Raw genomic sequence first — 207,836 nt, forward strand, 5'->3', positions numbered from 1 at the left:
CGTCCTCAGTCATGTCTGACTCTTCGAGACCCCTTGGCTCCTCTGTCCATGGGATTCTCCAGGCAAGAATACTTGAGTGGGCTGCCATTTCCCTCTCCAGGGGACCTTCCCAGCCCAGGGATTGAACCCACATCTCCTGTAGAGGCAGGCAGATTCTTTACCACTGCACCAGCTGAGAGGCCCTGAGGGAGAGAGGGAGGCCTGGTGACAATTCCTAAGCCTTTCTGCCAGGATGATGTCAACTTCCAAAATCCCCAGTCATAATTGGAGCAGCAGCTGGAATCCTCTCTGGGTTTAAAAAAATCAGGCCTGAATTCACTCAATAAACATTGACTTATTTTATGGCAGGCACAGCAGTGGCCGTGGGGCGCAGAGATACCTAAAGGCGAGGTCCCTGTCCTCCTGGAGCTTATGGTCTTAGAGGGGGACACAAGCAATAAGTAAACGAGCGACAGGGCCTCTAAGGGAATAAGAAGGGGTAATGGGATAGATTGGGGTGGAGGCTGCTTTAGTGAGTGGTAGTAGGAACAGGCCTTTTTAAAAAAAAAAAAAAAAAGGAACTGGCTTTTGAGTTGAAACTGATGAACAGATGCAAAACTCAGTGCTTCCTAAATGGCAGTTTGGGGCAAAATACAGATTCCCAGGCTCCATCCTAGTCTTAAGGGAATGACAATATTAGGCGCAGTGCCCAGGAATTTGCATTTTTCTTCCAAATGATGCCCAGGCTCACTAAAACTGGAGACCTGCTGCCTTGGGGCGTTTTCTTTGAGAGAAGATCACACCTGGTGAAGTTTAGGGTCCCTTCCAACTTCTGACTCCCAGAGCCTGTGGTTCAGGGAAGGGACTTCTCATTGGTGTGTGAGGGCCAGGCCATGGAGGGGGGCAGGGCGGCTTCCAGTCAGACTGCAGGATGGTAATGCCTGAGATGCACAAAACAACGCGTGCACAGCCCCACACACATGCACACGAAACTCGCCCAGGACCCCGAGTCTCTCTCTGTGGCCACTCCAGGGTCCAAACCTGATCTCAGAGCTGTCCTCATCTCCGTTCTCACCGCCTCCAATTTAATTTCACGTGTTGTGAGGGTGACAGATTTAGAAGCTTAGATTAGGTCCCCTCTCTTGCCTTGGGAACATTTCAAACAGTTGGCACCTGCCTTCTCTCCAGGCATATTTTAAGATCCCAGGCCTCGGTTGCCTGTCTCCCCGCCCCCACCACACCCCACCACACCCCACCACACCCCACCCCTCCTCCCTGTCCTGGCCGCCGACTCCCGGGGACTGCGGGGTTTAAACCGGCCGCAGCTGCTGCAGTAGGAACACGCACCTCGTTCCAGCCGAGGCGGGAGCCGAGGATCTGACAAGTCTAGTCTCCCCCAGCTTGCTCTTTATCCTGCCCACCCGCACTTCCTGTGCTGTAGGTACCCGCCCCCACCCCCGCCCCGGGGGCCTCAGTTTCCCCGTCTATTCAATAGGAGGAACCCCCCGGGTTTCTTTGGGAGGCGGAAAGAGCGGGGGTTGCTTTCAAAGAAGCCCCTCTCAGCGCGTCCCTCCCGCGCGGCGGTCGCCGGGAGGGCCGCCGCAGGGCAGGGCGGGCGGCGGTCCGGCGCTGTCACTGTACTGTCAGGGGAGGCGGCGGCAAGGTCGCGGTCCGAGGTCCCCGCCTGGCCTCCGGCGGCGCTGCCGCAGCCTCGCCAGCAGCCGGCCCCCGCGCGTTGAGCCGTGCACCCGGCGGCCGCGGGGCCCAAGCTGGGGGCCGGGTGGCGGCTGGCGGGGGCGGCTCCATGCGCCACACGTGCGGCCGCGCGATCGCCGGCCAGGTGAGCCGGAGCCATGGGGCAGGCGGGCTGCAAGGGGCTCTACCAGTCGCTCTTCGACTACAAGACGGAGAAGTACGTCATCGCCAAGAACAAGAAGGTGGGCCTGCTCTACCGGCTGCTGCAGGTCTCCATCCTGACCTACCTGGTGGTGTGAGTTCTCTGGGGGCTTTGGGGAGGGGGCAGGGTCAGCCGGGGGCGGCAGCGGTGGCCTCCGGAGCTTGGGAATTGGTGTGTGGACGCCTGGGGTGCCCTGTGACTGGGGTCTGGGACTCTGCTTCTGGAGGGGGCCCTTCTTGTACCCGTGGGTGTAAGGGTGGGGGCTAAGGAAGGAGGCCTCAACTCCCCCACCGGCTCAGGAGGTGATGAGATGTGCCAGGGGCTCCTGGGTCCTCTCATTTTTCAGACTTTCCGTGGTCAGCTCCTTCCTCAGGGCTGGGGCACCAGCGTTAGGGCTTTGGGCAGGGGGTGAGGATGCAGGGGGCTGGGCTTCAGCTGTCCCTGCCGCCTCCCTGGGCCTGGTCTGGAATGGCCCCAGCACTGGGTAGGTTATTTATAATCACTGAGCTCAGTGCCAGGCTTGGGGCTGGGCAACTCATGAGCCTGGTGTGTCCCTGAACTCCCTGCTGGTCAGCTCGCCCGGGGTCCTGCTGGGATCCCTCTATCCTCTCTGGCACCCACCTCTCCTGTCCCGCAGGAGCTGGCACCATCAGCTGAGAGGGCAGCTCCTTGGGGTCAGCCAGGGGTTCAGAGCCCTCACCCCCAAGCAGGGAGGGGACAGGTGGAGAGGAGATGTGCCTCTTTTACTTCCACAGTAACTGCTGTGGAGTCCCTCCTACTTCCTGCCCTTTTGGGAGGGCAGCCCTGACCTCACCTTGCTCCCACCAGAGGGCTTCATCCCTGAGGCATCTGGCTGTCTCCACCTGAAGGCTTTTTCTTGGTGCTGCTCCTCAGCCAGGGGTCCCTTTCACACCTGGCTTCTCACAGGTTCCTCCCCAGAAATCCCAGTGTAATTATATGGTCATTCAGGGGATCATTTGTTTAGGGTCTGTGCTGACTCCCTGCCCTTCTGGGAATGCCCTGAGGGCGGGGCCTGCCTGCCCTCCCTGAACTGCTTAGGGAACCAGATGTGACGTGAACGAGTGGATGTTGTTGCTGAATGTCTGTATCCAGGCTGGGCCCAGTGTGTCCCCACTAAGTCAGCTGTTTGGCTCAAGGGTCTCAACCCTCTCAGAGGTCCCTGGAGATGGGCCATGCCAGCTCTGCTCCCAGAGACGGGGGTGGAAGGGTCCTGGTTGGTGCCTGCTGTACAGAGAACTCTTCCTGGCACCCCGGAGGGGCAGGGCGTCCTGCAGGACCTCCGGAAGGCGGCTTCCCGCCCTCTCCTGGCCTCAGTGTTTCCAGCTTTACCGAAGGGGTTCACCTGAACAACCTCTAACAGTAACATCAGTAATAAGTTGATGTGTTCATTGAACTTCTCCTCTGTGCCTGGTACTCACTGTACTAAGCAATTTACATGTCCCATCTTATTAAAAATATATATATAATACAGAAAAGTTCTAAGAGTACTACAGACGTTTTTAATGCCTTTCACCTTGATTCCCCCAAATGTTAACATTGTACTTCATTTGTGTTGTCCTTACCTGTTTCTCTGTGTGTGTGTATATATATATATGTGCAATTGTTTCTGTTGAATAGGTTGCAGGCATGAAAATTTAGAAATTAACATCTAAATAATATTATCACCTAAGCAATAGACCTTTTGTAAATTGTCCCCTAAGTTACCTTTATAGGAAAAGAAAATCTGAAATCATGCCTTGTATTCAGTTGTCCTGTCTCCTTTACTCTGGAATCAGTCCCGAGTCTGTCTTTGTATCTATGACTCTGACATTTTTTCGAGTACAGGATCTTTTTAAAACCATTTTTAAATTGAGGTAAAATTCATATAGCATGTAATTCATCATTTTAGCCTTTTTAAGTTATACAATTCAGTGGTTTTTAGTACATTCACAGTGTTGTACAGCCAGCACCATTGTCTAATTCTAGGATGTTTCCATCACCCTCAAAATAGATTGTGTCTATTTACAATCAGTTGCAGTTCTCCCCTACCCCCATCCCTTGGCAACCGCTTAATCTATTTTTTGTCTCTATAGATTTGCCTATTCTGGACTTTTCATATAAATCAAATCATTACAACATGTGGCCTTTTTTGTCTGGCTTGTTTCACTTAGCATCATGTTTTCAAGGTTTGTCCATGTTGGAGCCTGTGTCAGTGAATCATTCCAAGGGCTGAATAGTATCTCATTGTATGCAGACACCACGTTTGTTTATGCATTCATCTGTTGGACATTTGGATTGTTTTTACTTTCTGCCTATTATGAATAATTCTTCCAAGAACATTCACGTGTCAGTTTTTGTGTGGACATACATTTTCCATTGTCTTACATACTTGGGAATGGAATTGCTGGGTCACAACTATCCATCTGCTTTCCACAGCACCTATACAGTTGTACATTTCCACTGGTAAGCCCCAGTTTCTCTGCATCCTCACCAACACTTGTTATTTTCTATTTTTTGGACTACAGCCATCTTATTGGGTGTGAAGTACTCTCTCATTGTGGTTTCTATTGCATTTCCCTAATGACTAAAGATGTTAAGCATCTTTTCAGGGGCATATTGGCCATTTGTGTGTCTTTCTTGAAGAAATGTCTGTTCACATCCTTGGGTGCTAGGTTGCTTCAGTCGAGTCTGACTCTTTGAGAGCTTACGCACTATAGCCTGCCAGGCTCCTCTGTCCATGGGATTCTCCAGGCAAGGATACTGGAGTGGGTTGCCATTTCCTTCTCCAGCTGATCTTTCCAATTCACATCCTTAGCCCATATTTAAATTGGTTTATTTGTCTTTTTTACCATTGAGTTGTAAGACTTTGTATATTCTGGGTACTAGACCCTCATCAGATAATGTGACTCACAAATATTTTCTCCCATTCTATGGGTTGTCTTTTCACTTTATTGACAGTGTCCTTTGATGCACAAAAAAAGTTCTTAATTTTGACCAAGTCCATTATTTTTCTCTATTTTTTTCCATTTGTTGCTTGTGTTTTGGGTGTCAGAGTATAGGATTTAAAAAAAAAATTGTTTACTTACTTTTGGCTGCCCTGGGTCTTCACTGCTGCACACAGGCTACTCCTTCCTTGTGGTGCTCGGGCCTCTTATTGCGGTGGCTTCTCTTGTTGTGGAGCTCAGGCTCTAGGCCATTGTGGTGCTTGGGCCTGGTTGCCCCATAGCACGTGGGATCCTCCCGGACCAGGGATTGAACCGGCGTCTCCTGTATTGCAAGGCAGATTCTTGGGAAGCCTCAGAGTGTAGGATTTTGCGCTCTGGTTTTGTAGAGTCCCCTCAGTTTGGATCTGTCTGAGGTCTCCTCATGATTAGTTCTAGGTTGTACCCCATGCCCCTTAATTGAAGGGAGGTGCCGTTAGCCCTGTGTTGACCCCCAGAGTTCATTGGCTTGCCCGAGGTCATGTGACAAGTGGGGGTGAGTGTGCTGCAGGGCCCTGGTCCCTGACAGCAGCAGCAGCCTCTCCCTTCTGGGGCTGCTTGTCTCCTCCACTGTTTGCAGGGCTGGCTTTCAGGCAGCGGTGGGAGTTGTGACTCCTGCCCAGGAGCGGGTGGGAAGGGTGGAGCCCCAAGCCTGCCCTCTCTGTGCCCTGGGGTGTGGGGAGACTTCCTGAGGGCAACGCGAGGCTGATGCCACCTGCTTGCCCCTCCCTGCAGTTGGGTGTTCCTGGTGAAGAAGTGTTACCAAGACACGGACACGTCCCTGCAGAGCAGCATCATCACCAAAGTCAAGGGCGTGACTTTCACCAACACCTCGGAGCTTGGGGAGCGGCTCTGGGATGTTGCTGACTACGTCATCCCACCCCAGGTCTGAGCCCCACCCAGCACAGGGGGACCCAGGCCGGCAGGGTCTGGCTCTGGACGGGTCATGTGGGAAGTTGCTTGGGGACTCGGGGGCCTCCACTCACTGTCTCCCTTGGCCTGTGATGGCTGCAAGGTTTGCAGACACTCTGCCCAGGTCCTTCCCCCCTCACCAAACCCCTGTACTCCTCGACTGTGCCTTCCGGGGCTGCTCTGTTTGCAACAAACCCTGAGCCTGTTGAGACCAAGTGGGACCCAGAGACCTTCCCTGCCCGTGTGAGCTGGCAGGTCTGACACCAGGAGCCCCACCTTTATGTTGGCCACTGCCCCCGGCAGCAGTTCCCTGGCCTGGTCACAGTTCCTGGGCCAGGGCTGGGCTGGCCTCACTGCCCCTTCTCTCTCCCCTCCTGGAGCTCAGCTTGGACCCTGGGGGCTGAGGTCAGCATGGCTTGGGGTTGTGGGCGTGAGAGACCCATCTAAGGACACCTGCTCAGGGACTCTGAGACCAGTGGGCACGTGGGTGGGGTCCACTGATTTTGTGGCCTCAGCATTTTCAGTACCCGTGCTGAGTCCCTACCACCTGCCAGGCAGCTCCGGGAAGGAGGGACCCCAGATGGCAGGAAGGGGCTCCTCAACCCCGCTCTGATTTCTCAGGGAGAGAACGTCTTCTTCGTAATCACCAACCTGGTCGTGACCCCCAACCAGCGGCAGGAAACCTGTGCTGAGGTGTGTTTTGGTGCTGAGAGCAGGGAGTGGGGATGGGAGAGGTGCAGGCAGTGCTTGGGGCCCCCCTCTCTCCTGAAGCAGGGGTTTCTACCCCCTCCCAGGGCCCGCGGCGGGAATGTGTGTACCGGTGTGCATGCCTGCACGGTTCAGGGGACAAGCAGGTTCCCAAGGCATGTGTGGCCCCAGGCAAGGGAGGAGCCCTTGTCCTCCCCCTGGAGTGGGACCTGGATCTGAGAAGGGGCACCCCCGCCCAGGCGCTCTCTCTCCTGGCAGAGTGCAAGTGTTCCCGATGCCCTGTGCTATGAGGACAGCGACTGCCCTCCCGGGGAACCTGTTGCGGCTGGAAATGGTGAGGCCTGGAGCAGCCAGGGCTGGGGGTCGGGGAGGGGCTGGAGCCGGGAGGTTCCTGGCCCTGTGCTTGTCCCCCTCCCGCTGCAGGAGTGAGGACGGGCCACTGCCTGCGGGAGGGGAGCGCACAGAAGGGCACCTGTGAGATCTTCGCCTGGTGCCCAGTGGAGACAAGATCCAGGCCAACGTGAGTGGCTATCAGCTTGGGACCCTGAGGAGTCACCCAGTCCTGGGCAGTGGGTCCCAGCCCGATGGTGGAGGCACGTCCACTCGGAGTCCTCATTCTGGGGAGGAGCTGGGACATTCCACAAAGGCCCAACGACCAATCCAGCATGACTGAATTAACTGTCCTTTGCAAAGGCTTCGGGGCACCCAGGGGCAGGCAGGCTTCAGCCTCAGCATGGGGCGGGCAGGGCCCCCTGAACAGGCTGTCCTGCCTTTGTTTTCAGGAAGCCACTCCTGGGCGAAGCTAAAGACTTCACTGTTTACATAAAGAACTTCATTCGTTTCCCCAAATTCAACTTCTCCAAGTACGTGGGCCCGTGTGCATGGTGTGCGCGTGATGCTATGTGTGAATGAACCACTGGGCATCGAAGGGGCACCCTTTCCTCTGCTGTGGCGGCAGAGCTCTTACTGGAGGATGTTGGGGTGGAGGAATTAATCAGGACCGGGGTAGGCCTAAGTCAAGGGCTCAGTCTGGGCTGGGCGAGGAGTCCGGTGACTCCTGGGTCAGGTCGTTTCTGGCTTGGGAACAGCAAGTCTCACCTTTATTCCCCTGGCTCTTCATGGCCTCCACCCAGGACCAATGTGCTGGACACCACAGACAGAACTTTCCTGAAGTCCTGTAAGTTTAGCCCTGAGAACCCCTACTGCCCCATCTTCCGACTGGGCTCTGTGGTCAGCTGGACGGGGAGCAACTTCCAGGAGATAGCGGTGCAGGTGGGTGGTGTGTGCTCAGGGAGCCCTCCCCGGGGCTGAGGGCTGTGGGCTTGGGCTCTGCAATGAGGAGGCGGGATGGAGCAGGACCCACAGGAGGAGCCGGCCCTGCAGTAACCTGCCCATGGACCTGCTCTCTCAGCACTGGCTGTGATGCAGTCAGCCATGCCACGCTTGCTGAGGGGCACACTCGTGCCTGCGTTTGGTTCTAAGTCCTCTGCTTTGGGCTGCCAGTGCCACGCAGGGGCTCGCTCTGGTCATTCCCTTCTCCCTGGGGCGTGGAGCTGGACATGTGGGCTGTGGGTGATGCTTTTTCTCAGCCACTCCAGAAATGTGAACCCTGGGCCTTCCACCATCCTCCCAGAAGGATGCTGCAGTGGAGCTGAGCCCTTACCCGAGCTCTCCATGAAGAGCTGGCCTGTGACTTCTGTCCACCTCCAGAAAGTTCTGGGCCTTGATTCATGTCTCTTTTGCATCAAGGGCGGCGTGATAGGAATTCAGATTGAATGGGACTGTGATCTTGATAAAGCGCCTTCTGAATGTTACCCTCGCTATTACTTTAACCGTCTGGACAACAGATTTTCAGGAAACTCTATCTCTTCTGGGTACAACTTCAGGTAACTGGCGCTAAGCCTGCCACCTTATGACCCTGTCCTTCCCTGGGTGCCAGCCCTATGACACCCCTTCCTGGGGGTGGGTGTCAGAGTGGGAGGTGCAGGGAGGCAGCCAGGGTGCCTCTGGGAAAGAAGGACCTGCCATGGCTCTGGACTTGCCCTGGAGCGGAGGGCTGGGTCAGGTCCATCAGTGCCTGGTGGCCCCAGGTTGGCCCAGCAGTGGTGGAAAAGCCTTCACCCTTTGGGGACTATCTGGCAAGAACTTCAAAGATATGAATGAACCTTTAATGTCACATAAGCAAGAGGGTGTCCAGCCTTTCCTGGGGTTGCTGAGAGCCAGGGTGCCGGGGTGGGTGGGTTTATAAATCTCCAAGGCAGCAGAACCTGCACTGAAAACAGGGAAGGCCCAGGCAGGCCGTGTCTCCCCCAGGTTTGCCAAGTACTACCGAGACGCAGCCGGGGTGGAGTTCCGCACGCTGTTTAAAGCCTACGGGATCCGCTTCGATGTGATGGTGAATGGCAAGGTGTGTGGGCGGGGCTCCCTTCCAGAAGGGTGGGCCATGCGGGGGTGTCCGGGCTGGCTCTGGTGGAGTCCCTGGCGACCCCGCTGTGCCTCACCCTGTCTCTCTGCTCCAGGCCGGCAAGTTCAACATCATTCCCACGATCATCAACGTGGGCTCAGGGGTGGCACTCATGGGAGTGGTGAGTACCTCTCCCCTCCCCCTTGACCCTCTGAGCACCGCAGGGGGAGCAGGCACTGCCCAGGGGAGAGAGCTGTCCCAGCGCTCCAGCAGGAATCAGAGCTGGGGAGGTCAGTGTGGGACGGGGTGAAGAGGGCTTCCTGGGACTTCACACCCCTCTGGCGGCCCCCGGTGTCAGTGCCTGCCTGGGATTCTCTTTCCAGAGCTAGAGGCTTCTGCCTGTGGCTCGGCAGCTGGGGGTTCTCTGGAATCCTCCACAGCCTTGTCTCCACTTCCACTAAAACGAGGCAGATCAGGCGATATACAGGGCTTCTCAGCCATGGCCCCGTTTATATTTTGGGCCAGATAACTTTTTTTGTGGGGTGATCGTGTGCGTTGTAGAGTGTTTAACAGCATCCCCAGCCTCTCCCCGTGAGGTGTCAAAAGCAACTTCCCCCACAGTTGTGCTGGCCAAAAATGTCTGCAGGCATTGCCAGACTGCCCTGAGTTGTGAATCACAGGGACTAAAAAGATGAGAGGTGGGGAAGTCAAGCTGTGGTCCTTCCTCGGGTCTGTTCTGAACTTCAGCTGGGCAGAGGGGCCACAGGAGCGGACGTAGCACTGGAGGGCGGGGAAAGGCTTATTCCTGACCTTTCATGCCCCTTTGTTTTTTTTCTGGAAGTTTTTTAAAGACAAGGGAGTTATCGGTGAGTGGCTTGCATCCACCCCACTGAGCCCCAATAATGAGATTTCTGGCAGCTTTGTCCCTGGTTCCTCTGCCTAAGAGGTCACAACAGCTCCCCTGGAGGCTTCCAGGAGGACCTGCTGCTGCTAAGTCACTTCAGTCGTGTCGGACTCTGTGTGACCCCATAGACGGCAGCCCACCAGGCTCCCCCGTCCCTGGGATTCTCCAGGCAAGAACACTGCAGTGGGTTTCCATTTCCTTCTCCTATGCATGAAAGTGAAAAGTGAAAGTGAAGTTGTGCAGTCATGTCCGACTCTTAGCGACCCCATGGACTGCAGCCTCCCAGGCTCCACTGTCCATGGGATTTTCCAGGAAAGAGCACTGGAGTGGGGTGCCATTGCCTTCTCTGCCAGGAGGACCTGGGACTGACTTTTTATTGAGATCAGAAACACCGTGTCCTATAACAGGACTCAATGAGGCCATGCTCCTGAGAGATGGGTCAGTGGATGAAAGTGGGCCCCAAATGACTCCTTTTTAACTGCAGACAGTACTGTTGGGGAGCCCTGTATGTGTGCATATGTAGAGAGGGGCCATGTTCAGGCCTCTTTCTTATGTGCATATATCAGAACACGGGCATCTGGGGACATACCTGTGGGATGAAGGTAACAGGAAAAGTGGTAGAGGCTGGGGTGGGTGGGAGGAGTGCTCTCTATGGAACAATGAATTGATAACCCTTTTGACATCTGGAGGCGGAAAAAAGAAAAGGTGAAAAAAGAAAAGGTGTGCAGTGCCCAGGCTCACCTGTGGGACTCTCCCTCAGGCCTCTCCCACCTGCTCCGTCTGTGCTCTGGGTAGAGTGCCCTCTGGTGGAGGAGACCGGTATTTGCACCATCCGGTCTGGTCTGAAGAGCTCATGTTCAGGTGTCAGTCGGTCTGCTGGGTTGCTCAGGCCTCCTCCTCTTTCCTTGGCCCCTGCTGTGGTGTCCTTGTTCAGATACCCTCCAACCCATGTGACTACTAGAAGGATCTTCCCACAGTGCTGCATTTCTGTGTCCTGCCCGGGTTCCCAGGCATGACAAGCTGGCTCTTTGCTGAACTTTTTTCCTTCCAATTCAGACTCAGGACTCGGCCCAGAGGACCCTCGAGGCTGAGTAAAGTTCCATCTTCTCTCTGCTTCTCTTCCCATCATGGGACAGGTCGCTCATCATTTACATGCTTGTCTCCTGCACCCAAGGCGGGGGCGGGAGGTCCCCCGAGGGTGCCATTGTCCTACCTCTCCCTGTACCCCAGGGCAGTGCCTGGCACTGGTGAGCGCTGAGCAAACACTGGCTGAGGATGTGATCGCGAGGGGTCAAGGTAGTGCGGAGGTGCTTGGCCTGACAGAGCAGATGGACCACAGGCTGACTGGCTGCACGGTGGGCCGGCTTTGTGGCCTTGGACAAAGGAGCCTCTGAGCTCAGCGCCCTCACCTATTGGTGTCAAGTGGCCTGGCGCACTGAGTCGGGGACCTCCACTCTTTTACAGGGGTCTTTCTTCTGTGACCTGGTACTCATCTACTTCATCAAAAAGAGCCACTTTTATCGAGACAAGAAATACGAGGAAGTGAGGTCAGTTATGCTTCCTCCCAGTGGCCCTAGGGGAGCCCACTAGGTCAGTGTTTCCCTCCATGGCTCAGAACCCTGACCCTGGTTTTCTTTTGACATTTGTGGGGTAGAGGCAGGGCTGAATGCTGGGAGCCATCTTGGAAGGGCTGGGGAAGATGGAATGTTCTGAGTACCGGCTCTACAGAACTGGATTCTGCTTCGGAGCAGCCAGCAGAAGAGAAGGCCACCAAAGGCCACGGGAAGGAGACCTGGTTTCCAGGCCTGGCTCTGCTGCTGTCTCCCCAGGCCTCCTTGGGCCTCAGTTTCTCTCTGTGTGAGACAGGAGTGTTGGTTTACATAGAGTGTCTTCCAGCACCTGTAATTTTAGGATTCTTGGACTTGGTGGTCCTGGTGGGCTGGGGTTGAGGAAAGCTGGAGTGGTAAAGGCAGGAAAAATAAATGGAGTCCCCCTAACCCCCACTACAGAGGCCTATTTCCAGGCTCTCTTGGGCAGTGGGCTTGGTGGGGTTTGTGTGTGTGTATTCAGAAGAGCAGACTCTAGTGTGAGTGGGAAATCCTGAGAGCTGGGCGGACAGGAAGGGGCAAGGGCCTCTGGCCCAGGCCTGGGGGAAGGCTTTCTGGAGGAGTGGGATGGCAACGAGGAATTGCAGCTGGTGGGCTCGGGACAGGCACTGGGTGCTCCCTCAGTCCTGCCACACCCTGGGATGGGACAGGGGGCCAGCTTGCCTCCTCTGCCTGGACTGACCCCCAGCCCTGGTTCTCAGGCTGAGCCCTGAGCCCTGACTGTACCTGCCACCCTGCAGAGCTGCTGGAGGAAGAGGGGCGCCCCCTGCAGGGCAAGTGGCACACCAGTCCCAGGGAGGGGGTCACGCCCAGGGCCCCCAGGCCAGGGTTAACAGGTCATGTCCTGCCCAGGGACCTAGAGGTCCTCGCCCAAATGGCAGAGTCCTCACAGCAGAGCGTGGCCCCGGATGCAGCGGGGCTGGCGGAACAGCCAGAGGTGCAGGATGAAGGCGGCGCCCAGAAGGAGAATGGCTGTGTGTGTGGGCAGCTCCTCCAGCCCGCCAGGTGAGGCGCTGCCCAGCCAAGGGCCAGGAAGGAGGCCTGTGGAGACGGCCCAGCTGCCACCGTGCTCCCGGCTCTGGGTGACCTGGCCACAAGGCAGGGTGCGGGGGACCTCACGGAGCCCATCCGAGCTGGACTCTGGGAGGAGGGGTGCTGGTGGTTGGCGCTTTAGCTCCTCCACGATCCCCATCATCCCCCAACCCCCGGTGGCCACAGACCTGCCTGCCACTGTGCTGCCCCAGCGCTACAACAGCACCGCACTAACACGCGCCCCGGCTTCCTCTGCTGGGCTGCGCTGAGCCCGGAGCTCATCTCAGCACCCTACTGAGACGGTCACCAACAGTCCCTATCTTACTAACGAGGAAAGTGAGACGCAGAAAGGTCAAGTAACTTGCTTCAGTCACACGGCTAATAAATGGCAGAGTTGGGACTTGAACCTGGGCAGTGTGCTCCTAGAACCCGGTCCTTCTCCATCAGGTTATTTGACCTTACCGAGCCCTTCCTTCCTCTACTCCTGTCAGAGCTGCCTCCCCTAAGCTCCTCTCTGATGTGGCCATTCTGGAGCTGCCCGAGCCTCAGGATGGCGGTGGCTGTGCTGACAGGTGGCCTGCAGGCCACCCTTCCCTGGAACGCTGCCCCGGGCAGCCTGGCAAGGGAGGCAGCCCGGAGGCTTGCTTTGCTTCTGCCTATGTGCCCCTGGGTAGGCGCCTGGCCCTTGCTGGGCTTGATTACCCTTTGATCCAGGGGTGTTGGACACAGGGGCCCCTCTGGCTCAGTGAGCAGGGTTCCCTGACTCTCCTGTCAACTGTGTCAGAGGGGTTCACTGACCCGGGCTGGGTGCCATCTGCCTTGAGCGTTCATTCTCTGCTGACTCAGCGATTGGCAGCCTCCAGTGGGGAGTTGAGCGTGGGCAGGGGGAGAGAGAGAAGTGAGCCAGGACGAGAGGGGAGGCAAGTAGGGAGAGTTGTGGGGAAAGACAGAGAGAGAAGCTGGGGGACCTGCCGGGTAGGCCTGTGCCAGCAGCCCTCCCACACGCTCCCTGAGCTGAGTGCCACTTCCTGGGTGCTTGCCTGTGCTCCTTCACGTGCGAGAGGGAAGAGTGGTTGCCTTGCTGGTCTTGGCAAGCCTCAACTGGTGCTGCGGGTGTGTGTGGGGGGGTCGCTCAGGAGGGCCCCCCACCCGAGGTGGTTGCTGCTCATTGCTGGTGCAGCTCCAGAGGCCTCAGCCCGAGCATCAGACTGCGCTCTCTGCCAGTGCTCACCGCCTGCAGCGCTGCCTGCCAGAGGCTTCTGTGGGCTGAGTCTGCCCTTAGGGAGACCATCCCTGCCCCAGCTGTCCTGTGTGCCCCCACCTGCCCACACAGGTCCGGCCACCAGGGGAACGGAAAGGTGAATGTGGAGCAGCTGCAGAGCCTGCAGACCGTGGAGGCGTAGCCAGAGATGCCGGCTGAGAGCAGATTTACGAGAATTGTCCACACCTCTGAAGTGGGAAGAGTCCCGTCGTCGTCCACATAGGACCAGGCTTCCAGGGACTGCACCTCTCCTGCACTTTGGGATCTTGCTACAAGCTTCTTGTTATGTGTGTGGGGAGGGGGGGCCTCCCAGTGGGCACAGTGGCCCATGCAGAAGAGGCCCTAAAGCACATTCAGTTACTCATTCATCCATGTGGTAAACAGTTTTTGATGCCGGCTGTGGGCTGGACCCTGTCCAAAAGATGCTTGAATGAGACACTGACCTGGCCCTCAGAGAGGGGAGCACTCATCTAATTCCCTTCGGAGCTGATGGACGTGACAGCTGGGCCCCACACTCTGGCCTGCCTCCAGCCGCTAGCTGAGACCTGTACCGTTAGCTCTGAAACCCTCAAGAGCAAATGATGGCTCCTCACAGAAAGACCTTGGTCAACACCCATGCGGACATTTGGCCTTGCCCCCAGGGGTGAAATTTAAAGGTGTCCAAGGAGGCGACCAGCAAAGGACTAAAGGACTGGACCTGTGAGGAGGCAGCCGGCCATGAGGGGAGGAGGAGGAGAGCCTCAGGGAGCCTGGGGGACAGCGTCTCACCCCGATGGGAGATGTGCTTGCCTGTGTGGTTGGGCTCTCGCTGTTCTGTTGGGCTTGTTTTTCCCTGTTCGGCTTCCCTTCCTCTAAGGCCCCATCTGAAGGGATTAATGAGATGATGGATGGTGCTCAATGTCAAGTGGAAACAGCTGTAAGTAAGCTGGTCCTTGACCCCCTCCCTCAGTTGCTGTAAAGCACTGCTGTTCAACGCGTGGTCCGTGGACTCGCAGCGCGGGCATCACCTAGGTGCTTGTTAGAAATGCAGTCTCAGGCCCCTCCCGTCCCCCCCCCCCAAATCAGAGCCTGCATTTCAACAGGATTCCCAGGTGATTCATGTGCATGTGAAAGTCTGAGAAGCAGTGCTTGAGGAGATATGCAAGGCCTGGCTCTGAAAAGGCCCGCTTTGGTGGGTGGTGTCAATTTCCGGGTCACACTGCCACTGAAGTTACCTCGAGACCGAGCAGATTCCCTCCTTCCCTGCCCTGGGAAAGTGACATTATGCTCAATTCATTCAAATTATTTTGAGTAGGTCATACTTAAATGATTCAAAACTTAAGAGGTACAGAGGAACAGAAGTGAAAAGCTTTTCTTCCACCCCTGTTCCTCGAGGCAACCTGTGCTACCAATTCCAAGAGGCTCACCAGTCTTGCTGAGAATCCACTGGGTTACTCATGTCTTCCCTCAGGAAATGAACATTGCCACCTGCACTCAGACCAAGTCCCTGCTGTCGGACGTGATGGAATGTGCTGGGCTGGGGAGCCCCTGCATGAGGGGAAGGGCCTAGAGCTCCATCACTGTTGGAACCACCGGGCAGCCAAGGCCTGCGGTGCTGCCTGTCTCCCCGAGAGCCTGGGTGCTGTCTGAGCACTTGCCCTGCCTCCAGGGAGCATTCTCTCTGTGAGGACCCTGGCTCTCCTCTGCCCAGAGGGGGCAGTAAGCCCTCTTCCGCTGGGGCCTTTGAGGAGAGGGTCAGAGGGGCGTGGTCCCCAGAAGAGGACCCCTTGGAGAGCAAGTAGCTCCTCCCCCTGGGCTGCCAGGCGACCTGTCAGTAAGCCCAAACTGCTGCTCTGACAAGAAAGTGAGAAACGCAGGTGATCTGCTGTGGTGTCTCCTTCCTCTCTAAGGCAAACCCTTGGATTTAATAACACAGCATGTTACTTGTATGTCTGGAAGGGAGTTCAAAGGGCCGGGGTCTCAGCCGCTTAGCAGTTGGTCTGGTTTCCTTTCACCTGTTTTTTGAGTCGCTTGGCAGCAGCCACACCATTTGCAGACAGCTGTGTACTTGTTTTACACTGGGATGGACATGTCTTCCTACAGTTATCCATCCAGTCAGTAAACAGTATTGAGTGCCTCGCGTGTCGAGTGTTGGACCAAATGCTGATGGCAGTGGCGAGCGGCACAGAAACGGCCTCTGCTCCCAGGTGCCCAGTGTCTAGGGGTCACACACCAGTCACAAGCAGGACGGGATGCTTCGAGAGTCCTCCGTGAGGTGCGGCCAGATTTCCACAAGGAAGTGACATGTGAGTTGAAATCTGAAAGGTTAGTAACAGTCTAACTAGGTGAGGGGAAGCATCCAGGTCAGGGAACCACACGTAGAAAAGACATGAGGAGGACTTAGCGAGGACTGGATGAACAGTGTGCCTGGAGCAGCTTCTGTGACATTTTCATCACGTGGGCATTCATTACTTTTAAGGGTTGCCCCTTTAAACCTCCTGCCATAGAGGACTTGTTTCTTTAAGTCCAGCAAAACCTTCCTGGTGGCTTCCCCACTAGATGTCAGGAGCCCCATGCACAGATGGCCCTGTGACCCCCATCACAGCTTCTGGATAGTCACACATAGCCAGTTCCCTGGCTTTTGCACAGTTCTCCCCACCACCCGCCTAATCTTGACTCTGAAGGGGGAAGAAGAGGAGCAGGAATCTGAGCACTTTTCACACTTGGGAAAGCCCCTTTCCCTCGGCACAGGAAGATGACCATGCCAGCCTCTCAGATCTGTCCATGCTGACATCTCAGTATCACAGGAATTGTCTATGGTTATGTTCAAGCCTTGGCCTAAAAGCCATCTGCCTAATGTCTTTCTGACAATCAGACTTATTCCATGCCTTTGGAGTACCATGATGCTGGCCAACAGGAAAGTTTTAAATTAAATGCTATTAGTGTGACATGATGGGGACCAGCCACTGAAAGAGCAGAGTGCCCTTTACTCATGATGCAGGGTCATCAGGACTGATCCATCATGGATGCTTTTCTGCTCCCCGCTCAACCCCATCAGTTCCTCTCTCAATGGCTAGCTGCCCCACTGGGGGACCAGTCATAAACGGGGAATGTGACTTCCTCCAGGTGTCTCCGAGTGCCCCGGAAAGTCCTTACATCACTCCACGTGGAGAGGCATCTTGGATGTCTGGTCTACTTGGTTCCAACCTGCCCCTCTCCTCCCCAAGTGGTACAACTTTCCTCAGAGCATATTCTCCAGGGGAGCCAAGAATGCTGTCTACAAAAGACACCTTTCTTCCAGCTCTTTCCCCTTAGGCCCATTCACAGAATTAAAGCAGGGAGGAGGATGGCAAGCATTTCCTGGGTCCTGCCCAATACATGCATTCTCTGACATTTTAATTTGGCTATAAGACAATAAAAGGTGTTAACTTTAAATGTGCTCTTTTTTTATCTTTCATATTTTCACGGACATCCCGTCAATGTAAAGACATGACCAAAAGAGGCAGACACAAGAAACAGTGAGCAACATATTACCTTCCTTACTGTCTTTGCAAAGAAATTCAAATTAGAGTAAGGAAACTTCTTAAATGCACTAACATTAAAGGACCAGGAAGGCACTGATAAAAGTGGCACTTAGCATTTAAAATCAGGTTTTTAGCTTCTGCTCTAGTAGATGAAACGTCCTCAAGATGATACAGACATGCACTGCTGTATTTTATTTTACTTTTATAAAAGTGAGCATCTCAAACAATCTTCTTGCCCAGCAACAGAGGAAAGGTTAAGTAATCAGAGCACTGATTTACTCACCAGTAGGACTCACTCTCAGAGAAGCCAATGGCACCCCACTCCAGTACTCTTGCCTGGAAAATCCCATGGACGGAGGAGCCTGGTGGGCTGCAGTCCGTGGGGTCACTAAGAGTCAGACACGACTGACTTCACTTTCACTCTTCACTTTCATGCATTGGAGAAGGAAACGGCAACTCACTCCAGTGTTCTTGCCTGGAGAATCCCAGGGACGGGGGAGCCTGGTGGGCTGCAGTCTATGGGGTCGCACAGAGTCGGACACGACTGAAGTGACTTAGCAGCAGCAGCAGGACTCACTCTGCTTCCCCCTTACTTGGTGTCAGGACTGACCCCTGCCCACTGAGTTCAGAGGTGGTCACTGGAAGACTCGGGCAAAGCTATCGCCTCAGCCACTTCTTAGCTTCATGTGAAAGCATCTGGTACAGAACCTAAATGGGATTCAGGAGGCCTGGGCCTCCGCTGTTGGTCACAGGCCACCTATTATCTGTAAAAGGGAACTTGGCTTCAAGCTTTCAGATCCCCTTCTGATCAAAAACTGATCCTTTTTCTAAAAGTTCCAATCTGATCACATCACTTCTAACTAAAACTTTCAAAGGCTCCCCCTCTATATGTTAGTATAAAGGTCAAACTGTAATTGAGCCAAGAGCCTATGTGGCATTCCCAGGACAGACTCTTCTCTACCTGCCTCCTGTCTGTCAAAACTTCTGCCTCTGAGCCTTCCCTGAGTTCCAAAGAATTAATCAGAGAAGTGAGAAAATGCAGAAAGAAATGAAAACAGTCAAGGAAGACAAAATAACAATAGTTAGGCCAATAATAACTAAGTCCAGGACCTTTAGACCCTTCCCAGGGGTTATAGATAATATTTTGAGCCATGTTTTTTGAGCTATTTAGCAGATACTGAAACCCTCACCAGGGGGAAGTTAACTGTATCTTGCCCACAAGCACATAGACCCCAGATGGGTTAGAACCATTTGGTTGATGGTGTTGACTCCCAGTCAGTTCAAGAGCAACCAATCAGAAGAATGTCCTCAAGTTAATAACACACCCTGAAACCCTCTCCTTCACCCTATCTCAAAAAAGCCTCTCCCTGAAAGCTGGTGGGCAGTTTTAGGCCTTTTGAGCACTGGCTGCCTGGTCTCCTTGCTTCTTGCCTGTGATAAACACTGCTACAGTGTCAGCAGATTAGCTGGATTGTGCACGGGTGGGTGGGCGGATCCAAGTCTGGTTTGAAAGCAGAACTCCCCACTGTGGCCTACCTCACAGCCTCTTAACTGCAGATCCAGGCCAAAGACTTTCCTTCCCAATTGCCCTCACACATGCACTTTCTTGCACGTAACCCCCTTCTCCACAATTTTGAGTCTCAATTGTAATGTTATTTCTTCAAGGAAGCTACCCAACGCCCCCCCCCCTTCCCCCCCCCCCAATAATCTGGACTAGGTTTGGGGCTCCTCTGTACTCTCTTCATAGTTCTTAGCATAATCTATTTGTGACATCAGGTAGCAGTCCTGGTTGAGTACAGTGGTAAGAGTATCCCCATCTACTGGGGACCAGTGACGATTCCCCCACAGGGAGGCAACATGCACAGTGATAAAGAATCTGACTGCCAATGCAGGAGTCTCAAGAGACCTGGGTTCGATACCTGCATCAGGAAGATCCCCTGGAGAAGGAAACGGCAACCTGCTTCACTATTCTTGCCTGGAAAATTCCATGAATAGAGCCTGGTGGACTACAGCCCATGGGGTTGCAAAGAGTGATACCTGACTGAGGAACTCAGCACCTAGTAACTGAGTTAAAAGTGTAAAATAACAAGTGTAAAAAAGTAACAAGTGTAAACGGTACAAGGTACGATGCCCGGCATATTTGTTGTTGCGAAGTCGATTCTTCTGCGACCCCATGGGCTGTAGCTCGACCGGCTCCCCTGTCCCCGTAGGGAACACTTTAACTGTTACTAGTTCTCAGGATGCTAACGGTAAGTTCTCTCCTTGTTTACGTCCTCGTGTCCTCTCTCTGGGTGGACAAGGAATCAAGACAGAAAGCTAAGGCCCCAGTCCCAGTTCTCCCACAGTCAGTACCAGGGATTCTACACCCCCTGACAGCCAGGGGTTATGCGATGAGGGAGGGAAAAAAACTCCACAAAGGGTCTCACGCTTCATTTAATCTGAAGAACTGTACAGGCTCTTCGTCTTCAGATATAAATTATTTATACCTTCACAGAACAAGCAGCGATTCCAACAATTTAAAAACTAGGTAAATCTACCCGGTGTTAATTTCTGGCAACAGTCCTCCCGATCTGTTTTTTTAAAAAAAGTCATCCCTGCCCCCGTTTCAGTAGACGTGCACCATGCCGTAGAGGAATGTCCAGAACAGGACGTAGGTGAAGAGGCCTCCGATGAGACCCCCTGTAAAGAGAGGTCTTCGCGACTTAAAATATTTGTTCCACCTCCTTCCCGCCTTGAGAATTAAAAGCAGGGAGAGCAAGATGGAGGCGAGCAGGTAGAAGATGAAGCCGTAGAGGCCAGTGAGGCCGAGGATGCCGGCCGTGGCCCCCGACAAAGCCGACACCGAGGTCCGGCAGTAATCCAGGACGGCGGCGTTGCCCCGCACGGCGGCCTCGCTGATGAATGGCGGCCCTTCCCGCTTGGCCACCACAGCGGCCATCGCACCCTCCCGGGCTCAGTCTGATTTCTCGTGGAGCAACGCGGGGCTGTGGAGAGAACCAAGTTACAAGTGGCGCCCGGAGCAGGGCGAGTTTGGGTTCACGCCGCCCCTCCCCCTGGGGCCGCCGAGGCCCCGCACCCCTCGGTCTCGGACCTTCGAAAGACGCTGAGAAGGCTGAGAGCTCGGGGTGCCGGCGGTACATCTGCATTTCCCGCCCAGACTCGCTCAGTTACCTGGAACCCAGCCGCGGACACTGTCACTCGACGTTCCCTCAGAAAGCCTCGAGTACGGATCCCCGCAACGCCATCTTCCGCTGGAGGATGCTGGGACGGCCCAGGCTGCGCAGGCGCCTGGCCCCGGTGCCAGCCTTGCGACGCATGCGCAGTGGTAGCCCCGAATACGCTCCACCCTCTCCCTGATTTTCTGCGCACACGCCGTGACTTCCGAAAGCCGAACAGCGCTCCGGTCGGTGATTGGCCGGAGACTTCTTAACTATTCATAAGGGGGCGGGCCTGGTTGGGCCGCCTTTGTTAACCAAGAGAGGGCGCGGCCGCGGGGATTTTCGCTGAGGGCTTCTCTAAACTACGCTTGGTTACCAGTTTGGGGTCGAGATGTCCTACGTCCCGGGCCAGCCGGTCACCGCCGTGGTGGTGAGTGCGCTCGCGCGGGCTCCTCCTCGTCTTGGCTTGCCCCCACTTTGCAGATAGGTAAACTGACACCCCACACAGGTTGACACAGCGTCGAGCGGGGCTCTTGCAAACTTGGAGCCAGAGCTCCGAATCCCGCTCTGCCTCAGCCGGGCCGCGGTCTTCCCCAGCCATGCAACGGAAGTGCCTGGGACCCAGAAACCTCCTGAAGAGCCAGGATCCAGGCCAGACCCCGCGTATTACCGCCGCCGCTTTGGACTTCTCTCAGCCAGCCGGGAGCAGCGAAGATTGAGGAGAAAGGCTCCGGCTGTGGGAGTCTGGGAAAGCGCCCCTTTCCTGGAACTGTGTCCCCAGCTGGGCAGCCGCGAGGGGCGGGCGCCGGCCCCGACGTCTATGAGTCGCAGCCTCTGGAATGAGGAAGTGCTTCCTCCGCTCTAGCCGGCGCCGCCGCCCAGAGGGAGGCTTGGGGGGTGGAGGTGGCCGGGGCCAGAGTAGCAGCCAGACCCTCACCCCTCCTGTGCAACCTTTCCTTCTCGGACCCACCGCCGCCCGGGCCAGGGTGAAGGTTCATGCAACGGGCTCGATCCTGATCGAACTTTCCCTGGATTCCCAGCCCTTGGGGCAAAGTCCAGGCCCCCTAGCTGGCACCTGGGGCCTGGGTCCGCTCAGGCCCTACTCTCCTCCCTTGGGTCGTCTCGGGTGCCAAGTACTATTAGAATAGGTAAAGGCAGGCGGGGACATTAGAGCCAGATGTTAATGCCACAGCTGGATGGGACCTGCAGGCCCCATTCTGTGGCTGAGGTGGGGAAACTGAGACCTAGAGATAAGTCTGCTGCTGCTGCTAAGTCGCTTCAGTCGTGTCCGATTCTGTGTGACCCCATAGACGGCAGCCCACCAGGCTACCCCGTCCCTGGGAGAGAAGTCTGGTCATGCCTAATTGTGCAAAGAAGCCCTCAGAAAGGAACCAGGTCGCTGAGAAGAAATGCCTTCTGGGCAGCAAACGGGTTGGGTGGAAGTCCCAACCCTGGGGCCTGGGACTGGCTACAGTAGTTCAGATGGCAGTGCTGGGGACTCCTGCATGCAGTCAGGTGGTGTGACCAGGGAGCCACTGATAAAAGCTGACATTTGAGGGTGAGCTTAGAGCACCAGCTCCAGGACCTGTTGACAGCAGTCCTCAGCTTCACCCTGGCTGCACCACCCTGCTTTTCCCAGCTCTCTAGTTACCCTAAAGAGAAGGGGTCAAGTTTGCTCCTTAGCTGGAAAAAAAAAAAAAAAGGGTGTAGGTGGGAAAGCAGAGAGGGGCAGTAACCTGCCTGACCTTGCCCAGCAAATCAGTGACAGGACCTTCTCTCCCAGTCTTAGAGCCTGTACTTTTTTCTGACCTTGGAGAGGGTCAAAGGTGTGCAGAGGTGTATGTCAGAGGAGGTGGAGGCGGGCCCAGAGGAGCGCACACGTTAGGGCACGAGGACGTAGGTCCAGTGGGCCACAGGCGTCACGCTTCCTACAACCCCTTTCTCACATGTCATGGCTGGTCCCTGGGCCTTCCTCAGAGCTTTAGGACCTTGGCCTTCCAATTCTTCTCATACTAGGAACATGTCTGAACACGGTGGGTGGGGTCTGGCCTCTCCCTCTTGTGTCTTGGATCCAGGATGGGGTGGAAGCAGCTCCTCCCTACCCCATGCCCTCTCCCATGTAGTGAACATTTTGGCTTCTCCTCTGAACTCTGGCTTCGTAGGCTGGTCTGCTTTCTGGACCCCTGCCTGGAGCGCTCCTGGCTCTCCAGCTCAGCAAGCGTCTTCCCCTCTGGGGTCCCCATCTGGGAGGTGGTTGTGTTCAGCCAGGCCAGGTGGCCAACCCGATGCTCCCTTGATGCTTTTCTGCTACAAGTAGTCTGGAGTCTGTTTTTTCATTTTATTTTAAATTTGGCTGTGCCTGGTCTTAGTTGCAACATGTGGGGTCTTAGTTGTGACCTGTAGGATCTAGTTTCCTGACCAGGTATCAAACCTGGACCCCCTGCATTGTGAGTGAGGAGTTTTAAGCACTGGGCTGCCAGTGAAGTCCCTGGAATCTGTGGATCTCAGTTTCTTAGTGGCTCATGTCCCCTGGCCTCCATATTCCACCTTGGTGAGACATCTGTTCCCCTTCTGCCTGAGTGGTCGTTCTAGCATCAAATTTGACCACGATCTACCATTACCCAGCCCTCCCTAACTCCTAAGAGCTCCAGGGCCCAGAATCAAGATCAAGTGGCCAAACTCCTAGTCAGTCCAAGGCCTGGTGCAAACGGTACCTCCTTCCTGAAGCCCCTCTGGTCGAGATCCAGTCACCTTTTGCTTTGGTTTTTTTCTTCTTCCTGTTAAGACTCTCAACTTTGGAGGTGGGGCTGTCTGGTCTGGCTCCCAGCATCTGGTGACCGGAGGTGCCTGCTGAGGACTTGGAAAGAAGCTTGGCGCAGATGGGAACCCCCAACCTCAGAGTATGGTGGGAGAGCTCTAGATCCCTTCTGCGCTTCCTACACTGCACAAGTCAGGGCCTGAGGCTTAGGGAGATGCCCCCTCCCTCCTGTCCTCCCAGCCTTCTTGATCTGGGTTCAGCCTCATTTCACCTCCCAGTTCCGGTCCTGCACTATACACTCCGGTCTCGTGGACATGTATCCACAGCACCTTCAGGCCTCTGCTCCTGTTCCTTTGGCCAGGACAGCCCTTCCTCCTTTCTGTGCAAGTCCAGTCTCTGCTTTTCCTGAAGCATCTCCTGGCTTGCCCTGGACAGGGCTGGCTCAGCAATCTGAACTGGCTCCGCCAGGTGCCTGCATTTTTTTTCAGGGCCTGACCACTCCTACCCTGTGTGGTCCCTCCCTTGGGACACAGGAGCCCATCCAGAGCAGCCACAGCAGCCTGGCTTTTGGGTCAGGAGGGGCTTAACATATGTGAGGAAGGCTGGTGCCTGAGGCAGAGGAAGCTAGGAGACGTTGGGACGGAGGGTTGTGGGGGTGGACTGGTATGGCTGAGTTCTGTCTCAACCCCCCAGCCTCCCAGCCTCGTGACCAGCTAGATTCCTGGTGACCAGCTAGATTCCTGCAGGAGGCCCTGGGCCCTTCCCCCAGGACATGGCTACCCAGCTGCCTGAGGCTGCTGCAGGGGTCACAGACCCCATTTGCTCTCCACACCTGCTCGTCCCCAACTCGTTTTTTTTCATCTTTGCCAGCAAAGAGTTGAAATTCACAAGCTGCGTCAAGGTGAGAACTTAATTCTGGGCTTCAGCATTGGAGGCGGAATTGACCAGGATCCCTCCCAGAACCCTTTCTCAGAAGATAAGACAGACAAGGTGAGCTGGACTAGGATCTGGGGACCTCTCTGTGGGGCACAGAGGCCTGAGATAGTGGCTCTTTGTTTCCTGGGCCTTTGTGGAAGGAGCAGACCTCCTCTCTCTCAAATAGTCCTCTCTTAAGAAGGTCCAAGAAAAAAAAGAAGGTCCAAGAGATGATCTGTTGGGAGTAACTAGGGGTGGGGTGGGGGAGAGTAGGCCTCCCAGCCCTCCCAGCATAGGAAGGCCCAGGTGGCCAGCAGGGGTTGGAGCATCTGTGGGGCTGCCCTACTTCCCCCTTGGCTGTCTTAGCATGGCCAGGGTGTGGAATAGATGGCTAGGAGTATGCTCTGCTGGGCTTTGCTCTATGGCTAGGCGGCCAGTCCAGTGACCCCCAGGGACTGACGTGGGCTGCCTCTTCCCAGGGCATTTACGTCACACGGGTATCTGAAGGAGGCCCTGCGGAAATTGCTGGGCTGCAGATCGGGGACAAGATCATGCAGGTAACCAGTGTCCCGAAAGAGGAAAACAAGGCTTGTGCTGGAGGGTGTAAAGCCCTTGGGGGTGGTAGGGCTGCCCCTGCCTACCTCCCTGGGCACCTGGGAGACACACTGAAGTAGTTTAGGAGCCTGTGCTGGATCCCTCTTGTGTGTGTGTGTGTGTGTGTGTGTGTGTGTGTGTGAGCACGTGCCCAGCCCGGGGACATCAGCTTGGGTGACCCAGGCCCCCCAAAGCCCGTCCTATTTTCACATCCCAGAAGGCAGCGAACCTGAAGTGGGCTGTGTTCTCTCCATGGGCCAGGTGAACGGCTGGGACATGACCATGGTCACACATGACCAGGCCCGGAAGCGGCTCACCAAGCGCTCGGAGGAGGTGGTGCGTCTGCTGGTGACGCGGCAGTCGCTGCAGAAGGCCGTGCAGCAGTCCATGCTGTCCTAGCAGCTGCCAGGGGCCCCGGCTGTGCCTGCCCGCCCTTTGTACAGTGACACCACTTCCACGCTCTGTCTGCCTCTCGTCCTGGCTTCTGCTCATTGCTGGGTCCCCACTCAGAAGGGCAAGAACGGATCCCTGGCCTGGCCTGATCCCCTCTCCCCGCACTGACCCAAGGCTCTGGGACCATCTCTCCCCCTTGGATGCTGAGGACTGGCAACAGGGCCTGGAGCCGAGTCACAGTCAGCCTGCAGTGACCAGTCTCAGCCCCCAGACCCTGCTGCTTGGCCACAGTAGTGCCCAGGTGATCAGGGGCCCCACTTCCTGATAGCACCACGCAGCTGAGAAGCACAGGGCTTGGCCCTACCCCCGTTTCTCAGCTCCACAGTGCCTGTGCCCCATGCTTTTCCCTGCATTCCCCAGAGGGGACTCAATTCACTGCCAGAGACACTACAAAGGTCTGCCTGGATGGAAGCCAGGCAGGCTCGTAAGTCACCCCATTTCACCCCCACCCCCCAAGGGGCGCTGGCCTCCCCCAGGGTTCACCTGCTTACAGGATTTAGACGAGGGTAACATCAGGGCAGTTTTCAGGACTGCCCATTTTTCTCTATGCCTGTGGGTTTAACTTTTATATTTTTTTAATCACAGCTTTGATACAAAGTGTTTTTTATCTCACTCTTTGGAGGTGCCAGTTCAACTTTGGAATTTAAGCTTACTAATTCACACGTGGGAGCTACTCTTAGTGAGGGCACTGGCCTGACTTTGGTTACTGTGGAAATGGGGCAGTGGGAAGCTGCCCTACATCCTGTGCCCAATAAACAGTGCTGGAATTCATTCATCAGGGGTCTTTGCTGAGACACGGGGGAGGGATACTTGGGGGTGAATTGTCAGAGGGCTTTGGCCATGGATGAAGCCCATCTATTCCCAAACCCACTGATGCTGTACTGGGCCAGGGCTGCTCTGTGGGAATGTCTGAGAGTCCCTTCACTGGAACTGGGCCAGGGAGACCCCCACTACCTTGGTGTAACCTAGCCTCAGCTCCCATCGGGAAGGAGCCTCATGGACACCAAGGGCAGACACGCACCCCCTAAGACATAAGAGAACTCGGTTTATCCATGCCAGGGACGCAGGCTGTGGTTTGATGGTATGGGAGTGAGCTGGGGGGCGCTGTGCCCTCTGCGTGGCCCAGGACTGGTTGCAATACTGACTCTGGGAATTGCCGCCACTCATGGACCCACTAGCCTAGGCAAGTCAGATTTTTGCAATCTCCCATCTTTAAAGTGTGTTACCCAACCACACACTGGGTGGCCCAAATCAGGCATGTGGGCTTGGTCAGGCTGCACTTTCTGCTTTAGAGAAACAAGTCCCTAAATTCTTTGATACTTAGTACAGCTGGCTAGAGGAAGAATCTGGAAGATTTACCACCCCCTCCCCTGCCCCTTCTCCCACATACCCTTAAAGAACGCATCCAGCCCTTGCTTATGGCCACACAGCCGGACTGCCACACCTTTGGTCATGCAGACGGTCCCTGTGGGACCAGCTTGGCCCTGAGCATCCAGCAGTGCCGCCCAGCAGGGCTCCCCTGGTGATACACTGGGTTGGCACACAGCCATTTCGGAATTGGTGAACTTCAAAATCCCACGCACTTCCTTACGGTGGAATGACTGAGGCTGTCTCCCTAAGCCCTAAGGACTTGGTTCGGAAGCCAACACACCTGCCTCCTGCATCTGGCAAATGCTGTTTGCAGAGAGGAAATGAATCAGGTTTAATTGAGGACAGAAGCCCCTCGTCCATCTCATGGATCGACAAGCTTGAGGTATGGACAAGGCACACCTACCTCCCCTCCTGCCAGAGGCAGGATGACTGCTTGGGGTGGGAAGGAAGGGGGTCTGGGATCAGGCTGGGCCCACAAGGAGTGTGTGAGGTGGTCTCAAGTCCTTTGAGGCTCTGGAACAGCCGCAAGTTGGTGAGTCTCAGGTTGGAGTCTGGGCAAGTGAGGGAAAGGGGCTGCTCTCACCACTTGACAGGTCTAACATGCCTCTGAGGCAGAGACTGGTGTGTGTGTATGTGTGTGTCCTGTCCTCCAAACTCGGGGCAAGGAGCGTGTGTGGGGCCTGAACATGGGAAAGTGGAGGTAGGCAGAGGAGAGTAAGCCACTCACTTCCGAAGCAGCCCTCTGAAAAATCCCAAATGGCTCGTTAGTGTGACGAAGATCCAGAGAGAGCTGGATGTGAGCTCGGTTCCGAACCAATCTGTTGGGCACCTCAAGGTTTGGAAATACTGGTCCTTTACGAGAGCCTGGCTGGGGCCACCTGGATGTAGGGTGAGTGTCTGCTCTTTGAGCGCTCAGAGGACGCAGCCTTCAGAGGCGGCACCCCAAGGCCTAACCCCAAAGTCCTAGCCCCTCTGCCACCAACACCAGCGCCTCCGGGTCTATCAGGCACAGCACCTGGCTGCTTGGTCTCTGAACACAGCAGTGGCAAGGCTCCCTTGACTCTCCCAGCTGCCCGGTCAGTCCTTCAAGCCGCTCCCAGAAACACTGGTTGCTTGGGCGGCAGGGCAAGGCCTTCAGCTCCGAGCTCAGTGCTCAGTCCTGCCTGGGACGGTTGCCAGAAGCCCTGTGTGCTGCCTGAAGCCTTAAAGAAAACAGAGATGCAGCATCAAGATGCAGGAGGGCCAGGCGCCTGACCGGAAAGGCCCGGGGCAACAGACCGCCAGCTATTAATCTCTGCACACAGTCAGGGTGCCTATCCCAGAGGGAGGGTCCTCCCTGGCCTGGCAGAGTCCAGGATGAAGGCAGGCTGGTTCAAGTTTAAGGCATCTGGCCCCAAGGAACAGAGTGCTTCTCCGCACCGAGGCAGCCCAGCTCTCCAGACCGCTTCTCCAGCCTTCCTGATGGAAACTTCCCCACCAGGGCCTGGGCCTGGGCTCTTTCCACTGGTTCCCGGGGAGCTAGTTCATCTGGTCATACCCTGGTTTCTTTCTGTACAAGCAAAAGTGCTGGATGAAGAAGACAACATCGAAGATGATGGAAAAGATGCCGAGGCCAAACTTGGTTGGGTCTCCGAAGATCAGTGTCCACTGGTCTGTAAACAGCCAGAGGGGATGGGATGGGTTGTGGTTTTAGGTTGGCTGCTTCTCAAACAGCTGGAGCATGTGGGGCTTCAGGGAGTCAGTGGAGGGGGGTTCCCTCCTCTGCCCAGGAAACCACAAATCCTCTAGCTGCCAAATCCCCTAGGCAAGGGACTTCCCTGGTGGTCAGTCCAGTGATTAAGAATCCATCTTCCAGTGCAGGGAATGCGGGTTCAGTCCCTGGTTAGGGAACTAAGATCACACACCATGCTATGCGCTCAGTTGTGTCTGTCTTGCGACACCATGGACTGTAGCCTGCCAGGCTTCTCTGTCCATGGGATTTCCCAGGCAAACATACTGGAGTGGGTTGCCATTTCCTCCTCCAGGGGATCATCCCCACCCAGGGATCAAACCCAGGTCTCCCACAGCGCGGGCTGATACTTTACCATTGCACCACCTGGGAAGGACGCAGCCAAGTGAATTTAGAAATGCCCCCTAGGTGAGACTTACCCAGGGCCTGGGACTGGCTAGGATTCCCGAGTGGGGGAGGGGTGGTTCCCAGGAAGCCCTGCCCCCACCGCCCTGCGCCTCCAGCCGTCCAGGTGGGCAGCAGCCTGCTGGCTGACTCACCATTGTTGTAGGACTGCAGGAACATCTGGAGGAGGCTGAAGCTGCCCCCAGTGAAGTCCAGAAGCACGTTGCCAATGCTCCAGCCCTCGGTGCTTTTGTAGTGAAAGTTCATGTAGGCCTGGGCCAGACAGACAGACGGAGGGCGGTGAGGGGGCTGACCGGCGGCCTCCTGCACCTTGTGACTATGTCCAAACAAGAGCGGCTATCATACCTCCCACTCCTCTGTTTGGACCTCAGCCCCCAAAACACAATGACCTTTGGACTCGGAGCTGCAGGCACACTCTGGGCGGGTCCTGGGGTCTGTGAGCCAAGCGAACAGAGCTCTCCTCCCTGTCCCTCCCCACCTCCACCACCGGCTCCAGACTCCCAACTCCAGCCAGGGCAATGGGAGGAGGGAGAGGGGGGTGTGTGGATGCTGTCTCTCCATCTTCTTCATCCTTCCATATATCCTGGCTTTCAGGCAACTCGGATTTGTTTCTTCTCACCTTCAAATGGAGATTCTCCCCAAACTCAGCCTGGACTTCATGCTGGGCTTATGAACCAGCCTGGGAGGTCCAATGACTTACTTTGGAATCCCAGCTTCACCACGGGAGCTGTGTTACCTTGGGAGAGTGACTTGAGTTCTAGCCTCAGTTTTCCCACCTATGGAGTGGACTTAACTCCTTCCCCAGCCCTGCTGAGGCTCTAGGGCCTCCACCTTGGGCTTCCCAGGTCCAGTCCACTTGGACATCACTCCTCCTCCAGGTATCAGGGCCCCACACCCTTCCTCCAACACCAGTCCCCTCTGGGCATCTCTGCGACCGCTCTTCTCACCACCCGAGGGACAGCTTGGCCTCCGTAGTGGTCTTCTCCCAGTCAGCCGCTTGTCAGGTCCCCTTCTTGGCCCTCTCCCGCTATCTTTCATGCTTGCTGCCACCTCTCCAGTCCTGGGTGGTCCTAGACATCTCCAGCTGAGGCTCCTGCCTCCCAGGTTTCCCAGGCCCAAGCCTTCCCACACTCAGGACTGAGGCCCTACTTCCCCCAGGCCCTTCCCCTACTCTGAAGCCTCCTTCCCAAGCCCCCTGGACCCCGATCCTGCCTTCCTAGCTTCACACTGCTCCACCAGCAAGGCCTCCTTCGACAGCGCCTTTGTGCAGAATGCACTGGCCCGGAGTGGCCCCTCCTTGCCGGTCCATGGGACTGAGTCCTGCTGATCCTTAAGGGCATGGCTCTGTTTCCATGCCCTCCAGGGGACTGGCCCTGACTCTGGCCAAAACGTTCTCCTTCCTGAGTCCCTGGAACAAAAGGTTCCCTGTGTTGGGGAAGGGAGTTAAATGAGGTCCCATCATGAGTAGAGCCTGTGGTTGTCAGTTCTTTCATACCTGGACTGGTCCTAGGCCATTCTGGCTGTGGCGGAAGCTATGTGAGTCTCAGTCCCTGACTCTGAGTAGGACTGTCTTGAGCACTCAAGGGAGGGTTTGAGGGCCCACAAGGAGGACCCTGGGTGCTGGTGGGCTGCCTCCTCCCAGCTCATCTCCCCAGTATCCTGCCGTGGCTTGTCAGGGACATCAGTTGGTCATGGGCAGCGGTGGTAGGGTGGCGGGCAAGACTGAAGTCATTAGAAAGGTGGCAAAGGAGAGAGACGAGAGTGACCTACATGACCCCGACTCTCAGAGCTGAGCGTGAGTCAGAGAAGTGCCACCAACTTCCCCATGGGATTCCTGGGCCCAGGGAAGAGCAGGCAGAGGTCACGGCTGGCTTGATGTGATGTCCCACTCCTGCTGGGCTCACTGGCCTCCTAGTAGCTTTCCAACCCACATCTTGCCCCAGTCAGAAGCTGCCCCCAAGGGATCCATGTCCCTCTCATGCTAACAGCCATGGGAAAAGGCGGGCAGACCTTGGAGGTACCTGTGGAAAATACTTGACCAGCGTCACTGCCAGCTTGATGTAGGAGAAACAGAAGAGAAACTGCAGCCACGTGGTTGCCCCAACCGCAGCCATGATCAGGGCGATGAGTGTGAAGAGCCAGGAGAGCACCAGGAAGCTGATGGCCAGCCAGGACACACGCTGGTTGCCTCGCTGGGGATGAGAAGGGGAGGGGGAAGGGAGGGACATGGGTGGGGGTGGGGTGGGGTGCGGAGAGCCCAGTACCACCTACACCTTGTCACTATCAGAGCCTCTGGTTCCATCCTTCTTGGACTTAGCAGAGCCCTTTTGCTTCTTGTTCCCACGTTGCAGGACTGGGTCCCTCTCAGAACCCACCAGCAGGGAAGGATGCAAGGACCTGGCCCCCATCACGTAGGAGGCCTGGCACCTCACTGCAGCCCAGGCTCCTTTGGCCACCCGAGGGAGCCTGCTCAACTCTGGAATCTCTCCCCAACCTGTGTACCATTCCCCAAAGCAGGCCTCCCTCATATAACCTTCTCAGCAAAGGGTAAGAAAATCCAGAAGGTTCGTGAAGGCCGAGCAATCCTGGCTGACCTTGCAGGTGGGAAGAGAATTCCTGGGGGGAAGTGGTGCACCCACAGGGAAGTGAAAGAGAATAGCGGCATCAACGACGCCCTGAAACACGTGCTAACTAACATCGTCCTTCCCTGCTGAAACAGTGGATGGTGGTCCTCCAGCGACAGCTGTGCCCAGGCTCCCAGCTCGCTCTCCAGGCCCTTGTTCCTGCTCCCTCCACTGCCATCCTGGCCACACCCACTTGCTCACGGTTCCTGTAGCTGCTCCCTGGGCTTCACAGGTCTGTCTCCCTGCAGGGGTGGTCCACCCTGGCCCTCTTCCCCATCACCACAGAACATTATTCATCCCATGGACCACAATTCAGCGCCCTCCGTCCCCCTCCTCCCTGCTGAGTTGTGGGGCCCACAAACTGCCCGTGTTCTCCCTGTCCGCTCAGCTCTCAGCCTGCTGGGTCATCACTGCCTCCCTCTGTGTCCCTCACCGCAGACCTGGGGGCGCCCGAAGGTTTAGGCTCACAGGGCCCAGCATGGGGTCTGATCTATGATCCAGAAGCAGATGTGAGTGGACGGACACACTTCCCTTCTTGGGGGCTTCCGGGTCCTGTGTAAAGGGCAGGTGGGGGCCCGGGGTCGCGGCTCACCTCATACAGGAGGCACTGCCCTATGACAACCAGGGTGAGGGCGACCGCGTGCAGGCTGAAGAAGACGTCGTTGCTGTCCACGGGGTTCACGCCGTTGGGGTATTTGAGGAGAAACTGCTCCTGTGTGGGGGTGGGGAGAAGCTGGGGGGTGAGGGGCAGCCTGGCCGCCGGTCAGCTTGGGGGGGCTGCAGGGGCGGGCAGGGCTGTACCTTGATGGAAGGCACCCAGAAGAGGCCGATGTTGAATACGCTGTAGGCCACGAACCCCATCAGGTTGAGGACCACAAAGTCAAAGCTCAGACCCACGACACTGGGGGAGAGGGATGGGGAGACAAAGCAGGGTGTGGGGGAGCCTGGGGGCCTGGAGGACACAGAGTCCCCAAAGAGAGCACAGTCCTCAGTCCCTCTCCATGCCCACCCCATGCCATCTGACCCCCTCCTCCTCCTGGGGCTGTCTGGAGGCCTCCTGCAGAGACGAAGTGCCTCCCACCCTGGTCCCAGCTCAGCAGCCCCTCAGAGGCCCACGCGCCTTGTTGGCCTTGTGCCTGAAGCCTGGGTCTTTAAAATCAAGGTGGGCCAATTTTCTTCTTCAACTTGACACAAACTCCTCCAGGGCCGTGGGGACCAGGAGCACAACAGCTGTGGGTGGACCCCCCTCCCCTTCTCGCCCACCCAGCTCCTTCTCCATCTCAACTGAGAAGCCCCATTTGGTTGCTTTCAGAGAGAGGGGCTGAATTGGGCAAAAGACCAAATGCCTAGCACTGCAACTGTTACGTGGGCTCTTAGAACTTTCACATCAGCCCTCTTCTAAGAAAGGGCAGGGGCTTCTCTGATAGTACAGTGGATGAGGATCTGCCTGCCAATACAGGCGACATGGGTTCGATCCCTGGTCCAGGAAGATTCCACATGCCCAGGAGTGACTAAGCTCATGTGCCACAGCTGCTGAAGACCCAGCTCTAGAGCCTGTGCTCAGTAACATGAGAAGCCTGAGCACCACAACAGAGAGTAGCTCCTGTTCGCTGCAACTAGAGAGAAGCCCACGTGCAGCAACAAAGACCCAGTGCAGCCAAAATAAATAAAATAAAAAAAAAATAAAAGGCAGGGGTGGGGGTGGGTGGGTAGGAAGACAGAAGAGCAGAGGGATAAGTAGGAATCCAGGCTGTCTACAGCTTCGTTGGAATGCCCATCCTACTGGCCCCAAGTGAACCTGCTCGTAAAGCTCTGTGGGTTACCTTTTCCGCCTCCAGTTGGTGATCACCTGAGGGTAGAAGGAGACCGACCAGGCCACGAAGTAGATCCAGCCGATCACCTGGTTTATGATGCTGACGATGTTGCTGTGGATCACCAAGAAGCGTATCCTTGGGCTGGAGAGAACGTGGGGACCAGTGTGAGCTGGGGCTGGGGGTCTGGAAGAAACCCCACATGCCGGCACTGGCTCCCTCCTCATCATTTAGGGCCCCTGCCGGTGGAGGCCATCCTACCTGGTCTGGTTGGAGTGATTTCCATGCAGATAAGTGGTAACTTGTCCAACACTTTGAGACGTCACTCGAAAAGAGGAATTTGTTGTTCCAGGAGGCACCACGACCTGTTAGAAAACTGAATCAGGTCCAGAGCTCCATAGTTATTGGGACCTTTAGTGAACGTCCAGCTCCAAGCTATTCACTAGGGAATGGAGGGACAGGTCACACAAGCCCCTGCCTTCTAGGAACTTCCTAACAGGAGGGAGAAATGTTGGGCCAATCAGCCAACCGGAATTCCCCTACTCCAGTGTAGACGTTATGAGCAGAAGGGCCCTCCCTCCCCTGGCTTATCTCTTCCTCTCACTAGATATTTGATTTTGGACAAGTTATTTGAGCTCTGATCTCAGTTTGCTCATCTGTAAAAGGGGATGACACAAGAGTCTACCTTACAGGGTTGCTCTGAACGACATGATGTCCATAAAGCTTACGGCACTGACGCAGCAAGCAGTAAACTGCTTACCATCACTACTACCCTACGATGACTTTATTAACTCGACTTCCTCTACCATGGACAGCTTTTCCAGATCCACAGAGAGATGTCTGCCCCACGCCCAGCCTGGCTGCCAAGAGACAAACCAGAAGAGACGCAACACACCAGACACTGCAGGGAGAACACCTTTACTCTCATTTCTGTCCAGTGTTCCTCGAAAGCTCTGCTGTAACAAACTGGAGGCCTGCCTGTAATATCTGACCTCCCCATCACGCCTCCTGGTGCTCTCGAATTCTGAGTGAGGCAGGGAGCGGGATGAGACCTTCACTGGATCACACTGTCCCCCTCCTCCCATCTCTCTGTTCCCTGGATCATGCCCGGGCCCCACCTTCCACCCATGTCGTGGGCACCATGAAAATGGGGCTCACTGGGTTGCAGTGGCTTCTTCAGGGACCCTTGAACATGTATTTTGGCTCTTATCCCCTGAAATCAGGGGGCTTTGGCAGGACAACTGAAATGGTGCAAGTGGCTGCTGCAAAGCCTGCGATCCAATTCGTGGCCAGTGTCTTGTGAGCTTCATTTTCACGAAGCGTACTGCTCTTGGCTCTTATTTTCCTATCCTCATCAACTCTTACTTTTAGCAGGTTTTGCTGGCAACACTGTTTGTCTGTTTCTAAGTGGCCACCAAGTCCCTTTTGGAACTAGGCATCTGCCCTATATCTGATCATGTGTCAATACTGTTGGCTTGCTCAGGGGCTCAGAGCTGATTTGCAGCCCATTTCTACAACCACTCACAGCCTCCTGCTGAACCTCAGGGCTACCACTTCATTCTGTGTTTATCTTCATTCCTGTGTTTATCTCTCATCTGTGTTTTTTCCCTCCCTACTGATTTTTTAAAAAAAAAAATCAAGTTGACTGGTAATTGGCTTGAATCCTCCGTTAGGTGGAAGCAGTGTTTACTAAGATATAAATGTATAAAGGCTATAAATAGCTATTACTATTATGCCAGACAGCCTCTGGCACTGGTTTTTCCAGACACTCAACCAATGGAATCCCAGAAGGGATATTTGCAAACTTTAATGTGGACCCAAATCATCTGGGGACTCTTACGCATATGCAGATTTTTAATCAGTAGGTCTGTCATAGGGTATTTCTAAAAGGTTTTAAGGGGGAGAGATAGATTAGTAGTCTGGGATTAACATACACACAGTATTGTATTATATATAAAATATATAACCAACCAGGGCCTACTGTATAACACAGGGAACTATATTCAATATTTTGTAGTAACCTACAAGGGAAAAGGATCTGAAAAAGAATATATATGAGAATAAATATTTGTGTGTATATCTAACAATCACTTTGCTGTACATACACCGGAAACTAACACAACACTGTAAATCAACTATACTTCCATTAAAAATAAAATTTAAAAAAAGTTTTAGAGCAGAGACAATGCTGCTGATCCATGGATGCTCTTTGAGGAGCAAGGTCTTAAAAAAAACCATGTTAAGAATTTGTTCTACATTCTCAGAACCATTTCTGCCTCACATTTTTTACCATCATCTTCCTAATTCCATCTTGATAGCATAAAACATCCATCGTCAAAGAGACTATCAAAGCCCCAAATCAGAGGTTTCTAGACTAACAGGTCAGGGGCAGCCCCCGGTACACAAACAAGGTGGCCTACTTCCACAAGCTCTTAGTTAAAATGTGTTTTGTTATCTAGTCATTTTCTACCCATTCTGTTAAGATTCATTACTTACTTCATCAGGAAGCTGAAGGATAGTAATGTTTTTTGAACGAAATGTGATTTCAAAAGTGATCACCAAGGTTTCATTTAAAGGGCGCCTGTGGAGGACAAGAGTCTGGTTACTGCTGAGACGCTGTACTCCTTGAGATCTCAACCCGCCCTCTGGATTTTGTGGTGGGCCTGGCATATCTCAGGCAATTAGGGTGACGTAGTTTCACTTTCATGCATTGGAGAAGGAAATGGCAACCCATTCCAGTGTTCTTGCCTGGAGAATCCCAGGGACAGAGGAGCCTAGTGGGCTGCTGTCTATGGGGTCACACAGAGTCGGACACGACTGAAGCGACTTGACAGCAGCAGCAGCAGAGCTATGTGCTTAGCCCTGGGGGTTTGAGAGGTGGGGTCCCTTTGGCCAAGTGAGAACACAGCTGGTGGGAAATATTCTGTGAATGCCACACAAGGTGTTCCGAGGCCGACAGGACCATGGCATTTGCTCTCCTGGGAAAGACTTCCGAGAAGGGCCAGGCAGCGTCCCCAGAAAGTGATGAGACATGTCTGAGTGGGAGCAGCCTGTGGGGCTCAAGTCTGGCTTAGAGGCCTGGAGTTAATCTGGAAGGGGGTGGGAGGCTGCTCAAGGACTCTGTGCTAAGGGGGATGATGCGTTGTATTTACAAGGTGTCAGTGTGCAGAAGTGGCAGTATCTGGGGATGGGAAGCAGGTCTGTTAGGACGCCTTGGTCCCAAAGCTCTGGTTTAGATCAGACATACTAGGAGAGGTGAGGAAAAGGGAGAAGGGTAAAGAGGGGGGAAAAAACCACTAGGATTCCAGATCTTCATCTTGGGGCATCCTCATGGCTGGGAGGCACAAGCTGGGGAAAGCAGGGAAGGGTAAGGAGGAGGTGGGCTCTCTGGCACAATCTGGACTAGGTGGGCACCCTTGTGCAGGAACCATCAGAGGGCAGCTGGAGAGACTCTCAGATAAGGCTGACTGGGAGCACTACACAGTGGGATCCACCCAAGGGAGCTGGATGTCATCTCAGAAAGTGCTGCCAAGTGACTCAGCTCCTTCTCCCAACCTTCAGTCAGTCAGTCAATCAGTTCAGTCGCTCAGTCGTGTCCGACTCTTTGCGACCCCATGGACTGCAGCATACCAGGCTTCCCTGTCCATCACCAACTCCCGGAGCTTACTCAAACTCATTTTCATCGAGTAGATGATGCCATCCAACCATCTCATTCTCTGTCATCCCCTTCTCCTTTTGCCTTCAATCTTTCCCAGCATCAGTATCTTTTCTAATGAGTCAGTTCTTCGCATCAGGTGGCCAAAGTATTGGAGTTTCAGCTTCAGCATCAGTCCTTCCAAAGAACACCCAGGACTGATTTCCTTTAGGATGGACTGGTTGGATCTCCTTGCAGCCCAAGGGACTCTCAAGCATCTTCTCCAACACCACAGTTCAAAAGCATCAATTCTTTGGTGCTCAGCTTTCTTTATTGTCCAACTCTCACATCCATACATGACCACATAGCTTTGACTAGATGGACCTTTGTTAGCAAAGTAATGTCTCTGCTTTTTAATGTGCTGTCTAGGTTGGTCACAGCTTTTCTTCCAAGAAGCAAGCGTCTTTTAATTGGCTGCAGTCACCATCTGCAGTGATTTTGGAGCCCAGGAAAATAAAGTATGTCACTGTTTCTATTGTTTCCCCATCTATTTGCGATGAAGTGATGAGACTGAATGCCATGATCTTAGTTTTCTGAATGTTGAGCTTTAAGCCAACTTTTTCATTCTCCTTTTTCACTTTCATCAAGAGGCTCTTTAATTCTTCTTCACTTTCTGCCATAATGGTGGTATCATTTGCATATCTGAAGTTACTGATATTTCTCCCGCAATTTTGATCCCAGCTTGTGCTTCATCCAACCCGGCATTTCACATGATGTACTTTGCATATAAGTTAAATAAGCAGGGTGACAATATACAGCCTTGACATACTCCTTTCCCAATTTGGAGCCAGTCTGTTGTTCCATGTCCAGTTCTAACTGTTGCTTCCTGATCTCCAGATTTCTCAGGAGGCAGGTCAGGTGGTCTGGTATTTCCATCTCTTTAAGAATTTTTCAGAGTTTGTTGTGATCCACACAGTCAAAGGCTTTGGCATAGTCAATAAAGCAGAAGTAGATGTTTTTCTGTAACTCTCTTGCTTTTTCAGTGATCCAATGGATGTTGGCAATTTGATCTCTGGATCCTCTGCCTTTTCTAAATCCAGCTTGAACATCTGGAAGTTCACGGTTCACATACTGTTGAAGCCTGGCTTGAAGAATTTTGAGCATTGCTTTGCTAGCATGTGCAATGAGTGCAACTGTGCAGTAGTCTGAGCATTCTTGGCATTGCCTTTCTTTGAGATTGGAATGAAAACTGACCTTTTCCAGTCCTGTGGCCACTGCTGAGTTTTCCAGATTTGCTGGCATATTGAGTGCAGCACTTTCACATCATCTTTTAGGATGTGAAATAGCTCAACTAGAAGTCCATCACCTCCACTAGCAATCTTCAGGACTCTCTTCAAATATTTAGATTCTTTCAAAGGACTACTTTGAAGTCCAGCATCAACTACTGGTCACTCAAGGAGCTAAGAAAAAGGCTCATGTGTCTTCCCCTTCCCACCAGAAACAAAGTTTCATCAGTTTGGGGGGAGAGAGAGACCTTGGGACCTCAATCTGCAGCCCAGGGCCGCTGCCTGTCTTTCCCTGGCTTGTCTTAATGTGAAGAGGCAAGGGCATCACGCTTAAAATATGAATATAGTGAGCAGGGGTCAGCCCTGACCCAGCCTTGGGGCAAACGTGCTGGGCCGAGGACAGAGCTGGGCCTGGGAAACTTACGGGAGGGAGATGCTGACACTGGTGGAGCCTCCTTTTTCCAGCTTCACGATGGGAGGTACAGAGAAGGCAACTGTTGACTCTGGAACAACCCAAATCAATAACATGAGTCATTACGACTGAGAGCTCAGGCCCACGAGACACTGGGAGGAGGGGCCCTGACACTTGAACTTATGCTTCATAACCACCTCTATCCCCTAGGCGAAGACTCCCGAGGTTCTGAGAAGCTAAGTAAGTGTCTGGGCGGGAAATGCCCTCTTTATGCACTTTCTCCTCCTACAGCCAGAGACAGGGAGACACAGGCCTGACCAGGAGATGCTGAAGCTTATTCCTCCCCCACAGATGAGCTCTAATGGTTTGCAGGAGTCACCCAGAAATAGAAACCACGGAGCCTAAAAATTGGTCACAAAGGAATTCAGCCACGATCTGGGACTGGAACACGTGGGCTTAAAGCACCTCTTCAGATGGAAAGCACAAGGGTTTCCTCTGTTCGTGGAGCTAAAATGGCCCTGCAGAACCAGTCCTGCCCCTTCCTGTAGTCTCAGAGAGACACCTGTGGCCCAGTTAACTTGTTTCAAAGAACCGCCTTTGGTTCCCTGTAAAAGCCCAGCTTACCCCATTCACTGATCCCCTTCTGGAGGCTGACCCTGCTGGGGACTTGGGGGAGACTGATGAACAACACAGAGTTTCACTACCGGAGATTTCTTCTTGGCATTAAGATGTTAACTCAGGAGGAGGTAGGCAGATAGGCCTCTGGGGTGAAGGAGGAACCAGGTTTGGGAGGCCAAATACAGGGCAGTTGGCCACAGGAGTTACCTTCTCTTGGACTCTTCCTGTGTTCTCTGGGCAGCGCCGCCCCATCCCTGCCCCCACCCCAGGTGCGTCTACTTCACTTCCCTCACCTGAGAGACTTCAGGGTGACTCACAGCCTAAGGTGTGATCATGAATCTAGACTGGGCTGGGAAGGGGGCCCAAAGGAGAAAGTAGGTGCTCCATTTGATGAACATGGTTCCTTCTGGAGGCTGTGGCTGCAGGTGGGGCCCAGGTCTTCCCCTCCCCAGACCCCTCAAATGCAGAAGATGAAGAAATGAAATTTTAGATGCTCAGGTTGGAAAGGAACTTAAAAGTTCCCTAATTTGACCTCCACTGTCTGAGCTCCTTCTCAATACTCCTCCCTGGCAATTTCTCTTCCTCTGGCTGGACACCTGGGCCAGTGGCAGAGGAGGGGAGGGGGGAGATGGGGAAGAGGCAGGGAAAAGGAAGAGTAAACTCATCTCCCACAAGGCAACTGGCCAGCCTGAAACTCACACTCTGGGGCCTGGCTCTGGGACCTGGGGCCTCTCAGCTCCACCTGAGCCACCTTCTCCCTGCCAGCCCCATGTGTGGATGCAGGTACAGGCTCTGTCCTCACAGGACGTCTTTTAGCCCAAGATGGGAGGCAGTTAGGAAGCTGGCATCATACGGTATCCCAGAAAAGCACATTTTAGAGTCTGCCAAGGGGCAGGAGGCTCTGGATACCACATTGGAATAATCAAATGAGACTCCCTCAAGGCTCCTCCAAGAAGGGCCTTTGCTTTTTAAAAACGAATCCTCATTGGCATCTCTCCCACTCCACACCAGCCACTGCCATTCCCTAATTACTACACCAGTGAGAGGTGGGCAACGTGACGCCTACTGCAGACAGAAGAAAACAGAGAATCCCAAGAGGGGAAGTGTCGTGTTCACACAGCTCAGAAATAGTAGAGGCAGGACGCAAACCCAGGCGGCTTGGGGACCAGGGCTCAGGTCCTTGCCACTAGGTGGCAGCACTTCCAGGGTCCACCCACAGCCGGCAGGGGCAAAACACACTGAAGGTAAGCTCACCATAGGCCCTCCCTATTGTTCAGTCCCTCAGTCCTGTCTCTTTGCGACCCCATGGACTGCAGCACGCCAGGCTTCCCGGTCCTGCACCATCTCCTGGAGTTTGCTCAAAATCATGTCCACTGAGTCAATGATGCCATCCAACCATCTTATCCTCTGTTGCCCTCTTCTTTGCCCCCGGCCCTCAATCTTCCCCAGCATCAGTCTTTTCCATTGAGTCAGCTTCCTGACCACTCCCCAAAGCAAAGACAAGACAGGCAGAGGTAGAATGAAGTCAGAAACCCAATTCTAGCTCCTTGATTTTATGGCGGTTTCTGACTATTCCTTTATAACATTTAGGAAAAGACTCAGTGACACAATGCGGCAGGGGTCCCAGTCTCGTTACTTGGTGGCTGTGTGACTTTGGGAGAGACTTCTACCCTCTCTGGGCCTGTTAGCCCTCTGTATAATCGCATAGTAGCAGCTGAATTTGTTCTTTCCGAGGGCAATGAATTAGCATGACTAATGGAACTTTATTTAAAGCCAGCCAAGGTGCATGCGTGCACACTTTTGGGCCTTAGTCCCAGAGAATATGACCCAGCAGGTCTGGAGTTGGGGCTCTGGCATCCGTACTGAAGAACACCAGGCTCCATGGTGTTCTTTCTTTCTTGGAAGAAACCTCTTCTTTCTTGGAAATTGCTTCCCCACAAGCAATCCCCCACAAGTCACGCCTTCCCCACAAGGTGTGCCTGCAAAGTAACATGACTGATTGTTTAACAAACCTGGAAGAGCTGATCAGATGACCAGTGTTTGCTCAGAGACTCAAGAGCCCAAATGACTAGCAGTGGAACCACTGTGTGTAGCTCTTGGCAAGCTTCGGCAAGGGTTTGCATAGTTTGTGCAAGGTTAATTTGGAAACTTTGGTTGGGGGTTTTAAGATGTAGTTGATTTTTTTTTTTTTGGCCACACTGTGAAGCTCATGGGATCTTAGTTCTCCAACTGGGGACTGAACCCAGGTACCTGGCTGTGAAAGCATGGAGTCCTAACCACCAGGGAACTTCCAAGATGTACTTTTTAAAAAATTATTTTCATTTTATTTTTTGGCCTCATTGAGTGGCATGCAGGATCTTAGTTCCCCAAACAGGGATCGAACCCATGCCCCCTGTAATGGAGGTGTGGATTCTTACCACTGGGCTGCCAGGGAAGTCCCTGTATTTGATTTTTGACAACAGCCAGATGATCAAAATAATGGGCCTGGGGTCACTGGAGGCTTTACACAGCTTTCATGGAAAGAATTTCAGCAATGTTTGGGCAATGGAAAATTGATGGTATAATACAGGCCTTTAAGGGCCCTGCCCTGAAGGTCACGCCTCACAAGGATACACAAACCCTGATGTGTTTTTCGACAACCAGCCCAGATTCTGTAAGGCCCCTAGCCTGCTGAGCCCAGTTCCTCTGTCCTTCTCTAAGGGAAGGGCTCTGTCATCTTACCAGGGGATGCTGGGCAGGCTCCTCAGGTGTCTTTGCTTGGCAGAACCAGGTAACAAGGTGGCCACCTCAGCTGCTTCTGCAGCATCTCCCAGGACCCATAAGTCACTCTGTGAGGTCCATGGGGTGGAACACAAGCTCTTCTCTACAGACATTATCCCAGATTTTTGGAGCTCCACAGTTTGACATTAGTGATACAGAAAAGGGAAAAGCACCCCCGGGGCAGAAGGTCAATTATTTGTGAACCATCTGGCTCCCTGTAAAACTCCTGGACTCCAGACCTCGGTCTGTTCCACCACCTGGGTGGCCACCTAGCCAAGAGGCAGATGGACATGTGCTGTCTGGATGGTCCTAAACCTTTGGCTGCAAACAAGTAAGGCTACCTCCTCCATTTCCCTCTACACAGCAGATAACCCACTTCTAGACTTACCACATTTCTCTATGAGCTGCAGGGGGAAAAGGATAAAAATAACCAGCCACCTCCTTATCATGTTCCTTGATTTCGATGAACTAGAAAGAAACACAAAGAGGAAGAGAAGTTCAGGTTAAAGTCGGATCTGCCTAGCAACAAGTGGACAATAAGCCACCTGGAACCATGCATGGACAGTTCATAAAGGACTTTCACTTCACACCTGTGACCTCACAGGCTTTGCATCATCAGCTTGGAGAAGAGGACCCCAGTTTCTTTGATATGTGGGGAAATGGGCTCTGAGAGGCTCAGTGGGTTGTGCAAGGCCCTACCCTGAGGAAGTGAACAAATGCTGAATTTTTCCCTCTTCAACTGTTTTGTGCAACCTAGACAACAGAAAGAAAGATGCAGCCTTACTGGCTGGAGGTTCTTTTATTTTTCAGAAGATATTAAAACTGTAGTCAGATATTTGACTCCATGAACTTATAAACTTTAAGGAAAAATTTTTTCTTTAACTAGCTTTATTTATTTATTTTTGGCTGTGCAGGGTCTTTGCCGCTAGTTGCAGTGAGTGGGAGCTACTCTCTGGTTGCAGTGTGTGGGCTTCTCATTGTGGTGGCTTTTCTTGTTGTGGAGAACAGACTCTAGGGTGCGAGGGCTTTGGTAGTTGCAGCATGTGGGCTCAACAGTTACTTCTTGGGCTCTAGAGCACAGGCCCAACAGCTGTGGTGCACAGGCTTAGTTGCTCTGCAGCATGGGGGATCTTCCTGGATCAGGGATCAAACCCCTGTCTCCTGCACTGGCAGGCGAATTCTTTACCACTGAGCCACCAGGGAAGCCCCAAACCTTAAGGAAATTAACTTTATTTCCTGTCCTGGGAGAAGCGTCTATAGGTTAATGCCACCAACAGACTCTTGATTAGGAGTCATTTTTCATTTGACAGGTGTCATTTTTCTGGGACCAGCAGGGATCATTGACAAAGGGGACCTGGTGTGGAACAAACCCCAGATCAGTCCTGGAACAGTTTACTGGTTAAGTGAAGGAGATGGGTTGCTGTGTACCCATAACCCCCACGCATGAGAGGTGAACCAAAGGTCAGGAGGGGGCAGATCAGCATAAATATCCATAACTTGGTTTCTACATGCTGCTTTAGTGTACAGAAGCTTTCCCACCTTCCAGCATCCATCTCCCCACTCTCTAGCCTCCGCTGGGTGTCTTGTCCTTGGCCCTGTATTCCCATGCTCCTTTCTCCTCTGCTTTCTGTACGCTGACCTGCAGGAAATTGCCCTCTGGTCTATATGGAATGACCCCCCCCACCCCCGCCCAACCTCTTCTTGCCACTCTCTGCTCTCCACACCTGCTGATGTCCTCAAGCTCAGGGTTTAGTCTGTCCCCCAGGGCAGATTATGGGTTTTCTTTGAGGACTCAGACGTGTAGAATCAGGCCTAACTGGCTCCTCCTTCATTCCACAGGAGTGGAATGCAGACTGCAGACCTCAAATTCTTAGACAACAAAAGTTCCCTGGTCCCAAAGGCTGACACATGTGGGAGGAAAGACATCAGGAGAGATAGAGACCTTGAGAGATATGTGGTCGAATAAAATGTTCGAAAAAGATCAAGTTAATAATTACACAAAAACTAGTGTCTTCCAAATGCTACAAAGTAGAAATGGAGAATTTCATCATTATGGGCTCTGTGTGGCATGCTGCTCCCCCAGATGCCACCTGCTCCAAGAAGTCTCCCACTCCCAATCCCCTCTCCAGGGCTCCCTGGGGTGAGGGGTCTCCTGAGGCAGCTTCACTTGGTCAGGTATCTGGTTAATTCTGTCGCCTGTTCCACCATCTGGAACTCCCTAGATCGTCTTCTCTTGGAGAAGTAACACAGAGAGTGGCAAGGAACGTGTCTCCTGGAGAGTGACTGCACAGGTTTGAACCAGAGCTCCCCATTTATGAGTTGGGCTACTTTGGGGCGTTACTTGACCGCCTCAAGCTCCAATTTCCTAAAGTGAAAACAGGGACAGTGGAAACTAAATCACAGGATGTAGATGAAAAATGAAGCACGATTTGTGGCCCCTTCATGCATGCATGCATGCGCGTTCTCAGCTGTGTCTGACTCTTTGCCACCCCCATGGACTGTCTGTAGCCCGCCTGGCTCTTCTGTCCATGGGATTTCCCAGGCAAGAGTACTGGAGTGGGTTGCCACTTCCTCCTCCAGGGGATCTTTCCCACATTTTCTGAGTCTCCTGCATTGGCAGGTGGAATCTTTACCACCAGCCACCTGGGAAATCCATAGCCCTTTTATAAGCAGTATTACAATTTCAAGAGGGAGAGGTTGGTAAGAAAAAACGGTTGAGAAACGATGCTCTAAAGTATTGATAAATACAACCCTTGTCGAAGGCACTTAGCAAACTCTCACAAGGCCTGCGTTATTTCCCTCAACACTGTTGAAAGAGGCAGGGCCCAGGAGTCCTCGCTTCCTCCAGACTGAAAGCCCCGGAGAACGGAGTGGGGTTTCGTCCGTCCCACTCCCCTTGGAGCCCAGGCCGGCGCTCAGCACCTCAAAAAGAGTTCCTGAAGTGGTCTGTCCTCTCAGTGTCTCCCCTCTGGAAAGCCATCTGCAAACTCTGCCACCGGATTCAAGCGCCAACTAAGCAGAAGGCGGGGAAGGGGCGCTAACCTGCACTGGAACGGAGCCTCCCAAACCATCCTGGCAGCCCGGTGTGCCCTGCCTCCGCTCGCTACTACCAGAGCCCTTCAACCCGGGGGCTGTCCGGTGCTGAGAGGCGGGGACTGGTGGCCGGTGAAGGAACCCTGGCGCGGCTGAGGGAGGCTGGATGCGCGGCAGGCTGCCCAACTGACTTGCTGTGCCAGTCTCTGGACCTCATGGGGACCGCCTGGGAAATGAGGCGGGGAAGCCGCGGAAGGCTTTCGGGGCCGCGTCGGCTCTCACCTGAGGTCCTCTAGGCTCAGGGCATCGATCAGATGGAACGAGGCAGTCGTCTCGGACTGTACCCGCTTCCCGGGGGCGGCTTGACATACCGTGAGGGCTGGCCAGAAGTCACCTGACCCGAGCCACCTGATTCGCGGCCTACGGGCCTCGGCGCGATGCAACCTGGGAGCTGTAGTTTTCCCGGGCCTCAGTGAGACACCTCGGGGTTGGTGAAGAGCGGAGGGGCTCAGGCAACTTGGCAGGGATAGGGGGTCCGGTAAATGGGAGGGCTAAGTCACTGTTAGGGCCACAGGGGCTCTCGAGTCTTCCAGGGCCTGTCCGAGAACTCCGAGACACTTTGGAGAGCGAAGCTGAAGCCTCGGAAAACATTGCACACCCTGCCTTGCGGGGCGGGGCCTCTAGGTCCCGTCTTCCCCGCGGCTCCGCCTATAACTGGGGCCCATCGCTCGGAGTGCGCGGAACGCAGCCCTCCTCAACCAATGGGAAGGCGAGAATTCTGTATGTTGGGCGTGGCTGGAAAGATTGGCAGGCGAGGGCCCGCCTCGGCGCCTAGGTCCAGGGTGAAGGGTGCTGGCGCGGACGCTGTCATGGCTGCACGATCTGTCACTCTCGGCATCGACCTGGGCACCACGTCTGTGAAGGCGGCCCTGGTGGAGGCCGCGCCCGGCGACCCTTCCGGGTTCGTGGTACTGGCAAGCTGTGCTCGGGCAGCGCAGGCCGAGACGGCGGCCCAGAGCGCGGCGGCGGGGCCCCAGGTGAGGCAGCTCCCTGGAGCCGCACCGCCTCCGGGAGCCTCCGGACACCCTTTCCCTCCTCAATGAAGTCTCCCTGACTGCTCCAGCCTGCCTGATCTCTGCTTGCCTGATGCAACTCACTCGATTTGATAGCTCTCCTCCCAGGAGCTCTCCCACCTGCTGGCACCGATCTAGCCACTCTCGAGCCTTCTTTGGAAGCCTTGCCCTCGGCGCTAGATCCCCGTGCTCTCTGCCCTTCACCTTCTGTACCCTGACCTGCGGGAAAATTGCTCTCCTGCATATGGAGTGATCGCAGGCCACCTTCTCATTCTTGTGGCTCTCTGCTCCTCACATCTGCCTCATGTCCTCACATTCAGGATTCTGTTTGTTTCCTAGGGCAGTGTCTGGGTTTTCCTTGAGAAACCAGATGCAAAACCAGGTATAACCTGTCCCTCTCTCATCCCACAGATATAGATTGTAGGTGGAGGAACTCAAACATTTGGCTAGCAAAAGTCCCTTGACCCCAAAGGCTGAAGAGCTTGGAGGAAAGTAATTAGGACAGGTCGACATTGAGAAGTTCAGATTGATATTTCTACACAAAAACTAGTGTCTTGTGAAAACTACGAGATAGAAATTGAGAATTTCACCACAGTGGGCTCAGTTGTAAGAGGTGGGTTCAGAAAGGATGTTAGTCCTCAGAGATGGAGTCCATTAATTCCCTGAAAAAGGTATCTCAATGTTCAATTCATTGATAATAGAAATTAATATCAAGGAACTTTCTTTGTAACCTCATGACTTTCTGGATCTCTGCTTGTTCTTGTAATTGAAATAGATAACCTCTATGGCCACTGCCGGCCACAAACCTCAATTTTCTGAGCCAAACCCCATTCCCAAGAACTTTGTTTTTCACAAGCTCTTGCTACATAACTGGGCTCAGTTCTTTAAGGTTCACATTCCATCTTTTTTTTTTTTTTTTGGCTTCACTTTCCATCATGTTGGATCTTAGTTGCCCAACCAGGGATCAAACCCAGGCCCTCCTCAGTGAAAGCATACAGTTCTAACCACAGGGTTTCCAGGGAAGTCCCCAGAGTCCATCTTGCTCAGAAGCACTTCAGAGGATAAAGATTCCAGGAGCACATTTTCACAGAGTCTTTCAAAATTAGTTTGGTTGGAGCATCAGCGCATTTTAGAATCGTTATCTCACTTCATGCACCTTGACATGGAGGCAACGTCAGCTTGGACCCTGTTGGGGTGAGCAGCAGAGCCAAGATTCCAGGAAGTGGGTTTTAGGCAGTGCCTTTTTTCTCTTGAGAGAGTGCCACTTCTTGGCTCTAGACATAGGGCCACATTCCCCACTTCCTCCAGTGTTCAGCATGCTGTTCTCTGTTTACAGGCACACCCAGTGCTCCACACCTGCCTAAGGAGGGGTTTAGGAGATGTTCATAATAGCCCCCTCCCTTGCATCCTCTGCGTGTGTGTTGTGCCGTGGGACAAACAACACTACTGTAATTTCACCCGGAGCAGGATTTCTCAACCTTGGCACTGTTGATACTCGACGGCAGGATGATTCTTTGTTGTGAGGGGCTGTCCTGTATGTTGTAGGTTATTTAATAGCATCCCTGGGCTCTAACCCATTGCATGCTGGTAGAACCCTCCTCCCCAGTTGCAACACCCCCAAATATCTCCATATTGCCAAATGCCCCCTAGGGGACAAAAATCACCCCTGGAGTAAGAACTACTGATCTATAGAAACCCCTGATGGTTCTGTTCCATCCTCCTGTCCACATTTCTCACTCTAGAAGCACTGTGTACTCCATGGCCAAATTTGGCAACTATGTGGAAGGTCAGATGTTTAGCTCTTTGCAACTTTAAAATAACAGGATTTTTGAGGGAAACTCTGTCTACCCCCTTTTCTTTGGCTGTGCTACACGGCTTGTGGGATCTTAGTTCTCAGACCGGGGATCAAACCCAGGCCCACGGCAGTAAAAGTGCCAAGTCCTAACCATTGAATTGCCAGGAAATTCCCTCTGCAACCCTTTCTGTGCTATTAATTTGTCCTTTTTGGGCCTCCATTTTCCCCTCTGTAAAAGGAGTGGGGAGGAGGAGGGTTGAATGAGTTCTTAAGCTCTTTTTTTTCCAATCTGAAGTTCTAGGATTTGATCTGGATATAGACCACTTGATATTCCGAACCAAGGAATGGGGGCAGCACCTGTCTTGTTACACTGGGGGTGTACCCATTGTCTGTCCAAGAATTACTCCCTCGTCACACTCATCACTAAAACTCGCTGTACACTCACTGACTGCCTCCTTGTCTTCACTCCATCCAGCCTGTTCCCCTCCTCCGCTGTCCCCATCCACACAGCTCACCCACTTTGGGCCCATGTAGAGAACAGCTTCTCTGTTCTGGGTTCACGCACCATCTGCCGGCCACATGGGAACTCTGTAAACCAGCACTGCCCAATGAAACTGTGAGCCTTATGTAGTTTTCAGTTTTCTGGAAGCCATGCTAAAAAACAGTAAAAAGGAACCCTGAAATTAATTTTCATCGCCTATTTTATTTAACCCAATGTATCCAAATGTATCATTTCAATATGTAATCATATGAAATTATTAATGAGAGATTGTGCTTTATTTTTTTCTTACTAAATCTGAAATCTGGTGTGTAGTTTTCAATGTGGACCTGCCTCGTGTGGCTAATCACTGCTGTGTTGGACAGGGCAGGTGTAAACAAATGTCTCTTCCCTGCTTCCTTCTTCCTTTGCCTGCTGTCGTAGTTCTTCCCTCCTGGGGGATCACGCGCATCTATGCAGCTCCTCTCTGCCCTGTCTTTTACTGCCCAGTCAGTTCTCCTGTAGTCTCTTCTGCATAAAGAGTCTTGTTAGGAGACTTCCCTGGCAGTCCAGTGGTTAAGACTCCAGGCTTCCATTGCAGGAGGCACAGGTTCGATTTCTAGTCTGAGAAATAAGATCCCCCATCCTGAGTTCAGTTCAGTTCAGTTGCTCAGTTGTGTCCGACTCTTTGCGACTCCATGGACTGCAGCACTCCAGGCTTCCCTGTCCATCACCAACTCCCAGAACTTGCTCAAACTCATGTTCATTGAGTCAGTGATGCCATCCAGCCATCTCACCCTCTGTCGTCACCTTCTTCTCCTGCCTTCACTCTTTCCCAGCATCAGGGTCTTTTCTAAGGAGTCAGTTCTTTGAATCAGGTGACAAAGTATTGGAGTTTCAGCTTCAGCATTAGTCCTTCCAATGAATACTTTCAGGGTTGATTTCCTTTAGGATTGACTAGTTAATTGACCACACCACGCCGAGTGGTTTGGTCCAAAAAAAGAGCCTTGTTAGGATGTGGGGCTGCCTCCTCAAGAAAATGCTCTGTGCTCTCTGCTCACGTTTCCCCCCATCCTACCCCTCCTCACTTTCCTTCTTTCTAATCCTTTGGTCATATCTGTTTGGAGCCAAGAACTGCCACAGCCCAAGGCCAGCTGACAGATGAAGCGTTAGCTCCAAGGAGGGGAGGCCTGCACTGCCCCTGGAGCAAATTCTGGCCCCTCAGCACATTCAGGAAATGCCTGCCTGAATGTGATCGGAAGCAACCACTAGCACCTGTTGTCAGGTGCTTTAGTCCAGAAAGCCTTTCTTATCTTTCTTTTAAAAAATAAGTTATGTTTTTTTTTATTTTTTTAAATTTTATTTATTTATTCGTCTGCACCAGATCTTGGTTGTGGCACGAGGGATCTTCAGTTGCAGGATGCAAACTCTTAGCTGTGGCAAATTAGATAGAGTTCCCTGATTAGATCTCAAACCTGAGCCCCTGGCATTGGGAGCTCAGAGTCTTAGCCACTGGACCACCAGGGAAGTCCCTAGGAAAGCTCTCTTGTCTACCTCTTTCCTGCTGTGTTCCATCCTTTTTCTACCCCAGCGTTCCATGTAACTTGCCTTATTTCTCCTTGCAGCACGTCTTTCTCGTGTTTTCCTGTCCTGCTGGACTATAGGGCTTCCCTGGTAGCTCAGCTGGTAAAGAATCCATCTGTAATGCAGGAGATCCCAGTTCGATTCCTGGGTCCAGGAAACCCCCTGAAGAAGGGATAGGCTACCCACTCCAGTATTCTTAGGTTTCTCTGTTGGCTCAGTTAGTAAAGAATCCACCTGCGGTGCAGGAGACCTGGGTGTGATCCCTGGGTTGGGAAGATTCCCTGGAGGAGGGCATGCAATCCACTCCAGTATTCCTGCCTGGAGAATCCCCATGGACAGAGGAGCCTGGCAGACTACAGTCCATGAGGTTGCAGAGAATCAGACATGACTGAGTGACTAAGCACAGCACACAGCACAGCTGGACTGTAAGCACCTGTAGGGCAGGGCAGCGCTTTTCTCAGCTCAGACTGTTCCACAGCAAGGGCCAGAGTCTGGCCATTGGTTGAACTTGAGCTGCAGTGGCTCCTCATCAGTAAGTGAAGTCGCTCAGTTGTGTCTGACTCTTGGCGACCCCATGGATTGTAGCCCACCAGGTTCCTGCTTGCATGGGATTTCCCAGGCAAGAATGCTGGAGTGGGTTGCCATTTCCTTCTCCAGGGAATCTTCCCGACCCAGGGATCAAACCCGGGTCAAGCCCTCCCTCATTGCTAAAGGGAGGAGTGGAAACTTGCCCACCACATTCCTACTCCAGGAGGAGGTGGTGGAGACCCCTCAGGCCCACATCTCACCCTTGAGGCCCAGCCCGCAGGTCCTGGGAGTGACCTCGGGGGAGTTAGCTAGGCAGCCCCCACGCAGGAAGTCCCTGCCGCCTCTGTCTTCCGCTCCTCCCAGTGTGCGTGCCTCTGGCCAGCATGTCCTATTCTGTTTCCAGGGGCAAGAACAGGACGTGAGGAGAATCATCCAGGCCCTCCACGAGTGTCTTGCTGCCCTTCCCCGGCAGCAGCTCCGGAAGGTCTGTGGCATCGGCGTGTCGGGGCAGATGCATGGAGTCATGTTTTGGAAAACAGGCCAAGGTATGCTGGGCTTGGGGGCAATCACATTCTGTTAACAGTCACCCTGTGGGCGTGGGTTCTATCCCTGTTCTGTGACTAAGATCCCGCATCCCTCCAGGACAAAAAAACCCAGTGTTAAACAGAAGCAATATTGTAACAAGTTCAGTGTGGTGGTTGTTGTTTAGTTGCTCAGTCATGTCCAACTCTTTTGCAACCCCATGAACTGTAGCCTCCCAGGCTCCTCTGACCATGGAATTCTCCAGGCAAGTATACTGGAGTGGGTAGCCATTTTCTCCTCCAGGGTATCTTCCTAACCCGGGGATCATACCCAGGTCTCCTGCATTGCAGGCAGATTCTTTATCACTGAGCCACCAGGTAAGCCCTATAAAGGCTTCAATAATGGTCCACATTGAAACAAAACAAAGCGAAAGCAATCACCCTGCGATCTTCGATGGCCTCAGCCTGTGGTGCGGCTTAAAGCAGGAATTTGGTTCAGTCAGAGACTGAAGTCAGAGTGAGACAGTGAGAGAGCTGAATCCTAGCCCCTAGACCCATAGCCAGTGACGAGGTGCTGGCCTGTCAGCTTTGTAGAAACGAATTTCCACAAAGATACAAAACGTAGTGAAACAAGTAAATTGTTTGTTAGGAGGAAAAAGGGTATGTGTGAATGGATGCATGGGTGGGCTCAGGGAGAGTTGTGCCCTCGTGGTAGTTTGAACCACTTATATGGGGCATTTCTTCTGGTTTCCTCCGGCTGCCAATCATCTTACTTTGCTGTGTTTTGGTTTATCTCAGGGTCCTCCCCTGTGTGTGTGCGCATCTCTTAGCCAAGATGGATTCTGGGGAAGAGGCCTATGGGAATGTTGATATCACCTACTATGGGGTGACACTCCCTCCCTTTTTGACCCCTGAGGAGCCTTTTTACGCATGTGTAGTTGGGAAGGTCTCCTTGACCTCAAGAATGAGAAATATGTGGTCTCTCTCTTTCTTTTTTTGGCTACAAGGCATGTGGGATTGTGGGATCTTAGTTCCCAGACCTTAGTTCCCATGGGTCAAACCCATGCCCCCTGCATTGGAAGCACGGAGTCTGAACCACTGGATTGTCAGGGAAGTCTCGGTTTCTTATTAATCTTTTATCTGAGCAGGGTGCAGGTCCCCTTCGCTCCTGCTATTATCTTCATCTTGGAGTATCTGTCCACAGGGGACAAACTCCAGCTGCTCAGCCTGGGGCTCATCTATCTTCTGCCTCACCAGGAACCAGAAACGTGCCGCCAAAGACTCTCTGTGAAGGGTCAGGCTGTCCTCTTGCGTTTTGTGAGCATCCTGTCCCATTCAAAGATGTAATAAACTGAACTGTCCACTCACACATTATACATGAACAGGGAGAGGGTGAAGAGTGAGTCCTCTCTGATTCTCTGTTGGATTCAGTCGAGTGGATTTTTTTCATAGCTTTCTCTTTCTTTGTACCAGTATCTTGGAGCATCAGTGCCAACACCAAGAGATTAGTGTAGCTGCAGGAAATATCAAGACACAGAGGATACTTTTCTGCATTTGAGCACAGTTTTGTTGTTTAACATCATCACAGATATTCGTGAATTTTCAGTTCCATGTCCTTTTCATGGGCACCGTTGCTAAGCATTATTTAGTTGGGTATTATTTCAGAAGGTCTGCCACAGTGTAGATATGGGTGGCTTGTTCTGTTTGGCCTCCAGGAGGGGAATTAAGCCAGCAAAACAGCAATGAGCACTTGGCATGCCAGGTGCAGAGCTAAGGGCGTTACCTGTGTGATCTCATCAAATTTTCCCAACACCTTTATGATGTAGGTGACATTATTGTCCCTCTTGAGCAGATGAGAAGTTGAGGTTCAGAGAGATTACAAAATAATATGCTCAGGGTCATATGACAGCAAGTGGTGACTCCAGCTTTCAAACCCAAGTCTGTCTGACTTCAGACACCTGAACTTCAAAAGATCTCTGGGAGGACCAGAGCCACACAAGAATACACTAGCTCAACGAAGGGAGGAACAGCCCAACAGAATGTCCAAGGAAGGAAGGATCAGGCTCCTGTAGGAAGTTGTGAGCTTCTGTTATGGCAAGCATGAAGAAAAATTTTTTAAAATTCTAAAATGTTCAGGGCTCCCTTGGTGGCTCAGTGGTAAAGAATCCACCTGCCAATGCAGAAGACATGGTTTTGATCCCTGGTCCGGGAAGATCCCACAGGCTGCCAAACAATTAAACCTGTGCACCCCAACTACTGAGCCTGTGCTCTAGAGCCTGTAGGCCACAGCTTCTGAGTCCACTCCCCTAGAGCCTGTGCTTCTGCAACAAGAGAAGCCACCGCAATGAGAAGCTCACACACTGCATTGAAGAGTAACCCCCGCCCTCTGCACCTAGAGAAAAGCCCGTGAAGTAGTGGGTAGCCTTTCCCTTCTCCAGGGAATCTCCCCAACCCAGAAATTGAACCAGGGTATCCTGCATTTCAGGCAGATTCTTTACCAACTGAGCTATCAGGGAAGCCCCCATGAAGACCCAGCACAGCCATAAATAAATAAATAAAATTATTTTGTGTGTATATATATATAATTTCTACATAGACATAAAAGTAGGGAGAACAGTGTTGTTATGAATCAACACACACCCATCACCCAGCTTCAAAAATATCAACATTTTACTGCAAGTGTTTTAAGCAGAGAATGATGGCTACTGGGGGAGGGATTGTAGTTAAGGAGATCTGAACATGGGATTCACCCCTCCTTTGCCTGGAGAATCAGTGATTCCGATTCCCTTGGGCCAAGTGAGTGGCAACCTGCTTTTGAGCAGCTTGACGGAGGTCTGGTGATGCAGCCTTTGATCAGTCTTCAGGATGGGCCTGGGTAAGTGCAGAAGCCAGCCCAGGCTCTCCCCCTCCTCCTCTCCCATTGTCTGCCCATCGTCAGGCCAGCAGGGACCACAAGAGCTGCTTGGCTCCAATCGGTAGCAAGAGCCAAAGGCTGGTCATGGTGTTAGTGCTGACCTCTCGGGGAGAGTCTAGGTTGTAAAAGCTTTTTAAACTCCTTAATTTTGCATTAATGAGAATAAATGTCCTGTTAATACTAAAACCCTTCCCAGAGTGGACAGCAGAGATCTAATGATTGTGGTCTGGTCACACGCCTTCCCTTCTGCCCATCTCCTGGACTCTGTAACAACCACACAAACCATCATCCATATGGGTGGAGAGAGCTTCTTAATATTTCATGGAGCCCGCATGCCCACCTACTTGGTTTGGTTTCTGTTTATGGGAAGGAGGAGAGCCACCATTTGACCATGATGATAACCCGCTTAGCGGAGCGAGTGAAATCCTATTTGAGATCAAGTCGTTCTGCTTTTAACAGTGGCCATAATTCGATTTGATTTCAGAATCTGCAATACTTGAGGCTCCTTGCTGGGCCCCATGGGAGACATAGGAATGGGGATTCAGCCCTCCTCTGCCAGGGCTCACTCAAGGCGGTCAGCACAGACGGGCACCAGTAACCTGAGCAGAGAGCTAAGTGCCTCCATGAGGGCACAGGCGAGCCCATTGGAGGAGAGGAGAGGGAGTGAATGGTGTCTTTTGAGAGGCCTGTGGTTATGCCAGTTTCCACATTCCATTTTCAGGCTCAGTAATGGCAGGAGACAAGTAGGGATCATAAAACCAAGCTAAAAGGCCAGCAGCGGGCAGGGAGAAAATTTTCACTAGTGTATAGTAGACAAAGGATGAAGCTGGGGGCCTATGAAGAATGAGTAACAAAGAAAGGACCAACGGCCCTGTGGACTAATGGGCAAAGGAAACCAATAGGCAGATTCCAGAAGAGAAAGTACAAATAGCTAATAAGCACTTGAAAAGATGCTCGATGTCACTATTAATTAGGGAAATGCAGATGAAAATAACAGTGAGAAATCATTTTTCCACTCATTGGATTGTAAGAAATCAGTTTGAGAATACAAGAGTTGGCAAAGGGGGTGGAAAATTGGTTTTTTAAAATGCTGTTCCTGGGGGTTTCCCTGGACACCGGTTTGATCCCTTATCTGGGAAGATCTCACATGCCTCCAAGCAGCTAAGCCAGTGAGCCACGGCTGTTGAGCCCGTGTTCTAGAGCTCTTATCACACATATGTTGTAAGGCTAATATGTAGATTAAATAAATTAATATTTTGAAAGTGCTTTGAACAATCCCTGGTACATGGTAAGAACTCTGTTTTATAATACAGACAAAATAAAAATGATAGTTCTAGAAGTTTTTTAAAAAGGGTCAAACGAGTTTTGGAAGCAGATAAAAGGGTTGGAAAAAAGAAGCTGCAGATGTCCAGCTTTAGTGCAGGGGTTAGACTGCCAGCTTTCAGCAGAAATGTGGCTTTGAGGGTGGATTTCCCTAAGCGGGGGCCATCCCATCACCTGCTTACCCCTATTTTCCAGGTGAAACTTCAAAAGGTCCAGGTGCATACATTTGTGACCACCTCCCTGCTCTTTTTCTTTTTTTTAAAGTAATTTTTATTGGAGTATAGTTGATTTACAATGCTGTGTTAGTTTCAGGTGTACAGCAAAGTAAATCAGTGGTACATATACCTATACCCACTCTTCTTTGGATTCTTTTCCCATACAGATGATTAGAGCATTTTGAGTAGAGTTCCCTGTGCTATACAGTAGGTCCTTATTAGTTATCTATTTTTTAAAAATAAAAATCTTGTTTATTTGGTTGGCTGTCCCGGGTCTTTGTTGTGACACGGAGGACCTTTGATCTTCGTCGTGGCATGAAGAATCTTTAATTCCGCATGTGGGATCTAGTTCCCTGACCAGGGATCAAACCCAGGCCCCCTGCTGTGGGAGCATAGAGTCTTAGCCACTGGACCACCAGGGAAGTCCCCAGTTATCGGTTTTATATAAAGTAGTTTGTATTTGTCCATCCCGACCTCCCAATTTATCCCTTCCCCTCCTCCTCTGTAACTATATTTGTTTTCTCCATCTGAGACTCTATTTCTGCTTTGTAAATAAGTTCATGGGTACCTTTTTTTTTTTTTTTTTTAGATTCCACATATAAGCACTGTCATATGATATTTGTCCTGTGACTGACTTACTTCACTCTCTGGAACCATCTCTAGGTCCATCCACTCCCTGCTCTTCTGGGTCCTGGCTAGGACCCCTGTGTGTGAATAAAGCATTGTCACAGGTGATAAAGTCCATCCTGTAACCTCACTAGCAGGGTAGTCTCAAGGACATGCTGCTGCCCATCAGTTGCCCTATTCTCCTTTTTTGGTCATCTTCCTTCCAGGCTGTGCATGGACAGAGGGAGGGGCCGCCCCTGTGTTCGAGCCTAGAGCTGTGAGCCACCTGGTCACGTGGCAGGATGGCCGGTGTAGCAGCGAGTTCCTGGCTTCTCTGCCCCAGCCGGAGTCCCATCTCAGTGTGGCCACAGGGTTTGGCTGTGCAACCATCTTCTGGCTTTTGAAAAATAGGTATGGATGACTGTTCTTTGAATTGGATGATGGATTTTCAGGGGAATGAGAGCGGCTAGCTGATGGCTCAGTATGTAAAGAATCCACCTGCAATGCAGGAGGCACAGGAGACGTGGGTTTGATCCCTGGGTCAGGGAGGATCCCCTGGAGAAGGACATAGAAACCCAGTCCAGCATTCTTGCCTGGAAATCCCATGGACAGTCCATGGGGTCGCAGAGTCAGACACAACTGGGCCCAAACACTATGATTTTGATGCAGGAGAGTGGCTAGGGAGCTGTACCTCTAGCCGGTCAGCATCACTCCACACTGGACTGTCCCTTAGTGAGCGTGGCCCCGCACAGGGTACAGTCTCAAGACCTAGACTTGGTCTACCACTGCTTCTTCATTTTGCAGAGGGGGCTTGTTGATTATCCGATTCTAACCCAGAGGGGAAAAGAAGGGGCCAGAGAGGGTAAGGGAGTTGCCAAGGGTCACATGATGGGTTCATAGTGGGGTCAGGACTGCTAAGAACGGTTGATGTCCTGCTTTCCCAGGCATGATGTGTCCTCCTATGAATACTCTCCCCTAAGGCTGACTCCGGCCAGCTTGGCTTGGAGGCTTTTGGAGGTCCTCAGCTTGGGAAGTTCGGCTGTGGGGGACTGTAGCCTGTGGGATTCTGGTCGCTGCCCAGTTATGCCATGTGTAGTCCACACTGACCTCAGTTAGCTGCGGCTCATGCTTTTCAGTCAATATTAAACCACGCTGAATTGTTTTGGGTATGACAAACAGCCCGGAGTTCCTCAAGTCCTACGATACAGCTGGCACCATCCATGACTATGTGGTTGCCATGCTGTGCGGCTTGGCAAGACCCTTGATGTCCGACCAGAATGCTGCTAGCTGGGGCTATTTCAACACCAGGAGCCAAAGCTGGAACTTGGAGATGTGAGTATAATCTTGCAGGCTGGCTTGAGGCTGAAAGGTAGAATCTCTGAAGTGGGAGCTTCAGTGGGGTTTTCCCATCTGGGAATAGTGGAGGATTCCCTGAGACCAAGAATCAGGTTCGAACAGCCCCCAGCCTGTTCCAGCCCCTGGGCGTGGGTGGGCCTGACCGTAAGTGAAGTCCTTGGGGAAGGGTGCTGCCCACCATGCCATGCTCTCCTGCTCCCCCACTGTTGCCTGGGCCTGGGGTGCACTCCCCGGTTCTTTCTGAATCCCAGACCCAGCCCATAGATGCTAAACAACAACTTTCATTTTTAAATACATTTTATCTTATTTTTTTTAACTTTTTGTTTTATATTGGAGTATAGTTGATTAACAATGTTGTGTTAGTGTGTGCGACAAAGTGATTCAGTTATACAAAAACACGTACCTATTTTTTTTTCAAATTATTTTCCCATTCAGGTTGTTACGTAACATTGAGCAGAGTTCTCTGTGCTGTGCAGTAGGTCCTTGTTGCTCTTCCATTTTATTTATTTTTTGAATTAGAAAAGAATAGCTTTATTGCTTTTGTCAAGCAAAGGGGTACACGGCAGGCTCCTGACCGTGAAAATTGTGTGTCCTCCAGTTATCCATTTTAAATATAGCAGTGTGTACATGTCTCCTTAACTATCCCTCCCCACCACCATTTTATATATATATATATTTTTTATGACACAAACCTTTAAAAGCATTTCATTTATTTAATTTATTTTTTAATCTTTAATTTATTTTAATAATGGCTTGTATGCATAGAGTTGTACATCTTTTATTAAATTTATTGTAGGTATTTGACTGTTTTTGATAATATTTTAAATGCATTTTCTTTTTTAAAATAAATTTTTATCCTAATATATTTAAAAGTAGGGTTAATAAATGGAAGGAGTAGACTTGAGGGATACCTTTTAAGTTCTTTTGAAACAATCATTTGCCTTTTCAGATCCAGAGGTCCATAAATTCACTTCCTCCAGGTCCCAAATTCTGAGCTCTGTAATAAAACAAAAAGCGCCTGGTAGTTCAGGTAACGGACTTTGTACCATGTCTTATGAACTTGACAGCCCCATGCTCACTAACCCTGAGTGGTGACTACATCTGGTGTCCAGGAGGCTGATGGGTTTGACTTTGGTTTGGCCTGTGCTAACCAACTGTGACTTGGCTCTAAAACTCTGACTGCCCCCCTTGCAGAGTGTTTGTGCTCCCCTCAAACACAGGAGGCCAGGTGCCGATCTGCTTCTTAGCCAATCCTGTCCGATCACCTTGCTTAAACTGGTTATGGTCTTCCTTGGAAGGCCCATCCCAAGCTCTTGAAAGCCAGTGTTCACTCTAAAAAACTCAAGACATCTGATGGTTTAAAAAAAAGGCAAAAGGGCCCTCTGTACAAACACTGGATTCTGCCCTCTCTTCTTGAACGTGTGTCCCAGAGCACTTTCCTTTGCTTGGTTTCCTGGAAGCAACAGGAGACAGAAGATCCGGTACCAGGTAGATAGGCTGTCCACTTTCGATTTGCAGACTGAGGGCCGCCGGCTTTCCCGTCCAGCTGCTCCCAGATGTAGCGGAGCCTGGCAGTGTGGCAGGAAGAACTTCGCAGGCCTGGTTTGAGATCCCAAGGGGGACGCAGGTGGGCGTGGCCCTGGGTGATTTGCAGGCCTCCGTCTATTCCTGCATGGCCCAAAAGACCGATGCAGGTAAGTCTTTCTTTGGTTCTCTCCTCCAGTCTCTACCGGGGCCTCATAAGCCTCAGCTCTGTGTGAGGGTCCGAGGGGCACACATAGCCAGCTGTCTCAGTGTCCTCTTAACCGTTGTCCTGCAAACATGAAAAATACCTTCGGGACTTCCCTGGTGGTCCAGTGGTTAAGATTCAGTGCTTCCAATACAGGGGGCCCAGGTTTGATCTCTGATCAGGGAACTAGATCTTGCATGTTGCAACTAAGAGCCCACAGGCCACAATACAGTCCAATAAAAAACAAAACACAAACAACAAAACAAAAAACCCCACCATCGTCCCTACAGATGAAGCCCCTACCCAGGGAGCTTATCCTCTAGCAGGACGAGCTCTGCCCTGAGCACAGCCAGTGCCTTTCTTTTCTAGGGCCAGCTAAGGAAAATGACTCTCTCTAGTTAGCTGGTTTCTGTGTGTCTCCCTGACCAAGGAAACAGATGAGTAGATCAGGGTTTTTGTTACTGTGTGTGTGTCAATGAAAGTTCTCTTGAATTTGATTAGAAATGCAGATTTTCCAGTAATTTGTGTGAGAGAGTCACAGTGAGGTGGAGGCTGCCCTCCAGGGCAGGGTTTGGCAAAGTTTTCCTGTAAAGGGCCAGGTAGTAAATATTTCAAGCATTGTGGGCCATTTAGTTTCTGCCACAACTACTTACCTGCTGTTGGGGCAGAAAAGCAGCCTCAGCTAATGCATAAGTGAGTGGGTGTAGCTGTGTTCCAATAAAACTTTATTTATAGAGGCTGAAATGTGAATTTCATAAAATTTTCATGTCTCATGAAATAGTCTTCTCCTTTTCATTTCTTTTCAACCATTTAAAAAGGTAAGAATATCCCTCTGGGGTTGTAAAATGGTGCAGTCCCTTTGGAAAACAGTCTGACAGTTCTCTGAAAGTTAAGCGTGAAATTACCACGACCCAGCAATTCCTCTCCTTGGTGTATACCCAAGGGATTTGAAAACACGTGTCCACACAAAAACCTGTACACAATTTTTTTCCTGCAGCCTTATTCATAATAGCCAAAAGAGAGAAACAACCCAAATGTTCATCAACTGATCAGTGGATTTTTAAAATGTGGTGTATCCCCAGAGATAACATGCTACAGCATGGGAAGGAAAGTGAAGGGCCATGTAGTGTGTGATTCCATTCCTGGGAAATGTCCAGAGTTGAACAGGCAGATTCATAGAGACAGAAAGAAGATTCATGGTTGTCAGGGGCTAGGAGTGGGGCTTTATTGCTAACCCGTAAGGGATTCCTTTCCAGGGGGGTAAAAATGTCCTAAAATTAGATCACAGTGATGTTTACCTGTGTATATACTATATACAGTGCATATAGTGAATATACTAGAAAGCACAGAACTGTACACTTGAAAAGGGTGCATTTTATGGTGAATTTATTTGAATTATAATACATCCCAATAAACTTATCATTAAAAATGATATAGATACAAAAGCCACTCCTAGCTCCTAGGCCATATAAAAACAGATGGCCAGGCTGGATATGGTCTGGGGGCTGTCATTTGTCCCTCCTGGGGTGGAGTAGACCTTGGGCTTTGTGCCTGCCTGCCCCAGTGAGGTGGCAGACTGTGTGTTTCATGTGATCCTCAGGGCAACCAGGCTGAGTGGGCCCACTTTGAGAGCCCTGCCTTGTTATCAAGGGGAACAGAGAATTCATTCATCTTACTTGCGTTTTCTTTGTCATCACATCTTTTTTCCTTCATCAGTTAGAACTACTACAATTCAAACTTTAGTTTAAAAACTGACCAGTACTATCTGCCGAGGTCCAGCCCCGGCTGATCCAGGGTATTTGAAGGGGAGACGGAGTAGGCGACCTATTTATTTATTTATTTATTCAGAGATATAAAGAATAATAGAAAGAGGATAGCTCAGTAGGAAAATTCAGTGGAGAAAAGAAGCTGAGTAGCTTGGTTTACGCGGGAGACCAATAAAACTTCAAGACAAGAAGTTTGCACCACTTACGTAGGCCGCAGGCGTCCTTCCGTTCTCCCGAAGGAGAGGAGACACTGAGGCCTCCCCGGTCGGATCTTAGAAGCCCAGGCATAATTAGTAAAGCATGGTGGGTTCCGCGCTCCAGATGGAGACTCAGCTGGAAGTTAAAGGGAAGAATGACATGGGGAGACCAAGCGTTGGTTGAGCAAGGCCCGTAGCTTTATTTTTAACAGGGGCTTTTATACCCTAAGTTACACATAGAGGATAATAGGAGATGCAAAGTCAGCAGTCTTTGCTGCTTATCAAAAACCAGGGTTTCTTTCCTGCAAATTTATTGTATACAAATGGTTTAGGTGATTTACATCATCTTCTGGCCAGAAGGCCTATTAACATTTTATGACTCTTGACAAGGACTTATCAACAAAGACTTATTTTCTCTAAGAGTAATTATTTTAAGGTTTGGCGCCATCTTTCGAAGATAAAATTGCATTCCTATAGGGTGGATGTGTAATGGGTTTACAAAGGAAAGAATTTATTACCTTAAGGGTCTAAAGTTACTAACACCAAGGCCACTACTTATTTTTTCTACATACCAACTATATTAATTAATACACATTCAAGGATACAATTCAGGGGATGTGAAAACTTGGCAACAAACATTGGCTCATCAATGAAATCTTTTACTAGTTTTATTCTGACAGTTTCTAACTCTCTGAGAGGCTCTAAGCTATTTGAATATCTTAAGCTTCCCGTGCCTCTCGAGGCTGGGAGACTGTAAACAATCGTATGCATAGCTGTAGGAGTCCGGGTAAACTTGTCAGGTGAGTTAGAGAGCCATCTGAGGGGTTTGGATTTAAACACTCCTAATTGCCCAGGAACTTTATTAATTGGAGCTGTAAGTTAACTCTTTGACAGAAAGAGCGAGATGGTGGTGGGGGACAGCCCCCAGTAAAGTCAGAGGTGAGAGCACAAAGCAATAAAGTAGGCAGACTCTGGTTTTTGGGGGTAGATGCTTGAGAATATCTGGGGGCACTCCGGAGGCTCGATCCCGCCTTTGCGTATGCCGAGCCTCCTTCCTCATGACCTTTGTCACGAGTGGAATGTTTCTCTCCAGCTCCCGGCAACTATCCTTTGTTGTTGTTTAGCTGCTAAGTCATATCTGACTCTTTGCGACCCCATGGACTGTAGCCCTCCAGGGTCCTCTGTCCATGGGATTCTCCAGGCAAGGGTACTGGAGTGGGTGTTTCTTTCTCCAGGGGATCTTCCCGACCCAGGGATGGAACCTGTGTCTCTTATGTCTCCTGTATTGGCAGGCAGGCTTTTTTTTTTTTCTTTTACCACTAGTGCCACTTGGGAAGTCCAGTTGATTTATTTCAATTAGTCTCTGCCTCCTGAAAGGAGGAGTATCCAGAAATTTGCGGCACACTTCCCCAGCCCCATTGTGACTTGTGGCCTCTGAGTTAGCCCAACGGGCCTAACCTCTGCTTTCCTCGGACCCCAGTTCTCAACATCAGCACCTCAGTTCAGCTGGTAGCTTCCATGCCTTCAGGATTCCAGCCACCACAGACTCCAGACCCCGCAGCCCCAGTTGCCTACTTCCCGTACTTCGACAGGACTTACCTGGCTGTGGCAGCGTCACTCAATGGGGGCAATGTGCTGGCCACGTTTGTCCACATGCTGGTCCAGTGGATGGCAGATCTAGGTAAGTGTGAGCCATTCAGCGGTGTGTTCTCTGCTTGTCTGTTCTGTGTGGCAGTGTCCTGGTGCTGAATGTGCAATAAACTCCTTGATTCATGTCTCAGACTGAACCAGGTTCTGGCACATTCCTTCCTTCTGTAGGGATCTGAGCTGGCAGCCTTCTTTACTCTCACCTTCTGAGCTGCCATTGCCTACTCTCTTTTGAGAGTACTACTCCTAACGTTGACTGTGGAGCATCCTGATAGTCTGCCAGCTCTCCCTCACCCCACTATGTTACTTTTTAGGTCAATAAGCCTCTGGGTCCCAAGTATTTGAGATTTGCCTTATTTCTTTTTTTCCTTACTTATTTGGCTGCATTGGGTCTTAGTTGCAGCACATGGGAGTTAAATGTGTTACTGATGAGACTCTACAGTGGCTTTTGGTTGGCGATTCTCAGCACTGGAAATACTGTCCTATTTTTATCCCTAGAAATGGTGAATATTTGACCTGGGGAAGAGGGATCCTGAGCATGGGATTTTGTAAAAGTTCCTTGTTGGTCCAGTGTCTGAGACTCTGCACTCCCAATGCAGGGTACTCAGGTTCAATCCCTGGTCAGGGAATTAGATCCCACATGCTGTCACAACTAAGAATTTGCATGCCACAACAAAGATCAAAGATCCCACGTGCTGCAACTAAGACCTGGCACAGCCAAAAAAGTGAATAAAATATTTTTTTAAAAGTTCCCCAGGTGATTCTGATGCTCTCACATGGTGGTAAGCACTGATCTAGAACCTTCTACTCAAAAAGCGTGGTCCTCAGGCCAGCTGCAGTGGCTTCCTCTGGGAGCTGATGACAAATGCAGAAGCTGAGGCCCCATCCCAGGCATACATAAAATACAGCCAGAAGCTGTATTTTAATAAGATCCTTGAGTGATTCAGAACTCCAAGCTCTGGTCTGGACTGGTGGTTCTCAACCTTTGCCGAGGGGCAGGCCAGACCGTGGTCCTGGGATTTCTTTGACACTGCTAATAAGTCTAATAGCAGCTGTGATGATACTTACTGATCAGTGTATGCATTTGGCCCACTTGGGAGCAAGCATCCCACAGCTGCCAAATGGTTAGGGCTCACACAGCATGTAAGTTCTCCCCCTGAAGGCTGGGTTGGGGTGAGCAGTGAGAGAGCTGCTGGGGTCTGGCACTGAGCACAGCCAGCCAGATTGTGTGAGTTCTGAGCCAGTAAGCAGCCCCCAACAGTGAGGAGGGGCAACAAGTCAACCCATTCCTGCCTCTCTGGGAACTCTATAGCCTGCAGAGAGGGGGTGCCTGAACTCACACGACCTTCTTTGTCCCTGGCAGGCCTGGAGGTTGAAGAATCCATGGTGTATTCATGCATGATCCAGGCAGCTGCCCAGCAGAGAGACACCTGCCTGACCATCACTCCAACAGTGCTGGGAGAGAGGCACCTGCCGGACCAGTTGGCCTCAGTGACCGGAATCTCCTCCTCTGACCTCTCCCTGGGGCACGTGACCCGGGCCCTGTGCAGAGGCATCGTTCAGAACCTGCACTCGATGCTTCCATTTGGGCAGCTCCGGGAGTGGGGCGTGGAGCGGGTGATTGGCAGTGGGAGTGCGCTGTCCAGGAACGAAGTGCTGAAGCAGGAAGTGCAGAGGGCATTCCCTCTGCCAGTGTCCTATGGACAGGATGTAGACGCAGCTGTGGGGGCCGCTCTGGTCATGCTCCAGAGAAGCCTTAGCCAGCAGAAGTCCTAGCACATTCGTTGGCCAAAGGACTGTTGCAAATTTTATCTAATTAACGTCCCTGACCCGATCTTGGGGGTCATCCTTTTCCTGGACAGCTCTGTGGGCAGCTTTTAAGCAATGCTTGTTCTTGGGGCCTCAAGAGTCAGTCTTCGGGGCACACACTCATAATGCAGCCAGGAATCATCAACCAGATCCCAAATCAGGGCCTTCTGAAACTCTCCTGAGAGCTGGTTGCAAATGTAAATGTGAGAGAGAAAGAAAGGAGGAAGGAAAGAGAAAGAGAGAAGGAAAAGGAATGGTAACCCAGCATCTTGGTCAACAGGGTCATCTTTAGGCAAAATAAATGTGGGCTTCAGACACCAAATATAGTCTGGTGGTTGTGGGCTCCAACTAAGAACACCCTGTCCTATGTTCTCACAACACAGCTGGTTGAAGGCACAGAAGAGGGAAGGCAAGGTGGGTGACGTGACCAGCAAGGGGGACAGATGCTGTATAGCGCTACCATTCATGCATATTGTTCCCAAGAGTCTGGCCAGACAGCGGAAAGACCCTTTTCTAGGAGTGCGTCTGTGCAGCAATGTGTTTTTGCCCCTGCACGTCTCCAGGAGGCTGTCCAAGGGGAGGGATGCAGCTGCGTGTGCTCCTGCCAGAGAGAAAGCAGAGAGAACCCCTTGTCCTGACGCCCCAGGCTGGCACTGCTGCAGAACTGGTTTTGGGAGGTTGGACATGGCTCTGGGAATCATTTGTAGGTTGTCCCATGCAAAGCCCTGCCTGCCCCACAGTTCTACTGAGACAAGTGGCTGCAGATCACTTGGGAAAGTCATGGAATTTTTCTCTCAGCCAGAATGAGTTGACACCGCCATTTTGAGAGAGAAGGCACCTTGGGATGTACCAAAGGATAGTAGAGAACCCTGTCCGTTGGGAGGAGCCGACGTCAGGGAGGCAGCCTGTCTTGCATTCCCAGGATTCTCGGGGTGGAGACTGTAAATATAGGATCAGGAGCTGGATAGGTATCCTGCAAAGCACTGAAACTCTCTGTCCCCTTTCTGCATGTCCACTGTATCTCTCAGGGCTGAGCCTTGCACAGTCCAAGCTTGTTAGCTAGCAGTCCTGCTGCTGTTTCTATTGCCAATGGCTTGGAGCCTCTGTAGCAGTTTGGGTACAGCTGCCAGGACCTCATTTCTCCAGTCTGTAGTAATAAACCACTCACTTCTTCTGTCCCATGCTTAGGAGGTACCAGCCTGAGCCTCAGCTGAGGAACTGGGTCATTAGTGCTGTTTGTCAACATCCTGATCTTAAGCACAAAGTAGGCTTGGACTTTCCCACCTGATTGGTTTCAGTCAGTGAAACATCGACAGAAGTGATAGCTTAACAATGTCGGATTCGTGATCTCTGAAGAAGAAGATTTAGCTTCGGGACCAGGGACCAGGCTTGATCACTCAAGAGACTTTGTATAGCAGAGTTTTATTACAGTGAAAAGGGACAGAGAAATCTTCTGAAATAGACATCAGAAGGGGGATGGAGAGTGCCCCCCTTGCTAGTCTTAGGAAGGGAGATATATACTGTTTCAGTTGGTTATTGCAATAAACCAAAAGAATGTCTCAAGTTTGTAGACACACTTCCACAATATACATTTTAAGATAACAAGATTAGAACTAACAATAGAAAGATATTACCAGACCCTCTCCCATTATACACATTGTAAGATGACAGGATTAGTCAGAAGGTTCTCAAGAAGGAGAAATATGTCCTCAAGCAGGGTACATTGTTGTCATAATGGTACAGAGTTTAAGGGAAAACATATCCTTGAGCAAGATGAATTGTTTTGTTGTGTAATCATCAGCTCTGGGCTTAAAGAAAAAAGCATTTGTCTTTTTCTCCTCCTTGAGAGCCCCAGGCCCCTTTGTCCTCCTCAGGGACCCCAGACTTATCAACCTACCTAGGAACTGACTCTCTCATTTCCCTCTTTTCTTTTAGGAGAATTATGTTGCCAAAGGAAAGGGGCACCATTTTCATTCCATAACTCCTTCCTGCTGTTAAGGGGCATCGTCCCTAAATTGTTGAGGCAACATATTCTCCTAACTCTCATGTTGAGGGTCTCTGATCCAGGGGCCTCAAGGAGCAGTTGGAGGAGGTTGTGGTACTTGTAGGAGCTTGAACAGCCATCTGTAACCTAAAAGCTTTCAGATGGTTAGAAACAAACCACATCTTACAGTTATAGATATGAGGCAAAAGAGTAATTAAACCAAATTAAAACATGATCAAAATTAAAAGTCACATTATGTCCACAGTTAAGGTACAATACATTATACCAGTCCATCTTAGGATCGTTCAGTTCAGTTCAGTCGCTCAGTCGTGTCCGATTCTTTGCGACCCCATGAATCACAGCACGCCAGGCCTCCCTGTCCATCACCAACTCCCAAACCCTACCCAAACTCATGTGCATCGAGTCGGTGATGCCATCCAGCCATCTCATCCTCTGTCGTCCCCTTCTCCTCCCGCCCCCAATCCCTCCCAGCATCAGGGTCTTTTCCAATGAGTCAACTCTTCGCATGAGGTGGCCAGAGTATTGGAGTTTCAGCTTTATCATCAGTCCTTCCAATGAACACCCAGGACTGATCTCCTTTAGAATGGACTGGTTGGATCTCCTTGCAGTCCAAGGGACTCTCAAGAGTCTTTTCCAACACCACAGTTCAAAAGTATCAATTCTTCAGCGCTCAGCTTTCTTCACAGTCCAGCTCTCACATCCATACATGACCACAGGAAAAACAATAGCCTCGACTAGACAGACCTTTGCTGGCAAAGTAATATCTCTGCTTTTTAATATGCTATCTAGGTTGGTCATAACTTTCCTTCCAAGGAGTAAGCGTCTTTTAATTTCATGGCTGCAATCACCATCTGCAGTGATTTTGGAGCCCCCCAAAATAAAGTCTGACACTGTTTCCACCGTTTCCCCATCTATTTCCCATGAAGTGATGGGTCCAGATGCCATGATCTTCGTTTTCTGAATGTTGAGCTTTAAGCCAACTTTTTCACTCTCCTCTTCCACTTACATCAAGAGGCTTTTTAGTTCCTCTTCACTTTCTGCCATAAGGATGGTGTCATCTGCATATCTGAGGTTATTGATATTTCTCCCAGCAATCTTAGATATCATCAGATCAAGAAGAGCATCACATATGATTGTTGGTGAAGGTATTCGCAGAGTTGAAGAAAGTCCTTTCCATGAAGTAGAGAAACCCACCATGGGAAGCCTTCAATTGATGAGGATGTTGAAAAGCTGAAAGCTGAGTCACATAGTTAATTCTAAGGCTTCAGGATATATGACAATATCTGTGTGCAAAAACAGTCTGTCATAGAGACAGCCCCTTCTTGGGGCAGTTCAAGCCCTTATTAAAGCTATGGGCAAAACTTTAAACCAATTGTCTTGTGTTTCCTGAGTTAGCTTACGCAGATGCCTCTTAATAATGTCATTAGCCTTTTCAACTTTTTCTGAAGATTGGGGTCTCCAGGAACAGTGTAAGTGATATTCTATTCCTAGAACTTTTGACACCCCTTGAATTACAGCAGCTTTAAGGTGGACCATTGCACTCTGAACTTTAGAGTTTAAGATCCCACTTACATCATGAGAAGTCATTACAGTAAGATTTCACCCATTCCTTAACCTTGGGCTTTAGTGGATACTGCTTTTGATGTGGAAATAAGTGAGGGTCATTGAGCTTGATAACAATAAGAACAGTGTTGAGGAAAAAGTGGCATCCACAGCCATGGCTTCTTTCCGCCCGAGGCGTCCCTCCCTGCTCTGGATGGGGGTGTAGACAGACTTCCCTCAAAGCTTTCCTTCCCTGGTCAGATTTAGTCTGTCCCTTACCGACACAGGTGCCTTGCCCATCCCTCCTGGTTCTACCACTGAGGCGGGGTGGAGATTCACCAGGCATTAGGAGATGAACAGATGGCATCCCAGATTGATTTCTAGTTCCTTACCACCAAGACCTTTGTTTGATTTGCCCTTTTCCTTTGATGCCACCCAGAGTGGAGAAGAGTAGTTTTCTGGAATGTTTCCAAGCTAGGACTACTAGGGTAAGTAGTACCCTTGTCTTACATGTGCCTTTGCTCATTCCTGAGTACAGTCCTGACTGCAGTAGAAATGGTGAGCCATAAAGGGATAAACAGCAACGAAGATGTCCCTTCTGAGTGTCACCAGGCCAGTAATGTGATAGCAAAAGGGTTGGCCAGTGAGGAAAAAGTGATTTTTGTCCTCAAGCTACTAGGACCAATCCTTCCAGGTCATTTCCACAGATTCCACAAAAGGAGTATCTAGGGAATCAAGAGAGAAGCCATCAGAGCGCCTTCTCTGGTCTGCTAAGAGCTAGCACTACCAATAGAAGAAGCCCATTGCAGTTCCAATCTGACCAGATCCTGCAGTTCCTGATCTGGGTCCTCAAAAACCTCATGGTCACCAGCAATGCTTCTACCCACATAGATTGGAGGCAAAGCCGTGACAGACTCACTTTCAAGTTGCTGGCCCCAGAGGCAGGCAGCCAAGAGAGTGACCTCTAACCTGAGAAACAATTCTGGAGCTAGAGCTCTGCCTTGCTCTGAAACTGCTGCTGGAGCTAGAGTTCCACCTCATTCCTGAACGTGCTCCTAGCAAGTCTGGATTCCCCGTGACTACCAAGCTTGGGGTCTAAGTAAAAGTTACACTGTAATGGCACGGATCACAGGTCCCTTGAAAGCCTATGATCTGACAGATTAGGTTAATAGTTCTAATTCCCCACAAAATTATGAAGTGATCAAAGAGACCAGGAAAACGTGACCGAAAAAAGGAAAGCTCGGTACACACACTTTGCCCATTTCTGGCCACTCCCCTCTCAGGGAGGTTGGGTGTCTCTTAGCATTGGCAGGTCGGTAGAAACCCCCAACACGGCTCCCCTTATGGGGGCTGCCTTCAGTCATAAAGGGCTTCCCTGGTGGCTTGGAGGTTAAAGCGTCTGCCTGCAAGGCGGGAGACCTGGGTTCAATCCCTGGGTTGGGAAGATCCCCTGGAGAAGGAAATGGCAACCCACTCCAGTATTCTTGCCTGGAGAATCCCATGGACGGAGGAGCCTGGTAGGTTACAGTCCACGGGGTGGCAAAGAGTCAGACACAACTGAACGACTTCACTTCAGTCATTACGAGGCACCACAAAACCACAGAGCAGGGCTCATCACTTACTTCGAGCAGGGCGAGTCATTCATTCACACAAACACACCTTAGAGTTAGTAAAGTAAGGCAGAAAACATGTATACTGAGAAAGCAGAGAGGATAGAGCTCTGAGCGTTCTTATCTTGTCCTGAAGATCCCGGACAAGCCCCCAAGATGAAAGCTGAACAATGTTGGATTCATGATATCCGAAGAAGATTTAGCTTCGGGACAAGGGACCAAGCTTGATCACTCAAGAGTTTTGTATAGCAGAGTTTTATTACAGTGAAAAGGGACAGAGAAATCTTCAAGCTTCTGACATAGACATCAGAAGGGGGATGGAGAGTGCCCCCAGCTAGTCTTATCAAGACGTTATATACTTTTACCAGACCCACTCCCACAACATACATCTTAAATTAACAAGATTAGAACTAACAACATATAGGTCTCACCAGACCCACTCCCACGACACATGTCTTAAGATAATGGGATTAGAACCAACAATATAAACATCTTATCAGACCCACTCCCATCATTTACATTTCAAGATGGCAGGATTAGTCAGAAGGTTCTTGTTAAGGAGAAACATGTCCTCGAGCAAGATATATTGTTATATTGACTAAGACAAAGGGATGTAGAAAAAAACGTTTGTCCTTTTCTCCTTGAGAGCCCGACACCCCCTTCTCCTTTTCAAGGGCTCTGGAAGCTTTCACCTCCTCAGGGACCCCAGACTTCTTATAAACCTGCCTAGGAACTGACTCTCTCAGAAGTGTGTCACTTCCAGGCAGAAGCCCTTTGGAACAAGTGTTGAGATTTGCCACACTCCCTTCCCTTTTCTGTAAGTGACCCCAGGTGTCCCAGAGAGGAGGCTCTGCTGGCGTGGGTCCCACGTGAGGGCAATGTGGTGTACAGTCCTCACCCAGTGAGTGACTCGAGGTGTGACTAGGAAATAAACCTTTGACGTTTAATATTGCTGGGATTTGGGGGCTGTTTGTTACCACAGCTTCACTCACTTTTTCCTGACCGTTACAGCCATGGTAGAGACTGTGCCTGAAAAGTCAACAGCATAGACCCAGATGAATCGACTACTCAGCGCTGGGGGTTCTATCAGGCACGGTGACGTGTTGTCGAATTCCCATTACTAGAGAATGAAATAAATGCCATAACAGGTTTACCCACATGCCTAGAAGGAGGAGCAATTCATTCTTCATGTAAGCAACATTGAACTAAACCTCAGAGAGTTTCAGTCCATCGATACTAACATCAGTTAGTGTTAGAGTGCCTATGGTGGACTAGAAGCTAATCTAGACTCTACTTGTTTGAACTCATTTGATCGTCATGATAATCCTAGAAGGTGGGTATATTATCCCTGTTTCACAGATGATGAAACCGAGACACAAAAAGTTAAGTAACTTACCTAAGATCACAATGCTAGGATTCCAAGCCCAGAGCTCCCTTTCTTCAGCATTCTAGGCAGCGAGATCTGGCTAGGGAAATGTATTTATGTTCAAGTGATCGGCCTGACCAGGGTGTGATGAATTGTCTGGTGTCACCTGGTTGTGGGGCAAATGCAAGGGTGTTGTGGGAGTGGTGGCTAGGAATGTTGGTAAGGGTGGTGGATGCCGGACTGAGGATTTGGACTTTCTCCTTGTAGCGGGGTTAGGGGCCAACTGGGGCTTCTCTGGCTTTAGGAGAATAGCCAGCAGCATGGACTCTGAATTGGAGGCTGGGTGTTATAGGAGGTGGGTCCCAGTTAGAGGGGCCAAGAAAACAGCCTGTGAGAGATGGTGAGTCCGGAACCAGCCAGGGGCAGAGGAGTGAACGCCAGCTCTCCTGATGCCCACCTCCCTTCCCAGGGCCACACGCCTCCCCCACCTGGCTCCTTTGGCCTCTGGCTACATGCACATGACATTTATGTGTCTTTCATGTTCCCTGTATTTCTTTTTTTTTCTCAAGAAAGTCCCTGGGTGGCAGGGTCCCTATTAGGTGTTCTCTGCCTTCTCCTCCTGCATCTGAAGTTGGGCTGATGTCCACCTCACAGGGCAGTCTGATGTCACTGCTGCAGCCCCCCTGCAGCGTATGTGTCACTGGTGACAACCGTATCCAGGGCTTCCCTAGTGGCTCAGATGGTAAATAATCTGCCTGCAATACAGGAGACCCAGGTTCAATCCCTGGGTTAGGAAGATCCCCTGGAGGGGAGCATGGCAACCCACTCCAGTATTCTTGCCCGGGAAATCCCATGGACAGGGGAGCCTGGAGGGCTACAGTCCATGGGGTCACAAAGAGTTGGACATGAGTGAGCAACTAACACACACACACACACACACACACACAAGACTGCCTCCAGGACACTGCTCAGTGTTTGCTCTTGGCATGACCTCTTGGCCCCTGGCTTGTGTCGGTTACAGGGAGCCCCACCCTGTAAGCATCAGAGAGAGCCTAGCAGGTCTCCCTCCTTATCCATGCCAGCCTCCTGGAGGGCGCAGATGGTCTTATTCACCCTCTTCACCACTCTGGGCTCACAAAGCACACAGGGAGCTTCAGGAAGGAAGGTCGGTTGTGCCTGACTGCTTCTCAGGCACGATTAGACGAACAGGCTTCATCTCTAAACTGAGATGTTCTTGGCCTAGAGATGTTCATTGCGTGACTCATGAAACATTACGGAAATCTTGTTTTTTTTTTTTTTTTTCAGCAGAAAACAATTAGTCACCACCTCAAGCTAATGGCCGGATGCAGCTTAGCAGTCAGCAGATGCTGAAATAATGAGATGTACAACCCCGAGGGCTGCCCAGAGCTATACCAGCTCACAGAGCCCATTCACATCAGTATCCTTGCTAATCCCCAGCAAAGCCCTGGAAAGCAGGCCAGGCAGGTGCTCTCACCTGTTTTGTGGCTGAAGAAGCCGGCCTGGAGCTTCAGCTACCACCTAAGTTCATGCAGCTGGCGTCTGGTGCAGCTGGGCCTCTTCCCTCCTGCCTCCATTCTCTGTCTGCATCCCTGACCCTCCAACCGCTTCTCGCTTCTCGCTTCTCACTCTACTCTGGTTGCTCCCCAGGGCCCCAGCTCTGCAGGGCAGGGCTCAGTTGTGGGGAGCCAAGAGGGTGTCTGCTCGCTCCCCAGCTCAGATGGCCAGCTCCATCTGTGTCTGCAGACCCCTCTCACAGATTCCCATCCTCCACGGGAATTGACTCATGTGGGTCCCTGGGGACATTCACTCGCTGACCAAATGCAGAAAAGAAGGTCGTTTTCTTCCTGGTTTGCTGTTTTCCCTCAGGATCTGGGACCCTGAAGCCATTCAAAATTTGGGAGGCAAGACTCATGAATCAGGATGAGATTTAGAAAGCTCGAGACAAGGCTGGTAGTGTCCTCACTGCCCTTGGGTGTTAGTCTTTCTGCTTCCCATCTGGCTCCTCCCGAGGTGCCAGGCTGACAGGTCTGGACTTTAGCAAAACAGGGAAGTTTGCTGATTTTTAGCTGTGCCAGAAAATCTGGGTTCAAATCTGAGAGGAACCCAGGTAAATGAAGAAAATATATTAGTCTCCCATTGCTAGGGTCTCCCATTGCCAGGGAAGCCTGGCATGCTGCAGTCCATGGGGTCGCAAAGAGTCAGACACGACTGAGCCACTGAACTGCTGGGGTCAATGTGCCCCATGGTGGTAACATAGACAGAGAACTGTGGCCATTAGGGATGCCGGTAATTTTAGCCTCGGCCACACCAGACTGGGCTCAACCGTGTGCTGTGAGACCTCCAGCGCTTTTCTGTGCTGCCTCTGGTCCCCATCAGACCGGAACTTGGAGGGGGCGCCCTTACAAGAACATGATCTACTTACAAGGAGTTTTAATGGATACATCATTATGTAGATCCAAGAACACTGTGTTTCAAATAATGACTCAGAAACCACACTGATGGTGGCCAGGCTCAGTCCTGAGGTCTTGTCCCAGTGCTGTTTTATGAGCTTTAGTGGAACCACTCAGGGCAGGTGCTGTTCAGATAAGGCCAGGCCAAGACGCACCTTTGGGAAAGGAACGGAGCTAGGCTTGGAGAAGGGAAATGGATGCCAGAGACTGTCTCTCCCTGGAGCCACTGAAATCTGCAAAGTCAGATACAAACATCGGAGAAGTTAAAGCACAGTACAAGTTTTAGGAAGCCTCAGGTGAGACAGTTGTCACTGTCCTTGGGCAGTTTGCATGGCCTGTCTGCTCTTCATTGCTTCATCTGTAAAGTGGGCACAAAGTTGTATTCACCTCATGAAATTTTGCAAGGGTCAGATGAGATTGTGCTTATAAATTGCTTATCCCAGTGCTAGGCACTCTGCCTGCCTTTATTGTTGGCACTGTGATCAGATGCACCAATAGTCCCAGGAAAGCATCCTTTGGAGGAGGTGGGATTTGAATGATAGAATGTCAGCATCTATAGGTCTCACCTGCCACCTGGGTCCAGTGGGATGGGTCTTGAGCAGAGGGAGGGCAGGCACCATTAGTGTGGCTGGGGAGGAGGTGTGTCTAGGTGATTGGAGGGGTGGACCACAGTGGTGGAGGGCACTGGGGCTGTGAACTCAAGGTGCCAGGTGGAGGGGTGGGGTCTTGTTGGGTAAGGGGGCAAGATCAGGATGATGTTTAATTTTTTTTTTGTCTGCACCATATGCCATGTGGGATCTTAGTTTCCTGACCAGGGATTGAATCTGCATCTTCTGCACTGGAAGTACAGACTCTTAACCACTGGACCGTCAGGGAAGTCCCATCCATTCTTTTTTAGATGTTCTGCCTTAGCCCAGACAGCGAGGGCAGAGGAGGAGAGGACGAAGTTGCTGGGCTTGGTGACCAGAAGGAAGATGGTGCCTTTTCAGGCAGGAGCGTGGAGGGAAGGGGATGTGGGGAGGTGGCGGGAGTGGAGGCCACCTTGGAAGGTGCTGAGGGGAAGGTGCTCAGGGTCTTCACCTGGAGATTCCTGGAGGCAGGGACAGAGCTGGGGTGGACCCCTGGGTGGAGTCACTGTCTTGGGAAAGTCAGATGGGTTCTTGGAGGGGTGAGAATCTCAGAGAAGGAGGAGGTAAGGGTCCCTGTGTGGAAAGAAGGGCTTGGCAACAAAAGACCAAGGAGATGGAGAAGGAGCTGTCAGGGAAGGAAGAGAAGGGCCAGGATTTTTCCTGCAGCTCTCAGGGCCTGCACAGTACCGTGTAGGCACCAGGATGTTGTCAACTTTCAGTGCCTCTGTGCGAAGAGAACACCTTTAGTGATCCATGCTGTCCTCACCGGAGGCAGAAATCACTTTGGAGACTAAGGGGACGGGCCCGGAGGAGAGGAGTAACCCCTCCCCTCCCCTCCCCCCGCTTTCCTCAACATTGTTCCTGGCTGGTCAGTGTTCTCAGCATCTTTCCCAGGTGTGTCCCACCTGCGCCCGGGGGCTGCCCACGGCTGGGACCCCAGCTGGGCCCAGGCTGTGTGTGAGCCAGGGCTGTACCTCATCCAGTGTTGGCACGTCACAGTCTCCATACTGAAGTGTATTTAATACTCTTGATCTGTACACTTAAAAGTTATTAAAATGGTAACTTATGTTGTACATGTTTTATCACAATTTTCATAGAAAAGAATGAATTCCAAGTTTCACTTTTTAAAAATTAATTTTTATTGGAGTACAGTTGACTTACAATGTTGTGTTAGCTTCCTGCTGTAGGGCAAAGTGAATCAGTTATATATGCATACATATGCACTTATTTATTTATTTAATTTTTTTGTCTGCACCATGTGCCATGTGGGATCTTAGTTCCCTGACCAGGGATTGAACCTGCATCTCCTGCACTGGAGACTCTTAACCACTGGACCATCAAGGAAGTCCCATCCATTCTTTTTTAGATTCTATTCCCATATAGGTCATTAACTAGTACTGAGTAGAGTTCTTTGTGCTATACAGTAGGTCCTTATTAGTTCCAAGTTTCTTTAAAATTGAAGTTAAAATGGCATCTATCAAATGATAGACATGAAAAAGTGTGCAAGCAGGGGACATGGTAGGGCATAGTGGAATGGGCCCAGCTTTCTTGCCCGACCAAGGCAGTGACCTGGGCAGTGTGACCTGGGCAGTCATCTAACTGCTAGAGGTCACAGATTTCTCGTCTGTAAAGTGGGTACGACAGGCTCCGCCCTCCTGCCGTGCAGGGCTGTGGCGTGGCCTGGGCGGTAAGAGCGCTTGGAAAACTGTAGAGAGTCATGCAGGACCCACGTAGTGTCTGCGCTTCCATCCTGACTCAGGGGTCAGAGCTTGTTGCAATGGACCTTTCTGGCATGTGGCTGCTCTTTTCAGGCTGTGTCTCCCCTGAACCTTATTGGAGTCCTGTAGGGTTCCCATGGGTAGCTGCAGGACAGCTTCTTGGACTTTGGGGGCTGCAGCCTGTGTAAACTTTGTGTGAGCATTCTGTCCTGTCCGACTCTTTACGACCTGATAGACTGTAGCCCTCCAGGCTCTTCTGTCCATGGGATTCTCCAGGCAAGAATACTTCAGTGGGTTGCCATTTCCTACTCCAGGGGACCTTGCCAGCCCAGGAACTGAACCCACGTCTCCTGCGTTGGCAGGCAGATTCTTTACCACTGCGCCACCTGGGAAGCCCTAGTGAACCTCATACAACCTTATAAGGTATGCACACCTGGAAAAACTTTGAGGTTTTCCTCAGGCAGTTTCTGGAAGGGAATTAAGCCCTATTGGACCTGATGAATTTTTTCCTGTTCCTTTAGGGTCATACTAGGAAACAGAAAATAAACCCTCATTGTTTTCTGTGTTCTGTGGTTCCGGGAGGAACTCCAGTTGAGAAAGAAAGGCTGGACCCAAAAGTGTTCCCGCTGCCATTCCTACCCCAGATTTGGACACAAGGGGAATGAGAGGCCCTTGAGAGGCAGGGATTGGCTCTGGGTCACTCAGGGTTGGTGGTAAAGGCAGCACCCAAAACCAGGAGGTCCCTGATTGCCAGGTCAGGATTGTGTGATGGGTGACACGACCCTTTCCTTTCCTTCCACATTTGGGAAATGGAGCAGTGTTAGAGCCCTGGCTTTGAGATCTCTGGTCATGCTGTTTGTCGAGCTGTTACCCCAGACCACCCTGTCTGCCAGGCTAGTAGGTCTGGGAGGCCTGAGCACCTCCCTCCTTCCTTGAGAGCTGAAGTCACCAGCTCGAGCTGCTTCTGGGCTGTGTGTGGCTGAGTGCACTGTGGCCCTGGCATGGTTGGAGGAGGGGCAGCAGCTAAGTGGTTTCTGAAAAAAGGGCAAAAATGATGGGAAAGGCTTTGGGGTCCTCTGGGAATCGGAGCCTCGGCAACTGCAGCTGCTGCTGTTGCTGGAAACATTTTCTTTGATTGCCAGAGCGTACCCACAGCCCGTCCCTGCCAGTCAGAGCAGCCGTGGCCTGGGGAGGGGCCGAGGACCCTCACGGAGGCAGGGCAGGGGCGGCTCTTCTCGCCACACAAGCTCAGCTCTCCCTTGGAGCACAACAGACTTCAAGCTCGCTGCACCTGCAGGGTCTGGGGTGTGCCTGCGTCCAGCTGGTGAGTCCCTTTTGTAGTGGGATGGCCAATGCAGACGTTTGCTCTCAGAAATGGCACAGTGAGCCGTCTAAAGCTGGGCTGTGCCTTTTCTAGTTGTGTGACTATGGGTCATTCAATGAGCCTCTCGGCACCTCATCTGAATATTGGGGGTAATAACAGTGGCTTCCTCAAAGGCCGTGGCACAGTAGGGCACTTGGCCTGGCTAGTCGTGAGCACTTGGTAAGTGACAATGGAGGCTGCTATTACTGTGCCAGGGGCATCCTGGGGACAAGAGGCTTTGGCTGCAGCAGAGGCTGGCAGTTGGTTTGTGGCTGGAGGATTCAGTGTGTAGTCCTCTCTGAAGTGAAGGAATTCTGGGCCAGGAGGAAGGAGTCCTGGATTCTTGTCTAACCTCTGTTTTTGGTTGGGTTCCTCTGGCTCTTCATCCATGGGTTGCAAAGTCCTCAGCTCTGCATTCCTTCTTAGGAAATGCTCAGGTAGTGTGCTGGGATGAGCATGATCAGGGTTGGGCCCTGGACCGGCTCCCAAAAGCCTGCAGGGAGGCCAGATGCAGAGGGATGCTTTGGGCAGAGAGGTGACGGGGAGACCTGTATCCCAGGATGTCTCACCTAGACTGGGTAGAGAGGAAGGGAGGCTTGTCCCAGCTGGTGGGCAGTGTCCTTCCTGGCTCTGGAGTTGAGAAAGACCCTGAAGCCAAACCAGATCTTTGCTGGGAGGGTCATTTTCTCAAGACCACTCTTCAGTCCAGATTGGTGAGTTTGTGAATCTTGTGTTAAACAGAACCACCATCTCCATCAAACACCCTTAAATATGGAAATTCCCCCATCTCTGTAGCACGTTTGACTCTGACAGGTGCATGGCTCTGGGGATCCATGCTGGGCACACCCCAGGCCTGGCAGTGCAAAGTATTTTGTCCCTGTTCACTTTCTTAAGTGTTGTGTTAGCCACTCAGTCATGTCTGACTCTTTGTGACCCCATGGACTGTAGCCTGCCAGGCTCTTCTGTCCATGGGATTCTCCAGGCAAGAATACTATAGTGGATTGCCATTTCCTATTCAAGGGGAACTTCTTGACCCAGGGATCAAATCCATGTCTCCTGAATGGTAGGTGGATTATTTACCATCTGAGCCACCAGAGAAGCCTATTCACCCTCCTACTCTAGAGCAATTGACCTTTTAGTTCCTATCCCGCCCTCTGTCTAGGGAGAAGGTTGGTTTCCAGTAGGGAATCAGGTGGAGCACCTGCAGGGCAGATTCAGAGTCTGTTGACTGACTGACTGGAAGCACTGTGTGGGCTGCTTCATGCTTACTATTTGGTTAGATCCGGACCAGTCAGAGAAACAGGCAAAGCTGTAAAAAAAGAACATCATTGAAAGGTTTGTGGTGGCTTCTGCTAACGAGTGCTCTCGTTAAAGAGCTGTTAAAGCTGCTAGTTGGGAAGCAGGTCTATTCCTGGTTCTATAGCCAGCCTTGTCCAAGGGGAAACATTTCTGGGAGACCCAGGCCTGGCATATGGCCTGAGCCTTATTTGTATTTATTTTGAGGTTTTCAGCTTTGTAGGATGCTTGTTTTGAGGAGGAGGGTGCTACAGAATTGGGGCTGCTGAGTGGAAGAGCATTATTCCCACCTGCCTGGCCCCAGGGCTGGGAGGACCAGGTTTGATTGGCCTCTGGGTCTTAGTGTGAGGTCTGGGGCTGAGTTTAATGGCTGAGAAAGCATCCTGAGCCTTTGGGAAGGGTGATAGAGTGCTGGAGAGGGTCTGGGGCCAGGGATCAAATCCAGGTTCCACCTTTTCCTAACCGTGCGTGCCTCGGGTGAGTCATATAATTGCTCTGTGCCTCAGTTCCCTCATCTGTAAAGCATTTACCTCTTAGAGATGTGAGAATAAAGTGAGTGAGTGCGTGTGAAGGGTTAGAGCAGTGCTTTCCTTTGCAGAGCACACGCTCAAATCATCAACTGCTCTTATTCTCATTAGCCTCCTGTGCCCCTTAATTGCCAATAGGCTCCCCCATACTACGAACAGGTCTCGATGGGAAGTTGTCTCCTGGGAGCACAGATAGTGCCTTGTGTCCCTGCTTCTGAAGCTTCTCATGGCTTCCTGCCATCTGAGCGATAACGTCCACATCCTGCACCTTGGCATTCAAGGCCGACAGCCATCTGGTTCTGACCCCACTGGCTTCTTCTTCATCACTTACTCTGTGGCTCCTCATCCTCTCCCCTAGTCCCAGCCCAGCCTCGTTTCACTTCCAGGCCCAGCTCATCTGTCACCTCCTCCACAATGCTGTCTTCTGCACTCCGGGCCCTCCTGTGGTTCCCCTTGCCCCAGCCAGCCCCTGGATTCTGTCTCTGATGGGGTCTTGGTCCTCTCTGTGCCCCCAGCACTGGGCTGGCCACCCGGTAGGGTCAGTGGATGGAGGCTGAGTGATGGGATGCATGCGTGGGTGTTGGTTGGAAGTGCGGCTGTGTGTGGCCGGGCATACTTCCTGCAGCAAGGTTTCTACCTGATGGATGAATCAGAGAAAGACTCAGGCCCTCCTGTATGCAGAACAACAGGCAGGAGGGGAAAGGAGCCAACAGTCAGTGCCTGTCCTGCTTGCAGTGAGGCTGCCTTTTTTTTTTTCTGCGTGAATCTGTGCATCAGATCATAGCTGATCTATCGGCACAGTCCAGCCACGTGCTCTGAGTTTTCGCCGCCTGAACTTTCACTTGACCATGCAGGCTGAAGAAGCCTTCCATTCCTTCAGTGGCTGTTTTTCCAGAATCCAGCTGCTGCTGGAACATAAATTTCTCTAACTTCCTTTGGAAACAGGAGCTAGAAGGGTCTGTATCTGATCTTGCTCATTTCCCAGCACAGCTTTTTTACATAAAGAGATGGATCAGGCAAGCTTGTTGCCCAGAAGTTCACAGGGCAGGGGGGAGAGCCACAGGTAGAAATCGCTAGACTGCAGGTATGTGGTGCTTTAGGGGGTCATGAGGAATGATGAACGGAGCTGGGCCACCCTGGAGGGGGAGGGGAGCATCATCAGTGCAGAGTTAGGGGTGTGAGGAAGTGGCATCAGTGGGGAGGTGGCATCTGAGAGGTGACAGGGTTTGGAAAAGAGAAGGAGGAAAAAGCACTGCATGTGGAGGCACCGTGGAGGTCAAGGCCCCTGAGATGTGGGGCATCACTGGGTACTAGGGAGTGACGATGCCCAGCTGGGAGGGGAAGAGTAGGAGAAGAGGTTAGGGAGTAGAAACAGTATCAACACAAGTTTACAGCCATAGGTGCTGGCACCAGCTCCCAGTATCACTCCAGGGGTTCAGATGTCCAAGGCCCACCAGCCCCGAATCACTTAAAGTCTAAACGTTCAGCCCCAGTTCAGTTCAGTTCAGTCGCTCAGTCATGTCCAATTCTTTGTGACCCCACGGACTGCTGCAAGCCAGGCTTCCCTGTCCATCACCATCTTCTGGAGTTCGCTCAAACTTATGTCCATCAAGTCAGTGATACCATCCAACCATCTCATCCTCTGTTGTTTCCTTCTCCTCCTGCCCTCAATCTTTCCCAGCATCAGGGTCTTTTCCAATGAGTCAGTTCTTCACATCAGGTGGCCAAAGTATTGGAGTTTCAACTTCAGCATCAATCCTTCCAATGAATATTCAGGACTGATTTCCTTTAGGATGGACTGGTTGGATCTCCTTACTGTCCAAGGGACTCTCAAGAGTCTTCTCCAATACCACAGTTCAAAAGCATCAGTTCTTTGGTGCTCAGCTTTCTTTATAGTCCAACTCTCACATCCATGCATGACTACTGGAAAAACCATAGCTTTGACTAGACAGAGCTCTGTTGGCAAAGTAATGTCTCTGCTTTTTAATATGCTGTTTAGGTTGGTCATAGCTTTTCTTTCAAGGAGCAAGTGTCTTTTAATTGCATGGCTGCAATCACCATGTGCAGTGATTTTGAAGTCCAAGAAAATAAAGTCTGTCACTGGTTTCCCCATCTATTTGCCATGAAGTGATGGGACCAGATGCCATGATCTTCATTTTCTGAATGTTGAGCTTTAAGCCAACTTTTTCACTCTCCTCTTTCACTGTCATCAAGATGCTCTTTAGTTCCTCTTTGCTTTCTGCCATAAGGGTGGTGTCATCTGCGTATACGAGGTTATTGATATTTCTCCTGGCAATCTTGATTCCAGCTTTTGCTTCATCCAGCCTGGCATTTCACATGATGTACTCTGCATATAAGTTAAATAAGCAGGGTGACAATATATAGCCTTGATGTACTCCTTTCCCAGTTTGGAACCAGTTTGTTATTCCATGTCTGGTTTTAACTGTTGCTTCCTGACCTGCATACAGATTTCTCAGGAGGCAGGTAAGGTAATCTGGCATTCCCATCTCTAAGAATTTTCAAGTTTGTTGTGATCTATACAGTCAAAGGGTTTGGCATAATCAATAAAGCAGAAGTAGATGTTTTTATGGAACTCCCTTGCTTTTTCTATGATCCAATAGATGTTGGCAATTTGATCTCTGGTTCCTCTGCCTTCTCGAAATTCATTTTGAACATCTGGAAGTTCTTGGTTCATGTACTGTTGAAGTCTAGCTTGGAGAATTTTGAGCATTCATTACTTTGCTAGCATGTGAGATGAGTGCAATTGTGGGGCAGTTTGAAAATTCTTTGGCATTACCCTTCTTTAGGATTGGAATGAAAACTGACCTTTTCCAGTCCTGTGGTCACTGCTGAGTTTTCCAAATTTGCTGGCATATTGAATGCAGCACTTTAACAGCGTCATCTTTTAGGATTTGAAATAGCTCAACTGGAATTCCATCACCTCCACTAGCTTTGTTCATAGTGATGCTTCCTAAGGCCCACTTGACTTCGCATTCCAGGATGTCTGGCTCTAGGTGAGTGATCACACCATCATGATTATCTGGATCATGAAGCTCTTTTTTGTACAGTTCTTCTGTGTATTCTTGCCACTTCTTCTTAATATCTTCTGCTTCTGTCAGGTCCATACAATTTCTGTCCTTTATTGTGCCCATCTTTGCATGAAATGTTCCCTTGGTGTCTCTAATTTTCTTGAAGAGATCTCTAGTCTTTCCCATTCTATTGTTTTCCTCTATTTCTTTGTATTGATCACTGAGGAAGGCTTTCTTATCTCTCCTTGTTATTCTTTGAAACTCTGCATTCAAATGGATATATCTTTCCTTTTCTCCTTTGCCTTTAGCCTCTCTTCTTTTCTCAGCTATGTGTAAGGACTCCTCAGACAACCATTTTGCCTTTTTGCATTTCTTTTTCTTGGGGATGGTCTTGATCCTTGCCTCCTGTACAATGTCACAAACCTCTGTCCATAGTTCAGCCCCAGGATGCTTCAAATATACTAATTTCACAAAATAACAAAAAGTGCAAAAAACTCCCTATAAACTCTACAGTTACAGCAGCCAGGTCAAACAGCAAAGGCAGGCAAGTGCCTAACTGGTGGCAGGGACGCGCGGCACCCGAGGGACCATGCAGTGTGGACACTGTGGAGTGTGAGTGTTGGTCTCCGCCAGCCACCTTGTTCCTGGAAATGCAGACTGGTTGGCTCTTTGGGGCTAAGCCATCTTCATCGCTGAGTTCCTTCCCAAATGCATAGCCAGCAATAAAGTCTCCTTCCGGTTTCCCCTATTCTGATCTTGGGGGAGTCAGGGCAGTGGTTAGCATCCCCATTCTACAGATGAGGCAACTGAGGCCCAGAGAAGGTGAGTGATCCACCCATCCTGGTGGATCCAAGCTGGGGGCTCTTCCATCTCTGGAGGCTGATGGACAGGGTCTGCTAGGTTTGCTCCCCACTGGGGCCTCTGGGGTGCAAGTTACTACACCCTGAAAGCTTTCTTTCTGGAAGGCTGGGAGCAGCAGCTGTTGGACTTCTGGGGGTTCCTGCTTCACAGGGGCCTTTGCAACAAGTACAGTGGGGGCCAGGGTCATGCAGTCCTCCAGCTGGGAACAAGCCTGATCTTGGTGGCTGCCCACAGGCTGCCTCCTGGGCCATGGAGAATCTGGCACGGATGAAGAAATGGGGGAGCTCAGAATCACGGGAATCTCAGGACCTGCCTCAAGAGGACTCCTGCTCAGACCCCCTAGATGGAGACCCTAACTACAGGCCAGCTCCAACCAAGCCCCACAGCTTCCCCACAGCCAAGAGCCGCAGCCGACTCTTTGGCAAGGGTGACTCAGAGGACACATCCCTCATGGACTGCTCTTATGAGGAAGGCCAGCTGGCATCTTGCCCAGCCATCACCATCAGCCCTGTAGTCATCATCCAGAGGCCTGGGGATGGCCCCACCTGTGTCAGGTAAGCTGCATGTGAAGCCCCCTCCTCCCTTTTCACTGGGAGCCTAACTGGCCCAGCTGGCTGAGATACCAGCCATGGTGACTCCATGTGATACTTGAGTTTATGGGCAGAAGGTCATAGAGCTGGGGAGTTGAGGGGGCCTCCAGAGGTTGCCTGGTCCAGCATCTGTACTCACAGAAGCTACAGGATATGTGGCCACACGTGCTGGCATGTATGCCGATCCTAGCTATTGGCTGATCTCTGGGTCCAGGCTTTGAAGGCGCACCAGCCTCAATCATGTAGACTTCAAGTTGGAAAGTTCAAGGGCAAGATGCTTTTAAGCAGAGTACAAGACCGCTCCAGTGAGCGTTCAGAAACCTCCCACCACCTCCAAGGCAGGACAGGGGCTCCCCTGGTCTGGCTGACTCCTGGGGCCCTATGAGGATGCTCTTTCCCTTAGCTGAACCCCTGTCCCCAACCCCCTCCAGGCTACCCCAGCCTCCAAGCAGGCAGAGAAGTGAATGGCCTGGGTGTTGCAGGAAGTAGTGGCTGCAGAGATTTTCTAGCTGATGCCTACAGACAGAATGGGGGTACATGTGCCCCACTGTTCCCTGTTACAACCTGGACTGAGGGGTGGCTTTCTTATCACATTTCCCCCCCTTTTGGTTTGCCTCGGGATTTAGTTGTTCTCCCTGACCAGCTCTGAAGGTCTCAAGGCCGAGGGGAGGCCAGAATATGAGACAAAGGTGTCCTCTGGTCCACAGGCAGCTGTCCCAGGACTCTGCTGCCACTGAGAACCTCAAGCTCTACGATCGCAGGAAGATCTTTGAAGCAGTTGCTCAGAATAACTGTGAGGAGCTGGAAAGCCTGCTGCTCTTCCTGCAGAAGAGCAAGAAGCATCTCATGGACAGCGAGTTCAAAGGTGGCCCCGAGGCCGTCGGGTTCCCGGGAGGCGCCTCTCCGCAGCGCCTGCTCTGACCCCTGCTTTGTCTTGCAGACCCAGAGACAGGGAAGACCTGCCTGCTGAAAGCCATGCTCAACCTTCACAACGGGCAGAACGACACCATCCCCCTGCTCCTGGAGATAGCCCGGCAGACGGACAGCCTGAAGGAGCTCGTCAACGCCAGCTACACGGACAGCTACTACAAGGGTGAGGCGGCCAGGGCCAGCACAGCTCTGCCCACATGCTCTCCTGGAACGAGGGGGCACCCTCACACCCTGACAAGCCTCTGAGCTCCTAACTCCCTTTCCCAGCCACTGAATCAGGATCTCCTGGTCCTGGGGGTTCCCTACCTCTCCCACCTCTGGCTTGCTGCTCCTTGCTCTTTGGCAATTGTGAGTCCTTCAGCTCCCAGTCTAGTGTTCCCTGTTCCTGGGAGGCTCTACTCCTGTTCAGGGACTCCTTGGGCATCTTTAGGGGATCCTGGCTTGCTCTGTTGGGGGAATCATCCCACACATTTTGTCCAGGCCCTCCCTCAGCACCTGGCCAGTCACCCCCTCAGGACTTCGAGCCCCAAGCCAAGAGCATGCATCCTCCACAGGCCAGACAGCGCTGCACATAGCCATCGAGAGGCGGAACATGGCGCTGGTGACCCTGCTGGTGGAGAAGGGGGCCGATGTCCAGGCTGCAGCCAACGGGGACTTCTTTAAGAAAACCAAAGGGCGACCTGGCTTCTATTTTGGTAGGGAGACCATGTGGTAGACACTTGGTATCTTGGAAGTTTGGGGTGGAGACAGAGGGAGTTGGAGGCTGGGTGGTGCAAGGGCCAAGCCAGTCTCTTTCCAGGGAGGCCCACCGTGTGCCTGTGGTTGGCTGCAGGTGAGCTGCCCCTCTCCCTGGCCGCGTGCACCAACCAGCTGGGCATCGTGAAGTTCCTGCTGCAGAACTCCTGGCAGCCAGCTGACATCAGTGCCAGGGACTCAGTGGGCAACACGGTTCTGCACGCGCTGGTGGAGGTGGCTGACAACACGGCTGACAACACCAAGTTCGTGACGAGCATGTACAATGAGATTCTGATCCTGGGGGCCAAAATCCACCCTACACTGAAGCTGGAGGAGCTCACCAACAAGAAGGGGCTGACGCCGCTGGCTCTGGCCGCCCGGAGTGGGAAGATCGGGGTAGGGAGGGGGAGTCATGCCTGAGATGAGACGGGAGGGGGTCTGCCTGCCTTTCTGAACTTCTGGCTTCAGAAGAAGCTGCCATATCAGCCTGTAGGGGGTTAGAAGGGTGGGGGCATTAAAGTAAGCCAGAGGAATTGTGAGGTGCTGAGCAGAAGCCAGCAGCACACATATGGCCAGTTCTTTTCTCTTTCCTATACTATTTTTTTTAAAAACTTTTTATTTTGTATTGGAGTATAGCCAATTAGGGCTTCCCAGGTGGTGCTAGCAGTAAAGAAGCTGTCTGCCAATGCAGGAAACAAGAGACATGGGTTTGATCCTTGAGTTGGGAAGATCCCTTGGAGGAGGGCACGGCAACCCACTCCAGTATTCCTGCCTGGAGAATCCCATGGACAGGGGAACCTGGCGAGCTATAGTCCATGGGGTTGAGAATAGTCGGACATGACTGAAGCAACTGAGCACACAAGCATGCACAGCCAATTAATAAGCAGTGATAGTTTCAGGTGAACAGTGAAGAGACTCAGCTGTGCATATACATGTATGCCTTAGCCCCCAAACTCCTCTCCCGTCCAGGCTGCCCACATGTGGCCGTTTCTGATTTTCAACTCTGAGCGTCACCAACAAACCATGGGGTGAGGGTGGGCTGAGCCAAGAATGAAATGGAAAGAGAAACTGTTGGTGCTTTTTCATGCAAGACAGGACTTTTAGGTGATAGGGAGTCCTAATGGGGTAGGACAGGCTTCCAAGTCTGTGGATGATGTCAGGCCATGGAAGGCTGAAGATGGGGCTGGGCAGCTGGGAATTGGGGGTGGGGTGGGAGTTCCTCAGTACCAGGGGATTCTGGGAGCTGGTCCCTGCCCATACTGAGTCTCTTAGGACGAGGAGCCTGGCTTTATAACTTTGGTTGTATTTCTTGAATTTTCTTTATTTCCTTTTGGCTTGAGGTTTTCTAGAGGGGACCACTGCAGTCCTTCACTGAGAACTGGGGGGCCAGGTATGATCAGGTGATAGGTCTGAGGCATTGGGCAGCTTGATCTAGAAGGCAGTTAAGAGATTGCTGAATGTGGGTGGGGACCCTCCTGGGGCTTGGGCAGGGTCTTCAATGGACTTGGAAGCAGAATTATTCTTGGAACAGAGCTAGTGGCCTGTGTAAGGCCTCAGGCTGGCCTCTAACAGGTTCTTGTGTCCCTGGGGCAGGTCTTGGCTTATATTCTTCAGAGGGAGATCCAGGAGCCTGAGTGTAGGCACCTGTCCAGAAAGTTCACCGAGTGGGCTTACGGGCCTGTGCACTCCTCACTCTACGACCTGTCCTGTATCGACACCTGTGAGAAGAACTCGGTGCTGGAGGTGATCGCCTACAGTAGCAGCGAGACCCCTGTGAGTGGACCGGGGTGGGACCCAGCTTCCGGTCTCACTGCAACCCCAGCCCCCTCTCCAGCCCATGGTCTGACTCTGCCGGTCCTCCCATCACCTGCTACCTGGGGCTTGTACCCTGCTGCCTCACCTTCCCATTTATTCCCACTGAATGGCTTCCTGCATCATACACTCAATACATGATAATATTACAATAAAACTTTAACATTTCAAAAGTACATAGACAAGAATCCTCCATTTATACCACATGAAAACATGTAGCTTCATTTTGTTTATATAAATGGGATCATACTATATATAGTATAGAACAACCATTTTTTTTTCACTTAGTGGCATGTCTTATAGATAATTTTATATCAGCACATATGGGTCTACTTTATTTTAAAAAAATGACTGCAAATACGGGGCTCCCCAGATGGCTCAGTGGTAAAGAATCTGCCTGCCAATGCAGGAGACATGGGTTCAATCACTGGGTTGGGAAGATTCCTTGGAGAAGGAAATGGCAACCCACTCCAATATTCTTGTCTGAGAAATCCATAGACTAAGGAGTCTGGTGGGCTACAGTCCATGGGGTCACAAAAAAGTTGGGTACAACTTAGCGACTAAAGAGCATCAGCATCACTGTAAGTAATTCCACGACAGCTGCTGCCGCTGCTGCTGTTGCGATCAATAGGGATGGGGGTAAATATCCATAGGAGGACTTTTGAGTTATTTCCAGTTTTTTCCTACTACATGCTGCAGGTTGTTTGACATGGGCTTGAGAATTTTTCTGTGAAGGACACCTGGAATTGGAATTGCTAAATCAGAATGAACGTCCTTCAAAAAGATTGCATGAGTGCACTTGCCTACCATCAGTAGGTACACATCTACCCAAGTCCTTGCCAACCTGGGTATTACCTTTCTTTTTTTTTCTTTCCAAAACTAGTTTAAGTCCATGGAGCCCAAACAGCGATTTCATTGATGTCTTAATTCTTGTTTTCTTGATTGCTGTGAGGTTGAGAATTTTTTCATGTTTTCAACCATTTGTATTTCTTTGGCAGAATAGCAACATTCATTATCCTTTGCTGTCTTTTCTACTGGACCATTTGCCTCATCCTTTTTATTCGTAGAGGCTCTTGTTATAAAATGAATTGCTCCTTTCTCTACTGCACATGTTTCAGATGTTTTATTTTCTCCTAGTCTCCTAGCCTCTTACAAAACTCATTTGCATCATTTGGGTCCATCTTAGAGTCACTAGTCCAATCATACCTCTTTTTCACTGCTTCACTGCACCGTAGGGGTTACACAGCTAGAGGGTGGACCATTCAAGGAGCCTGCTGGTCCAGACCTGTGACCCTCTGCTGCTGCTCAGGCCAAGGGCGTGGTCATTCAGAAAGTGGATATGAAGAGTCCCTGGGGCTGAAGGGGGCCTGAAAGGCGGATCTTACTGGGAGGAGTGGGCCTCACCTCTCTTTGCTTCCCTTAGAATCGCCATGACATGCTCTTGGTGGAGCCGCTGAACCGCCTCCTGCAGGACAAGTGGGACAGATTCGTCAAGCGCATCTTCTACTTCAACTTCTTCGTCTACTGCTTGTATATGATCATCTTCACCACGGTCGCCTACTACAGACCTGCGGGAGGCCGGGTGCGCCTAGGCTTGGGCCTCAAGGGGGAAGAGGGCAGGGGATGGGCGTTCCTAGAAGACCCCAAGACCCTGGACCCAGGCGGGGCCCAGGAGACATGGAAGGGTCGCCTGGAGATCTTACGTTCCTGTTCTCAGTCTTCCTTCTCCTGGTTGTCCCACACCTGCTTCATGTTCTCAGCCCCTTCTTTGGCCTCCTGGTTCTGAGAGGCTGAGCCTGTGGTCACTGAGGTACCTGACTGTAGGGGCCGGGGGGAACTAGGTTGGAAAGGATGCAGGAATTAGGGGGCTGGAGGCAGCTCTCTGCTAGGCTGGGTGTCTTCAGGGTCGTGGGTGGTGCAAGCCCTGAGCACATTGCCAACTCTCTCTTCTGCCCGCTTTTGTTCACTCATTCACACATGATTCATTCCCTGGACACAGACTTTGAGTACTGCAAGGCCCTGGACCATGCATCAGATCAACCTAAGATCAGATTTTTCCTGCTATCAGAAGCCATAGGCTACCTCAAGTTTCTTAACTGAGTCCTTCATTCAATATCCCAGCACTTAACTTGCTGCCTTTATTTCCCGAGTGCCTTGCTTATAAATTTGGTTGAAAAATTCAACTTCCTAGTTAGCTGGAATCTGATTTCCATACATCTGTTAAGGCCATCTAACAAGTTTACTTTATTTATTTATATTTTTGGCCTCACTGAATGCATATGAGATCTTAGTTCCCCAATCAGGGATTGGACCTTCGTTCCCTATAGTGGAAGCACAGGGTCTTAATCACTGGGCTGCCAGGGTTGACTTTAAGAGAAAAGAGAAATGTGCTAATGAAATGAGCTAGTGAGAGTTGGACACGACTGAAGCGACTTTGCAGCAGCAGCAGCAGCAGTGAACCAGTGCTTATGAAATATGGATGGAAGGCTGAAAGGAAACCCACTCTAGAACACTGTGACTGAAACACAAGGGTAACACACACATTCCTTTCATCATCTGAGGGAAACCTTGACAGTCCTGGGAGATCAGGGGTTCACCATAGGCTGTGGGAACAGCAGGAAGCACATGGCATGTGTCTGTAAGGGTGTTTCCACCTATGCCACCACTGTCCCCCAGCCAAGCAGAGCTCTAGACTAGGGCATCATCCGAGAGACAGCACAGTACATCAGGGATGCTCCTCTTACCACCTGGAGGCTTTCCTCTTACCACTTGGGAATCAGGTCCCATCTCCTTGCAAGTGTCCCCATAGTAATGCATTGTCTTTGTTTGGGTCTCTCCTGATGGAGACTAAGCTTCTCCAGAAGGGGCTGGGTCTTAATCACAAGGCTTTGCACCTGGTAAACGTTTGTTGAATGAATGAATGAGTGAGTGAGTGGAATCATTAATCTCTTTGTCCTTTGCAGCCTCCCTTTAAGCCAAAACACACTGTAGGGGACTATTTCCGAATCACTGGAGAGATTATTTCTGTGGCAGGTGGTATCTACTTTTTTTCCCGAGGGGTAAGCATTCCTTCCCACGCTGTGAGTTTCCATTATCACCTAAACAAAAAACCAAGAGACTCATTCAGTGCTCACCACTGTTTTAAAAAACTTTTTTATATTGTATTGGGGTATATCTGATTAATAACGTGAGAGTTTCAGGTGAACAGCGAAGAGATTCAGCCATACATATACCTGTATCCATTCTCGCCCAAACTCCCCTCCCATCCAGGCTGCCGCATAACATTGAGAAGAGTTCCCTGTGCTATACAGTAGGTCCCTATTGGCTATCCATTTTAAATATAGCCGTGGCTCACCCACTTTTTAATGCATCAACCATGGAATGGCCCTGCTTGAGAAACTTAGGGATGCCTAGGTTAAGATGAGAGCCCTCAGGCATTCACGGCTGGGGAGGGGGTACTGGTTTGCCCAGTGTGTTCCCCTGCAGGCCCAGGTCAGTCACACTTGAAGACAGGCAGTCAGGGCTGTCCACTGAACGTAATATTTTAATTACAGAGGTAGAGTGCAAGTCTCTTAAGAGATGGGATCGTGACTGGTAGCTGTTTAATTAATTGAAACAGTTCAGTAAAGCTCAGAAGAATGAAATATGTATATACTGGAACCATTTTATTATTTGTTTATTTTTAAAAGACCCCCCCCCTTTTTTTTGGCCATGCCATGTGGCTTGTGGGATCTTAGTTCCCTGACCAGGGATCAAACCTGTGCCCCTTGCAGTGGAAGCATAAAGTCCTAACCACTGGACCACCAGGGAAGTCTCTGGAATCATTTTAACTAAAATCCGCAAATATGCATATTCCTGGGCCATTCTTCTAATACATGTGAGACCACTGTTTCATGCACAAAGGATTCTGAATGCAGAATTTGAGATTATGATGATTTTTCCCCCTTAATCTTTTTGATCTAAGCCACACTCTGTTTTTTAGTAGCTCATCTTTAAGGAGTCTTTCCTAATCATTGGACTCTGTCTTCACAGAAACAACCGTCTTTGTTTTCACACTCATGGTTTATATTACCATAAAGTACGAAACTGCAGCAGCAAGTGCAGTGGGCAAAAAGGCCACTTTTTGCAAAGGCCACTTTCTTGGCAAACAGGATTAACCACTGGGAGGGCACGGAGCGTGTGAGCGTCCCGGAGAGGAGCATTCACCATGGGCATCAGGCAAAATGTTTTCAGAGAGTGAAGAGCACTGGTTTATCCAATGAGTTAGTTCAGTGGAGGCTGGTTAAAGAACTTTTACTTCAATTCAAACTTAGAAAAAGCACAAATTAGAAAGGAGGGGGAAAAATCGCCCAATCCCATCATTCAAGCAGAGCGATTGATATTATTTTGGTGGTTTTCCTTCCCATCTTTACTTCTAGATACAGTTGTAATTTCACTCTATTTAAAAAAATTCTCCTGACCGAGTCATACAACATTACCCTATTAGTCTGACCCAGGCTGTTCCACTGTCTTCATTATCTTTGCTTCGCTGCACTTCTGTGGTACATCATGGTGCTGTTTAGAAAACATTCTAGTTGCTCAGTGTTTAATCTTTCCTGAGATCTTGTTCTCTGTTTACCTGCAGATTCAGTATTTCCTGCAAAGGCGGCCGTCGCTGAAGACCTTGTTTGTGGACAGCTATAGTGAGATGCTTTTGTAAGTGATACTGACTCTTATGCCTCTGTAGCAGATGGCATCTTTTGGCCATGAGACCCGGGATGACAGCAGTCAGCTCATTCTCACTCATTCTCCCACATACACTGGGCCTGGAGCCTAGTAGGGCTTCACAAACATGTTGAATGCATGATGGAAGGCACCCAGTAAACCTTTCCTGGGTGAGTGAATACTGAGGGTCCACTTTGCACCAGGTATGTTCCAGGTACTAGGGGATGACCAACCTGTTCCCCAGGCTCCCGTGGTCTACAGTCAGACTTAGATGTACCCTTGTTCCTTTTTCCCATCCTTTTATCCATCCATCTGGGAAGGCACCACTGAGCAGACCCTGTCATGGGATTGCCCAGATGTCCTCTAAGCCTGTCCAGGCCTCTGATGGGCAGCCCCCACCAGACTGAGGAGAAGAAAGGACACCTTCCCTGGCTCTGCTCCTGAGTTTGAGGATGTGACCAGCAGACTCTTACCTGTGGTTTTTTGGGAGCTCACAGCCTGTTCTCCTCATGGGCCTAGGCCTCCTAGATTCTCTGCTGACAGTGAGGCTATTGTTCCCAGGAACAGGGTAGGGAGGTTGTTGGAGCTAAAGCCCTGTTTTTCAGCCTGTTTACATTGTTGCCTTTAGATTCCTTTTCTTTTTTCCTAATTGCTCCTCCCATGAACTCTCTTACCACAGATATGCTGTATATCTGTTTATGTACTATATTTATTTATTTAAAAATTTTATTTATTTACTTTTGGCTGTGCTGGGTCCTGCTACGTTCAGGCTTTCTCTAGTTACAGTGAGCAGGGGCTACTCTCTAGTTGTGGTGCCCCGTGGCATCTGGGATCTAGTTCCCTGACCAGCGATTGAACCCCTGAACCTGCATTGGCAGGTGGATTCTTAACTACTGGACCACCAGGGAGGTACCATCTTTATATCTGTGCATTGTGTGTAAAGAGAATAAGATTTTGCACATGCACTCCTCCTCCTATCCCCCCACCAGCACCCGGAACTGATTTTTGCCTCTTTGGGACAATATCGCTCCTACTGAGACTCATGGGCTAAAGGAGGTAGGATGGCCATCCCCTCTCCCACCTCCCCCTATGGCCTTTGAGGGGAGGTCCTGGCATCTTGGGGCTTCCCAGTTGGCGCTAGTGGTAAAGAACCCACCTGCCAACGCAGGAGACATAAGAGATGCGGGTTTGATCCCTGGATCGGGAAGACCCCCTGGAGGAGGGCGTGGCAACCCACTCCAGTATTCTTGCCTGGAGAATCCCCATGGACAGAAGAGCCTGCTGGGCTACAGAGCTGAACGTGTTCTCAAAGAGCTGAACACGACTGAAGGGACTTAACACGCATGCACGCCGGGCATCTGGGGTCTTGTCTGCGAGGGTGCCTGTGGACAGGGCCTGCTGTCCCTCCTTCTCAGCTTCATGCAGTCGCTGTTCATGCTGGCGACCGTGGTGTTGTACTTCTGCCACCGCAAGGAGTATGTGGCCTCCATGGTGTTCTCCCTGGCCATGGGCTGGACCAACATGCTCTACTACACCCGCGGCTTCCAGCAGATGGGCATCTATGCCGTCATGATCGAGAAGGTGGGTGCCAGTGCCCCAGGGCTCCTCCGCAGAGCCTGACTACCTCCTGGGGGTGTGGGACCCAGCCCCACAAACTCCATCCCTCCTCTCTGCATTGTCTGGGAAGGTCCTGCTTTAAGACCCACTTTCCCAGAGAATTCCCCAACAATCAGGCAATCTGGCCTTGACCCAGGGTTGGGGGCGCCCTTGAAACTTGACCCCCACCCCCACCTGCCAGGCTCCCTTTCTCACCAGAAGTAAGTCCCTCATGACTCCTGAGCTGAAAACCACCAAACCACACCTAGCTGTCTGCCCTCTGATTTCACGTGGGCTCAAGGAAGACCCCCAGGCTGACACAGCGCTCGTGCTTGCCTTGGCCCCTCCTGGCCTGGAGGAGGGTCTGACAAGCCCACTCTCTCCTGCAGATGATCCTCAGAGACCTGTGTCGCTTCATGTTTGTGTACCTCGTGTTCCTGTTCGGGTTTTCCACAGGTAAAGGGTGTGGTCGGGGCTGGTGGGAGGCCGGGGCTCCCGCTGACCTCGGTTTCCTGAGGACTCTGCAGGGTCGCGTGGGGAGAGGCCCGCTGGGGTGTGTGTCTGCAGGTGACAGAGCAGATGGACAAGGAGCACACTGAAATAATAGTAGGAGGAGAACCTGGAAATTGATTCATAAAAGATTTTAGGTCATTTTAGAGGTATAAAGTGCTGCTTGCCTGTGGTATAGTTGCATCTTGACTCAAAAAAAATTTTTTTTAATTGATTTATTTTAATTGGAGGAGAATTACTTTACAGTATTATGATGGGTTTTGCCGTATATCAGTATGAATTGGCCATAGACGTACATGTGTCCCTGCCCTCCTGAACTTCCCTCCCCACCCTAGGCACAAGATGTCTATACTCTTTGCCCAGATTCCCCTGGTTGTTGTACCACATTTAAAAAATCACTTTCTCTTCCACTACATACACAAACACACACCACACACACATACATAGTGTGTGCTTAGTCTCTCAGTCGTGTCTGACTCTTTGCGACCCCATGGACTGTAGCCCACCAGGTTCCTCGGTTCACAGGGATTCTTCAGGCAAGAATACTGGAGTGGGTTGCCATGGCCTCTTCCAGATAATCTTCCCAACCCAGGGATTGAACCCAGGTGTCCTGCATTGCAGGCAGATTGTTTACCATCTGAGCCACCAGGAAAGCCCAAGAATAATGAACTGGGTAGCTTATCCCTTCTCCAGGGGATCTTCCCAACCCAGGAATCAAACCGGGGTCTCCTGCGTTGCAGGCGGATACACACTACACCATACTTATAAAAAAAAAACAAAACAGAATTGCAGATATGATCAGTCCTTTACCACTAAATACTTCAGTGTGTATTTCCTGAAAACGAGAACATTCTCTTACATAAACACAGCATAATGATCAAAATCAGGAAATTAACATCAATACTGGACTATTAGCTAATCTTCCAGCCTTCTTCAAATTTCACCAATTGTCCTAATAATGTCTTTTATAGAAAGGAAAATCCCAGATAACACATTACAGTCACTTGTCAAGCCTGTTTAGTCTCCTTCAGCCTGGAGCAGTTTCCTCAATCTTTCCTTCTCTTTTGTGAGCGTCACATTTTGATTGAGTAAAGGGCAGTTTTTTCAGTGTCTCTTGGTTTGGGTCTGGCTGATGTTCCTTCACAGTTAGATTCAGGTGTGCATTTTTGGTCAAAATCTCAAGGAAGGAATGTGTGTTTTCCTTATATCAGGTATCCCATGATGTCTGTCTGCCCCTTTCTAGTGATGCTAACTTTGTGGTTTTTTAAATCAATTCATTTATTTTTGGCTGTGCTGGGTCTTCATTGCTGCACACAGGCTCCCTCTAGTTGCAATGAGCAGATTATGACAAATTGATAGTTCTGAAGAAGGCAGTACCTTTTTTTTTTCCTTTTAAATTCACACAAAAACACCACATGGCCAAGCCAGAGTTCCTGCTGTGGACCCATCCTGGGGCACTGGGTGTGCGGGTTGGGGACCCTGGGGTCTTAGGCTTCCATCCGGCCACATGTTCCCTGTGCCCTCCAGCGGTGGTGACGCTGATTGAGGATGAAAAGAATGACTCTGTGTCGGTCGAGTCGTCGCCACACAGGTGGCGAGGGCACGGCTGCCGGTCGGCCGACAGCTACAACAGCCTGTACTCCACGTGTCTGGAGCTGTTCAAGTTCACCATCGGCATGGGGGACCTGGAATTCACCGAGAACTATGACTTCAAGGCTGTCTTTGTCATCCTGTTGCTGGCCTACGTGATTCTCACGTACATCCTCCTGCTCAACATGCTGATCGCCCTCATGGGCGAGACGGTCAACAAGATTGCGCAGGAGAGCAAGAACATCTGGAAGCTGCAGGTGAGTTGCAGCACCAGGGAGTCAGCTGCTCTGGCTGCTGCTCAACACAGCTGGGTGCACGGGGGACTCTTTGGGGAGGGGACAGACAGCCCAGCCAGACCGGGGGCTCAGGCAGCAGCGTCCCCTCAGTTGTCTCCCCTCTGGCTCCTCCTGCAGGGGTGCTTGCCCAGGGTCACCAGCTGGTGTTGGTGGACTCTGTGTCTACTGTGGGCTGGGCCGTCCCTGGGAGGAGGAGACAGAGGGTTCAGCCCCATGGGGTGCCTGTCTCAGAGGATCTCGGTCTCGACTGGGCACCAGAAGCCAGACTTTGGGAGCAGCTAAGATGGGATGGGCCCTGAGAGCTGTATTTTTTTTTTCTGACTGCGCTGGGTCTTAGTTGCTACACATGGCATGCAGGCTGTTAGTTGCGGCATGTGGGATCTAGTTCCCTGACCAGGGATCGAAGCTGGACCACCTGTATTGAGAGCGCAAAGTCTTAGCCACCGGACCACTAAGGACGTCCCCTGACAAGTGCATTTTTGAGCTACCTAGTCCTTCTCTGCCTTCCCAACTAATAATAAAAGCATCATTCTTACTAGTACTCTACCCCAGGTACTGTTCTAAGTGTCTTACTTACATGCTGTCTTTAATCCTATAACACTGCTACCAAGAGGGCACTCTCACTAGCCCCGATTTTGGATGAAGGCACTGGTTTGACAGGTGGTGCAGTGGTAAAGAATCCGTCTGCCAGTGCAGGAGATGGAGGAGATGTGGGTTCGATCCCTGGGTCGGGAAGATCTCCTAGAGTAGGAAATGGCAACCCACTCCAGCATTCTTGCCTGGAGAATCCCATGGACAGAGGAATCTGGCGGGCTACAGTCCATGGGGGTCCCAAAAAGGGTCAGACACGACATAGTGACTAAACAACAACAACAACAGAGGCACAGAGAAGTTAGCCATCTGTCTCCAAGGCAACCAGTAAGTAGCCCAGCCAGGACTCAGCCCCGGGAAGTCTCACCCTTGAGGCTCTGCTCTTAACTGCTACATTATGTTGCCCCTCCTTGAGCTCCTCGGGCAAAGGGTCTGGGGCTGGCTGTACCTGTGCAGGTCTGAGCTCCATCCACGGAGTGTGCACCTGCTGGGCTGTGAAGACCAAGCCTGGTGCAGAGGGTACTGGACGTCCATCCTGGAGGTACAGGGACAGGAGAGCCCCTGAAGACACTGATCTTGGCAGGTGGCACTGGTAGCCGGGGTGGCCCTGGATGAGCCTTCTGCCCTCTGCCTTTTGTGTCTCCTTCCTGCAGAGAGCCATCACCATCCTCGACACGGAGAAGAGCTTCCTCAAGTGTATGAGGAAGGCCTTTCGCTCAGGCAAGCTGCTGCAGGTGGGGTACACACCTGATGGCAAGGACGACTACAGGTGGTGTTTCAGGTAATTTCTGAGGCAGGGGTCAAAGCTTGGGGATACGGATATGGGGACCCACCCAGAGCTAGCTGTGAGGACAGAGATCGGCCTCAGGGCTCACCTGTGGGCATGGGGACCCACCCAGAACCAGCTGTAGGTACAGGGGGCCATTCTGGGGCTTAGTATGAACCTGGGGAATCACCTAGAGTCACCTGTGGGAACAGAAGCCTTTCTTAGGGTCTCTTGGGACCAGTCATGAGCATAGGGGACTCTCCCAAGGCCAGCTATAGGTACAGGGGCTCCCCTGGGGTTGGCTGTGTGTACAGGGGACCCATCATAGATCCCAGACTGTGGGACCAGATGTGAAATACTGGAAAACAAGGTGTCCAGAAGGGGTCACCTAGCCATCAGAGTCAGAACTAGGAATCCAGTCTTTAAAGTCCCTGGGCCCCAAGGTGTAGTCAGAGGACACATCTTCAGAGGTGGTGTCGAAAAGGCAGGCCTCCTCCTCCCTGGAGTTCCCTGGGAGTCCAAGTGGTCGGGACTCTGTGTTCTCACTGCTGCGGGCCCAGATTCGATCCCTAGTCAGGAAATTAAGATCCTGTAAGCTGCTTGGTCGGAGAAGGCAATGGCAACCCATTCCAGTACTCTTGCCTGGAAAATCCCATGGATGGAGGAGCCTGGTAGGCTGTAGTCCATGGCATCGGGAAGAGTCGGACACGACTGAGCGACTTCACTTTCACTTTTCACTTTCATGCATTGGAGAAGGAAACGGCAACTCACTCCAGTGTTCTTGCCTGGAAAATCCCAGGGACTGGGGAGCCAGGTGGGCTGCCGTCTATGGGGTCGCACAGAGTCGGAAGCGACTGAAGCGACTTAGCAGCAGCAGCAGCAGCAAGCTGATTGGTGTGGCAGGCTTCCCAGGTGGCGCTAGTGGTAAAGGACCTTCCTGCCAAGGCAGGAAACAGCAGAGAAGTGGGTTTGACCCCTGGGTCGGGAGGATCTCCCGGAGGAGGGTAGGGCAACCCGCTCCAGTATTCTTGCCTGGAGAATCCCCATGGACAGAGGAGCCTGGTGGCTACAGTCCATGGAGTCAAGAAGAGTCGGACATGACTGAGACGACTTAGCATGGATGCACTTGGCAAAAGCAAACACCAAAGGCAGGCCCCTCTGGGCCCTCCTCTTACCAGCTGTGTCTCCCCATCCTGGTCTACGGGGACGCTGGGACTGCGGGGCTGTGGACCGCCAGCTCCCTGCTGCCCCATCTCCTCGCAGGGTGGACGAGGTGAACTGGACCACCTGGAACACCAACGTGGGCATCATCAACGAAGACCCGGGCAACTGTGAGGGCATCAAGCGCACCCTGAGCTTCTCCCTGCGGTCAAGCCGAGGTGAGGTGCGAGGGGAAGGGGGGCAGGTGAAGCCTTGGGGTCCCCCACCCCCTGGAGCAGTCTCGGGGGTCAGCCACCCGCACACTCAGTCACAGGGGCTCACGCATGCCCGCACAGCCCACAGCTCCATGGCCCCGTACCTGCTGGCTCTGCCAGGGTCCCTGGTCATCCGTGCCCCAGAGGAAGCTGTCAGTCCACATCCAGCCTCCGGTGGGCTGCCCTGTCTCCGCCCTCCTGGTCCTCACACCCAGCATCTGCACTCAGCGACGCGAGGCTTACAGACGCAAACAGGGACTCTCACCTGGCTCTTCACACGCAGGCAGGCAGAGGAGGGAAGAGTGGGAGCAGAGGAGCCCTGCGGAGAACCACTACCAGAAACCAGGTCTTTAAACCGTTAATGGCAAACATTTTAAGAGTAGACTTGAAATGAAAGGCCCAGGGGAAGATACTCACCTAAAAGTGAGGCACACCTAGTCTCTTATATTGAACACATTTTGAGTTATAATTACAACCCTGCACTAATTCTTCTAGTTTTTTTTTTTTTTAATTGTGGTAAAATATATGTAACATGAAAGTTGCCATTTTAGCTATTTTTTTTCAAAGCCTATGGTTTGGTGGTATTAATTATATCCACGATGTTGGGTAAACATCACCCTTATCTATTTCCAAAACGTTTTCAAGATTCCAAACAGACATTCTGTACCATTCAACAATTAACCCCATTTCCCCCTCCTCCCAGTTCCTAGTAACCTCTGACCTACTTTCTGTCTCTAGGAGTTTTCCTATTCTGAGTACTTCATGTAAGAGGAATTACTCAATGCTTGTCCTTTTGTGTCTGACTCAATAGTGCTCCATTGTATGTATATACTGTATTTTATTTATCCATTCATCTGTTCACTGACAGTAGAATTGTTTCCATCTTTTTGACTAGTGTGAATAATGCTGTGAACGGGCTAGTGTACAAGATTCGTTTTGATTCTCTGCTTCCCAGTCTTTGGGATGGTAGTGGAATTGCGGGATATATGTTAATTTTATGTTTAACGTTTTGGGGGAACTGCCAAACTGTTTTCCAAAGCGGTTGAGTCATTTCACCTTCCCACCAGCAATGTACCAGGGTTCCACATCCTCACCTGCAGCTCGTTATTTCCTGTTTTTGTTTGATTATAGCCATCCTAACATGTATGAAGTAGTGTCTCACTGATTTGCATTTCCATAATGACTAATGATTTTGAACATCTTTTCAAGTACTTCAGTTCAGTTGCTTATTTGCCATTTATACATATTCTTTGGAGAAATGCCTATTCAAGTTCTTTGCCCATTAAAAATTTTTTTTTAAATTGTTGAGTTATAGGAGTTCTTAGAATCTGCCAAATGTAATTATTTATCAGATATATAATTTTCCAATATCTTTTCTATGCTGTGAATTGCCTTTTGATGTACAAAAGCTTTTATTTTGATGAAGCCCAGTTTATCTATATTTAAAAATTAATTAACTGGAGGATAATCGCTTTACAATATTGTATTAGTTTCTGCCGTACAATGATGTGAATCAGCTATCAGTATACATACCAATTTATCTATTAGTTTCTTTGGTTACTCGTTCTTTTGATGTCATGTCCAAGAAATCATTGTCAAATCCAGTCCAATGTCAGGAAGATTATTCCCTCTGCTTTGTTTTTTTCTTTTAGAGAATTTTCTAATTTTAGCTCCCTACCATTTTTTCTATATCTTTTCTTTTTTTTAAATTAATTTTTTAATTTTAATTTTTTATTTTTAATTGGAGGATGATTGCTTTCCAATGTGGTGTTGGTTTGTGCCGTACAACACCACCAATCAGCCATAAGTATACATATATTCTCTCCTTCTTGAGCCTCCTTCCTACCCACTCCCTATCATTTTTAAGTTGCCTTTTTCTTGAGTCAGCATCTTCTTGGTTTCTGAAAACCTTGGGCTGTTTCCCAGAGTTCTAACTATGTTGCTTCTAAAGTTTCTGCCTTTAAAAAAATGTTTTTGTGGCAGCATGCATGTTTGGAGCTGTCTACTTTGCCATTTTGCTGATGTTGCTAATTTTGTTTTTATTGTTGCTAATTCTTAAATGAACAAAGAATGAATCAAATGTTGATAGGTTTTTTTTTTCTTGTTTTGGTTCATTGGGGGAAAGGCATGATTTTTCAGGCAAACTTGCCTGATAGCACGATAATGCAGGTTTTAGATTTGCTATTGCTTCATAGAGAAGCTCATTTTTTTCTATTTTACAAACTTTTTAAAAATATCCTTTATTGAGATGCAATTTGCATCCGATAAAATGCACATATTTTATGCATACACTTTGATAAGTTTTGACAATTCCCTGGAGAAAGAAATGGCACCCCACTCCAGTATTCTTGCCTGGGAAATCCCATGGACAGAGGAGCTTGCTGGGCTACAGTCCATGGGGTCGAAAAGAATTGGACAGGACGTGGCAATTAAACCACCACCACACACTCAGGCAACCACCACCTCATTCAAGATATAGACTGTTTCCATCACCCTGGAAAGGCCCTCATGTCCCTTTGTGGTCAATTCCACCCTCCTCATCCCAGGTAACTATCTAATTTCTATCTCTATAGATCAGTTTTACATAAGCTTTTGTTTACCTGAAAATGTTAATTCCCTCTTCATGTTTGAAGGATATTTTCCCAGATACAGAATTCTAGGTTAATAGGTTTTTGTTGCTTTTTAATTGTTAATCTTAATTTAATTTTTTAAAAATTATTTTTTGGCTGTGCCCCAGGGTGTATGGGATCTTAGTTCCTCAAAAAGGGATTGATCCTATACCCTCTGCAGCGGAAGCCCAGAGTCTTAACAACTGTACCTCCAGGGAAGTCCCCTTTTGTTGTTGGTTTTAATTTCAGTACTTAAACTACGATTCTCTGCTGTCTTCCGGCCTCTGTTGTTTCTGATGAAAAATCACCCATAATTTGCACTGCTGTTCTCCTTTCTGTAGTGTCTCCCCTCACTCCCTCAACTGCTTTCAAAATACTCTCTTCATCTTTGGTTTTCAGCATTTTGACTAAAACATGCTTAGGTATGCTTTTCTTTGGTTTTATCTTGCTTGTGGTTTGTTGCGATTCTTGGATCTGTACATCAATATGTTTCATCAAATTTTGGAGACTATATACACTTCGCTTTATTTTCCCTATGTTCTTTGTTTTACAGGCATGTTGGGCCGTTTGATATTGTCCTGTGGGCTTCTGAGGCTTTGTTCATTTTCCCTCAAATTTGATAATTTCTACTGATCTGTCTCCAAGTTCATTGACCCTTTCCTCAGTCATCACCAAACCGCTATTAAGCCCGTTCAGTGAATGGACTATTTGGTTCTGGAATTTCTATTTGGTTCTTTTAAAAAATAGTTTCCATTTCTCTCCTGAGATTCCTTAGCTGTTCCTTCATTAAGATTGTTTTCCTGGGACTTCCTAGGTGGTCCAGTGGTTAAAACTCCATTCTTCCAATGCAAGAGACATGGGCTTGATCCCTGATTAAGAACTAGGATCCCAAATGTTGTGTGGTGTGGCCAAAAAAAAAAAGATTGCTTTCATTTTGTTCTTTGAATGTATTTATAATAGCTGCTTTTGATTCTCCACCTACTAAATCTGCTAAATCCAACATTTGGGCCATCTTGGGGTTAGTTTCTACTGACTGGTTTTTTCTTGACTGTGAGTCACATTTCCCTGTTCTTGTATGTCTAGTAACTTTTAATTGTATACTGGGCATTGTAATAATATGTTGTAGAGACTTTTGATTGAATTTTCATTTTAGCTGGCGGTTCAGTTACTGATGAATCACTTTGAACTTGTGTATGCTTAGCTTTAACATTTAATTATGGTAGATCTGTGGAAATGTCAAGATGTTTACCAATCCCATCAAACTTGTGGGACTTGACCTCCAGACTCTTTCCACTGTGGATCTTGTCAGCACTTGACTTTAGGTTTTTTAAGGTGGGTCTCTCTCTCTCTCTTTTTTTTGTTCTTGGCTGAGCTTCTGGGCAGTAGGATCTTAGTTCCATGATCAGGGATCAAACCCATGCCCCCTGCATTGGAAGCAAAGAGTCTTAACCACTAGACCTCGGAAGTTAGAGTGGGTCTTGAGTAGACCTTATTCTAGTGTGTATAGAGTAAGTAGGGCATTTCTGGTATTTTAACTTGATCCTCAGAGTAGAAAAAGGGTGTAAGGAGGCCTGTCCCCTGGTTGGACTGGATCTCCAATATTGCTCAGTACTGTTCAGATTCTGATGTTTCTGTCCCACTTTCAACCCCACAACAGCCACTCTCTGATAAGTTGTACAAGTATACTAACTCTGAGCCAAGTACTTGAGGGGAACCCCAGCCCAAAGACTTCTGGACCTCTACCCCCACAGCTCCCTTCTTCTTCTCCTGCACCCTGTCCCAGGAATTCTAGCAGCTTCAGCTGCTCAAAACTCTGCTCTCTTCTTCCTTAGCTCAGAGGCACTTCCACACTCTGCTGAGACTCCAACTCACTACAGTCTGAGAACTAGTCCCTAGAGAGTACTTTAGGGCGATCACCGGACTCACCTTGTGAATTTCACTTCTCTCAGCAATTGCCGCTTCTCAGTCTGTGGTCTTACGCCTGAAGACATTTGCTGCATGTATTTTGTCCTGTTTTACAGCTGTTTACAGCAGGATGGTTGGCCATCAGAGCTAGAAGTGGAAATCTATTTTATTAAGAGGCTTACTTTTGGAAAACTACTCAAGGGCTTCATCGGTTTTCCCAAGGGCCTCTTTCAGGCCTCTATACTTCCCCCTGCTCACCCCGAGTTTCATTAGAAGCATCCCCTGTGTCATGTCAGAGTACTTATTGATGCTCTCTTTTTCAATTGTTAACTGCTCCAGCTTCACCACAGAGCCATTCAGAGATGGCTTTGCATGTGATATGAACAGTCTTCTGACATTGCTCTTATTGATTCCATGAAACTACGCACCTTTGACAAGATTTGCTGTTTCACTTTGCAGTTGTGTCTGCATGACATTGTTGACAGTTTACAGCATTGCTCATTCACTGTGCTATTAATAAAGCCATTGACCCAGTGGCAGGGATACACACACAACTCATGTTACTTGGGGTGTGGCTAGGAGATGGTTAGAGGTTCCCTGGTTTCACACATATGATTAATTAGGAAGCATTTCCTGAAGATTTTGCTTTCCTAATCAACTTTGTAACAGTGGAAACTCCTGTAATGAGTAGTGAGATCATTTAATAATGAGGAACTCTCCGCACCCACTTAGCCCATGTGATTGGGAAGGGGTGGGGGAATGCATCAGAGAAAGGGCAGGGGAGATAGTGGTCAGTGGCTGAGCCAGGGAGAGCATGTGAGGGGGTCTCGGCATCAAGACTGAGGGAAGTGGGCTCTGGGAGCCCCATGCCTTCTTTGAGGGCCCAGGAACTGGAGCTGGGCCAAGCAGTCTCTGAGGTTGGGTTTCCCCACCAGCCAGCCAGCCAGGCAGGAAGGAGATGGTGTCTCAGTGAGCACTTGGCCTGTCTCCCCATGGAGCCCCCCTGCTTCTATGCCTTTCCTAAAACCTCCTCCAGCCATCTACTTGGCATCAGACGGGGCTTGGGGAGCAGGCCAGGGTCAGCCTGTGGGCCCGGGGGAAACCCAGGACCTGGAGAATTCAGCTGGGCCCAACTTCCCATGTTCCTGATGCCTTTGAGATGTGGCCAGGACAGGACACCAGCGGAGGGGAATGAACTGTGGCCTGAGGGTAGAAGGTATGATTTAGGCTGGCTTTCTAGAGAGATCAGACCCGAGAGGGCCAGCCAGAGGGCTTGGCTGACCGGGGCTCTCGCAAGTGGGAGGAAAGCTTGTACAGCTGTCCCTCTCGGCTGTCACTTCTCTGAGGGTCACTCTGTGGCGGGGGTGGGGGGAGTGGCTGAAGATCCTAATGAGGGTGACAATGGGGTCTTCCTCAGAGCCTTCCTGGGATTTCAGGCCACACATGAGAGCCCACGTCAGGGCCCAATGTCATTATGATTCCCTTGGCATTGTTCCCAATCCGCTGTGCACCGGTGGGGTCTGGGCTCCAGATCCTGATTCTCTGGCTGGTGTTCATCCCCCTGCAGCTGATCTGGTGTGGAGTCACTCCTGGGGCAGCCCCAGTGCCTCTTTCCCTCTCTCGTGGACAGGGAAGAAACAGAGGCTGAGAGTAGCAAGCCCTGGACTCTCCTGGGGCCACAAGCAAGTCAGGGTGGAGTCGAGGAGGGGAATTTAGGAGCTGCCTGAGCAGATGAGGCTCCTGGAGCAGCTGAGGGAAGAGGAAACGGCCCCCATCCCTGTGTCTCGGAAGCACTGAGGTGCCTACACCCCACTTAATCTAGAGGGTGGTAATGCCAAACAACTCTTTGGTATCATTTTGCTGCCTCCAAGGCAGTATTAGGCTTCCCTGGTGGCTCAGCGGTAAAGAATCCGCCTGCAATGCAGGAGATGCAGGTTCCATCCCTGGGTCGGGAATTTCCCATGGAGAAGGAAATGGCAACCCACTCCAGTATTTTTGCCTGGGAAATCCCATGGACAGAGGAGCCTTGCGGGGTACAGTCCATGGGGTTGTAAAGAGTCAGATACAACTGAAGTGACTAAACAACAACGAGGGCAGTAATAGTGTTTCGTCATCGTTCAGTTGCAGGGAGGAACTGGAAGAACTTTGCCCTGGTTCCCCTCTTAAGAGATGCAAGTACTCGAGAAAGGCACCCTGCCCAGCCTGAAGAAGTTCACCTGAGGCACTTCACAGGGTCCCTCAAGCCCGAAGATGCTGAGATCATCAACGATTCTGCGGCTTTAGGGGAGAAGTGAGGGACTGCACAGGGTGCTCTCGGCCCTGTGGGCCTTGGGTACCCCACTGCCACTGGTGATGGGCATGTAGGGGCCTCTAGGGATGTCTCAGCAACCTGGCCCCACCAGCGTCGCCTCCCAGCCTTTACTGGACCGCACGGGACAAGCTGTGGGAGGTGTTGCTGGATGCCCAGGAAGAGTCATCCAACCTTCGCTGTCCCCAGCTGCATCTCCTAAGACAAAAGGATCTCGCTTTCTGGGGTTTACTGACTTTATCAAACATGCGAATGAGAAGTCTCCACATGCGCGTATGCAATGCCCCTTTGATTTTCTATTCCTAGGAGTGAAAGGCAGCGAAGCCCAGGGAAACACCTCTGAGAACAAAATGCTTCCTTTGAGATAAAATGCCGAAGCGCCTGTCTGAATCGTGCTTAGTATCTCCCCTGTCCAGAGTGGTCTGGGATGGTGATGGTTGCTCAGTTGGAGAAGGTGGGGGAACCTGGCCCCCTTCCCAGCTCTGCCAGAACCAGGTGTTTCTGGAGTGACTCCCTTCTCCTATGTGATGCATCATAGTTCCAAAAATATTAGCTCTGCTGCTGCTGCTGCTAAGTCGCTTCAGTCGTGTCCGACTCTGTGCCACCCCATAGATGGCAGCCCACCAGGCTCCCCCATCCCTGCTGTTCAAATAAAAGTATGGGACCATGTCCCAAAACCATGTGGCAAGAATTTTTTTAATAATCTTCCATCTATAGTGGCCATAGTCCCTGCTTGCCTGCAGTGGTACCTATTTCCATCTCCACTCAACTTGCCATCCATCAAATAAATACAGAAATAAACATATATGTCATATCAAGTGTGAACTTCGTGTCAGTCATTGGGCCAGTGTAGCTCTTTGGTTCCATGTGGTCTATGTGTGCATGTGTGTGTACCCGTGTGCATATATGTGGAACCCTGTAATGCTAGGAGCCTCTGGTCATGCTTTAGTTGTTACCTGTGGGTGAGGGCACTCCTCCTACCATAGTTAGCAAACTGTGGGCCATGGGCCAAATTGGGTCTGCCACCTGTTTTAGTAAACTTTAAAAAAATTTTTTTGGCCAGTGTCCTGCAGCTTGTGGGACCCCAGTTCCCTGACCGGGGATCAAACCCACATCCCTTGCTTTGAAAACATGGAGTCTTAACCACTGGAGTACTGGAGAAGTTCTTAAACACACTTTTATTAGCAAGCAATGTAGCCATTCATTTATATACCATCTCTGGCCATTGTCGTGCCACCATGCAGAGCTGAGCAGTTGCAAGAGATTGAATAGCCTGCAAATAGCTGCAAAGCTGGGCCTTTCTAGAAAATTTTGAAGACTCCTATATTATGGACTAGAATTTAAGAAGGAATGATCTAGAAAAGCACTTTGTCCCAGACACCAATGGGTTTTGTTATGTCTGTGGAGTGTGGAATGAGCTATCCAGTCATTAACTTGTTGGGTGTTGGTCCACAAGATGAAGGATGACATTAGCTGAGGCCAGGCTTCAGTCCTTTTGTGAGAGGTCTATCCAGAGGGAACACTGGGTCACCCTCCTCCGAATTCTGCAGCAGCACGTCCACCTCCACACACAAGTCCAGCAGAGGAGCCTGGATCTGGTTGATGAAGGGGCTGGGCGTGAAGTGAGCCTTGGCCAGACCACAGCAAAAGAGCTCAGTGGAGGAATACTGCTGACTAGAACTCGTGGAGTATTTATATAAAGTGCTCAATGTTTATTATCCTTTAAGCCTCCTAACACCTCATGAAGATTTATTATTACTTCCATTTTATAGATGAGAAAACTGAGACTGGGACTGTTAGTAAGGTTACATAGCCAGTTAACAGCAATGCCTGGGTCTGACCCCAGGCAAATTGGACTCCAAAGCTCAAACTTGACTGTGATGCTAGGCTGAGTGGCAGAGAACCAGCTGGGGCATGCCAGCCTATCCCCGGGTAAGAAGGGAGATGTGCAGCCTTCTGCTTCCTGGTTCGGTTTGGGAATCCTTGCTTTACTTGTAGGGCTTCCTCAGAAAACACGTAGATGTCAGATGTTTTTAAATTTCTGCAAATTGGATCAACTTTCAGACTTAGTTCTAGAGGGATATTGTGGATGCTCTTTTGTAAAAGGAATGATTACAACCTTTTGTGTGAACCTGCATTGTTTAAAGGAGGACACAGCTGCAACCAGCCTGATCTTTTTGTGTCTGTTTCTGTCTCTTGATCTCTCTCTATTCCCATGTCCCCTGCTGTCTATCACTCGGAGGTAGCGTGAGTCACCACCACCCAGAATCCCCCAGGGCAGGCTGCTCAGCTCTGCTAGCCCAGAGACAGTTGTGGCCACCAGGACATAGACAGACCCTCCACTGACCTTCAGGTGGGTCCACTCAGGCCTGAGGCTGCTGATGGAGGTCTGCTTGGCTCCTGGTCCCCATCCCCTTCCCTCACTGCACCCAGTGGGGCATTTCCCAGAATAGGCTAAGAGGTCTGTCCCTCCCTGGCTGCACCCACCCCACAGAGATCCCCTTCTCCCTTCTCCTTCCTGGAGAAGGGGATACTTGCGAGGCCACAACCTGGGTCTGATGTCTGCAGGGCTTGGAAGATGTGGGGAAGAGACCTGCTTAAGGGGTCAGGCCCGACTCAGTGCCCTGGGGCCACTCAGTGGCTGAAGCCAGACTCAGCAGAGCATCTCTGATGCCCCCCTGAGTTTAGACGTTCCCCAAGGTTGTCACCACTCCTTCAATGTGCCCGAGTCTCTTGCCTCCAGGTCTCTGCTCTGTCACGCCATCCGTTTAGACTGTCCTCCAGAAACCATTAGGTATCATTTCAGTACCATGGACCTTTACGTCTCTGCACAGAGAAGAATTTGGCTAGAGGCAAAGTGATCGATAACAAGTGATTTATTAGCATAGGAGGCTTCTGAGGTTTACAAACTGGCGGGTGAGAGACACCATGCCCCGAGAACTTAGTGGGCTACAGTTTAATAATCAAAGGAAAAGTAGGGAGGAGGAGAAGAACTTCTTTGTCTTTCTTGAGTAGACATCATGCTTCCATCATCAGCTCCTCCTCCAGGTTGAGCTAGGGAATTTTCTTGTTCCTTGGCAAGCTAGGCCCACAGATTACTGTGTTTTATGTGTACAGAGAACATGTCCTAGGAATCACGAACTTACTGAGCACACTGGGCAGGATGTGGGGCTCATGCCACCTTTGTTAGTTGTCTGGGGGCATGTCTCATGCTTCTGTTGCATGGTTTTGTTGCTAAGCAAGCCTGCTTGGTTTTGTGGCTAAGCAAACCTTTCTTGAGTAATCATTCATTTACAGGGGTCTCCCATAGTCCCCTAGTGGGATTCATTAATCACCTGTGTGTGCTCAGTTGCGGTTGTGTCCAGCTCTTTGCAAACCCATGGACTGTAGCCCATCAGGCTCCTTTGTCCATGGAATTTTCCAGGCAAGAATACTGGAGGGGATTGCCATGTCCTCCTCCAGGGGGTCTTCCCAACCCAGGGATCGAACCCACGTCTCTTGAGTCTCCTGCATTGGCAGGCAGATTCTTTACCACTGTGCCACCAGGGAAGTGATTTAATCACCTACTTTGTCCTTTTACTCTGTCCCTATCACTCCCTCCTTCCAAGTCCAACCCAAAAATTCTTCACTGAATCCCTCCCCCAGCCCCCATTAGAGGCGCTTCCTCCTCCTGAGTAGCCCAAGTCCTTTTTGTCCTCTAACCTGTTTGGTGGGGTTAGATTTTCTACCCGAGCCTGGCTCCCTTATGGCTCACAGCTCCTTGAGGGTGGAGACCACTTTTCCCAGTTCTGAACCCTACACTGAGCCCTGGTTTCCTGCCTGGCCTCCCAGTGTGGGCTCCCATGATGTGTTGGATTCAGTGGGATTGAATGCAGACCAGCCCCTACTCCACACACAGCAGAGGGGGCTCCCCTTTCTCCATGCTGGGCATACTGCTTGCCTTTGGGAGGGAGACAGGGGCAATGGCTGGCCTTTGAGAAAATGTGCTCACACACACGGCAAAATGCAAATACTCAAGTTGGGCAACAGCTCCACCCTTAGGGCTCAGAGGCAGTCAGGGAGGAGCAAGCTGGAAGGGCTGGGGGCTGAGTCAGGAGGGGCAATTACTGGAGTCATAGAGGACAGACTATGTTTGATCTAAGATGGGGCTTTAATGGGGTTTCAGGGAGTGATGAAGCTGGGATGTGTGCTTGGATTGTGTGCTTGCGTGCGCGTGCACGCATGTGCTCAGTTGTGCTGACTCCTTGTAACCCCTTAGACTGTAGCTCACCAGGTCCTCTGTCCTTGGAATTTTCCAGGCAAGAATACTGGAGTTAGTTGCCATTTCCTACTCCGGGGGAATTTCCTGACCCAGGAATCAAACCTGTGTCTTTTGTGTGTCCTGCATTAGTAGGCAGATTCTTTACCACTGGATCACCTGGGAAGCTTTGGGGCCCCCCTCTTCACCCACACCTGAAGCTTGTCAGCCACGGATCCAGCTTTTCTGCCCCTTACTGGCCACAGGTCCTGCTGTCCCATGGTCAGAAGCTTGGCCTGCCTCCTGCCTCGGCCCAGGCCTGGCAGGTTGTGTTGATGAGAGATGGAGGGCCCTGTCCCCACGGCACCCGAGGAAGTCCCTGCCACATGGCTCACCGGCGCTGTCCCTGTCAGCAGAGACTTCCTGCTCCATCCCAGTCCTGTCTCGCCTGCGGGAACAGGTGTGTAATTCCTGAGTGAGGCAGAGACCGTCAGGGCTGCCCCAGCCCTGCTCCACCCTCCTCACAGCTGTGGCCTGGGCGAGGAGGGAGGGCTCAGAGTCTCCCCTGATGCTCCAGCCTTGGAAGCAGGTGGCCTGGCAGTTGAATGCAGGATAAAACAAAAACAATTCATAGCTGCCATTGTTTATAGAGTTCTTTCTGTGCTCTGGTCCTTGTTCTAGCCCTTTCTACGTATTGTTGCATGTAACAATACGTAGTACCTCTGCAGGGTGGGTTTATTATGTACATTTCACAATGAACAAATGGAGTTTCATGAGAAATGACTTGCCCAAGGTCATACAGTCTAGGGGTGAAGCTGTCTGACACCCAGGTCTGTGGTGCATAATTTCTGCTGGGAAGCATTGAATGGAGACTTCTGTCTCCAAGGGGACTTGATCCCAGGTTTTGAAGGATGGAAACCAAGCCTTGGAGATGGCCACTATGGGGTCAGTGGGCCAACCCTTGGTGGTGGCCTGGCCTTCCAGGGTTGGCCCTGAGCACTCAGTTCATTTGGCCTTCCTACCAGCAGGATCTCTGACTTCTCACAGCATCCTTGGGAAGTAAATGTGATGAGGGTCGTGATGTGAAGCATCAAATACCAGAGAAGAGTTGGACCAGACCCTTAGTCTTGGTACCTGCCATCTCCCGGTCTTCTCCTGGGTTGGGGTGAGGCTGCCCTGTGGGCGTGGGGGTGACTCAGGCAGCGCACGTGGGCGGTGGGCCGGAGCTGTAGCTGTGGCTGGTGGGCGTGGCCTGCCTGGCACCACGGGCAGGTGACCCAGCCAGTTCTGCCTCTGACACTTCATTCCAGCCATCCCTCTGACTACGATGAGAGCCTCTCGCCGCCTCGGCTGTAGTCCCGCCGGGGCGCCCTGGGCCCCGGACATGCGGTGATCTGAGAAGAAGGCAGCCACTGCCACACCTGGACTTCACCAGATAAGTCTCTGCCGCACAGGTATCGAGTGCTCTCCAAGGTCCCAGGGGGCCCAGAGCGAGGACCTCAGGGGTCCCTCTGGGCCATGCCTGCCCTTTGCTGATTGGTCTCAGTTGGGACTGGGAGAAAGCTTGGGCCTCTAGCAGGGGAGGCAAAGTTGGATGTGAGCTCTTGGCCACTGGGAGTGTGTGAGAGCACAGGCTGTGATGGAAGTGGGCACCTTCCACCGAGGTTTGGGGGTCTCAGGGAGGGCGGACACTCATAGCTGCCCAGGGCAGAGGTGAGGCTCCTGACACCTCTAGCAGGCCCTGGGGATGTGAACTCCAGGGCAGCAGTGTGATGGGAGCTCAGGTTGGGATGAGAAGGCCCCAGAGCCTGAGAGGGATGGGGCCCAGGTGTCTCATAGGGGCTGAGCCAGCAAACCCTGGATGGGGGTGGGCCCTGTGGCCCCAGGCCAGCACTATCTCCCAGGAAAGTTCATTCTAGTCAGTGCCGGGGCTTGGGAGGCCCTTCCCAGGTGAGGAAGCCGAATCCCTGAGAGAGGGAGGGCCAGGCCTGTGAGAGAGTCCAGCAGGTGAGAACACAGGTTTACGAGGTGACTCAGGCAGCTAATTATAGCTGCTGCAGTCTCCCCAGCCACAGTTCTCCTGACCCTCTCCTGCTCAGGCAGGGACTGCCCTACACTCACTGGCCAGGGCAGAGAAGATGGAGCATCCAGAGGTCATAAGTGAGAGACATAAGAGACCCTTTAGCCCATTTCTTAGAAGGGAAAAACTGAGTCTCAGGGAGGGATAAGGGACTTGCCCTCCATTCCTCTCTTCCAGTGTTGGCCCAGCCCAGCCTTTAGCCCCATCTGTCCACAGGTCGCTTTGGGCTGATGGAGGTGGTATGACTGTGGATATGGCCAGGGATCTGGTGCTGACGGGTCTTTCTTAATGAAATGCCTGAGGCCCCCCCTCGGAGCTCCCTGCCTCAAGGTGCCTGCACTCCAGGGCTGATGTCCCCTGCCCCTTCTCCTCCCCTCTTCCAGGGCTGCTCATGTTTAGTGGAGGGGGCAGGGTGGGGGGGGCGGTAATGAGGCTCTCTCATTTCTAAACCTCACTACAGTCTGAACCAGGTTACGGCTGTGATGCACAGCACTTTCAGATAATAACTAGAATTATGACTGAACGCTTTACCAGAACACATCAGAATTCCGTATAATCTCTAGAATATCTGCATCAGCAGTAACCTGGTTGCTTTAAACATGCCTTCTTAAGTCTTTCTGTCATTTTAGATAGCTATGGTTTCACTCTGATGCCTCTGCAAAAATGCCTCCCCTTCAAGAAGATTTATAAAAGGGACTTCGGAGCAGTGCGAATAATTGTAATGGGAAACCTGATGGCTTCATAAAGCTGTTAACAGAAAGGATGAGTTATAGGGGACTGAGTAAACTGGTAGATGTGGTTATAATCTTATGGTTTCTATCTTTAAAAATACTGGTTTAAATCTGTTTTCCAGGGCTAAGGAAAATCTTCCCCTTAAACTGATTAATCGCTGTTTTAATTTGTTTTCAAATTTGTCTGTGCTTTGTGCCTCCCTGCTGCTCTATGTCTTTGTCAGTGTCGCTAGATCCATTACTTATATCTTGTCTAATTTATAAGATTATGGTCTCTTACAATACCAAGTCTGTAACCAGGCCTCCAACAAAACGTATATGGCTAAAAATACAACATAAAATCATTGTAATAGTGTAATTCTACATATCAGGCTTCCTTGGTGGCTCAGACGGTAAAGAATTTGCCTACAATGCAGGAAACCTGGGTTCCATCCCTGGGTTGGGAAGATCCCCTGGAGAAGGGAATGGCAACCCAATCCAGTATTCTTGCCTGGAGAATTCCATGAACAGAGGAGCCTGGTGGGCTACAGTTCATGGGGTTGCAAAGAGTCGGATATGACTGAGCGACTAACACTAATACACACAGTCAGAACACAGCACAATCCAGACACCTCCTCCAGAGAGCTCTCCTATGTGGGTCAGGATCACCAATGGCCCCCCTCCACCCAGCCGGGCTCTTCTTATAGAAATCACCCCCTCTGGCCTCTCCGTGTCTCCAAGGGTGGCTCAAACTAACTGCAGAGTCAGCTCCTATCCACACAACCCTTTCCTCTGTCCGCCCCTTCCTCTAGGGCCAGCCCACCACCCCAGCTGGCTGGTCCCGGCGGCAGCCTCCTCCTGGCCTCTGGTCTCCTCCCTCTCCCTCGTGCTGTCTCCTATAGGACCCAGATCCCTCTCATGTCCCCCCTGCCTTCAGGCTCAGTTCAGGAACAGCAACTCCTGCTGCTGTTCCAGGCCCAACATGCTCTCGAGCCTCTTACTGCCCAGGGGTCCAGTCACACCAGCTCCTTGTTCCTTGCTGAACTTTCTTGACCTCTGGTCTTTGCTCAGGCTATCCCCTCTGCCTGGACAGGCCTCCCCATCCACACAGAAACCTCTAAGTTCCTTTCAGTTTTCTTGGAAGACGTAGCAGTTCCTCTTTCCAGTACTCCCTCCAGCCCAACATAGGGTCCAGCCCATATGAGCATCAGTGAGACAGGTCTGTGCTGAGTGGGGTGAGGCTCAGCTGCTCCCTCCAATGGGCAGATAGCCACTAGGCTGGTTACACTCAGCTTTGGGGAGCGGAGAAAGATGACCTGTGTGTTAGCAGAAGAGAGCACCGGGGGTGTGAGAAATTAAAAAACCAGAGAGAGCTGGGAGGTATTACTAGGAGCATAGTGTCTAGAACAAAGGAGGTGACAGTCCTGCTCTGTCAAGGAGCATTCTGAACACAGATCCTGAGACACTTAAAAAGCAGAGTTAATTCTCAGGAATCTACCTGGAGATGAGTGAGGCTGGGGCAGATGACTGGAGAGAAGTCAAGGGCATGGTGGTCTCTACCTGGAAGCGCTGATGGGCTCTCCTAGGACCCCCAGGAGCAGGGGTGCTGAAGCAGGGATCAAGAGAAACTGCAGGGACCATCTATACACAGTTGTGTTAGTCACTCAGTCGTGTCTGACTGTTTGTGACCCCATGGACTGTAGCCCGCCAGGCTCCTCCGTCTATGGGATTTCCCAGGCAAGAATACTAGATTGGGTTGCCATGCCCTTCTCCAGGGCACCTTCCTGACCCAGGGATCGAACCCAGGTCTCCTGCACTGCAGGCAGACTCTTTACCATCTGAGCCACCAGGGACGTCAACCCTATGCAGGGTTGGCAGCCTGGAAAGATAGAATGAGCGTTCCATCCTAGGGGGTATGAGCAGGGGCCACATGGTCTGAAAACCCCCCTGAAGCTCCTCCCTGTCCCCTCAACCTGAGCATCTGCACTGCAATTGTGTTCCAGCCATGAAAGCCCACCCCAAGGAGATGGTGCCCCTCACGGGCAGAAGAGCCACCATCCCCTTTGTGAACCCTGCCATCATGCAGGAGAAGAGGCCATCTGAGATCACCCCCACCAAAAAGAGGTAGGGCCAGTAGATGTGGGCCTGGGTGCTGCCGTGAGAGGCATGGGAGGGGCCTGGCGTCCACTTTCAGGGAGCACTTGCTGGGGGTGGACCTGAGACGCCATTCTCATCTCATCTGGGGTGGCCCGGTGCCCAGCCAGGTATAAGTGGGGATGTATGTGTGTGGAGCGGGGAGCCCTACATACTCTGGGGCTGAGCTGGAGAGGTCAGTACGACTGGAGGGACTGGGGCACCGAGGCAGAAACATTCAGAAAGGTTTCTGGGGAGGCAGGGAGTTGCTGGAAGTCATCTTGAGACAAGACGCTGAAAAGTGGGTGGAAATTTCAGGTTAGCAGGGGCTCCCTCTTGGGTACATTTTCCGTGTCCCCTGAGGGGATTTCATAGCCACTGGGTGCCCAGCCAGGTAATTCAAGCTCTCCAACTCCACCTGTGTAAGGGGGGCACCAGTCCATAGAGTGATGGTTAATTGCAGTTGTGCCAACAAGGTGCTTGGCACAAAACTTGTTGGCCCTGATGGTGTTTTATTGCCTTGAACTTTGTCTTCCTTGTTGTTATTGTCATTGTCAGTCCCCAGGGCCCCTGGGAATGGGGCAGGGCCGGGACAGTTATGACCACTCCCAGGTGAGGATGCAGGGGAGGTGGGAGCAGAGAAAGTACTTCTCTGGGGTCATAGCTGGCCCTTGAGCTGACCCCATTGCAGTCCCCCGCCCCCTCAGCTGATTTGGTGCCCTTCAGCCTGAGGAGTAGCTCTAGTAAAGAATCTGCTTGCAATGGGGGAGACCTGGGTTTGATCCCAGGGTTAGGAAGATCCCCTGGAGGAGGGCATGGCAACCCACTCCAGTATTTTTGCCTGGAGAATCCCATGGGCAGAGAAGCCTGGTGGGTTACAGTCCATGGGGTTGCAGAGTCAGACACGACTGAGTGACTAACTCGCTCACTTTCAACCTGAGTGCCCTCCCTCACCCCAGCTGTGCTTCCCTTGGACCTGGTGGGCCCCAGTCTAGCTTGGCCCGTTTGCCCCACCTCCTTTACCCCGTCCCAGGCCTGTTTTAGGCCGAGGTGAGCTTGGTGCTTTCCCTTCTGTTGGTTCGAGTGATAATTGCTGAGGTCTTTCAAGCACCAGGCCCAGGGCTGGGCCCAGGCTGGGGAGATTGGGACACGAGAGAAAGAACACCCACCTCTGCTCACAGTCTGGATGGTGAGGGGGGGCCCCAGGGAGAATTTGGGGAGTGGCCTGGAGAGAGGGTGGTCTGGGCCTGAGGAGGGGCGGGTTGTTCTGATTCTGTGGGTACTTTGTAGAAGAGCTGGTATTACCGTGGACGATGGCAGGTAGACAGGAAGGGAAAGAGCATTCCAGGCAGTGCTTGGGGCAGGAACCAGTGAGGAGTCCCATGTGTCTAAAGTGCTGGGTAGGTGGGGGAGATGAACCCCTCTGAGGCTGGGTCTTGGCTGTCAGTTGAGATTGGATATCTTGGGGGAAGTGGGGAGCTATGGAGGGCTTTTGTGTGAGAGGGAGGGTATGGTGAGGTTTGCATTGTGGAAATGATACTCTTGGAGAAGGAAATGGCAACCCACTCCAGTATTCTTGCCTAGAGAATCCTGTGGATGGAGTAGCCTGGTGGGCTGCTGTCCATAGGGTCACACAGAGTTGGACACAACTGAAGCAACTTAGCATGCATGCATGCATTAGAGAAGGAAATGGCAACCCACTTCAGTATTCTTGCCTGGAGAATCCCAGGGAGAGAGGAGCCTGGTGGGCTGCCGTCTATGGGGTCGCACAGAGTCGGACATGACTGAAGCGACTTAGCAGCAGCAGCAATGATCCTTCGGGTGATCTGTGTGGATGATGGATCAGAGGGGAGCCTGTTGTGATTGTTGCCCAGGTGATAGGTGGTTAGCCTGGTGGTGAGGCATGGAGAACCAGGCAGGGATCAAAGCGGTATTAGCATCATGAAGTCTGAAGTATCAACTCTGGGAGGAGAGGGCGAAGGAGGACGGAGAGACATTTTCAGTTCTGATGGGGGGACCTGGATGGATGACAGGGCTGTCTCTGACAACAGTACTTCAGAGGAGCAGGAGCAAGGTCAGGAGGAAAGAGCCAAGTTCAGGTGTGAAATGCTGGCTGAGAGGTACTAGAGGCACACTCAGGTGGAAGCTCCAACCTGGAGCATAAGAGAGAAGACTGGGCAGACATGGAGATCAGACAGGTGTCAGAGGCCTGTGGGGGAAGCCTGTTTCTGGAGAGGCTTGCCTGAGTAGGAGCAGAGATACCTGGGTTGTTTGTTTTTTCCTCATGGCAAGTGGGATCTTAGTACCCCCATCAGGGATCAAACACCCCTTCCCTGCATTAAACATAGTCTTAACCCTGGTCCTCCAGGCCAGTCCTAGAGCAGAGATAACTTTGAAGCTTCCTGCCTCCCGTCCCCCTTCCCTCCTCTCTCACTTTCCCAGGGGAGGTTTGGACCTCAGAAGGACTGAGGACAGCGTTCTAGGAAAATCCCAGATTCTTCGTGCAGTCAGGCTGCCCTTCTGGGCCCAGCCTGGCTCATGAACTTAGTTCCAGGCTCAGCTCTGCCCATGACCCCTGCCCAGCCAAGGGCCTGGGGTGAGGTGTGACCTTGGTCTTCCGAATAGGTGATCCCTTCTCCTTCCCAAGGCTTTTTGAGGGCCCTCACGTGCCTACTTCTCCCCAGACCCCAAAGATTTAAGCATCTCCCTCAGAACTGAGTATAGGACTCAGGTTTACAAAGAAAAAGAAAATTAAATATTATACATAAATAAAGATGGCAGTTCTGACTGCTAAGGAAATATGTACTAACGGTGAAATTGGAGGCACCCAAAACTCCAGATTTGAGAGAAATTTTTGGACCTGGAGCTTTTCCTGAAGCATCATGCCCCTCTCTGTGAGAGGCTGCTGGGGTTCCTGTCCCCTGGGCCTTGCCTTGCCCAGGGACACAGGCACAGGACAAAGGCTATAGAGGGCCCTGAAGCTCAGAGCCCTTGGGCTCTCCATGGGACAAAGTAACAGAGAGTCCTCCCCAGCTCAGGGGTTGCCTAGGGATCGTTCTCTGCCTTCAGAGGAATAGAAGTGCAGGAGAAATGATGCAGGGCTGTCTGCCTGCCTGTGTTAACAACACGTGGGTGGTGGCTCCTTTTGGGCTGGGTCAAAGATAGGAGTAAACAAAGAGCAGCTGCTGCGGGTCAGGAGCCAGGATGTCACCTGGCCAAGACCTTGACATCTACTCATGCTGGTGGGTGAGATAAGGCATGTGCATCGGCAGGCGGGGCAGGTGTGAGACAGGCCGTCCCAGGAGTTAGCTCCTGACCCACAACTGGGTCCTTTGCAGCTCAACTCTTGTTACCCTTCTTCCCGACACTGAAGACCTTCTTTCTCAGTCACAGCCTTCAGCTTCCTGTTGAGGGAAGCAACCTCCCACAGTTTACAGTTTAGGGTTGTGTTGGTCTGTTTCCTTATTGGTCTCTCCATCTGTCCACCTGTTTATCCAGCCAAGTATTCATTCCTCATCTATCCATCCATCCATTCATCCTTCCAAACTATCCATCATCTACCTACCTATTCAACCATCCACTCATCTGTCCAACTAGTCATTCTTTTTTCAACTCATTTATCTTTCACCTATCCATCCTTCCACTCATCCATTGTTAGGCTTCTGAGTATCATGATCAGGGTTGGGTTCTAGAGACTTAGGATGCAGCAACTGTAGTTCCCGCCACTGAAGAACTTACAGATGAAAGACAATGTGTTGTTGTCTAGAGCAAGGAAAGCGATGGCTTCCCTGTGCTCTAACCTGGTCTCTTCTTACCAACCCACTGGGACAGGAGCTTTGCAAGGGGAGGCATTTTTGTCTACTTGTTCACCACAGTGTTCCCCAGCTCCTAAAATAGTGCTTGGCAGATTGTACGTGTAAATGTTTGTTAGTAAATGCACTACTGAGCCCAGAGAGGTAGGGTGGGATGGAGGAAGGGCAGGGGCTGGACCAACTGGGGAAAGGGCTGCTGGTGTGAGAGTCGTCCGGCTCTGCCTGGAGACAGTCAGCACATCTCAGCCAGGATGTTTTGGGGCTGAGCTGCTAGCAGATGTGTCTTTAGTCGCTGGGTCAGAGCTGCCGTAGTGGCATGGGGACAACTTTGGGGTGACAGTTCTGGGGGTGCAGAGGAAGGTGATCGATCGCATAGGGTGATTGCTGATGCCCATTTCAGCTGGATGGTCCATAAGGAGACAGCTCTGGAGCAGCGCTGCTCCTGAGTCCAGGCTTTAGGGAGCATCTAGCCCAGTATCTCTAGGGGAGGACACTTGACCCAGAGAAAGTGAGTGACTACCTAGGGCCACACAACAGGAGAGGCAGAGGCAGCCTAGAAGCCTGGCCTTAGGCTCTCAACTAGGGGTTTGCTCCTCTCTTTTGGAAGAATGATTTGATTTTAGGTCAAGTCAGAAGGGCTTTTGATGGGCAGGAGACAGGAAGGTGGGGGCCAATGTATCAGTGAGCCCTGCCCTCATCTTGCTTATGCCTCATTTCTGGACTAGCTCTGGGCCTTCCAGGCTTGTCTGGGCCTAACCGAGAGTGAGCACTCAGCAAGGTGGGCACCCTTGCAGCGGGGCTGCAGGACACACAGGTGAACAAGCCCTGCCCAGCTCTAATGGGCTTGTTTGGGTGTCCCTCCAGTGCACACTTCTTCCTGGAGATAGAAGGGTTCGAGCCCAACCCCACGGTTGCCAAGACCTCTCCCCCCATCTTCTCTAAGCCCATGGACTCCAACATCCGGCAATGGTGAGTACTCCAGCCCTTGGCTCCAGTGGGTAGGCAGGGACTTGCCCTGGACCACACGGCCGGGCCTGGCTGTGGCATGCCACCATTGTCCATTTAAAAACTTGTCCCTCCCCACTCCCCTCCAGTGTCTCTGGCAACTGTGATGACATGGATTCCCCACAATCTCCTCAGGATGATGTGACAGAGACCCCGTCCAATCCCAACAGTCCCAGGTGAGCCGGGCCCTCCCTCTCCTCCCACTGTGCCCCCAGGCAGTGCTAGAGGGCCAGGCACCAGGACCCTGCAGAAGACAGAAAGAGGCCGCCACTGCTGGGCCTAATGTCTGGGCCCAATGTCTGGGCCCGTGGCAGTGGCCTGTAGGTCATTTTTTGGGGGAAGGGAAGGAGTATTACATTTTATAAAAGTAATATCCATTCATCATAAAACACCAGAATAACAGCACGCAACAGAATGAGAACTTAATGCAATGCCATATACTTAAACTAAAAATACATGCATGCAACCATCAAACATCAGTGTGTGTTTTACAAGAACACACACACAGAGAAGGATTACGCAGCAATGCGTTACTACAGCTGCCTATTTCGAGTGTGGGGGTGGGGAGAGAGATATTTGAATATATTAAAAATATTCAAACAACACAAAATATGAAGGTGCAGTTTCTCTTCCTGTGATCTCGTGCTTTCGAGGTCTTCATGATGAACAGTTAGGTATGAATCTTTCCTGATCATTACAATGTGGAACCAGAGATACAGTTTGCTAAAACGTGATTGCCTTTGGATTAGAAGCGGAGCAGCACACGAATCCCCCCGCCCCTTCCCCAAGCACTAAGGGAGAGGACGTCAGGCATTGTGAAGGGCACATGAAGGTGTAAATACCAGTGCAGTGCCCTGTGGGCAGAGCCTGTGGGCACAGTGGCTCTGTCGGAGGAAGGTGAGACCCTGGGGAGGGGCAGTGCACACGTTGTGAGCTGGAAACATTTTCTGGCCTCAGCGCAAACCTGGCCAAGGAAGAGCAAAGGCGCAAAAAGAAGCGGCTGAAGAAACGCATCTTTACGGCGGTGTCGGAGGGCTGCGTGGAGGAGCTGCTGGAGCTGCTGGGGGAGCTGCAGGAGCTTTGCAAGCGGCGCCACAGCCTGGACGTGCCCGGTCAGTGCCCGCCCCTGGCCCAGGGCTCAGGGTTGGGGCTCCTGCTCGGCCCCTGCCGTCCACCTCCCTCCCTCCCCCACCACTTGCCTTGACTTCCAGCCTTAAATGCTGGGCTGGTGACTTCGAACCTGATTCTGAGGGCAGTGGGGAGCCATGGAAGGGCTTAGACAGGTTGTGGTCATGATCTGGCTACTCGGCGGAGGATGGGGGTAAATCTGGAGAAGGCCGCTGTTCAGGCAGAGCTGGAACCCCAGCAGCAGGCCTGGGAGACGGAGAACAACTCTTCGTGGACTCAAAGACATGAGGAGTGAATGAATCCAGGGTGGTGTCTCCCAAGACTTGGTGGCTGGTGGGGCCTGAGCCATCTTGGGGACCAGGGAAATAGCGAGTTAAAGGGAGGCGGCTAGCTCTATGTGTAAGCAACCAGGGTGAGGGGTGGTGGGCTTGAGATTTCTGAGGTGGACAGTGGGAAGTCAGGCAGTGGGTGGGACTGCCCCCTGCCAGGGAGATGGTGCAGAAGGCCATGAGCAAAAGGTCTCTGATAAGACTTTGGGTAACTCACCTGGGAGGAGGAGGGGCCAGCCAGGGGGCTGGAGGAGGAAGAACTGGACAGGAAAGAGGGAGGGGAGGAGCTTGGGGCAGGGAGCTCGGCGGAGGGCCTGGGCAGGGTCTTGCGGTCTGGGGCTGCAGCCCCCACGATCCAGTCTCCCCTCCTCCGGGCTGGGCGGGCCCAGGGCAGCCGGGCCCCACTGTACTGAGGCTCCATCCTGCCCTCCTGCCTGCAGACTTCCTCATGCACAAGCTGACAGCCTTGGACACGGGGAAGACCTGCCTGATGAAGGCCTTGTTAAACATCAACCCCAACACCAAGGAGATCGTGCGGACCCTTCTCGCCTTTGCTGAGGAAAATGACATCCTAGACAGGTTCATCAATGCCGAGTACACGGAGGAGGCCTATGAAGGTACTTGCCTGTGGGGGGGCAGGGGGGATCATGCCACACACTAGCATTGCTGTCTCTGAAGCCCAAAGCACTTAACATGGTGCCCAGCACCTTCCTTCATTCTACAAACAATCAGAAGCACTGACCATGTGCCAGGCAGTGCTTTTGGCCCCAGAGCACAGGATTGAACAAGACCAGATGAAGCTTCTTGGCTCTAAATAAGGTAATTTCAAAACTGATGGAAATCTCTATGAAAAGGAAAGTTAAAAAAAAACAAAAACCAGAAAAGATAATGTCATCAAGAGTGACCACCACACATCAAGAGTGTGGGTGGTCAGAGAGCACCTGAAGCTAGCATGATAAGGCTCCAGGACAAGGCAAGAGCGAAAGCCCAAGATAGGACTGAACTTGACACAGCTGAGTGATGGCAAGAAGGCTGGAGATGAGGTTAGAGAACTGGGCAGGGCTAGCACATGGCAACTGGTAGTATTGTATCATCAGTATTTTTTTCACAAAAATATGTCATAGGCACCATGTCTAAAATATAAGACACTCCAGTTTAAAAAATATTTATTTTTATTGTTCCTGGTCTTAGTTGCAGCACGTGGGAAATTTAGTTGTGGCATGTGAGATCTTTAGTTGTGCTCTATGTGGGATCTAGTTCCCCCACCAAGGATTGAACCCAGGCCCCCCCTGCACTGGGAGCATGAAGTCTTAGCCACTGGACTACTAGGGAAGTCAAATCACCATTTTCATGATTACAGCCCCATGTGGGTCTTGGTTTTATGGCTTCTGTCCGAGGTGGGCTGGAGAGGGGGCAGTGAGACCAAACGTGGGCTGTTTCCTGCTCAGGGAATCCATTGTGGATTATCAGTAAGTTGTGTCTTTGATTGTTTGGAGTCAATAAACATCCTGTTAGGATCTTATGATGTGCTTGTGATACAAATGACTGGCCCAAGAATAACTTGATGTCATTTTGCTGATATGTCATGGGTGCTACACATGTCAGCTTTTTGCAGGTGGGAACCTTGCTTGGGAATTTAACTTTTCTCAGGGGATAAAGTAAGTTTATTTATGTGTATCTATTTATGTATATATATATTATTACTGTTATTGGTTTTTGCCAGTCTGGTGGGTGAAAAGGGTTAAATCATTAAGTTCAAAATTTCCTCTTCCTGATTACCACTGATTCTAAATATCTTTCATTTTCTGTATTGGCTGTGTGTGTTTTCTTCCCTGTGAGGTGCTTGTTAATAATCTTTTCTCAGTTTTCTTTTAGGCTTCTTGTCTTTTTATTGATTTGTAGCAGCTCTTAATCCATTATGGACTCTTAAAAACACATTGCCTCTTTTATTCATCTCAAATATTTCCTGCAGTCTATCACTTGTTTCACAGAAATGTGTTTAATTTTTATGCAAGCAAATGTGTTTAATTTTTATGTAAGCAAATATATCGGTTTTTTTCTTTATGGTTTCTGCATTTTGGATTTTGCTTAAGAAGGTTTTCCCTGCAAAAAGTCGCAATATTGTAAATTATCCTCCAATTAAAATAAATAAATTAAAAGTTTAGTTTACAAACAATTTACCGGTTTTTAAAAACTCTTAGTTTTTTTAATCCACCAGGCTTAACTTTTATGTATGGCATGATTACAGCTCTTTGGAAAATGCTCTTTCTGGTAGAAAGTTCTGAGACCTCCCTCCCCCCCAGGCTTCCGGTCCCCTCCGTCTGGAGGTTCTCTAGGCTCCACCAACAGGGTCAATGTCCCCCTGCCCCCTCCCTGCTTCTTCTCCCCTGTTCTCTTTCTTAGTCATCAGGGCACTGTGCACCCAGCACCCAGGCTAGATGCCTGGATCTTGCCTGAAGCACACCTCCTCCAAAGCCCACAGACCATCCTGAGGACTCTTCCTCCTAAGGATCTTTGGGTGCACTGGATGGACAGCTCTTCACACGTCTGGCCTCCTTTTAACGCATCTTCCAATTTTGCAGCCAGAGTGATCTGAAACACATATGTACAAACCCCCAAACTTTGGTCATGTCACTTCTCTGCTTCAGTGCCTTTATGCCTTCCTGTAGCCTTTAAGATAAAGTTCTAATCTCTTTTTAAAAAAAAATATGTAATATTTACTTATTTGACTGCCCCAGGTCTTAGTTGTAGCATTTGGGATCTAGTCCCTTGACCAGGGGTGACACCCAGGCCCCCTGCACTGGTAGCATGGAGTCAGCCACTAGACCACTGGTGAAGTCCCTGAAGTTCTAACCTCTTATCCTGAGTTAGGAGGCTTTGAGTTGGCCCCATCCAGCCTGGCTACACTTTTGTGATCCCAGCTGAGAGGCCACTTCTGGGAAGCACCCCAGTCCTCCAGGTTGTGTTAAGAGCACGTCTAGGTACCACAGCCCCTGTACTTCCCCCATCGTAGCACTAAATTCTCAGGGAGACTGTGAGCTTTCAGAGGACCAGAATTAAAACCGTAGCCCTGTCCCGTTGTGTTCCCATTGGAGCACAGAACAGATGCTCCAAGGATAATCCTTGCTTCCAGGCAAGAGTGAATGAAGCAAAGAATGAAGTTGGGACTCTTGGTAGCTGGGCGACGCCGACCAGACAGGCAGCTAGTATTTCTCCATGATCCATGGAGGGTACACAGGCTAGAGAAAGGAACGGCCAGAGAGCGCGTGGTACCCCGGGTCCCAGCAGCTGAGCGCCCCTCACCCACCCCGACCGGTCCACAGGGCAGACGGCGCTCAACATCGCCATCGAGCGGCGGCAAGGAGATATCACCGCGGCGCTCATCGCGGCTGGGGCGGACGTCAATGCCCACGCCAAGGGGGTCTTCTTCAACCCCAAGTACCAGCACGAAGGCTTCTACTTCGGTGGGTGCGCCCCCGCCCGGGTTGGGGTCCAGGGTCTTGGTTCCGGAGGGGGCGGAGGGCGGGGCGGGGCGGTGCTCCTTCCCTGAGATAGGCGCTAGCAGACTGAGCGCTAGAGACCCCACTGCCAGCCTCTGCCTGCTGGGTTGTGTGGGAGAACCCTGGAGGACAGAGCTGTGACCAGGGAGGCGGCAGGGACTGATGTATCTGAATGGGACCACCAGGCTGGACCAGAGAGGAAGCAGCGGAGTAGTGGGGAAGATGGGGGAGCCTGCATTCCAGAAGTGTCCCCTGGGGGTCTTAGAGGGGACATAGGCATTCACCTGAGCAGCCCTCTGCAGGGAACCAGGACCCGGAGGGAGGGCAAGGAGAGAACCCAGTTTAAACCCTAGTTGATGGGAGAGCAGACAGGTTCCAAGAAGGGAAATGACTTGTCCCTGTGTAGCAAGGAGCTAATGTAGGCGTTCAGGCTGCCAGCTCTGGCCTGTGTTCCCTGTGTTTAGTGCCTCTCAGGACTGCAACAGGGAGGAAAAAGTGAGAAGATGAAAATTCCCTGGCTAACACTCTAGGGAGTCCAAAAACAATTGGGGTTAGGCTGTTAAGTCCTTCAGTCATGTCCAACCCTCTGCGACCCATGGACTGTAGCCCGCCAGGCTCCTCTGTCCATGGAATTCTCTAGGCAAAAATACTGGAGTGAGTAGCCATTCCCTTCTCCAAGGGATCTTCCCAACCCAGGGATAGAACCTGGGTCTCCAGCATTGCAGGCAGATTCTCTACCATCTGAGCCATCAGGGAAGCCTTATCCCAGGTGAAAAATAAAAATTTTAATATATGTAATGTAGATACAATGAAATTACTTCATTTTAATGTAGAGTTCTGTTCATTTCCACAAATGCATACAGTTGGGTAACCACCACTATGATCAGGACAGGGAACAAAGAGCTTCATCCCACCAAAAAATTTCCAAGTACAACTTTGTAGTTAACTCCTCTTCCTCGATAGAAGGCCCTGATTGATGGCCATGGATCTGTTTTCTCTTCTGGGTGTTTTTTGTTATTATTTACTGTTTTTAACCTGCAGGACTAGTTAGCCTACAGGACTAGATGGGTCTGGGCAGCCTCTGGTCTGACCTGGCTGGGAAACCTTCGTCAGGTGGGATGAGGAGAGGCGACAGGATGGAGATTGGCAGGGAAACAGCATAAGACTAGATGTCAAGCCCTGATTCTGTCCCCCCCTTTGATGTGTGACCATCTGTGAGTCACTTGCCTTCTCTTTTCTCAATAAATATTTGTCATTTACTATATACACCAGGCATTGTTCTAGGTATTTGAAATATATCTGTGAACAGAACCAAGATCTCTACCCTCATGAAACTTCCATTCTAGATGGAAGAGAGACCATCAATAATAAACATGATAACTAAGAATGTTATGTAATAGGTTAGAAAATAATAAGTGCTGTTGAAAAAAAGAGTAAAGCAAGGGGAGGGCTTCCCAGGTGGCTCAGTGGTAAAGAATCCACCTGCCAATGCAGGAGATGCAGGTTCAATCCCTGGAGAAGATCCCCTGGAGGAGGACATGGCAACCCACTCCAGTATTCTTGCCTGGAGAATCCCATGGACAGAGGAGCCTGGCAGGCTACAGTCCATGCAGTCTAGAAGAGTCGGACATGACTGAGCACAGCATAGCAAAGCAAAGCAAGGGAAGGCGATCAGGAGTTCTGGGGCAGGAAGGCAGTGGGTTTCAATTTTAAACAGGGCAGTTAGGGTGATTCATTGAACAGGTGATGTTTGAGCAAAGACTCAGAGGTAGTGAGGGAGGAAGTGATGCAGCAGAAGGAACAGTACACCTGGCAGAGGGAACAGAATGTGCAAAGGCCCTGAAGTAGAAAAACATCTGTGTGTGCTGTGAGGGGGGCAGGGAAAGGAAGAGGCCTTTGTGGCTGGAGGGGAGTGAGTGGGAAGGGAGTGGAGGAGATGATGTCAGAAGGTGTAGAGCCTTGTAAGCTGTTGTTGGAACCTGAGCTTTAGCTCTGGGTGAGGCGAGCCTTTTGTGTTAACAAGACTAGTCTGGCTGCTGTGCTGAGGATGGGGTTGGAGGGCCAGGGTGGTAGCAGGGAGACCCATTAGGAGGTTGAAACAATGATCCAACTTCAGTCTCCCACTCCCACTGAGATGGTCAGGAGAAGGCCCAGTCCTAGACCTTGGCGATCACCGTGATCGAAGGTCTGGATCTTAGATCTTGACTAAGATCCAAGTCAAGATCTGGCCCAGGAGAGAACCGAGCCCCTGTGCCCCTCTCCCTTAGGTGAGACACCCCTGGCCCTGGCAGCCTGTACCAACCAGCCCGAGATTGTGCAGATGCTGATGGAGAACGAGCAGACGGACATCACCTCACAGGACTCACGGGGAAACAACATCCTCCACGCCCTGGTGACCGTGGCCGAGGACTTCAAGACGCAGAACGACTTCGTCAAGCGCATGTACGACATGATCCTGCTGAGGAGCCGCACCTGGGAGCTGGAGACCACACGCAACAATGACGGCCTCACGCCCCTGCAGCTGGCCGCCAAGATGGGCAAGGCCGAGGTGGGCGAGGTGGGGGCAGGCGGGAGGGCACCAGGCACGGCCCCCCGGTGGCCCTTCTGTGGCTAAGCACACAGAGCCTTGGCCAGGCAGCTCGTGGGCCCACCCTCGGGACTTCAGGCCCTGACACTCTGGGTTTCTGTCTCCTGTCCTGGGACCCTGTCGCCTGGGCCAGGGTGGAGGAGCCTTAGGGCTGCAGTGATGTAAGCTCTGTGGCTGAGGATTCCTGTGTAGCAAGGTACTCACGCGGAGGCTGAGTGTCTGACCCTCAGAGCCTTCAGTCTCTAGTGAGGACAGGAGGCCCAGAATGTCTGCTCTGGATATAGAGCCAATGTGCTGCTTCTCCCCAACTCTGGGGAGATCCCAGGCTGTCTGTCAGGTTGAAACATGGAGCCAAGTCCCCAGTGGAGGATGCGGTGGCTGGTGGCCATTTGCGCCCTTGAGATGTGGGCCAAGAAACTCAGGTTAACTGGGAGCCTTGGTGAAGACTCAGCTGGGGAGGGCTTTTATCTCTCCAAGTGGCTGGAGCCGTGGCTTGGTCTGATTTCAAGGGCAGGACTCAGGTTGGGGCTGGGGTCATAGCAGAGCCTCTTCTGCCTTCATATCTTGAGCCCTGGGAGGGGACCAAGGCTCTGAGGAGGCTGCAAGGGGGTGCTGCTTAGGGGTGGGGGTGAGGTGGGGGAGAAGCTGTTGAGCAGCCCTGGTGGCACAGCTGTGCCAGCCTCAGGGCCGCTGCTGAGGGAGGCGCTGCCCCGAGGGCCTTGGGTCCCGTCCCAGTGCTCAGGGCTGGTGCCCACAAGGGACCTTTTCATTCTCTGTGGGAGGAAGGGGGAGGAAGAACAGCTTGGATAAAGGAACAATTGTGTGTATGCCTGCCTCCCTGGTCTCCTGCCCACCCCAAGGACACAGCTTCCTGGGGGCTTTGAGGAGGGTCAGATTGTGGTTGCCAAGTTGGAACTTTCTCCAAGGACCGCTGTGGCATGTGAGGTCCCTGGGGAGCCCAAGATGAAGCTTCCAGCATGCAGTCTGGCTCCATGACCCCCTGGTTCCCTGAAGGAAAATATGCCCTCCCCGTACCCCAACCACTCTTTGTCAGTCTTGAGGAATCCCCCGCAGCCTTCCCACTTCCCTTCTCTCCTTCACTCACTGTTCTTTGGACGTCTTTCTGGATGCTGCTCAAGTTGGTCACTGCTGGGAATAGAGATGCCTAGGACATGCTTAGGACACAGTCCCTGTCCTTGGATTCTTCTAGGCTGGGGTGCAGGAAGGGGAGACGTGCCCTGGCCCCAGAAGCTCCCTGCCTGGTCTGTAGAGACTAGGCTCTCGTGTGAGATGACGTGGGAATCCCATTGGGTCACGTGAGATCAGGGCCCTGACATTGTCTTCCCCATCAGGACTCTCTTCCTGGGCCTTGGGTTGGTGCCCCAGGAAGTCCTGCCACATCTTACGGTTCCCAGGGCTCATTTTGGGGAGCTAGTAAACTCTCCATCTCGCCTGGACTTTGGGACCATCCAGGAAGCTTTACAACATGCAGATGACTGGGTGTCCCCACCCTCAGAGATCTGGATTGAATTAGTCAGTGGTGTGGGAATTTTAAATTGACCTAGTAACTCTAACATTCAGCAGAGAGCGAGGCTAGCTGACCCAGGTTTCACGAATCTCTCTGAAAAAGCCTGGTGGCTTCTTGTGTGTTATTTGCTCAGTCATATCTGACTCTGCAACCCTGTGGACTATAGCCCACCAGGCTCTCTGTCCAGGGAATTCTCCAGGCAAGAATACTGGAGTGGGTAGCCATACCCTTCTTTGGGTATACCCTTTAGCCATACCCTTCTTCCCGACCCAGGGATCGAACCTCCTGGATTGCAGGCAGATTCTTTTACTGTCACACCAGTTCCACTGGTAGCTCAGAGGTTAAAGCGTCTGCCTCCAATGTGGGAGACCTGGGTTCGATCCCTGGGTTCGATCCCTGGGTCGGGAAGATTCCCTGGAGAAGGAAATGGCAACCCACTCCAGTATTCTTGCCTGGAGAATCCCATGATTGGAGGAGCCTGGTAGGCTACAGTCCATGGGGTTGCAAAGAGTTGGACACGACTGACTGACTTCACTTTCACTTTCTATTACTGTCTGAGCCACCAGAGAAGCCCTGGTGCTTCTTAATTTTTCAAAAAAATTTAATATTTTAATCTTCTTTTAACTGTGCCATGCGGCATGTGTGGTCTTAATTCCCTGACCAGGGATCAAACTGTCATAAGAGTGTATGTTCCTCGGTTCTTTGTCTCGTCACAACAAAGATTTGGAGTGATGGACATTATAGCCCCCTTGGCATGTCACAGCTCTTGGGTCTTGGATAGACTGTGTTATAGCTCTTGTTAGACAAATCAGTGCTACAGCTCAGTGTTACAGCTCTATTTTATTAGAAGATAGCAGGAAAATCCATCTCTGAGGCGTGAGGGCACGTCGATCCAAAGATGCGAGGAGAAGAGCACTCCAGCGCACGGGAGAGAGAGAGAGAGAGCTAGCTAGTTCCTCTTTTTATATGTTTATCTCTCCCTGGGCCTGTCCTATGTAAATTGGGCCAGCCAGGAGTGTTGTTTGTTTTACCTGAGGTCCTCACTCCGGTCCTTGGACCTTTTTTTGTCCTATTTTCGCGAGCTTTTTCCTTCTTTGTCTTTTAGCCACCGCCATTTTGGACTCCTTTTTCCTATTCTACCTGCCTAGCAAAACCCATGCCCCTGTGTTGGAAGCTCAATCTAGAACACTAGATTGCCCAGGAATTCCCAAGGCTGGTGTCTTGCACCGGTCCCTGACTGGCCAGGGCAGTGAGCCTCAATTGGCAGGGTCTTGACTGAGACCCTGAGAGTGGGATGTGAAAGCTGGAGAAACTTCTAACTCAAGCTCAGGTCAAACAGAAATTACTTCTCAAAATGGTCAGTTCCTAGATTTTTCCCTGAACAGACTCCCCAGCCGGTGGAAGGATCTGTGAGCTGATTGTGCAACTCTCTGAAGTGTGCAAAGGGCCTTCACCCCTTTGTCTCTGGTACTCACAGTCTCTGGTGCAACGCACAGGTCAGCAAGCTTTGTACTCATTCCACAGATAAAGCGGGGCCCAGGGGTCACAGCAACACGCGCTCGGCCAGGCTCTCGGGGGAGACTCTTCCCAGGCCCTGTCTGTTGTGGGGGTGGAGGGCCAAGCTGTGCTGGCCCGGGCCCTGTCCACTGGCTGACAGTTGTTCCTCTTCCTGTCCCCAGATCCTGAAGTACATTCTCAGCCGTGAGATCAAGGACAAGCGGCTTCGGAGCCTGTCCAGGAAGTTCACCGACTGGGCGTATGGGCCCGTGTCATCCTCGCTGTACGACCTCACCAACGTGGACACCACGACCGACAACTCGGTGCTGGAGATCATCGTCTACAACACCAACATCGACGTGGGTCTCCCGGCTGGGCTGGGGGATGACAGGAGGCGGCAGGCTGGGACTCAGGCCAGGGGCCCTGGGAGGCCCCATTCTACTCGCTGGATGTGTCTGCCACCCCCGTGCCTTAGCCTCAGTGGGTGGGGCAGGTGCTGGGGACACCTGTTCCCAGCTGACCCTGTGGAGGGGTCTCCTGGCCCCATGTTCCTGGGCAGGGTGGGGGTGGGGGTGTAGATCTTCTCCATCTTGTTTCCCCCCAACTCCTCTTATTGGTTCCTTATGGCTGAGCTTAGAATCCCCTCGTCCCCAAACCTGGCCTCAAATGGGGGTCAGGGAGTGTACAGCTGGAGCAGTCAGGGAGGTCTTTCTGGAGGAGGCAAGGCAGGGAGGTCAGTGAAGCTGAAGAAGAAAAGAAAGGATCAGCTCAGTGGGAAGTTTTTGGCTCTTGGGGGAACAGAGGCAACACATCTTTTATATTTTACCAAGACTTGTGCCTCCCAGAGCCTGCCTTGCTTGGGGTCTCCCTGGCCTCTCACAGCAGCCTGACTGGTAGGGCAGGGGTTGAAATCAGTGTTTATGGAAGAGGACAATGAGGCCCAGAAAGGGTCAAGGGTTTTCCAAGGGTCACACAGTGAAGGGGGGTCCAGGAGGGGCCAGAACCCCAGTCATGGCCCTGGCCCCACTTCTAGCCCTCACTCCCCACAGTGCATCAGATCCTCTTGCCAAAAGCACCAGGCTCCTGTGGCGTTTGGCTATGCCTGGTTGCACTGGGGCCTCAGGAGCTGGAAATTACCCTCCCAACACTTCCAGCCAAACCAGTTCATTGGCCCCTTCTGCCGGGGGCACTGCTGACTCCGAGTTCCCTTTGAAATGAGGGCCCTTTGAAAATGGTCCCTCCCTCCCTCTCATCTCCTTGGTGACCGGTGCTGTTCTGTCCCCAGAACCGGCACGAGATGTTGACCCTGGAGCCCCTGCACACGCTGCTGCATATGAAGTGGAAGAAGTTCGCCAAGTACATGTTCTTCCTGTCCTTCTGCTTCTATTTCTTCTACAACATCACCCTGACCCTCGTCTCTTACTACCGCCCCCGCGAGGAGGAGGTATGTTGGGCCCCTTGAAGTGGGGGATGAGGTGGTTAGAGCTGCAGGAGATGGGATCCACCCCACGTGCATATGGGGAAACTGAGGCCCAGAGAAGCCAAGAGATTTGCGTGGGGTCCCCCGATTGTCACGCTTTACAGTGTCTTGGACATGGAATACGTCTCCAGCCCTGAATGGAGCTCAACCCCAGGTGCTTAGTCCCAGGCGGACCCCTGCTGAGGGAGGCTCAGGGAATTGGGAGCCCCAGGCCCGGCCCAGGCTCCAGGTCTCAATCTGGAGCTGATTGGGTGTTTCGGTTGTGGGAGGAAATGCAAGGAGGTGGAGGTCACTTGGAGAAGCTTTCCCACCAATCTGGGACTCAGTTTCCTGTCCAGTCACATGAGGCACAGAGTCTTGGCTTTGACTGTGTGGTGGGGCTCTGTGAGTGTCTGGATACAGATGGGACAGACAAATGCCAAGAGGTATGAGGAAGTTGTTAGCATGGATTGAATCATGCTTCTCGCCGTAGAATCCTGCGTTCCCACTGCGGGTGGGGTAGGCAGGGGCTGGGGGCTGCCCTTCCTGCACTGGCCCTTACAGAGAACGGGCTTCATGCTGGCCTCTGGTCCAGCTCGAGGGCCCGGCATGCGTATGTGCATGGTCGCCCCAGGGGGGGTGCTACCCCTGCCTTCCTCACTCCGCACCCTGCACCTATCCATTCCTCTCCCTTCCTCCATAGGCCCTGCCACACCCCTTGGCCCTCACGCACAAGATGGGGTGGCTGCAGCTCTTAGGAAGGATGTTTGTGCTCATCTGGGCCATGTTCATTTCTGTGAAAGAGGTAAGTGGGTCACTGAACCCTCCTGGTCTGGCCTGCAAGGCAGGGGAGGGGGCAGGGGGCAGCAAGCTCTGTCTGCTACTGCTGCTGGGGGACTGTGGGGACTCGTTTCCTCTTTAACTTTAGATTTACATAAATAAGCAGGCTTATCCTACCTACTTCATGTATCCATCCCTCCATCCATCTGTCCATCTCTCTGCCATTTATCTACACTCCCAGCCACTCAGTGTCCCTCCCATCTTCACCTCCCCTCCACCCATCCACCCGATCATCTGCCATCTCTCATCCCCCCAACTGCTCATCCATCCATTCAGACACCTACCTATTGTCCTTCCATCCTTCATCCAACTGTCTTTCCATTTGTTTGTCAGTTGATCCATTCATCCATCCAACTGATGAATCAGCAGGTATATTCTGAACACCTTCAACCTGTGGGGCCCTGGGGGAGCTGATAGGGATGACGGAGTCTTCTGTCTTTGAGGTCATAGTCTGGTAGGAATTTCAGATGGACACAGATATCAAGACTGTAAGATAGACTGTGAAAAGGGCCTGATGTTGGGGTCAGACCCATGTTCAGAAGAGAGGTGACTTTTATTTGGGGATGGGGGAGGTTAGGAAGGCTGGAAGGTAGAGACGTCACCAACTGTGGTAGGGTGGGGTTGGCATGAGGACTCTGGGGAGAAGGTATTACAGGGCAGGTATGGGGAGCAGTGTACAAAGGCTCAGAGGCTGGGAGGCCAGGCCATATTCAGGGAATGGCAGGCAACTGTGTGGCCCTGCTGCTTTGTGGGTTCTGGAGTGATGATGGGGATGAAAGTAAGAGACGCAAGAAGACTGGGGGGAGCATCCACTCTTACCCTGGGGTTGTCTCTGTCCCCCTGGTACCAGTCCCTTTCCATATCCCTCACTTGGGCTCTGACTGGGCCTTCACACATTCCCCTGGTTCCTGAGTCTCAGTCCTGGGGAGATGCCCCCTTCCCCAGGTCTTCCGGCGACGGGCACGAAGAGGGGGCAGCTTTTCTTTCCTTTCTGGCCGCAGGGCATCGCAATCTTCCTGCTGAGACCGTCAGATCTGCAGTCCATTCTCTCTGATGCCTGGTTTCACTTTGTCTTGTAAGTAGGTCTGTCGCCTTGGTCACCACCTCACAGTCAGGGCCAAAGTCCTGTATGAGGACTGCTATGTCCCTCTGCAATGGCCACCCTACTGTGTCACCCTGTCCCAGTCCTTACACCAAGGCGTGTGGCCAGGGACCTCCTCCTCCCTTCTGTTGAGAGAGGCACAGAGGGGAGGGCCAGAAAACACTGGGACAGTGCCCACCATCTGGTCGCAGAGAGAGCTGACTACACCCTGCCCCAGAGCCCTGGGGGGCAGGCAGCATAGAGAAAGCATGTTTATGTTTTAATGAAGGGACATTCCAAGCCAGTTCCTCCCAGCTGCTGTCTTGGACGCTGGCAGATCAGGGCTGGAAGGGACTTGAGAAATCACCCTGTCTGATCTCATGAAACTGAGGCACAGAGGAGGGAAGTGAATCACTGAGTCATGTGGAGCTTCGGGCATGTTGAAGCCAGCCCAGTGTCCCAGTCATCCTCACCCCAAGCTAGTCTGGGGTCAACTACTGTAGGCCCCAGTCAGAAAGCCCAGCTCAGCAGCTTCTCTGAATGAGGTCATGTGCAGCCGATGTCAGAGGATTACGTAACCCTGTCTCTAAACAACAGAAGGCTGATTCAGCATCGTGGCCGCATGAAAAGGAACAGGATCTGCGGCTTGGGGTGAAGCACGTTGGGCTCCAGGGTTCTGTGGACCCCACCTAAGTCCCTCTTCTGAGCCTTTGGGTGGGTCTATAGCGCCTTGAATCTTGACCTGATGTTTCCAAATACCTATTTATTAATAGCTGTCTTATTAAGTAGGCATGTGCCTTCCAGAAGTATGAACCGAGTTCTCCATCCCTGTGGGCAGGTGGGGCGCCCCGACACTGCAGTGAATGAATAGGCCAGGTGCAGTCCCGCCCATGGACACATGTGAGCCTGGCACCTTCAAGAAAGTGTGACAATCCCAGAGAAAGATCCATTTGTACCGCCGCTGGCTTTGGTGCAGATGAAAGGCCTTGTCCTGCTCGTCTCCTTCTCTGTTGTTTTCTTCGTGTGGAGGAAGGTGTTTAAAATGCTTCCTCACTTCAGCGCCAAATACACCGATCACCCAAATGTTTGCTTTTCACTGCACAAAATCGAGATTGACTGTGTCCCAACTTTAACTAGTTAGGTATTTCATAATCGCGGAGACTGCCTGATGCTATAAGCGAGAGAGGGTTTCTACCCAGATGTCTGCCTAACTGATGACAATGTTTAGGAGTAGGTTTTGATCTTGTATGTTTGGTGCATATTGTACTTTAAATTTTTAAAATTGTGGTTTAATGCGCGTAACATGAAAGTTAAACCATCTTAACCATTTTTAAGTTCAGTACTGTTAGGTACATTTGCATTGGTGTGCAATCTCCTTTTAGCATATCTATTACATGGCATGTCTTGTAGTTTTTTAAAAGACTTCTCAAAGTAGGTTATGGGGGACTTTTGTTATGATTGACATTTGAGTATACATGTTGTCAGCTTTGTCATTTTGATTAAAAATGGAATCTTTCACTGCATCCTTCGTCTACTCCAGAGTTCCTCAATCTCTGTGGGAATCACAAGTCACATGGGTGATTTAAAAAACATCCAGCCTCCTGGCAACCACCCTGGGCCATCTGAACCAAAATCTATTGGGCCCTGGGGAACTCTGTCTTTAAAAAGTCCTTGTCAACTGCAACCAGCCCTGACTTGCATCTGGCAATGCAGTCTGCAAAGCTGGGTTTTAGACGTGGTCCAGCACGTCTGGGGCAGCCTCAGCTGTCTCTTCAGTACCACCTACCAGGGTCATTGTTCAGGGTTTAAGGGAGGTTGGAGGGTTTGGACATCTCTGCCATGATGCTGAGGAGAAGTAAGTAAGGCCCTTGTTTCCTGTGTCTCCTGAACAGTTTTGCCCAAGCTGTGCTTGTGATACTGTCTGTCTTCTTGTACTTGTTTGCCTACAAAGAGTACCTTGCCTGCCTCGTGCTGGCCATGGCCCTGGGCTGGGCGAACATGCTCTACTACACGCGGGGGTTCCAGTCCATGGGCATGTACAGCGTCATGATCCAGAAGGTGCGTTGGGGATGCTGAGCATCAGAGATGGGCAGGGAGGGGCCCCTCAGAGAAGGCCCACTCTTCAGATGGGGAAACTGAGGTCTGGAGAGGAAAAGAGACTCACCTAAGGGACAGGCCACTGCTCTTTCTCTCAGATGTCATGGTCTCCCTTTGCCCTTGTTCACGGTCTTGGAGGAAAAATATGCACGTATAATATATGTTTATTTTAGATGTTTACCATATAGAGGATGGTGTAGCATGCAAGTTACAAATAATAATAAAATATGCAATACTTTTTTGTTGTAAATTCCACATGGCTAGTTGAATCTCACCAAATAATTTGTTGATTTTGGTTTAACTCGTATCTGTTCCCAACCTATGGTTGCAATTGACAAGTGAACATTGTGCCAATATAAATATTGCCTGAAATTTTCCTTTGCTTTTTAAAAATAAATAATTAATTAAAATATTTTTTGGGGGGCTGTGCATGGACTTTCTCTAGTTGCAGTGAGCGGGAGCTAGTCTCTAGTTTGGTGTGAGGGTTCCTCATTGCGGTGGCTTTTCTTGTGGAGTACCAGCTCTAGGGCACGCAAGCTTCGGTGGTTGTGGTATGTGGGCTCAGCAGCTGTGGCTCGTGGGCTCTAGAGCGTGGGCTCAGTAGTTCTGTCGCACGAGCTTAGTTGCTCCACGGCATGTGGGATCTTCCAGGATCAGGGATCGAACCTAGGTCCTCTGCATTGGCGAGTGGATTCCTATGCACTGTACCACCAGGGAAGTCCTTTCCTTTGCTTTAAGGAGGAAGATGAAAAGGAAACAATGAAGACGTGTTGAAATTGAATTTGTTTGTCAGTGATGCTGAGACACGTATTTGCTGAATTGAATAATAGTTTTCAAATACTAGAAGAATATTTCATCAATGTTTTTGTACTATTCACAATATAACAGCCACAGATAGGATATATTTTTAAAGTTTTATCTGCCTTAACATTTTTTCCATCATTGTCTTAGGTCCAGATCTAGACAATCAACAGTCTTTGACTTGTAGCTTTCACCAGTTTCTATGGCGTAAATCACCCACCATGGCTGGTTTCCAGTTACCAATATGAGTACAGAATGGGGCAAGGATGCACAGTAAAGCATCATTATGTAGTGTTTCCAACATATGGCTACAATAGATGGAAATAGCCTTAAAATTCTAGGTAATTGTTAGGACTTCCCTGGCAGTCCAGTGGTTAGGACTCTGGGCTTTCACTATGGAGGACGTGATTTCAATCTCTGATCCAGAAACTAAGATCCTGCAAGCCACATGGAGTGGCCAAAAAAGAAAAAAAAAAAGCCTAAATAATTGTAAAATGTAGTAAAGTCATTTGGAAGTGATGTTTTGACTACTTATTATCTTTGTTTCTAATGTAATTTATTTAATTATGTTTACACAATCCAATTCTTAGTCATGGCTTGTTTAGCAACCAGCTCAGGAAATTCACGAGAGTGTGACAGTCAGCTCTTGTGAGCTGGTGTGAGCAGGCCCCAGCACACGGCCACTTCCAGGAAGCGTGAGGATTCTTGGTGTGAGATTCTATGAGGAGAGGTGCTGATGTGCAGCCTGTATTAGCAAGGACAGAAACAGACTGTGTTGTATGAGGGAGGAGGGTGGAGAGGATGAATAGAAGAGTCTTTCTGGAACAGGTGGGCCCAGTGCTGAGCTGTGGAGGGCGCGTCAGGAGGATCCAGGGAGGGTCACGGAAGAGTGGCCCAAGTGAATGAGGGCATGGTTGGGGTGCAAATCCGGGAGACAGTGGGAAGCAGGAGATCAATCTATAGCGAATATGTACTCAAACCTTACCCTTGAATCGTGTTTCTTTCTTTGTAGGTCATTTTGCATGATGTTCTGAAGTTCTTGTTTGTATATATCGTGTTCTTACTTGGATTTGGAGTAGGTAAATAATTTACAAATAATAGCAACTGCCACATTTGTAAAGCTCTTTATATAGACATTAGCATGACAGAGCATGCAGGAGCCTCAGCAACAATTATATCGGTCACCAGTGGAATGCTCACCGTGATCAGCATTTCCCAATGATTATCTGTGTGAAGAGCCGGCTCACTGGAAAAGACCCTGGTGCTAGGAAAGATTGAGGGCAAGAGGAGAAGTGGGTGGCAGAGGATGAGATGCTTAGATAACATCACTGACTCAATGGACATGAGTTTGAGCAAACTCCAGGAGTTAGTGAAGGACAGGGAAGCCTGGCATGCTGCAGTTCATGGGGTCACAAAGAGTCAGACACAACTTAGCAACTGAGCAGCAATAACAATGATTATCTCCTTACTTCTCACAATGTATTGACCAAGGCAGGAGTCATCATCATCTCTGATCATAAGAGAACTGAGGCTTAGAGATGCCAGGATTTGACGAGGTCGCTTTTATCCGACCACACTGTGTGGTATGCCTCCCACCTTCACATCATCATATATGTCCATCTCAGCTTCGGATAGGTTTGGCAGGTGTTTTTGGCTCAAACTGAGAGACAGGGAAGCTAAAGTTTGCAGAAATGTGATTGACAGTCTTTGAAAAATAGGAGTAATGTATCGAGGTAACCTCCTTTGGCCCTCCACGTCATGTTACTGTCGTGGATTGCTTCAGATATATCTGTGAGAGCCTCTGGTCTGCTGGGGACCAGGGATGGGAAACCCTCTTAAAAACCTCTCTGTTTACAACAGAGGGAAAAGCACAACCTGATTTTGCTTCTAACCTCTGCCTGAAGAGATATGATTTTGTTTTCCCAAGCCAGTTCTTTTCCCCAGTTATCACAGGCATTTGAAACTAGGCAGCTGATTCCATCTGTCTGGTACCTTTTCTGGGTCACAGTTTGCTTATTCATTTGCTCCTTCACTTGCTTGTTTATTCACCCACCCATTTCCTCACTGATTAATTTGATCATCCATCCATCCATTCATTAAGTAATGGGCCACTGCTGTGGTGCATTGGGAAGAAAGAGCCTCAGGCTGTGACCAGAGAGCGTGCCACACAGCATTAGAAGGAGACTCAGGACCTGCCAGTCTTGGGAGAGACAACCCAGGCTACTGGAAGTTGGGAGCTCCAAGCCTGGTTGAGGAGCCAGGGACATACAGATTATAGATTATAATTTTCAACTCTGCAAACCCTTGATTGGTCAAGGGCTGAACGGTGGGGTAGCGAAGGGAGAGAAGAGTTTGGGCTTTGTTAGGCAGAAAGGTCTTTCTGCAGTCATTCAAGGCAGAACACCAGCCTGATGAGGCTTCTGGAGGAACTGAGGCTGGAGATGCGATTTCAATAACCAGAGAGAGGAAGACAGCAGTGTGTGTGTGCATGTGTGCATGTGTGTACGTGCAGGTATGCACGAGTTCACTGAGTAATTAACCGGACAGAGAGGCTGCAGAGAACACCCTGTTATGTCCTCACAGCTCTGGCCTCGCTGATCGAGAAGTGCCCCAAGAGCCATGAGAACTGCAGCTCCTACGGCAGCTTCAGCGACGCAGTGCTGGAACTCTTCAAGCTCACCATAGGCCTGGGTGACCTGAACATCCAGCAGAACTCCAAGTACCCCATCCTCTTCCTATTCCTGCTCATCACCTACGTCATCCTCACCTTCGTCCTCCTCCTCAACATGCTCATAGCCCTGATGGGGGAGACGGTGGAGAACGTCTCCAAGGAGAGTGAGCGCATCTGGCGCCTACAGGTGAGCCTGGCAGAGTCCCCTCTCTGTGTGTGTGGGGGGATCCTGTCATGGGGACTCAGTTCAGCACATGGAACCCGTGGATCTAGGCTGGGGCTTGGAAACCTGCATAAGATCCCTGTACTTGGCCAGGTTCGAGGAAAGTAGGTTCCTGGAGTAAAGGGTCCAGGGAGTGTGGCTGGACAATGGCGTGTGTGAGAGGTACTCAGGCTTATGGCTGTGCTCTGCTTAGAGTCAATGGTGTGATATGTGGGTGTTGAGGGTATGGGACAATGGAGGTGACAATTCTGCTTCCCTCCAATAGTCCTTATATGCTGTGGGCCTTACACACTGGGGACCCTAACCCACAGAATGGCCCGGGCATGGGAGAGGCCTGGCAGCCATGCCTCACGACAGACGGTGTTGAAACCGGGTTGAAGAAAGTGAGAATTCCTTCTTGCAGAGCTACTTGGGAAAGAGGGAGCAGCTTTCTTCTGTGATCCCAGAGGCAGAAAGGGGACATATGGGGAACAAGAGCGAGAAAAGCTTTGATCTGATACAAGGAAGTTACTAATTGTTAGGGCCTTCTTAATGGATTGTCAATAATACCCAGGGGAGATTAGACAAATTATGGTTGGGAAAATCGCTGAGGGGATTCCCAGCCTGAGATGGAATAGGACTGTGTGATGTCTGAACCTCCTTTCACCACAGGAGCTCAGAATCCTATCTTTCAGTTAGGAAACTCTGGACTCTCATAAACATAGTTTATGTGATGTTTAAAATAATTTTAACACCTTTCCCAAACTTACTGGGCTTTCTTTTCTTTCATTTTTTAAAAGTCTTTGTTGAATTTGTTACAATATTGCTTCTGTATTATGTGGTTTTTTTTGGCCTTGAGGCCTGTGGGATCTTAACTCCCCAACCAGGGATCGAACCCATACCCCCTGCATTGGAAGGCGAAGTCTTAACCCCTGGACCATCGGGGAAGACCCTGGGTTTTTGAATTCTGTAGGTTAGCCAGATCCTCAGGATCGATGCATTAAATAAGCATTCTGTGCAGGTGGAGTGGGCTGTTTGGTGGTGTGTGTGTGTTCTTGTGTGTGCGAGTTCTTGTTTGTGTGTGTACGTGTGTGGGCACACCCACACTCATGCGGTGCCCCGGCGCTGGCTCCTTGGTGACACACTTAGGCTCCTTTGTGTTCCCAGAGAGCCAGGACCATCTTGGAGTTTGAGAAAATATTACCAGAATGGCTGAGGAGCAGATTCCGGATGGGGGAGCTGTGTAAAGTGGCAGAGGACGATTTCCGGCTGTGTTTGCGGTAACAGAGGGAGGGGGGCACTTTGCTGGTGCTCTTTGGGTGGGTGAAGAGACATGCGGTGTGAATGTTAGTGAAGCTGTGCTGCCATTTGCTTGTTGGACCATGGCCATGGTCTGTTCTGCCTCCTCAGAAGATGGAGTTTGCTTGTTTGGGGTCGCTGGCCCTGGGACAGGCTTCCTGAGCCTCAGAAGGGAGAGGGGGGAGACTCTGCCCTTCTGGAGGTGCCTCTGTGGCTTCTTCCCGCCCAGTGCCTACCTTAGAAGAGATCTGCCAGCCTGGCACCCTTTGTCCTTCTGTCTCCCCTGTGTGGGTTCACAGGGGACCACTTATGTCTCTCTGAGTCCCATATCCTGGGAGGAGACTGATCCTGGAGGCCTGGAAAGATGTGCCCTTGGGCAAGTTTCAAGCCCCAGTAACACTGATATGGACACAAGAGTCAGGAGTGTTCCCGATCCTCATGGAGGACACCCCAAATGCGGTGCTAGTATATTTGTTTGTATTTCATGAAATGCGCTTGGGGAATAGTGAGAATGATTATCACACCCTCAGGATCAACGAGGTGAAGTGGACTGAATGGAAAACTCATGTCTCCTTCCTCAATGAAGATCCGGGGCCCGGGAGACGGACAGGTACCGCTGCTGTCAGGAAGCATGATGCCCACGCCTGCCTGACCATGTGACCCCGGGAGACCCTGATTTTCCCCATCTGTAAAGTGGGGGAGGAGGGTTGAACTAATCCCTTCCAGCTCTATCATTTTATAACCTGAGTTGGAAACATTTCTGAAAGTCAAGTGGTGGGCCAAGACCGACCTGGAGGCACAACTTGTAGAGTGCTGTATTTGTAAAATAGTGTTTTGTCTTTAAAGCAGATTCCGACAAAATCCAAGATTCTTCCAGAAGCAACAGCAAAACCACCCTCAATGCATTTGAGGAAATAGATGAATTTCCGGAAACTTCAGTGTAAAAGCAGGACCCAGAGCTCATGTGCGTGTGGCCATCTGATGCTGGAGCCTGGGTGCTGGACGTGGCGCTGCATGCTTTGCAGAGCGATGGAGCCTGGCTCCACCTGCAGAGATGAGGAACGCACCCTCATGCTGAGCGGGTAGCTGAACCAAGGGGCAGTTGTCAGTTTGTCTGAGTGGGCAACACCCTGGAGTTTGTTATTTGGCAAAGAGCTTGTAAAAACCTTTGGCCAGCAGTCCTGAGCCTGGGAGTTCCAGGAGCCCTGAATCCTGGGTGAAGCTCCTGTGTTCACCAACTGCAGGTCGACTTGGCTGGGAGAGAGGATGGCAGGGCAGGGACAGGGGCCCAAGGAGCACAGAGAGGAGTTTTTCTTCTCCCAATGTCTTGACAATGTCTTGACAATGTCTTGACAGCCTCTAGCCCCAGCCCTAATATTCTACCATCTCCCCTACTGTGACTGGATCTCCTGAATTTAAGGGCCTCTTGATCCCATCCTAGAATGTACAGGGGACTGAGCTGAGCCTGGTATCCTGGGGTCAGAGAGGAATGAGCTTCTGGAATCTTCAGGGAGCAGGAAAACACCCTTGGAATAAGTGGCCTTGGTACTCAAGGCTCAGACTGTCTCCAACGGAGAGACAATTCTAGAAGCATAATTAACACAGGGTTTCTCTTTTCAGTAGAGAAAGGACATTTCCATTTTAAATGAAAATTACTTCAAATGAAGTGTGTGATTTTAAAAGCTGAGAAATAGATTTTAGGATTTGGGGGTTGGATGTAAGTATTATATACTTGGCCTCAAGGTGGCCAGAACAAGGACAAAAAGCTTTTCTTTACATACTTAAAACTACATGAGAAATGCCAGGCAGGTCCTGTGATCTGGGTGAAAGATCTTGGCTGGTTTCCTTGTCCCAGCCCTGGCACAGTGCAGGCTTCCAGGCTGGGATAGTGACTTCGTCTGAAACAGAAATAGCAGCTGCTCTATTTATATGGTCTTGAATCTCAGAGGTTACTCTTACACATCAGTATTTTTCATTGGAAGAATTTTACAGAATATCTGAAATGCTCTGGTATTCAATATTTTTTTTTAACTGTGAATTTTGAAGCAGAGGAGAAGGCATCTGAGGAGGAGCCAAGATATGGGGCTTATTTTTAGATTCTCATCCTCTGATTTTCTTCCCTGAAATTACTCAGTTTGGGGACAGAGATGAAGTAGAGAGAATAGAAATGTTCCAGGTGACTCAAGTGTGTTAGTCCATCAGTCAGGTCCGTATCTTTGTGACCCCATGGACTGTAGCCCTCCAGGCTCCTCTGTTCATGGGATTCTCTAGGCAAGAATATTGGAGTGGGTAGCCATTCACTTCTCCAGAGGATCTTCCTGACCCAGAGAATGAACCCAGGTCTCCTGCATTGCAGGGGGATTCTTTACCATCTGAGCCAGTAGAGAAGTCCTATTGGAACCTAAACAACCAGAAAATCCACTCTGACTCAGTTGTCTGGTGAAAGATTTGTGTGGGATTTTTTTTTTTTAGTATAGTTGCCTTACAATGTCGTGTTAGTTTCTGCTGTGCAACAATGTGAATCAGCCATGAATATACATATATCCCCTCCCTTTTGAACCTCCTTCCTGCCCCCCACCCCCACATCCCACCCCTTTAGGTCATCACAGTCCTGTGGGATTTTCAAGGTGAAATTGTAATGCTATTAACCATGAAATTTAATTTTAAATGGCACAAAATCATTCAGCTTTTAGATAACTTGGCTGTTGGTTAGTTAATCTGACTAGAAGCAAACTAAGGAGTGTGGGCCACACAGTCCACTCCTGGCTCATTTCTCTGCTCTGGGCTCTCTGTGCACCAGCTTACTTGGGTGGGCAGAATCTTGGCCCTTGTGTCCCTGATGGGCTGGGTCAGGGACAGATGAGTCGAGGATGCAGCCTTGCAATCTGCAGTAGCCCCTGTACTCTCAGATGACCCAGGGAACTGCCCAGTGCTCCAAGCTGTAGTGGTCAGACCAGGTTCAGGTGTGAGCAGGGGAGGAAGGGGCTAGGCATGTTTCTTGCAGAAGGGAAAATTTAGGGGGATTATCACAGAGGCAGGAGGGCCAGATGTGTTGCAGATGAACAGAACTAGGGCCCAAAAGTTGGAAGCTTCAGGGAAAACGATTATGGTTCAATGTAGTCCAACAACTTCTTCAGATGTTATGTTTGGGGATTTTTTTGGCCACACCCCCCAGAGCATTTACCATCTTCACTCGCAACCAGGGATTGAACCCATACTCCCTGCATTGGAAGCGTGAAGTTTTAAACACTGGACCTCCAGGGAAGTTGTGATACTGGGGATATTTAAGCAGAAGCTGGTTGAGCATATATGAGGGATATTGTTAAAGATCATCATCAGATGAACTTGAAGCTCCTTTTAGCCTGGAGAGTAGCATCCTGTATCTGGAATTAACTTCTTGCCTTTATCCTGAACAGATAGATGTCTTGGTTTGAAGGGCAGCAACTCGGATACATGGCTCCGTGCTGTACTCTGTGCAGCTGGGAATTCAGAATTGTTTTGGTCTGGATATGCATGGATAAAACTGTATAACTCTTCACTTCCCACTTGGGAAGTTGGGAGGTTAGACAGAAGTCAATAACTGGATCTTTGTCTTCGTATGCATATGGAGACCTGTCTATGGATCTGGATCGAATTTGTTGGCAGGACCATTTTCTATACTGAATCTTCCTCCTGACAGTGGTGTCCCCCAAAGGCTTTTATCCTAGACGGTCTCAACCTAGGCAGGTTTTCCAAGGAAGGTGATGAGTCAAAGAGCATTGGTTTAAAAGGACCATTTCTCTTACTTGACACCTGGAGACCAAAGCTCCAAGAGGAAAGTGGACTTGTTCAAAGTCATGCGGGAGATTGTATCAGAGCTGTTGAAGCTGGAGTGTTCTGATTCTGGACCACAGATCACAGATGTCCTCCTGTGCGATTTTATTTTTTTGGCACAGTTCTTTGGTAAATTTGAGTCTGCTTTTGTGGTTGGCATGTGTCAGGGGATTAGGTTTTTTGCTCAGATGATTCATGCTGGCAGTCTGCATTGTCCCTGTGATCCCTATGATGGGTTTTTAAATTCAAATGTGTGCATACAGATGTGCACAAAACCACACACACATACACACACACCACACCACACTGAATCCACAGGTGTATAAGGATATCTTGAGTGATTCACATTTCACTAATTTAAAGGGAATGCATTTTCCAGGAATGGAATCTCACATGCTCAGATAATAGTTGTGGCTAGAATTTTCCTTTAGCTAAATTCTGCCTCAGGAAGAATCCATTATTCTAGAAATTAAGTTATATATCTGTTTGGAGTAAAAAAGGTGCTTACCTTCCTCCCTGGGTGGGGAATGGGAGAAGGAGTTCAAGGCTGTACTGTGAAGTCACTAAGCTCTTAGAGGGCTCCTGCCCTGGAGCCCAGTGTTACTGACCTTCTTTTCCTTCCACAAGGCCTGGTGGACTAAGTCCTTTGGCTCTGGGTAGGGGCCAGATAGATGGACCGTCATGTGGGCCTGTAAGCCATACTTGATCTCTGCATCGATTTACTTTTTTTTTTTTTTACTGTGATCTTGGTCCCAAACATAGAATTGTTACCTTGTTCTCACTGAATGTGCCTCATCTTTGCAAACTCCATTTACATCTTTGTTTTTAGTGTTGTGTGTGTGAAGCTCTATGTGCAAGACAGAAGTCATAAGTGGAGTAAGAACATTTTAGTATCACTGAAGAAATGCTTTAATGATTTCTAATAAATATTTATTTTGCCTTGTTATGATCATGTTTTATCTTTGTCTTAGGAGGGCCACTATGATGACTGAAATCTTAGGGTGTTGCTTAACATGAGTGGATAAAGGGAAGGTCACTTTTTGGACTAAAGAATCAATTATTGGTCCCAGCTCAGCGTGCTAGGACGTACCACCTTTGTACATCTCAAAGTACATCACATCCAGTACCCCATCTAAATCACTCAATAACTGGGAGGAATTTGAGTAAAAGGAGACCTGGAGATTTGAAGCGACATGCACAAGGAGTCACAGCCTGAAAATGTTACAGGTTCAGGTCATATGACCTCAAGCAGGGGGTCCATCCATCATGCTCGCTGGCTCTCCACTTTGCATGCATATGAACTCATGGCTCTGCTTGGAGACCAGGAAGTAGAAATCCCTCCTGCTTACCTCACAGAACTTTTATGAGGAGGCAATAAGGGAATGGATAGGAAAGAGATGATATTATTACTATCATTATTGCCAATGTATATGCATATGCATTTTTTTCATTCTTCTGAGTTATTTTGAAAGAATGGTAGTTCTCAACTTGAATGCCAAGATGCTGCTGTGTCTTGAAGGGTTGTAGAACTTGCAAACAATTTATTAATAAGCAATTTGCTGCATTTGGTCCATTACGTCATCCAAATGATTCCCGGAATAACACCCTTCACTGGGCTATGTTTTCTTGACTGGCAAGGAAATAGGACTTGTACATAATCCACATGCTATTTCAAACAGGCTTCAGTCTATAATCTAGGAATGTGCCATCCATGGGAACATTCTGGGTAGACTGATAGAGAAAGCGTGAGCGCCCTGTCATAGGATGTATTCTGAAAGTGGGATGCCTAGGTCAGGAGGATGAACAGTTTTATGACTTTTGATATTATGAAAAATTACCTTCCAAAAGATATTTTGTGGGTACTCTTTCTGCCCCCTTCTGATGCCTATGTCAGAAGCTTTCTCTATGTCCTTTATACTTTAATAAAACTTTATTACACACACACACAAAAAAAAAAGCAAACAAAAGATATTTTGCAATTTTTTAGCCTTTGAGATTGTACAATTCCCTATTTATAAAGTGCTTTCATTCATATTGGTTATCTTAATCCACAATTCTGTAGATAGTTTGATGAGTATTCTATTGCCATTCAACAGAACAGAGAAAATTGAGACTTGTGGAATTTGAGACTTAGAGAGAGATGGAATGACAGGTTGAGGTCACAGTGCTTTTTCCTAGGCCAAGGATCCAGGTTTTCTGTGTGTGCTGGTATGTGCTAGTCCAGTAGTGTCAATGAGCTTGTATAACAGAGTGGATTAGCCTAGCCCGAGTCACACTAAAACAGATTTTTCTGGTTGCACTGGGTCTTAGTTGTGGTACACACCGATCTTTTAGATGTAGCATGTGGGATCTAGTTCCTAGATCAGGGATCAAACTGGGGTATCCTGCATTGGGAGTGTGGAGTCTTAGCCACTGGACCACTAGGAAGTCCTTGAATCACATTTAAGAATAAGTATCGGGACTTCCCTCCTGGTCCAGTGGTTGAGGATCTGCCTTCTGGTGCAGGGGATGCAGATTTGACCCCTGGTCAGGGAACTAAGATCCCACATGCCCTGGGGCAGCTGAACCTGCGCACCATAGATGGAGAGAAGCAAAGACCCCAAGGTAGTAGGGTGAATTTGAAGATGGAGAAGTCTGCAAGGCCAAATTGCTAGGAACAGGGCTGGAGAGGTAGGCAGAGGCCAGAGCACATAGCACTCCTCCAGCTGTTTGGAAGGCTTTGAGATTTCATACTGAGGGTTAGGGGAACCATTAAAAGGTTTCACACAAGGGTATTATTGGATATGAACACTTCCTTTCCCCCTCGTAGGGTTGCAGACTTAAAAGGGTGTATTGTTCCATCTGCCAACATTTGGGACATAGTAACAGGCTGGAGCGTGGAATGGAGAGATTTCCACCTGACAGTGAAGGAGATACTCGGGAAGTGACTGGGAAAGAAGGGAAGAAGGCAAAGAGAAGGCAGAGACGTTGGTGGAACATGAAGACGTTTCAGTAGAGAAGGAATGTCTGAGCACACTCATTTACTCAGCTAAACTCACAGGGCACTTACCAGATTGCAGGTACTGAAAAAGACACGGGTAATATCCTTGAGATGGGACAGAAGCAGAGAAGGGCAGAGGGCCCAGTCAAGAGAGGTTTTATAGGTGAAATGAGAATTGAGTTGCATTTTGAAGAAAAAATAGGAATTCGATAAGGTGAGGTCTGGTGTGGGTGTCAAGGATGGAGGAAGAGAAGGGAAGGAAAAAAATTCTAGGTGGAAGGGCCAAACTCTGTAAAGACACACAGGAATAAAACAACGCAAAGCCGACTGGAACAGAGAAGAGCTAAAGGCAGATGAGTCTAGAGAGGTTGTGGGGAGCGTGGGACAGATCATAAAGGGCTTTTTGTGTTAGAAATTTCAACTTGAATAATTTATTATTCTGTGCTAGGCACCGTGGTAAGTACTTGTATGCATTAGCCCACTTAATCCTCACAACAATCTCATGAAAGGGACAGTATTATTATGAATATCCCTATTTTATAAATGGGAAAACCGAGTCTGTAGACTGTTAGAAATAATCAAAATGAAATTGAAAGTGGCTAAAGTCACACAGCAATATGTTATAGATTAAAAAAAAATAACATCTAATTAGAAACTCTAAAGTATAAATATTGAGTCACAGAAAAGTAGACTTGATAGAAAGAATCAATACAAAAACTGAAACCACAGTGGCCTAAACTGCACATTGTAAATTTTGTAACTAACTAAAATTTGATGGGAGAATAAAGTATTTTTCCCAAAGTATATATATGGAAAAATTGACCTAGAAAAATTGAACTTGTGCATTGGACACAAAGAAACATTCACAGTGGGAGAAGGAAGCTTGGTAAAACTTATTATATACAAAAGCCAATTGATAAAAAAATTTTTTTTACTAAAGAATTCAGAAGGAAGAGAGTCTATTCCAAAGAAAATAATTTTGGTAAAGTGCAAAAATAAATGCTGAGAGTTTCAAAGCAGTTTAATTGTGTGCTATAGAGCACTGAATATGGAATGAAATTGGCTTAATGGGATTTGTTTTGCAAGAATGAAATTGTATATATAGACATATACATGTTACAGATAATGACAATATTAGTATGATTTTGTAAATATATTTGAAACTGTAAACATGGGTTTCCTTGGGGTGTAAATCATGGGATAAAATGTTCTTTACTTGGCTGCCATGGCCTAAGAGATGGGGGAGGGGAGGCTCTTGCAAGGATTGGAGAGGGAGGGAGGTGGAAAATTAGACCAAGGACCTTTGAGAAGGATCTTGATGGTGGGGGATTTGGGCATTTAGGACAGGAGGGAATGTCTTAAACGAATGCATTTGTGAACCAGAGACGGGTTTGGGTCACATTTCTACTAGTGTCTACTGTCCTCAGCTCTGTCTTTACCACCTACACTGCTGGAGCCCAGAGACTTTCTTATACATTGGTTAGGAAGAAGGACAAACGAGTTCTTTCAAAGTAAGAAGGGACGGCCGGGAAGGACATGCCTTCCAAGTTGGGAAAGAACATGAGCTTCTGGGGGCGCGTGTGAGAGGTCTGAAGGAGGCTCCTGGCTTCCTGGGGTCAGCGCAGAACAAGTGGGCGTACCTGAGTGCGAAGCTTTGTGATGCTTTGTGTGGGTGACTCTTAGTGGACAAAGGACCATTCAGGGTTTCTTGATTTATTCATAATGTCACCTTTACAATCAGCCCTCATTTCTCATTCACATTTCATCGTCATAAGAGCATTTTAAAATCTACAGATATCACAACTGCTGCTGATTGACTTTAATACTTTAGCATTAATTCAAATGTGAAAAAATTTAAAATAGTGAGCCTGTGCTATTAGTTTCTAGGAGTATTTCTATATTACTTAAAAGCATACAGTATTTAACTCTATGCTCAAGTTAATAGTTTTTTGTATATAGTATCTGTGCTGCGCTGTATTGAGTTGCTCAGTTGTGTCCAACCCTGCAATCCCATGGACTGTTTCAATGTTAAAATTTGAATTCTAAGGCTGTTTACTAAGAACGTTAAACTATCAAAGTATAAGGTATATAAAGCTATAGAGAAATAAGAAATGCACTTCTTTGAATAGGCTACATACATAAAGTATGATACCTGTGAAAGGCATTCAATAACACATTCATTCATTCAACAAATTTACCTGAATGTCCACTGTGTTCAAGGCACCACTGGGAGCTGTGGAAATGATGATGAGTAAGGCACAATCCTGCTCTTCAAGAGCTTATAAAGTAGCAGAATTTTTCAAGGTGCTCTCTAACAAGTGAGCCACAAGTGATTTCTAATGTAGAGAGGAGCGAATACTGTTTGCATTGAGTGTTAGTTTGGTCGTCTTTGCAAAAGCTTCTTTCTTCTCATAATATGCGGCCTCATTTACAAACACTGGGTACACGGTTTGGTCTCCACCCAATGAAATAGTCTTTCCATCAAGAGTTAAAAACACAGGATCCTCAGGGTGCAAGGGTTTCCAATCTTGATCCTTTCAGGAAACAACATACATAAATTACATTTGGTTTCTCTCCTACTTTACACATTGTATAATGGAAAAGAATATGAGAAAGGATGTATATGTGTATATCTATCTCTATATATTCATATATGTGACGGAATCACTTCGCTGTACACCAGAAACTAACACAACATTGTAAATCAACTATACGTAGAAGTAGTGTTAGTTGCTTAGTCGTGTCTGACTCTTTGCGACCCCATGGACTGCAGCCCCCCAGGCTCCTCTGTCCATGGGATTTTCCAGGCAAGAATACTGGAGTGGGTTGCCTTCCCTTCTCCAGTGGATCTTCCCGACCCAGGGATCAAACCAGGTCTCCTGCATTGCAGGCAGATTCTTTACAGTATGAGCTACAGGGAAGTCCCATCAAAAAATCAACTATACTTCAATAAAAAATAAATTAAAAAATCCTTATGTCAGGCTCTAGACATCCAAAATGACAGCGCTATCTTCTTTTAAAAGAGACAAGTTGTATGTGATTAAACTGAGATTGAGCAGTTTGTTTTGGCAGCAGTTTTAAGAGTTCCCCTTTTTATTTTTATAACTGCCACATGATCAGAGTCTGCTTCGGTATCAAGTTCACCTTGAATGTTGCTGAAGACGTTTATAATATCAAAAACCAAAACTACATGCACATGTTCTTAAGTGCAAATTTTATCTCTTGCTAGCTGAAGTTAAATTCCTCTCAGTAAAATTTAGGAAATATTCATGAAGAGTCTTCTGTATATAAGACATTCTACTGTTGGGGATAAAAAATGAGTGACCTTGTTCCTGCATGCTAGATGGCTCTATTCTGGTGGGGATTGGTGGGAGAAGGTGGGGCTGGGAAAAGTCTGGGAAAAGCACAAGATAGGTGAATATTTCCTATATGTGTTCCCACATTAGGATAACAACTGAATCATCTAAGAGGTTCACAATCTTTATCTTTCTCTCCTTTAAAACACTGCTTCAGGCTCCTTCAAGTTTCCACCTGGATCCCACTAAGGCACAAAGCTGGATCTGTTCCACTAGTCTGTATTTTGGGGAAGGCTGCTTTATTAAGTCGGAGAAGGCAATGGCACCCCACTCCAGTACTCTTGCCTGGAAAATCCCATGGATGGAGGAGCCTGGTAGACTGCAGTCCATGGGGTCGCTAAGAGTCGGATGACTGAGTGACTTCACTTTCACTTTTCACTTTCATGCACTGGAGAAGGAAATGGCAACCCACTCCAGTGTTCTTGCCTGGAGAATCCCAGGGACGGGGAGCCTGGTGGGCAGCAGTCTATGGGGTCTCACAGAGTCGGATACAACTGAAGTGACTTAGCAGCAGCAGCGGCAGCAGCTTTATTAAGTTGTAAGTCCGAATGACTATCATTAGGGTCATTAAATAGCAGTCTGAACTGGATCAGTGGTTTCCCACTCTAATTACACAGGCCAGTAGATCAGATTATCCCAGAGGGGGGACTGGGTGTTGTTATTTCCTAAAAGGCGCTGTAGGCGATGTGCGTCCAGGGTTGACTGCACCAGGCTAGACAATCCATTGGTTCTCTTCCATTTCTGAGGTCTGCTAGTGTGTGGGGAGATGGATGTTTTAGCTTTTTAGAATCTTTGCTCCTCTCTGCTTTTACCTATGCCTCTTCTGGATTTAAACTTCCTATTCTTTCCTACGAGCCTTTTCTTCCCCTTCATTACACCATTATTGATCAAACCAGACAAAGAGCAGATACATACTGGGGTCTTGAGAGGTCAGGGAAAAAAGGCAGAAAACATTCCAAAGGAGGAGGCTCTGATTGGTTTGCTCTGACTTTTAAAGTAGTGATGACAGGGAGGTGGTAGCAACGTGGCCAACTGCAAAGAACCTTCGTTCTGGATCTGCCATCAATAACTACAGGACTGTGGGAAGGATCTAATTTCTGAGCCTCCGTTTTCTTATATTAAAGTAGATGTAATAATTCTTATCCATTGCTCTTGAAGCAGGAATTTCATGTTCTCTGACTCCCGTCCACATCTCATTTTTCTGTTATAGCATCTGGTTATCTTCAAGATAACAGTTTAGACTTTAGTATATCTAGACTATAAGTTCCATATGAATATAAACCATATTCGTTGGTGTACCTCCAGAGCCAGCACAGGATTTATATTTATTTATAATGTACTCCTAAATATTTAGTCAGCGATGATCTGAATACCTTATCTAGACTGCAGTGTTTTTGAGAACATCTATTGAGGCACTCACATATGTAAAATGCTTAATGGGCTGTTAAGTGTTAGTCGCTCAGTCATGTCCGACTTTTGCAACCCGATGGACTGTAGCCAGCCAGGCTCCGCTGTCCATGGGATTCTACAGGCAAGAAAACTGGAGGTGATAGCCATTTCCTTCTCCAAGGCATCTTCCCGACCCAGGGACTGAACCAGGGTCTCCTGTGTTGCAAGCAGATTCTTTACCGTCTGAGTCACCACGGACGTAAAGGTCTACTCAAAGCTGTGAGCATGCTCAGTTGTGTCCGACTCTTTGCAAACCCATGGACTGTAGCCTGCCAGGCTTCTCTGTCCATGAGATTTCCATGGCAAGAATACTAGAGTAGGTTGCCATTTCCTCTTCCAGGGGATCTTCCCAACCCAGAGATTGAACCCGTGTCTCCTGTGTCTCCTGAATTGGCAGGTGGATTCTTTACCACTGAGCCACCTGGGAATCCCTCCCCTGAAAGGTAGGGCATCATTATTTTGAATATTTAAAAGAAATAGTAACCATTACCTGCAGTTTAGGGTGGATAATAGCAGCAATTTCTCCACTTTCATTCCTGGGATAATCAATTTTCTCCATTATTTTATAGACTTCAATAGCACAGGGAGGAAATTCTTTTCCTGTGACAAAATAAATAAATAAATAAATATAAATAGCAACTAAAAAAAAAAAACACTCCTGATAAAAAGGGAAGTTTATACTTCAAAAAAGGAACAACCAAAAACTGAAAACAGACAGCTATAGGGAGAACACAGTATCTTTTTTGCTTTTAAACCATTTTATTGTGAAATATAACACTCAGAAAGTACATAAAAGACAATTTCACCCAGAAGTGGGATTGCTGGGATCATATGGTAATCCTATTTTTAATTTTTTGAGGAACATCCATGCTGTTTTCCATAGCAGCCGCACTGACTTAGATTCCCACCAGCAGTGCATAAGGGTTCCCTTTTCTCCATATCTTCAGCATAACTTATTTCTTGATAATAGCCATTCTAAAAGGAGCGAGCTGATATCTTATTATGTTTTTTTTTATAATGTACTTTATTTTTTAATTTAATTTTTTACTGGGGTACAGTTGCTTTTCAATGTTGTTTCTGCTGAACAATGAAGTGAATCAGCTCTACATATACAAACAGCCCTGGTCTCCTAGCTCCCTCTCCCACCCCGCTGCCCCATCTCACCCATCTAGGTCACCGGGGAGCACTGAGCTGAGCTCCCTGAGCGACACCATAGGTTCCCACTAGCTATCTGTTTTACACATGGTAGTGTACACACATCAATCCTGATCTCCCATTCCATCCTACCTCCTTCCCCTCTCATTACGGTTTTGATTGTAATTTCCCTGGTGACTACTGATGTAGAACATTTTTTCATGTGTCTGTTGGCCATCTGTATGTCTTCTCTGGAAAAATGTCTATTCAGATCTTCCGCTCATTTTTAAATCAGTATTTTTTTTTTTACTATTGAGTTGTATGAGTTCTCTATATATTTTGAATATTAGTGCCTTATCAGATATATAATTTGCAAATATTTTCTCCCATTCAGTAGATTGTATTTTCACTCTGTTGATGGTTTCCTTTGCTGTGCAGAAGATTTTAGTCTGATGTAGTCTCATTTATTTTTGCCTTTGTTGCTTCTAATTTTGGTGTCAGATTCAAAAAATTGCCAAGACCTATACCTATTTCAGGAAGCTCACTGCCCATGTTTTCTTCTATGTTTTATAGTTTCAGTTCTTATGTTCATGTCTTTAATCCATTTTGAGTTAATTTTTGTGTATGGTCTTTAAGATAGTGGTCATTCCATTCCTTTGCACCTAGCTGTCCAATCTCCCCAATGCCCCTTATTGAAGAGACTGCCCCTTCTCCACTGTAGAGTCTTTGCTCCTTTGATGTATATTAATTGACCATATATACATAGGTTTGGAGAAGGCAATGGCACCCCACTCCGGTACTCTTGCCTGGAAAATCCCATGGACAGAGGAGCCTGGTAGGCTGCAGTCCATGGGGTCGCTAAGAGTCGGACACCACTGAGCGACTTCATTTTCACTTTTCACTTTCATGCATTGGAGAAGGAAATGGCAACCCACTCCAGTGTTCTTGCCTGGAGAATCCCAGGGACGGGGGAGCCTGGTGGGTTGCCGTCTATGGGGTCGCACAGAGTCGGACATGACTGAAGCGACTTAGCGGCAGCAGCACATAGGTTTATTTCTGGGCTCTCCACTCCATTCCATTGATCTGTGTGTCTGTTTTTATGCCAACACTATATGGCTTAATTACAACAGCTTTGTAATACGAAGTTGGGGGCTTCCCTGGTGGCTCAGCTGGTAAAGAATCCACCTGCAATGTCGGAGACCTGGGTTCAATCCCTGGATTGGGAAGATCCCCTGGAGAAAGAAACAGTTACCCACTCCAGTATTCTGGCCTGGATAATTCCATGGATTGTATAGTCCAAGGGATTGCAAAGAGACAGACATGATTGAGTGACTTTCACTTTCACTTTGAAGTCAGGAAGGGTGATGCCTCCAGCTTTGCTCCTCTTTCTCAAGATTGCTTTGGCTATTAAGGGTCGTATATTGCTCCGTAAAATTTTAGTTAAGGATGTTCACAACAACACCAAACCAAAGGATGTTCTCGAATGATTCCTACCAGCACTGGGTCCACAAGTACACAGTGGTCGGACAGAGGTGGAAAGCAGAACTTAAAAAGTCAGTGGAGGGGAGAGAGAGGCTAGGAATGAGAGTCAGGCAGGACACCTGTGCTCTAATCTCCCAGTTGTGTCAACTTGAGCAAGAAGCTTAACTTCTCGATGCTCACTTTCTTTACCTGTCAGATGACGATTTCACATCAATTCATCTTGGAGGGCCCCTTCCAGCTCTGACATCCTGTGATTGTGTAACTTCAGGAGGACGTTCAGCAGGTTAGATGACTTCACCATTGTGCTCCTCCTCTTAACTAAGTATGTTAAACTTCTGGGCAGCTCTTGAACAGTGAGATATTGGGATATAGCCAGTCTGCCCATAGTGGAGTGAAACTTACAATGCTGCAGCAACATTAAACAACCCAGTGCCCAGAAACTTGGAAAAGGGATAGTTTACGTTTATACTGGGCTACCTCTGAATAAACAGGATGAACTTTCATCCAGCATAGAGCCCACAGTGTGCTATGGTTGCAATCCAAAGGAAAATCTTCCTTTTCCCTTAGTGCAGAAAGTGCAGCCAGGGTGGAATTCGGATATCCTGCCGTCACTTCTGTACCAGTTTGCTTCCGCCGCATAATATGTTATGTCAAAACTTTGTGACATAAAACAACCCTTTAGTTTAGCTCATGATTCTGTGGCTTGGTTGGGCAGTCCCTCTGGTCTAGGCTGGACCGGCTGATTTCTAATTGGCTTGCTCATGCATTTGTGGTGAGCTGGCAGATCAGCAGAAGGTGGATGATCTAAGATGGCTTTGCTGTCATATCTGGGCATTTGATGGGCCCTCAGCTGGAGCTGCAGAACTACTGGCTGGGAGGTCTCAGTCTTCAGCCTCATGGTCTTGTATCATCCAGCAGGTTAGGTGAGCTGATTCACAAAGTGCAAGGCTCCTAAGAGCAGCGAGACAGCAAGCCTGGACATGCAAGTTCTTTTCAAATCTCTTCTGTGGTATAAAACATGCCACATGGCCAAGCCAGATCCAGGTGGTAGGAAAACAGACTCTATCTCTAGCTAGGACATGGAAGCAAGGAAGGGAAGAATTTTTGGCCATTTTTATAATTTACCAAATCTTCCAAGATGAAGACAGAAATATCAGATGTCATTTCTTTAAACCAGAAGGTCCACTGGGAGAAAAGAAGAAAGTGGTAGAACACAAAGGAACATGTTTTTGCTACTTAGAATCTCAGAGCTAGAGCAACTCTCAAATGCTTAACTTCCATTGATGCTTGAATATTCTCTGCATCTTTCTGGCTAAGTGGTCATCTTGCTCCTGCTTGAACAGCCTCACCAAGTGTGGTCTGTTCCACTGTTGGTCAGCTTTGTTAATCAGAAATTTCTGTCCTTAGATAACATTATCCCACAGATTCTATTCTGCCCTCTGAGTCACAGAAAACTTGTCTAATTCCTTTGCCAGTCTAAGTGCCTTTAATTTTATCAACCAGCACTCAAATATTGTCACATACACGAGGATACATGTGAAGGTATTCCATAAACTGAACTTCTATGTGCATCCTTGGGATTATTTTTATTATGGTTTTCAAACTCTTCAACATTCTCAATTATCTCCTTAGCTGCTGCTGCTGCTAAGTCACTTCAGTCGTGTCCGACTCTGTGCGACCCCATAGATGGAAGCCCACCAGGCTCCCCTGTCCCTGGGATTTTCCAGGCAAGAACACTGGAGTGGGTTGCCATTTCCTTCTCCAATGCATGAAAGTGAAAAGTGAAAGTGAAGTTGCTCAGTGGTGTCCGACTCTTAGCGACTCCATGGACTACAGCCCACCAGGTTCCTCTGTCCATGGGATTCTCCAGGCAAGAGTACCGGAGTGGGGTGCCATTGCCTTCTCCCCATTTCCTTAGCTAACCTCTACTATAAGATGTTTCTCCTGAAGTATGTATTCAGAATTTATTCACAGGTCTCCCCAAGTGTTTATCCAAGGCAGAAAAGACATTATTTCCCCAATCTAATGGGATAAAATGGTTTTGTATTTTAATTTGCATTTCTGACTACTAGTGATATTGGACATCTTTTCATCTGTTTATTGGACATCTGTATTTCTTGGTATTTCTTTGCTTTTTAAAATGGACATTAATAGGAAAATGAGGATTTCATTTGTGAGACTTTATTTGGTAGCTGTTTTTCTTGAATGTGTCTACACTGGTCATTGAAGAATGGCTGAGATGATTACATTTTTTTTAAAAAACAATTACTATCACAAACGTGGCAAACTTGACCTAGGGCCCATTGTTATTTCAGTGTTGAGTGGTTTAAGTCATCATGTGCACTCCATCTCATCTTCCTGTCCTGATTTATTTGCACACACACAAGCTAACAATGAAAGAAACAATTTCTGCCTACTACTTACCTTCATTGAAATTATGTATAAAATCAAGAGCATGCTGAATCATTTTTCTCATTTGATCTAGAATATCAGCTCTCAGAACCCCCTGAGGCTGGGGACCAACTTCTATACCTAGGTACAGAAGGGGAGATAGTCACATTTCATGTGTTAGAATATAACATGGAGCATTTTCATGCATCAAGATCTAGAATCGCATCATTAAAAATAATTAAAAAGGCAGACCATGTAGCATAATGGAAAATATGTGAGACATAATATTAGGCAATAAATAAAGCAGCACATTTACAAGTTATATGCATAGTAAATAAAGACTGGGAGAGAACATAAGAAAATCAAAGAGCTGTGCTATAGTAGTAAGGTCTTGTGGGTCTTTTTTCTCTAAATTTCCTTCAATGTTGACAAAATATTTAAAAATTATAATACAGTAAAAGCAGCAGACAACTTTATATTGACAAAATAGTAAGTGACCACAAAGAGACACTGTCATAGACACAGCTTGTAGGAGAAAACACATCTATTTAGTAATAGAAAGCTAAACTAAACAAGCCATGGATTTAAGTCAAATGACAATCTGTGTGACCCTGGAGCAATATTCTTGCCTTTAACATAACAACCCAACCTGTCATGATAGTCAATGGTTTTAATTTTCTGTAGAAAAAACCTGTATTCATTTCTTCTCATCACAATAAAATTAATTCCCATACCATCAGGTCTACTTCCTGTGGCTGTCAAGCATTCTTCCATAAACCTACAAAATAGTTTTCTCTAAACCACTTATCTAGTCCTTTCCCTCCTATCCAAGTCTCCCACACTGTTATCATTACAATCATCACCTTGTTCATTTATAAAGCTATTTACCAATACAACATCATCCAATCCTTTTCATCAATTCATATACATTCTTTTCCACCTATCCTGTTTTCACCCACTTCTGTTATTTCCCCATTCACAAAATCTTACCGTATTCTCTTTTATCTTCATTTTTCACTTTTGTGTTTAGCTCTTCTGGATATATGTTTGGGCATATATTTAAGAATATGGTATAAGCATGGCTGAGGTATGCATTGATGCATAAATTATTTGTAAATATGTGAAAATGTGTTTGTGGATATGTCTGTCTGCGTTCTTTACAAGGTATTATTGCTTCCCTACCCAAAATTCATTCCATCTACTCCTTGCTGACAGAGTCCTGATTTTGGCTGGGTTTCCAGCTCAGGGGTAAACATAGAACAGTTTTGCTCAATCACAGTACTCCATCAGCCCTAGTAATTAATTGAAGAATGCATATATGACTCAGTTCTGAATAACTGGCCACAACGGAAGGTCCACAGGGGAGTTCCTGGGACTCTCCTTTCTCTGTATCTCTTTCTCCAGATACTGCCATGTTGGCATATGATGCTTGAAATTACAGTGTACATCTTGTGCCACCTAAAGTCACGTTGTCGTTTAGTCGCTAAGTCATGTCCAACTCTTTTGAGACCCCAGAAAACTATGGCCTGGCAGGGGATTTCTCAGGCAAGAATACTGGAGCGGATTGCTATTTCCTTCTCCAGAGGATCTTCCTCACCTAGGGATTGAACTCGTGACTCCTACATTGGCAGGTGGATTCTTTACTGCTGAGCCACCAGGGATGCCCATCTAAAGACATAGAAGTATTACAAAATACTGAGCTGGAGAGAGTGTCTCTCTGATCTTAAGTGTCCCCTCTGCCCATGACTGGATGATATAAAAATATTCCAAATAATATAGTGAAGTAGGTATAATATTTCTAATTATTTATAATGATCTTAATATTCCCCCACACTGAAATGTTTGAAAGATTTGGCTCTATTTTCAGAGGAGTGGGATTTTTTTTTTTTTTTTTTGCCACACTACATGCAGGATCTTAATTCCCCAACCAGGGATCAAACTCAGGCACCCTGCAGTAGAGGGCAGAGTCTCAATCACTGAACCACCAGGGAAGTCCCTGGATCTATTTTTAAGAGACAAATATATCAATAGATATTAGTTCTAGCTAAGAGCAACATTGCCCATAAATGTCATAAACCAAGGCCTGTAAATCTTATGCTTTATTTGGTGTCATAGATCTCTATCCTTTATTTTTAAGCACTTGGTTTGTTTCAAATAATTACCTACACTTGGTCATTTAGCTTGCCTCAACTGACCCCTTGATTATGAACCAAAATTATCAAAAACCAAATAACCAAGATAACTTTCAGTCTACTTCTAAGTTGTGTTGCTGTTGTTCAGTCGCTAAGTCATGTCCAGCTCTTTGTGACCCCATGGACTGCAAGACAACAGCAATTTTAAGGATTACAGTGTGGTCTGCAAACAATGATGCTAGTACGTCACTCAGGAAGGAGAACGGAATGTAGAAAAAAGAGACTGTCGGAGAGGGTGTATGAGAGTGCAAGCCTGTGTGCTGGGTTACCAGAAGGCAAAGACAAATCCACAGCTCAGTAACTGACAGGGCACACAAGTGAATGGATAATAAACACAGGTTATCAGAGACTCTACTGCAAAGCAGATGCTAAGAGGGATGCTGGGAGAGAATTTTCCATGGGTCTTCTGTATTTCTGCACGTCTTGCCAGCAAGATACTGACTGCCTTGGCTCCAGGTTATTGTTTTAAGAATTTTGTACAGTGGATACCCTTGGAAGAAAGGGCTGGTGTTTTGCTTGAGCAAAAAGCAGGTTGCTTACTACCCATTATAAAAGACTCAAATTCCTTTAGCTCAGTGCTTCTTTTGGAATGTAGAAAGTTGCTCAATGAAAGTGAGGAAATCTGATATAGCTAGAGACAGCCTTGGGATAGTTTGCTTATTACTTGACCATTACAAGCCATAATGATAAGCAAAGTAGCTGCAAATAGTCTTTAAATTAGTTTTCTCAGAGTTTCGTCTCAGACATATTTTGTTTAGCTGGGACAGTGGGAAATGTGACTTACCAACAGGATACTTGGCTATAGAACGAGTGGTTGCATATTTGAGAGAAGGATGCTCAATAAGGTAAACATAGCAGGGTAATGGAGCCAAAGACGTCTGAAAAGAATTTAAAACATGTTCTTATTACGTAAAGACCATATGCCTTGTTCTCTCTGCTGTCAGTCAATAATGCCTTCAGTATGTTTAACTTCATCAACTAAGGTTAGTAAGACAACTTTATGAAACACATTCTAAACTCCAACTACATATAAAATTAGATTATATGTAACTTTCTGGATAAAATGTAAACAGTTCTCCAGAACCACGAACAAAGTATATGAATAAATTCTTCTGAATGGCTTTCATTATTTTTGTTTTCATCACTCGTTACACTGAATATTTAGCTTACTATGGGTCTCTTAAAGAATTCTGTTTCTACCCTTGTGGGCCAGGTCTCTAGAGATGGCAAGTAACTCCCCCACTTATCTGAATAATTCAAGACAGGCGTCTTGGTTTTGATGACAATGCAGCATACAAAGTATTCAGCTCTCCCTTCAATGAGCAGCAAAGATACTGCATCATGATCTCCTACCAGAACTACTATCTAGTCAATGTCACTAATTCAAGGTAACAAAAATAATAGTTAATCCTTACTATCTGCTCAAAGCACTCAGCTAAATGCATTAAGAATTTTTTTTTTTCTTATGTAAGGCTTATTATGGTTATATCGGGTAGCTGTTGTTATTATGCCAATTTTATAAAACAAGGAAAGCAAGGAAGTTGATTACTTTGTTCAAGGTTAGCAAGTGAGAAAATCAGGATTTGAACCCGGGTACTGGCTATATGGGTCACATACTTTTCATTAAATCATACTAGCTCATGCTAGCTCTCTGGAAGGAAGGCTATCCATTACATAGAAATAGCCATACATTTTATTATTTGTGTTTTGCTTGACAATTATTTTCTAGCAGTTTTTCTTATTATAGGCACTGGACTGCTGATTTTTTCATCTTGTAGATTTCTGAGCCTTAAGATGATTAGCTATATGAAGTACCGAAAGATCAGATGTATGTTGGGGTATATGAATCAAACGGAGACAAAGACAGGGCTAAAGACGGTCAGTCTTTTTATCATTGGTCTTTAGTCAACATTAAATGACTATCTTTTAAGCTTCTTAAAACTGTAATTGAGCCACTTCAACCACTTCAAAATTTTGGTATTAATTTTACTGAAAAACCCATGATTACTGTCATAGTCTTAATAAAAGATCTAAAATTTTATAGACACAATGACTCATATGTTCTATTATTTTGTCATTATATTTATTATTTTGCTCATCTCTTCTCCTTTTCTTCTGCCTGTCACTGCTGCTTCTATTCTGGTGCTCCCCTCATTCTCCCATTTCTCTTGGACCCTCCCTCCTCACCCTTTTCTGGTTGTTTCAACATCTATAATCAACTTAAAATTACAGGTCCTAGGCTAACTTGTAAATTAATAACATTGACATTACCTTAATATAATGAAACATCTGAATTAAAAAGTCATTCCTGGAATCTTCAAGAATAAGAGTGCACCCCATGTTAGAAGTAGTGTTGTGAAGGTCAAAAATAATGTCATAGGAATCTTCACTATCTTTTGGACCAAATAAATGATTGATTTCTTGAGCCCTTCTCACTTCATATGGCAAATCCTCTGACTTTTTTTTGCTGTTATTAGCAGAAAGAAAAAGATTAACAACACCTGTAGCTAAGATAACATACATATACAATGAGAACACAGTATATTAGAAACCTGGCACCCATCCTTTAATATGAAAAACCTCTGAAGGAAGGGGGAACTTTATTTGAAAATTTTATAAATGAAAAATTACATTTTCCCCTCTGATTCCAAGTAATGTTGCATTGTCACACTTGCAAATAATCGTTCATTTATGTGGCTGGTCACAGGAAGGACATTTCAAACACTTTATCATTTGACTTCAACTCTGAATGAAATTCACCCATTAATTTAATCAAGAGTCCCTTAGTAGTTAAGTGCACTGGGCTATAATGAAGCTAGACCATCAAATGCACCTATTATTTTTTTACACCCTAGCTAATTCTAGTGCACAAGAACAGTCAAACTTAGGAGCTCACATCATCTTATTAGGGATTCTTAAGTGATTCTAGGACCCACTAGTGGTCCAGAGTCAAGGTTAACAGAGAAGAGTCTGGGTACCCTGTGAGTATGCATATATGCATTTTTCTAGGATGAGGGTTGATATTTTTTTATTGAATTCTCAAATGAGTCTCTACCTGCTGCCCCCCACCTCCAACCTTAATGGTTAGGATACATTTTTTCTTAATGTACATGATAATTTGAATTTATTTTTCTCATGAAAGCATTCAACATTTCCCTATAATTCCATTTATTTCTATTCTCTGACTATTTTTGTTAGCATCTTCAAAAGACCTACAGTTTGCACCTGAGTAATTCTTTCCCGGAATGCAATCAAGAAATTGGAGCAGCAGTTTTTCAACTATGAAGAAAAGCTGCATACTAAGGCTAGTGCAGTGGGAAGACTGGGGCTTCCCTGGTAGCTCAGCTGGTAAAGAATCCACCTGCAATGAAGGAGACCCCAGTTTGATTCCTAGGTCGAGTCCCCTGGAGAAAGGATAGGCTACCCACGCCAGTATTCTTGGGCTTCCCTGATAGCTCAGATGGTAAAGAATCTGCCTGCAATGTGGGAGACCTGGGTTCGATCTCTGGATTGGGAAGATTCTCTGGAGGAGGGCATGGCAACCCACTCCAGTATTCTTGCCTGGAGAAGCCCCATGGACAGAGGAGCCTGGAGGGCTACAGTCTGTGGGATCACAAAGAGTCGGACACTGGGTGACTAAGCACAGCACAGTGGGAAGACAGAAGTCTGTGGCCTTTATAATATCACTGAGTCACTGTACCTGCCTGGACTGCCTACCTCTGGACTTGTTATTTGTGGAAAGAAACCCTTATTTGTTTAAGTCATTGTTTTCAGATTTCTATTATAAGCAGCCAGATAGTTCCTAAAGGCTACATGTGTATGTGTGTGCAGGCTAAGTTGCTTCAGACATGTTCTTTGTGACCCTATGGACTGTAGCCCTCCAGGCTCCTCTGTCCATAGGATTCTTTAAGCAAGAATACTGGAGTGGGTTGCCATGCCCTCCTCCAGGGGATCTTCCCGACCCAGGGATCAAACCTGCATCTCTTATGTCTCCTGTATTCGCAGGTGAGTTCTTTACCACTGATCCCCTGGTGGCTCAGTCAGAAGAGTCTGCCTGCAATGCAGGAGACCTGGGTTCAATCCCTGGATCAGGAAGATCCCCTGGAGGAGGAAATGGCTACCCTCTCCAGTATTCTTGCCTGGAGAATTCCATGAACAGAGGAGCCTGGTGGGCTGCAGTCCATGGGGTCACAAAGAGTCGGACACGACTGAGTGACTAACACTTTCTTTACCACTAGTGCCACCTGGGAAGCCCAAAGGCTACAAATACACTTAAAAAAGTTAATTAATGCCACAACTCCATAAGTTCCTCCCTCCTTGCCACAACTTATTTGCTTCTCCCTCTCCCCCATGTGAGTAAATGACACCACCAGCTACTCAGGTGCTCAGAGTCAAGAAATGATGTCCTGAAAGGTAATAAATATCTAGTCAGTATTTGAATAATTGAAAGATTTAGTAACCCACTAGATGTAGGGAATAAAGAATGTGGAAGGTTCTAAGATGATTTCCATAAGTGATTTAGTGGGTAAGGGTGACATCACTGAGATGAGGAATACAGGGAAAGCAGCACAGTTTAGGAGAAGGAGGATGGGAGAAGGTAATTGACAAATCTAGCTCATAAGTTTCCATGAACACCCTGAAAAAACACTGTCCAGCCTCTGATAAGTGTTAAATATAAGAAGTAGAAAGTGAGTTTAGTTTAAAAGACTACTCTCATTGAAATGCAAGCCACTGAGTGGTCATAATAAGAAAACTCAATCTAGTTCATTTCAGAGTTATTTGGCAAGTTAACATGCCAACTAAGTTATTCTTCAACAAATCTTTAGTGGTAATGTAAGAGTTAGTTAATAGGTATTTTAGGTGAATAGATAAACCTTAATCGTGTTGACATAACCTCAGTCGTGAATATAAAGCATGTTTGAATTTAAAATTTATGTTAGTAAAAATATGGTTTGATATGTAAGCTATGCTGCTAAGTCGCTTCAGTCATGTCCGACTCTGTGCGACCCCGTAGACGGCAGCCCACCAGGCTCCCCGTCCCTGGGATTCTCCAGGCAAGAACACTGGAGTGGGTTGCCATTTCCTTCTCCAATGCATGAAAGTGAAAAGTGAAAGTGAAGTCGCTCAGTCATGTCCAACTCTTAGCGACCCCATGGACGGCAGCCTACCAGGCTCCTCTGTTCATGGGATTTTCCAGGCAAGAGTACTGGAGTGGGATGCCATTGCCTTCTCTGATGTAAGCTATGACTAATGTATAATTGCCCCAGAGATTGTATTCCATAAAGTGAGGCAAATTTGTATAAATATAGTAGCCATCTTTTGATCTATGATGAGATTAAAGTAACTCTTTAAACTCAAAACAGGATTTAATAGAAAATGAGTATATAAAAGTGTTATATTAGTTGTTGCTGGGCATTACTTATATCTTAGCTTATCATCTGTTAGCTCATTGAGAGCAGAAATCATTTTGTACATAACTTTGTATTCCCACAGTATCTGGCACAGTGCCCCATGAAGAGTAGGTGTTTAATAATATTTTTATGTAAATGAAAGAAGTGGTAAAAAGCTTAGAGGCCTAAATATCTACAGGAGTAGCTACACTGATGTAAACAAAGGCAAAAATAATAAGGACATAGAGCATTATGATTGTATACACTATATGTAATGTATCATCAGCTATAATTTAAATTTGGAAAATTCAGGTCTCAAGGACCCACTACTGAAGGTAGTACATGTACTCCTCAGACCACAGAGCAGTCTAATGTTTTCTGATGATGGTCATTTATTCACTCTTTCATCAAACAAACATTAACTGAAACATTACACTTTTCTTAATTAGAACTTCATACACTACCAAAATATAGTTGCAAAAGACATAGTAGTGAATCACCTAGAAAGCTAAAAAATATGTACCTAAGCATAGCGGTCAAATATTAATTTAATGCAAAAGACTTATTAAATCTGTTTCTTTAAAGACATGATTTAAAAATAAAAACCTCTGTTGTTTGTTGTCCCAGTCTAGATAGAATATATTTTAAAAAATCCGTTAAGAAGTGTCTGATGTTTAAAAAAATTTATAAAAGAGTACATGAATGTCCAGTTTAGGTAATTAATTCATCACATAGTATGACTAAAAGTGAAAGTGATCTTATTCACAATAGCAATTCTGTGTATGAACATGAATATCATATGTATACACATGTGCTTTCACACATACTACTTTTCACACACACACACACACACAAACACACATGTGTGCATGTGCACACATACAACACAAAATATAGTCTTACCCAAGATTTTCAGGGTCAAAAACTCGATTCAGGTCACAGTCAATATATCTGGTGCACTTCTTCACTGCTCTTGGGTTGGTAATAAATGGTTTTACCTCCAGCCCTGTTCTTTGAATCTCAGTGCTGTTCTCCAGCCAGTGCTTAACTAGAAATACTCCTGTTAGTTCATTCCCATGAGTTCCTCCAAAGATAGCCACCTTTTTTATAGGGTCTTCAGCAACGTGACAAGAAGTCATTTTTGTCAAGTAGGTTTATCTGATTTCGGCAATTCAGAAGAGAGGAGATCAAAGAAAACTTAATTTCTTAAGCAAAGTTTAGAAACTTAAATCTAAATGAGACTTTAACCTAAGTGCAAAGTACAGACTTCTCTTGAGTGGAGTATATTTTAATTTTCTGTTACAAGTTCTGAGCTCTGTTTATTATAGGGATACTCCCTTCTTTAGCCCTGCCCTTTACCATATTTGGGTTAAAATATGCAGAGATCAACTAGAGATGCAGCTGTTTACTTTAACTTCTAACTCCCTCAAATGGTCGATAGACCTAAATGCAATAATAAGTTAGCATCTCACACTTAAGCGAAACTTCTGCTTTCTCTTTAGCCAGAATGTTTTCTAACAGTGTTTTCATGATTATTTGTGGTAGTAAAAATAGATTACACTTTTCTTATCCTCAAAAATATAAAATAAAAGACTGGCCCATAGTATGCATCTTATTATTCAATATTTATATTTCTGCTTAAAACCATTTCTTCTCTGAAATGAGTTCAGGCCCTATTTATCTTCTGAGGGCATCTGAATTTCAGTTCTATAAACAGCCAACGGCAGATCCTCAGAGAACTCCTCTGGAACCACTATCCTTTCTTTTTTTTTTTATTTTCAGTACATTAAATTTATTCATAAAAAATCCTTAAAAATGTACACTTTTTCCTTTTTAACCTAGTAAAACACAAAACCCTCAATTGAACTGACATTTATAATTCAAAATCAAATTAGCAGAATATTAAATACTTAAGAATCTTTTAAAAATATCAAGTTACATGCAATTTTGTAGAACTGACATAAAAGAATGGATCAAAAATGGGAGAATATTCCTTCATTCCTAAAAAGAAAATACGTCCAGTAGAAGCTGTGAAGGTGCTTGGGTACACAATTTCTTCAGCTGCACTACCAAAGCCTGCCTTTGTGTATCTAAGAACTTTATGCATGTGAACGGCTTCTTACAACAGCACAATGGACTGGCTGGCACTCCCCTCCCTCCAATTACAGTGTGGTATTACAACACTGACCTTTGGCCTCCAACCAGCATGGTACATAGTTTGTGAGTGTTGATTAAAGATACTCACTTTGATTTAGAACCTCAGGACTTTTCAGTAAGTGAGCCTCTTCAGAACCCATGACTGTAAATGTCACCTGCCTCATTTTTGGGGCGTCATCTGTGCTTTGGAAAGTACGGCCAACCCACTCAGGTGCCACAGGCCCATCCGCTGGATGAGTGGTCAAGCTGAGCAGGGTCATCGTTTCCCTTACAACATTTAAGACGCTTCAACACATCAGCTATCAGCGTGTAGAACTAGTAAGGCATCAAATAAGCCACCACAAAAGTAAGAAGAGTGATAATGACAGGGAGTGAGGAGTGTGCAATCACAGTGCCTACTTGGCAAGTGCTCACTGGCAACACTGGAGTGAGCGGACAGATGCCAGCCTCGGTCAGCCTGTGCTCAGACTGGAACTTGTTACCACCATATAACTTTAGGCAAAGTTACCACCGGCTCTGCACCTCCATACACAGTGTGCAGTATAAACTATGTGGACTTCTTGTGACAAAGGACCTAGAATTCTAAATAGTGAATTAAAAACTGAACCTACTACCATATTTTATTGACTATGCCAAAGCCTTTGACTGTGTGGATCACAATAAACTGTGGAAAATTCTGAAAGAGATGGGAATACCAGACCACCTAATCTGCCTCTTGAGAAACCTGTATGCAGGTTAGGAAACAACAGTTAGAACTGGACATGGAACAACAGACTGGTTCCAAATAGGAAAAGGAGTACGTCAAGGCTGTATATTGTCACCCTGCTTATTTAACTTATATGCAGAGTACATCATGAGAAACGCTGGGCTGGAGGAAGCACAAGCTGGAATCAAGATTGCTGGGAGAAATTATCAATAACCTCAGATATGCAGATGACACCACCCTTATGGCAGAAAGTGAAGAGGAACTAAAGAGCCTCTTGATGAGAGTGAAAGAGGAGAGTGAAAAAGTTGGCTTAAAGCTCAACATTCAGAAAATGAAGATCATGGCATCCAGTCCCATCACTTCATGGCAAGTAGATGGGGAAACAGTGGAAACAGTGTCAGAGTTTATTTTTTTGGGCTCCAAAATCACTGCAGATGGTGATTGCAGCCATGAAATTAAAAGACGCTTACTCTTTAGAAGGAAAGTTATAACCAACCTAGATAGCATATTAAAAAGCAGAGACATTACTTTGTCAACAAAGGTCCGTCTAGTCAAGGCTATGGTTTTTCCAGTGGTCACGTATGGATGTGAGAGTTGGACTATAAAGAAAGCTGAGTGCCGAAGAATTGATGCTTTTGAATTGTGGTGTTGGAGAAGACTCTTGAGAGTCCCTTGGACTGTAAGGAGATCCACCCAGTCCATCCTAAAGGAGATCAGTCCTGGGTATTCATTGGAAGGACTGATGTTGAAGCTGAAACTCCAATACTTGGGCCATTTGATGCGAAGAGCTGACTCATTTGAAAAGACCCTGATGCTGGGAAAGATTGACGGCAAGAGGAGAATGGGACGACAGAGGATGAGATGGTTGGATGGCATCACCGACTTGATGGACATGGGTTTGGGTGGATTCTGGGAATTGGTGATGGACAGGGAGGCCTGGCATACTGCGGTTCATGGGGTCGCAAAGAGTCGGACACGACTGAGCGACTGAACTGAACTGAACTGAACTACCATATTATTAAGCTGACTCATGTAATTTTTTAGAGATTATAAATCACACTGGGTTTTTTTTATCCTTTCTTTCAGAAAGCTTTCTCATGGTTAGAGACACAAGAACCAAATTAAAGATCACTGGGTCTTAAGTTACTTTGAAACAAGACTCTTTTTGGAAACACACTTTAATTTGTTTCTCATGAAGTTATTAGTAATTCTGTGTCAACTTTCTTAGGCATCTTCCTCACTTTTTGCCTAAATACTAAAAGACAAACAACTATTAGTAATTTTCAAGACATTGTAATGCCTGAAAATGTCTTGAGACATGCTCTATATACTAACCAGATTATACGAGTTTATACCGACACAGCCTAATTTACTGGCAGCAGAGACTCTCCACTGGAATGTGTTACTCATGAAGGGGTCTTATTAGGGGAAACTATGCAGAATACTGTACTAAGATGATTACATTCTTTTGGAGAAATGAGTCTGAGCCATATCCGATTTGATTTCATGCTCAATCACCCAGAAAGTCAAATATGTTCAAGTACTGAAAACATTATGTACTAGTAATCAGAGATCGTTCAGAAGGAGTACCACAAGAGTGATTCCTCACAACTACAGAGTAGTTTAATTTAAAAGGTTTTTGCCATCTGTTTTCTCAGTTTATTCACATATCCACTTTAGGTGATAGGAAGGGTTAGCAATTGACATCCCCAGTGCAGTGGTAAGAGAAAAAAAAGACTAATTTGGTTAAGTTGCCGAGTTTCTAGGAGAAACCAGGCCTTGGATCCAAGTTTTCTGAATCCAAGTCGAGCATTTTTCACAGAACAATAGGGTGTTCCCTGTTATTTTTGGCTTTCCCCAAAATTCTAATTTTGCTCTTTCCAAATTCACATAAACAGTCACAACAGTGTGCTCAGGAAACAAACAAGCTTACAAACAAAACACATGATGGAAATAGAAAATGTGAATGCTTCAAAATAGTTAAAAAACCAATACCTGTTTTCTTCCTTTAAGAGATTATAATCCAGAGACGGAGAAAGCATAACAATAAAATTAACATGCACACATTGAAATTACTGTTCTAATTTCAGAAAAAAAAAACCCTGTAGCTTTTGATTTTCTGTCCACATCCATGTACACTGAACACTTCAGTGCAGAGATGCAGAAAACAAGCATAAATGCAAACAGATGACGATCGTATTATTTAGTTACTTTGGTTTCAAGAGCAGTAACTATGGTAAATTATTAACACTCGATTATGTTTTGTTTCTCTTCTGCCAATTTCTGGTTAGTTCTGTCCTTTGCCCCAGTCTCTCTGGAAATGCTGCTTCAGCTATGTACTTGTAGCTGGCACAAATGACTTGCATTTTGAGGCTTGTTTTATGGAATTTTAACAGATCAACACTCTGAAGCACATCTAACATTCATAAAGTTTCCTTTACATGTCAAAATGAATAACTTTTTTTGAGAGTTAACGAATTGTAGTAATTCTGTCCTATGCTTACCTTGTTTATTGTGTACAGAGTTTGTCTTCTGTGGAAAGCTTTATTAGAAAAAAAAGGAGAGCATTTTCTTAGAACTAGAGCAACAGAGGCTTTTCGTACTCTTATACCAAGTTAACTTCCGAAAGATTTTTAACTCCCTGTTTCCCAAAGCACTCTAAATATCTGAACCCTACAAAAACTACAAATTTTTATTAGTCTAGTTCTTTTTGAGAAATTCAGAGAACTGATAGTATACAAACTGAGACTCTTTTTAGCTGTCACTATCTCACAATAAGGTTGAATATTTATCATCTGGTCTCAGTCTACCTCTAATCCTATCTCCTAATATTCTCTTTGAGCTAATCTTCAAAGAAACTACTAATATATCTCATGGTCTTATACTCTTGTGAAGTGAAAGTCACTCAGTCTGGAAGGCTTTCCTGATAGCTCAATTGGTAAAGAATCCACCTGCAACGTGGGAGACCCTGTTTCGATCCCTGGGTTGGGAAGATCCCCTGGAGAAGGGAACGGCTACCCACTCCAGTATTCTGGCCTAGAGAATTCCATGGACTGTATATACAGTCCACGGGGTCTCAAAGAGTCGGACAGGACTGAGCGACTTTCACTCATACTCTTAGGACTTGACTAACAACCTTCCCTTCATCTCTGGGCCCCTCTGCACTCCTTCCCTTCATCTCCCTTAGTATCCAAGTGGTCAGAAGACAGGGTAACAGCAAAACATGGTCTTTGAACCCAGACAGAAGTAGAATTATTATTCCTGGTCTCCAGTAAGTACTCAATAAATGGCAGCCACTGTTATTAAAAAGGGCTAACGTTTACTGATCATTTACTGTGTGCCAGAACTGTGCATTTATTTTCTCTTTTAATATCTTCAGGGCAATTAAGTAAGTACTATCATTACTATTTTACTGAGGCAGGAAATGTAGGTTTAGAGGGGGTAACTTGTCCGACAACATAAAAGGACCAGAGAGGGGCAGTCCAATAGCTGAGGGCCAGAGCCTGGGTCGCTGCACCTGCCCTTTGTTCTCTGGGGTCCTGGATCTCTAAGGCATGTGCTGTTTCGCTTCCCAAGCTTGTGCAGCGCTGGCCCTGCCTTCCTGAGCCGGGCTGTTTTCAAACCAGGCCTCAGCTCTCACAGCCTCCTGGCGATTCTAATGTCCCATCTGCTTGACCTTACTCTGAAACTCTGCCAGACCAAGCAAGACCCCTCTGACCTGGCTTTGAGGTCTATGGCCCTTGAGTTATTCTATTCTAGGCACACTCCAGGGAGCCACCAGCATCTCACAAACTTATGTCTAGAACTTAAAAAATGACCTCGGGGTGTGAGAACGGGGTTGGGTGACCAGCCCTGGGCCCAACTTCCAGACGAAGCTGGGGTGAAGACTGGCTGAGCACCACAGGCAACTAGAAAAGGCTTGTCCGTCTATGGGTGAAAATCTAAAGAGGCAGAGCCTTCCCTATGCCGTGTACCCCACAGTGTGAGAACGCAAGGAGGGGCGCGTTCATGTTTCCTTGCTCGTGTTTTTCCCTCCTTGTCCACCGACGTGATGACGCCACGTTACCGCGCACCCAGCTGATAGCCTCTGCGCCTGCGCCGAAGGGGGCGTGACGAGGTGCGCGTGCGCACAGAGCGAGTTCCGAGGCTTTTTGGAGGCGGGAAGGAGGCTGTTGGTTGTTGACTGGAGGCTGGGCGACGGTTGACGGAGGCCAGGAACCTGAAGGTTAAAGTTACGCGTCGTGTTGGCAGTAGGGCCAAGCAGAGAAGGCCCTAGTTACCAAACAGCCCCCCCTCCAGAGTCAGGAGAGATTGTTGGAAGAGAACATGAGTCCTGACTGGAGCTTTGTGTTCTTCTCCATGAGGCGCCCGAGTAGGCCCGATGGCCTCGATCTGAGGCAGCGGTTTTTGGGGCGGGTGTGTACTTGCGTGTTTGCGCATTGAGCAAACTTTCTGCCCATCTATGTCACCACCTGCCTTAATATAATTAGGGTCCTGTTGTAAGCTGGGGTAGAGAATCCCTCAGGGTCTTCTGCCCCCGGGGCCGGTGGTCTACGGGAGGATGTGGCGCTTTTGTTTGCCTAAGTCTCAGTAATCGTAATAGCCCTTGCTGCCCCTTTTAGTTTTCAGGTGTGTTGCGTTTTTATTTCTGGGGTAAGAAAAGGTCGCTTAACTTCTATTTTGTTTCCTAGAATGGCGTCAGGAATATTCTCTAAAGGGCCTGCTATATCCAGGTTCAAGGCTAAGCTGTGGAAACAAAGCCGAGGCAGTGCCTAACCTCATGTTTCCCAAATTTTATTTCTAAAAGTGATAATTGATGCTATTTACCCCAGTATGATTTGCATTATTACTCAGTAGTATTCATGTCTCTTTGTCTCATGGGGTGGTCCTTGTGAGCGGAAGTGATCTTACATGGAAAAAATTACAAAAGAAATCCTGTGGTAAAAGGAAAAAACAGATCTTGTTTGACTTGGAATTACAGAAACAGAGTTGAGACTTATCATTACAATTATTCTGGATATTAAGTGAAGCCTTAGTCTTCGGTATTGTATAATTCAGAGATCTCAAACTAATGACTAAAGCACATGATCTGCATGGTGTTTTAAAGTGAGACAACACATTCTCACATGGCTAGTTCAATTGTGTATGTTTCCTCCCTGGCCTTGTAAGCATGTTTGCCAATATTGTAGTCCACTTTCCTCTATGTACATCTCGTTTAGAATTATTCTCACATTGGGTCCTTGATTCTGAAGTAAATTACATAGACTCTGTGAAAATTCACATATGTTTAGGAAACAAGATTATAGCCACCCTAGTTTTAACTTCAAAACTAATTTGAAAAAATGTGTCATGTTTTAAATTCTTACCTGGAAAGGGAAAGACTCTGTAGAGTGTTTATCAGGTTTGAAGTCATAGCTTTAAACCATAATTTCAGTAATTACTAGGCTGAGCACTTAATTTTGTTGTTGATACAATATGAAGTATAAATTTCTTTCTTTGAAGGTTTAGTCAGACAACTTCATTTTGTAAGGTTGGAGTGCTGGAGAATAAAAATTAGAGACTTTGATATTGAAAGAAATGAAGAGAAACCTAAATGAAAATTCAACTCGAAGTACAGCAGGTATTGACTGACTTTTATTTTTAAAATTTCTGTAGTTTGTATGTAGCATATATACATAGTGTGTGTGTATATATATATATATAGTCTATATAGATACAAGTTTTTGTGTATATATATATAGTTTGTATAGCATATAGATACAACACTTTGGAAGGAACTTTTAAAAATAATTAACATATAGTCTAGCCTCTTTTTAGGGCGAAGGAAATAACTTAAGACAAAACACTTATTGGCTTAGGTGTAAGTAAAATCAGGCGTTTCTGGATTTGCTCTTGGATTTTCTCTTTTCTGGATTTGCTCTGGATTTTTTCTTGGATTTGTTCTTTAAAACCCCGTGTGATTGATTTGTTTTGTGCTTATTTGAAATATTTATGTGCCAGGGAGATTGTGTATATTACCATCACTCTAAGTCATTCTCAAGAATGATCCATAGAAAATATATATTACAGACCCCTGGAGTTCTTGGTGAAATTGTAGAGTTTTGACTTCCAAAGCAAATCTACTGAAATAAAATTTATGAGAGTGGGGTCTAGGAACTGGCATGCTAAGCATAATTACAGATAAATCTTAGTCAAACTAAAGTGAAAGAACAATGGCCTTAAAGGGTCTGCTACTATAGTCAGAGAGTGATTAGGATTTTGGAAAGCATAGGTCAAATTTTGGTTCTCCTTTACCTGTATTGTACTCAACGGGTTCCTTCCAGTTGATATGGTGATAAGCAAGCACAGGAGAGAAGTAAACAAAGCAAAAAGTGGGTTTGGAAAGGGTTCGGGGATGAGGAAGGAGATGCGAATTACTGCCAAATAAGAGGAATTAAGGTGATGGTAACATAGAACAAGAAAGGATTTTTTAGAGAGACAGATAAGGCTATTTTGGATCTTTAAAAGAGTATAAAAAGAAATCCAAATCTATATAAATATATCTGTAATAAATATAAAAGTAACATATAGAAATAGACAAATTCAAATAGTATATTATTATATACTAATAATTATTCTATAACTAGGTCTGATTGTTTGCCTATTGTGTACTAATTTTTTGGTACTTTCGATTTAGGCTGTTTGCCTGTACCATTGTTCAATCAGAAAAAGAGGAATAGACAGCCATTAACATCCAATCCATGTAAAAATGATCCAGGTATCAGTAATGCTTCTGACAATTATGATTTCCCTCCTCTACCATCAGGTAAGAAAATAAAGTGAAAATTCTCAGTAAATAAGAAAGAGGATTATAGAAAATGGCAATTTCTACTGTATTATAATGGAAACAGAAAGAAAGTGTATTTTTTTCTTCTTTCCACTATCCAGTTATAGGGATTACTTGGCTCTTTCTGAGCATTCCAGCACAACAGTTAGAGTTTCCTTGTTTACAAGGGTGACTTAGCATTTAAATGGGGTATCTTAAATCTGCAGCCTTTGTTCTAGTGAAGTAGTAACTTATATTGGAAAGAGTTTTTTTTCCTATTACAAAACACATACAGATATTATGACTTAAACATTTGGTGGTAAAGAATGGAGAAACTCAGGTTGCTTCAGGAATAAGGATATGAATGGGAACACAGGAAAAATGGAAGAAAATAGAACTTAAGAAGGTAGAAGCCAAGGAACTTCTTGTGCTTGACCCTAGTCTTTTTTTCTCTTATGTAATTTTTGCTTTGTTTCATTTGTTGACTTTTCACTGTTTCATCCAACTGGCTTCCTTTTAGCGTCCACTGGTATGTGAACTAAGTTGCCTTTGCTGGGTATTAACATAGCCTTTTAGTTCTAGTTCTCAGAGCCCATAGTTGGCTGCCCTCTGTTTCTCTTGATTCAAATTCTAGAGACTGAGAGCCTTGCTTCAACTCATGTTTTTAAAAGGTCACTGAAATAATTTTTTTTAAATTAACTAATTTTAATTGGAGGCTAATTACTTTACAATATTGTAGTGGTTTTTGCCATACATTGACATGAATCAGCCACAGGTGTACATGTGTTCCCCATCCTGAACCCCCCCTCCCACCTCCCTGCCCATCCCATCCCTCAGGGTCATCCAGTGCACCAGCCCTGAGCACCCTGTGTCATGCATCAAACCTGGACTGGTGATCTATTTCACATATGGTAATATACATGTTTCAATGCTATTCTCTCAAATCATCCCACCCCCACCTTCTCCCACATAGTCCAAAAGTCTGTTATTTACATCTGTGTCTCTTTAGCTGTCTCGCATATAGGGTCATTGTTACCATCTTTCTAGATTCCATATATATGTGTTAATATACTGTGTTGGTGTTTTTCTTTCTGACTTCACTCTGTATAATAGGCTCCAGTTTCATCCACCTTATTAGAACTGGTTCAAATGCATTCTTTTTGATAGCCAAATAATATTCCATTGTGTATATGTACCACAGCTTTCTTATCCATTCATCTGCCAATGGACATCTAGGTTGCTTCCATGTCCTGGCTGTTGTAAACAGTGCTGCAATGAACATTGAGCTACACGTGTCTCTTTCATTTCTGGTTTCCTCGGTGTGTATGACCAGCAGTGGGATTGCTGGGTCGTATGGCAGTTCTGTTTCCAGTTTTTTAAGGAATCTCCACACTGTTCTCCATAGTGGCTGTACCAGTTTGCATTCCTACCAACAGTGTAAGAGGGTTCCCTTTTCTCCACACCCTCTCCAGCATTTATTGTTTGTAGACTTTTTGATAGCAGCCATTCTGACCAGCATGAGATGGTACCTCATTGTGGTTATGATTTGCATTTCTCCGATAATGAGTGATGTTGAGCATTTTTTCATGTGTTTGTTAGCCATCTGTATGTCTTCTTTGGAGAAATGTCTGTTTAGTTCTTTGGCCCATTTTTTGATTGGGTCGTTTATTTTTTCTGTAATTGAGCTGCAGGAGCTGCTTGTATATTTTTGAGATTAATTCTTTGTCAGTTGCTTCATTTGCTATTGTTTTCTCCCATTCTGAAGGCTGTCTTTTCACCTTGCTTCTAGTTCATTGTGCAAAAGCTTTTAAGTTTAATTAGATCCTATTTTGGAGAAGGCAATGGCACCCCACTCCAGTTCTCTTGCCTGGCAAATCCCATGGACGGAGGAGCCTGGTAGGCTGCAGTCCATGGGGTCGCTAAGAGTCGGACACAACTTCACTTTCACTTTCCACTTTCATGCATTGGAGAAGGAAATGGCAACCCACTCCAGTGTTCTTGCCTGGAGAATCCCAGGGACAGGGGAGCCTGGTGGGCTGTCATCTCTGGGGTCGCACAGAGTCGGACATGACTGAAGCGACTTAGCAGCAGCAGATCCCATTTATTTATTTTTGCTTTTATTTCCATTACTCTGGGAGGTGGATCATAGAGGATCTTGCTGTGATTTATGTCAGAGAGTGTTTTGCCTATGTTTTCCTCTAGGAGTTTTATAGTTTCTGGTCTTACATTTAGATCTTTAATCCATTTTGAGTTTATTTTTGTGTATGGTGTTAGAGTGTTCTAGTTTCATTCTTTAATTTAACCTTATGGTTAGGCCTCTCATCTCTGAAATAATTAGCTGTGGTGGTTTGTCCTGGGAGATCTTAATGTTTACTTACTTTTTACTTCTGTTTGGAAGAAGACATGGACAGTCAGATATTCTGAAATATACTTGGTACCTGCTGGTTATATACATTTACATTTTGCAGCAGCACATTTAAAATGCTTTAACAGGATTTTCTGCAACTAGAATTTAAAAATGCTTTTATATATATATATCAGTACTTATTAATTTCATCCAGTGTGCAACAATAGACCTTAGTCTAATTTTAAATCTATAGTTATTTTGTTTTCTTCCACATTTGAGGAATTGAAAGTATGAATTTCATATTATTCTCATTTTTATAGATACAAGGTTAAAAAATTCTTGTGACTATGTGAAAGTGGGCATTTATCTGGTAATCTGCTGCTATTTAAAAAAATTCTCCTCTATTTAAAATATTTTATAAGTAGCATGAATGACAGATGATCTTGAAAAATAACCATTTGAGTTGCTCTGTAGGCAAATACACATAATCCTGAAGTACTGAACTTTTCAAGCTCTGACCAGGATTACTATCTGTCAGAGATACAACAAAATATCTTATCATGGGTAAGAGAGAGGACTAGATCAATGTTTTTCAACTTTTCTTCTTGATCCATTAGTAGTTTAGGAAATAACCAATCTTTTAAAAAAATAAATAGAATGGAGTAGAGTAAAATGGAAAATGTCAGTGTATATACATAGTAAGAAAAAGAATAGATGGTAAAATTGCTATATTCTCTCTCAAACACACACACGCACACATGCTATGTGTGTATATTTTCTGGGTTTTGATGTATTTCTTGCTGTTGGGATTAAGAAACACTGATTACACTGAAATTTATGTTACAAAGTGTAAGATACTTGACTAGGATTGACTGTGGAAGATACACAGATTAAATTCCTTGCTTGGAATACAGTGGGAAAGGGAGATATCTAAAAAAATTAGTAAGACACACTGTGACTAATTCCACAACAAAGTACTTTTAAAGAACATGTCCACATATTCCAGTTTTTTTCTCCTTCAGGCTTTCGGTTGCCTCCCCCACATACTAATTAAATATGAAAGAATTATTTCCCCCAAACACTACCTAACTTACCCTTACCTGTGTTACTTATATCTTTTGAGATTGGGCCTGGGAAGCTGTGAATCTGGAGTTGCCTCCTTTAACAAAAACAGTGAACACAGGGTATGTGAAAAAAATGTGTACCAATAAATGCATGTGTCTGTTACTGATTGATGTTAGTCTTCTGTGTATATTTTATATTTCTTAATTGGGGAGCAAATTATTAATAGTTAATAAGATATATTTCCTTGAAAGGCAAATACCACATTCAGTTTCTAATCCCCTGAGAAGTCAAGATTCTCTATCTAAACCTATTCAATCAAATGCTGGGAGCAGCAAGAGTGATTGGAGGTGAGTCTACTTAAGATTTTTCTTATTCTAATTCTTCTTCTCCGTCCCATCTCCTCCTTTACTCCCTTCTCTCCTCCTCTATCTTTTCTTCCTTTCTTAAACAGAATTGACATTTAGGAAATTTCTATACTTAATAACTAACTATAGTGATACTAGCTGTGTTTTATGACAGAAGAGAACATGCCATATAAAACTTTAAAAATAGGCAAATTTGGCATTGATTATATTTCCAAAGAATACTTCATGTTATAATGAAATTTCTTTAAATATTTATCACCATGAATTTATGATTTTGTCATTAATGTCTAATTGACAATAGGTAAAGAGTCAAGAAGAACTGTATCTAAATGTTGGATATATTTAGAAATTGAGAACCAAATAGAATGCTCAATCTTACCCTAGTAAGATAGTCAGCATCAAGGTAAATAGGATGAAATTAAGAAAGAAAGATGGAGCATGAAATGCATAAGCATCTGTTAAGATGGTGAGGGCCCTTGTCAAAGGTATCCAAGTTTAATGTCTAAATAATGTGAAAAAATGAATAGATAGAAAAAGGACATGGATTGTTTTTTAGATTGGACTTTAGTATTCTTGGTTAAGTGGTAACTACTGAAATCGTTTTGGATTATTTTCCTGAACAAGGTTGGGTTGCATTGTTTGCCCTCTTGTAGTACTTGTGGTATTTTTAGGAAAATTATTCAGAAATAAATATTTGTGACTTAGGTTAGTTTTTTCCCTGTGGAACTTTTACCTAGCCTGCTCTGAAATTATACTTTTAATTTTAGCCTCATTAGCATCACGTTCTGATTGGCAGGTACAACTCACTTAAGTTAATGTAGCTAGTAAAATGCTGAAATAAATTCATAAGTAAGACTTTCAAGCTATTAAGTAAAAGTACAAAATTTCTAATCAGACAGCTATCCACCCTGCCTATATCTATTTTCTTTGTGATTTAAAATCACTGACAAGCAAATAGTTTAACTTTTGAAAAATTTATTTTGTAGAAAATTTAAAAATAAATGTACAAAAAAGGAAGCAAACATACTCAAAATCTTACTGCACTGAAAAAAAATCTTTCTACTTATATATTCTTGTATAGTTTAAAAATAAATTCTTTGGCTCTTGACTTTGAGTTGGGTTCTCTGGGTTTTGGATTGTCAGTAACTTGCTATGTGACTTTGGCAAGTTACTTCCTCCTTAAGATTCTGTTTCCTCACCTGAAAAGAGAGGCTTAATATATTTTAGGGATGCTATGATGATGTGTTTAGAATATCTAACTGGTCAGTAGTTGCAAAGTAGTTACAAAGTAGTACAAATTACCATATATTTATAGTGCAAATTAAATAATTAATAATTTTCTTTTAGTTAAGAAAAAGTATATAGAAACAAAACTGATACCAATTTTTAAAAATACTATTACAGCTACAGAGATGGCAACAAAAATCCCAGTTTAAAAACTTGGGATAAAAATGATTTTAAGCCTCAGTGCAAAAGAAGAAATCTAATGACAAATAATGGAATAAATTCAGGTCCAATTAATTTGGGAGCTCAACAGCAGAAACAATTAAGAGTATCTGAATCTACTAACTTACCTAACCAAAGAGAAAGTGAAGCACTCAGACAGACAAAGTCATCAGAAATACCTGGCTCCACAATGAGAAGTCTAGACAAAAACACCACACTGCAGGCATTTAAGCCCAATTTTCAACAAACTCAGTTTAAGAAAAAAATGTTGGATGGTTTTCAAGAAGTAAACACCCTCAAGGTAAACTTTTCAATATTACTTGCATTTTTGTATTTCAATTAAAAAATGTGAGATAAGTATTTAGCAAGTTACAGAGATAAGAGCATTTGAAATCACTCTCATGTCATACATTACTGGATTAGCACAAATAGCCAGTTCTACTGGAGTAGATGATGTTTTTATCCAGTATATTTTCTTAAAGGTTGTGAATGGCTGCTCTATAAATAAATGTAATTTTGTTGTGCCCATGAGAGGATGTGAGCTCAGGGTCTTCCTACTCCACAATCTTGGCCATCCTGCTCTTAGTTGATTTTTTAAATGCCAAAACATTCCTATCTCAAGGCCTTTACACTCACTATTCCCTTATTCCTCAGTCAACAGCCTATTTAAAATAATAATCCCTGTGTCTTGTTATCCTTTTATTCTGTTTTTTTAAAATGCACAGAATATATCAATTTCTGACATTCTATTATATATTTATTAATCTTCTGAATCCCCTATTAGACTGTAAAATCTGTGAAGGTAGATAGGTTGTCTATCTTCAGTATTGTTTCCTCATTAGCTATGTCTGGCACATGGTAGGTGCCAATAATTGCTTTTGGAATGAATGAATAAACGTGTCTGGATTCCCTCAGTGTGAGCACGTTAGGGAGAGAAATTGTATTTGACTTACCTGTGTTTGTCACAGAATTGGCACAAGATACTTTAAAAATATTTAAAGAATCAACAAATGAATGAGTAAATGAATGCTCATGTAAAATAAGAGATAAAAAGAAAAAATCTTAATTATCTCCAAATGTATTCTAGTTTCTTCTCCTTTATAAAGTACTAATGATGCTTTTAATTTAGAAGAGTAACTGTACTAAAATTTTCAATAGTTCTTTTTTACATATTTTACGTAGTATATTAACATATTTTGCACTTTTGCCTGTTATATGGACCTAGAATCTTTACATAGAAAGTGAATGAATATGATGAAAAAAATTACAGGTTTTTCTACTGCTGTGTTTTTTTCAGAAGGAAGCCTCATCATATCAGTTAAAGCTTAGGGAAAAAGATAATTCTTTAAGAATTATATCTGCAGTTATTGAAAGCATGAAGTACTGGCGTGAACATGTACAGAAAACTGTACTTCTTTTTGAAATATTAGGTAGGTGTACTACTTCAAAAATACTTCAGTTATAATCATTTGGACAATCATTTTGAATGATTACTAGGAATACCTAGGGGTTCTTAAAGAAAAATAAAACTTTACAAAAGGAGATGATGGTTTTTTAGGATTTTCTTCAGTTCCAGTGTCTTCATTGATTTGTGTGACTTAAGATGAACTTGGTTATTCATGCTAGTATTATTCTAATTTGTAATGTTAAAACTGGAAAGATTCTTACAAGTAATCTAGCTCAACCCTTGAAGTAGGTGAGGAAATGAGGCAAATAATTAAAATAGACTTGACTAAAAATCACTAAGTTAGCAGCAAAAATAAATCTAGGGACCAAGTCTCCTTATTCTCAAAGTATTTTTTCTACTATATTACCCTAAATCCAGTAGCAATTTCTGTGTAAGTTAAATTATAAATTACATATCCTAAAAGAACATTTGTGAAGAATCCTTGATTGATATGAGTAAACACCCAACAATTAACTTATCCCTACAGTTTTCTGAATTAATATTCAAAAGGGAGGAGAGTTTTATAGAATGTTTCTGGAATTTAATTTTACTTAGAATAAAGAGATAAACAACAAGTAGAGATTCAAAACATTTTTTTCCATAGTTTAAATAAAATATTCAATTTAATTTAAATTATGAAATATTTTAAGCATACAGAAAAGTACAGAGACTATAATAAATATCCACATATCTTATCTTATAGATATGTTTGAACACCCCATCTGTTTTTATTCTTCTCTAGATACAGTCACTATGGTATCTTTCCTTTCCATGCTTTTATAATTTTGCTCTGTGCATCTGATTTCATAAATTTGTATGTATTTATTTACTGTTTTTGTGTGTTTTAAACTGTAGAGTTTACATTTTCATCTGGCATTATGTTTTTGAGATTTAACCATCTTTCTGCCCTGTCACAGTGTTAGCTTCATTCTGAGGCTCCAGTTATGGTCTTTCCAGCAGCTTCTGACTCTTCTCTTATGATATTAAGAGGATTATCAAAGTTCTCTATACCATACATTCTTCCTTACACCACATCGTCACATTCTTTGATAGTTTCTTCTGGTTGCTCTTTTCCAGAAACTAGCAAATGACCCTTTGCATATCAATGTTTCTGACTGGGCAGCAAGACTCTCACTGTCACTCTGAACTCTGTAGCTGGGGAAGGGGATACACAGACTGGCTTACATTAGTTTCAGGTCACTCCTGGGTCTGGAGGTGGGGACACATCTAATCCAAATCATACAGCTAAGAATGGCATAGGGGAAATTTCCTAAAGGAAAATCTGGGTATTATTAGGGGAGTGGAGATTGACCTCAAAACAACAAGTGTTTACTATCAGTACCCAATAGATGGCTATTAAAGGAATGAATAGTGGTCTCAGTTGATAGTGACTAGGAAATGGCAACCCACTCCAGTACTCTTGCCTGGAGAATCCCAAGGATGGAGGAGCCTGGTGGGCTACAGTCCATGGGGTTGCAAAGAGTTGGACATGACTGGGCGACTTCACTCACTCACTCTTAAGATTAAGCTTGAATTATCATTTGAATTTTATAAATGAAACAAATTTGAAAGAGGTTTAAGTTTTTTCAGTTTAGTAAGTTGAAGAACTGAGACTCAATTGCATGACTTCTGGTTCTAATTCAGTGTTTTTTCTTCATTAAATCATGATGTTTATGTATTATATGTGTGTATTTAATATGTGGACTTCCCTGGTGACTCAGACAGTAAAGAATCTGCCTGCAGTGCAGGAGACCTGGGTTCAATCCTTGGATTGGAAATATCCCCTGGAGAAGGAAATGGCAATCCACTCCAGTATTCTTGCCTGGAGAATTCTATGGACAGAGGAGCCTGGCAGGCTACAGTCTGTGGGGTCTCAAAGAGTTGGACATGACTGAGCAACTAACACCCACACTGTTACGTGTGTTAAGTAGTATGTAGTAGGTTAGTCTGAGGATTTAACCACTGCATCAAACACATTCACAAAACTTCAGGGATTTCCTGGTGGTCCAGTGGTTAAGACACCGTTCTTCTGCTGTATGGGCACAGGTTTGATCCCTGGTCAAGAAACTAGGATCCCGCATGCTACACAGCGTGGCCAAAAAACTAGAAATATGAAAACACACAGAAACAACAAAGGAGAAAATTTCAGATGGCCAATTACTGTCAGTTATATTTTTGTTATATAGTCAGTTCCCGAGTTGGAGAGAGTCAGAAATTTTGTTTTCCTTAGAATAAAACGGTTTCAGAATATCTTTCCCTTTTAAAATGTTTTCTTATTATTGTATAAATAAAACTATGAGAGATTGGTATGGGAATAGTTAAATATCAACTTCTCTTTGTTAAATTTTATTTGTGTTTCACCAGCACTAATTTTTTCCCCCTCTATTTCAATGTTGCTTAGCTGTTCTCGACTCAGCTGTTAGACCTGGCCCATACTGTTCAAAGACTTTTCTTATGAGAGATGGGAAACATACTCTGCCATGTGTATTTTATGAAATAGTGAGTATTTGTTTTAAGTATTCTTTGCAAAGCCTATGCCAACAAAACTTAGAAATGCAGGCTATAATTTCACTGTAGTAGAAATTCTGTTAACTAGTAGTGCTTTTGACATTTTGTTTGGTTCAATTCTGATGTTAAAATTGCTTATTTGCTCAACTGATATGGAGAGCTTACTATGTTATAGGGGCTATGCTAGATGCAGGGGTGCAAAGTGGAATATAAGTGGTAAATGGCCCTTTCTCTCAGAGTTTATAATCTTAGGTAGAGAGACAGATACATAAATATTACACTTACATAATAAGTGGTATGACAGAGATATGTGCATGGTTCTATAGAAGTAGATAGGGAGGATAGGTGAGATCAGTGAAAGCTTTTTGAAGAATGTAGTAACCTATCTGACCTTAGATATATAAGGTCTAATAAATTAAGCCAAAGTGTTGGAAAGTAGGGGAAGAAGTGAGAGGAATGCATTCTAAACTGAGGGAGCAGCTCCTGTAAAGACATGAAGCACTGATAGAGCCTAGATTGTTCAGGAAACTGCAAACAGTTTACAATTACCAGGGTGTACGGTTAGTAAGTGACAGGGTGAGTTAAGGGTAGTCGTTCTGGGGGAAGGCAGAAACAGTGGGCTGGGATGTAGGGAAGAGGCTTGGTAACAAAGGAGAATGGAAACCTTATACGACTTACATATTTTGTAAAAGAGTTTGGTATTAGATCTGAAATTGAGCTTAATTCTGAAATCTCACTTGGATTCCAGTTTGTACCCCACCATTCACTAGCTTTATGACCTTGAGTGAATTGGTTACACTTCCTGTGCATCAGTTTTCTAATCAGTAAATTGAGACTAATTCCCACTTTGAAAGGTTGTTTTGGATATTAGGTTATAGAATATATGAATGCATAGCATCTAACACATAGCAGATGACAAGAAATAGTAATTGAATGTTATTTTTAGAATATCTTTGATGCTCATTATTTTTCTCTAGTCTAAAAAGATTTTTATTAAAGCATATCATATACAGAAAAGCTGTACAATTCTATGAAGTTACCACAGAAGTGAACATAACCAAAGTTAAGAAATAGAACATTGCTTTCACCCTATGTTTCCTTGTGCCTGTTCTCATTCACTACGTCTGTTTTCTGCATTAAAGTAACAACTATTGTGACTTTTAATATCATAAGTTAATTCTGCTTGTTTTTGAACTTTCTATAAATAGTATCATATGATATGTCTGATTTTATGTCTGATCTCTTTCACTCAGTGAAATGTTGTAAGATTCAGCTGTGTTGTTGCATGTAGCTAAAGTTCATTTATTTATGTTTCTATGTGATACAAATATAGCACAATTTGATTTTCTGTTCTACTGTTCATGGATGTCTTTTGGTGGTTTCCAGTTTCTTTTATTATTATGAGTAATACTCTGTCAACATTCTTGGTGTGCACGTGCATGCCTTTCTATTGTGTATATACCTAGAAATAAAATTGCTGAATAGTGCATGTGTATGTTCTACATGGAGTTGTTGCCAAAGAAATTTCTAGAGGGTTATAAGAGTTTATGAACTCAATCAGCATAGGAGAGTTGTAGTTTTCCTTCATTCTTATCAACATTTAGTACTGTCAGTCTTTTTTGATTTAGCCATTCCAGTGGGTCAGTTTAGTGCTGTCTAATTTCTCTCCAACTCCCTGGTGACTAATTGAGGTTCAGCACTTTTGTTGTTTACTGGCCGTGAGATACATTCTTCTGACAAGTCTGTTCAGGCCTTTTATAATTTTTTTCTAATAAATTATTTGTCTATTGATTTGTAGGAGTTTTTGAAAAATCTGTTCTGAGTACAAGTTCTTTGTCTATTATGTGTATCACAAATCTTCTCATACTCTGTGGTTTGACTGAGAGGTTTTGGAGCTGGCTTGTCTTTTCCTGGCTTATGAGTTCTGTTAGGACATAGCTCTTTTGAATCTCCCAACCCTAAGCCTGGGGTGGGGGTGGTATGGTTCCAGAATCTCTTTTCTTTGGGGAACCTTGGACTCCATTTTTTCTCCTAGCCCTATAAACCCATAGAAGCTCTGCTCAGTTTATTAGACTCTTAAACTGCCTTGATTGTGATCAGCAGTTACCTCAGAGGGGGAAGGTATCCCCAGATATCAGGCCCATTCTGGACTTCTATCCTCCCCCTAGTTAGGGTCTCTGCAGTTCCTCACTGCCATTGGTATCTCTCTGACGTCTGGGAGGATATTTTAAAATAATTATTCCATCCAGCTATTCTAATTGGTTTTAGTGGGAAAGTTGGTCTGAACTAGCTTGTCTGCCATCTACTGAAAGAGGAACTCTGGCAGTCTAATAGAAGTGAGTATTCATGTGCTGATATATTGGGAATTATTCAGTTGTTTAAGAAGCAGCAGCTCACTTGCTTGTAAGAAGCCCTACCCAAATGAAGGTCTTTCTTCTGTAACAGGGCATCCATTTATGCCTAGCTATTATGGTCTCGTCAGCAGGGGGGCCCTAAATGACATAAGGGAAGTAACAGCACTTTGTAGTGATTCGTATTTAGTTGATCATATTATTAGTTTAAAAAAATTTTAATTCAAACGGAGTAATAATTAACTTTATCGATATTTATTTTTTGAAAAACAGGATCGTGAACTTCCCAGACTGATTAGAGGCCGAGTTCATAGATGTGTTGGAAACTACGACCAGAAAAAGAATATTTTTAAATGTGTTTCTGTCAGACCAGCATCTGCTTCTGAACAAAAAACTTTCCAAGCATTTGTTAAAATTGTAGATGCTGAAATGAGATATTATACTAGCGTAATGAATGAAGTTTAAGTAGTGATGAAGGAAGTTTAAATAGTATAAATTAAGCATTTTTCTGTTATTGTTTAAATTATCATCTCCATGGTTTTTTGGCTACTGTTTTTGTGTTTCACTTGTTGAATTAAAATATTTAAATCCTTTTAAATGTGGGGAGAATTTTTGAAAAATAATTTTACTGTTTTTACAAAAGTGGTGGATTTGCTAAAGTTAAAAAACCATTTCAGATAAAAATGCTCAAAAGAATAGGAATAGGTAGATACTAACAATATGAGAAAATAATACATTTGAGTCAGACATTCCCGCTGAAGTTAAGAACAAGACCAGGTGCCCATTGTCAGTACTGTTATTGAGCATTATACTGGAGTTGCTAGACTATGCAGTTCATTTAATTCAAATATTTAGTGGGCAAATACTCTATGCCAAGCACTATTTCATGTCCTTGTTTGTAACAAAGCAGTTAACAAAGTAACAGAAGTCTCTGAATTTATGGGATTTATATTCTGGGACCCATAGAATATTGTTAGATAAAAGAGAAATAATTGGGAAATAAAAGAGAAATAATAAATACTGCTATTGGTAGATGATACTATTGTATATATGGAAAACCTAAGAAAATCAACTAAGAACTACTATAAAATGACACAATTTGGTAAGGCACCGGAATAGAAAGCTTAATATGCAGAAATCATTAGTAGGTGTTACGTATATGATCTGAACCATTATTAGAGTGTAAACTGGATAATGATACCATTTAAAAAATATCTAAGACTAACCAATACTAAGTAATAAATGTGGAAAAATATGAACAAAACTTTAGAATACCTTCTAATGAGGGACACAAAAGAAGACTTGGACAAATGGAAAAATAAAATCATTTTCTTGGATAGAAAGACAAAGGTGTTGATTTTTCTAAGATTAATTTGTAACATGTAATTTATTTCTTTCTGTATACAAAACCAAACACACACACATTAGCCAAATGAATAATAAAAGTTATGTATATAAGAAAATGAGACTAGTCAGGAATACTCTGAAAAAGAATAGTAGAAGATAGTTTTATCAAATATTATAAAGCCTTAAACATGTATTAGTTATCTATTGTTGCATAACCAATTGCCCACCAAATCAGTGGCTTTAAACAACAAGCATCTCACAGTTTCAGTAGGCCAAGATTTATGAAGTGGCTTGGTTGGGCAGCTCTGGCTTGGGTTTCTTAGGAGGATTCATTTCCAAGGTGGCTCATGCACATGATTGCCAGGTGGGTTCTTGCTGTTGGAAAGAGGATGCACCTTACCATGGGGGCCTTCCAAAGGGCTGCTTAAGAGTCCTCATGACATGGTAGTTAGCTTCCCCTAGAGCGAGTAATCGGAGAAGGCGATGACACCCCACTCCAGTACTCTTGCCTGGAAAATCCCATGGACGGAGGAGCCTGGAAGGCTGCAGTCCATGGGGTCGCTAGGAGTCGGACACGACTGAGCGACTTCACTTTCACTTTTCACTTTCATGCATTGGAGAAGGAAATGGCAACCCACTCCAGTGTTCTTGCCTGGAGAATCCCAGGGACGGGGAGCCTGGTGGGCTGCCGTCTCTGGGGTCGCACAGAGTCGGACACAACTGAAGCAACTTCGCAGCAGCAGCAGCAGAACGAGTAATTCAGCAGCAAGTTAACTAGGTGGAGTTATCCTTTATATGACCTAGCCTTGGAAGTCTCAAAGCATCACTTTCACTACATTCTATTTGTTGGAATGGACCGTTAAGTATGGACCACTTTTAGGAGGATGGAAATTAGGCTCCACCACATGAAGGAAAGAGTGTCAGAAATGGCAGACATTAAGCCTGTTTATTCATGCGGAATATGGTACTGACTCATGAATAGACAGGACAGTATAACAATTTAAAGTATAAAAATAAACCCATGTATATAGAAAACTTAGGACCTGAAATCAGTAGAGAAGAGAGACTATTCAATAAATGTTGTTGGGACCACTGGGAAGCTTCTGGAAAAAAAATAGACTTAATTTTGAACTAAGATTTTTTATGTATTTTTATTTTGTCACCCTGGGAATCTTTGCAAAGTATGTGTTTCATGGTGGTATTCTGCTGGCTTCTTTTTGTCTGCAAGATAAAGCCTAAACTCCTAGCTGCTACTCCTGATGGTTTAGTTGCTAAGTCGTGCCTGCCTCTCTGCAATTCCATGGACTGTAGCCCACCAGGCTCCTCTGTCCCTGGGATTTCCTAGACTCCTAAGCTATTTGGGATATTTGCATCCTGGTCCCTGCTTTTTATGGCATCTCCATCTTTTTTCCCTGCTGAAAATGTAGGCTCCCCAGGACTACTATCCATTCTTTAAATAAGCAGTGATTAAGCTTTCATATTGGAGAAGGCAATGGCACCCCACTCCAGTACTCTTGCTTGAAAAATCCCATGGACGGAGGAGCCTGGTAGGCTGCAGTCCATGGGGTTGCTAAGAGTCAGGCACGACTGAGCGACTTCACTTTCAATTTTCACTTTCATGCATTGGAGAAGGAAATGGCAACCCTTTCCAGTGTTCTTGCCTGGAGAATCCCAGGGACGGGGGAACCTGGTGGGCTGCCGTCTATGGGGTCGCACAGAGTTGGACACGACTGAAGCGACTTAGCAGCAGCAGCAAGCTTTCATATATTAGCTTTTCTTCATTCCCATCTTCCCCAAAGTATAGTCAGGTGTGATCAGTGATTGTAATCAGTCACTACTCCTGGACCCTGAGAGCATTTGTCCTAGAGAGGTCCTGGGTAATTTCTTTCTCTTTAATGAGTTCCTCCAGGATCCAGACTCCTTTGGGATCCAGGGCCCCTTAGGCCCAAGGATGTGCAGAATGGGAGATGTGAGAAGGGAGGTTTCAGACACAGGTGATGACTACAGGGGCAGATAGTGCCCCTTAGTGAATAAAGGGGAGCAGGATCTCAGGTCAGGGTCCTGGAGTCACCCTCACACACTGTGTAAGTTGGACAGATTGTGAATGAGCTAGTCACTTAGGGTCCTTCCAGCCTGAGGGTCTTCATTTCCCAGGTTATGTGATGTTCTCCAGCAGAGTTTTTCAGGTATAATAATCCTCCTGTTTACCTCTCAACTTACCATGATTTCTCCACATTCTAGAAATGATTTGACTGCTGTTCACCAGTTTCATTAGTTTTTTTTTACTAATGATAGAGTGTATAAATATTACTATGTATTTTAACTCATAAGATTGGATTATTTCAAAAGAAGACCTCTCTGCAGGTCAGGCATTTAATGCAATGGTCCATAACCCTTGACTACCTATTGGAATTATTTAAGGAACTTTAGGTGTCCCAGATGGTATTAGTGGTAAACAACCCACCTGCCCATGTAGGAGACATAAGAGACTCGGGTTTGGTCCTTGGGTGGGGAAGATCCCCTGGAGAAGGGCATGGCAACCCACTCCAGGATTCTTCCCTGGAGAATCCCATGGACAGAGGAGCCTGGCGGGCTACAATCCATAGGGTCACAAAGAGTCAGACTGAAGTGACTTAGCATGCATGCAAGCAAGGAGTTTTAGATAGCAAACCCCTCTCCCCAGAGGTTCTGATTTATATTTACTGGGGCAGGGTGCAGTAATCTATGCTTTTAAATACAGCATGGTCCACAGACCAACAGAATTGGGAATCACTAGTCCCTTGGACTGCAAGGAGATCCAACCAGTCCATTCTGAAGGAGTTCAGCCCTGGGATTTCTTTGGAAGGAATGATGCTAAAGCTGAAACTCCAGTACTTTGGCCACCTCATGCGAAGAGTTGACTCATTGGAAAAGACTCTGATGCTGGGAGGGATTGGGGGCAGGAGGAGAAGGGGACGACAGAGGATGAGATGACTGGATGGCATCACTGACTCAATGGACGTGAGTCTCAGTGAACTCCGGGAGTTGGTGTTGGACAGGGAGGCCTGGTGTGCTGCGATTCATGGGGTTGCAAAGAGTCGGACACGACTGAGCGACTGATCTGATCTGAAGGTAAAATTTGTGCTCATTAAATACAGAATTTTAGGCAGCACAGCAAACCTGCTAAATCAAAATAAGCATTTAACAGGACCCCTGTGTAATTCATGTGTAAATTAATTTTTAGAAGCACTGCCCTTTGTGATTCTTATGGGCACCAAGGACTGAGAACCAATTCACCCGCTGAAGATGAGAGTCATTGCTTGTTAATGGAGCCACTGGTGCTCTTATCCTAGATCTCTAGCAGCATCTGCAAGTGCCAGCTCTCTGGTTTGTGATTTCTAATAAAAACTCTTGACACCAGAGATGAGCAGCACTGGTTTTCCAGGGAAGCAAAATTCTGGAAAATCAGGTGCATGAAGCCTAACTTGATGCTTTCCCCTACTGCCACACCAGCTAGCACATTAAGTCCACATAAAAAATTATTAATGTGGCTCAATTAAACAGCATCAGCAGGGTGAAATCCCAGCATCTGGAGTTGATCTCTTTGAGGGATGGAACTTAACCATATTCCTAGCACTCCTTAGTTTTCTCAGCTCTGAGGCACAATCGTATCTGGAAAAAAATTGGAAGAAGGTCTCAGGGGTAGAAATTATCTTTATTCCTTCCTTTTCTCCCCAAATTACTAAACGTATCTGTCACATTTAATTTTTTTTTCATTATCGATTTCCCTGAATCCTGTGGATATCAATAGAAGGAATACAGTGTGGGTGTAGATTCTGATTGTTCAGGATGAAAAGTAGAATGGCTGTCAGGGAACTCTGCTCAGTGGTAGCCTGAATGGGAAGGGGACTTGGGAGAGAATGGATACATAGATATGTATGGATGAATCCCTTCGCTGTTCACCTAAAACTATCACAACATTGGTTGTTAATTGGTTATGTGCTGTGCTGTGCTGTGCTTAGTTGCTTAGTCGTGTCCGACTTTGCAACCCCGTGGACTGTTGCCTGCCAGGCTCCTCTGTCCATGGGAATTCCCCAGGCAAGAATACTGAGGTGGGTTGCCATGCCCTCCTCCAGGGGATCTTCACAACCCAGGGATTGAACCCAGGTCTCCCACATTGCAGGCGGATTCTTTACCATCTGAGCCATCAGGGAAGCTGAATCAATCAGTTATAAAACCAAAACAAAATAAAAAGTTTAAAAGAAAAAAAGAGTAGTGTGGTTGAGATAGTCTAATACTTCCATGAGTTTGAGGTTACATCCAGGCATTCTGTAAAAAAAAAGTCAAAAAGTAGTGAGCTCTTGTTCTGAGAGGACTAAGTAGGAGTAGATATTGTAAAATAACAGGAGTTTTCTGTCTTTAAAGTTGGAGGAATGCATGTCCCATCCTGAAGTACGGCCAATAAATATTTCAAAAAATGAAACATTGGCTACAGTCAGGCATTATTCCAGATGCCGGCACTGCTGCAGTCGTGGAGGCATATATGGCCTTGCCTACATGGGATTTACAATCTGGTGGGGAAAGACTGCTGCTGCTAAGTCGCTTCAGTCGTGTCTGACTCTGTGTGACCCAAAAGACGGCAGCTCACCAGGCTCCCCCGTCCCTGGGATTTTCCAGGCAAGAACACTGGAGTGGGTTGCCATTTCCTTCTCCAAAGCATGAAAGTGAAAAGTGAAAGTGAAGTCGCTCAGTCGTGTCCGACTCTTAGCGACCCCATGGACTGCAGCCCACCAGGCTCCTCCATCCATAGGAGTTTCCAGGCAAGAGTACTGGAGTGGGGTGCCATTTTCTTCTCTGGTGGGGAAAGACAGCTGTAAACAAATAATACCCCCGGGCATCGTGTGCTATGGAACAGGCACAGGATGCTGTGGAAACAAAGCACTCGGTTCTTACCTAGTCTAGGCTGACAGGAGGGTTTAGCTGAGTAAACGGTGTTGACTTAAAAATAGTCACAACCTAAAAATTGAGTTACTTTTTGTTTGGTGGGAATTTCTAGGGCTTTAGGCCCGGGAGACAGTATCTTAAGCGACCCTGAGAGAACTGCTCCGAGGAGGCGGGGATTGGGAGAAAGAATCAGGTTATATAGAAGTTTGCAACAAATGGCAGGTAGTCTGAGCATCAAAAGCATTTTTGTAGGGCTTCTCTGGTGGCTCAATAATAAAGAATCTGCCTGCCAATGCAGGAGACACAGGCTCTGTCTCTGATCCGGGAAGATCCCACATGTCGCAGAGCAACTAAGATGGTGCGTCACAACTACTGAGCCTGTGCTCTAGAGCCCGGGAGCCGCGACTACTGGGTCCACAGGCTGCAACGACTGAAGCCAGTGCTCCTAGGGTCTGTGCTCCACAACAAGAGAAGCCACCGCAGGGAGAAACTCGTGCACCACGACTAGAAAGTAGCCCCTGTTCCCCGCAACTAGAGAAAAGCCTATGCAGCAACGAAGACTCAGCACAGCCAAAAGTGATTTTTAAATAAAAAAGTATTTTTGTGAATTAAAGTTGGACACGACTGAGCGACTTCACTTTCACTTTTCACTTTCATGCATTGGAGAAGGAAATGGCAACCCACTCCAGTGTTCTTGCCTGGAGAATCCCAGGGACGGGGGAGCCTGGTGGGCTGCCATCTATGGGGTCGTACTGAGTTGGACATGACTGAAGCGACGCAGCAGCAGCAGCTATCTCAAGGAATTTAGAACTATGTATGGGAAGATGCAAGAATCTGGGCTCACTGAAATCATTCCTTTCTTATGCATCTTAGTTATCTGGATACACAGTGTCCTGTGATTTTTTCACATCTTGAGTTCTTCAGTGCTCACCATAGGGAGTGGCTGAAGCCTGATGGCTGCCAGGGCACAGGTATTGTTCTCCTTCCTGAGTGCCCTGGAGTGCTGGAATTACTGATGACAGTGACATCCTTGTTTACTGATATGGCAGGAAATATTCCATTTCCCAGTGGCATGTAATATGCCTGATGGATAAATACAGGCAAACCAGGTGAAGAGGGAGCCAAGGGAGGAAGGTGCTAGGCAGGAGGACAGCAAGTGCAAAAGGATGGAACAAGAAACTGTGACTTTTAAGTGCAGCCTTGGCGAGAGTGGGGTGTGTGTGTCATAATGGGATGAAGATGTGGAGGCAAGGGTCAGATCATGAAGCACCTTTTGGCCTTTGAAAGAGCAGTGAGAATCCATGGAACTTATGAGAATAATGATCAGATTTTTATCTTAGAATGCCACAGTGTAAAGAGATTGAAGGGGAGTAAGTATGGAAGCAGAGAGATAAAGAGGCTGTTAAGTAATACAGACAAGTTATAATGTTAGCCTGGTCCAGGGTAGTGAGGGTTGGGACAGTAGTGGATGAATTAGAGAATTGAGTGGGAGAATCTTATAGCACTTGATAGAGTGGGTCCTGATAGTGACATAAAGGAGAGACTGAAAGAAAACGCCTAGGTTTCTGTCTTGGGCCTGGATTTCTTTTACTGAAGTATGATAGACTTGAAGGAGTGGGTCGGGAGAAGGGCAGAGTGGGCTCATGAATTTCATATGGGATCTGTGGATGGCTGAAGAGCCTTGTGGTATTCCATGGGGAACATAATCACTAAGCCAATGATGAAGGTGATAAAAGTCTACCCATGAGCTTTAGATGGTAATGGATGCCAAAGGAATATGTGCGTTCTTCCAGGACTGTAGATATAAAACTATGAGAACAGTATTTAGGAAAAAACCCGAGAAAACACCAATATATGAGAATGGAGAAGAAACCAATCAAAGTGACTGAGAATGAATGGTAAGGAAACAATCAGGAGAACCAATGTGAGCACATAGAATATAGAAGATAAGAGTGTTTTAGAAGGGAAATTAGAGTTAATATTCTTTTACATGCTAACTGATGAGGAATGAAGGAAAAGTCTTAAAAGTGGCTTGAATTTGGAGACGTAGTGTATTTTTGGTTACAAAATGTTACAGATAATGATGGTAAAATCAATCATTGACCACCAACTAACAAACATAATGTTCATTTTTATTCAGGTGTTTAATGGACACCATCATTTTCTCCTAAAGATACTGAACACAGAGCATGACAGGAAGAAATCAAACTATTATCTCAGAGTTCCTTCTCCTGGGCCTGCCCATTAGACCTGATCAGCAAGACCTGTTCTACACTCTGTTCCTGGCAATGTATGTTACCACTGTCCTGGGGAACCTCCTCATAATGGTCCTGATTCGACTGGACCCCCACCTCCACACACCCATGTATTTGTTTCTCAGTAACCTGTCTTTCTCTGACCTCTGCTTCTCCTCTGTCACAATGCCCAAATTGTTACAGGACATGCAGAACCATGTCCCATCCATCTCTTATGCTGGCTGCCTGACACAAATGTACTTCTTCCTGTTTTTCGCAGACCTGGAGAGCTTCCTCCTTGTGGCCATGGCCTATGACCGCTACGTGGCCATCTGCTTCCCCCTGCACTACACCACCATCATGAACCCCAGGCTCTGTCTCTTCCTGGTGGTGCTGTCCTGGGTACTCACCATGTTCCATGCCATGTTGCACACCCTGCTCATGGCCAGGCTGCATTTTTGTGAAGACAGTGTGATCGCCCACTTTTTCTGTGACATGTCTGCTCTGCTGAAGCTGTCCTGCTCTGACACTCGAGTGAATGAGCTGGTGATATTTATCACGGGAGGGCTCATCCTTGTGATCCCCTTTCTGCTCATCATCACGTCCTATGCTCGAATCGTGTCCTGCATCCTCAAGGTCCCTTCTGCCAAGGGCATCTGCAAAGCCTTCTCTACCTGTGGCTCCCACCTCACTGTGGTGTTCTTGTTTTACGGGACAGTTATTGGTCTCTACTTATGCCCATCAGCTAATAATTCCACTGTTAAGGAGACTGTCATGTCTATGATGTACACTGTGGTGACCCCCATGCTGAACCCCTTCATCTACAGCCTGAGGAACAGAGACATGAAGGGAGCTCTGGGAAGAGTCTTTTACAAAAAGAAAACTCCTTTTTCTCTGTAATGGTAGAGCTGAGATTTCTACACAATTGTATTTAGTAGGTATATTGACATTAAAATTGGGATATTAACCCAGACTTATGTTTTCCCCAATGGTCTTTTGGTTAAGTTACATAGCTAGAAATTGCCAAAGTAAAAGCTAAAGTGGAGATATGTAGCTGTGAAGGAGGAAACAGACAGAACAGGCTCTGTCTTGAAAGCAGGACGCCATCTTGGGCCAGACTGTGGACTTTGAGCTATATGCCCAATGTCTATGAAAACGACATACCAACTGGAAAACTGGACCCCTGGAAGGAAGAGCCCCAGGGCTCCTACCTAGACCCTCTGAAGGATACCCTAAATATCTGTGTAACTGAATAGAATCATGCATTCTATTATGCTTATGGGAGTATGACTACAGACCTATTGATAATTGTCCATTGTTAACTACCTAGACTTAAGGCATATGGATCACAGGTTAACTTTGATTTTATCTTTCTTTTCCTTTGTTCAAACTAGTTTCAGGGAATTTGAGGAGGTGGGTTTGAGCACGTACACATAGGGTATATAAGGTTTTCAGAAAAACTGGTCAGGGTCCTTGGCTAAGAGGAGACTCTGCCTTAGGCCCGCAGGTGTAATAAACTGCACTCCACTATCTGCATTGTCCTGAATTTGTTTCCCGGAACACGAGGCTTCAACAGCTGGACTCAAAAAGGGGATGTCAGTGACCTGCGGGCCGGGCTTTCTCTTCATTTTTCCCAAGTAATTCTAAGAAGCATCACTCAAAAAGTTTTACTTGATCTTTGTCTTAAATTACTAAACAACTAATCTATGATAGGGCCCTCGAGGGGTCTTATTGATAAGATGGCTCCTTATGTCGACCTCGCAAACAAAGAATAAAATCACATTGATCTGCAAGACTGACCAAATTGCCCTAATGGCATCCTGTTATCTCACTGGCGCCTATCTTCTCAAAGCTGCAAGACCACCAGATTCCAGACCTCCGGCTACGTGACCATCCTTTCAGAGAATTTTTCGTTGCTAGGGTATAAGAAGAACTCCGTCAGAAAGGGAGGACACTGGTTCTCCTTAAGAGCCAGTCACCCTCTCTTTTCCCCCTATTAAATTTCCTTTTCTTGCCTGACTGCCTGGCTCGCTCTCTTTTTCTCCTCATTCACCTTACAATTTGTTTGTTTTTTTTTTTTAAACCCAAACCCTACTTTAAATAATACCCTGTCCTCTCAGGTCAAAATTCAAAATTCTCACTCCTCTGCTAAAAGAAGCTTTTCATTATTGAATACAGATTCTTCCTTACATCTGCTTCTGCAAAGGTTCACATTATTCTCTCTGAACCTTTTCTCCTCTCATTTATTTTCACGACTCCATTGTCTTTTTGACCTGACCTGAACCTCAAGTGAACTTTCTATTTTCTTTGCTACTATAAGTTTGTCTTTACCTGAGAACTAACTCACAGCTGGTGTCCTAAAAGTTATTCCCTCAGGTATGGGGAAGGAAGCCAGAGTCTAGTTACCAGCCTCACTCTTCAAGGCTGTCTCTCTCTACTTACTTATTTGGAATTGATCAACACACCTTATGGGCTTCCCCAATGACTCAGCAGATTCACTTACCATAAAGTCCTCTAGGTTCATCCATGGCTTCACAAATGGCAGAATTACTTTCTTGTTTTAAGTGCTGAATAATAGTCCACTGTACGTGTATACGCGTTTAAAATGTCCATTCATCTGTTGATGGACCTTTGGGTTGATTCCAAATCTTGGCTATTGTGAATAATACTGCAATAAATATGGGAATACAGATATCACTTTGAGGTCCTGAATTCACTTCCTTTGGATATATAGCTAACAGTATATAATGTTTCCAATTTCTCCACATCTTCTCCAACATTTGTTATCTTTTTTAAAAACTAGCATCCATCTCAACACATCTGTGGTTTTATCTCAGTATAGTTCAATCTGCATTTCCTTGGTGATTAGTGATGTTGAGCACCTTTTCATATATGTAGCAGCCATTTGCATGTCTTCTTTGGAGAAATATCTCTTCAAGTCCTTTGCCCATTTTTTAGTAGGATTATTTGTTTTTTAAATATTTGACTGTGCCAGGTCTTAGTTGCAGGTCCTTTCAGCTGTGGCACGCGAATTCAGTGGCTGCTTATGGGGGCTTGACCAGGTGTCCAACACAGACCCCCCCTGCATTGGGAGCATGAAGCCTTAGCTCCTGGACCACCAGGGAAGTCCAGGATTATTCATTTTTTGATTTTGAGTTGTAGAAGAGTCTTATACATTTTGTACATTTACTCTTTGTAAAGATGATGATTTGCACACATTTTCTCCTTTCCCACATGATGCCTTTGTACTCTATTGATTGTTGTACTTCCTGTGCAGAAGCTTTAGTTTGAGATAAAATCAGAATGAATAAACCAAGGGTTATTTCCACTTAATCACATTATATGATCGTTTAATTGAATTCAGTTTGCTAATATTTTGTTGACAATTTTGCATCTATATTTATCAGGGATGTTAGCATTCAGTTTTCTTTCTTGTAGTGTCCTTCTCTGGTCTTGAAATCAGGGTAATGCTAGCCTCGTGAAAGGAGTTTTGAAGTGCTTCACCTCTTCAGTTTTTCAGAAGGATAGGTGTTCATTCTTCTTTATTAAGTTTTGGTGGAATTCACCAGTGAAACCATCTAGTTTTTCTTGTGTGAGTTTTTGCCAATTGTGTCTTTCAAGAAATTAGTTCTATTCACTGAGGTTATTAAATTTGTGGGCATAGAGTTATTCAGAGCATTCTGTTATTATCCTTTTAATGTCCAGGGGATCTGTAATGATATTTCTCTCAATTAGTAAATCATGTCCTCTTTTTCTTAGTTAGCTTGCCTAGGGGCTTACCATTTTTATTGATCTCTTTAATAAAGTCAGTTTTTATTTCATCTATTGTTCTCTTGATTTCCTATTTTCAATTTCATTGACTTCTAAGTTTTGTTATTTATTTTTTTCTGCATATGTTGAACTTAGCTTGCCCTTCTTTTTTTTTTAATTTTATTTTATTTTTAAACTTTACAATATTGTATTGGTTTTGCCAAATATCGAAATGAATCCACCACAGGTATACATGTGTTCCCCATCCTGAACCCTCCTCCCTCCTCCCTCCCCATACCATCCCTCTGGGTCGTCCCAGTGCACCAGCACCAAGAATCCAGTATGGTGCATTGAACCTGGACTGGCAACTCGTTTCATATATGATATTATACGTATTTCAATGCCATTCTCCCAAATCATCCCACCCTCTCCCTCTCCCACAGAGTCTCAAAGACTGTTGTATACATCAGTGTCTCTTTGGCTGTCTCGTATACAGGGTTATTGTTACCATCTTTCTAAATTCCATATATATGCATTAGTATACTGTATTGGTGTTTTTCTTTCTGGCTTACTTCACTCTGTATAATAGGCTCCAGTTTCATCCACCTCATTAGAACTGATTCAAATGTATTCTTTTTAATGGCTGAGTAATACTCCATTGTGTATATGTACCACAGCTTTCTTACCCATTCATCTGCTGATGGACATCTAGGTTGCTTCCATGTCCTGGCTGTTATAAACAGTGCTGCGATGAACATTGGGGTACACGTGTCTCTTTCCCTTCTGGTTTCCTCAGTGTGTATGCCCAGCAGTGGGATTGCTGGATCATAAGGCAGGTCTATTTCCAGTTTTTTAAGGAATCTCCACACTGTTCTCCATAGTGGCTGTACTAGTTTGCATTCCCACCAACAGTGTAAGAGGGTTCCCTTTTCTCCACACCCTCTCCAGCATTTATTGCTTGTAGACTTTTGGGTCGCAGCCATTCTGACTGGCGTGAAATGGTACCTCATAGTGGTTTTGATTTGCATTTCTCTGATAATGAGTGATGTTGAGCATCTTTTCATGTGTTTGTTAGCCATCTGTATGTCTTCTTTGGAGAAATGTCTATTTAGTTCTTTGGCCCATTTTTTGATTGGGTCATTTATTTTTCTGGAGTTGAGCTATAGGAGTTGCTTGTATATTTTTGAGATTAGTTGTTTGTTAGTTGCTTCATTTGCTATTATTTTCTCCCATTCTGAAGGCTGCCTTTTCACCTTGCTAATAGTTTCCTTTGTTGTGCAGAAGCTTTTAAGTTTGATTAGGTCCCATTTGTTTATTTTTGCTTTTATTTCCAATATTCTGGGAGGTGGGTCATAGAGGATCCTGCTGTGATGTATGTTGGAGAGTGTTTTGCCTATGTTCTCCTCTAGGAGTTTTATAGTTTCTGGTCTTACATTGAGATCTTTAATCCATTTTGAGTTTATTTTTTTGTATGGTGTTAGAAAGTGTTCTAGTTTCATTCTTTAACAAGTGGTTGACCAGTTTTCCCATCACCACTTGTTAAAGAAATTGTCTTTAATCCATTGTATATTCTTGCCTCCTTTGTCAAAGATAAGGTGTCCATATGTGCGTGGATTTATCTCTGGGCTTTCTATTTTGTTCTATTGATCTATATTTCTGTCTTTGTGCTAGTACCATACTGTCTTGATAACTGTGGCTTTGTAGTAGAGCCTGAAGTCAGGTAGGTTGATTCCTCCAGTTCCATTCTTCTTTCTCAAGATAGCTTTGGCTATTCGAGGTTTTTTGTATTTCCATACAAATTGTGAAATTATTTGTTCTAGCTCTGTGAAGAATACCTTTGGTAGCTTGATAGGGATTGCATTGAATCTATAAATTGCTTTGGGTAGTATACTCATTTTCACTATATTGATTCTTCCAATCCATGAACATGGTATATTTCTCCATCTATTTGTGTCCTCTTTGATTTCTTTCACCAGTGTTTTATAGTTTTCTATATATAGGTCTTTAGTTTCTTTAGGTAGATATATTCCTAAGTATTTTATTCTTTCCATTGCAATGGTGAATGGAATTGTTTCCTTAATTTCTCTTTCTGTTTTCTCATTATTAGTGTATAGGAATGCAAGGGATTTCTGTGTGTTGATTTTATATCCTGCAACTTTACTATAACCATTGATTAGTTCTAGTAATTTTCTGGTGGAGTCTTTAGGGTTTTCTATGTAGAGGATCATGTCATCTGCAAACAGTGAGAGTTTTACTTCTTCTTTTCCAATTTGGATTCCTTTTATTTCTTTTTCTGTTCGGATTGCTGTGGCCAAAACTTCCAAAACTATGTTGAATAGTAATGGTGAAAGTAGGCACCCTTGTCTTGTTCCTGACTTTAGAGGAAAGGCTTTCAATTTTTCACCATTGAGGATAATGTTTGCTGTGGGTTTGTCATATATAGCTTTTATTATGTTGAGGTATGTTCCTTCTATTCCTGCTTTCTGGAGAGTTTTTATCATAAATGGATGTTGAATTTTGTCAGAGGCTTTCTCTGCATCTATTGAGATAATCATATGGTTTTTATTTTTCAATTTGTTAATGTGGTGTATTACATTGATTGATTTGCAGATATTGAAGAATCCTTGCATCCCTGGGATAAAGCCCACTTGGTCATGGTGTATGATCTTTTTAATGTGTTGTTGGATTCTGATTGCTAGAATTTTGTTAAGGATTTTTGCATCTATGTTCATCAGTGATATTGGCCTGTAGTTTTCTTTTTTTGTGGGATCTTTGTCAGGTTTTGGTATTAGGGTGATGGTGGCCTCATAGAATGAGTTTGGAAGTTTACCTTCCTCTGCAATTTTCTGGAAGAGTTTGAGTAGGATAGGTGTTAGCTCTTCTCTAAATTTTTGGTAGAATTCAGCTGTGAAGCCGTCTGGACCTGGGCTTTTGTTTGCTGGAAGATTTTTGATTACAGTTTCAATTTCCGTGCTTGTGATGGGTCTGTTAAGATTTTCTATTTCTTCCTGGTCCAGTTTTGGAAAGTTGTACTTTTCTAAGAATTTGTCCATTTCTTCCCCGTTGTCCATTTTATTGGCATATAATTGTTGATAGTAGTCTCTTATGATCCTTTGTATTTCTGTGTTGTCTGTTGTGATCTCTCCATTTTCATTTCTAATTTTATTGATTTGATTTTCCTCCCTTTGTTTCTTGATGAGTCTGGCTAATGGTTTGTCAATTTTATTTATCCTTTCAAAGAACCAGCTTTTGGCTTTGTTGATTTTTGCTATGGTCTCTTTTGTTTCTTTTACATTTATTTCTGCCCTGATTTTTAAGATTTCTTTCCTTCTACTAACCCTGGGGTTCTTCATTTCTTCCTTTTCTAGCTGCTTTAGGTGTAGAGTTAGGTTATTTATTTGACTTTTTTCTTGTTTCTTCAGGTATGCCTGTATTGCTATGAACTTTCCCCTTAGGACTGCTTTTACAGTGTCCCACAGGTTTTGGGTTGTTGTGTTTTCATTTTCATTCGTTTCTATGCAACTTTTGATTTCTTTTTTTATTTCTTCTGTGATTTGTTGGTTATTCAGCAGCATGTTGTTCAGCCTCCATATGTTGGAATTTTTAATGGTTTTTCTCCTGTAATTGAGATCTAATCTTACTGCATTGTGGTCATAAAAGATGCTTGGAATGATTTCAATTTTTTTGAATTTACCAAGACTAGATTTATGGTCCAGGATGTGATCTATCCTGGAGAAGGTTCCATGTGCGCTTGAGAAGAAGGTGAAATTCATTGTTTTGGGATGAAATGTCCTATAGATATCAATTAGGTCTAGCTGGTCTATTGTATCGTTTAAAGTTTGTGTTTCCTTGTTAATTTTCTGTTTAGTTGATCTATCCATAGGTGTGAGTGGGGTATTAAAGTCTCCCACTATTATTGTGTTATTGTTAATTTCTCCTTTCATACTTGTTAGCATTTGTCTTACATATTGCGGTGCTCCTATGTTGGGTGCATATATATTTATAATTGTTATATCTTCTTCTTGGATTGATCCTTTGATCATTATGTAGTGACTGTCTTTGTCTCTTTTCACAGCCTTTGTTTTAAAGTCTATTTTATCTGATATGAGTATTGCTATTCCTGCTTTCTTTTGGTCCCTATTTGCATGGAAAATCTTTTTCCAGCCCTTCACTTTCAGTCTGTATGTGTCCCCTGTTTTGAGGTGGGTCTCTTGTAGACAGCATATGTAGGGGTCTTGTTTTTGTATCCATTCAGCCAGTCTTTGTCTTTTGGTTGGGGCATTCAACCCATTTACGTTTAAGGTAATTACTGATAAGTATGATCCTGTTGCCATTTACGATATTGTTTTGGGTTCGAATTTATACACCGTTATTGTGTTTCCTGTCTAGAGAATATCCTTTAGTATTTGTTGGAGAGCTGGTTTGGTGGTGCTGAATTCTCTCAGCTTTTGCTTGTCTGTAAAGCTTTTGATTTCTCCTTCATATTTGAATGAGATCCTTGCTGGGTAGAATAATCTGGGCTGTAGGTTATTTTCTTTCATCACTTTAAGTATGTCTTGCCATTCCCTCCTGGCTTGAAGAGTTTCTATTGAAAGATCAGCTGTTATCCTTACAGGAATTCCCTTGTGTGTTATTTGTTGTTTTTCCCTTGCTGCTTTTAATATTTGTTCTTTGTGTTTGACTTTTGTTAATTTGATTAATATGTGTCTTGGGGTGTTTTGCCTTGGGTTTATCCTGTTTGGGACTCTCTGGGTTTCTTGAGTGATTATCTTGAGTGATTATCTCCTTCCCCATTTTAGGGAAGTTTTCAACTATTATCTCCTCAAGTATTTTCTCATGGTCTTTCTTTTTGTCTTCTTCTTCTGGGACCCCTATGATTCGAATGTTGTAGCATTTAATATTGTCCTGGAGGTCTCCGAGATTGTCCTCATTTCTTTTAATTCGTTTTTCTTTTTTCCTCTCTGATTCATTTATTTCTACCATTCTATCTTCTAATTCATTAATCCTATCTTCTGCCTCTGTTATTCTACTATTTGTTGCTTCCAGAGTGTTTTTGATTTCATTTATTGCATTATTCATTATATATTGACTCTTTTTTATTTCCTCTAGGTCCTTGTTAAACCTTTCTTGCATCTTCTCAATCCTTGTCTCCAGGCTATTTATCTGTGATTTTTCAAGATTTCGGATCAATTTCACTATCATTATTCGGAATTCTTTATCAGGTAGATTCCCTATCTCTTCCTCTTTTGTTTGTTTTGGTGGCATTTATCCTGTCCCTTTATCTGCTGGGTATTCCTCTGTCTCTTCTTCTTGTTTTTTGGTGTGTCCTTTCTGTATTCTGGCGGTTTGTGGAGTTCTCTTTATTGTGGCGTTTCCTCACTGCATGTGGGTTTGTACAGGTGGCTTGTTAAGGTTTCTTGGTTAGGGAAGCTTGTGTCGGAGTTCTGGTGGGTGGATCTGGATTTCTTCTCTCTGGAGTGCAATGAACTGTCCAGTAATGAGTTATGAGATGTCTGTGGTTTTGGGGTGACTTTGGGCAGTCTGTATCTTGGAGCTCAGGGCTGTGTTCCTATGTTGCTGGAGAATTTGCTTGGTATGTCTTGCCCTGGAACTTGTTGGCTCTTGTGTGGTGCTTGGTTTCAGTGTATGTATGGAGGCGTTTGATGAGCTCCTGTCAATTAATGATCCCTGGAGTCAGGAGTTCCCTGGAGTCAGGGTTTGGACTTAAACCTCCTGCTTCCAGTTATCGGTCTTATTTTTACAGTAGTTTCAAAACTTCTTCTTCTATACAGCACCATTGATAAAACATCTATGTTAAAGATGAAAAGTTTCTCCACCATGAGGGTTACCCAGAGAGGTTCACAGTGTTACATGGAGAAGAGAAGAGGGAGGAGGGAGTTAGAGGTGACCCGAATGAGATGAGGTGGAATCAATAGAGGAGAGAGTGGGCTAGCCAGTAATTACTTCCTTATGTGCACTCCACAACTGGACCGCTCAGAGATGTTCACGGAGTTATACAGAGAAGAGAAGAAGGAGGAAGGAGACAGAGGTGGCCAGGAGGATAAAAGGGGGAAATGAAAAGGAGGGAGACAGATCCAGTCAGTAATCAGTTCCCTAAGTGTTCTCCACTGTCTGGAACACGCAGAAATTCACCGAGTTGGGTAGAATAGAGAGGGGTTAGGGAGGAGACACAGGCGACCCGGTGGAGAAAAAGGAGAGTCCAAAGGGAGAGAGAGCAGTCAAGCCAGTAATCTCGTTCCCTAGTGAAAAATGGGTACTGAAGATTGGGTTCTTAAAGGTACAAAATTGGTAACAAATACATAAAAGCAAAAATTAAAAATCTAGAGTAGAGTTTGGAATTTCAAAAATACAATGTTAAAGAAAAGAAGGAAAAGAAAGAGAGAAAAAAAAGCAAACAAAAACAAAGTCGCAAAAATTATAAAGAAAATATAGGTACAAAATTGATAACAAATACCAAAAAGCAAAAGTTAAACATCTAGAGTAGAGTTTGGAATTTCAAAAATACAATGTTAAAAAAAAGAAGAAGAAAAAGAAAGAGAGAAAACAAACAAACAAAAACAAACAAAGTCGCAAAAATTATAAAGAAAATGTAGGTACAAAATTGATAACAAATACCAAAATAGCTTGCCCTTCTTTCTCTAGTTTTCTACGGTGAAAGCTTAGATTATTGATTTTAAATCTTCTTTTCCAACATAAGCATTCAGTGCTTTAAGCTTCTCTTAAAGTTCTGTTTTTGATGCATTGTACTTTATTTAGTTCAAAATACTTTAAAATTTATCTTGAGCTATCTTCTTTGCTGCTAAGTTGCTTTAGTCATGTCCGACTCCCTGTGACCCCATGGACAGCAGCCCACCAGGCTCCTCTGTCCACGGGATTCTCCAGGCAAGAATACTGGAGTGGGTTGCCATTTCCTTCTCCATATCTTCTTTGACTACTGTGTTATCTAGAAATGTGTGTTTAATTGCCAAATATTTGGGGATTTTCTAGCTATCTTTTGGTTGTTGATTTCTAGTTTAATTCCTCTGTAGTCCGTGAACAGACATTGTGGGACACATATCCTTTAAAAATTTTTTGAAGTGTGTTTTGTGGCTTAGAATATGGTAAACCTTGGTAAATATTCCATATGAACTTAAGAAAAATGTATAATCTGCTGTTGTTGGATGAAGTAGTCTTTAGATGCCTATTGTATCCAGCTGGTCGATGGTGGTTTTGATCAAGTTCAGCTGTGTTCCTGCTGATCTTATGCCTGCTGGATCTGTCCATTTCTGGAGGGATGTTGAGAGAGCAATCTTGAAGTCTCCAGTTATGAGTGGATTCATCTACTGTTCCTGGCAGCTTTTTGCCTCACACATTTTGATGCCCTTTTGTTGGGTGCATACATATTAAGATTGTTATGACCCTTTACCATTATGTAATGCCTCCCTTTATCCCAGATAACTTTCCTTGCTCAGAACCTCATGTATTTTGAAGATAATTTTTGTTGAAAGAGAAGTTTACATACAATAAAATGAACCCTTTTAAGGGTGTCGCTCAAAGAGTTTTGACAAATGTGAGCACTCAGGGGACCTCAATTCTGGTCCAAATCTAGTGTTTGTCACCCTGCCATTCCCTTCTGATCCTTAGCAATCAGTCATCCATCCTCGGCCCATTCATCTACTGGTCTGTTTTCTATCACTATAGATTATATTGTCTGTTTTTGAATTTCATATAAGTGAAAGTCATATAGTACATCCTCCCTTGTATTTTTTTGTGGTCTTTTGATCAGTATACTGTTTTGAGATACATCCATACAGTTGTGTTGGTAATGTGTTCTTTTTGATTTCTGAGTAACTCTTACAAATAATGCTACTATGAATATTTTTGTATGTGTCTTTTCTTGCATATGTGTACATATCTCTTTTGGGTTCCCTGGTAGCTCAGTTGATAAAGAATTTGCTGCAATACAGGAGACCTGGTTTGATTGGGTCAGGAAGATCCACTGGGGAAGGGAACAGCTACCCAATCCAGTATTCTGGCCTGGAGAATTCCATGGACTCTATAGTCCATGGGGTTGCAAAGAGTCAGACACGACTTTCACTTCACTTCTTTTGGGTAAATAGCTATAAACAGGCAAAATGTTAGGATACTGAAAGAGGAACTCCCCAGGTTGGTGAGTGCCCAATATGCTACTGGAGATCAGTGGAGAAATAACTCCAGAAAGAATGAAGGGATGGGGCCAAAGCAAAAACAATACCCAGCTGTGGATGTGACTGGTGATAAAAGCAAGGTCTGATGCTGTAAAAGCAATATTGCATAGGAACCTGGAATGTTAGGTCCACGAATCAAGGCAAATTAGAAGTGGTCAAACTGGAGATGGCAAGAGTGAATGTTGACATTATAGGAATCAGTGAACTAAAATGGACTGGAATGGGTGAATTTAACTCCATTGACCATTATATCTACTACTGTGGGCAGGAATCCCTTAGAAGAAATGGAGGAGCCATCATGGTCAACAAGACAGTCCAAAACGCAGTACTTGGATGCAATCTCAAAAATGACGGAATGATCTCTGTTCATTTCCAAGGCAAACCATTCAATATCATGGTAATCCAAGCCTATACCCCAACCAGTAACACGGAAGAAGCTGAAGTTGAACGGTTCTATGAAGACCTACAAGACCTTTTAGAACTAACACCCAAAAAAGATGTCCTTTTCCTTATAGGGGAGTGGAATGTAGAAGTAGGAAGTCAAGAAACACCTGGAGTAACAGGCAAATTTGGCCTTGGAGTATGGAATGAAGCAGGGCAAAGGCTAATAGAGTTTTGCCAAGAGAACACACTGGTCATAGCAAACACCCTCTTCCAACAACACAGGAGAAGACTCTACACATGGACATCACCAGATGGTCAACACCAAAATCAGATTGATTACATTCTTTGCAGCCAAAGATAGAGAAGCTCTATACAGTCAGCAAAAACAAGACTGGGAGCTGACTGTAGCTCAGATCATGAACTCCTTATTGCCAAATTCAGACTTAAATTGAACAAAGTAGGGAAACCCACTAGACCATTCAGGTACAACCTAAATCAAGTCCTTTATGACTATACAGTGGAAGTGAGAAATAGATTTAAAGGACTGGATCTGATAGACAGAGTGCCTGATGAACTATGGACGGAGGTTCATGACATTGTACAGGAGACAGGGATCAAGACCATCCCCAAGAAAAAGAAATGCAAAAAAGCAAAATGGCTGTTTGAGGAGGCCTTACAAATATCTGTGAAAAGAAGAGAAGTGAAAAGCAAAGGAGAAAAGGAAAGATATAAGCATCTGAATGCAGAGTTCCAAAGAATAGCAAGAAGAGATAAGAAAGCCTTCTTCAGCAATCAGTGCAAAGAAATAGAGGAAAACAACAGAATGGGAAAGACTAGAGATCTCTTCAAGAAAATTAGAGATTCCAAGGGAACATTTCATGCAAAGATGGGCTCGATAAAGGACAGAAATGGTATGGACCTAAAAGAAGCAGAAGATATTAAGAAGAGGTGGCAAGAATACACAGAAGAACTGTACAAAAAACATCTTCATGACCCAGATAATCACGATGGTGTGATCACTCATCTAGAGCCAGACATCCTGGAATATGAAGTCAAGTGGGCCTTAGAAAGCATCACTACAAACAAAGCTAGTGGAGGTGATGGAATTCCAGTTGAGCTATTTCAAATCCTGAAAGATGATGCTGTGAAAGTGCTGCACTCAATATGCCAGCAAATTTGGAAAACTCAGCAGTGGCCACAGGACTGGTAAAGGTCAGTATTCATTCCAATCTCAAAGAAAGGCAATGCCAAAGAATGCTCAGACTACCGCACAATTGCACTCACACGCTAGTAAAGTAATGCTCAAAATTCTCCAAGCCAGGCTTCAGCAATATGTGAACTGTGAACTTCCAGATGTTCAACATGGTTTTAGAAAAGGCAGAGGAATCAGAGATCAAATTGCCAACATCCACTGGATCATTGAAAAAGCAAGAGAGTTCCAGAAAAACATCTATTTCTGCTTTATTGACTATGCCAAAGCCTTTGACTGTGTGGATCACAATAAACTGTGGAAAATTCTGAAAGAGATGGGCATACCAGACCACCTG

General features: G+C 47.4%; 9 protein-coding genes across 15 annotated transcripts; 6 read left to right on the forward strand and 3 right to left on the reverse strand.

Annotated features, from left to right (window-relative positions):
- Positions 1–1,257: 1,257 nt before the first annotated feature.
- P2RX5 (purinergic receptor P2X 5) lies at positions 1,258–17,099 on the forward strand. 3 transcript variants are annotated; one of them, XM_055576878.1, is made up of 13 exons: positions 1,264–1,969; positions 5,593–5,743; positions 6,391–6,462; positions 6,736–6,811; positions 6,901–6,997; positions 7,260–7,340; positions 7,611–7,749; positions 8,227–8,363; positions 8,791–8,884; positions 8,997–9,062; positions 11,250–11,332; positions 12,245–12,397; positions 13,758–17,099. In XM_055576878.1, exons 1-13 carry the CDS (start codon positions 1,833–1,835, stop codon positions 13,825–13,827), a joined length of 1,356 nt encoding a protein of 451 aa, XP_055432853.1. In that variant the 5' UTR covers positions 1,264–1,832; the 3' UTR covers positions 13,828–17,099. The 3 variants fall into 3 exon arrangements, with proteins under 3 accessions (XP_055432852.1, XP_055432854.1, XP_055432853.1); XM_055576877.1 differs by lacking the exons at positions 12,245–12,397; positions 13,758–17,099 and adding an exon at positions 11,440–12,236 and having other exon boundaries at positions 1,258–1,969; XM_055576879.1 differs by lacking the exon at positions 12,245–12,397 and having other exon boundaries at positions 1,261–1,969.
- A 2,504-nt stretch (positions 17,100–19,603) lies between these two features.
- Positions 19,604–20,554, reverse strand: EMC6 (ER membrane protein complex subunit 6). The gene is made up of 2 exons (XM_055576887.1): positions 20,360–20,554; positions 19,604–20,172 (listed from the first exon to the last, which is right to left on the reverse strand). The coding sequence occupies exon 2, from the start codon at positions 20,124–20,126 to the stop codon at positions 19,794–19,796; it is 333 nt and encodes a 110-aa protein (XP_055432862.1). The 5' UTR covers positions 20,127–20,172; positions 20,360–20,554; the 3' UTR covers positions 19,604–19,793.
- A 67-nt stretch (positions 20,555–20,621) lies between these two features.
- TAX1BP3 (Tax1 binding protein 3) lies at positions 20,622–25,837 on the forward strand. 2 transcript variants are annotated; one of them, XM_055576885.1, is made up of 4 exons: positions 20,623–20,776; positions 23,975–24,094; positions 24,499–24,576; positions 24,875–25,837. In XM_055576885.1, exons 1-4 carry the CDS (start codon positions 20,738–20,740, stop codon positions 25,010–25,012), a joined length of 375 nt encoding a protein of 124 aa, XP_055432860.1. In that variant the 5' UTR covers positions 20,623–20,737; the 3' UTR covers positions 25,013–25,837. The 2 variants fall into 2 exon arrangements, with proteins under 2 accessions (XP_055432861.1, XP_055432860.1); XM_055576886.1 differs by lacking the exon at positions 24,499–24,576 and having other exon boundaries at positions 20,622–20,776.
- On the reverse strand, positions 23,445–45,442 carry CTNS (cystinosin, lysosomal cystine transporter). Of its 2 annotated transcripts, XM_055576884.1 has the most exons (13): positions 45,032–45,442; positions 43,714–43,737; positions 42,105–42,184; positions 38,351–38,429; positions 35,503–35,587; positions 33,268–33,371; positions 33,019–33,150; positions 31,997–32,096; positions 31,788–31,907; positions 30,593–30,763; positions 28,706–28,823; positions 27,975–28,089; positions 23,445–27,639 (listed from the first exon to the last, which is right to left on the reverse strand). In XM_055576884.1, exons 3-13 carry the CDS (start codon positions 42,163–42,165, stop codon positions 27,591–27,593), a joined length of 1,134 nt encoding a protein of 377 aa, XP_055432859.1. In that variant the 5' UTR covers positions 42,166–42,184; positions 43,714–43,737; positions 45,032–45,442; the 3' UTR covers positions 23,445–27,590. The 2 variants fall into 2 exon arrangements, with proteins under 2 accessions (XP_055432859.1, XP_055432858.1); XM_055576883.1 differs by lacking the exon at positions 43,714–43,737 and having other exon boundaries at positions 45,032–45,441.
- Positions 45,443–45,583: 141 nt separating this feature from the next.
- On the forward strand, positions 45,584–66,494 carry SHPK (sedoheptulokinase). Its single transcript, XM_055576888.1, has 7 exons — positions 45,584–45,786; positions 50,611–50,752; positions 56,014–56,197; positions 56,966–57,118; positions 58,661–58,836; positions 62,315–62,515; positions 63,845–66,494. Exons 1-7 carry the CDS (start codon positions 45,619–45,621, stop codon positions 64,255–64,257), a joined length of 1,437 nt encoding a protein of 478 aa, XP_055432863.1. The 5' UTR covers positions 45,584–45,618; the 3' UTR covers positions 64,258–66,494.
- A 16,458-nt stretch (positions 66,495–82,952) lies between these two features.
- LOC129649455 (transient receptor potential cation channel subfamily V member 3-like) lies at positions 82,953–141,004 on the forward strand. Its single transcript, XM_055576890.1, has 31 exons — positions 82,953–83,261; positions 84,005–84,162; positions 84,238–84,390; positions 84,782–84,922; positions 85,060–85,358; positions 86,556–86,735; positions 88,198–88,356; positions 89,738–89,833; positions 91,399–91,469; positions 92,894–93,059; positions 93,464–93,530; positions 95,112–95,431; positions 96,715–96,842; positions 98,091–98,206; positions 114,095–114,215; positions 118,901–119,005; positions 119,131–119,217; positions 119,999–120,153; positions 120,939–121,115; positions 123,822–123,962; positions 126,266–126,546; positions 129,793–129,969; positions 130,896–131,054; positions 131,773–131,874; positions 132,911–132,984; positions 134,883–135,048; positions 136,901–136,967; positions 138,472–138,746; positions 139,929–140,041; positions 140,591–140,670; positions 140,907–141,004. Exons 1-31 carry the CDS (start codon positions 82,957–82,959, stop codon positions 141,002–141,004), a joined length of 4,737 nt encoding a protein of 1,578 aa, XP_055432865.1. The 5' UTR covers positions 82,953–82,956.
- Positions 141,005–148,585: 7,581 nt separating this feature from the next.
- ASPA (aspartoacylase) lies at positions 148,586–165,538 on the reverse strand. Its single transcript, XM_055576894.1, has 6 exons — positions 165,151–165,538; positions 161,129–161,324; positions 159,642–159,735; positions 156,699–156,806; positions 152,149–152,258; positions 148,586–149,387 (listed from the first exon to the last, which is right to left on the reverse strand). Exons 1-6 carry the CDS (start codon positions 165,384–165,386, stop codon positions 149,190–149,192), a joined length of 942 nt encoding a protein of 313 aa, XP_055432869.1. The 5' UTR covers positions 165,387–165,538; the 3' UTR covers positions 148,586–149,189.
- A 5,649-nt stretch (positions 165,539–171,187) lies between these two features.
- SPATA22 (spermatogenesis associated 22) lies at positions 171,188–186,042 on the forward strand. Of its 3 annotated transcripts, none has more exons than XM_055576891.1 (9): positions 171,188–171,335; positions 172,613–172,730; positions 173,787–173,915; positions 177,386–177,446; positions 177,579–177,674; positions 179,097–179,439; positions 180,436–180,568; positions 182,987–183,084; positions 185,718–186,042. In XM_055576891.1, the coding sequence occupies exons 2-9, from the start codon at positions 172,688–172,690 to the stop codon at positions 185,907–185,909; spliced, it is 1,095 nt and encodes a 364-aa protein (XP_055432866.1). In that variant the 5' UTR covers positions 171,188–171,335; positions 172,613–172,687; the 3' UTR covers positions 185,910–186,042. The 3 variants fall into 3 exon arrangements, with proteins under 3 accessions (XP_055432866.1, XP_055432868.1, XP_055432867.1); XM_055576893.1 differs by having other exon boundaries at positions 180,439–180,568; XM_055576892.1 differs by lacking the exon at positions 171,188–171,335 and adding an exon at positions 171,395–171,526.
- Positions 186,043–193,860: 7,818 nt separating this feature from the next.
- Positions 193,861–194,890, forward strand: LOC129651345 (olfactory receptor-like protein DTMT). Its single transcript, XM_055580089.1, has one exon. The coding sequence runs from the start codon at positions 193,904–193,906 to the stop codon at positions 194,846–194,848; it is 945 nt and encodes a 314-aa protein (XP_055436064.1). The 5' UTR covers positions 193,861–193,903; the 3' UTR covers positions 194,849–194,890.
- Positions 194,891–207,836: the final 12,946 nt, after the last annotated feature.

Source organism: Bubalus kerabau, chromosome 4 (genome assembly GCF_029407905.1).
Source record: "Bubalus kerabau isolate K-KA32 ecotype Philippines breed swamp buffalo chromosome 4, PCC_UOA_SB_1v2, whole genome shotgun sequence".
Lineage (NCBI taxonomy): Eukaryota > Metazoa > Chordata > Mammalia > Artiodactyla > Bovidae > Bubalus > Bubalus kerabau.

Excerpts from the sequence above, each read along its gene's own strand:
- P2RX5 (XM_055576877.1), top strand. The coding sequence starts at position 1,833 with ATGGGGCAGGCGGGCTGCAAGGGGCTCTACCAGTCGCTCTTCGACTAC. Across the intron at positions 5,744-6,390 it reads ACTACGTCATCCCACCCCAG|GGAGAGAACGTCTTCTTCGT; the intron begins GTCTGAGCCCCA and ends CTGATTTCTCAG. Across the intron at positions 6,812-6,900 it reads ACCTGTTGCGGCTGGAAATG|GAGTGAGGACGGGCCACTGC; the intron begins GTGAGGCCTGGA and ends CTCCCGCTGCAG.
- EMC6 (XM_055576887.1), bottom strand. The coding sequence starts at position 20,126 with ATGGCCGCTGTGGTGGCCAAGCGGGAAGGGCCGCCATTCATCAGCGAG.
- TAX1BP3 (XM_055576885.1), top strand. The coding sequence starts at position 20,738 with ATGTCCTACGTCCCGGGCCAGCCGGTCACCGCCGTGGTG. Across the intron at positions 20,777-23,974 it reads AGCCGGTCACCGCCGTGGTG|CAAAGAGTTGAAATTCACAA; the intron begins GTGAGTGCGCTC and ends CATCTTTGCCAG. Across the intron at positions 24,095-24,498 it reads CAGAAGATAAGACAGACAAG|GGCATTTACGTCACACGGGT; the intron begins GTGAGCTGGACT and ends GCCTCTTCCCAG.
- CTNS (XM_055576884.1), bottom strand. The coding sequence starts at position 42,165 with ATGATAAGGAGGTGGCTGGTTATTTTTATCCTTTTCCCCCTGCAGCTC. Across the intron at positions 28,824-30,592 it reads TGGTCAAGTATTTTCCACAG|GCCTACATGAACTTTCACTA; the intron begins GTACCTCCAAGG and ends TGTCTGGCCCAG. Across the intron at positions 27,640-27,974 it reads TTGTACAGAAAGAAACCAGG|GCTTCAGGCAGCACACAGGG; the intron begins GTATGACCAGAT and ends GTTTTCTTTAAG.
- SHPK (XM_055576888.1), top strand. The coding sequence starts at position 45,619 with ATGGCTGCACGATCTGTCACTCTCGGCATCGACCTGGGCACCACGTCT. Across the intron at positions 50,753-56,013 it reads GTTTTGGAAAACAGGCCAAG|GCTGTGCATGGACAGAGGGA; the intron begins GTATGCTGGGCT and ends TCTTCCTTCCAG. Across the intron at positions 57,119-58,660 it reads CAAAGCTGGAACTTGGAGAT|ACTGAGGGCCGCCGGCTTTC; the intron begins GTGAGTATAATC and ends TTCGATTTGCAG.
- LOC129649455 (XM_055576890.1), top strand. The coding sequence starts at position 82,957 with ATGGAGAATCTGGCACGGATGAAGAAATGGGGGAGCTCAGAATCACGG. Across the intron at positions 89,834-91,398 it reads TCTACTTTTTTTCCCGAGGG|ATTCAGTATTTCCTGCAAAG; the intron begins GTAAGCATTCCT and ends GTTTACCTGCAG. Across the intron at positions 136,968-138,471 it reads CTTACTTGGATTTGGAGTAG|CTCTGGCCTCGCTGATCGAG; the intron begins GTAAATAATTTA and ends ATGTCCTCACAG.
- ASPA (XM_055576894.1), bottom strand. The coding sequence starts at position 165,386 with ATGACTTCTTGTCACGTTGCTGAAGACCCTATAAAAAAGGTGGCTATC. Across the intron at positions 161,325-165,150 it reads TTTGACCCTGAAAATCTTGG|CAAAAAAAAGTCAGAGGATT; the intron begins GTAAGACTATAT and ends TGCTAATAACAG. Across the intron at positions 159,736-161,128 it reads AGATGTTTCATTATATTAAG|ACGTCTTTGGCTCCATTACC; the intron begins GTAATGTCAATG and ends AATTCTTTTCAG.
- SPATA22 (XM_055576891.1), top strand. The coding sequence starts at position 172,688 with ATGAAGAGAAACCTAAATGAAAATTCAACTCGAAGTACAGCAG. Across the intron at positions 172,731-173,786 it reads TTCAACTCGAAGTACAGCAG|GCTGTTTGCCTGTACCATTG; the intron begins GTATTGACTGAC and ends CTTTCGATTTAG. Across the intron at positions 173,916-177,385 it reads TTTCCCTCCTCTACCATCAG|ATTGGGCCTGGGAAGCTGTG; the intron begins GTAAGAAAATAA and ends ATATCTTTTGAG.
- LOC129651345 (XM_055580089.1), top strand. The coding sequence starts at position 193,904 with ATGACAGGAAGAAATCAAACTATTATCTCAGAGTTCCTTCTCCTGGGC.